Below are 258931 nucleotides of genomic sequence, written 5' to 3'. Positions count from 1 at the left end.
AACAATACAGGAGCTCCCCACGGCGAAACACTTGGCCTGATAAACTGTTTCTCAAGAAACTCTTCCAACTGCTGATAAGTGTCAAAAAAGTGTTAAATTCATGTTATATTTTAAGCACTTTTTGTTGCTTGCTTTGCAAGTAATTGAAGGAAAAGCCGAGAAATAAGCGTTAAATGCCTTATTACGCTTTACTTATCATTACTCTATCCTTTTGTGCAGGAATTAGCCTCAAGACATTGATCAAAGACCAAAATCATGAAAAAGTACTATTTGGGCAGAAGCTGATCCAAGGAGCATGCAGCTCGCAACCAAACTCGCAATTGCGAGTGCCAGTTGCGAGTAGCTCGCAACTGCGAGCTCCCTTACTCGCAACTGCGAGTTAGGGCGGTTTGATCCCCTCAGTTATGACGTGGCAGCGTATCATTGGTCCAGCAAGCAACTCGCATCTGCGAGTGATGTAGCTCGCATCTGCGAGTTAAGGCAGGGCAGAAGTCTTTATATAGCCACTTGCTACTCTTTGGAGAGGATCTTATCATATCTTAGCTTGATATTTTCTTAGCTTCTCTTAGGTTTTAGTTTAGATATTTTCATAGAGAGAAGTAAGGTAGTTCTTCATTGAGTGAGATTGGTTTTGGAAGTTGGATCTTAATACTTTGTTGAGACATCACAAGTGTAATGAATCCTTCCTTTTCAATCCATCCTTGCATGGCTTCCATGATGATGAGTAGCTAAAACCCCTTTGTTGGGATGAGAGGTACTTGATCTTGCTTAACATGTAATCTTTTGATCTTGCAAAATATGTTTCTAGCAATTTATATTCAATATTGTTGTTATTCTTGTGTTAATGCTTTCAAGGAGATTCAAGATGCTTTGGACACAAACTCTTGAATCTAGAGCTAGAGTAGCAATATATCTTAGGTTAACTTACTTGACATCTTTGTTAATCTTGCGATAATCACCATAATCAAGAGCTAAATGCTTTCGTATAACTTAACCAGGCTGGATACGGTCGATTAGGTTATTCGATCGACTTTGTTATCGTTTAAGGAATTTGGACACGAATGTTTAAACGATAACTTAGAAATAATTATATCACTTTGGACACGAAGGATAGTTTAGAATTGATTGTGATAATGTTGCTTATGAAGCTAGAATTCGTATGGATCATTAGGTTACGTGTGACGCTTGGTTAAGGAACGCTACTCCTAACAAGTTTCAACCCTTATTTATCTCAACTTTTACTTTTTGCAATTAGTTTAGTTAGTTACATTTCAATTCAAACAAACAAGTACTCTTAATACTTGGAATGATAGTCGATGTTAAACTGTCCTTGATAACGCACTATTCCCTGTGGAGACGATACAAAAATACTTATCTTGTTTGATGCAGAATATACATACATCAACTGCTTCTTCAATTCACCCAACTCTGATGCAGACATCCGATAAGGCGCAATCGAGATAGGACTCGTTCTAGGTACCAAATCAATTCCAAACTCAACTTCCCTCTCCGGCGGTAATTCGGTAATGTCGTCCGGAAAAACTTCTGGAAACTCTTGCACTACCGGCAAATCACCAACTCCTTTCTCACTACTTTCCTTCAAGGAAGCAAACATCATGAACACACTAGCAAGATAGGGAGGTTATGGACTCCACATCATCTGTACTTAAAGTTCATGGAATTCCTCCCAAAGCAAAGGAACACAAAGCATGATGTGTTGTCCGTCTCATTTTGGCCACCCTAACGAAAAAGGCGTCGAGCTAACGACGTTAAACAAGCGCTTGTTGGGAGGCAACCCAATTTTGTGAGTTTATTTACTGTTTTTAATGCATAATAAGTTTAGAAGTCATGAGCATGCATCAAAACATTCAAAACAGAAAGCAAACAGAGAGCAGAATTCTGAACTGTCTCAACTCGCAATGGCGAGTGAAACAGCTTGCAATTGCGAGCAATTTGGTCTTTGACCAATTTTGACTGCCATTTACTCGCAACTGCGAGTAAAGCTGCTCGCAACTGCGAGTAGCTGCAGTTTGGCCAGTCTTAATCAATTTTTGGATAATGGTGGGTAATGACAATTGTTTTTAATTAGTATTGTGATGTTAGTATTCATATTAGTATTGTATATAGTTGTCTTTTGTAGTTAAAATTATGTGTTAGCACTTTTGGTTAATTTAGTACTTCGTTTTATCATGGAAGCTTCATTTGTATCACTCTTGCTTCATTTTCAAATCTCAGATGATTGGTAATGATACATAATTATGTTTAAAGCGCAAAGCCAAGGTACAAGTTTCCAGTTTTTCTAGGTTTTTACTCGAATATGAAACGAGTACTTTGTGCAAATTTCATTTCATTTAGTTTTCCGCAATAATGTGTTTATTTGTGAACCACTTAGTACTTAGCCTAAATGTGAGGTATCTTCAAATTGTACTATATGCTGGAGACCAATAATCACCGTCTAACTTGTTTTTGTTATGTTAAATCCAATAATTGTTCTGAATTGTATGAAAGCATGGAAAGGATCAAGGCACATTTTTGTTATTGAGCGAAACGTACTTGACCACAAATAAGCCTACCTTGTGAGAAGAGCGAGTATTTGCTAACCCACTTGAGCCAAATGAATCGGAGTCCTCAATTATGAACTGTCAATTCATAAGCACAATGCTTGATGAATTTGCCCTTGAAGTTTTCGAAATCCAGTTCATTTTTGACACACTTTAGGACTTTGGTATGATCTTAATTGTTGAACCCTAAACCTTCATCGTTTAATTGTCCCTTTTGCCTTAGAGTAAAGGAACATTCAAATAGGGTGTATTTTGATTTAAGTTGGGGAGAGAAGGTGGATGTAAATCTTATGTCAAGTATCTTGGTGAAATTGTTTGAATAACCTGACAACATTGAAGTGTATATACTTAGTTTGTACATTTGAGAAAAGAAAAGAAAAGAAAACAAAAGAAGAAAAAGAAAGAAAAATCAAAAATAGAATAAGTTGTCAAGGTTATTGGTTATTTTGTTAATCACCAAGGGTTTGTAATGGTTGGTAGGGAAGATTTTGAATTTTAATCGTTGATACAAGGAATGTTCCTCTTTGATAGGCTTTTTAATCAATTGCCCCACATATGACATTTCTCTTGTAGCCCAGCCAAGTTATAACCCTAGAAAGACCTTTTGATCCATGCTTATGTGCTTTTTGAAACGATATTTGGATGGACACATAGCTTAATCAGGATGTTAGCATGATTGTTGGATGTGTGTTCATAACCCTCATTCATATGATTTCAATTGTTTATTTACTTTCCAAAGAAGTGTGTTAGGTGTGGTTCGTGAATAATTGTATTATTGTTTTGAACTATTTGGCATGAACTTTGTACATAGGACTCATCTCATATTAGTAGTAGAATTCTAAATTAGTTGGAAACTTAACCTTGCCAGCGCATTCACTTTTGAATCATTCATCCGAGAAAGACTTCAAAGCCTTTTTGTACTTATGTCTTGTCATTTACTTGTTTGATTTTCATTCCTTTGTTTGAGGACAAACAAAGAGTTAAGTTGGGGAGAGTGATAAGTGTCAAAAAAGTGTTAAATTCATGTTATATTTTAAGCACTTTTTGTTGCTTGCTTTGCAAGTAATTGAAGGAAAAGCCGAGAAATAAGCGTTAAATGCCTTATTACGCTTTACTTATCATTACTCTATCCTTTTGTGCAGGAATTAGCCTCAAGACATTGATCAAAGACCAAAATCATGAAAAAGTACTATTTGGGCAGAAGCTGATCCAAGGAGCATGCAGCTCGCAACCAAACTCGCAATTGCGAGTGCCAGTTGCGAGTAGCTCGCAACTGCGAGCTCCCTTACTCGCAACTGCGAGTTAGGGCGGTTTGATCCCCTCAGTTATGACGTGGCAGCGTATCATTGGTCCAGCAAGCAACTCGCATCTGCGAGTGATGTAGCTCGCATCTGCGAGTTAAGGCAGGGCAGAAGTCTTTATATAGCCACTTGCTACTCTTTGGAGAGGATCTTATCATATCTTAGCTTGATATTTTCTTAGCTTCTCTTAGGTTTTAGTTTAGATATTTTCATAGAGAGAAGTAAGGTAGTTCTTCATTGAGTGAGATTGGTTTTGGAAGTTGGATCTTAATACTTTGTTGAGACATCACAAGTGTAATGAATCCTTCCTTTTCAATCCATCCTTGCATGGCTTCCATGATGATGAGTAGCTAAAACCCCTTTGTTGGGATGAGAGGTACTTGATCTTGCTTAACATGTAATCTTTTGATCTTGCAAAATATGTTTCTAGCAATTTATATTCAATATTGTTGTTATTCTTGTGTTAATGCTTTCAAGGAGATTCAAGATGCTTTGGACACAAACTCTTGAATCTAGAGCTAGAGTAGCAATATATCTTAGGTTAACTTACTTGACATCTTTGTTAATCTTGCGATAATCACCATAATCAAGAGCTAAATGCTTTCGTATAACTTAACCAGGCTGGATACGGTCGATTAGGTTATTCGATCGACTTTGTTATCGTTTAAGGAATTTGGACACGAATGTTTAAACGATAACTTAGAAATAATTATATCACTTTGGACACGAAGGATAGTTTAGAATTGATTGTGATAATGTTGCTTATGAAGCTAGAATTCGTATGGATCATTAGGTTACGTGTGACGCTTGGTTAAGGAACGCTACTCCTAACAAGTTTCAATCCTTATTTATCTCAACTTTTACTTTTTGCAATTAGTTTAGTTAGTTACATTTCAATTCAAACAAACAAGTACTCTTAATACTTGGAATGATAGTCGATGTTAAACTGTCCTTGATAACGCACTATTCCCTGTGGAGACGATACAAAAATACTTATCTTGTTTGATGCAGAATATACTTACATCAACTGCTTCTTCAATTCACCCAACTCTGATGCAGACATCCGATAAGGCGCAATCGAGATAGGACTCGTTCTAGGTACCAAATCAATTCCAAACTCAACTTCCCTCTCCGGCGGTAATTCGGTAATGTCGTCCGGAAAAACTTCTGGAAACTCTTGCACTACCGGCAAATCACCAACTCCTTTCTCACTACTTTCCTTCAAGGAAGCAAACATCATGAACACACTAGCTTCACCATCCAAGGACTTCTTCACTTGCTCTGCGGTCAAGAACTTCCCACCTTCCTCAGCCACCGGCTTAGAAAACGTTACACTCTTGGTCAAACAATTAATGTTAACACCAAAAGTCAACATCCAATCCATACCGAAAATTACGTCCATATGCTTCAACGGAAGACACACAAGATCCAACTCGAAATCAACAGGAACCTTAACACAAATAACAAACAACTGAGCCTCCGCAGCCAAAGATACCTTCCCTTGCCAAACCCAACGAACCTGAAACAACCTGCTACCCCCCCACTACGCTCAAACCCACCTAAAAGAACGAAACAACACAACAAGTACCGACAGTACTTCCGTACATGTCGCATACAAACAGGAAAATCAACGGGTTTTGGTCTGGACAAGACCGACCACGGCTCTGATGCCAACTTGTAACACCCTATTTCTAATAAGCGGTAAAACGCGCGAATATACTAACGTATTCTAGAAATAGATGCTACGTCTTCGAATAAACCACAATACAATACATGCATAAAGATCATGTTACACAACATAGCAGCGGACATACTTAAAAATCATAAAACATCTCCAGATCTCAACAAAATACAATTGTATTCTCCAAATCCCAAATAACAGAATATATCAACAACTCCAAGATACATAGTCAAATAAACAACATGCAAAGACTATCCTAGATCAGAGCCCTAATCTAGACACTTGCATGAAAAAGAGGAACTCCACTCCTCGGCATCAACAAGCAAACAACTAAGCATCCTGCACGCCGTCTACCCATCCATACAGAGAGGTAGGCGGTCCACCACAGACCACTGAGGGTTAGCATTACATCATCATAATCCATAAAAGATTTAAACAAGAACATTGGAAATGAAGGATATATTCAAGAATACAAAATAACAAATCATACATGTATTCACAGTATTCATGATTCTCATACCATTCAAACCATTCCATATCATCATTCGAAGTTCATATCAACAAGTGTATCATACACGTATCACATATACATAACCCTCCCTCCTAGAACACTAGCATCACATGATTATTATTATCCCCCATCACTTACATTTTAAGCTATCAGATGATTATCATAGCATAGCATGCATATTCAACCTCTAATCAAGTCATCAACAAAAGCTCATCATTTATCAACATCAATCAATGAAAACATTACTCACTTCATTACTCATCTAGCATGTTATCTCAACAAGTACAATTCATCATATCGAAGTTATAAGCAAGCCATCATCATTATCAAAGAACATCACCACATCATATATGTATATATACATATACAAATCTCACCTCATCATTATTATTAAAATAACAATCATCAATTGATTCACCAAGTGTATAAGCACAAACAAATAAGACATGCAATTAGAACATAGTTCAATTATTCACAACCGTCAACAAAATCCACCAATGTACATATACATCAATCCACATAATCTCAACGTTCACCAAATTTCACCCATGCACAATTCACCAAGTCACATATTCAAATATGTCACAACTCATCAACTAATCAAATGCATGCAATGTTCTAGACTCTTCTAGATGCATGTGGTACCAAACTCCTCCAAGGTCGTCACCTTATGATGCAACAAAAACATCATTATCAACGGCTATAATCAACGGCAATATGGATACAAGTATCCGGTCAACGGCAATATGGATATAACATCCGACACGACATATGATGCATGAACATACGACTCATTTCACCATGCATATGTTCACAACAATTCAACGGCTATAATCAACGGCTATAATCAACGGCTATAAATCAAGGGCTATCATCAACATTCAACTATATCATATAGTTTAACAACTTCATACAATTCTTCATAATCAACGGCTATATGTATATACATGCATTCCTCTCCAATCACATCCAAATTAGCATGTATAAACTCATCACCAACAATAAACATTTAACATGTTCAACAACAACATATCATAAACATTTTCATCACCATTCAATTAGTATATATGCATCGACAACAATTCACCACCACTTGACATATATACAATCACCAACAATATTCACTATTCAATCAACATATAGCTGTCACATATATACATCATCAATCATTTCCACATAAATCAACATATAGTTGTCACACTTCCACATAATTCCTTACAATCCAAATAAAGGAACAAATACAACATATGATCACAAACATCATATTCATCACTCAACAACCATTCATACATCATCTCATAATCATATCAATCTAATCATAAAGGGTTCATAAGCAATTGGCTCTCAAAAATCATTTTCAATCAAGTTCGTCTCAAAATCACAATATTGAAAATAATTGAGCACCTAAGCCAAAACCAAGTAAACGAGTTCAATAGCCTATGCCATGTATCCTCTCAAGTCACACATATGTGAAGTAGAGATTACATAAGCATTTCATCGGCCAAAAACGATGAATTCATAAAAATCACAAAGTTCGTCTCCCTTTATCACTTTTCACAAAAATTTCCATTTTCAAATCAAAACAAGTTAGATTCACCGCATCATAGTTTAAATACCATTAAACACCTTTATTGAACTCATAAAACTCAAGTTTCGAAGTTTAGAAGCAATCCATAAGGTTTGGGTCGACTTAGAAATAGTTATGCGGATTTTTCGTAAAATGTCTCTAAGACCTCCTTGGAGTATTTTCATCATAACTCAAAAACCAAATATCATTTTCAAGTCAAACCAAAGCCATTGGAAAGCTAACAAAATTATCTACAACTTTCATGTTAACACCAAAAGCCAATTCAAAACGAAAAAGGGTGAAAAACATGAATATTTCCCAGATTTTCCTGACAAAATCGGTGGCCGATTTTGGGAAATCGGTGGCCGATTTTTCCCGAGTCAAAACTGGAAAATCAACCCAGAAATCGGTGGCCGATTTTGGCAAATCGGTGGCCGATTATGGGCTTCACAGCAGTTCAAAATGTGACGGTTCCAACCCCTTTTTACCCCAAAATCCCAATTTTGATCATCCCAACCCCAAAACTCAATCTCAAAGATGTTCATAGTTCACATACACTTCAAAACACTTAAACTTGCATAAGTTTTGAGATTAACACATCAACACATCAAATTCATCAACATAACAAAATTCACCAAAATATCATCACTTCCTCAACTTTCAACAACAACCCAAAATCTCTTCATCCAATCATCAATCTTAATACCCAAGGCACCAATCCAACAACAACGTGTTTCAAATCAATAACAACAACTAATGAACACAAATTCATGTACAATTCATTATCACAACTTCATTTCTCATCAAACTTGCTCAAGAACACAAAGCACCAACAACTATGCATTTAAACATGTTAATTCACATACTAACATGCAATTATCATATAAATCATGTTCTCAAACATAACAACAACAATTATGCACGAATTTTACAACAATTAGATTCAATTCATCAATTTAACAAAATGGGTAAAGAGAAAAAGATATGAATTATGGTTGAAATCTAACCCTCTTACCTCTAGCACCAAGATTCTCTAACCCAAGCCTCAATTTAGCTCCTAGATGATGAATCCCTCTTCTAGCTCTAGCCTTCCTCTTCAATCTCTTCAAACCCTTTCTTCTCTCTATCTCTATCTCTTCTCTCAAATGAAATGAAATGATAAAATGTTTGTAAAACCTAGTTTCACCAACAACTAGAGTTTATATACTAGCTCTACTCAATTGGGCTTATCTCTTAAACCTTAATGGGCCTAACCCATTTCTATTCTAACACCCAAATGTCACTACTCACTTAATGGTAAATTATAACACTAACGGTCACTTAATGGTAATTAAAATAATTACTACACCCTCTCTAGTAACTTGGTAAAATAATACTCCTACTAAACATAAAAAATAATCCTCGTCCAAAATTACAAAATTACCCCTACTCTCAAAATGACCAAACTACCCCTAAGTCCAAAATGACTAAAATACCCTTCTAACACCGAATTCTACGAATCCCAACCAAAAATACACACAGAGGCAGATAATCACATAAGAGCACATATAACAAACACAAATAAATAATTAAAATAAATCTAGCGAAAAATCGGGCTGTTACAAAAATCATTTTGCCAAATGGTGCGATTAAAAATTATTTTGTCAAATGGGGTGATTAAAAATTATTTTGCCAAATTGATTGATTAAAAATTATTTCCTAATAATATTTATAATTTTTTTAAGGAATAGAATGTAATTGATTTTTTTTAGGGAATAATGTAATTGATTATGATATCTCTCGATTTAATGATTTTGATATTTCACTTTTATGGACGATTGTTAATGTTTTTTTTTCTTTTGTAAGGAATATGTAAAGGAAAGATAATAATTTAAAAATAAATTGGAGATAGGACTTTTATTTATTTTTTTGACTAAAGGAGTATGATTTATGGAAATCAATTTATTGGTTTTAATGTAATTTATGTCTTGTAATTAAAGTTTTTTATGATTTATGGAAATCAATTTATTGGTTTAAATGTAATTTATGTCTTGTAATTAAAGTTTTTTTTTAAATAATTGTTTGTATTTTGTGAAATAGTTACCAGAGGATGTCTAGCTATGCCACGTGTATATTTCTTCAAAAAAATTCTTAGATTGGACATGTGTATTGCTCATTTCGTTAATTCTAAAATGTATGTATAGGGAGATAGGGAGATAGGGAGATAGGGAGATTTACATAAAAAGTAGTCAAAACAAAATCTTGAAAGAATCAATCATTAAATAGTAATACCTAATTTTTGTATACACTTCACACATTTTTTCAATAACTCTTAAAATTATCTTATCGTTTGTCCTCTTACGAGGACAAAGTGTGTCTTACCAACATAACTTTCTATTCTCGTGCGTTTTGTGTTGGAAAAACTCTTCCCACCTTATTATCCCATTTAATCTCTTTCACTATAAATAAGTAGTACACCTTGTAAAAAATAAGTAGTACACATTGCTCTAAATTTTCGCTCTACTTTTCTGAGCCTGCATACCGAGATCAAATGGAAACTGTTTTCAAGGCAATCATGGTGTTTTTAATTGTTTTTATAGGTACGTTAACTAACTTTTTAGTTTTTATTTTATTTATGTTAATAGTTCATGTTTGATTGATCATGAGTGAAGGAGCACCTCTAATTGTTGGAATTGATTTCTTTAGTGACATTTTTTTTATAAATAGATACCATTGATTTTCTTGCATTCATTCAACCCGTTATTTTCTCCGTTTGTCTCTCCTCCTATCAGATCACCAAACTATAACATCTATTACATCACTCTCTTTTTTTATATCTTTTCTCCTTTGTTTTAAGGTGAATACACCATCAAGGTGTACACAATATTTTCTCTTTGTTTTAGTGAGATTTATTGTGTTGATGTTCGTAATAACATTGTGAATTTCAATGATATGGCTATCGATCTTGCAGTTGTGGGAAAGAAAAATGTTGAAATGGGTATGAGTTAAAATTGGTACACCGATTTGATAAATATCTATCGTGGATATTGTTTTTCATAGATAAAACTATAAATTAAAAAAAAATTAACATGTATATCTAATTGTGATTGATTTGTTTCATGTTATTGCAGGTGGCTTAATTGGCAATGGACAGGGTTACACCTGTTGTGAAAGAGGGGAGTTTTGTGATCTACCTCCGTGTTGTCGTGGTCGTGAAAAAGGAGATGGTTGTGCCCATCCCCCGTGTTGTGAGTGGAAAATGAAGCCATAAAACTAGGCTTCTCCTTTACACCAATCAATTTAATAAAATTGTAACAAAAAACAACCAAATATTGTACCAAAAAAAAGTATTTAATAAGATTGGTGTTTGTGGCATATTGGCTTGATTTGATTGATTTTCTACTTACATCGTATTTTTAGTTACACGTAATTTATTTAAAATACCAAAATTGTCCTTTTATATAAATTTTCTTAAAACTTTGATTTCACTCTTTGTCACTCTAAAATTTTATCATCTTTCACCCACAAACAATCATGGATGTTCAATCAATCTCTATAGAATATTAAAAAGTGAATCAAAACATCTTTCATTCAAACTCTATTGCATACAAGTAATTAATATTGTTGAGGTTAACTTAAATTCAGTTGAAGTAGGTGCATGTAAACTTAGTTTATATAACCTACTTAAACTGGGTTTACATGTACGTAAACTAAATTTACATGACCTATTTAAATCGAGTTTGTACACTTAAACTCGGTTTACATGACCTACTTGAACTGAGTTTAAGCCTACTTAAGCGAAGTTTAAGATTAAATTAAATTTTAATTCAGGGTTATTTTATCATTTTAGGGTGTAACGGAATACACGAGGTGTAATTAGAAAAATTCTTACTTTTATACCACAAAAGAAAATAACAAAGTAAAATGTTTGCCACTGTCTTGGCAAATATTGAAAATTTGAACTCCTAACAACCAACCAATTTACCAATTGTTTTTAACAAAGTCGATGTAGAGTGAATATGAATTTATCTTCTTCCATGTCTTCAGGACCCAACCCACAACTTCTTCCATGAATTTACCAATGATTATATTACGGAAAATGATATTTGGTACGGAAGTTTAGGTACGGAAGTTTATGGGAGCGTGAATTATAGCTGTTTTCACGCGCTTCAATTACTTTGTCCAGAAAAAACAAAATTAAATTAAATAAATGATAAAACCCTTAATAGATGAAACCCACTGTTAAACAAAAAAAAACCGAGAAAGTAAAACGATTTAGACAGTACAATTGCTTTTCAACAAATTCATCACACCAAAGGCTGCATCGTTACATTTCCAGGAACCTCAAAAACCCAAATAGTCATCATGGTAAATGGATGAGTAGATATCAAGTGTGAGATTCAACATGACATCAACTTCCAAATTTGATTCAACATAAGAATCACCCTCCATATATATCATGTGATTTTAGGAAGTTCTGAAGTCATTTCAACCAAGCAAGCAAGCAATCTTCGTCAGTTGAGATTGAAATTATTGCAAGGCCTTTGCGTTCAACATTACTGCAATTCCAAAATCAGCCGCATCTATCAGTGCTTGCACTCATTCCTTAGTCCTTACTACACTTTCTGTTTTAGCATATCTACACAATTTTGTTAAGGAAGGAGATTTGGGTTTGCGAGAGAAGGAACATATTTGTTTTGTTTGGGGGAGACGACCAGGGTTGTTGTTCTCTACACAAATTTCCACATAAGCAAGCTGTTTTTTTTTTAATTAAAAAAATTCACAAAGTGCAGCGCGTGGAAAGTGGAAGTATTCACGTGTCCGTAAAATTTTGTTGTGTAATTGTCGTACCAAATAGCATCTCTCTAATGATTATCATAATCGGGTTCAAGGTACAAAATTTTCACTAACAAATCATAATTAAATACCTCTATATTAAAATAGAGCAACTTACTAACAAAAAAAATTAAAATAGAACAACTGCTCTTTCTTCAAATACACTACTCCCTTGTAACAAAAATAAATAAATATTCCTCCGGTCCTATATATAAGAAAATTTTCAAATTTTTTTTTGGTTCTATTTATAAGAAAATGTCGCAACTTTTAAGGTATAGTTATTGTTTAAAAGACTTTCCTACCCTTTAATTAATATTTGTCTTTTTAATATTAGTGGGTGTATTTAATGCTTCACAATTTTTAATGAGGGTATATTTGTAAAAATATTCAAAAAGTTGAACTAACTAATGATTGCATTGATTTTGATGTTTTTTGGTTTTTCTTCTTATAACAAGGACCGGAGGGAGTACGACACTACAAAGAGAGGGGGTTAACTCCCAGCTTAAACTTTAAGAGACTATGAATTTGTATTTGCTGCAATTTTTCAAATGCAAGGACAAATCAGACAAACAAAAATGCGATAATGATGACCAATTCATATTCTTTCTAATCTTTATTCTATTACTAGCGTCCACCGTGTTCGTCTGTCCGTTTTTTCTACTGCGTTAAAGTTATATTCTTAAATATGTTTCTTTGTATAAATTTACACACAAAGTTATATTCCTAATTTGATTATTCATTTTAGAGCTGTGCTATATAGCACGACTCCCTTTCCCACGAATTTGCACGACACGCTGCTACACACAATTTGCTCAATGAATAGCCTTGAATATTAATACTAGTTTATCCATACTAGAAGTAAAACAATAAAGTAGATACTAAAACAAAAAATAAGCATCAATATTCTTTATTGCTATGGTCATTGTGATCATCTATACCACTACACTCCAAAAGAGTGTTTTCTTCGGTGGAATAAAGTATAAACCATCAGAGTTTATTTAAATATTAATTAATAGGATAGGATTGAGCTATAGTAGCATAACACTATCACGACTCACAAGAGATATTTTGTGATTTCTCATCAAATAAAAGAGAGAACAACGTTGTCGTGCAACATGCACGAAAAATGCTGTCGTGCTCTATATCATTTTCCTTCATTTTAATTGTTGGTCGGGTGTAATGAGTTCGAAGAAATTGTGAAAAGGGGCGTGGGTTATATGGCACGCAGTTATTTGGATTATTTGGAAGATGAGAAATGATAAGGTTTTTAATAACAAAGTGTGTGGGGTTGATGAAATGGTGGATCAAGTCAAAGTGATCTCTTGGCACTGGTGTATGAATAGAATGAAAATTGCAACTTGTTTGTTCTATGAGTGGTGCTGGAACCCAAGAGAATGTTTGTCTCGTTAAGGTCGGTTTGGTGGGGTGGTTTGGGATTTTCCGGTGTTAGTTTTGCAACACTTTGAAGTGGCTGTTGAGGTTCGGCCAGGTGCACAAACAACCCAACTGGGCGGTCTGCTGCTAGCCCTCAGCTGGCATTGTTTGTTGCCTTGCTATGCCTCTGTTGCCTTGCATTGCCATAGCGCTGAGGCCTTGGTGTTTTGTAGCACCAACTTCTATTCTTAAGAGGTTGGGAGCTTTAAATAAATTTTGGCTATTAAAAAAAAAAACACTGGAACTGAATGGCAATAAGAAATTGTTCTTCCCGTGACAGATTTTTTCTCCGTGTCGATGTTGTCGGCAACGTCTTAAAACTGAGATATCACTTTGGGTTTAGCAAAGTAGTAAAATGTTGCAGGAGAAAATAATTGTGTGCTAAGAGAATTTTAGTAACAGAAATTGAGAGAGGGTGAATCAAAGAAAACAATTATTGGCATTGATTTTTCTCAAAATAAAATAAAATATGTGCATTGATTAAAAATGTAACGTAAAAACTATTGAATTGAGAGGATGAGCTTCAATTAAGAGATGAAAGTTGATAAGGTGTTTGGCTTAGGAATAGAAGGAAGGGTGAATTTAGAGAGTGACACATCATATTTTTTATGATGTGGAACAAAAGTAATGACGTGTCAAGAAGATAATTTAAGGGTCTAATTTAATAAATATATAATATAATAGATAGATAGATAATAATTATCTATCAAAAGAAACAATATTTTTAGTAAAAGCAAAAAGAAATTTTTTATTAAAAAAGCACACCACAAAGCACGTGAAATTCTTTTGAGATGATAAATAAAAGCAATTTGAAAAGATCTGATACAAAACACAGCTGAAACCAAAAAACTAACCCCTGAAACACAAAACTTCTAATTTTCACCAAGTAATACACGATATAGACCAAATTCACTATTGAATTTAGGCACAAAATTGCAGAGAAATCAACCAATGATCACACAGAGCTAACTACCCTCCTCATCAGGGCCGGACCTTGGGCAGTGCAAGAAGCGCTACTGCACCGAGCCTCTAAAAACTATGGGCCTAAAAAAAAATTATAATACCCACCCCATTGAAAGAATCACAACAATTATTTCTTTTTCGCATAAACCATTCGTAGGAGTGACATTCCAAACGACACCTTTAGGTAAATTTCACCTCTTTTTCACTTAATTTTATATTGTTTTGTTTCGTGTTTAAAAGTTCTTCTGATTCTGATTTTTTAATGAAGTTTAGCTACACAAAAAGAATTGCGTTTTGATTTTACTGGGGCCTATTTTAAAAATAGAACCGAGCCTCCTATTTCATAGGAACGGCCCTGCTCCTCATTTTGTAGCAATACAAGTCCACTGCATCAGTCTTCCATCTTTTTGTAGCAATTTACAATGAACACCAATTTATAAATTGAAAAGTAGTTAATCTTAACAATACAAATGAAAAGAAAAGATGCATGAAAACCCTAGCAAAACCCTAGGATTGACAAGGGTACTTTTACTGCATTGCCCATGCTGGGAGGGAAACTTGGGTTTAAATTTAAGATCTTGGTCACATCAGCCTATACAGCCATGCCATCTGTGCCACAGTTTGAGGAGAAGAGATTCTGCCTTTGTTCTTCAGCAAATACTCCACGTAAAAGACAACAGTTTGGGAGGTGCACAATGTTCAATAATCCTACCGGCCACCACACAATTAACCAATATGAGATGATTGCTTCACTGACCCATTTTCAATTTTTAGAACAACTTCTTCTTCCTCATAACAGAACATCTTCTTCTTCCTCTTCTCCCAACCCATTTTCAATTTTCTCTTCACAAACTCAAACTCTCTTTCCCCTCTCTCTCCCATACGGTTTAAATTTCCAATTTCAGCTCACAATTTCAAATGGGTCACGTGAATCACGTACAGAATTGGTGAATCTTGTGCTTTTCTTGCTGAATCCAATTTCAAGGAATATGTGTGTTTCAAAAAAGGGTGCCAAACATGTTGATTATCAATGGTAAGTTTCTCTAAATCAATTCATTTACAATTTGTTTGGATTTCATTCAACTCAGTTTATTTACATGAATGGTAGCTTATGAAAACAACTTATAGCTTATATGACAATATTAGAGTCATTTAACAGTATTAGAGTTAGACTGAGATTGACTTTTGATTTTATTTGCTTTAGGTGCATTTCTGAATGTATTTTAGATTTTGCCTTTTGTGTCATGAAATTTCTCTGTTTTTTTTTATTTTTTTTTATCTATTTTGAAAATTAATTGACACTTAATTATATTTGAACATTTGTTGTGTGTGCAGGTTAGCTTACCTCTTCTTAATCTTAGTGTGGAAGATATCACCAATCACACATTTGAGAGTTCATCCTTGAAGGTTTAGTTTTTCTACTCCTCCTTTCTTCACTCATGTGTTGAGCTATGTTTTATCAGCTAGATTGCATTTGCTTTTATTACTATCCTCTTTATTTTCAATCTCCTTACTGCCATTCCTTTAAAGAATATTCTTTTTTGTTTGTTCCAAAATTGACTATCGAATTTGTAGAGCTTTTTTTTAGTGTTGAATTAAGATATTTCCATAAATGATCATACATATATGATTGTTCGAAAATTGATACTAAAGAGGAAGAGTTAACATTGGTCAAACTCACTAGAGATGAGATAATAGTAAATTGGTTTTTTCAATTCGCGATCTGTTTCACTTTCAGTCTACTGTGAAAGAAATCTAATGAGCGATAGGATCCTCCCTTCGTTCATAAGTTCAAGAAAAGATTGATGGTGTTTGTGGTAGCGAGAGGGGATCATGATGGAGTTAACGGAGGGAGACAGGGTCTCGCTTGGCCATCCAATAAAGTCTCAGCCTCATTAACACATGGTAATCAATCTTTACAGGTTTTTCTATTTCCATATTTCTTTATGCTTCAATCATTTGATCTTTTTTTTCTTCTTCCTTTTCATTTTTCATTGGATTGATTCAATCTGGAATCTTTGATTTATCATTATTGATTTGTTCTTAAATGAATTTGTTAACAGTTAGCTACGAATGTTTCGGGGTGACAATGAAAGTGAAGAAGGTCGAATTGTTGATCGAATTTATTGAACCGTGAATTGGATGGATAAAAGACTGTAGCAGAAGGTGGCTAAAAGGATACTGATGTAGGGTTTATTGGTTCCTCAAAGGATTTATGTAAGGATTTGATGTTAACCCCTTTTTTTTCATCTTAATTCTGTGATTAAATAATTTATCTGAATTTGCTTTCTTTTCTTTTTGACAAAATCTGAATTTGTTTATGATTTCTCCAGTTTATGATTTTGTCCTGTGATTTTGTTTGTTGTATTTATGAATGTTGCAACTATTATCTGTGTATGATTCTTTTGGTTCTGTTATATGAAACAAACCCTTTGATCCAAAAAACAAAAAAACTCCATCATGACATTGAACAATCAAGAGGCTGCAAGTGTTTTGCCTGGTTTAAAATTGGTTTGTCTTCATCAAAACAGGTTCGTCGCTTTTATTTTTAGAAAACTTTTTCTTTACATATGGTTTCTATTGTTCTCATATGGGTTTCTATTGTTCTCAATGGTCTTTTTTCCACCCTTTGATTAATTCTTCTCATATGGTTTTGACTGCTTGGTTACTTCACTTAAATGTGGTTTATGGGAGGCTTTTCTCTTTATACTATTTTAAAAAATTTGTTGTCATTTGCAGTGATATGCGTGGATGGTAATGGCTCCTTTTCATAGTTGTACTAAGCTTTTTGAATATGGCTCTTGCTAAATTGTGTTTCATGACCAAATCAACAATTGGAAGATGGTTAAGGGAGGATCTTGATAAGAATGTAAGTATTATAAAGCCTTCTAATTGTCTGATATGATGAGATTCATATATTTGTTATTGATTTAGTTTTAATATTATTTGTGTATTCTTTAAATTCTTATATTGAGGAAAAATAAATTGTGAAGGATGTAATAAGTTTGAAGTTTCTCTATTTGGTATAACTTATATTGTATTTTTTGAATGTTGAAAACTTGAAACAGATTAGATGGAATCCTTACTTGAATAACTGCCAGAAGCTTTCGACAAAAAACTATAAAAGACAATCAAGGTAACTTATAATTGGCTTTGACTTAGCATGATCTCTCTATTTTTTTAAAGGTGTTATAATTGAGGCTGACATATTTTCAATTTTTTCCTCTCTTCTGCGTGATGACTCTCTATTCAAATTCATTATTTATAGTTTGTTGATCTGTGAACATGATTTACTATATTAGTTTGGTTGAAAATAAGAAAAAAAGGACTAAAAACATATCTGCGGATAATGAAATTTTCCACACACGGTGAACATAATTTTGAGTTGTCAACTACATATCATACTTGGATTTATGAAAAGTATACTAATTTATCCATTAATTAAAGTTTTATACTGCAAGTTAACTAAACATAACACATTTTAGTTCTACTAACACTAATGTATATATAGTTCATATGAAGAATTTGCGATCTTAAGGTTCTTTATGCCATATTTGATTTGAAAAGTATACTAATCTGTTTGTTTTTTCAATCTGTGATACTATTTGTTAAGGATAACTTGAAGCAATAGTATGTATATGTGTGTTTGAATATTGATAATAGCAAGATTGTACTTTCATTGATAACATGTGTCTTGAGCCTTTCAAATTGTTCAAAATTTCTGCTAACAATGGTATGACAGCAATCTTACTCAAGGTTATCTCTTTGTAGAGAATGCATGGATGTCCGATTTGAATGAATTGAACTGCTCAATCATAGATCTATAACAAGGTTATTCCTATATGCAATCTGTAATCATTTCCTTACTTGAGAACTCAATATAAGCATGCTTATACTAACTGGTAAGCATTTATATGTACATGAGATAGTTTGTGTTCTCAATGTAATCTAATTGATAAGAGAGTAGAGATAATGGAGTACTGGATGAAGGTCCATATCATGGTTAATAATTGTGTGCTGTCCCAAGCAACTTTTAAGATATTGCACGTGCATTTTTCAAGGAAAGTGACATAGAAGCCTAAGAAATGATGTTGCACTTGCATTCCTCCTATCATAAAGTGTCGCAGCAAAAGAAAGCTCTTGATACAATCTTCAACACCTTATCAAAATATGCTTATTTTTGTGTGTATTATAAGCATTATCTTTGCAAAATTAATTGCTGCTAAATATCAGTTTCGTTGCTCGAGAAGCTAATGATCGTACTCTATGTCATTAGCTTTTTGAATTGATCATACTCTATGGACTCACGCAAAGACCAAAGTTCTAATTTGTTTAAACTTCTCCTTCACTCACATATATTTAAACTGATAAAAAGTGTTCCTAACTACCTATGGCTCGCAATGCATATTCATCTGCTCTCATATGTACAAATATTAGTGTTTATAATATAGGCCAGGATAGGTTTATAAATATCTATAACCATGATTATTGCAGATCTTGATTTATAGTTATCTATAACCATGCATGCTCTCATCTTCAATTCACCATGATAATGGCGTGCCTTTTTATATGCTTATAACAACTACTTTACTAACTAATATGTTTATCAAATAAATTATAATAATTACTTTTCATTGATTTAAGAGTGTCAAGTCAGTTTTTGATATCTTAGGTGTCTAGGCAGAAGATTTTATTTGATAATCAGACTAGCATTGGTTATAGCAAGTTGATATAGATATTACCTATGCAGAGTTTGAAAAGTACTCAAGAAATTTTTGTGTGTATTATAGATATTACCTATGCTTCTAAGTATGTAAAGTTTGGCATTATATGTAGCCATGATTATTGTAGATCCAACCTAATCACTAGCTTAAATTGTAAAACGTGCTTTATGTCAAAGTTTTGAAGACACTAATGATTTATTAAAGATATGCTCAATGCTTTCTGGAAAATATCTATTTGTTGAAAAGGATTGAATAGTGCTAGAACTTTTTTAGTGAATAGTGCTAGAACTTTTTTCTGACGGGAATAGTGCACTAGAAAATAACTTATTTTCTAGTGAATAGTGCTAGAACTTTTTTCTAGTGAATAGTGCTAGAACTTTTTTCTGACGGGAATAGTGCTAGAACTTTTTTAGTGAATAGTGCTAGAACTTTTTTCTGACGGGAATAGTGCACTAGAAAAGGATTGAATTCATAGGGACTCAAATGCTCTATTAATTAGTGACGAGTTCAAAGATACCATTTGTTTATAGCACAAACCTACCCTAACCTCTAATGCCATGTTACTTGAACGACTCGGTATAAGCATGCTCATAATAGGTATTACCCAATGTGCTCAAATTCATAGGAATGTGAACTTCTACATGATGAGCATGATCTTCTTCTACATGATTAGGCCTTTAAATGAAGCAAGCCTACGTATTAGATGCTGCACTCACCCATCACTGGATTTTTCAGCAAGCCTAATTCTGCATGTTTACCCTGCTAAGGGTTAAAGATATTGAAGTTTTAATTAATGTTATTATTACATGTGTGATGTTGTGATGATATTTTAATTAAATTATATTTGATATTGTGATGTTTTAATTTACTATCTTTCATATGAAGTAATACTCCTAAATTGTTAATATATTGTGCTTATTATTGACCCGTGCGAATTCAAATATTGTTGGTCCAGGTCATGTGCATACTCCTGAATTTTTGAACACAATCACTTCATTTGGGCTTCCAAATCATATATTAAAATTGAAGATAGGTGTTGCAGTTATGCTATTGAGAAATGTGGACCATACTTTAGGACTTTGTAATAGAACACAGTTGATAATTACAAGGATGAGAACATATGTTTGATGTAAGATTTTTCCTACACGTCATATAACTATGTACACGTGAGTATATATAGGATCGTTTCCACAGGGAGTTACGTTTAATCATAAGCATTTACACAATCGTTCACATTAAGGGTTTGGATATAATTTGTTTGTTTGTAACACTATATCCATATTTGACACTAAAGTAAAAACGAGAGGGGATCGAACTATTTCGCTTGCGGTATAAGATAACGAGCAAGCATAACAGCAGCAATCTCTCGATCGATTAACAGACTCTAGCTTTATAACCAATATTATTACAATCATTTCTACAATATCCTTCGTGTCCAAAGCGACATCGTTATTTCTAGGTTATCGTTTAAACATTCGTGTCCAAATTCCTTAAACGATAACAAAGTCGATCGGATGACTTAATCGACCGTGTCCAGCCTGATTAAGTATCCGAAAGCATTAAAAGCTTGATTAAAAGTAATTATCAAAGGTTTACAAACTTGTCAAGAATGATATAACATAAGATAGATTGTTATTCTAGGTCTAGATTCAAGGGTTTGTGTCCAAATCATCTTGAATCTCTTTGAAAGCATTAAAAGCAAGAATAACAACAATATTGAATCATTAAGCTAGAACCTTATATATTAAAAGATCAAAAGATTACATAATAGCTTGATTGTTACCTCAATACTACAAAGAAGGTTAGTTACATATAGACATGTAAACTAATGCAAGGAATGAAGGAAAGATGAAGATTCCATGCCAAGATCCTTGATGTCTCAATGAATCTAGGGTTGAATCTACTCTTTAATCACTTGCTTTGTGTTTCTCTCTATGAAATAGCTCTAACCTCTCTCTAGAAATGTATATAATGTTTCAATGGAATAGTGAATACCTAAAAGAGAGGTAAAAATGCTATTTAAATGGCCTGTGTTTTTGCACCTGCGCTAATAGCGCAACTCACGCTAATAGCGTGGTAAGGCGGCCTATAATTTGGCCAATGGGAGCCTGCCACGTTGTTCTTGCCCTGCTGCTACGCTCCAGCCACGCTAATAGCGTGGCTCTCTGGAGCATTTACGCTAATAGCGTGAAATACGCTAATAGCGTAGCTCTTCAAACCCAGCTTCTGCTTCCACGCTCCAGGTACGCATATAGCGTAGCTCTCTGGACATTGTACGCTAATAGCGCAGTATACGCTAATAGCGTAGCCTTCAAGAGTGCTCCAGATCCACGCCCCAGGTGCGCTAATGGCGTATCCCTCTGACCTTTGGCATTTTTTCATCACGCCAATAGCGTAGGACACGCTAATGGCGTAGCTTCTTTGAACTTTGACATTTCTTGCTCCTTGCTTGTAATTTCCTGCACAAAAAGGGTAGACTAAGGCTCAAAAGCATAAATGACATATTAACACAATATTTGGAGTTTTCCATAGAGAATCTTGCAAAACAAGTCACTAAAACGCCTAAACTCCTATGCGAAATATATCACTTTTAAACACTTATCAAACTCTCCCCAACTTGGCTTTTTGTTTGTCCTCAAACAAATCAATTGAAAAGGAAACTAACAAGGCTTTGGACAAGGTTTTCAACATGATGTCAAACAATTCAAAGCAAAAATAAACAAATGGTGATTCAAAAATGATCGCGTGGACAAGCATGAAGTCCTCCGCTACTCTAGGTTCAAACTAAGAATGCGAAAAATGTCCTAAGCACAAACTATACATCACAAACTTCAAAACATAAACATATCTATCTATGAACCACACCTAACACACTTCTTTGAAAGTAAATGCAATATAATGTTAACAATGAATGAGGTAATGAACACACATCCAACAATCATGCTAACATCCTATTTAAGTTAGGTGTCCATCCAAATATCGTCTCAAAAAGCATAAAAGCATGGATCAAAAGGTCTAGCAAGGGTTATAACTTGGCCGGGCTACAAAAGAAATGTCATATGTGGGGCAATTGATCAGAAAGCCTATCAAAGAGGAACATTTTTTTGTATCACAACTTGAAATCCATATACTTCCCTACCAAGAATTAAAACCTTTGGTGATTAACAATCAAACTTATAACCTTGACAACTTATTCTATTTTTGATTTTTCTCTTTCTTTTTCTTTTCTTTTCTATTCTTTTTCAAATGTACAATTTTTTTCTTTGATTCAATGTTGTCAGGTTATTTTACAACTTCACCAGAACTTAACATATAATGCCTCCTTTTTCTCCCCAACTTGAATACAACAAAAACTCTAATTGAATGTTCCCCTATCCTAAGGCAAGGGACAAAGTACAAAAAGGTTAAGGGTTCAACAAAGTAAAAATATCAAAGTCCTATAAGATTCAACCATGAACTGGATTTTTGAAAAATTTCAGGCAAATTCAACAAGCATTGTGCTTATGAATATTGACAGTTCATGTTTGAGGACTTGATTCATTAGGCTCGGATTGGGGTATCAGATACTCGCTCTTCTCACAGGTAGGCTTTATGTGGTCAAGTAGGTTACTCTCAATTCAAAAAGTGCCTTGATCCTTTCCATGCTTTCAAACAATTCAAAATAATTATCAGATTTAACATAACTAAAACAAGTTAGACGGTGATTATTGGTCTCCAGCATATATACAACAGATTAAAGCTACCTCACATTTATGTTAAGTACTAAGTGGTTCAAAAATATTTATGTCTATGAAAAGAATTAAATGATATATATTTTGTGCAAAGTACAAGTTTCAAATTCTTATTAAAAACCTAGAATAAAAGAAAACCAATACCTTGGCCTTACGCTTTATCACAAGTAATATCATTATCACTCACCTGCTTTTGCTCAAACATGGCTCCATGGAGCACTTTAAGATTTATTGTTCATGAGCAATTTTCTTTTGAGAGACACAAGCAAGATGTAACAAAAATTTCATCCAAAGCATAAGTTATTAAACTAAAAATCTAAGTTATTAAACCAAATATAAAGTAACAAAGTAACAAAGTAACAAAGTAACAAATCAAGCACTAAAAACCACAGTGCTTGAAGAGTACAAAATACAACCAAAATAAACAGATGTTCCAACATGAAATAAAAACGAAGAGTTATAAAGCAAAAAGAAAAACATCACTAAAAACTCAAGTTCACTGATCATCCTCTCCAGCATCATCCATATCAAGATCCTGGTACACATCATCATCATCACCCACGACTCCAGCATCATCAGGTGTCGCCTCATCATCAACAGCATCAGCCACCCCCACATAAGGATTTGGCCTGCCCTCAGGCCAATGAACATAAGCCTGGTACTGCTCAGGAGTCATAACCGGGTACTCAGCATTTCCCGGATGCATGTGAGCATTGTAGAGGTCCTGGTGTATGCCCATGTTGCTCCTCCAAATTGCCTCATTCTGGTCCATTAAGAAGCTGTTCTGGTCCCTCACGTACTGGTTATGCATCTGCTGCTCCAGCATAAAGGTCTGCAAACCTGAAAAGTCAAAAGAACCAGCAGCCTCTGTTTTCTCCCAGGTGCGAATATGAGTGTCAGTGATGACCCCTTCAATATCTTCACCATTGGGTCCAGAAATAGGCACTCCATAAGCCTTCATCAATCCCATAATCAAACCCGGGTAGAACAAAGCCACCTTCTTAGCACCAGTGGCTACTTTCAAAGCCACAGCCTTCATCTCATTAGCAATGATGCGAGCAATATCAACAGGCACTTCTTTCATAATGCACCAAATGAGTGGTAGAACGGCTTTTGGGGCATCGGAAGTATGGGCTCTTGGAAGGGCATTGTGGACAAGGAATTGGAAAATTAAGCGGGCAGTAGCTGTCATCTCCTTGGTAAGTGCATGCCTAATCTCTCCCTTGTCATTTTTGACAAATAGCCTACCCTTGTTCATTATATCACGCTCAATTTGCTGATATTTCCAATTTCCTTGAGCGTTTCTCTTAGCATAGGTACACAAGGTGGGCATTGTGGGGTCCTCAGATGGCTCAAGGTTTAAAGCATTTTCAAGGAAATCATTGATTGCATCCCTATCAAAAGGGATTTGCTTTCCTCGGACGTAAGAAGTCCAAGAGAAAGTCTCAGCAAAGGTAGCGGGTGAGGCATCAGGGACAGCATTACAATAAAACTCCCTGATTAGGTCGGTGTTAATCTTGGTTGCAGGCACGAGGAGTTTGGTCCATTTGCGACCAGTGAAAATGTGGAGCATATCAGAATGCTCACCACTAGGATGAATGTCAAAAGTTTTCTCGTGCCAGGTTTTGTACTGTGCCATCTTCTTAAACCTGGCAGAGTGGGCAGGGGTGGGGAAACGGTTTGGGATTGCAGGTGCAGCAGAGGAAGAGGCACCTTTGCCTCTAGGACGCTTAGTCCCGGTAGTTTTTTCAACATTTTTCGGTGCCATCTGCAACAAAACCAGGAAACACCAACATATTGCATAGAAAATATTAGCACAAACTACAATTGGTCATTTAAAAATATCAAAAATTTTGAAAATCTGGACAAGTACGAAGAACTACGCTAATAGCGCCAGTCACGCTAATAGCGAAATTTTTCTGGGAAACTTTCGCTATTAGCGTAGGTGTTTTATCTTGGTTTTCGGGTGTCAAACATTGATTATGTTTGAACCTTTTAAACCGGTGATATCTTATTTTTTCTTGGGAAGGGAAAAAGTAAGCAAAACCCTTGAGAATCGAGGTCCGGGAGTTGTTTTCGCTACGGGAAGGTGTTAGGCACCCATAACGACTATAGTAACCTATAGGAACCGTCTTTAATTTCTACGCGCGCGCTTTTATTTTTAAATGCTATTTGAAAATGTTATTTACACCTAAAATTTGCTAAGTGAAGAATTGGAGGGGGAAGAAAGTGTTTGAATTTTTATTTTAGTTGAATTGAAGGAATTTTGTTCCTTGCCTACGTACCCGTTTAAGGGATCAAATCCACCGTAGTTCTCTTTCAAAAATGTTTTTGTTTTTGTTGGTTGATTTTAAGTTTGAAAATGGAGTTTGAAGAATAGAAATAGGCCTCAAGGGCATGAGATTGGAAAATAGTGAGGTTGAATTAGTGAATTGCAAAATATGGTCAAGATAGGATTAGAGTTCATTGAAATTTGATTAAGAAAATGGAAAAGGAAAATACAATGGGATTTTGATCCCAAGGTTTATTATGAAAAATGTTTGAATGATGCTTGTTTATATTTTTTGGAAAATGATTTTTCTAAGTATAAAGCCTAAACATACATCTAAACATACAATCCTAAACATACATCTAAACATGCATATTCTAGCTATATAGTGATGTGTGTGCATGTGTCGGTGCTTGTGTCGGTGTACATTATTAGAGTCCATTGTCCTTTACATCATACCCTAGATACATTCTATGGCCTCTTTGCCAAGAAATTAAAAGCATAAGAAGAATATTACAAAATTTCCTAAGTGTTTACATTCTAACTTTGGTACAAATCATATTGCAAGAAGAATAGAGATGAAAATGGGATGGGATGATGATGCTTATGGTGAATATGAAATATGAAATGAAAAGGTTAGTGGCACAAGATATGAAACCAATCAAAGCTATCATAACAAAAGTAAAAAGATTAACATAAAAACAAGCAAAAATAATGCAAAGTAGGCCTAAAGATTTATTAATGATGCAAGGCTTGAACAAAACCTATAACTCCCATGGTTTAACACATTTTTAAGATGTGAAATCCAAGTTTAAAAATGAGAATTCAAGAGAATTAGCAAGCCTTACATTTTAATGTGAATTTTAGGCCTATTTTACACCACCTATTCACCAACATTACTTGCAAAGCAAGCAAGTGAGTAACCAAATGCACATGACCAGTAGGAAATATACTCAAACTATGGTAAATTCTTCACAAAAACACCCCTCATGAATCACGAATGTGCATCAAAAATAGAAACAAAAATTGAACCAATTTTACCCTAATTTTAACATGAAATTCAAGAAATGTAACAAGAAACTACCTCAACATTTTTTATCAAGTTCTCCAGTGCACAACCAACACAAAAGCATCACAAAAATACTAAGAGAATCCTATAAATTTCGCTAAGGCTTCTTAAAATGTTTCAAGCATGCCAGGGGTGTGATTATCAAACAATAACATGGAAATAGCAAAAACAAGCATTAGAACACAGGAAAAACGGGCTTAAGGCCCAAACCCACACACAAGTGGATCCTGGATCACCAGGCAGCCTGTGGACCGCAGGATTGATCCAGGAACCCTAAACCTAGATCTAACGGTGGGGATTCAGGTTTTAGGAGTGAACCAGACCGGTCTGACTGAACCAATCCGGTTCACTCCAGTATAAAAGCATGGAGACCGGTCCAAAATCATTCTAACCCTGGCTTTCTCTCTCTCTGCTTCAGATTCTCTCACACTCTCTCGTTCTTTCTTCATCGTTTCATTCATCTTCATGACTCTTGACTCATAAACATGATTTAAACCACAAACTAGCATGGATCTGACACAGAACGTTTCGCTTTGGTGATTTTCGAAGGATGAGGCTCTAACCGTTTCGAACTTGTGATTTTTTTGAAAGATGTTGTTTAAACCATTTCGAATTCGTAGTTTTTTGCAGGAAAGTATTCGGAACACTTCGATCTTGAAGTTTCTTGAAAGAAACTGTTCGAACTGCTTCGATTTTGACATTTTTGACATGAAATTGCTCGAAATAGTTTGAACTTGTTGTTTTTGGTGGAAAATTTGTTCGAAGCGATTCAAACTCTCACCGAATCGAAACGTTTTGGATATCTGGAGTTTTTTGGAATTGAAACCCTAATTCGATTCATCCTCTACGTTAATGATGAATTTACGCTCTGAATCAAAAGGTAAACGGTGAATTTTCGCTATTTTCGAAATTAGGGTTTCTTTTCAAAAAAATTTTTGAGCTTTTCGAACTTTCACTCCAATTCACCGTTTAATCCTTTTCGTATAACCTTCGATGATGATTATGGATGAAAACGAGAAGGTTTATGCAAGTTTACCTGGATTTGTTTGGAGGTTCGAACAACGAAAGATCCTGCACTTGTTCTTGATCGTTCTGATAAACTCTATGGAGGCACTGAAAATAAATCAGTTCTTCTGACTTTTTCTTTCGCCGATTCAGAACAAACTTCGATTATCTCTTCTTCTCTTTTCCCTTTGCCTCTGTGATCGTATGATTCACCACTCCAATGGTGAATTCATGCTTGAATTGCAGGGGAACGAGCTCAATGATGAAGATTACGCAAGTAATCTCTGAGAGTTCGTTGAATTCGAAAACGTTTCTTGATGAATTGCAAATTTTTGATTTCAATCCTTGGAATTTTGTGTTGATTTCTTGTACTTGATGATGAACTGATAGATTTGTGGTGGTTTTTGTTCGAATTTGTGAAGAATAGGCGTAATGTGTGTTTGTTACGGTGGCCGGAATTCTGTTATGGTGGTTTTTGCGGTGGCTGTGATGTTGGTTACGGTGGCGAAGGTTTCTCTGAAGAGAGAGAGAAAGTTTGTTAGAATTTTGATGAGGTGTCTTTTTGGAATGGGTGAATCTGACTCTTTGACCTGAGTTGGCACCATTTTATAGGTGCCAAGTGTTCCTCCTGCCCAATGAAATGCTGACACGTGTTTTGGACTCTAAAAAAAAAAAAAAAGACTATGGACCTATTTGCAATTTACTAAAATTGAAGGACTGGACTGTAATTGAGAAAAAGGACTTAAAACGAAAAAAAGGATTTAAGGGACCTAAAGGACTAAAAAGTAAAACCTAAAAAAGGACATAAGATGGCATAAAAGGACCAAAGTGCAATTTCTAAAAGTTTAAGGACTAAAATAAAAAATAATAAAAATTGGAATAAAATTGGTAAATTGGAGAGAACGTAAAGTGAAACCAATAAAATTGACAAAACGGACTAAAATGAACCAATGGCCTAAATGAGGTACTTTAAAGTAACCTCTCTCTGCCGAAATTTCGTGTGAAATGACCAAAATGCCCCTGGGGCTAAAATGACTCGAAACGACCCAAATGCAAATTTTAAAATGATTTTTAACAAGGGATTAAAGCAAGAGTTTATACAAGCGAATTAAAAGACTCAGAGACAATTTTTAGAATTTAAACAGGGTTTTAACACGTGAAAAGACTAAAATGCCCCTAGGGGCAAAATTGACTCGAAATGACTTTAAATGCAATTTTTGAAATGGATTCTGACATAGAATTGAAACAAGGACTTATACAAACCAATTTAAAAGACCCAAACAATTTTCAAAGATTAAAATGAGTTGAATGAAGGAAATGACTAAAATACCCTTTTATATGAATTTTGCAAATAATATTGAAATAAAACGCAGAGAAAGATGCAATTGATCAGAGACAATTCAAATGACTTATAATGCAAAAAAAAGAAGAATTAAACAAGTATTTTTAGGTCCAAAATTAGGGTATAACAGCTGCCCCTATTTAAGTTTCTTTGTCCGGGGAGTCAAGAGACGAAGTCTTAGAATTGACGGGACGAAGATACTTAAATATTAACATTTGCACTGCTTTTGGACATAAAAATACGCTTTCAGATTTTCAAAAACATGAATGCCATGCAACATTTCATTTATGAATGCAAGACAATCGAACCGGAATCTACGGGCTGTGTCACACCACCAAGGGATTTATAGACATCAAGGTAGAAAGAACGGGCAACAAACAGACAGGTACAAGCTGTTCTTTGGATCGAACTTGCCACTTGACCGAGAGATACAAACAAGAAATGGGTACAAGCTGCTCTTGGGATCGAACTTGACACTTGACCGGAAACATAGACATATAGGCAGATACAAGCTGTTCTTTGGATCGAACTTGACACTTGATTGAAAATACAAACAGATAGACAGACACAAACTGTTCTTGGGATCGAACTGGCCGTTCGGCTGGAGACATAGACAAAAGGGTTGATACAAGCTGTTTCTTTGGATCGAACTTGCTTGTTGGATTATCACCACATCATGTGGGAGAGTGCAGACTGTTCTCTTAGATCGAACTTGTCGTTTGACCGATAACAAAGCATAAGCTGGGTACAAACTGTTCTTCAGATTGAACTTGCCGTCTGACTGATAACAAAGCATGAGCTGGGTACAAACTGTTCTATCGAACTTGCCGTTTGACCGATAACAAAGCATAGGCTGGGTACAAACTGTTCTATCGAACTTGCCGTTTGACCGACAACAAAGCATAGGCTGGGTACAAACTGTTCTATCGAACTTGCCGTTTGTCCGGAAGCATAGGTATACAAGCAGGTACAAGTGGTTCTTTTTTGGATCGAACCTGGCACTTGACCAGTGACAAGATACCAATTGAAAGTCTGGCTTAACAAGATACCAATTGAGGGTAAATTGTCATTGACTTGATTTGAAAATAGACATGACCATTTTTTGTTGGCCCAAGAGTAATTTGAATTGAAAATTGACATTGACATTGACATTGAAATTGAAATTGGAATTGAATTTGACATTGGATATTGGAAAGTTGCAATTGACATTGAGATTGGATTGAAATTGGAATTTGACATTGGAATTGGATTGGAATTGGAATTTGACATTGGAATTGGATTGAAATTGGAATTTGACATTGGAATTGGATTGAAATTGGGACTTGATATTGGAATTGGATTGAAATTGGAATTGGAGATTGACATTGACATTGTCATTGGATGTCAACATTGGAATTGGAGATTGACATTGACATTGTCATTGGATGTCAATATTGGAATTGGAAATTGACATTGACATTGTCATTGGATGTCAATATTGGAATTGGAAATTGACATTGACATTGTCATTGGATGTCAATATTGGAATTGTTATTGAAGTTGAGATTGCTTTGAATTTTGACAATTGAAATTGAATTGGATTTGACAGTTGAATTTGAAATTGGAATTGACAGTTGGAATTGAGTTTGACAGTTGAAACTTTGATTGAATTTGGCAGTTGAAAGTTGGATATGCAACATGTATGTATGATATAGCAAGATTATTGGATGCATGAGCACGTAAAATGCATGATTATGCATGTATGAATGCTTGAAATGCATGATTGATTGGCAGTTTGACGGAGAAGTTTCACAAAGGCAGACAAGACATTGGAAGATTGGGCACGTAGTGGCTCGTGCTGCAACATATTCACAGGGGAAAAACCTCTTTGGAGAGACCGTCGTTTGAGAGACGTATCAAAACCATGGCTGAGGGCAATAAGACTTGTAAAGGAGGACCTTTGGAAGGTTCTTGGATACAGGTCGCCGTTGCTAGGCGTGTCAGTGCTGGATAAACATTGGATGTTCGTATCTGTGGTCAATGCTTTCATATTTTTTCATTCTTTTCATTTTTCAACCCCACTTTTGCCTGAACCGCCCTTTCGGGTTTTCGATTCACCGGGGAATAAGTATTCTTTTCACTGCCCCATTTTTGCCTGAATTTCCTTCATAGGTTGTCAATCAGCGGGGTGCTCATTTTTGCCTAAGCCGCCCTTTCGGGTTTTCAACTTAGCGAGCTTTTCATTTTCATTTTTTCATTTTGTCATTTCATTCTGTTTTTTCATTCTTGCCATTGACCACAGATCATCCCGGGGAGTAACCTGCTTGTAACATGTATTGAAATAGACATTGATATTCATTTATTCATGCATGTTTCATTGAAATGTACCCTATTGCTCAGGTTTGCTTTCAAAATAGACAGAAAAAGATTTTTCAATTTTCAAAAATGTTTGTTTCAGACATTGACATTATCAAAATAGAAAGAAAATGTTTTGTATATAGCATTGAAAGTAGGAAGAAGAATAGAGTTTCAAACAATAGAAAGGCTCAAATTGATGTAGAAGAGTGAAAGTCAGCCAAAGGAATGGCTTCACGGATTTGCAAAGCTTGGAAAATGGTAATTTTATTGGTTGGTGATACATTGAACACGATGACCGCTACATTTCATAGAAATTTTGAATTCACAAGTACAGAAGCCTCTGATGAAGAAGATCATTGACAGTTGCAGATGCCCCAAGGGGTGATGGTGATTTGCCAGATATAGTTACTTGTCTTTTATTGTCAACCTCATTTTTGCATGAACCGCCCTTCCGGGTTTTCGGCTCATCGAGGCGCTCATTCTTGCCTGAGTTGCGTACAATCTCAGCGAGCTCTTTCATATTCATTTTTTGTCCCTAACTTTTGCCTGGATCGCCCTTTCGGGTTTTCGATCCACCGGGAAGCGCATTTTTGCCTAGGCCGCCCTTTCGGGTTTTCGACCTACCACGCTGTTCTTTTCTTTCTAGACAAAGTATTTCTTGACTATATCGGCATTGACAGGATTTGGAAGCTCAACACCATCCATGTGTGTAAGAATCAAAGCACCACCAGAGAAAGCCTTCTTGACAACATAAGGACCTTCATAGTTAGGTGTCCACTTGCCCCTTGGGTCGGGTTGCTGACTTATCCTTCTTTTCAGTACAAGTTCGCCTTCCTTGAATTCTCGAGGTCTGACTTTCTTGTCAAAAGCATTCTTCATTCGCACTTGATACAACTGTCCATGAGCCATAGCATCCATACGTTTCTCTTCAATCAGATTCAATTGATCATACCGACTCTGACACCATTCAGCCTCAGTTAACTTTGCTTCCATGATCACACGAAGAGATGGAATCTCCACTTCCAGAGGGAGAACTGCTTCCATACCATATACCAGAGAGAAAGGGGTTGCCCCGGTTGAGCTGCGCACTGTAGTACGGTAACCATGCAAGGCAAAAGGTAGCATTTCATGCCAGTCTTTGTAAGTAGTGACCATCTTCTGAACAATCTTCTTGATGTTCTTGTTAGCGGCCTCAACTGCACCATTCATCTGAGGTCTGTAAGGAGAAGAGTTGTGATGTTCAATTTTGAATTCTTCACATAAAGCTTGCATCATGCTATTGTTCAGATTGGAACCATTGTCAGTGATGATTTTGTTGGGAACACCATATCGACAGATGATATTATTCTTGATAAACTTGACAACCACTTGCTTGGTCACGTTTGCATAGGAGGCAGCCTCAACCCACTTGGTGAAGTAATCAATTGCCACTAGAATGAAACGATGTCCATTGGAAGCCTTTGGTTCAATTCTTCCGATCATGTCAATGCCCCACATAGAGAAAGGCCATGGGGAAGAGATAACATTGAGAGCATGTGGAGGCACATGAATCTTGTCAGCATAAACTTGACATTTGTGGCATCTTTTGGCATGTCTGTTGTAGTCATGTTCCATAGTTATCCAGTAATAGCCGGCTCTTAATAGTTTTCTTGACATGGCGTGACCCGAAGCATGGGTCCCAAAGGTACCATCATGTACATCATGCATCAATTTCTCAGCTTCTTGTTTATCAACACATCTCAACAAGACCATGTCATAGTTCCTCTTGTATAGGATTTCTCCGTCCAGAAGGAATCTGCTAGCCCATCGTCTCAAAGTCTTTTTATCCCTGTTGGAAGCACCAGGTGGATATTCACGATTCTGCAAGAATTGCTTGATGTTGTAGTACCAAGGCTTTTTATCATTCACATCTCCATCAGCTTGATCTGGCATATTTTCAATGGTAAACACATGAGCGGGTCTATCAAGACGCTGCACTTTGATTACGGGCACATCATTCCAGTGATTCACACGAAACATGGAAGACAAAGTAGCGAGAGCATCAGCCATCTGGTTTTCATCCCGAGGGATGTGGTGCAGTTCAACCTTTGTAAAGTATGTCAACAGACGTCTTGCATAGTCACGGTATGGGATCAGCTTCTCATGATGAGTCTCCCATTCACCCTTTATCTGATTGATAACAAGTGCAGAATCTCCATAGATGTCAAGGTGCTTAATTCTCAGATCGAGGGCTTCTTCAATGCCCAAGATGCATGCTTCAAATTCAGCTATGTTGTTTGTGCAGTCAAAGGTTATTCGAGCGGTGAAAGGAATGTGGTGCCCCTGCGGAGTTACAATGATGGCCCCAATTCCTTTACCATAAACATTAACAGCACCATCAAACACCAATCCCCATTTGCTATTGGGATCTGGCCCTTCATTGATCAGTGGCTCTTCACAGTCTTTTGCTTTCAGATACATAACTTCTTCATCAGGGAAATCAAACTTAATCGGCTGGTAATCATCAAGAGGTTGACAAGCAAGGTGCTCAGCAAGGACACTTCCTTTGATTGCTTTCTGAGCTTTGTACACAATATCATATTCGGACAATAACATTTGCCAACGTGCGGTCTTTCCAGTAACAGCAGGCTTCTCAAAGATGTACTTGATTGGATCCATTCGGGATATCAACCAAGTCGTATGATTCACCATATAGTGACGCAGGCGTTTGGCAGCCCAGGCTAAAGCACAACAAGTCTTTTCAAGCATTGTATACCGAGTCTCACAGTCGGTGAACTTCTTGCTCAGATAGTAGATAGCATGCTCTTTCTTACCAGTCTCATCTTGTTGACCGAGAACACAACCCACTGAATCGTCTAACACTGACAGATACATAATCAAAGGCCTCCCTTCCACTGGCGGGACAAGGATAGGTGGTTCCAACAGGTATTCTTTAATGCTATCAAAAGCTTCCTGACATTCATCATTCCATACAACAGGCTGATTCTTTCTGAGCAATTTGAAAATTGGTCCACAGGTAGTAGTCATGTGAGATATGAATCTTGAAATATAGTTTAGACGTCCGAGGAAACCTCTGACTTGCTTCTCAGTTTGAGGGGCCGGCATCTCTCTGATGGCTCGGACTTTTTCAGGGTCAACTTCAATGCCTCTCGGGCTGACAATGAAGCCCAGCAACTTTCCGGATCGTACACCGAATGTGCACTTGTTAGGATTCAACCGCAGCTTGTACTTTCTCAGTCTTTCAAACATCTTTTTCAAATACACAAGATGCTGCTCTTCATCACTTGACTTCACAATCATATCATCAACATATACTTCAATTTCTTTGTAAATCATATCATGGAACAAAGTTGTCATACCTCTTTGATAGGTAGCACCAACATTTATCAAGCCAAACGGCACTACTTTATAACAGAACGTTCCCCATGGAGTGATGAAGGACGTCTTTTCTCTATCTTCAGGAGACATCCGTATCTGATTATAACCAGAGAAACCATCCATGAAGGAGAATACTTTGGATTGAGCAGTACTGTCAACAAGCACATCAATATGAGGCAATGGGAAGTTATCCTTTGGACTGGCTTTATTCAGATCTCTGTAATCAACACACATTCGAACTTTCCCATCTTTCTTTGGTACTGGTACGATGTTGGCAATCCACTCAGGGTATTCAGCTGTCATGAGGAAACCCGCATCAATTTGCTTTTGTACTTCAGCCTTGATCTTAAGAGCCATGTCTGGACGAGACCTTCTCAATTTCTGTTTGACAGGAGGACATTCAGGTCTTGTCGGTATCCGATGTTCCACAATCTGGGGATCTAGACCCGGCATATCTTCATAGGACCATGCAAAGACATCTGGATAATCATGGAGAAGCTGAATGATTTTCTTTTTCACTTCTGGCTCGAGTGCAGCACCAATCTTGATCTCTCGCTTGTTCTCTTCAGTACCCAGGTTGACGAGTTCAATCTCCTCCTGGTGAGGCTGAATGGCTCTTCTTTCTTGCTCAAGCAGTCGAGTGATCTCATACGGTATCTCTTCATAATCATCATCCTCATCTTCAGCTTCATATACAGGGAATTCAAAATTTGGAGGAACCATAGGGTCACTGTGTTCAACGGGTTTATTGTGGTTCAATCTGCATAATATGATTGGGATGATTTTAGAAAAATGTCTTTCTATGCAGATTTTTAAAATTAATAAGAAAAATACAGATGTTTTGGTTTTTTCTGGCATTACCATTATTTCCAAGAAAAAGGCACTAAAAAGTAAAAAAAACAAAGAGTCGTGAGAAAAACGACAACTTTTATTGATAACGGCAATGCCGAGACAAACACGCCCTTACAATGACATCACTTTCGCCTTGGGCAGAGCGAAAGGATTGTTATTTTGAAAACAAGAAAACATGAGCAACAAGACACATTACATGGAAGCATGCATGACTAAAGGAACATCAATGGCTTCCCAATTTCTCACAGTGCCTCCTGGTATAACAAAAGTGGGCACGTAACTACTCCCAGCAGCACCTTCAGTAATAGCATTGATGAACCCAGCACTGTAGAAAGTTCCCTTTGAAACAGCAGATGTCGGGGAGAATCCAAGGCCCTCTTTACGCTTGTTTTCCAGAATCTGAATCACTTTGCCCCAGCCAGCAGCTTGCCCTTGTTGAACAGCCCTCTGGGCATCTTTCAGTGAAGCCATAGCAGTACCAGCCCTTCGGGGTTCTGCACCCTCCACGGTCAAGCCTTGAAACGACGTCCCTTCAGCGGACCCGGCTTCAACACAAGAGAAGGATGATACTTGGCTAACTAGAAATGCCTCTTCACCATGCACAGTGACAATCTTACCATTCCTCATGAACTTGAGCTTCTGATGCAATGTAGAAGTTACCGCTCCAGCGTCATGGATCCACGGCCTTCCGAGGAGACAACTGTAAGAAGCGTTGATGTCCATGACTTGGAAAGTGATTTGGAACGTCTCTGGACCAATGGTAATTGGCAAGTCTACCTCTCCGAGAACGTCCTTGCGGGATCCATCAAAAGCTTTAACCAGATAGCTGCTACCCCTCAGGGAAATTCCGTGATGACTTAATTGCCTTAGTGTGGACTCAGGCATTACATTCAACGATGATCCAGTGTCCACCAACACGTTGGATATCATATCAGATCCACACTGCACCGAGATGTGTAGAGCCAAGTTGTGATGTTTCCCTGCTGCGGGGAGTTCATCATCACCGAATCCCAAACTGTTGCAAGCAGTGATATTACCCACTATTCCATTGAACCGCTCCACAGAGACTTCGTGATCAACGTAAGCTTGCTCAAGTATCTTCATTAACACCTTTCTGTGAGCTTCTGAGCTCATGAGCAGAGATAAGATAGATATTTTTGAAGGAGTTTGTAGCAGCTGGTCAACGATCTTATAGTCACTTTTCTTGATAAGCCTCAGAATTTCATCCAGATTAGACTCTTCGATGGGCTGGCCCGAGGGGCTGGCATTCTCTTCCTCAAGGTTAGCCATGTTTCTTCTCTTGTACAATCTTGTCTGATGAACTCTATCTTGCGAGCACGAGCCACTTTTTAGACTGCGGCAGAAGAACCAGGAGACAATGAGCACGGGAAGCCATTTGTGACCGATGAATGATGCATATGATGCATGATATGCAAATGCGAAAAGACTCTTTTTTTTTTTTGTCAGAGGACTTGTCAAAGTGGTTGTAAACATCACGGAGAAACACGGTTTTATTTGAAAATCTTGAGCAAAACTAGAAGTTTAGTTGAGATGGTATCACTTGGTGTTCACATCCGTGATGTTCAAAAGATGACTTGTCTAAGTCCTCCTATAAATGCATGGAAAAAAGTTTATGCATGTATGCATGAATGCATGAATGCATGATTATGTTCAAGTTCGGAGAAAACATGGTGGGTTTGAAGTTCAAAGTCGAGGAGTCATGGGTGGACACGGTGTCCGGTAAAACTAGGGCTTTAGGATAATAGTAACCGGGTTCTAAAAAGGTTCCCAAGTTGCAACCTCTCCGACGTATCTCATGGTGTCACGAGACAACCCTCGCTCCATGATTATACGTGGAAGGTCTAACTTGAGTGTAGTATCGCGTGACGACTAAAACTCGAGACAACACCCGGTTTAGCCTCCGCACTACATCCTAGAAAATGGCCATGGATGGGTTTGGTTATCTACGGTTCATAGCGTCATAGAACAATTAGAAGCAAAGTGCCTAAACGCGACAACTCGCGCCGACAACATCACCCCCAAAATGCCTCAGCTATGTGGGATTGATCGCATAATCCAAAACACGAGGCAACCCCCGGAATGAATTGTCGATTATATCCCTCCTAAATCCTAAGTTCACTCAGCCCGGGTGCAGGACTTTTGATATTCTCACCCCCACACGTTTGCAAGAATTTAAACATTTATTCACATAGGAAAGCAAGTAAAGGAAGCAAGTAAAAATACAAGCGCAAGCGTGGAAATAAAGACTAGGCGTAACTCTCGTATCTCCCCAGTGAAGTCGCCAGCTGTTTTATCTTGGTTTTCGGGTGTCAAACATTGATTATGTTTGAACCTTTTAAACCGGTGATATCTTGTTTTTTCTTGGGAAGGGAAAAAGTAAGCAAAACCCTTGAGAATCGAGGTCCGGGAGTTGTTTTCGCTACGGGAAGGTGTTAGGCACCCATAACGACTATAGTAACCTATAGGAACCGTCTTTAATTTCTACGCGCGCGCTTTTATTTTTAAATGCTATTTGAAAATGTTATTTACACCTAAAATTTGCTAAGTGAAGAATTGGAGGGGGAAGAAAGTGTTTGAATTTTTATTTTAGTTGAATTGAAGGAATTTTGTTCCTTGCCTACGTACCCGTTTAAGGGATCAAATCCACCGTAGTTCTCTTTCAAAAATGTTTTTGTTTTTGTTGGTTGATTTTAAGTTTGAAAATGGAGTTTGAAGAATAGAAAGAGGCCTCAAGGGCATGAGATTGGAAAATAGTGAGGTTGAATTAGTGAATTGCAAAATATGGTCAAGATAGGATTAGAGTTCATTGAAATTTGATTAAGAAAATGGAAAAGGAAAATACAATGGGATTTTGATCCCAAGGTTTATTATGAAAAATGTTTGAATGATGCTTGTTTATATTTTTTGGAAAATGATTTTTCTAAGTATAAAGCCTAAACATACATCTAAACATACAATCCTAAACATACATCTAAACATGCATATTCTAGCTATATAGTGATGTGTGTGCATGTGTCGGTGCTTGTGTCGGTGTACATTATTAGAGTCCATTGTCCTTTACATCATACCCTAGATACATTCTATGGCCTCTTTGCCAAGAAATTAAAAGCATAAGAAGAATATTACAAAATTTCCTAAGTGTTTACATTCTAACTTTGGTACAAATCATATTGCAAGAAGAATAGAGATGAAAATGGGATGGGATGATGATGCTTATGGTGAATATGAAATATGAAATGAAAAGGTTAGTGGCACAAGATATGAAACCAATCAAAGCTATCATAACAAAAGTAAAAAGATTAACATAAAAACAAGCAAAAATAATGCAAAGTAGGCCTAAAGATTTATTAATGATGCAAGGCTTGAACAAAACCTATAACTCCCATGGTTTAACACATTTTTAAGATGTGAAATCCAAGTTTAAAAATGAGAATTCAAGAGAATTAGCAAGCCTTACATTTTAATGTGAATTTTAGGCCTATTTTACACCACCTATTCACCAACATTACTTGCAAAGCAAGCAAGTGAGTAACCAAATGCACATGACCAGTAGGAAATATACTCAAACTATGGTAAATTCTTCACAAAAACACCCCTCATGAATCACGAATGTGCATCAAAAATAGAAACAAAAATTGAACCAATTTTACCCTAATTTTAACATGAAATTCAAGAAATGTAACAAGAAACTACCTCAACATTTTTTATCAAGTTCTCCAGTGCACAACCAACACAAAAGCATCACAAAAATACTAAGAGAATCCTATAAATTTCGCTAAGGCTTCTTAAAATGTTTCAAGCATGCCAGGGGTGTGATTATCAAACAATAACATGGAAATAGCAAAAACAAGCATTAGAACACAGGAAAAACGGGCTTAAGGCCCAAACCCACACACAAGTGGATCCTGGATCACCAGGCAGCCTGTGGACCGCAGGATTGATCCAGGAACCCTAAACCTAGATCTAACGGTGGGGATTCAGGTTTTAGGAGTGAACCAGACCGGTCTGACTGAACCAATCCGGTTCACTCCAGTATAAAAGCATGGAGACCGGTCCAAAATCATTCTAACCCTGGCTTTCTCTCTCTCTGCTTCAGATTCTCTCACACTCTCTCGTTCTTTCTTCATCGTTTCATTCATCTTCATGACTCTTGACTCATAAACATGATTTAAACCACAAACTAGCATGGATCTGACACAGAACGTTTCGCTTTGGTGATTTTCGAAGGATGAGGCTCTAACCGTTTCGAACTTGTGATTTTTTTGAAAGATGTTGTTTAAACCATTTCGAATTCGTAGTTTTTTGCAGGAAAGTATTCGGAACACTTCGATCTTGAAGTTTCTTGAAAGAAACTGTTCGAACTGCTTCGATTTTGACATTTTTGACATGAAATTGCTCGAAATAGTTTGAACTTGTTGTTTTTGGTGGAAAATTTGTTCGAAGCGATTCAAACTCTCACCGAATCGAAACGTTTTGGATATCTGGAGTTTTTTGGAATTGAAACCCTAATTCGATTCATCCTCTACGTTAATGATGAATTTACGCTCTGAATCAAAAGGTAAACGGTGAATTTTCGCTATTTTCGAAATTAGGGTTTCTTTTCAAAATTTTTTTTGAGCTTTTCGAACTTTCACTCCAATTCACCGTTTAATCCTTTTCGTATAACCTTCGATGATGATTATGGATGAAAACGAGAAGGTTTATGCGAGTTTACCTGGATTTGTTTGGAGGTTCGAACAACGAAAGATCCTGCACTTGTTCTTGATCGTTCTGATAAACTCTATGGAGGCACTGAAAATAAATCAGTTCTTCTTACTTTTTCTTTCGCCGATTCAGAACAAACTTCGATTATCTCTTCTTCTCTTTTCCCTTTGCCTCTGTGATCGTATGATTCACCACTCCAATGGTGAATTCATGCTTAAATTGCAGGGGAACGAGCTCAATGATGAAGATTACGCAAGTAATCTCTGAGAGTTCGTTGAATTCGAAAACGTTTCTTGATGAATTGCAAATTTTTGATTTCAATCCTTGGAATTTTGTGTTGATTTCTTGTACTTGATGATGAACTGATAGATTTGTGGTGGTTTTTGTTCGAATTTGTGAAGAATAGGCGTAATGTGTGTTTGTTACGGTGGCCGGAATTCTGTTATGGTGGTTTTTGCGGTGGCTGTGATGTTGGTTACGGTGGCGAAGGTTTCTCTGAAGAGAGAGAGAAAGTTTGTTAGAATTTTGATGAGGTGTCTTTTTGGAATGGGTGAATCTGACTCTTTGACCTGAGTTGGCACCATTTTATAGGTGCCAAGTGTTCCTCCTGCCCAATGAAATGCTGACACGTGTTCTGGACTCTAAAAAAAAAAAAAAAGACTATGGACCTATTTGCAATTTACTAAAATTGAAGGACTGGACTGTAATTGAGAAAAAGGACTTAAAACGAAAAAAAGGATTTAAGGGACCTAAAGGACTAAAAAGTAAAACCTAAAAAAGGACATAAGATGGCATAAAAGGACCAAAGTGCAATTTCTAAAAGTTTAAGGACTAAAATAAAAAATAATAAAAATTGGAATAAAATTGGTAAATTGGAGAGAACGTAAAGTGAAACCAATAAAATTGACAAAACGGACTAAAATGAACCAATGGCCTAAATGAGGTACTTTAAAGTAACCTCTCTCTGCCGAAATTTCGTGTGAAATGACCAAAATGCCCCTGGGGCTAAAAACGACCAAAAAAATGACTCAGATGCAAATTAAAATGGATTTTTTAACAGGGAGATGAAACAAAGACTTATACAAGCAAAATTAAAAGACTCAGAGACAATTTCTTGGAATTTAAACAGTGACTTGACACTTGAAAAGACTAAAATGCCCCTAGGGGCAAAACTGGCATAAAATGACTTCAAATGCAACTTTTGAAATGGATTTTGACATAGAACTGAAACAAGGGCTTATTCACACTATTTGAAAGGACTTAAACACATTTTTGAAAGACTGAGAGAAATTTGACATAGGAAATGACTAAAATACCCTTGCATGTGAATTCTGCAAATAACATTGAAATAAAATGCCGAAGAAGATGCAATTGATCAGAGACAATTCAAATGACTTATAATGCAAAAAAAAGAAGAATTAAACAAGTATTTTTAGGTCCAAAATTAGGGTATAACAGTAGGATACGCTATTAGCGAAATTTTTCTGGAAAAGTTGCGCTATTAGCGTATATTTCGCTAATAGCGTACTTCTTCGTTCCTGCAATTTTCAAATTTTCAAAATCTTTGTTCCTGCAATTTCTCAGCACAACCCAGCATATTTCAACCCTAGGTTTCATCCTATGTCTCTAAAACACAATAAAATCATGAAAAGGAATCAGAATCACAACATTGACACCAAATCATTCAAAACCCTTGTTTTTCAAATTTACAAAATGGGTCAAAATCAAAAGATGAATGTTTGTTGCATGTGGGTTATGATTATTGTTCCTTTTCCAACTATTATCATTAAAGAACAATCTCTATTCACAAATCAAAACTCTAACCCTAACCTAACCATCTCTAATCATGTCAAAAACATGGTTTTTTTTTCAAATTTAAGAACAAAGATAGGAAGAGAATCAAACCTGTTAGTGCATTGATTGGATGCAAGCAATAGAATGAATGATGCAAAGATGAATGCTTGGAACCAATTGACCCAAAAGAAAAGGGTTTTGATTTTTAGGGTTAGTGTGTGAGTGAGAGAAGTTTTTGTGTGTGAGAGTGAGAAAGGGAAGAATGAAACCGTAAAAGGAATAAGAGGAGTGGGTTGTGGGAAGTTATGGGGAGTTAATCCCCTGGGCCCACAAAAAATTTTTCTCCCACGCCAAACTCACGCTAATAGCGTGGCTCTCTGGAGCTCTCACGCTAATAGCGCAAATTTCGCTATTGGCGTGAGGCTTCAGGATCAGTTTTTCAAAGTCTTTCATTTCTGCTGTAAATGTATATGTACTACTACTATATGCAATAACCATAAAAATACTTACAAAACTGGGTGTGCCTCCCAGCAAGAGCTTGTTTTACGTCCTTAGCTTGACGCATTTGGAAGAAATCATGGCTCGATTAGTGAAATCGTCGTCAAACACCGATCAATTTCACCACCGAAGTAGGGCTTAAGCCTTTGCCCATTAACAATCCAGTTGGCTTTGGTGACTGGGTCCTCAAGTTCCACAGCTCCGTACGGTTTGACCTCTTTAACCATGAAAGGTCCGGACCACTTAGACTTCAATTTGCCCGGAAACAACCTCAGTCTTGAATTGAAAAGTAATACCATTTGTCCCGGCATGAATTGTCTCAGAGTGATCTTCTTGTCATGATACTTCTTGGTCCTTTCTTTGTAGAGCTTTGAAGATTCATAAGCTTGATTTCTCAATTCTTCAAGCTCATGCATTTGAACTTTTCTTCTTTCACCGGCTTTCTCTTGATCGAAGTTTAGGAACTTCAATGCCCAAAAGGCTTTATGTTCGAGCTCGACCGGTAAATGACAAGATTTGCCATAAACCATTTGGAAAGGAGTGAGGCCTATAGGAGACTTGTATGCAGTCCTATATGCCCACAAAGCTTCATCAAGTTTAGCCGACCAATCCTTCCGAGATGTAGAGACCGTCTTCTCAAGTATGCGTTTGACCTCCCGGTTAGAAACTTCGGCTTGTCCATTCGTTTGCGGATGATACGGTGATGCTACTTTGTGCTTGACTCCATAATGATCTAGGGCCTTGGCAAGTTGTGCGTTGCAAAAGTGTGATCCTCCATCACTAATAAGCACTCTTGGTGTACCAAACCGGGTGAAAATATTCTTCTTTAGGAACTTCACCACCGTCTTGCTATCGGCTTTAGGCGATGCTACGGCTTCCACCCACTTTGACACATAATCAACAGCGACCAAGATGTACTCATTTGAATATGATGAAGGGAAAGGGCCAACAAAATCTATACCCCAACAATCGAACACTTCCACTTCAAGGATGAGTTGTAGAGGCATCTCATTTCTTTTTGACATTGATCCGGTTCTTTGGCATTCATCACAATGCTTGCAATGTAAGTTGGCATCTTTGAATAGAGTTGGCCAATAGAACCCGGATTGAAGTACCTTTGCGGCTGTTCTCTCCCCGTTGAAGTGACCTCCATAGGGCGAATTATGACATTGCCATAGGATCTTCTTTGCCTCTTCATCATCCACACACCTACGCAAGAGATTGTCCGCTCCAATTTTGAACAAATAAGGCTCATCCCACACAAAGTGGTTAGCATCATGAAGGAACTTCTTGCGTTGTTGCCATTCAAAATCTTCCGGAATGAACCCGGTTGCTTTGTAGTTCACCATGTCGGCAAACCACGGTCTCACATTGATTGCTAGCAACCGTTCATCTGGAAATTCTTCACGAACCTCCGGTTCATTCTTGGTTACCTCATTGTTTGTCAACCTTGAAAGGTGATCAGCTACAAGATTCTCCGTGCCTTTCTTATCCTTGATCTCTAAGTCAAACTCTTGAAGCAACAACATCCACCGGATGAGTCTAGGCTTTGAGTCGGACTTAGTAAGGAGATACTTGATAGCTGCATGGTCAGTATAAACAACAATTTTGGAACCTACAAAGTAAGAACGAAATTTCTCCATTGCATAAACTATTGCAAGTAACTCTTTTTCAGTTGTGGCATAATTGATTTGTGCCTCATTTAAAACCTTACTTGCATAGTGAATAGCATGAAAAATTTTGTCCTTACGTTGACCCAAGACCGCACCAACAGCATAATCACTTGCATCACACATTAATTCAAAATTTAAATCCCAATTAGGAGCAATGATTATTGGTGCGGTGGTCAACTTTTCTTTTAAAGATTCAAATGCATCAAGACATTCATTATCAAAAACAAAAGACTTATCTTTGTTGAGCAAGTTGCTCATAGGCTTTGCAATCTTTGAGAAGTCTTTGATGAACCTCCGGTAGAAACCGGCATGACCAAGAAAACTCCGCACACCTTTGACATTTACCGGTGGAGGAAGCTTTCCTATGACATCGACCTTTGCTTGGTCTACCTCGATACCCTTAGCAGAAATCTTATGACCAAGGACAATACCCTCGGTAACCATGAAGTGACATTTCTCCCAATGGAGCACCAAGCTAGTTTCAATACACCGCTTCAGCACGGTATCCAAGCTATTCAAACACGTATCAAATGACGAACCGAAAACTGAGAAATCATCCATGAACACCTCCATGCATTTTCCAATAAGTTTGGAGAAGATTGCTTGAACACACCGTTGAAAAGTTGCGGGTGCATTACACAAGCCAAATGGCATTCTTCGATAAGCAAAAATACCAAAGGGGCAAGTGAAAGCCGTCTTCTCGTGATCATCTGGGTTCATGGCGATTTGATTGTAACCGGAGTAACCATCTAGGAAGCAATAAAAGGATTGACCGGAGAGTCTTTCAAGCATTTGGTCCATGAAGGGCAAGGGAAAGTGATCCTTCCTTGTTGCTTGATTGAGTCTTCTATAATCTATACACATCCTCCATCCGGTGACGGTTCTAGTTGGGATCAACTCATCTTTATCATTAGTGATCACCGTCATTCCTCCTTTCTTGGGAACTACTTGAACCGGGCTTACCCAAGCACTATCCGAGATAGGATAGATCATGCCGGCTTCAAGCAACTTCACTACTTCCTTTCGCACCACCTCTTTCATGTTTGGATTCAAGCGGCGTTGCGGTTGTGCTACCGGTTTAAAGTTTTCTTCCATCATGATCTTGTGCATACAATAAGATGGACTTATCCCTTTCAAGTCGGATAGCTTCCACCCTATTGCTTCCTTGTTGGCCTTGAGAACCTCTACCAACTTTGTTTCTTCATCGATGGACAAGGAGCTACTAATGATCACCGGTTTTGTACCATCTTTCTCAAGAAAAACATATTTCAAATTAGATGGTAAAACTTTTAATTCTACCTTGGTGTCATCAACTTTGGCTTCTTCCTTGGATTCTTCTTTCAAATCTTCAAGTATGGCTTGATTAGGAAGAACCTCCTTCAAGGAATCTAGCTCCTTTAAACACTCTTCAATGGCACTTGCTTCGTCTTCATCAATAGCATTGAGTGCGTCCACCAAAGCACTCTCAAGGGGTGTTCTATTGTGCATTTGCTTCCGAGTAGTCAAGATGACTTCTTCGGTTGCATCCATTTTGAAACATGCACCCTTGTCTTTCGAGTACTTCAAAGCTTCTCGGATGTTGAAGGTAACCTCTTCATCATTTACCTTGACCTTCATGATATTATCATCAAGATCAATCATCATCCGAGCCGTTTGCATGAAATTCCTTCCCATTAAGATAGGCACATCCTCATCTTCTTCGACATCCATAACCACAAAATCAGCCGGAAAAATAAATTTGTCCACTTTTACAAGAACATCTTCGGCCATACCTAGTGGTTTTGCAAAGGATTTGTCGGCCAATTGCAACATCATCCTAGTCCGCTTTATACAAAGGTCACCAACTCTTTTGGCAACGGACAAAGGCATGAGATTGATGCTTGATCCAAGATCAAGTAGTGCTTTACCTACATGTGTTGTGCCAATAGCTACCGGTAGAGTGACTCTTCCCGGATCTTGCTCTTTCTTTGGCATTGTTCTTTGAATAATAGCACTACAATTGGCATCGATTTGGATCGTCTCTTCATCGTTGATTCTTCTTTTCTTGGAAAGGATATCTTTCATGAACTTTGCATAGACCGGCATTTGCTCCAAGGCTTCCGAGAATGGTATATCAATTTGCAACTTCTTGAAGAGTTCAAGAAACCTTGCGTATTGCCGCTCTTTGTCTTTCTTCGATGGAGCATGTGGGTATGGTAAGCGTTGAGCCAACACTTGCTTCTCAACTACTTGTTTCTTCCCTTTATCTCTCCCCACATCTTTATTCTTCCTCTCCATCTCCTCTTGTAACTCTAGATCTCTTTTTTGATTTTTTTCTTTTTCAACTAATGCTTCTTTATTCTTTATATACACTTCCTCCTCTATCTCTACACTATCCTCCTCGAACTCCTCTTTGTCCTCCTCATTGACAACTTCATCATCCTTTTCTTCAACAACAATATCATCACCTACCCCTATACCTACTACTCTCCCACTCCTTGTAGCTATAGCTTTTGACTGCTATGCCTTGTTGTGCTCCTTAGGATTTGGTTGAGTGTTAGCGGTGAAAGCTCCACCTTGCGGAGGACCTTGAGCCATTTGTTGAGCTAACTGACCAACTTGCGTTTCAAGGCCTTTGATGGACGCGTCGGTGTTTTTCTGGTTAGCCATGGACACTTGCATGAATTGTTTCAAGACCTCCTCGGTGCTTTGGGAATTATTCGGTTGTTGGGGGTTATTTGGTGGTGGATTTTGGTATTGATTATTGAATGGTTGTTGGTAAGGTTGTTGGTAGTAGTTTGATGGTGGATATTGATAGTTATTGTTGTACGGTGTTCTCCAAGGTCTTTGTTGGTTTTGGTTGGCCGGATACCTTCCTTGGAAGTTGGAAGTACCCGGATTTTGTTGTGAGGTTCCGGCTTGTTGTGGTTGGTTAGGCCTTTGTTGGTTTCCCACATAGTTGACCTCTTCCCCTTCAAAAGAACCGGGCTCGGGACAATAGCCGGTGGGATGATCCCCCGTACAAAGTCCACAAGTATAGACTTGAGCGGTTCCTCCTTCTTGCTTGAGAGATTCAAGAATTTGTTTAGGCATAGCTTTCATCTCCTTTTGCATAGCTTCTAATTGTTGAGTGAGAAGCTTATTTTGAGCTAAGACCGCATCATTTGCTTCAAGCTCAAGAATACCGGCTTTCCTTTGATTAGAATTCCGATTGTGAGAAGATTTTCTTGTGTTGAGCGCCATTTGGTTAATGATTTTGACAGCTTCAGCTGGGTTTTTCAAAGCAATAGAACCTCCAGCACTTGCATCTAGCATCGTCTTGGACATGTCTTGAAGCCCTTGACGAAAAAGATATAGTTGCATTTGGCTATCAAAACCATGCTTTGGACAATTCCTTAGCAATGATTTATAGCGCTCCCAAGCTTCACAAAGAGTCTCACTTTGGCCTTGAGCAAAAGTTGTAATTGAAGTTTTAGCCTCAAGATGCCTATCCTCCGGAAAGAACCGTTCTTGAAATGCTTTCTCTAGCTCACCCCAATTTTCCATCAGAGAAGTTGGTTGATCAAGATACCACTCCTTAGCCTTCCCGATCAAAGAATGAGGAAACAATTGCACAAACACACCCTCTTCCTCATCTTCCTTCATACCAAGTGTACCGGCGGTAACATAGAAGTTGGTTAGATGTCTATATGGATCCTCATGATCCATACCGGTAAACTGGTTATGAGTTATCAAGTTAATCAACCCCGACTTCAGCTCAAAAGATTTGGCATTACGGTTGCCAAGATTAGCTAGCCTCCTCGGACTAACCCACATAGGTAGAGCATTCTCATCTTCATTAGCCATGACTACTTTTGGATCACTCCTCGGAGATAAATGTGCAGAAGAATGTGATGAAGAATCACCTAGTGATATAGTATGCACCGAACCTGACGGAGAAGGAATAAAAAGTAAAGATTCCGGCTGAGCCAGCCTGGCTAATCTCCTAGCTTCCTTTGCTTGCTTTCTAAGTAACCTAGCAGTTTTCTCAATTTCAGGATCAAATTGTAGGTCTTCTTTATCAACGGTACCTCGCATAAACAAAGTTCACCAAGACTATACCAGGTGGTTAGCATAAAAAATAATGAATGACATAAGTGTATAAGTATATGCATGAAAGAATTTTGTGCAAAATTGACTTAACATGACAAAATTGTTTCGATACTTATGATAAAAATTTCCGTTACTCCCCGGCAGCGGCGCCATTTTGATGTAAGATTTTTCCTACACGTCATATAACTATGTACACGTGAGTATATATAGGATCGTTTCCACAGGGAGTTACGTTAAATCATAAGCATTTACACAATCGTTCACATTAAGGGTTTGGATATAATTTGTTTGTTTGTAACACTATATCCATATTTGACACTAAAGTAAAAACGAGAGGGGATCGAACTATTTCGCTTGCGGTATAAGATAACGAGCAAGCATAACAGCAGCAATCTCTCGATCGATTAACAGACTCTAGCTTTATAACCAATATTATTACAATCATTTCTACAATATCCTTCGTGTCCAAAGCGACATCGTTATTTCTAGGTTATCGTTTAAACATTCGTGTCCAAATTCCTTAAACGATAACAAAGTCGATCGGATGACTTAATCGACCGTGTCCAGCCTGATTAAGTATCCGAAAGCATTAAAAGCTTGATTAAAAGTAATTATCAAAGGTTTACAAACTTGTCAAGAATGATATAACATAAGATAGATTGTTATTCTAGGTCTAGATTCAAGGGTTTGTGTCCAAATCATCTTGAATCTCTTTGAAAGCATTAAAAGCAAGAATAACAACAATATTGAATCATTAAGCTAGAACCTTATATATTAAAAGATCAAAAGATTACATAATAGCTTGATTGTTACCTCAATACTACAAAGAAGGTTAGTTACATATAGACATGTAAACTAATGCAAGGAATGAAGGAAAGATGAAGATTCCATGCCAAGATCCTTGATGTCTCAATGAATCTAGGGTTGAATCTACTCTTTAATCACTTCCTTTGTGTTTCTCTCTATGAAATAGCTCTAACCTCTCTCTAGAAATGTATATAATGTTTCAATGGAATAGTGAATACCTAAAAGAGAGGTAAAAATGCTATTTAAATGGCCTGTGTTTTTGCACCTGCGCTAATAGCGCAACTCACGCTAATAGCGTGGTAAGGCGGCCTATAATTTGGCCAATGGGAGCCTGCCACGTTGTTCTTTCCCTGCTGCTACGCTCCAGCCACGCTAATAGCGTGGCTCTCTGGAGCATTTACGCTAATAGCGTGAAATACGCTAATAGCGTAGCTCTTCAAACCCAGCTTCTGCTTCCACGCTCCAGGTACGCATATAGCGTAGCTCTCTGGACATTGTACGCTAATAGCGCAGTATACGCTAATAGCGTAGCCTTCAAGAGTGCTCCAGATCCACGCCCCAGGTGCGCTAATGGCGTATCCCTCTGACCTTTGGCATTTTTTCATCACGCCAATAGCGTAGGACACGCTAATGGCGTAGCTTCTTTGAACTTTGACATTTCTTGCTCCTTGCTTGTAATTTCCTGCACAAAAAGGGTAGACTAAGGCTCAAAAGCATAAATGACATATTAACACAATATTTGGAGTTTTCCATAGAGAATCTTGCAAAACAAGTCACTAAAACGCCTAAACTCCTATGCGAAATATATCACTTTTAAACACTTATCAATGTTATGGAGGCAAAAGTCATATCCGGGAGCAATATTGGGGATAAGGTCTTCATCCCAAGGTTATCATTAACCCCCTCTGATAAAATAATTCCTTTCAGTTTTCAACGACGACAGTTTTCCCTTGCTTTTTCATTGGTTATGACCATTAATAAAAGTCAGGGCCAGTCACTTGGTAATGTTGGCGTATATTTTCCCCGATCGGTCTTTTCGCATGGACAATTATATGTTGTCATGTCCAGGGTTACCTCACGAAAAGGGCTAAAGATACTGTTGATTGATGACGAAGGTTCCAATACAAATCTAACTTCTAATTTAGTGTACAAAGAAGTGTTTCAAAATGTCCGTTGATTATTGTTGTTGTTGCTAAACATCTATCGTGATGACATTTCAATTGGGGATCTCTTCTTGGTTTTCATATTTTCTTTTTTCTTTTTGTTTAAATTGACAATGACTTTTCATGTATATTTATTGTGATCATCGTTGACCCGTGCGAAGCACGGGTTCACGACCTAGTTATAAAGTAAATATATGGCCATATTTTCTCTGCACCAGCGTGCTCTTGTTTAAAAGAAAACCCTACTGTGACAATACTTTTGAGCTTCTGGTTGTTCCTTAATTGGTTTATTCCTCGTTTTCTCTTACCCTATTCTATACAAATTTTCACAATGGATATTCCTCGTTACTGTAAAATGAAAACAAAATGATAGACATATATTGGATATTACTATTGAAAATAGAAGTCTCATATAGGATAACAAATTCTCAAGCTTAGATCACTGAAGTTCAATTTGTGAAACACTCCTCCAATCGAATCTGCGATTAATATTCCCACATGGTATGATCACAGCCCAACTTGGTATCCTAGCCTTACCTTATTATATTTAATTTATGCTTGCTATTGGAACTGGATTAGTACATTTCATAGTTGCATCTTCCTCGATACTAAATGAACCAGTAACAGATTCTGATTCATTTGCATTAGAGTTGACTTCGAGATCTTCGTGTTGAATCACTTCATTTGGACAAAAAGAAGGCTTTGGAGGCATTTCAATATTCTCAATATTTCCTTCGAGCATCTCTATTACTTTGTTCATTGCAGGACGATCACTTGGTTTTAACTGTATACACCATAACGCAATTATGAACATTTTCTTCACATTATTTTTTTCCTCATCAGTAATTTCATCCATTTCAATCTCTCTTTCTTCAATCAATTGATTATAAATCCAATAAGGAAAGAAAAGTTGGCTGGAACGATCCACATGTGGATTTAAATTTCTTCTCTTACTTGCCATTTCCATCAAAAGCATTCCAAAGCTATATACATCAGCCTTGTAGGATACTCCTCCAATATTTTTGTAGAACAATTCTGGAGCCATGTAACCCAAAGTTCCTCTTGCTGCAGTTAAAGTGACAGTACCAATCTCATTTGGATAAAGCTTTGCAAGACCAAAGTCTGAAACTTTGGGGATAAAGTTCTCATCAAGAAGGATGTTATGGGGCTTAATGTCAAAATGCAAAATTTGCATGTCGCATCCTTGATGCAAATAAGCAATACCACGAGCCACTCCAAGAGATATCTCATACATCTGCTTATAAGTTAGAGAGAGAGCATCCTCACTAGAAGAAATATATTTATCAAGAGAACCATTGGACATGAATTCATAAACAAGAGCACGCTTTGATCCTTCAACACAAAACCCAATAAGTCGAACCACATTGGTGTGATGTATTCTTCCTATAGTTGCGACTTCACTAATGAAATCATGTCCATTGCCCTTAGATTTACCCAACATCTTTATGGCCACAAATGGCCCGCTGCATAGCTTTCCTTTAAAAACGGCTCCAAAGCCTCCTTCACCCAACTTGTCTCTAAAACTTCGAGTCATCTTCTTTATTTCTTTGTATGAATACCTGATTGGTATCAGGGTATTCCCTTGGAGAAAAACTTCAATATCTTCATACATTGATATATGTCTTCTCCGACAAGTATATATCAATAGTACAATGAAAACCAGAAGGACCAGGACAAATCTTGCTACAAATATTGGTAAAAGATATCTTCCTGTCACTCTTCCTGTCTCGATGCCAATTTTAGAATCTAAATCTTTCTGGGATAATTCAGAGCTCTTTGTTATGCCAAATATTTGTACTACTCCTGTGATGGTTTTATCAAGGAAAAACAATTAATACGGAAACATTCTACCGTTTCTGTACAAACCAAGAGAAGAACTAATGGAAAAATAAACATAATGAAATTAAGAGATCATGAGCTTTTCACAACTCTTAAGCATAAACACTTTGAACATTTATCTTTTTACATCAGAATTTTTCTTTATTAAAGCTTTAATATATATTTACCTCATACACTCTGTCACATTTCTCTTTATCTTTGTTCTTCTAGAAATTAGGAAAGATATATTGTCCAAAAACTTAATAAATATTTTCTTATTACATAAATGTGGTGAATTTTTCCAATAAATAAAAGTTTAGGTAAGTTGGGTTCAAGAATGTCACCAAGGTCCGGAAAAGTTGCTAAGTTCAGAGATTGTTGACAGAGCTACTAACATATGCCACCAATGAAATTTGAGCTGAACTATTACCGATTAAACCAAGGGGCAATAGTTATTTTGGTCCTTGATTGTGTAACTAGTAGCCACAATAGTCCCTCAATATATCAAAATTCTAAAATAATTCTTGATTGTGCACTTTGTTAGTCAAAACAGTTTATAACGTTAAAATAGAAACTGATTTAACAATAACTGATTCTAAAATAGGGCATTGACTCTTTTCATATAGAAACTGATAAGTAATTATAGGGACTAATATGAGTAGAAATAAGTATATTGAGGGACTAATATGATAATTTTAACGAAGCAATTTAACGTCATGAACTATTTTGACTAACGAAGTGCACAATCAGATACTATTTTACAATTTTAATACAATGAAGGATAACTACGTTACACATAAACTGAAATGACTATTAGCTCTTAAGCCAATCTATAGGTATATGAAATCAAATCTTAAATAATATATATGCAAATATCACGGAAATATTTTGTTTAGAAAATACAAAGAGCATTAAAAGCAAAATTATAGCACAAACACACCACCAGCCCATTCAAATACCATATTACCTTTACAACCCCACGTTTCCAAAATCTCCAGCCAATTTTAGTCAAAATATGGACTTGAATAATGTAAGTCCAGAACAGTTGTCCCAAAAAAATCCAACTGGAGTAGTTGGGTGATGAATTGAATCGGCTTTAACTTGAGTATCGATCGTCCTTTTTTGTTCTCGACTTAGTTTGTTTGATGTGTCTTTATTTCATTTCAGAATCATCCTTTGGCCTTTCCACGACCTAAGATAAGTTTGAATCTTGACAGCTGAAAAATTGTTTGGAAAATGGTGAGGTGGCTTATGGAGACTTTACCCGCGACAACTTCGTATGGGATTTGGATTTCCTTGCTGTTACAGGAGGATGCTGTAACAGATCAAGGCCATCAGATTTAGATCAACGATTCAGATCTGTGTTAAGCTGATGTCTAATCTGAACCGTCTGTTCTGATATCAACGGCTGTGATTTATTACAGCATCAAACAGTGTGCTTTTTTACAGCACTAAATCCTGGTTCCTTGGTATGTGTTAAAAAGTCTCACATCGGATAAGAGATGACTTGTGAATGTGTTCATAAGTGGGTGCAATCCTCACCTCACAACTTTGTAACAACTTTTATTATTATTTGGTTATATTATCCTTGTAACAACATTTATTATTAGGTTGTCCATAACTCTTATTTATTACATGTAAAAAACCAGTTTTCAACCCTATTGCTTCTTTGTTGTCGCCAACCGCTGCTTCAGACCTTCTCTAACGTGAATTGTGAGTAACCCATTATTCCATTGTATACATCGTGTTGTTATTGTTTACGTCGTTATTGTTTCGTTACTTTATTATCCTCAATTAATTAAAGGGTTAAATATGTTTTTGGTTCTTATAAAATTGGGAACTTTTAAGTTTAGTCCTTACTTAATTTTAATAGTTTTTTTAGTCCCTACAAAAAAAAAATTACTTCTAATTTTAGTCCCTGCTAAAACAAAGTTTGTTTAATTCTCTTTAAACTCCTAAATTTTTGAACGATTTTTTTGAGACAAGTTTAGAACACTGTGAAAGATTCATTTACTAAAATTTAGAATTTTTTAACATGAAACGAATTAAATATGATTTTTTTAAAACGACAAAAGTTAAAGATAAACGTAATAAAATCTGGACATAAAAATCAAATTTTGCGATTTTTTTTTCGGAGGAACTTTTAGTGATGTTCTTAACACGTCTACAAAAAATTGTTCAAAAACTTAAATTGTTTTTAAGCATAAATTAAACAAATTTGAATTGAGCAGGGACTAATACATAGTGTATATTTTTTTTGTAGCGACTAAAAGAACTATTAAAATTAAATAAGGATTAAACTTAAAAGGTCTGAATTTTATAGGGACTAAAAACATATTTGACCCTTAATTAAATTTATAGGTAAACCAGTAAATTAATTTTAAAATCTACCAAACACATTTTTAATTCAAATTCCTAACCTCTTTTGAATCAATCATATATTTAATTAAAATATCCCCCTCCCTTCCCATTCCCTTCCACCATTAAAATCCTTCCCCCGGATCCTGAATGTTGCCAACGTCAAATAAGTGCACATATCTACTACCACAATGACAACTTTCGCTCTATTATCTCATTAATTAATTAATTTGGACAACTGTAGTATTTCCCCTTTCTCTTTTTCCATCGTTCGCCCAAAGTACTATCTCATTAATGTGGTCAAGAGATAGACATATAAAAAATAATGATGGTGGGATCCACTTAGTGATAGGACCCACCACTTATTTTTGTGTGTCTATCTCTCTCCAAATTGCAACAAATGAAAAAAGTTATAAATGGAGAGGATCTTTACCCTCTCTATCCGTATATATAAGAGCCTTTTGCTAAAATCACGGAAATTAAGAAAGTGGATATTTGTATTAAAATTGTTTGTAATCACTATTATTTTTACAATTTTATCTTTAAGAGAGAGAGAGTTAGTTTATGTTTTCCATATGCTATTTATTGTTGATTGAATAAAAAGATGCATAATAAATAGGGCATGTATGTAAAGAAATAATTAATGTAGTTGGAAACAGAAAATATGTCTTATAAAAAGGGACAATTTTTTTTTCAAAAGAGTCTTATAATTAAGGACGGTGGTAGTACATTTTTTTAAGATATCTTTGTGGACCGGACAGTTTTCACAAGACGTGACCGGTTCTTGTTTCTCGCCGATTTTGACCTGTTTGATCAGATTTTTCCTGGGTTCAATTTGCAAATGATTTCTTATGTTTGCCTAGATCGGTACCAGCTTTGGCTCTTGATTAAGTCGTCTGATGTTTTTGGTTTTTGATTGAACCGTCTGATGTGGTTTAACAACATGGGATAAAACAAGATTTAAATAACTTAATTGATCTACAATTAACGATAGAGAAAATATTACATATATACAAAAAATATAAATATTACCTTTAAGAAAGCCAAGTATTATATCTGCAATAAATTGTAGTCCTTATGTCAGCAATAAGAGGACATAACATACAAGGTTATAAGCAAATCAAAGAAAACATACCAGGCTATAATGTAGGAAGACATTTTTTTTATATGTCAAAGTGAAAATCAGAATTAAACTCATTTGATAAAAGTCCATACATTAATTTTTGGGTTAAATATGTTTTTGGTTCATATAAATTTCTAACAACTTCTATCAACTTTTAGTCCTTCAAAAAATCATTGTTTTAGTCCTTCATATAAAACTCATTTTTTTTCTACCAAATTTTTGTTTTAGTCCTTCAAAAAATTTCTATCAACTTTTAGTCCCTACTAAATTTTCAAACACTACTTTTGGTCCTTGTTTTTAAGTTTATTTTTGTATTTTTAAATTTTTGTATTTTTAATGAAATTGTGCAGAAATGTGTAGAATATTGTAAAAAAATTAGAATTTTTAACAAAACATAAATTAAATAAATTTTTAACCGTAAAAAATATAAAAATTCAAATTAAATTCATGTTTTGTTAAAAAAAGAAATTTTTTGTAGAGATTTTTATAATATTATGAATTTTTCTGCAAAATTTTATTCAAAAATATGAATTGTACATATGAGTTTACTTTGAAAGACAGACCAAAAGTGACGATGATAAATTTTTGAGGGACTAAATTTTGTAGAGATTCTAATAATATTATGAATCTTTCTGCAAAATTTTATTCAAAAATATGAATTTTACATATGAGTTTACTTTAAGAGGGACCGAAAGTGAAGATAAATTTTTTTTGAGGGACTAAAATGAAAAGTTGGTATATTTATATGAACCAAAAACATATTTAATCCTTAATTTTAATAAATTTTATTGACATATAAAACAATTTCAAATTAATGTTCAAATTTGTAGACATGATCCATATGATAATAATTTTTAATCCAATAATAAATTTTGTCATACAATGAGGTAAATAATTTTCAAATGTGTCGTATATTAATTTAGACACTCTTGTGTCATAATATTTGTGTGGGTAATAAGATGTTGGATGATGTAGGGGATGCAGTTTTAGATGGAGTTGGAAGCATATTATTTGATCCGGAGTGTTCTTTGTTGGGTGGTAACATTGTTTTCCGTGCCATCTCTTTTGATAGCTGTTCTTGGAGAACTATTTATGATGGTCATTGCTCTTTTGTCTGACTTTGTGTGGATTGTATCGTTGAAGGTTTCTCTCTTTGCGTTGGGGTTATTTTGAAAAAGACTTCTTACAAAGTATAACTATATGTTGATCGTGGAAAAATCTCTTTGGAGTTACAATGCGTTAGTGAATGTGTATTACTAAAATCTATTCAACAGTTAATTATTTAGTGAGGGTCAATTTTTTGGTGATGTTTAGAATTTAGAATTTTTTGGTTGAATGTAGTAGTGAAATGCCCAATAGTATATTCAAACATGATCAATCTTTTACCAGGTTATGAGTTACTCAAAAGGTGCACACAAACAAGTGTTGCACGTGATTTGGATGATTTGAGATTGGGTTATTTGGAAAAGCTCGAAACGCCCAACTCTCTAATAAAGGTATTTTAGAAACTAGTAATTTAGAACAATACTCTCTTGAACTTATTTACTTATTTTGTTTATTTGTCATGGACTTTTTAGTATATTTTTTTGTAAATTTTCTATTATAAATTATTATCTATGAAATTTAATACTTATTTTGTTTATTTGTCATGGACTTTTTAGTATATTTTTTGTAAATTTCTATTATAAATTATTATCTATGAAATTTAACATTGTACAATTTTTTATAAACTTTAGCTTAGATTTGATATCAAAGTAATTTCATTTGTTATTTGATTTAACCGTGGCTAGAACGGTTCAACTAATTGAACTCGGAGGTCATGCCAATTCGATCAGGGATTAACATTGCTCCTATGGATAAAAGAGGGTGTTTCTCATTGAGCGCTCAATATCTATAAGACCCCTTAAATACAAATTTGATTGTTATCTATTAGATGTACGTTTTTTTGTCAAACATACATCCAGTAAATAACCACCGAACCTGTACTTGTAAAAAAAAAAAAAAAACTATCGAACATGTATTTAGGAGTTTAGATATATTATGGGGTCTAAAGAGAAACGTTTGATAAAAGATAGTCAAACAAAGGTTGGTTCTCCTGCTGTTGATTATCTCCGGCGACCGTTCGCAAAATCGTTCTAACTTATGTTGTCTAACCTATGTTTCCAACTTTTTAACTCATTACCCCAAAATGTAGATGTATTGCACCTCAAAGTGCGCTTGCAACCAAACTAAACATTTTGTCCATTTGTCTTTTTTTGTTGAATGAGTAATAAATTTTATGAACAAAAGCACAAGGAAAAAAAAAACACAATGATTTACAAAAAAAAAAAAACATAAATAATTTAGAGATAAATATTTACCTTCAACTAATATGAGCTGCTTTGACACTTGGTCTGCAAAACAAACAAAATTAACAATTTTTTGCACTATTATCATTGACTTATTTTGTATCTTCATAAATTTGTTGAATAATGTATTTTATCAATTAGACTAGGGAGATTAGTCACTATAGTCCCTGAATAGAAAATGAGTCGCCACTTTAGTCCCTGAATGCAGGTAAATTGCAAAATAGTCCCTGAATGTAGACTTGGTTAATCAATTTAGTCCCTGAATGCAGACTTTGTTGGTCAATTTAGTCCCTGAATGTAGACTCAGTTAGTCACTTTAGTCCCTGACATTGACCAACAGAGTATACATTGAGGGACTGTTTTACAATTTCTCAGCATTCAAGGACTAAAGTGACTACTCCTTTCCGATTCAGGGACTAAAGTGACTAATTCCACTATTTATTTACAACATTTTGGAAGTATACATTTTTACATTTCTAATTCTAAAAATAAAAAGAAACAATATTTCTTACCGCATCTTTTGTTGGCTTCCATTCCCAATGGATAAATGCAAGAATCACTATCACTTGGATCATAACATTCAAAATTTCCGATAGTTTGATTGAAGGAGCACTGTTGTGTATCGCCGCAAGATTCTCTACAAGCTCCGCTCATCCACGATAGCTGAAATCCATAGAGTAGCATTCCATGAATTTCCTGGTATGAAATGGATCGATCTGGTACATCTTCTCTGACACTGACATTAGGAAAATCTGAAGATGACATAGCAACAAGCTTCACTTGGCAATTATCTTTTAATCTCCCAACTGAGAAGTAGTTTTTCTGAAAGTAAGACTCCTCGTACCCAAGATCGTATTCATCTCTGTAGTCCCTCACCCAGAAGTCTGCCGCAAAAGCATAAAGATAGCTTTTGGAGTCGGAGCTGATGCAGGGAGCTGTATCCACATAGTCAGGATCATCATTCACTTGTTTGCTACACTTCAAGTATATTATGTACCCGTAATCATTATCCATTTGATATAGATCCCTGCCGTTGATATCATTGTAAGGAACTGTGAAATTGGATGAAGTTAAGAAATAGCGAGGAATGGATGAGCAATTACCCTCTTCAATTGCTGGATCAACTAGCCGAATTGTGTAGTTTACGTAGTTGATTTCCTGCACATAGTATTTACCCGAAAACAGAGTTAACACTGTGATGTTGTTTTCGCAGGATAATTCATACTTCTGATCACCACAGCTTGTTGGGTCATCCATAAGTCGAAACGGATGTTTGATGTTGCTGATTTTGCCGCATGAAGATGGTGGACAATATGTTTTGTTATTAGTAATTGCATCACAAGTTTGATGATAATGATGCAATGGTAGCACAGTAACCACCATCACAATTTGGAGGAAGCTTAAAAGTGATATTGATTCCGCATAACAGAAGAAGGATTTCCATCTGCTCATGATTTTTACTGAGGTTAAGAGGATTTTAGTGGTGGTTCTTAAGAGGTAGAAGTTATGTATGATGCTCATTTTATAGTTTTTTTATATACCAAGATATCTTATGCTCACAATAAGAGATTCATTTAAGGGTTGACTTCTTCAACAAATATTTTTCCATACACACTACCCTCGATTAATAGGTAAAATACTCAAATATTGTTGACTCATTCTACCATTTTGGTCTTGCAAGTTGAATTCAGCCGCCTAGCTAGACTAGTAGGAAACTGTCTTTCTCAGGGTCAAAGTCATCATAGCATTGACCTGGACTTGGAAATTTTGGTTGTCTAGCACTTCGATTTACCCTTGGAGGAATATGCAAACTAATGATATATAGCTAAGAGAATCAAGCTCGACACAACCTCAGTCACACATAGAAAGATACGAAATGATTTGCAGTCACAATACTTTTTCCTTCATGATCATGATAACAATAACATTAGTGCTAATACCGCTGCTTGGGAATGCCCAGAAAATCCCTACCATTGGATGTCCCTTCAAACTATCTTGTAACCATCATAACCAAAAGATTATTGAACTACCAGCTTACCCAGTCCCTATAAAACTCATCATAAGTCACATTAACTACACATCGCAAGTATTAGAAGCACGTGATCCTGAAAATTGTCTTCCACGTCTCTTACTTCACTCCAATTTCTCTTCAGCAATATTTCCTTTTCGGATTATTGACGGTTCTGGGTTGCATTCACAATTTGATGAATTTACCAATATTAGTTTCTTTGATTGTTCTTCTCTACAAAAGGACTACCAAATGTATGGAGATGAGCAGCAGGACATGATTTCTTGTCCAATTTATATGGCAGCATTTGAGGACGATATGGTTGGATTGAACCTTGTATTCTGCACCAAATTGTCTCAACGAGTTTTACCCCTTATTCGTTATTTTCCGGTAGAATCTTATAATGGGCTTACTATACGACAAACCTCAATCTCATTATCATGGTTGGAAACAAATTTTGACAAAGGATGCTTTAAATGCAAGAACAAATCAAAGAAGATTATTTTATCCTCTGCAGGTGAGATACATTCACTTCAATACTTTCATTTGGTTTGATTTTGGGGTTGGTTCAGATTTAAGAGAATTTTCTTTTATTATGTAGCTGTGATTTTTTAAGGATGTTGAATTATTAATTTGTAGGTGCAATCATTGGCTCAACTGTGCTTGTTCTTGTATTTGGTTTTATTTTTCAAGTATATCGTTATTTTAAGATGAAAAGTGAAGATCATACAAGAATTGAAAACTTTTTGAAGGATTATAGGGCTTTAAAGCCAACTAGGTTCTCTTATGCAGACTTAAAGAGAATTACAAATAAATTTAAAGATAAGATAGGCGAAGGAGCTCATGGAGCTGTTTATAAAGGTAAGCTATCGAACCAAATTCTAGTAGCCGTGAAGATTCTTAATAATGCAGAGGGAGATGGGAAAGAATTCATAAATGAAGTGGGAACCATGGGCAAAATTCACCATCTCAATGTCGTTCGTTTGCTTGGCTACTGCGCAGATGGATTTCGTCGTGCTTTAGTCTATGACTTTTTTCCAAATGGTTCATTGCAGAAATTCATTTCTCCCCCGAACAACAAAGATGATTTCCTTGGATGGGATAAATTGCAACAAATTGCTCTAGGCATAGCAAATGGTATTGAGTATCTCCACCAAGGTTGTGATCAAAGAATTCTACACTTTGACATCAACCCTCATAATGTCTTGCTAGATGACAATTTGACTCCTAAAATCACAGATTTTGGTTTGGCTAAGATGTGTTCGAAAAATCAAAGTATCGTATCCATGACTGCAGCTAAGGGAACATTAGGCTACATGGCGCCTGAAGTTTTTTCAAGAAACTTTGGAAATGTCTCTTATAAGTCTGATATATATAGTTACGGTATGTTATTGTTGGAGATGGTTGGAGGAAGAAAGAATACAAAAACAATCAGTGGTGAAGAAAATATACAAGTTGAGTATCCAGACTGGATCCACAATTTGCTTGAAGGAGGAGATATACATATCCCTATTGATGAAGAGGGAGATTTTAGAATTCCAAAAAAAATGGCAACAGTGGGACTATGGTGTATCCAATGGCACCCTTTGCATCGTCCGGCGATGAAATCTGTGATACAAATGCTTCAAGGAGACGGGGACAAGTTAAAAGTGCCTACTAATCCGTTTGGACCAACAACTGCAACCAATACAAGTGCTAATGTTGTTGCAGAACGTATGAATTTGGAGCTGGAGGTGATTGAAGAACTGGAATAGATATATATTGATTATACATATTTATTAAATAATTGTTCATTGTCAATGACTTTGTTTGTTTTTAACAAAGTGTTATATTTGTGCGCAAAAAGCACCCAATTTATTACTTTAAAAGTCTAAAATTTTAACCGAGCAATTTGTTAAAGTGTAAAGTAAAGAATATCATAATATTGATTAACAAACCAAAATGCAGATATTACATGTATATCATAGTCAATCACAAGTTTGTTAAAATAAAAATCCTTGTTTTTTTTCACTTTACTTTTTAAAATCGACAAGTCCCACTCAAACATCTATAATATCTGATTTTCTTACCGTTGTTACTTTCCTTACCAATATACCATACTTACGGTTCGAATATTGTTTTGAGGTTTGTGTCCATATACTTACCAAGAGTTTGTGTTTTATTAGCTGCATGCAATGTTTCATTTTCATATTTCTGCTATAATTAAAACAAATGGACTCATGTGACAGAACCAGCCAAATTGATTGTCTGCGGAGTGCGGGTACCACATGGTCGTGAGGAGGCCAGGGGCCTGGTACTTATCCATAAGGGACAGGCTAGGCCACTATCGCAAATTTCATTATTTAATCCACTATTACTTTGTCTTCTCCAATCATGTTTTGGTCCCATGAATCCTTCCAATTATGATCATATACATATATATATATATATATATATATATATATATATATATATATATATATATATAAGTGATAAAGGTACTGTTGTTTTCTTTTGCTTTCTCCATCGTATTTTGCATCTCGTGATCCATCCAATTGAAATCATGTCATATATATTTAAAGATTACCGGGAAAAATGAGTATCATATATAGGATGGATCTGTCGAGGCTTAGGAAACCTGAGTGTAGTTTCTAAGTTAAAATACTTAGTCTATTTTTATAAGTCAGATCGATGCTCTATTTCTCAATTAGACTATAATCCACTCTAACAAAACAGACGAATTTAGTTACTTGCTAGGTTTTAATAATTGTTGAGTTGTTAGTAGTAATATAATGGTCGAAGTGGTGGTCTATCACTATTTTGGTGTCATTCTTTTAATTGCATGGTGTTAAATTATTCTGCTAATCTTATAAATGTTGAGGTAAATGATCCTAGCCGTGAAAAATGACAATTTACGGGTTTTAATCGAATGCACATCATATAAATGTTGAGGTAAGCGATGGTACGTAGAAGGCTTGCCTCTTGGGATTTTTTTGAGAAGTTTATTGAATGCTACTTCGTTACTGATTTGTTCCATAAAGAGATTATCTTGAGGAAGATAACGATACCCACATTGATAAAAGATCGACAAAAAAGATGCTTCGTTGTCGAAGATCTCGTTAGAATCCATGGTGAAAGCCCCATTGCCGATGAGACGAGAGGGGACGGTACCTGCACATGCGTTCCAACGCCCAAGTCAGGTGGGAAACAAGGAGAATGTGTAATGCATATTAAGTCATAACATATATAATGCATTATGATGACCAGGAGAATTACTACAAAAACCAATGTAATAGTTTCATAAAAAATTCACAGTCTAGGTATTCATAGTAAATACTATGACGGTTAAATGTTTAAGCAACCAACTATATTTAAAACCAGTTTTTTTTCTTTTTTTTTTTAAGAAATTTAAAACCAACATGTTGTCAAAGCTAATTATTTACCAATTATGCAGAGACTTATAAATCCCTTACTATAACAATATCATTTAGATAATGAGAAGAAACTGTATACACTAAATAAAGCAGCAAACACCATGAACTGACAAACATAACAATCTTAGTTATTATATGGAGCAATCAAATTTACCAAACATCGATCCATCATATTAGATGTACTGGTCACAACTTGAATTTTCTTGCCACTTAGATAGGTACAATGTAATATTCTATTTTTCCTTATCCTAAGACATGTAGATCAAGAAAAAGAATATACGAAAGGATGGATATATAGATATATATATTGTACAGACGAAACTAACATTAAGTGTACTAATGATTACTAAAGGGAGGCTAGAAATCTCATCAAAGCTCAAATTGGAGGATTTCTAAGCCACTAATGGCTCCAATGAAGGATTTAATGAAAAACCTTCCTCAGAAGACCAAGTTTGATATTCATTCAACCCATGTGTTGGTAGAAAACAAAATAGACATATACACTCTGGTTCAAAATAAGTCTCTCAAACCTTGAAAACACCACTAGGAATAAGGAAAGGAGTAATCGGAGGAAATGATTTGTTCGACTTGTTTGATGTTGAACGCTCTGTTACCTAGAGTTCACAACTGTCTCTTCAAAGAAGCTAGTGTAACCACCTACTCAATACTCAAACATGTAAGGCATGTGTGAAGTTCTTCGTCACATTATTATTGTTTCATGCGAAAAATTGGTTCAACAGACAATATAAACAAAAGTTGTTGAGTGTAATAGATTTCACCATACTTTATTTGAAGTTCATTGGTTTTATTGTTTACGGTTAATAGTAATTATTGAGCTATCTTGATCAAAATATTCTTCAACAAAACTCTTTATATTCTGCTTCTCAAATTAGTGGTTTAGAAGTAAGGTGCTTACCTTATTCTGCATGCTGTTGGGAGTAGCTCCTTTTTCTGCTTGCTCTCATATGATAATATGTTTTCTAAGGACGCACATTTTTTTTTTTTTTTTTTTTTTTTTTAAAGCAAAATAGAAAATAACATAAAATTAAAGAGGAAGTACAGGACTGGGGGGCATGGACCTGACCCAGTAAATCTCAAAGAAACAACCCTAAAGGTTAAAAGGCAAAACACAAAACATCAGCTACCACGGACAATCCAGCACACCCACGTATGGACGCGAAACCGAATTGCAAAAAACGTAGAGCTAGTGTTTAGAGCATATGAATAGGCGTATGAATCGTCTGCCAACACAGAAACGATTCAAGTTCCAACAACCCCCTAAACAGCAGGTCACAAACGCCCTTTCGGGCCGAACCAATCCGAGCGTTGTTCAGATCGAGGGATGAACAAACGACGGAACACAGTCCACCGACGGCGCACGAAGCCACCGCGGCAGATACAATACAATTCCTAAGGTACGATAAACGACAACTACCGTCAACACGGAGCTTCTACACACCTAGCCCTTTCGGGCATCAGGAACTTTAGAAACAGATCCTAAATCCAGTAAGCTAGATATAAGATTTTCAAACAAAGTTACAGAATCTGGAACAAAACCACACCCATCCTCAACTTCCTACTACAAAACAGAAAATGAAAGAAAACAAAATAAAAAGGTGACCAAGGCAACCTCCGCCGCTACAAGACCACACCGACAGCAGCAAAGCGATCCGACGACCACAACCACTGTGAACAGTGAACGTGATCTGAAACAACCAAACCACGGCCAGCGAACAGAAAGGAAGAGGCACAAGGAAAGCTTCACGTCTGTGCTCAGAGAAACGGCGGCGACTAACCAAAACACCACAAAAAGAGAAACCCGTCGAAGCACCAAAAGCTGACCCATAAACCGAACTCAACTCCACCCCATCACCGGAACAAGGCGAAGGATCTAGCAAGGTAAAAACAGAGCCACCCTTCGACGACGGCGAGGGATGAAAACAGAAGATTTGGATTCGACGGGAAGGAGGGGTGGTGCTGTCGTGAAACGACGCAAGCACCACCTGATGCCGGATCTACATCTGGCTGAAAAGCGTTTGGATTTTGAAGGGGATTTGGAGAAGAACGGTGAGGCGGTGGTTGGTTAGTTTAGAGAGAGAAGAGAGCGTTTTGGAGAAGAGAGCGTTTCTCCTGATCTGTATAGATTGAATAGCTCTAAGGACGCACATTATAAGTGAACCAAATATATAAAATTTGTGTCGGATATTATACATTCACCTTTTTAAAGTTCAAAATTTATCATTTCAAATGCAAAAATTATTATTTTACCTTCCTTAATTTGTGCCCTTAGGACAAAGTTAGCATAAGCCATACTTGTTTCATATATTAATTTTCAGGTGGTAAACTGCAATAGCACAATTAACAGGAATGGCTTTCTTATGTGCTCATATTACATTATTGACATATATTCTTCCGTATATAACATAAATTTACTTCTGAAAGCAAATGAAGAACTAGAAACTATTAAGCAGAATTCATCAATAGAGACTTCGTTGTATCTTCTTCAATGAAACTAATAGAGCCATCGTTTTCAGATTCAGTTTCATTAGAGTTAACGTCAAGGTCTTCCTCAATCATTTCATTTGGATACAAAGAGGGCTTTGGAGGCATTTCAACATTCTCAATATCTCCTTCAAGCATCTCTATCACTTTGTTCATTGAAGGACGATCACATGGTTTCAATTGTATACACCATAATGCAATTATGAACATCTTCTTCACATTATTATTTTCCTCATATGTAATTTCATCCATTTCTAACTCCTTTTCTTTAATCAATTGATCATAAATCCAAATGGGAAAGAAAATTTGACTTGAACGATCGGCATGTGGATTTAAATTTCTTTTCTTACTTGCCATTTCCATCAAAAGCATTCCAAAGCTATATACATCGGCCTTGTAGGATACTCCTCCAATATTTTTGTAGAACAATTCAGGAGCCATGTATCCAATTGTTCCCCTTGCTGCAGTTAAAGTGACAATACTAATATTGTCATTTGGATAAAGCTTTGCAAGACCAAAGTCTGAAACTTTGGGGATAAAGTTCTCATCAAGAAGGATGTTATGGGGCTTGATGTCAAAATGCAAAATTTGCATGTCACATCCTTGATGCAAATAAGAAATACCACGAGCCACTCCAAGAGATATCTCGTACATTTGCTTATAAGTTAGAGAGATAGCATCCTCACTAGAAGAAATATATTTATCAAGAGAACCATTTGACATGAATTCATAAACAAGAGCACGCTTTGATCCCTCAACACAAAACCCAATAAGTCGAACCACATTGGTGTGATGTATTCTTCCTATGGTTGCGACTTCACTAATGAAATCTTGTCCATTGCCCTTAGATTTACCCAACAACTTTATGGCCACAAATGGTCCGCTGCATAGCTTTCCTTTAAAAACAGCTCCAAAGCCTCCTTCACCCAACTTGTCTCTAAAACTTTGAGTCATCTTCTTTATTTCTCTGTACGAATACCTAATTGGCATTAGAGCACTCCCTTGTAGAAAAACTTCAATATCTTCATACATTGATATGTGTCTTCTTCGACAAATATATATCAATAGCACAAAGAAAACCAGAAGGACCAGGACAAATCTTGCTACCAATATTGGCAAAAGATATCTTCCTGTCACTCTTCCTAACTCGATGCCACTTTTAGAATCTAAATCTTTCTGTGATAAATGAGAGCTTTTTGTTATGCCAAATATTGGTACAACTCCTGTGATGGTTTTAGCAAGGAAAAACAATTAATATGGAAAACATTGTTCCTTTTCTTTACAAACCAAGAGAAGAACTAATGGAAAGGTAAAAAATGAAATTAAGACAATGAGCTGTTCAATACTCTTAACCATAAACACTTTGAACATTTATCTTTTCACATCATTATTTTTAGGGTTAATAAGCTTTTACCCCCCTATAATATAGGGCACTTTTGGTTTTCCCTCCAGTAAATTTTTTTTTTTGGATTTGGTCATTGTAAATTTTTTTTGTTTTAGAATACCCCCTAGGCCAGCTGACTGTGCTTCGCTGATGTGGTACGCTGAGTCACCTTTTTCTGATGAAGTGGCGCGCTGACTGTATAAATTTTTTTATTTTTTATGGGGTACACGTGGCATTTGTGATTTTTTTTTAAAAAAATCTAAAAAACAAAAAAAATTCTTAACAAATAAAAAAATTCTGGAAAAATTAAAAAAAATGAAAAATATTCTGAAAAAATAAAAAAAAATACCGGAAAAATTTAAAAAAATTGGAAAAATGAAAAGAAATATGGAAAAATTAATAAAAATGAAAACTAAAATCTGGAAAAATTAAAAAATAAAAAATAAAATATGGAAAAATTTAAAAAAATGAAAAAATTCGGGAAAAAATTAATATATTTCGAAAAATTCATATTTCTAGATTTTTTTCAATACCGGAAAAATGAAAAAAACTCAGATTTTTTTTCTTCGGGAGTAGGAAGTTTTATTTTATAAAAATATGAAAAATTCAGGAGCTTAAAATATTTCAAAATTTTTGAAAATATATTTCAAATTTTTTTAGAAAAGTTCCGATTTTTCTTTCAAAATTAAAAATTTTGTTTTTTATTTTTAATACAAAAGATAAAAATATTGGAAAATATTTTCATAATTAAAAAAACATAACATTAGATCATGAAGAATAGAATTAAGCGTTTGTCATTCCACCGTATAACATGATTTAAATACCGGTGTCAATCAATATCCATTGTATCCTGTTATTCATTTAGATTATATTTTCGAATAAAATAAAATTCTGGAAATTAATTTTCAAAATCAAAATAATTACATAATATTATATTTTTTCAGATTTGTTTTTATAATTTTTTCGAAAATTTATAATTTTAATTTAATTCAGATTTGTTTTTAGAATTTTTTCGAAAATTTTGATATATATATTAATTTTTTTCAGAATTTTTTTCATTTTTATTAATTTTTCTAGTATTTTTTCATTATTTTCAATTTTTATTAATTTTTCCAGAATTTTTTTAAAAAAAGTTGTATGATTTTTTATTTTTAATTAAGAAAATCACAAATGCTACGTGTACCCTATAAAAAAATAAAAAATAAAACTAATTATACAGTCAGCGCCACGTCATCAGAAAAAGGTGACTCAGCGTGCCACATCAGCGAAAATGCACAGTCAGCTTGTCTAGGGGGTATTTTAAAACAAAAAAAATTTACGAGGACCAAATCCAAAAAAAAAAAATTACAGGGGGGAAAACCAAAAGTGCCCTATATTACAGGGGGTAAAGGCCTTTTAACCCTTATTTTTATATCAGAATTTTTCTTTATTAGAGCTTTAATATATATTTACCTCATACACTCTGTCTCATTTCTCTTCATCTTTGTTCTCCTAGAAAGTAGGAAAGATATATTGTCCAAAAACTTGATAAATATTTTCTTATTACATAAATGTGATGAATTTTTCTAATAAATAAAAGTTTAGGTAAGTTGGGTTTTAGAATATCACAAAGGTCCGAAAAAGTTACAAAGTTCTGAGAGTGTTGATAGGTGCTGATAGAGCTACTTATATATGCCACCAATGATATCCTCGCATTGACAATAGGATTCGATCTCAACCCTCATGAAATTTGAGCTGAACACCAATTAAACCATGGGGCAATTGTTATCTGTGGTCCCTGAAAGTGTAAGTAGTAGCTACAATAGTCCTTTCAATTTATCAAAATTCTAAAATAGTCTTTGATTGCGCACTTTCTTAGTCAAAATTCTAAAATTCAAGAGTATGTGTGACCCTTACTAAAGTACTTGTAAGCTATGAAAGTTTAGAGGGCATAGGTCACGATGTTCAAGATGACTTGGCGACTGTATTGGATATATTGTTGATTCACTTCGCAATTCAATGCATTTTCCCTCTATAAATAGGAGGATAAACTTCTCCTTTTTCATTTTTCTACTTTGATCACTCACATGAAGAATACCTACAATTCACTCTTAAATCTTCAAAATTTCTTTATATAGTAAATATTTCTCAATCAAGGTTATACTTCTTCATAAATCTTAAAAACTAAACGAAGGTGTTTGATTTCTTTATGTTTGCTTGTTTTTTGTTATATATGATCTTGATTTAAGGTCTGCTACAATAACATTACTAAGAAGATGTTGAAGATGAACATGATGAAGTGTATATAACTTGATTGTTGAGAAGATGCTGCTGCATTTAAAACCTGAAAAGTTTAATGGTTATGTATGTAAAACTCACAGCGCATGGGGTTGTCACACTAACCTTTAGGTTCGATTCGCCCCAACCAATAACTGTATATTGGATGCAATAGGAATGACCAGCGAATCCCCTTCATGATACTACGAGTTCTTTGATATGTATTGCACAACCACACCAAGCGTATCTCCTAACAATATTTTACAGATTTATGGTTCCAGAAATTCACTCATGCATTAGGTAATGATCTCTCACAAAATTTGGTGGTGCCTTACCATCAAATTTTGACAATCACATTTACAAAATTGGATCGCCTTTCTCCCATTTTGCCCTCTTAGACGCCTAGTTTATGTCTCTATCTCTCCCATCATCACCTCTTCATTCTTTATTTTTTATTTCCTTTTCCTTATACTCACAAAACCACAGCTAAACGGAATTGGATTTCATGCAGCCACTACTACAATTTTGATTTTTAATAGCAGAAATTTAATAGCGCTTTTGGGAAAATGCTATTAAAAAACTCTCACAAAGGGGTTAAATAGCGCTTTAAGCAAAACGCTATGGAACCCACTCCCTTCATTAGCGCTTTTCATGAAACGCTAAGTTATCTACACCCATTATTAGCGCTTTAGATAAAACGCTGTGTAACTGTGTTGGCACTTTTGGAAAATTAAAAGAAAAAAATAAAAACAAAACATGCACATGTTATTTATTTTATTTTATTTATCACAATTAGGCATTTGTGAATCGCTCTTCTTCTCACTCATGGTCATCATACTCCAAATAAATCTAGAAACGCAAAAACCTTCCTCATCTTCACGCAGAAACCCTTCTCACCATTCTTCGTTCTTCTTCTCTCTTCTTCCTCGTCAAACTCATCCTTCTTCTTCTTCCCTGACAGAAATCACTTAACCCTAACAACCTTATGCTCTCCATCGGTCCCCTTGTTGAACCCATATTTCATAGATCCCTGAGATTCAACTACGACGGTGACTCATTAGCTCGCAAATAAAGACGATGAAGGTAGGTCCACTTCTTTTCTTTTCCAATTTGCTTTCTCTCGTCTTCTCACTCATGTTCTCCATCATTTTTTCAGTTTTAATTTTGTTTTTGTTCTTTTTCCTAAGATATATGGTTTTCGCTGAAAAATTGGAAAGCACGGTGACGACGTCGACACCGACAAGTGGTGGCGATTCATTGCTCCAAAAGTAGGGCTTAAACACCTTTCTTATTTGAAGATTGTTACTACTATTGTTGGTTTTATTTTTCAGATCTGAATAATAATTATTGTGACATGTTGAGAAAAGTCAAGCAAATGATGTAGGTTTAGTTAAATTGGGTTTGTGAGTAAGAACCAAGTTCGGCTTATTAACTTGTTTTGGGTAACAATTGCAGGTCCTTATTAAGTTCTCTTGTACAACTTGACATGTGAAACAAGAACAATATTAAAAAGGAAAGCTGCAGTTGATTTCTCCGTTGTATGTGAGTCTCTGATCTGTGTCACTGTGTGATTAATTGCATATTATTCTTTCGTATTTTATTTTCTCATGAAGTTTGATGGCCATCCTTTTAATAACATTGCTTTTATTTTAGAGTTTTTAGGATTTAGTGTTTAAAGATTGTTGGTTTATTGTTTTCCTATACAAGAATTAGAGATTTTAGAATGTTCTGTTGCTACAATATTTTCATATATTATCATCATGTCTCATAAATCTGAGTTCCATGGTAATTTAGATCATGTCTCAAATGACACCTGTACCTCTGCCCTGCCTGATGTTATAGTAGCTTTGGTTCCTTCTTTTTAAACTAATATTAAACTATGAAGCATGAACACCTCTAGGACTATAGTGTCCAAGTGTCAATGTCGTGTTAGGTGTTCGTGTCGAAGTCCATGCTTTATAACTAATATATTGCCTATAGTGTCTGATATTATGTTATTGAAATATTTTCCTACTATAATCGATATCTCATGCATAAAAACAAAATTGCTAACCTGTTTTGAATCAACATGAACTAGAACCCAAACTAATATATTGCCTATAGTGTCTGATATTATGTCACTGAAATATTTGCCTATAGTGTCATTCATATCCATCTCTTTTGTGAAGTGTATAAATTAGAAGTTGAGAAAAGCCATTCCTAATTGTAAGCTAGTTTTTATTAAGTACCAATTGAATGGACAATTAAACATGTACGTAAAACTAATTGAATGGATTTCTTTGATATTTTCTTTGTTAATAATATAAATTGTTGTTATTATAAACTAAACAAATAAATAAAAAGAGTCCTTAATATGAGCACATGTACGTATGGCTAACAAAAAAGGCATTTGAGAATTTGTTTGAAATTTTGAAAAAGGTTATCAAATATAGATTTTTCTAGTCAATTTGGATCTCTACTTTTTTGAGATTAAATGTCAAAACAATCTATGTATGCCTTATTAGTTGGAATACATTGGCCACATAGAAGGAATAGAGTTGGCTTGTCCATGCTACTTACGTATTTTTTAGATTTCATGATAGAGAGAATGTATGCGATCTGTATAGAAAACATTGACACTGATTGTTTGATTACTTGCCTATATATAGGTTCACCTTTTTCTTCTTCTTTTTCTCTAATGTCATAGTTTTGGTGTATATAGGTTCTGCTTGTGTTGTAGTTTTAGTGACCGCCTTTGCATATATACCTTTAAGACATGTAATATGAAGTGTTACTAGAGATAGAATATAATTTTAACTACCTTGCGAATGTTTAAATTTGATTTAACCATTTGTCAATGTTTGAGATCATGTTAATATCACTATAAACAGAGTGTGTTTTTTTACTTGCAATAATTTATGGCTGTCTTAATTTCTTTTTTCATTTTCATTTCCAATTGCTAACCTATATTTCGATAACCAAAACTTGAAATTGATTTATACTTTTATTTTTGATTTTAGGAACAAGATTTCCAGCTTTTGGATTCAAACTCTTCTCAAGCTAAGCTTCTGATTTTTTCTACCGATTATCTACAAAGCATTTGGATAGACTATCCTCATCTCTCGTGAATCAGGTTAGTTCACTTCGTCGTGTTTATTATGGTAGAGATATAAAATTTGAGCATGTAGGTTATGTGCTGGAAATTGAACAATAAAGAATTAAATTGTTGTGTGGTTATAAGTTGTTAAATTGTTGATTGTGGTTAAGATTGATACACATATTGGGGACCCCCACTAAATCTAGAATGAAGATGAGTATTAATAGGTAATATGCAATGTATTAGTGAAACTGTTAGTGAAAAATTATAGGAATAGCTTATGACATGTCCATAAGATTTCCTTGATAGCTTACGAGAACAACTTATAGTTTATATAAAAACAGTTTGACTTTATTTTACCATTTATTAAAGAAATAACTTGTAGATAAGCACTTATATGATAAGCAATTATGCCTTTATCCGGTAAGAACAACTTGATGTTTTCTTGAGAAGCTTTTTCATGTTTGACAAGCTTTATAAATGATGGATTCTACAATTTAACAAGCTTTTTCATGCTAAGGCTGCTCCTTAGACACCTTTGTCTCTGTCATACAAGTTCCTATTCTCGAGGTCAACCAGTTGGGGAAGAAAGCCAAGGTTTTGTCAGTTACATTGGAGTGGTCGATCGTCGGGAGGTTCCAATTTGTATGGAAAATTGGAGAAAAAAGCCAAGGTTTTGTTAGTTACTTTAGGTTTGTTATCGTTCTTATATACGTTTGTGCACGAACTTTGCATTTTTATGTAAGTGTACATTAGATTTTTTTTGAAAGGAATAAGTGTACATTAGATGTCATGTGTAATTAAGTTTTTTATCAACACATTATTGTTTATTTATATTAATGGATTACTAGTGTTTCTGATATGTATAATATTTTTTGTCTGGTCAGTAGATGCTTTTAGTTGTGGATGTAATTAAAAAAAAAGAGACTTTTATTAGCGCTTTTCTTAAAGTACTATTAAAAGGGGTAACTAAGATAGCGCTTTTCGGAAAACGCTAAGAAACATCTGTCTAAAAATAGCATAAAAATAAGGCTTTATTAGCGCTTTTCTGAAAGCGCTATTGAAGTATTGCTATTTAATAGCGTTTGGAAAGCGCTATTATAGGCTCCTGACCTATTATAGCGGGGGCTTTCTTAGCGCTTGATAAGCGCTATTAAGAGCCAAAATGAGTGCTATTAAAGGGGGTATTTTGTGGTAGCCATGTTGATTTGTGAGTGAGGAGAAAGAAATATAAATATAAAAAAGAAAAGTTGTGGCTGAGAGAGAGGAAAGCTGAGAGAGATGGAAACATAATGGGAAGAATGATGGGATTGTGGCACTAGAGGATCCAAATCCCATATTTTCATTGATTGATTAATATTTTGGGACAAACTTATAAACAAATAAAACCCTCAAACATACTACTTAATCTTTGGTGATGTAGCCACCACCTTATTTTTGCTTATTGCTTTTCTCCTCCTTCATCCTTCACTTTTGTGAATTTCTATAGGATGGAAACCTTCTATTTTAACAACAAACCACACTCGACTGAACGTTGTCAATGTCAAATAAGTGCACAGATCTAGTGCCCCAACAACAATTTTCACTCTAGTGCCCCAGACAAATGTGGTGTCTCCCCTTTGTCTTTTTCCTCTCGTCTGCCTAAAGTACGATTTTTCAAGATATTTTTGTGGAATGGACAGTTTTCAGAATATGTGCCCAGTTCTTGTTTCTTGCCGGTTTTGACTTGTTTAGTCAGATTTTCCCCCGGTTCAATTTGACCAACGATTTCTTATGTTTGTCTAGACCGGTACCAGCTTTGGTTCTTGATGGAACCATCTAATGTGGTTTAACAACACTGGATTGACATTACATTTAATAAAAACAAGATTTAAACAACTTAATTGATCTACAATTAACGACATAGAAAATATTACATATATATATATACAAAAAATATAAAATATTACCTTTAACAATGCCAAGTATTATATCTGCAATAAATTGCAGTCCTTATGTCAACAATCAGAGGAGATAATGTACATGGTTATAAGCTCATAAAAGAAAACATACAAGACTATAATGTATATATGAAGAAATTACAAATTAATATTAAAAATTGTACACATGATCCATGTCATAATAATTTTTAATCCAAGAGTAAATTTTGTCTTCCAATATGAGGCAACTAATTTTCAAATGTGTCATAGATTAAGTTAGACACTCTTTTGTCATAATATTTGTGTGGGTAATATGATGTTGGGTGATGTAGGGGATGCGGTTTTAGATGGAGTTGGAAGCATATTATTTGATCATGGAAAACACCACCAAAAGAGAAAGATGTTTGTCGTTTCTCTCATAAACAAACATGTGAAACTAACTTGGTCATTTGGTGTAAAATCAAATTTAAAAAAGAAATTAAATGAAAGCTTATAAGTTATAACCATTCGTGTGCTTTGTACGAACATTGTTGTCGTACATTTAATTGTCGCACCTCAAAGTGCGCTTGCACCCAAACTATTTAATTGTCGTATTCAATTTTTTTTTTTTTTTTAGGGATTTGTCTTTTTCTGAATATATAAGGGTCTTGCTAACGAGTACACTCAGGGCAATGGTTAAAGAATCTACAAATATAAATTTTATCTTAGAAATATAAGATGTTACTTTTGATAAAGTAATGATTACACAACTTTTTTTTATGAAAACTTACTTGTTTTAAATGTTTAATCATTGCCCTTGCGGCATTGGTTAACATTCTCCAATATATCATAATAGCAGAAGCAAAATATTTTTATTATCAAAAGAAGAAGAAATAAAGAAAATATAATGAATTTATAAATATTTATATTTATACTATATAAAGAAAACAATCATATTTAGCATTTTTAGGTTGGTTTTTTCTTTCTTTTCAAAAATACCTTTAATTTTCAATACAAATAACACATGTAACAAATAGATAAGAATAAATTTTAATTTTTTAAAAAATGTAACAAATGTTGAGGCAAAATCCCTAATTAATTTTAAAGATAATAAACCAATATGATTAAAGAATTAATGGACTTTGATTATTTCTTTGGTATTTAACTTGTGCTCTTGAGTGTTTTACTAAGACAGGAACAAGGTTTAAATCATACCAAGAATCAAGAAATCAAAGGACATTTGAATTCAATATCTAACACTGAGATCAGAAAGTTAGATCAGAATGTTGCTCAGAGATCAGAATGTTCGCACAAGAGATCAGAAGGTTGCTTTTATACAAGCCTAGAATCTCAAGAACATGGATCAAGGTCATGCAAGGCACATGTGACATAAATAAATGTCAAGATAAGTACTTCTGCATGGATCAATCAAGCAATAAAGGCATATACAAGGATTATGTCAAAAAGGATACTTTATGTTCATTTAAGACTATGAACATTAAAGTCCTAGGTATATTCCACAATGGAATATCATCCTAGATGTTATATTCACTGCTCTTCAATGTGTTTCACTATTAGGATTTGATTACATCAAATAGTAGTCTTACAAATCATCCTAAGTGAAACAAATGGAACATTCTGATGGTCAGAATGTTCAGCTCAGCACAGGCTTACTTTATGAACAGTACAGTAGGTGAAAAGCAAAAGCCAAAGCAAAGCAAATCTGTCTTGCTCAATCAGAGATAGACACGTATGAGAGTTGGTACAGAACAAGGACCACACAATCTCTCAAAGCCTGTGTATGAAGATGCAGAATCCCACTATATCCTCCTGCACCAAGTTCCAAGACAGATCTGGCAACTGAACTTTCTGAAGTATGAAGAAAAGTCCATACTTTGGTTATTGCCCAGAAATTCATATGAAAAGCATATGACACGCCCAGAACTTCATATGCTCATTCATATATGATGAACCCAGATGAAGAACATGATGAACCCAGATGAAGATCATCATGAACGCAACAACATTCTGAAGTTCATCAGAGATCAGAATGTTTGCCCAGAATTTCAAGTAAAGGCTTGTGGGACCCAGGACACATGGCATAACACCATTGGACACCCCACAACGGCCATATGAGCCCAATGACTCTATAAATACAGTTCAAAGGCTCATCATTACTTGCATCATTGCAAAGCATACAAGAAAACAACATTGATTTTGTTTGAAGCTCATGCAAACTGAAATTGATCAATCTCTAAGGCTTTCATTACTTAGTGCAAATCAATACTCCTTGTTATCTCTAAGATAACTCCTTTCTCTTCTTCCTCCTCTGTTTGATTCACAAACATTCAACTTCCATACAAATTGTAACTAAGTCGCATCTAGCTTTAGGGGTACTAAAGTGTTAGTTTGAGCAAAGGTTGTAAAAGTCTAAGTGGGTAACTTAGCAAGAAGGTGCAAGCCTGCTGAGGCTTAGAGAATACAGGATTGTAATTGTTCAGGTGAACAAAGATTGTAAGGTGCAGGACTTGAGAGGTTATCTCAAGCATCATAGTGGAAACTCTCACAAGATTGTGAGGAGAGGACTAGCCCACATTGGGTGAACCTCTATAAATTTCTGTGTGTTCTTTCCTTCTTCCTTATACTCTTTAATTTCAGTATACACAACACACACCAACACATTTACTTTATTAATCAGTTTCTGTGTATGAACTTCAGAACGTTCTGAGTTCAAAAAGTTAACTTAATCATTCCAAGTAAACTACTTGAGAATAACTTTTAAGTTTCAGGATAATTTTTAAAGGGTCACAATTCAAACCCCCCTTTCTTGTGACTATTTTATCTACTTCAATTGGTATCAAGAGCCCGGTTCTAAGGGTTTGAACACTTTAACAAGTGTTAGAGAAAAGATTCAGGAAGCATGTCTAAAGTCAAGTACATAGCTGAAGGAGGATCATCAAACAGACCACCACTTTTTGATGGCTCAAACTATTACTTCTGGAAAGGCAAAATGGAACTCTTCCTCAGATCTCAAGACAATGATATGTGGCAAGTCATCACAGATGGAGATTTTGTCCCAACAACCAAAGAAGGAGCTGTCAAAGAAAAGAGTTCATGGTCAACAGATGAAAAGGCTCAGGTATTGTTAAACTCTAAAGCTAGACTCTTTTTATCATGTGCACTAACCATGGAAGAAAGTGAAAGAGTTGATGAATGTAAGAATGCTAAAGAGGTATGGGATACTCTGAAAATACATCATGAGGGTACATCTCATGTCAAAGAAACTAGAATTGACATAGGTGTCAGAAAGTTTGAAGTCTTTGAAATGAGTGAAAATGAAACCATTGATGAGATGTATGCTAGATTTACTACAATAGTGAATGAAATGAGATCTCTTGGAAAGGCATATTCTACTCATGATAGAATCAGAAAAATATTAAGATGTCTTCCAAGTGTGTGGAGACCTATGGTCACTGCAATCACTCAGGCCAAAGATTTGAAATCTATGAACCTGGAAGATCTCATTGGATCACTGAGAGCTCATGAAGTGGTACTTCAAGGAGACAAACCAGTGAAGAAGGTTAAAACACTTGATTTAAAAGCATCTCAGCAAACCCCATCAGTTGCTGATGATGAGGTACAAGAACCACAAGAATTAGATGAAGTTCATGAAGAAGAAGCTGAAGATGAACTTGCACTAATCTCCAGAAGAATTCAAAGAATGATGTTGAGAAGAAATCAGATCAGAAAGAAGTTTCCAAACACCAACAATAGCACCAGAACTGAAGCTGACAAAAGCCAAGTCACTTGTTATGGCTGCAACAAAACTGGACACTACAAGAGTGAATGTCCTGACATCAAGAAGGTGCAAAGGAAACCTCCCTTCAAGAAGAAGGCAATGATCACTTGGGATGACTTAGAAGAGTCAGAACCTCAAGAAGATGAAGAAGCCAACATGGGATTGATGGCTCAGTCAGATGATGAAGAAGAGGTAATTGTCTATAAAACTGATTCTTTTTATAAAGATCTTGAAAGTAAAATAGATAGTCTCTTATATGACTCAAACTTCTTAACTAATAGATGTCATTCTTTAATCAAGGAACTTTCTGAAATAAAAGCAGAAAAAGAAACACTTCAAAACAAATATGATGAATCTAGAAAAACCATACAAATTTTGCAAGATTCCCATTTTGAAATGTCAGAAAAACAAAAAGAATTAAACAAGAAACAAAAAGGCATTATTTCTATACCTTCTGAGATGAAAAAGGAAAACATACTTTTGAAAAAGGAAGTTGAAACTTTGAAAAATGATCTTACAGGTTTTATAAAATCTACAGAAACATTTCAAAATATCTTAGGATCTCAAAATGAAAGTGCTAAAAAATCTGGCTTAGGTTTTAAGGATCCACACAAAATCATTGAAAGTTTTGTACCTAAAAGTAAACCAAGAACTAAATGTTATTTTTGTGATAGGTATGGACATGATGAAAAAATATGCCATGTTAAGAAAAAACTTATCAAAGAAAATAAAATTAATCTTAGTTCAGAACGTTCTCATCTCAATAGATCAGAAAGTTCACAAAAGGCTGAGAAAGCTAAGAAGTCATGTTCCTACTGTAACAAATCTGATCACACAAGACAGAATGTTACAATAAGGAAGGATCTCTTAGAAGAACTAACCCTCAAGGACCCAACATTACATGGGTACCTAAAATTTTTATCTTGTCAAATGTAGGTCCTGCCTCAGGGTGCTAGAACAAAGCCATGGTACTTGGATAGTGGTTGTTCTAGGCACATGACAGGGGACAGGAACTGTTTCCTGACCTTTGAAAAGAAGGATGGAGGACTGGTGACATTTGGAAACAATGACAAGGGTAAGATCAGAGGTAAAGGTACTATAGGTAAACCTAACTCTGCTAAGATAGAAAATGTTCAGTATGTAGAAGGTTTAAAACACAATCTACTTAGCATAAGTCAATTGTGTGATAGTGGATTTGAAGTGATCTTTAAACCTAACATATGTGAAATAAGACAAACCTCCTCTAACAAACTGTTTTTCTCTGGATCAAGAAGAAAGAACTTGTATGTCTTAGAACTAAATGATATGCCTGCAGAATCCTGTTTTATGTCTCTTGAAAAGGACAAATGGATTTGGCACAAAAGGGCTGGTCATATAAGCATGAAAACCATTGCTAAACTTTCTCAACTTGATCTAGTTAGAGGTTTGCCTAAGATTAGCTTTGACAAGGATAAGATCTGTGAAGCATGTGTGATGTAAGATTTTTCCTACACGTCATATAACTATGTACACGTGAGTATATATAGGATCGTTTCCACAGGGAGTTACGTTTAATCATAAGCATTTACACAATCGTTCACATTAAGGGTTTGGATATAATTTGTTTGTTTGTAACACTATATCCATATTTGACACTAAAGTAAAAACGAGAGGGGATCGAACTATTTCGCTTGCGGTATAAGATAACGAGCAAGCATAACAGCAGCAATCTCTCGATCGATTAACAGACTCTAGCTTTATAATCAATATTATTACAATCATTTCTACAATATCCTTCGTGTCCAAAGCGACATCGTTATTTCCAAGTTAGCGTTTAAACATTCGTGTCCAAATTCCTTAAACGATAACAAAGTCGATCGGATAACTTAATCGACCGTGTCCAGCCTGATTAAGTATCCGAAAGCATTAAAATCTTGATTAAAAGTAATTATCAAAGGTTTACAAACTTGTCAAGAGTGATATAACATAAGATAGATTGTTATTCTAGTTCTAGATTCAAGAGTTTGTGTCCAAATCATCTTGAATCTCTTTGAAAGCATTAAAAGCAAGAATAACAACAATATTGAATCATTAAGCTAGAACCTTATATATTAAAAGATCAAAAGATTACATAATAGCTTGATAGTTACCTCAATACTACAAAGAAGGTGATAGTTACATATAGACATGTAAACTAATGCAAGGAATGAAGGAAAGATGAAGATTCCATGCCAAGATCCTTGATGTCTCAATGAATCTAAGGTTGAATCTACTCCTTAATCACTTGCTTTGTGTTTCTCTCTATGAAATAGCTCTAACCTCTCTCTAGAAATGTATAAAATGTTTCAATGGAATAGTGAATAGTGCTAGAGAGAGGGAAAACTTGTATTTAAATGGGCTGAAAACGTGTAATCTCGCTTAAGCGAGATTCATCTCGCTTAAGCGAGAAGCCTAAATATCTAACAATGGCCAATGAAGTCTTGCCACGTAGCCCTGCTCCTTGATGAAGTTGTATCTCGCGTAAGCGAGTGAGACCTCGCGCAAGCGAAGTTTCTTGAAACTTAAACCGCCTTAGAATCCTGCTTGAGCGACATGGAAGCGAGATAGAAAGCGAGATGCTCATCTGTTCCCTGGAGAAATCTCGCGTAAGCGAGATGATCTCGCGTAAGCGAGATTCTAAAATTCACAAGCGACCCTGGAAGCGAGATGCAAGCGAAGGTTGAGCTTCTCCCTGGAGGAATCTCGCTTAAGCGAGATGACCTCGCGTAAGCGAGATTTGCTTGGTTCACACAACTTGAGTTTTGGTCCTTGCTTGTCATTTCCTGCATAAATTGGGTAGAATTAGGCATATAAAGCATAAATGGTATAATTATAACAATTGGTTGCTTTTCCGTAGATAACTTGCATAACAAGTCACTAAAAATGCCTCTTTTAACACATGAAATATATTACTTTTGAGCACTTATCAAACTCTCCCCAACTTAGCTTTTTGTTTGTCCTCAAACAAAAGAATCAAAAGGAAACTCACAAGGCTTTGGACAAGCTTTCTAGCACAATACCAAACAATTCAAATTAAATAAAAATTTTCAAGTGGTGATTCAAATGTGACAGCACTGGCAAGCATGAAGTTCTCCATTATTCCTAGCACAGCTATAAATGTGAAACAAGTCCTAAGCACAATATACACATCATAAACTTCAAAGTATAAACATATCTATCTATGAACCACACCTAACACACTTCTTTGAAAGTAAATGCAATATAATGATAACAATGAATGAGGTAATGAACACACATCCAACAATCATGCTAACATCCTATTTAAGTTAGGTGTCCATCCAAATATCGTCTCAAAAAGCATAAAAGCATGGATCAAAAGGTCTTGCAAGGGTTATAACTTGGCCGGGCCACAAAAGAAATGTCATATGTGGGGCAATTGATCAGAAAGCCTATCAAAGAGGAACATTTTTTTGTATCACAACTTGAAATCCAAATACTTCCTTACCAAGAATTAAAACCTCTGGTGATTAACAATCAAACTTATAACCTTGACAACTTATTCTATTTTTGATTTTTCTCTTTATTTTTCTTTTCTTTTCTTTTCTTTTTCAAATGTACAATTTTTTTCTTTGATTCAATGTTGTCAGGTTATTTTACAACTTCACCATAACTTAACATATAATGCCTCCTTTTCCTCCCCAACTTGAATACAACAAAACTCTAATTGAATGTTCCCCTATCCTAAGGCAAGGGACAAAGTACAAAAAGGTTAAGGGTTCAACAAAGTAAGATTATCAAAGTCCTATAAGATTCAACCATGAACTGGATTTTTGAAAAATTTCAGGCAAATTCAACCAGCATTGTGCTTATGAATATTGACAGTTCATGTTTGAGGACTTGATTCATTTGGCTCAGATTGGGGTATCAGATACTCGCTCTTCTCACAGGTAGGCTTTATGTGGTCAAGTAGGTTACTCTCAATTCAAAAAGTGCCTTGATCCTTTCCATGCTTTCAAACAATTCAAAATAATTATCAGATTTAACATAACTAAAACAAGTTAGACGATGATTATCGGTCTCCAGCATATATACAAAAGATTGAAGCTACCTCACATTTAGGTTAAGTACTAAGTGGTTCAAAGATATTCATGTTTATGAAAAGACTTAAATGATATATATTTTGTGCACAATACAAATTTCAAATTCATAGTAACACCTAGAATAACAGGAAACCAATACCTTGGCAATGCGCTTTCTCACAATTCATATCATTATCACTCACCTGCTTTTGCTCAATAATTGGCTCCAAAGAGCACTTTAAACTTTGATGTTCATGAGCAATTTTTTTTTTCTTCTTTTGACTAAACACAAGCAAGATTAATCAAAAATTTCATCCAAAGCAATAAGTTAAAAACCAAACAACAAGCTAAGCTATTTAACCCAAAACGAAATTAAAATTAAACCAAAGTAATGAACACCCAAAAACGTGCTCAAAAAGTATAAGTTCAAAAGCGATAAAATTGTTTCAGCATAAAAATAAAACATAAACTAAAAAGTCAAAGTAAACTAAGCATCAAAAGAATGCGGTCAGTGTGCCGCATCATCATCCATATCATCCTGCTGAGATAAATGGACACTGGCTGTCCTCTCTGGATCATCATCGACACCATGCACACTAGCTGTCCCATGCACACTAGCTGTCCTCACCGCATCACCACCAATGTGGACACTGGCTGTCCTAGTAAAGTCATCAGCTGCTCCACCAAATGCTGCACCACTGCCCCCTCCTGGGTAGATTGGCCTGTCCCCAGGCCACATGCAAGAATCATAGTACTGTGCAGGAGTGAACATAAAACACCGGGGATCCATGTGAGCATCGTAAAGATGCGAGTAGATGCCCTGGTTGCTGCGGAAGATAGCAGCCTGCTGATCCATTATGTGATTCTCTCTCAGCTCCTGTGCTTGAGCTAACTGAAAGGCTTGCTGCTGCTGTGCCTGAGCTCTCTCAACTGCTCGCTGCTCATACTGAGCCATATATGCCTGAAAAGATGAAAAATCAAAAGTGCCGGGCTGCTGAGGTGGTGGCATACTCTGGTGAGGATCTTCATGCTCTGGATAGTCCTCAGGTTGGGGTACATCCTCAGGTTGGGGTACATCCTCAGGTTGGGGTACTTGAGAAGAAGAAGCAGCACCCTTAGATAGTGCTCTAGAAATGTAACCCCGAATGTACTTGTCATCAATGGGAGATACCAGCTCTTCTGAAAAAGGCTCGGTGACGGGTACCTGATGGTGCCTAAGTAAGCCCATAATAAAGCCCGGAAAAGCGAGTCTGGTCTCTGGTCCTGCTACACCACCGAGAGCTACATGCTTCAGCTCTCTTGAAATAATTGCAGCCACATCCACTGCCCTTCCTTTGCAAATATGCCAAATCAGAGGAGGCATCACTTTCTTTGGAGTTGTGGTGACATGGCTTTTTGGCCAGACATTATGAACCAAGAACTTAAAAATAATACCAGCTTTTGGCCTCATATCAGAGAAAGCTGCCAAATTTCGGTTACCCGCTTTGGACTCAGTGTAAGTCCTTCCTGGTAGCAAAATTTCCCTCTCTATTTTACCAAGGTTCCAATCAGCAGCCTCTTCTCTTTCCCCATAAGGACACAAGGCAGGTGTGTCAGGGTCATCGGACTCGGGTAAAGTGTAAGGTTTGCCTAGGTAATCATTAATAGCATCCCTATCGAAGCGGATGGTTTTTCCTCTCACCATGGTGGTATAGGAAAATGCAGCTTGCATTTCCTTAGCATCACAATCTGGTAAGGCATTTGCATAAAACTCACACAGAAGGTCCAGGTTGATTTTGGGGTATGGGTTAAGGAGTTTCTCCTATTTTCTCTCAGTGAAAACAGCTGCAATGTCAGCATAGTCACCCTCAGGGTTAATCCGGAAAATTTTATCATGCCAAGTTTTCTCTTTTTTCAGCTCGAGAAACCTGGCATAGGTTTTGTTGGACGTGTAAATGGTACGGTCCGGGTTTCTAGGTAAGGGTGCAGGACGATTTACCACACCTGATGAGGAAGCAGTGGTTTTTCGTTTTTTGGTTGGTTGATTTTTAGGTGCCATCTGCAAAACAACCAGCAAAACCATATACAGTATAGAACAATAATCAGCACATGTATGGAATCAAAAAGGTTAAGGCAGATAGACTTTAAAAACAGAGGTACAGAACAATCTCGCTTGTGTCTCGCTTAAGCGAGTTGCAAGCGAGATATTTCCAGAATTTCCTTTGAATATTCGCTTGCGCGAGTTTTTTTTTGCTCAAGAACCTCGCTTGCGCGAGATTTGTCTGTACCTGCGAAATTTCAGAACTTTTCCAGCATATTCAACACATTCAGCATTTCTAATCACAACATTCATCTCCCTAGGTTTCTATAACGTACCAAAGTCCAAAAAGGAACCAAAATCACAACATTTTTCCAAGAACCACTCAAAACCCTAATTTTTCAAAAATTCCAAAATGGGTCAAAATTTACACGATTGAATGTTGAAGAAAAACAGTGATGATTTTGATTCATTTTCATTGTTATGAACCTAAGGAAACAGTCTCTAGTCATAAACACTTAAATCTAACCCTAGCCATTCTAAATTTGCATAAAGCATGAATTTTGAAATTGAAAAGCATGGCACAGAAATAGAAATCAAACCTGTTGAAATGATGATTAATGAAGCAAGCAAATGATGATGAATGAAGAAGTATGCAAGTGCTTGACTATGGTTGAATTGGTTTTGATTTTAGGGTTAAAGTTTGTGAGGAAAAGAAAAGTTTAGAGAAAATGGAGAAAAGGAAAGTTAGAAAACGTAAATGAGTGGAAATGAGTGGATGGGGGAGTGGTTAAGGGGAGTTAATCCCCTTGGAAACCGTTACCCTTTTTTGAATTAAAAACTCATCTCGCTTGCGCGAGATTAACTCGCTTAAGCGAGATTTCTCCAGAACCAACAATTCGAAAATGCAACAATCTCGCTTAAGCGAGATTAACTTCGCTTGAGCGAGATTTCTCCAGATATGCTTCTTACTTTGCTTTGCTCATGAAATTATTCCTAAATGCATTAAAACATGAAAATACTTACAAAACTGGGTGTGACTCCCAGCAAGAGCTTGTTTTACGTCCTTAGCTTGACGCATTTTGAAGAAATCATGGCTCGATTAGTGAAATCGTCGTCAAACACCGATCAATTTCACCACCGAAGTAGGGCTTAAGCCTTTGCCCATTAACAGTCCAGTTGGCTTTGGTGACTGGGTCCTCAAGTTCAACAGCTCCGTACGGTTTGACCTCTTTAACCATGAAAGGTCCGGACCACTTAGACTTCAATTTGCCTGGAAACAACCTCAGTCTTGAATTGAAAAGTAATACCATTTGTCCCGGCATGAATTGTCTCAGAATGATCTTCTTGTCATGATACTTCTTGGTCCTTTCTTTGTAGAGCTTTGAAGATTCATAAGCTTGATTTCTCAATTCTTCAAGCTCATGCATTTGAACTTTTCTTCTTTCACCGGCCTTCTCTTGATCAAAGTTTAGGAACTTCAATGCCCAAAAGGCTTTATGTTCGAGCTCGACCGGTAAATGACAAGATTTGCCATAGACCATTTGGAAAGGAGTGAGGCCTATAGGAGACTTGTATGCAGTCCTATATGCCCACAAAGCTTCATCAAGTTTAGCCGACCAATCCTTCCGAGATGTAGAGACCGTCTTCTCAAGTATGCGTTTGACCTCCCGGTTAGAAACTTCGGCTTGTCCATTCGTTTGCGGATGATACGGTGATGCTACTTTGTGCTTGACTCCATAATGATCTAGGGCCTTGGCAAGTTGTGTGTTGCAAAAGTGTGACCCTCCATCACTAATGAGAACTCTTGGTGTACCAAACCGGGTGAAAATATTCTTTTTTAAGAACTTCACTACCGTCTTGCTATCGGCTTTAGGCGATGCTACGGCTTCCACCCACTTTGAAACATAATCAACAGCTACCAAGATGTACTCATTTGAATATGATGAAGGAAAAGGGCCAACAAAATCTATACCCCAACAATCAAACACTTCCACTTCAAGGATGAGTTGTAGAGGCATCTCATTTCTTTTTGACATTGATCCGGTTCTTTGGCATTCATCACAATAATAGCACTACAATTGGCATCGATTTGGATCGTCTCTTCATCGTTGATTCTTCTTTTCTTGGAAAGGATATCTTTCATGAACTTCGCATAGACCGGCATTTGCTCCAAGGCTTCTGAGAATGGTATATCAATTTGCAACTTCTTGAAGAGTTCAAGAAACCTTGCGTATTGCCGCTCTTTGTCTTTCTTCGATGGAGCATGTGGGTATGGTAAACGTTGAGCCACCACTTGCTTCTCAACTACTTGTTTCTTCCCTTTATCTCTCCCCACATCTTTATTCTTCCTCTCCATCTCCTCTTGTAACTCTAGATCTCTTTTTTGATTTTTTTCTTTTTCAACTAATGCTTCTTTATTCTTTATATACACTTCCTCCTCTATCTCTACACTATCCTCCTCGAACTTCTCTTTGTCCTCCTCGTTAACAACTTCATCTTCCTTCTTTTCAACAACAATATCATCACCTACCCCTCTACCTACTACTCTCCCACTCCTTGTAGCTATAGCTTTTGACTGCTATGCCTTGTGGTGCTCCTTAGGATTTGGTTGAGTGTTAGCGGTGAAAGCTCCCAATTGCGGAGGACCTTGAGCCATTTGTTGTGCTAACTGACCAACTTGTGTCTCAAGGCCTTTGATCGACGCGTCGGTGTTTTTCTGGTTAGCCATGGACACTTGCATGAATTGTTTCAAGACCTCCTCGGTGCTTTGGGAATTGTTAGGTTGTTGGGGGTTATTTGGTGGTGGGAATTGGTATTGATTATTGAAGGGTTGTTGGAATTGGGGGAAAGGTTGTTGGTAGAAATTTGATTGGGGATATTGGTAGTTATTGTTGTACGGTGTTCTCCAAGGTCTTTGTTGGTTTTGGTTGGCCGGATACCTTCCTTGGAAGTTGGAAGTACCTGGATTTTGTTGTGAGGTTCCGGCTTGTTGTGGTTGGTTAGGCCTTTGTTGGTTTCCCACATAGTTGACCTCTTCCTCTTCAAAAGAACCGGGTTCGGGACAATAGCCGGTTGGATGATCCCCCGTACAAAGTCCACAAGTATTGAATTGAGCGGTTCCTCCTTCTTGCTTGAGAGATTCAAGAATTTGTTTAGGCATAGCTCTCATCTCCTTTTGCATAACTTCTATTTGTTGAGTGAGGAGCTTATTTTGAGCTAAGACCGCATCATTTGCTTCTAGTTCCAGAATACCGACTTTCCTTTGATTAGGATTCCGGTAGTGAGAGGATTTTCTTGTGTTGAGAGCCATTTGGTTAATGATTTTGACAGCTTCAGCTGGGTTTTTCAAAGCAATAGAACCTCCAGCACTTGCATCTAGCATCGTCTTGGACATGTCTTGAAGCCCTTGACGAAAAAGATATAGTTGCATTTGGCTATCAAAACCATGCTTTGGACAATTCCTTAGCAATGATTTATAACGCTCCCAAGCTTCACAAAGAGTCTCACTTTGGCCTTGAGCAAAAGTTGTAATTGAAGTTTTGGCCTCAAGATGCCTATCCTCCGGAAAGAACCTTTCTTGAAATGCTTTCTCTAGCTCACCCCAATTTTCCATCAAAGAAGTTGGTTGATCAAGATACCACTCCTTAGCCTTCCCGATCAAAGAATGAGGAAACAATTGCACAAACACACCCTCTTCCTCATCTTCCTTCATGCCAAGTGTACCGGCGGTAACATAGAAGTTGGTAAGATGTTTATATGGATCCTTATGATCCATACCGGTAAACTGGTTATGAGTTATCAAGTTTATCAACCCCGACTTCAGCTCAATTGATTTGGCATTACGATTGCCAAGATTAGCTAGCCTCCTCGGACTAATCCACATAGGTAGAGCATCATTATCATTTTCTTGAGCCATGACTACTTCTGGTTCACTCTTCGGAGATGAATGTGGTGAAGAATGTGGAGAATCACTAAGTGAAATAGTATGCACCGAACCTGACGGAGAAGGAATAAAAAGTAAAGATTCTGGCTGAGCCAGCCTGGCTAATCTCCTAGCTTCCTTTGCTTGCTTTCTAAGTAACCTAGCAGTTTTCTCAATCTCTGGATCAAATTGTAGGTCTTCGTGAGCAACGGTACCTCGCATAAACAAAGTTCACCAAGACTATACCAAGTGGTTAGCATAAAAATAATGAATGATATGTGTGTATAAGTATATGCATGAAAGAATTTTGTGCAAAATTGACTTAACATGACAAAATTGTTTCCATACTTATAATAAAATTTCCGTTACTCCCCGGCAACGGCGCCATTTTGATGTAAGATTTTTCCTACACGTCATATAACTATGTACACGTGAGTATATATAGGATCGTTTCCACAGGGAGTTACGTTTAATCATAAGCATTTACACAATCGTTCACATTAAGGGTTTGGATATAATTTGTTTGTTTGTAACACTATATCCATATTTGACACTAAAGTAAAAACGAGAGGGGATCGAACTATTTCGCTTGCGGTATAAGATAACGAGCAAGCATAACAGCAGCAATCTCTCGATCGATTAACAGACTCTAGCTTTATAACCAATATTATTACAATCATTTCTACAATATCCTTCGTGTCCAAAGCGACATCGTTATTTCCAAGTTAGCGTTTAAACATTCGTGTCCAAATTCCTTAAACGATAACAAAGTCGATCGGATAACTTAATCGACCGTGTCCAGCCTGATTAAGTATCCGAAAGCATTAAAATCTTGATTAAAAGTAATTATCAAAGGTTTACAAACTTGTCAAGAGTGATATAACATAAGATAGATTGTTATTCTAGTTCTAGATTCAAGAGTTTGTGTCCAAATCATCTTGAATCTCTTTGAAAGCATTAAAAGCAAGAATAACAACAATATTGAATCATTAAGCTAGAACCTTATATATTAAAAGATCAAAAGATTACATAATAGCTTGATAGTTACCTCAATACTACAAAGAAGGTGATAGTTACATATAGACATGTAAACTAATGCAAGGAATGAAGGAAAGATGAAGATTCCATGCCAAGATCCTTGATGTCTCAATGAATCTAGGGTTGAATCTACTCCTTAATCACTTGCTTTGTGTTTCTCTCTATGAAATAGCTCTAACCTCTCTCTAGAAATGTATAAAATGTTTCAATGTAGTGAATAGTGCTAGAGAGAGGGAAAACTTGTATTTAAATGGGCTGAAAACGTGTAATCTCGCTTAAGCGAGATTCATCTCGCTTAAGCGAGAAGCCTAAATATCTAACAATGGCCAATGAAGTCTTGCCACGTAGCCCTGCTCCTTGATGAAGTTGTATCTCGCGCAAGCGAAGTTTCTTGAAACTTAAACCGCCTTAGAATCCTGCTTGAGCGACATGGAAGCGAGATAGAAAGCGAGATGCTCATCTGTTCCCTGGAGAAATCTCGCGTAAGCGAGATGATCTCGCGTAAGCGAGATTCTAAAATTCACAAGCGACCCTGGAAGCGAGATGCAAGCGAAGGTTGAGCTTCTCCCTGGAGGAATCTCGCTTAAGCGAGATGACCTCGCGTAAGCGAGATTTGCTTGGTTCACACAACTTGAGTTTTGGTCCTTGCTTGTCATTTCCTGCATAAATTGGGTAGAATTAGGCATATAAAGCATAAATGGTATAATTATAACAATTGGTTGCTTTTCCGTAGATAACTTGCATAACAAGTCACTAAAAATGCCTCTTTTAACACATGAAATATATTACTTTTGAGCACTTATCAATGTGTCAAAGGTAAACAAGTGAAAAGTAGTTTTAAAACCATTGAGTTTGTTTCAACTCAGAAACCTTTAGAGCTTCTTCACATTGATCTTTTTGGTCCAGTTCAAACTGCAAGTCTAACATGCAAAAGGTATGGTTTTGTTATTGTTGATGAATTTTCCAGATTTACATGGGTTCTATTTTTAAAACACAAAGATGAATCTTTTGAAGCTTTTCAAAACTTTTGTAAAAGAGTTCAAAATGAAAAATTCCAATATCATTACAGTAAGGAGTGATCATGGAGGAGAATTTGAAAATGCATCCTTCAAAACATTCTTTGATGAAAATGGTATTAAACATAATTTTTCTTGTGCAAGAACTCCTCAACAAAATGGAGTTGTTGAAAGGAAAAATAGGACTTTGCAAGAAATGGCTAGAACAATGTTAAATGAATCAAATGTTGAAGATTATTTTTGGGCAGAAGCCATTAACACATCTTGCTACATTTTGAATAGAGTTTCAATAAGAAAAGTTCTTAATAAAACCCCATATGAACTCTGGAAAAACATTAAACCTAGCATATCTTATTTTCACATATTTGGCTGCTATTGCTACATTCTGAACAATAAAGAAAAATTGGGTAAGTTTGATCCTAAATCAGATAAAGCTATCTTTTTAGGATACTCTACAACTTCTAAAGGTTATAGAGTGTACAATCTAAAAACCCAAACAGTTGAAATTAGTATGCATGTCATATTTGATGAGTATGATGAACATTCTCAACCAAAAGAAAGTGAAGACACAGAAGTGTCAACACTTCAGAATGTTCCCAGTCAGAACACTGACACTCCAGTTGAGAAAGAAGATGATCAGAATGTTCAGGATCAAACCTTCCAAAGTCCACCAAGAAGTTGGAGAATGGTAGGAGACCATCCTGTAGATCAAATCATTGGAAGCACAACTGATGGTATAAGAACCAGATTGTCCTTTCAAGATACCAACATGGCAATGATCTCTCAAATGGAAACCAAGTCAATCAATGAAGCTATTATTGATGATTCCTAGATTGAGGCCATGAAGGAGGAACTTTCTCAGTTTGAAAGGAACAAAGTTTGGAACCTGGTTCCAAATAATCAAGAGAAAACCATCATTGGAACAAGATGGGTTTTCAGAAACAAGCTTGATGAAAATGGTAAGGTTGTCAGAAACAAAGCAAGGTTAGTTGCTCAAGGTTACAACCAACAAGAAGGTATTGACTATGATGAGACCTTTGCACCAGTGGCAAGGTTAGAAGCCATCAGAATTCTCCTTGCATATGCTGCACATAAAAGCATTAAACTTTTTCAAATGGATGTTAAAAGTGCATTTTTAAATGGTTTTCTAAATGAGGAAGTTTATGTAAGTCAACCTCCTGGTTTCATAAGTAAAGAAAAACCAGATCATGTTTTCAAACTCACTAAAGCACTCTATGGTCTTAAACAAGCTCCTAGAGCTTGGTATGACAGACTTAGCACATTTTTAATTGAAAATGGTTTTTCAAGAGGAAAAATTGATACCACACTTTTTAGAAAAACACATGATTCTGATTTACTTATTGTTCAAGTTTATGTGGATGATATTATTTTTGGTGCCACCAAAATGAAAATGTGTGAAGAATTTTCCAACCTTATGCAAAGTGAATTTGAGATGAGCATGATGGGTGAACTTGGTTTCTTCCTTGGTTTACAAATCAAACAACATCCAAATGGAATTTTCATAAGTCAAGAAAAATATGTCAAAGACATTCTTAAGAAATATAAAATGAATGAGGCAAAAATCATGGTTACCCCTATGGATCCATCTTCAAGTTTAGATAAAGATGAGAGTGGAAAATCTATTTCTGAAAAAGAATATAGAGGCATGATAGGCTCATTATTATATTTGACTGCTAGCAGACCTGACATTATGTTTGCAGTAGGTTTATGTGCTAGATTTCAAACTTGTGCAAAAGAATCCCATTTAACTGCAGTTAAAAGGATTTTTAGATATCTAGTAGGTACTACTGATCTTGGCCTTTGGTATAGAAAAGGTTCTAGTTTTGATCTTGTAGCATATTGTGATGCTGACTATGCTGGAGACAAAGTTGAGAGGAAAAGTACAAGTGGCTCATGTCAATTCTTGGGACAAGCATTGATTGGATGGTCTTGCAGAAAGCAAAACACCATTGCTCTTTCCACAACTGAAGCTGAGTATGTATCTGCAGCTAGTTGTTGCTCTCAAATTTTATGGGTAAGAAATCAGTTGGAAGACTACTCATTAAGGTACACAAGTGTTCCTATTTTTTGTGATAATACAAGTGCAATTAATCTTTCTAAGAATCCTATTCAACATTCTAGGTCTAAACATATTGAAATAAAGCATCATTTCATTAGAGACCATGTTCAGAAAAAGAATATTGCATTAAGCTTTGTTGATACTGAAAATCAACTAGCTGACATTTTCACAAAACCCCTTGTTGAGGATAGATTCAATTTTCTTAAAGAAAAATTGTCAATCATGAAAAATCCCAATAAAGATTTATTAAAGATCACTAAGGGCCTTAGACTAAACCCCTTGATGTCATCTGATGCAAATCAGATAGATCTATCTCAACCAGAACATTCATCAGAATGTTCCTGAGCTCAGAATGTTCCTGAGTTCAGAATGTTCATATGATCAGAATGTTCATCCTAACATTCATACAATCAAAACATTCACAAGTTTGTTCATCTAAGTTTCATCCTTTCAGGATGTCCACAAATCTCAGTTATGTTCAAAACTTGATTTCTGGGTTAACTATCTCATGCGTGAGATTTTGTGTTGACTTTCTTCAAAAATCCTTCTATAATCTCAAGCATTTAATGTTTGGTTATAAGAAGATGATTTTAAGGTTTAACCACCATGTAAAACCTGAACTATCAAATCAACCAATCCCTCCATTTCCCACAAACGGCTACTTTTCTCTCTCTCTCCTCTGACCGTTACTTTTCTGCAGTTTCCTCCTTCCCAATGCAAACTGCTATCATTTTCTCTCCCTCTCTCTTTCCCTTCTGCACGTTTGGTCTATATAATCAGTAACCACTTCTGATTATTCTACAACCATCTCAATCCAAACTTCTTTCTTCTCAACTCACAAAAATTTACAAACCCTCTGTTTCTCTCTCTCTATCTTACGAAGAACATGGCAAGAACCAAAACCACTCCAAAATTCTCTGATGAAGAAATTCCTCAAGTGGAACGTTCTCAATCACCACCACTAAACGCTGCTGCTGGTCAATCCTCTGATCAACAACCACTGAGTGAAACCCCTGTTCATACTATTCTTCCAGATGTAATCTATCCTGCTTTTGATCTACCCAAATCTTCAAAATCAAAAGCCTCTAAGAAATCCATCACCAAACCTAGACCCATTCCTACCAGAAGGTCAACTAGGATGAAGAAATCCTCTAATGAACCAAAGGCTTCTCATGTGAATCTTGTCTCTGATGAAGAGAAAAAGACAGATTCAAGTGATGATGAAAGGGAAGAAGACTCTGAAGAGGATCCAGAAGAAGAGATGGAAGTCCATGAAGAGAAAGACGAAGAAAAAGTGGAAGAAGACTCTGAACAAACTCTCTCTGAGATAGTGAAATCTATGAGAGTGTACTCAAAGAGGGGTAAGAAAGTTGCCACTCCCTCTCCATCAAAAGGAAGTTCATCTTCTCAGAAAGATGATGATGAGAGTGATGAGGAAGAGTCTGAAGAAAAGACTCAAGAAGAAGAAGAGAAAATCTCTTCTAAGAAGCATGGCAAAGGAAAAGACATTGCCAGAGTTGCTGCTGTTATGAAGGCTCAGAGAGCAGAGAAGATTGCCTTTAGACCAATGAGCAAGGCAAAGTACTTTGACCTTGAAAGCTTGAAGACTAAAGCATGGAACTTGAAAGAGTTTACAGAACCTCAAGGATGGACAAAATTTGTAACTCTTCAAGAACATACTTATGAAGGACTGGTCAGAGAATTCTACACCAACCTATCATTCAAGGAGAAGAAGAATGTCAATGAGAAGTTTCTCATATCCTCTGTCAAAGGTGTAAAGATTGAGGTAACCCAAGATTTTCTCTCTCAAGTCTTGAACATTCCAAATGAAGGTAAAAGAATGTTTTCTAGCCTTTGGTTTAATGAGGCTAGAGTTAACCGTAACCAACTCATTGTTGAGTACACCAAAGAAAACAAAACCTTCAATTCCACTAATCTAGAGGATACCCCCAAAATTCTTCATAACATGATTAGACACACCTTGATGCCTAGATGTGGCTCTTTTGATGTAGTCTCTGACATAGATCTGTGCATCATTTACCACCTCATGAACAAAACCAAGCTAAACCTCTGTTATATCATCATCCAACACATGATTGATTCCTGTTTAGCCATAAAACAAACTGTTGCTGGTTTGCCCTATGGAATGCATTTGACTCCCTTGTTTCAAAAGGCAAAAGTGCCTCTTGAAGGAGAAGAGCGTAAGTTGGACTTCATGAAGTTCTCATCCAAGACTTTGGGACAACTACACATCACTTCATCCAACATGCCTGCTCCTCAAAAGACTGGATCAGTCAAGAGACTTGCTGATCAGAAAGTTCAGGAAATAAGAAAGAAGCAGAAAGCTGACAAATCTGCCAAGAAGGAGATTGGTTCAGGCTCTCAAAAGGCTGAAAAAGGAAAACCTACTCCAGCGCAAGAGGTTTTTGCTCATATTGCTGAACATGCAAGAGAGTTGGTTGAGGCAAGCAGTCAAGAATTTGAAGCTATGCTTGCCAGGAAAGCTGTTGAGAAAGTTGGAGAAACTGCTGAAGGTCATCAGAAAGCTGATGAAAACTCTGTTGATCCAAATCAAAGAGTTGAAGAAAATACTGAGAAGATAGCTCAGAATGTTGATGAAGATACTCAGGAAGTGGCTGAGATCCTAGCTTCAAACATGTCCATGGAGGAAGATGTTCAAGTTGAACAAATGGAGTTCACAACTGGGTTTGATCTCAACATTGAAGATGTCAACACTGACTTCAATAATGAAGTGTTCCAAGATGGTCAGGACACCACTCAACATGCCCAGGAACCAGCTGCAGGTCAGAATGTTGAAATCTCTGAAGCTCAGAATGTTGAAATTCCTGCTGAAGATGTTCCAGTCAGTCAGAATGTTCAAGTCTCTGCTGGTTTGAATGCATCAAATGAGCCTCTTCCTGCTCAAGTTAGCCAGCTGTCAGCAGATCCAGTGCCTATGGCCTCAGGATCTTTGCCCTCTGCTGAGGTACAGCTCATGGCTCAAACTGGTCAGAATGTTAACCTCTCATCCTCCACAATGGGATCTGTTGCTGGTGCAAGCAACTTTTTGGTTTCTAATCTCCCTACTCCAGACACCATTCCTTCATACACTCCACCTCCACCACCAATGAAAACCACCACCACTAGCAAGCTACCAAACATGGCTGCTCTGTTTGACTCCCTCAACACCTTTGTGACTGCCAACAGAGAGAAAGCTGAAGCTTCTGATGCTGCTCCACCTACTGCACCTGCCAAGCCTTCAAGGGCTGAGAAGCTGGCCTCTAGGGCACTCAGGGTCTCCACCAAGACACACAAAATTGTCTGTGCTTTGGCTGATTGGACTACCAATGTCCATGCTCCTGGATTGGCTATCCCTGGTCCAATCTTTGCTGACCAATCCATCTTTGATGAAGAACCATCCTCTGATTCTGGGGATTCTACTCCCTGAATCCATCTTTCTGTGTTGTCCTCCCTATCCTTTTTGCAGATGACTAAAGGGGGAGAAGCTTTAGGATTTAAGTCTTAAGTTTTTCTTAGTTTTAGGCCCTAAGTAGGTCTAGTGATCACTAGTTATTGGAGTTAGAAACTTCACTTTTTGCTTGATCACATGCTTTGAATTTCTTTTTGTTTTTGAACCATATATTCATGTAATTGTATTTCATGCTTTACATTAATGAATGATATTGAGTTTGGTTCAAATCTGCATATTTTTTATTTTATGCAATGAATTATGAAATTGAGGGGGAGCTTTTTAAAGTTCTTAAAAACTCTGCATAATGGATTATAAAAATGAGGGGGAGCATTAAAATAAATTTTCAAGCTCTGTTATTCTTCATATATATAATCAAAATCCTTAATCCTAAATCATAGGTTTATCATCTTCAAAAAGGGGGAGATTGTTGAGGCAAAATCCCTAATTAATTTTAAAGATAATAAACCAATATGATTAAAGAATTAATGGACTTTGATTATTTCTTTGGTATTTAACTTGTGCTCTTGAGTGTTTTACTAAGACAGGAACAAGGTTTAAATCATACCAAGAATCAAAAAATCAAAGGACATTTGAATTCAATATCTAACACTGAGATCAGAAAGTTAGATCAGAATGTTGCTCAGAGATCAGAATGTTCGCACAAGAGATCAGAAGGTTGCTTTTATACAAGCCTAGAATCTCAAGAACATGGATCAAGGTCATGCAAGGCACATGTGACATAAATAAATGTCAAGATAAGTACTTCTGCATGGATCAATCAAGCAATAAAGGCATATACAACGATTATGTCAAAAAGGATACTTTATGTTCATTTAAGACTATGAACATTAAAGTCCTAGGTATATTTCACAATGGAATATCATCCTAGATGTTATATTCACTGCTCTTCAATGTGTTTCACTATTAGGATTTGATTACATCAAATAGTAGTCTTACAAATCATCCTAAGTGAAACAAATGGAACATTCTGATGGTCAGAATGTTCAGCTCAGCACAGGCTTACTTTATGAACAATACAGTAGGTGAAAAGCAAAAGCCAAAGCAAAGCAAATCTGTCTTGTGTTGGAACAAAATGTGTTTAACAATGAACCTTAAAGGGTTTTGATGATAACAAGGTATTAAAAATTGTAAATTGGACTAGCTAATATTTGTTCAAGTGTACAGGACCATAATTATAAAGTTACATCATCATTGGTTCTGAATGAGCAAATAAAGAGCTATGGAAACAACAAAAATTTGAAGCTTGGACGCTCCTGAAGGCAACTTGCTACTGAAGAGAAAAAGCGCTCCTGAAGTCAAGCTGCTCCTGAAGAAATAGCGCTCCTGAAGTAAGCTGCTCCTGAAGAATAGTGCTTCTGAAGACAAGAGGTCCAGAAGCCACATCATCAGAAGCTGCGTCATCAGAAGCTGCAGAAGTCATATCATCAGAAGCTGCATCATCAGAAGCTGCCTCATCAGAAGCCATTTCACCAGAAGCTGAATATCAACTGGATTTGCAAAGAATCAAGAATTGAAGAATTATCAATGCAAAAGCTGTCTATTGGATTCGAAAACACAAACAAAGGATTAGTGGAGTTTGCAACGGTCATTTCAAAGGTGTTTGAAGGCGTGTGTTTGCAATTTGGACGAAAGCGTTGACATTGTACTTTGTATGAATTGTACAACCACGTTCTCCACTACTCTGTTTTGTGTCCGCGCTACAGGACAAGAAAACAGCTCCAGAATACGGTTTCGCCTGCATAGATGTTCCTTTGGATAAGGAATGGATTTCAAATTTGTTCTTCATAGGACAACAGCCAAATCAGGCAAAAGATTATTGGTGAAAGATCAAGCTTCAACAACGACTCTTTGGTGTGCTGGCAATTTCACAACGTCTCTTTCACACCACTATATAAAGGAGTGAAGACCTAGAGAATTGGTAATGCATGAACTCTGAACGAAAGACTCACAAAGATTTTCACAAGTACCAAACCTATGCTGAAATTGTTCTGCATTCACTTAGAATTTCTGTGTCTCAAAGTCATATCTTAGAAATTCTTAAGTCCATTGAGTCTGTATCTGATTTGTATTGTGAGCACCTCTGATTGTATATCAAGTGTTCAACCTTAAACAATTTTCTGTGTAATTTTGTTTAGTTAGGAAGTCTCTTGCAGTTGTGCTTGAGCAGGAAGTCTCTTGATTGTGTTCTTGAGCAAAGGAAGTCTCTTGCTTGTGTGCTTGAGCATTGGAAGTCTCTTGCTTGTGTGCTTGAGCATTTGTAATCAGATATTACTCATAGTGAAATCTCCTTGGAAGTGCAAGGGGGACTGGACTACTTCCGGATTGTGGAAGGAACCAGTATAATTGCTTTGTGTCGTTCTTCTTCTCTCTCTCTCTGTTTTATTCCGCTGCATTTAGATTCTGATTATCACTTCAGAAGCTTTCTCGCTTAGCTTCTGATCAGTGTGTTCAGTTTTTAGGAGAAACGAAGAATTTTTCTAAAACACAATTCAACCCCCCTTCTTGTGTTTTTCTCACCTTCATCTTGCTCAATCAGAGATAGACACGTATGAGAGTTAGTACAGAACAAGGACCACACAATCTCTCAAAGCCTGTGTATGAAGATGCAGAATCCCACTATATCCTCCTGCACCAAGTTCCAAGACAGATCTGGCAACTGAACTTTCTGAAGTATGAAGAAAAGTCCATACTTTGGTTATTGCCCAGAAATTCATATGAAAAGCATATGACACGCCCAGAACTTCATATTCTCATTCATATATGATGAACCCAGATGAAGAACATGATGAACCCAGATGAAGATCATCATGAACGCAACAACATTCTGAAGTTCATCAGAGATCAGAATGTTTGCCCAGAATTTCAAGTAAAGGCTTGTGGGACCCAGGACACAAGGCATAACACCATTGGACACCCCACAACGGCCATATGAGCCCAAGGACTCTATAAATACAGTTCAAAGGCTCAGCATTACTTGCATCATTGCAAAGCATACAAGAAAACAACATTGATTTTGTTTGAAGCTCTTGCAAACTGAAATTGATCAATCTCTAAGGCTTTCATTACTTAGTGCAAATCAATACTCCTTGTTATCTCTAAGATAACTCCTTTCTCTTCTTCCTCCTCTGTTTGATTCACAAACATTCAACTTCCATACAAATTGTAACTAAGTCTCATCTAGCTTTAGGGGTACTAAAGTGTTAGTTTGAGCAAAGGTTGTAAAAGTCTAAGTGGGTAACTTAGCAAGAAGGTGCAAGCCATCTGAGGCTTAGAGAATACAGGATTGTAATTGTTCAGGTGAACAAAGATTGTAAGGTGCAGGACTTGAGAGGTTATCTCAAGCATCATAGTGGAAACTCTCACAAGATTGTGAGGAGAGGACTAGCCCACATTGGGTGAACCTCTATAAATTTCTGTGTGTTCTTTCCTTCTTCCTTATACTCTTTAATTTCAGTATACACAACACACACCAACACATTTACTTTATTAATCAGTTTCTGTGTATGAACTTCAGAACGTTCTGAGTTCAGAAAGTTAACTTAATCATTCCAAGTAAACTACTTGAGAATAACTTTTAAGTTTCAGGATAATTTTTAAAGGGTCACAATTCAAACCCCCCTTTCTTGTGACTATTTTATCTACTTCAACAAACACGGTATCAATATATATATGTCTGATTTTTTTTATCATTTAAAAATTGTAACAAACTAAATGAGTATATTTATACTTACTTTTTTATTATCCCAATTATACCCTTAAATAACTTTTTCTATAATAAAGATTGTTATTGGTGTTATTGAAATAGATAATCATGTTTAATTTGATTTGTTATAACTAAAAAACAACAAACATTTATATTTTTAGTTTTAATCAAAATTAAAATTACATAAAAAAAACATAGTTCATAATTTCAAATTTTAGCGCAAAAAATAGGGGTGGCAAAAATACCCATGCCCACGGATACCCGTGGGTAAAATCCGTCACGGGCACGGGGCGGGTAGCTAAACGGGTATCCACGGGTATAATAAACGGGTATTTGACTACCCATCATTATATGGATACGGACACGGATTTGATTGTACCCATACCTGATAATAAATTAAGTAAATTATTAAAATATACATATATATCTTACCTTATTACTTAAAGTTGTTACCTTATTGAAGGAAATTTACCGTCCACCTAAGATTCTTTATTAATAACCTATTTTTATTTTTGATTCTTTTAATTCATCTTATTAAGTTCACTGTTTCTACTTCATTCATATCATAAAACATAGAGCAATGATATATGAACAACCATCGATGACAACTTCCATGACAACTTCCATTTTCTCTATTTCTATTGATCAAAAACAATAGAGAGAAAAAGAAAGAGAGTGAGTAAAAACATAATGTAAGTATGAGAGAGAATATTGTCAAAAAGTTGTTACAAAATGGTTGTACAAATATCATTTCTCTAAAACATATCATATGGATTATGTAAGAATCATGAATTTTTTTATGGATTAAGTATGATTTATGAAATTTTGAATAGATTATGTATGAATGTTTAAAAGTTGAAGTTTTTTGTAATTAACAAAAGTTATTATTTGAACCAAAAAATAAATAAATTCAAAAATTGATGGGTACCCATGAATACCCATGGATACCTCAATACCCGCGGGTACCCACATAGTGGGTAACCAGGAGGGTACGGGGCGGGCACGGGTATCATATTTATCCAACGGGGCGAGGACGAATATAATACTATCTGTATCTATGGGTACCCATTGACATCCCTAGTAAAAAATGCAGAAAGACAGGCACGTGCATGTCTTTTTGATAGTAAGAATAATAATAATTATTTAAGAGATTTTTTTTTTTGACAAGAATAATTATTTAAGAGATAACTCCTATTACCTTGCACTAATATGAGCCGCTTTGACAGTCGGTCTACAAAACAAACAAAAATAATATTAGCTCTAAATATTTTAGAATATAACAAAATAACTATTTTGTGCATTATTTTTTTTTTTTTTGAGAGAATTTTTGCACTATTTATATTTGACTTATTTTGTATCTTCATAAATTTGTTGAATAACGTATTTTATCAATTAGACTATTTACTACAATTTGGAAGGATACATCTTTACATTTTCACCTTCAACATCTATTTTTCTATTGGCCTTTTTCTTGGCAGGTGTAGAATGCTATTCTTAGTTTGCTAGGAGTGTATTTTACAATAATAAGGGCATGTTTGGATTAGCTTATTTTAGAGTTTATATAAAACAACTTATGCAAAAAAAAATAAGTTTTATGTATTATTTATAAGCTTGTTAAGATATTTTATGAAAAAACAGTTATAAAGATATGATTTTTGTTAATAAAAACTTATTTATTTACATAAACTGTTATTTATAAGCTCAAAATAAGCTCAACAATATAGAGATATGTTTGGGTGTGATTGTGTAATGCACGAGAGGTTTTATGGTATTTGGTTGGTAACCATTTTCTCTATATAAAAATCAAGGAATATAATGTGAATTTTAGCAATCCTGAAGCTTACATCAAAAAAAAAAAAAAAAAGCAATCACGAAGCAAATGTGAATCAAATAAATTAAATATATCAATCTCTTGAGCTTGGCTCAAATGTAAATTAAAGGGTTTTACTTTTGAATTTCATCAGTTGCGTGTCCCAGAGCAAGGGTGTGCACAAGTATATTGTTAATTTTACGAAGCCTAGATATTTGATAAGATATGACATTGATATGACAATACAAGAAATTTTAAAATTTAAGATATGATTTTTTTTTTTTGACAAAAAAATTTAAGATATGATATGTTGTGATACTTTAATAGAAAATTAAATATCTAATTGTACGATATATAAATGAGTAATATCGATAATAAATATAGTGACAATTAATCAATTACATACATTTGAAAAAGAAAACATCGTTACTACTATATTATATCCCAAAAAGGGTCCTCGTGCTTTGCTCAGGTGGTAGAGACAATGCACAATATATGCAAAGTTCATGTACATATTATAATGTCTTTTCATTTTAAAAAAATCATGTTTCATCTTCTTCTTCCTTTTTTAAAGAAAAAACAAAACAAAACAAAACAATAGAAATCTCGTATCTCATGAGTATCGGTTCCCACTTCCGTATCTCTCACGTATTTGAAATGTATCGAACAATTGTTTTAAAAATATAATAAAATTAAGCACCAGATACTGGTACTTCACTAATTTTGAAGTATTTGAGCTTCACGGTTAGGTTTAATTACACAATTAAGGACATTTGTTAGCATGACCGATTTTGAGGAGTCTAGATCCTCTCCATTTATGTCCTTCATTTCCTCCATTTAGAGAGATAAAGATACATAATGTTTTGAAAAAATTAAAAAAAAATGAATTATGGTGGGATTTACTTAGTAGTAGCACCCACATTCTATTTTTTGTGTGGATCTCTCTCTAATGACATCTTTCATTTATTTTCATAAATGGAAATGATCCTTTCTCGATTTTGAGAAAAGATCCTTTTCAATTGGTAAAATAAATGGAGGATGCAATTTTGAGAGAGATAGCGACAAAAAATCTCACGATCCTACCACTAAATGGGTCTTACCATAATTAATTATTTTATATTTTTTCAAACTTTTGTGTTTTTATCTTTCCAAATGAAATAAATGGAGATGAATATAAATGGAGAGGATCTTAACTCCTCGATGAGATGAGATCCACTCAATTTACAATTATCTCCATTTCTTTCATTTGGAAAAATAAAAACACAAAAGATCTCAAAAAGAGTATGTTGGAACAAAATGTGTTTAACAATGAACCTTAAAGAGTTTTGATGATAACAAAGTATTAAAAATTGTAAATTGGACTAGCCAATTTTTGTTCAAGTGTACAGGACCATAGTTAAAAATTTACATCATATAAAGGTTCTGAAGAACAAAAAGAGAGCTAAGGAATCAAGAAAAGGAAGCTTGAAAGCATCTGAAAAGAAGTGCATCTCAATATGAAAGAGCATCAGAAGACAAAAGTGCGCCTGAAGAATGATGACGTCATCAGAAGCGGATAGTTCAGAAGCGACTTCATCATAAGCTGAAGCTCATCAGAAGCTGATTATCACCACAAGCTAAAGATTCAAGGATCAACACTTCAAAAGGTCTATTGGATTCGAAAACACTGCAGAAGACTAGTGGATGGTTGCAACGGTCATTTTGGTGAAGATTTGAAGGCATTGGAGTCTTATCTTCAAAAAGCGTTGACACTGTACTTTGTACAAACTGTACAACCACCTTCTCCACTACTCTGTTTTGTGTCCACACTACAAGACAAGAAAACAGCTCCAGAATAACAGCTATGCCTGCAAAGATGTTCCTTCACAATGGGAATGGATTTCAAATTGGTTCTTCATAGGACAACAACCAAATCAGGCAAAAGATTATTGGTGAAAGATCAAGCTTCAACAACGACTATTTGATGTGCTGGAAATTTCAAAACTTCTCTTTCACACCTCTATATAAAGGAGTGAAGACTTAGAGATTTGGTAATGCTGAACAAAAGACTCTCAATATTAGTACAAGTGCCAAACCTCTGCTGAAATTGTTCTGCATTCACTTAGAATTTATGTGTCTCAAAGTCATATCTTAGAAATTCTTAAGTCTTAGAGTCTGTATCTGATTTGTATTGTGAGCACCTCTGATTGTATATCAAGTGTTCAACCTTAAACAATTTTATGTGTAATTTTGTTTAGCTAGAAGTCTCTTGAAGTTGTGCTTGAGTAAAGGAAGTCTCTTGATTGTGTTCTTGAGCATAGGAAGACTCTTGCAAAGTGTGCTTGAGCAAAAGAAGTCTCTTGCTGTGTGCTTGAGCAATTGTAATCAGATATTACATTCTAGTGAAATCTCCTTGGAAGTGCAAGGGGGACTGGACTACTTCCGGATTGTGGAAGGAACCAGTATAATTGCTTTGTGTCTTTCTTCTTCTCTCTCTCTGTTTTATTCCGTTGCGTTCAGATTCTGATTATCACTTCAGAAGCTGTTTCACTTAGCTTCTGATCAGTGTGTTTAGTTTTTAGGAGAAACGAAGAATTTTTCAAAACACAATTCAACACCCCTTCTCGTGTTTTTCTCACCTTCAGAGTATACAATAATTAATGATGGTGGGACTCATTTATTAAAAGCATTCACTATCTTTGTTTTGTGTTTATTTCTCTCCAAATTATATTTTCAATCGGGTCATGCTAACCGGTGCCCCCGGGGCACTGGTTAAGCACACCAAAAAAGAAAATTATTACCATAAAGGGAAACTGTTTTTGACTTTTTATAAATTAATTACACAATTTCAATGCATTAACTACTATATAATTTCTTTTTTTAGTATGCTTAACCAGTGCCTCGGGGCATCGGTTAGCATTTCCCTTTTCAATTTACTTTGACAAATGAAAAAGATCTTTACTCATACTCGTTTACATGGGTAATTAGTGTATACTTGAATAAGTTATAATTTTGAGGGTAATATATCCAATTCTGTTATTCTTACCGAATTTCTAAAAATAAAAAGAAACAGTATTTCTTACCACATCTTTTCTGGGCTTCAATTCCAAATGGATAATAGCAAAAATCATCATTTAGATCTGGTTCATAACATTCAATATGTCCGGTGCTGTAATTCAAGCCGCAGTCTATATTATGGCCGCAAGATTCTTCGCAAGCACTGCTGATCCATGATAGGCTAAATCCGTAGAGTAGCATTCCATGAATTTCCTCGTATGAAAGGGATCGATCTGGTACATGTTCTCTGAAACTGACACTAGGAAAAACCGAAGATGTCATAGCAACAAGCTTCACTTGGCAGTAATCTTTTAATCTCCCAGCTGACAAGTAGTTTTTCCGAGAGTAAGACTCCTCGTACCCAAGATCGTTTTCATCTTCATAGTCCCTCACGTAGAAGTCTGCAGCAAAAGCATAATGATAGCTTTTGGAGTTCGAGTTGATGCAGGGAGCTGTATCCACATACTCAGGATCATCATTCACTTGTTTGCTACACTTCAAGTATATTATGTACGCGTATCCCACGCCATAATACCCATAATCGATTTGATATTGATGGCCATCCTCGTTGATACTATTGTAAGAAGAGAAATTGGTTGATGTTAAGAGGTAATGAGGAATGGATGAGCAATCACCCTCTTCAATTCCGGGATCAACTACCTGAATTGTGTAGTTTTTGTAGTTTATTTCCTTCACGTAGTATTTACCCAAAAACAGAGTTAAGGTTGTGATGTTGTTTTCACAGGATAACTCATACCTCGGATCACCACATGATGTTGGGTCATTCTTAAGTCGAAATGGATGTTTGATGTTGCTGATTTTTCCGCAGGAAGATGGTGGACAATATGTTTGGTTATTAGTATTTGTAATTGCATAACATGTTTGATGATGATGATGCAACAGTAGCACAGCAACCACCATCACAATTTGGAGGAAGCATGATAGTGATATTGATTCCGTAGAGCAGGGGAAGGATATCCCTCTCCTCATGATTTTTGCAGATAATTATTTTTCACTTCTTGGTCTGAGGTTATCAGAAAGGGGACTTGTAGAAGAGGACTCTTAATAGTGGTTCTATTTAATTGAACATTTCATTCGGAGAAACAGAGATACAAATTTATTTCTCTAAATTCCCTAAAAAAAAAATTATTTCTCTAAATACCAAATCAGTTTCTCCGCAGATCAAAAAAATTTATTAAATGGATAAACTCGTTCTTGGTCTTGCAAAGTTTAATTCTGTTAAAATACTTTTTAAAATCGTAACTTTTTAAATACTTTTTAAAATCGTAACTTATTAAATGGATAAACTCGTTCTTGGTCTTGCAATGCTTAAGGCCAAAATTGCTATTTTTTTTTGTTAGGGGGTCAAAATCGTAACTTTTTAAAAGTTAAGGTGTCAAAAATGCACTTAAGCCAATAAAAAAATGTCTTTCTCAAGGTCAAAGTCATCATAGTATTGACCTGCACTTGGAAGTTTTGATTCATACTTTACCATTTTAAATTAATAATTTTGTCAAAAAAAAAAATTAATAATTCTGTCGAGATTATTCATACCCATTTTGTTATTATTATTAGCTCACTCTTTTAACCAAAAACCATTTATTTATCACAACCCCACCCCTTCTTTCTTCACCCGTGCTTCCCAACACATTTTTCCTTTTAATAAAATAAAATACTACTTAATCTTATCTAAATCCAAAATTGTTTTAGGAAAAAAATTGATGGATTAAGGAAATTTTTCTAATTTGAATCTTGCTAACAAATGTCCAATAACAATGTTTTTGCATGTATTTTGTAGTTTGTTGTAGACAACGACAACCACCAAAGTTTAATGACGTAATTTCACATTAATAGATCTCGCCTGTTGAATTGAGGTCTAACATTTTCAATTTTTATCCAATTTAAAAATAAAAAACAATCGCAACCATTTATTTCAATGAGATGATTGATATCTGCAATTGCGTCACACAATTACAATAAGAAATTTCATTACAAAATTCACAAATTTCTAATTTGAATCTGACTAAGATGTTTAACTTTAACAATGTGATTTTTATTTGAGTTAAACAATAAACCCTACATATGTTTATACCTGAAAAAGGGGTGTTAATTTGGGTGGCCGTGAAGATGAGTTAAACAATACTCCCTCCGTTTTAAAATGAGTGTCACTTTAGCAAAAAAATTGTTTCAAAATGAATGTTACTTTACATTTCCAATACAACTTTAATTTTTTTCTTCCAACTTTACCCTCAACTTTTCTCTCACACAATTTTCAATTCAACTTTAATTTTGTCTTTTTCTTATAAAGTAAGGGCATTTTAGTAAAAATGTTATATCCAATGATTATTTCATTCCATTTCTTAATCTGTGTGTCAAAGTCTAAAATGACACTCATTTTGAAACGGAGGGAGTAGATCTTTAAAAAAAAAAACACATAAAATAGATACTCCCTCCGTCCCGAATTAATTGAGCCCTTGACTCATTTCACACTTATTAAGAAAAATGTATAAATAAAGGGGAAAGTGAAATATATTGAATTGAAAATGATGAAAGTAGTATTAATTAGAGTTATAAAGGGGAAAAAAGTGAAATATATTGAATTGGGAATGATGAAAGTAGTATTGAAAATTGAAATGACTCAGTTATTTTGGGACACTTTTTTTTTTACTAAATGACTCAGTTAATCCGGGACGGAGGGAGTACATTAATTAACAATTTTTCGTAAAAAATGTAAATAAAAGCAAAGGAGGCCTGTATATGGATGGATGGAGTAATATTCATACCATAACATTGTCTTGGACTTGGTAATTTGAGTTTTATTAACCATCTCGATTGCCCCCTAGTAATTTGAGATAGTATAACTATAAGATCAGTAAACATGATACCACTCAAACATTAAAAAAGTGTGAAATGATTTGCAGTCATAGTTCTTCCTTCATAATAGCAATATCATTGCTACTACCTTTGCTTGGCAATGGCCAGAATATCCCTCCATCCATTGGATGCCCTTTCAATCTATCTTGTACACATGACAACAAGAAGATTCTCGAAATACCTGCTTACCCAGTCCCTATAAAACTCCTTATAACTGACATTAACTACACATCGCAAGTATTAGAAGCACGTGATCCTGAAAATTGTCTTCCACGACTCTTACTTCAGTCCAATTTCTCTTCATCAATATTTCCTTTTCAGATTATTGGTGGTTCTGGGATGTATCCGCAATTAAATGAATTTACCAATATTAGTTTCTTTAATTGTTCTTCGCTAGGACAACGCTATCTAACAAAGGACTACCAACTGTATGGAGATGAGCAGCAGGACATGATTTCTTGTCCAATTTATATGGCAGCATTTGACAACGATATCGTTGAATTGAACCTTGTATCCTGCACCAAATTGTCTCAACGAGTTTCACCCCTTATTCTTCCGGTAGAATCTTTATATGGGTATACGATACGACAAACCTCAATCTCATTATCATGGTCGGAAACAAATCTTCACAAAGGATGCTTTAAATGCAAGAACAAATCAAAGAAGATTATTTTATCCTCTGCAGGTGAGATACATTAATCACTTCTATACTTTCATTTGATTTGAAATTTAAGAGAAATTTTTACACTTATGTAGTGGAGAATTTTTTAAGGATGTTGAATGTTTATTTTGTAGGTGCAATCATTGGCTCAATTGTGCTTGTTCTTATATTTGGTTGTAGTTTTAAAACATATCACTATTTTAAGATGAAAAGTGAAGATCATACAAGAATTGAAAACTTTTTGAAGGATTATAGGGCTTTAAAGCCAACTAGGTTCTCTTATGCAGACTTAAAGAGAATTACAAATAAATTCAAAGATAAGATAGGCGAAGGGGCTCATGGAGCTGTTTATAAAGGTAAATTATCGAACCAAATCCTAGTAGCCGTGAAGATTCTTAATAATGCTGAGGGAGATGGGAAGGAATTCATAAATGAAGTGGGAACCATGGGCAAAATTCACCATCTCAATGTCGTTCGTTTGCTTGGCTTCTGCGCAGATGGTTTTCGTCGTGCTTTAGTCTATGACTTTTTTCCAAATTGCTCGTTGCAGAAATTCATTTCTCCCCCTAACAACAAAGACGATTTCCTTGGATGGGATAAGTTGCAACAAATTGCTCTAGGCATAGCAAAGGGCATTGAGTATCTCCACCAAGGTTGTGATCAAAGAATTCTACACTTTGACATTAATCCTCATAATGTCTTGCTAGATGACAATTTCATTCCAAAAATCACTGATTTTGGTTTGGCTAAGATGTGTTCCAAAAATCAAAGTATTGTATCCATGACTGCGGCTAAGGGAACATTAGGCTACATGGCACCCGAAGTTTTTTCAAGAAACTTTGGAAATGTCTCATATAAGTCAGATGTATACAGTTACGGTATGTTATTGCTGGAGATGGTTGGAGGAAGAAAGAATACAAAAACGAACGGTAGTCAAGAAGACATACAAGTTGAGTATCCTGACTGGATACACAACTTGCTTGAAGGAGGAGATATACAAATCCCTATTGATGAAGAGGGAGATTTTAGAATTCCAAAAAAATTGGCAACTGTGGGACTATGGTGTATCCAATGGCACCCTTTGCATCGCCCGACAATGAAATATGTGATACAAATGCTTCAAGGAGAGGGGGACAAGTTAAAAGTACCAACTAATCCGTTCGGACCAACAATTACAACTAATATAAATTCTAATATTGTTGCAGAACGTATGAATTTGGAGCTGGAGGTGATTGAAGAACTAGAATAGATACATATTGGTTATACATATTTATTGAATAATTGTTCATTGTCAATGACTTTGTTAGTTTTTAACTAAGTGTTATATTTGTGAATAATATCATCTGTGAGCAAGAAGCACCCAAATTATTAAAGTGTAAAGTAAAGAATATCATATATTGATTAACAAACCCAAATATAGATATTTTATGTATATCATAGTCAATCACAAGTTTGTTAAAATAACAAACCTTGTTTTTTTTTTCCCTTACCAATATATTTGCCATACTTAATTTTCGAATATTGTTTTTGAGTTTGTGACGATATACTTACCAAGAGTAGTGCTAGTTGGATCTGTAATATGGCCTCACGCTCCATAGCAACCTATGTTCTACTTTTTTTTTTTTTTAGGGACCTATGTTTCGTTTTCATATGGTCCTGAGGAGGCCAGAAGCCTGGCACTTATCCATAAGAGACAGGCCAGGCCACTATCGCATATTTCGTTATTTAATCCACTATTACTTTTCTTTTATTTTTTTTATTTTTTTTATCACTATTTGATTAACTTCATTAGATTTGTAATTATCCAAATCAATTAATAGTAAGAAATATATTTTAATACAAGTGATAAAGGTACTGCTGTTTTCTTTTGCTTTCTCCATCGTGTTTTGCATCTCGTGATCCATCCAATTGCTATCATATATATTTAAATCTAAGAGACAAAGGTGTGTATTGGATTGAATTATTGTTGTTCCAATTGTTGTGTTATTTGTTTTGTTGTGGTGAGACTTTTAAGGTCGGTTAGTGTTTGTTGGGATTATCAGGATTGTTGGAAAAAAAAAATTGAGTATCGTAGGATTGAACCTAAGTTAAAATACCTAGTATGTTATTCTAAGTCGGATGTTCTATTTCTCAATGAGATTGTAATCCACTCTAATAAAACAGATGAATTTCGATACTTGCTTGATTTTGATAATTGTTTAGTTGTTAGTAATAATGGTCAAAGTGGTGGTCTATTACTATTTTGGTGTCATTCTTTTAATTGCATGGTGTTAAATTATTCTGCTAATCATATAAATGTTGAGGGTAAATGATCGTAATCGTGAAAAATGACAATTTACACGTTTTTATCGAATGCACATCATATAAAGGTCGAGGTAAGTGATGGTAGAAGGCTTGCATGTTGGGAGATTGATCAAGTAAATGGTTGCGAGGTTAGTCCTCATCGTGCTCAAGACGCCGAAAGTCATGCAAGAAAGAGAACTGTTTGTTGGACGCAACAATATGGATTCATGTAAAGGCAAAGAGAGAAAACTAAGGTATACCTCATTTTCTACATGCCACGCCCTATTTGTATACCCTCGGGCGTGGATGTGTAAGACTCGATTGTTGTATTTTGGCGTTTACTCGCCTTGCCTTAACTCAACCAGTCAATGTATATTTGCGTTTTTGTCTTGCAAAATGGTTAAGTAAAACCAGTAAACCATAGAAACATATTTGTAAGTTACTCAAAATAGGTTTTTTTTCCCCAGTGGAGGGTCTTTTCCGGCCTCGTGCCCGGTCTCGATGTGTCTGTTGAGGCGCATTGGACTCTTTTGTAAAGCCGGATGATATATTTGCAATTGGTGCGCTCACATAACCGATGTGGGAATGAGTGATAGCCGGGTTGGGCTCTCTGCTTGTCTTGTTCACAAGTGGGATGAACCCGACTTGGATGCCATATAGAATGGCTTTATGTGTACCTGAAATTGTGAACACACATACAAATGTATTTGGCTTTACCGTACCTCTTGCGGAGATGTGGGGTGTTGGCCTCGTAAGGCTCTAACTCTTCTCACAACGCCTGTAAGAGAGGAATTCATACATTATACTAAAATAAAGTGCTATAAGTTATATGTAGTAAAATCCCACGAACTTATCACTTGGATAAATTCCGTTTAAAAGCTGAATATGACTTGACTGTTACGTAATTCAAACAAATAAATAGTGAGGATTCGAAGAATCCTAACCGCCGCTTAACATGTTGCAATCAAAACAGGTAAACTTTGCTCTGTTGCAAACATATTAAATTGCAAAATCTTAACCCTTATCTTTATCTATTTTAATTGTTTTATAAATAAGTAATGTGAATTGTTTGGTTGGAACGAAAATCCCCGTTCATATTGGAGACCGAAACAATAATATGTTTCCATATTTCTACCGTTATAATTTGTAATTATATTTCTTTCAAAAAAATTGTAATAATATAGACAATATATCATGTCTTATGGGCGATAATCGACGGGGTGCAACCATCTTTTTATGACTACCCCTTTTTTTGAAAATTATGTTAGCATGAGGTTTTTTTAAGGCTTCATACCTTAAGGGTCCGTTTGATGGTCAGGATATGATAGAGATAGGATATGATATGAAACTGGATAAAGACAGGATAGGATATAGACAGGATAAATGCTTATCATATCATGTGTTTGATACACACATGATAATAAACATGATAGCATATATATTAGAATTAAATGACAAAAATACCATTATAATTAATTCCCCCTTGAATACAATTAAATTCATATTAATGATATAAAATTATAATTTCCTTTATTAATCATCTTCTTCCTTTGTCAGTTACAGCACTTCTTCGTCCATTAGAAACCATTTTCGTAAATTACGAGTAAATGGGAAAGCAACATTAATTGCATACCTTATAGCTACAACCAACAATTAAATAAAATCTCCACCTGCATATGTTATAATTGATAAACAATAAGCTCAGATTTTTCTTCTTAATCGAACACCAATTGACATCTTAACAATTTGTTTCAAAATTTTTTTTTTGGCGTTAACAAAAGAACAATTATTTTCAATTTGACTTCACTACAACGTAGATAACCAAAAAAGAGGGAAAATTGAGAATTAAGCATGTTGAGGAAAAGGGGATTATATTGATGAATTGGGATTAGATTTGTAACACATAGAAGAAATGGTGTTGAAGAGTTATGGAGGAAGAGGTAGAGCAACAGAGAGAAGAGTCGATCGATAGAGAAGGGAGTGGGGGGTGAGGGCAAAATAAAGATTTTAGTTGTTACCTTTGATAGGATAATTCTAACCCAGCCTAAACTTAGATATAAATTACAAAGAAGTGATAGGATAGAATAAATAAATGGAATAAATTATCATATCTTATCGGTGCATCAAACAAAAGATTGCAACAGGATATGAAATGCTTATCATATCCTGACTCTCTATCCTGACCATCAAACGCACCCTAATGGTTTACACCCAATGTTGGTTCTGGTTCATTTAAACTGGGAAGCAATAGCGCTTAATTAATTGGAGAAAAAGCATGGAACTCAACGACTTGTTGCAAAGAGAATTATACTTATTTTACCCCAAAATATCTTTATTACGTGTTAGATAGAAATTTTCATGCTCCACTCAAACAATATGTAAAGACTTTACTTGAAAGGAAAAGATCGTGAAAAGATTGATAGCCTCCACCTTGCATTTTCATGCTCCACTCAAACACTATGTAAGGCTTTACTTGGAATTAGGGATGAGAATAGGCCAGGCCGGCCTACGACAGGCTAGGCCAGGTCAGGCTTTTTTATTAAATAGAGAAGGCCTAGGCTTTTTTTAAGCCTATTTATCTAAAGAGGTCAGGCCACAGGCCTCACAGAAAGCCTCTTAAGTCTATTAGGCCGGCCTATTTAAGTAATATGAATAATATTATTTATTATTACAATAAGTTTTTGCATATATAAATGTATTATTATATACTAGAATAGAAATATGATACAATATATAGTCGAAATCCCTAAAACCTTGTGTTGATTATCAAAAGATAGTTTAATCTAATTAAATTATTAGTTCCCTAGTCCATTTAAACTTATATCACATTGCTTATTTAAAGATGTTCATAAGATATAGGCTTTTAAACATGCTAGCAGGCCGTATCAGGCTTTCAGAAGGCCAGGCTCATGCCTAAAAAGTAGGCCTATGACAGGCTGCAGGCCAGACTTAGGCTTAAAAAAATATGGCAGGCCAGGCTTAGGCCTTGCAAAGCCTAGCTCGGCCTAGCCTATTCCCATCCCTACTTGGAATGAAAAGATCGTGAAGAGAATGATAGCCTCCACCTTGCATTTTCATGCTCCACTCAAACACTATGTAAGGCTTTACTTGGAATGAAAAGATCGTGAAGAGAATGATAGCCTTTGCATTTTCATGCTCCACTCAAACAACTTGTATGTCTTTACTTAGAAGGAAAAGAGCATGAAGAGAATGATAGCCTCCACCTTGCATGGATGTTTATTTTTCTCCTTAAAAAAATCCCTATATGAGAGAACTATAAAAATATCTGAGAAGGATCTTGTAGGATTATGTCAAATTCTTTAAATCATTTTCCTCATATTATAATAATTTTGCATCCCGGCCCTACTTCAAAGTCATCTATCATTATTACTCTTGACTTCCAACATAGACTTGGGAAGTAAAAAAGCATTATTCATACAAAAAGTAATATAATTGATGTAGAAATAATAAGAGTAAATTACACTCCCCTCCCCTCCTCTCAAAGATGCTTGAATTACACTCACCTCTCTTCTAATGTTAAAATATACACTCCCCTTCCTTAAAACGAAAAATTTGTACTCGCCTCCCTTATGAGATGTTTGTATTACAACCCCCTCCCTTAATAATTAAATATACACTACACTTTAATCTATTTTAACATAAATAAATATTTTTATGATATATATTAATTTTGAACCACCATTTAAGGAAAATTATTCATTTCATTATAATTTAAATGTCAAAGGAGCTTGGGATCAATCTCTTTTAGCCAAGTGGGATGCTACTCCTATTTTGACTCGTATAGTCTTGATTATTTCATGCACTTCTGTGTCTACCACTAAGGCTTTGGATTCGGTCAAGGTGTTGGCTCCAATTTGTATCTGCACCTATTACTCTTGACAAAAACAACTCTCATCAATCTATGTCTGCAACTGTTTCTATGCCGCATAACTACCTGCTATGATAGTTTGACAAGTGACAAGCTCCCTTTATGCCAAATCTTGGTTCATGCTTCCAATCCCTCTCTCCATTCTGCCCAGCCTTTAAGAGTGTGCAGATTCTTTTCAAATTTTGGCGAGATGAAGTAAAAGAGGTGTTGGAGGACACTCTTAGCCATGACGAAAGACTAGTGGAAGCACTATCCAAGACTATTTGAGAGCAATAAGGCAGAGAAAAAGAAGAAGAAACAGGTGAATAAAGTGAAGTCTTCTAATTAAGAGTCTGAATTGTGTTGTATTTTGTGAACACCTCTGATTGTATATCAAGTGTTCAAACACTTTTCTTTGCAACTTGTTTACATTAGAAGTCTCTTACTTTTGTGCTTGAGCATACGAAGTCTCTTGCTTTTTTGCTTGAGCAATAGGAAGTCTCTTGCTTGTGTGCTTGAACATTTGTTTGTAATCAGTATTGGGTTATAGTGAAAATCTTCTTGGAAGTGCAAGGGGGATTGGACTACTTCCGGTTTGTGGAAGGAATCTGTATAATTGTTTTGTCTCTCTCTCTCTCTACTTGTTTTCTCCGTTGCATTAGACTCTGTTTATTACTCAGTTTCTGAACTCCACCAGACTCTAACTTTGAACCCTGTTTTAAAGCCAAAAAAAGAGAACACAATTCAACCCCCTTCCTTTGTTTTTCTTACCTTCAATATATTCATGGATTATCTGCCATTCCACATAAGCGTGTTTAGCCAAGTCAACATCCACCACGTCATACGCCGTTATCTAACAAGGCGTTTTTGTAACAGAGTTTGACGGAAAGGACAAAAAGGAAAAAGTTATTAACTTACGGAGGTTGTTTTAGAAAGAAAAAAAAAAGAAGAAGATACATAGACGAAAACTAAAAAAACATCAAATTATAGAGATGATTTACATATTTAAACCATATATGTGTATGTTTTTAGACATGTTAATTTGTTTTAGCTGTGAAAAAAATTGTAAAAAAAAATCATCATTTTTTAGCTGGTTTGTTTATATGTACTATTTTTCATCATATTCTACTTTTTCTCCAATTTTGTACATACATGATTAATTTTTTTAATTTATTAAAAGAAGACAGTTTTTTGTTTTTCAATAAACTGTTATTATTATTATTATTATTATTATTATTATTATTATTATTATTATTATTATTATTATTATTATTATTTTTCAATAACAATAATAATAATTAATGCCCTCTTTTGCACCACGAAAAAAATTATTAATCTCTTTTTTTTTTTTTACAAAATTAATATTATTTGTTTACCAATGAAATAAAAATAACCCTGATTTGGTGATGTGTCAATTTTTTAAAGAAGGGTAGTGTTTTATTTTTACAACATCTTCCTTTCTTATATTATTATTATTATAGATTTATTCAATTCATTTAATTTTTTTCATCATTCCTTGCTTCTACTTCTCATTTGGGATTTATCCGTTGTCTACTACAAAAGGCTAAAATATAAATAAAAAATATAATAAAGTTTAGTAAAGAAATAAAATGAACTTTAAAGATCATCAACATTTTTATGTGATAGATGATCACCTGAGTGAGCTAAAGGGATACACACAACATATTGAATAGAGACGTTTAACATTATTAATTTCCATTTTATAAATGGCTTCTTGCAACTCATAAGTGCTAAAAACTATTTAATTGAAGCTAACAAATCATGAAATATTTACTTATAAAATGACCAAAAAAGTCTATTTGTTACATGCAAAGGAGGAAAAATATGGCTCAAAATCTTCTGTTTTTTTATGCTTTAATCATCTTTCTATCTCAATTTCTTACTGCAGGTATGTCATTTTTCACACCATTTTCTATTTTGCAAGTCTATCTTATAACATTATTTTTTGTTCACATTTGAGTAAAATATCCATTTTTCTTAATTATCTATGTAGCTTCCTCTCTATGCATTACTGACGAAGAATGTCCAGAGGCATTACCTCTTATGTTTGTAAAGTGTGTTGGAGGTGCTTGTGAATACTATACAAAAATTCAAGATGAAAAATAATTATATTTCTTTCAACATAAGGAGGAACAACTTCATTCTTCAGGTCTCTTCAAGAAAAAGAAAAAAACTTCATTCTTTAGGCAAAAAATTTAAGCATCACCATTTTAGTGGTTTTAATCGAAATATGATAGGTTCGATTTTGACTGCAACTTTTGGAGGCTTAATCTCATTCCTCGCTTAAGTGTTGTAAATTGGCTTATTTTTTCTTTTTCTTGTTGGTTGGTTGTTATGTTTTCATGTTGTAACAGTGTAACATTTTTTAATCTTCTTAGGCATGTCTTGTGCGGGAAGACTTTTTTTTTCTCTCGTTTGATTGATATCGTAAATCCACATAAAAAATGAGAATTTTTTTTGTCATAACATATATTGTGGGACAAAAGAAGCATAAGTTTTTGTCCAGTGGCCTATATAAATAATCTACCTTATAAAATTTGAATTTTTTTCCACCCTACTAATTTCTCGCACGCTCTCCAAAATTCCTAAACTGCCCTCGTTCAAATTATATAATTTGAATCCTATTTGTGCTACTTCAGATTATATATATAACATGAATCCTGTAAAAAAAAATCATAAATAGATAATCAAAAGTCTCTACTAAACATCATATCATCTACACAAAAACCGCACAAGAATTTTGTGGATGGTATGAATGGTCAACAATGACCAAGATAACATAACTACCCAAAAGGAAAAGTAGGAAAGAGAAGTCCACTTTTAATGAACAGGTGACAGTTGAAGGTGAGAAAAACACAAGAGCGGGGGGGGGGGGGGGGGGGGGGGGGGGGGGGGGGGTTGAGTTGTGTTCTCTTTTTCTGGTTTTGAAACTAAGTTCTAAATCAGAGCCTGGTAGAGTTGAGAGTCTGAGCAATGATCAGATTCTAATGCAGCGGATAAACAAGTAGAGAGAGAGAGAGAGAGAGAGATATTGAGAGAGAGAGAGACAAAGCAAATTATAGTGGTTCCTTCCACAATTCGGAAGTAGTCCACTTCCTCTTGCATTTCCAAGGAGATTTTCACTATAATCCATTACTGATTACAAATACCTGCTTCTTCTGGAATGAGGACTTGTGCCCTTATTGTTGGAGTAAATGAGTAATTTCAAGATGCATTAGAGCAATTTTAATGTCTTAAAGAGCAATTTTCATACACAATAATGAAAGAGTGCCTAGATGAAATCAAAGAAAGAAGTAAAGAAGAGGCATAACTTGTTGCAAAGCAAAAAAATAAAATTAAAGGGAAATAGATCATCGGAAGATAGAGGTTTGCGGTTTATAGGAACAGTGCTATGAAATGAAAAAGGTAATTTTATGTCTAAATTTACGGTATCGATGGCAGATATGTTCATCTTCATCAATTTACTACGTTGATCAAGATTCAAGCATTGCTTAAACAATTTTGATGAAAATTATTTTTTTTTAAATAAAATAAATCAATTTGAAAAAAATAATATTATGTTAACGGTATAAATAGAATGAACACTAACAAAATTGGTATCCAATTTGTGTGTTCCAACTTCCAATAACTGACATGTTATAATATACATTTCTATAATTCATAGAAAAATAAACATATGCTAAAATAGAAATCCTATGTTATTAAAAATAGCAAATTTGTCAAAGTGAGAAGAGAAATTCTAACTTACCACAGTTAACAAAAAGTCCCAATGGAGTCCTGCGATAAAACAGTTCACACTCAAGTCCTCCAATTTGTCACCAATTTGTCTATTGAACTGACAGGTCTGTAGGTTAGTGTCACAAAAATCTTCACAGGGACGTTTCACCCAAGTAAGGTCAACTCCATAGCCTAGGATTCCATGAATTTCCACGTAGGAAAAATGTTGTGTAGTATTGCTGACATAATTCCTGAACAAAGAAGAAGCCGAAGACGTAGCAACAAGCATCACTCGACAATCAACATTTAAGCTCCCAGTTTTGATGTCGCCGGCGATAGCATAAACGTGGCCATTGAATTGCCATTTGAGACATATGGAGATGTATTCACATACATATGATCGTTCTTCACTGGATTCCTAGATGAATTTATTGTTGTTTTTGGATTTCTAAACTGTTGTATTTGGATTTTCCAAATTCTATTATCTACCGAAGTTGTTACTAGGTTGAGTCACGACCAGGTCGCTCTCTTTAAGACGTTTCGTGGCACTACCCAAAATTGTGCAAGGTAGACTATCAACCACGCCGCCTCCAGGATAAAACAAGCCCAGCTACAACTGTTCGATTAACTACTGCACTGTAGTTAATCGTTCGAGAATTACACCTTCAAATATGGTACTAAGACCACTCTTTAATATTGAAACCACTCAAATCAATATGGTATTATTACCATTCTATTATGGTGCTGAGACCACTCAAATATGGTGTTACCACCATTCTAACTTTAACTTCTCCAAAACATCAATATGGCACTACGACCACTCAAATATGATGATACCACCATTTCTCATTAAATAGAAAATTATTGAAATAATTTATATACTGTTAAGATCATTCTTAATTCCGACGGGACATTAGTTATACGAAAAGGGACTATGATCTTAATAGTACTCTATATTCCGAAGGGACTATGAACTTAAGACCACTCTTAATTCCGAAGGGGCATTAAACCGAAAAAGGGACTATGATCTTAAGAACACTCTTAAAATATGGTTCAATCGATTGATCGAAGCCACTCGATACGGTACGTAACCGCTCTATTTGATACCGAAAGGGACAAAAAGGAGTAGAAGTAGAAGAAACTTGTTAACACACGTAGGAGGGAGAAGAGAAGAAAAGAATTCCCGACAACTCAATGAAATTTTTTTAGGTGTGTGGAATGCACTATGTGAGTTCTCTATTTATAGGGAAAATTCACAACTAATAAGTGAGAAACTTTGGGAACAAGTAACATATTACTTTGTAATTAAGTAATTCACATATTAGATCTAGTACAAAAATATCTTAATTTAGTACCAAAATATATTATATTGAGTACAAAAATATATTATATTATGTACCAAAATATTTTAGCAAAACTTGGGGACTAAGAAAGCACTTTCTAATAATGATTAAATTAATTATTTAATTTATCATTTCCAAATAATAAAATATATATCAATATATATTTTTTCTCTAGTGCTTATGTACCCCCATTAATTAGAGGTACACCCCCACTATATAAACACTACTAATGTGTGTGTTCCATCCGATATAGGACTTCCACTTTTTTCAATTCACACAACACTAGTTCTACCCAACATGGGAATTTGTGTTTAGTCTTTTTTACTCAATTTCCACACATGTTCCAACAATCCCCCACTTGAATTTAAAAAATGGTTTCAGAAATAACGTCAAAAACGTCTCCATAAGATTTGCTAGTAAACAAAGGTGTCGCCTACGACTTGAACCTTTGCATAGCGAGTAAAATTCTGATTAACAAGAGTTGCTTACATCATTGAACTCTATCTCAGACATAGAACCCACACACAAACCTTTTCATAAGGTGTATTCTAAAAGCCCGTGCGTTTATGGCCTTGCACGTGTATCCCGATTTTAACGAACGCTCTAGGTATTCTGCCCCGAATCCCATAGGAACCGGCCCTTAGTTCCACATTCATATAGGTGAGTCTATCAAGAGTACTCATGTAGCTATGTACTCCACTCCAAATAGAGTATAGATCTCATTAAGAGTTTCTATTATCTCATCCTTCTATCGCTGCAGGAATCATGCTTTCTTACTTTTATCATAGCATGTTCTATCACTTATGACTTGTTATTACCCATTGAACCTATTTCTTGGGATCTCCAGTCATGTAGGTCGGGTTACCATCACTTGTGACCTTTGGGCATTAGTCCCATCCTATTGGATGTGTTTAGGACTTTCTTTCTAGTAATTCCTTTCGTCAAAGGATTGACTATTCTTTATCAGTATGTGCACGATCTACTTCAACTGTTCCTTTTAAGAGTAGCTAGCTCTCTAATCCTTTATGTGTTTGTGCCTTAATAATCGTCTCTTGCTATTGTAGTAACGATTCTCAATTTTGTAATAGCTGCAGACTATCACAATAAATTAACACTTCTGGAAACAGTTTTACCTACTAAGGGTTCTCAGCTAGCAAGTATCTTATCAACTTGCTTCTTCACTAGTTTTCTCTAGTGTTCTCATCCCAGATTAATTCCATAGTGGACTGAGTCAATATCATTTGTTTTAACAAACAACTCCTCTAGTGATGCTCAATGTACAGTCACTAGTCGCTTTAAGACTCATCTGAAGGATGTTCTATTTTGTATCTTGTACCATTCATGTACAATATGATACTTCTCATTTGTATCTTGTACCATTCAAGTACAATAGGATACTTCTCATAATGTAATCTTAGAGTCATAGTCTTTTAAGGCACCTCATGACTACAAAATACCCCCTTTAATAGCACTCATTTTGGCTCTTAATAGCGCTTCTCAAGCGCTAAGAAAGCCCCCGCTATAAAAGGTCTGGAGCCTATAATAGCGCTTTCCAAACGCTATTAAATAGCAACACATCAATAGCGCTTTCAGAAAAGCGCTAATATAGCCTTATTCTAGTACTATTCAAGTAGCTTTTCTAACAGTTGTTTCTTAGCACTTTCTGAGAAGCGCTATCGTAGCCTTTCTACTCAAATAGGGTTTTCTTAGCGTTTTACTAAAAGCGCTAATAAAAGTTGCGTATTTTTTTTTTTTTTTTATAAATTTGTAACCAAAAATGCTATAATTAAACGCTATAATAAAATACTGAAATATGAATATAGCAAATTACATTCATGATAATCTCATTACAAATTAATCATAAACTTAATTATGAATGTCATTAATACTAGTCAATCAACAATTGCCAATAAAAAAAAAAAGCTCCTAAAAGCAGCCACAATTTTTTTTTTAAGCAATGAAGATGTAATCAGAGAGATTACAATCTTCAGAATTCATTCCATAAAAAGATAAAAGTACAAAATAAAGATGAAGATGAGGGGGGACATAAAACCAAAACCCTCCAAAAAGTACTAAGAGAATCTAAAGTTTGGGAAACCAGTCTTGTTCCTAGCAAATTCTGCCAAAATCTGAGGAGGCAAATCATTGTACCAGAAATGTGAGGATAAAGCAAGACCAATGTTAGCTAATATGTCTGCACATTTGTTACCCTCTCTATATATATGAGTAACCTGAAATCTGAAGCTATTCAATAAAAACAAACAGTTATCCCACCTATTTCTTAAGCTCCAAGGAACTATCTTAGAAGACTTGAAAGCTAATTGAACTAGCAGTCTCCAGCCAAAGAAAACAACATTTTATTTGAGATTTTTTTAAACAGCGAAAATATATTAACAACGCAACCAGAACAACTTAAGAAGAGCCTCACGAAAAGACGGGCAACACCAGCCACAAACAAACACACGCAGCAGGAAGCAACACGTGTGATATGCCACAAACACCACAAACAGACCCGCATCCCCACCAAAACAGAAAAATAGAAACATAAAAAACCAAACAGCACACTCCCAAAATAGGAATAGCAGAACAACAGAGTTTGTGACAGAAAACCAATATAAGAAAGCCCTAGAACAGTCCTAAATAACAACTATTAATATAGGATAATAGAGGTACCTGGCATATACAGAAAACCATTATAATAAACCAATGCTCTTGTTCTATGTGGGGATACGTATGAGCCGGAGGTTTTTCAATATCATCACGATTTTTATCTTTCACATAGAGTCTTGTCAATGTGGTTTTGTATGCTCTAAACAACTTCCCAGCTTCCATTTTTACATGATCCTTGTGCTCATTGCCAAATATGTAAACTTTCTGCAAGATGACAGAGATCATTAATTACCAAATATAAATAGATAAACATAATGAAAGGTTTTCAACTAGCTTTAGTTTGTGTTTTACCCGAATTTCATCCAAAACTTTTTGTTTATAAGGTCTCATTTCAGGAGCTCTCCAATTTTCCATACTAATTGGAACCATCCGACGAACAATGACTCCAATGTAACTGACAAAATTTTAGCTTTCTTTCCCAACTGGTTGACCTCTAGCATTCCAATGAACCTGAAGTACGAAAATGGTTATCAATTCAGTAATACAAAATGAAATCAACAAATCTTATCAAGACCAACTAGTTACCTCAATAGTATCTCCACGACTTTTATCTTTGTGAATCACTCGCAGGTGGGTCACACCACGTTTATAATTACCTGTAAAAAAAATGTTATTAACAACGACAGTAACACTAAGAATAATTAAGATTAAAAATGAGAATCAAAGACAATAAAAGAATAAAAACAAGTTATTATGCCATACAAGATCAAGGTAGTCTTTTTATCACTTCAATCTTCTCAACAAAACTTCAAGTTGTTCTTATAGGATAAAGGCATAAATGCTTATCATATAACTGCTTATGTACAAAACACAAAAACAGAGACAACGGCGGCGGCAACGACAGATGCTCCTTGTCTTTAGTTCCAATTGATTAATCCTATTATACACTAACAAATATTAGTTAACATCTGAACAAAACAAGTGCTGATTTTCATTTTGGATAATTAAGTTTCAGCACTAGACGAGTTTACAATAATGTTGCAGAAGGTACTGCCAAGGATTCACCAATAACCATTCATCAAATCATACAAAGTTGAATTGATATAATAAAACTTGATCACTTAAAGTGGAATTGATTTTATTTTTTTGAACCAGCAAATATTATTGATACTGAAACTCTTGCAAGACGCAAAGAGGCGGAGAATGGGAAAAACAACGATTCCGCATATAGGCGTAACATCAACAAACCAACACAAACCTCCCGCAAACAAAAGCGGTGAGAAAAACCCCTAAGAAGAAAACACACCAAGCAAAATAGCGAAGTTATGATGCTGAATTCTCATAACAAGGAATCATAATTCAGTCCCATAGCTAGGCCCCTCCGCTCTCACAACCAAAACCAAGAAAGGAGCCCCCCTAAAAACTCCAAAATGCAGCCGAACCTGTGGTTAAAAACACCACAACAGCAGTCGCAAAAACTAATCACAGTAGTACTGATAAGCCAAAACTGAACTGCAAAATTCTGCAACATAACACCAGCTCAAACAACAACACAAATACTTGCTTTCAAAACATGATAAATACTAACATGAACAAGTGTTGTGAAAATTGAAGACACGTGCTCGCAGGCATGCACACACCACACACACACACACACACACACACACACAATAGAGAGACAGAGAGATAACATTTGGCCATCAAATAGTACCCACAAGAATAACAAACAGAAAAGATACATGTTTTGAATGAAAGTAGTGATATTCCATTATGGTGAGTAAATTCATAAGTCTCTACAAGGATAGAATTAAAAACACAAGGGAGAAAGATAACTCACATGCATACGGCATCTGCATGTAATCTCTACTTATTCATTAAACATGTTATCTTTACTTATTCATTGTAGAGATACCTCCACTCATGTTAACTTGAATTGAGTGAAGTATGCTTAATAATTCAAGAATTGAACCCATAAATTAACAAGTTCCACAAATGCACAAACTAAATTGAATATTATAACTAAAATATGGGAATGTGTCGTTATATTCTTGTTCTTTATAATTGTTTTGAAGCAAATTTGATTTTCTTAAAGCATAACCTGAGGTCTGAGTCTGACTTACCTAGTTGAACTTGTAAGATACAGGCAAGTCCTTTCAAGATTGTTTCGTCAACATACTCAATCAATATATCTAGGTCTTCAACCTAACAATAAAAAATTATTGCATGAAAATATTGTTCAGTTCAATTTCTTATTAGTTTGGAAAAAAGCAAAAGAAGAATTTAAGATTTTACCTCCATCAAAAGATCATCAGCCTTGGGTTTAGCATTATGCTTCAACAAATTAAAATTAGTCAAAAAATAATCAACAATTTTCTGATTAGTATGATAATGATGTTTCACTGAAGCCGATTTGCCAAACCCAAAAAGACTAACTTTATCAAAAACCCCTAAATGCCACAAAATAAAGTCACTTTGAATATTCAATCCTATAAAGTGTAAATATTCCATCGATTGATGAAAGCTAAAGCACACAAAGACAACATTTTCAAGGAAAAGTGGGTGATCCACAAAAACATGATCAACTCCTCTCTTGTAACAGTGAAAGAAATGCACAGTTTCAATCTTATATCCAACTTTGATATACCAACAACAAAAAACAACTCCTAGAATTATCATACATATAAAAAAAAAACCAATGTGATAAAAATAGTTAGATTGAAGTCCTTAATGTTTTACAAAAAATAATAATTAACTTGTATCGGATTTAAGCCAAATTTCCATATTTGAGTGAAAGTACCTTTCAAAACCAAGCCTTGCACTTCAAGGAAAATGTGTCCACTCTAAAATAAAGTCAACCATACTCTTTGAAATGAGCAATTTAGAAATGAGCTATAAACACTTTAGTCACCATACTCTTCACTAGATTGACTTGTCTAGTACTCTTGTTGCGTTTCAGCAGAGAAATTTTTTTACTTTCATGAAGTATTAAACCAATTCAAACAATTATAAAGGATACATGACATTAAATATAATAAGATTAAACCTCATACTTTAGATAAAAATGAGCTCAATAGTGAAAATATTAGAAAAGCTAATATGACCATATAATATAACCATACACAAATCATCATTTTACTCAAACCCAATCCTGATTATATATGTATGGTTGTATTGGTAAAGATTACGCCATCTCACACTCTTATCTAATGAACTCTAAAATAAATAAACACACAAGTATGGGTGAAGATTAGGTCATCTCACATCTTACCTAACGAACTCCAAAATAAATAAACACACACCAACAAAGAACTGTGTTCTCGGTTTTAGCTCATTGTTAAGAAAGTATAATATAACTATGTATCAAACACTCACACAAATACCACACACAACCATGACACATAGACATCACTAATAAATTAAGAAAATAAAAGTTATGGAATGCAACTCTACATGTGACGGTGTTGGACACACCTTCATCTGAAGTGTCAACGCTACATAAATAACTACCTCTCTAATGCCAACATAAGCAAGTATATATAAATAACCATTGAACTAAGATCTCTCTAGCACCGACACATCTGATAGAAGGTGTATCCAGTGTCTGACATCGACACATGTGATTACATTCAATTAATTAATTTTTTCAAATTTTCACCCGTGTTGATATGTCCAACACCCATATTTGTGTCTGTGATGCATAAGTTAAGACTTTTCTACACTAAGGGCAATTAAAAAAAGAGAATGCAACTACACATATACAAAAATATTCAATAGTGTGATTTTCCACTTGCCCATTTTCAGTTTAACCAAGTACAGACTAACACTTACCCACATAGACATTTTATCAAACAATTTGCATACAAATAAGAAAATGTCAAAAACACCAACCATTAACCCTTCAAAGATCCAATCCAATAACACAACAAAACCCATAAAGCCATTATTGAGAAGAAGAATTACCTGAGGGTGTATGTGGGAAGGTTGCGGTGATACAACAAACAGTTCACGAAGCAGTAACAATTTCTTCTTAGACGGCGGTGAGTTCGGCGGAGAGATCAATTGAGACGGTGAGTGAGGACGTGAGAACAGTTAAGAACGAGTGAAAAGTGAGGTGACAAAGCAAGTTCTATTGACAATGATTCGTGACGAGTATACAATTTGTGAGAAGAACGAATGAGGTGGTTTTGCGGTGAGTGAGAAAACGTGAGAGAAACAGCTAGAGATCAAGTGAAGGAGAGAGAGAGAGAGAGAGAGAGAGAGAGAGAGACGAATAGTTTGGTGAGACGGTGGTGGAGATCGAGTGGTGGTTAATATGGAGAGAAGAGCTAGCTGTGGTGGAGAAGAGATAGAGGACAGTAGAGTGAGATGTGAAGAGTGACAATATAGCATTTAGTTGTTTTAATAAAGCCTCACATCGATTTTTTTTTTTTAATAAAGCCCAACAATAGCGTTTATGTGGAAACGCTAACTTAGGGGTACAAAAATAATATCGCTTCTCCAAAAGCGCTATCTAATTGAAGTAACATAATAGCGTTTTTTCGAAAGCGCTATCTAAACCAAATTATCAGAAGCCAATAATAGCGCTCGACCAGAAGCACTATAAGAGATCTATATGTTTCCTTTTTCATAGCGTTTTGAAGAAAGCGCTATTAAAATTGCGCTATAAAAACCCAAAATTGTGGTAGTTCTTTCAATAGCATGACAATGCTTTTCTTTTGTCTACTAGTAAACTTGCACAAGATTTTTACGACATCGACAATGTCGGGTCTAATACATTCATTGGCTTACCTAAGGACTGCCAATGATGCTCGCATATTCTATTTGTTTAACTTCATCTCAAGTGTTCTTACACTTGGATCATAATATATGCTTGCAAGTTTACATTCAAATAATAACATTTTCTTAAGATCTTCTCAACTTTGTGAGATTTATCAAAAAAGTTCTCTTTTCTGATCTAGTAATCTTGAAACCAAGAATTACTTAAACTTTGTCTAGGTCTTTCATATCAATGTTGTTGATAAACAATGATTTCACATAATTCATAACATGAATCTTTAAACCAAGTATGAGCAAGTTGTCTTCATAGAGACATATGATCGTGCAAATATTATTTGTCACTTTCATTCACTTTATACTCATTCAATAACATTAGAATGTCAAATTTTTCATGTCATTCCTTAAGAGTTTATTTTTAAACTTCACAAAGAATTATCTAACTTACATAGATTGTTTTCTTGTCCATGAATCACAAAACTTTCAAGTTGTTCCATATAGATTTCTTCTTTCAGTTCACCATAAAAAATGTAACTTTCACATCCATTTGGAGTACTATCGAGTTATGAACGGAGGCTAAAGGGACTAGTACTCTTATGGATATGATTTTCGTGACTGGTGAATGAATGTTGAAGAAGTCTATATTTTTCTCTTTGTCTAAAACCTTTGACTACAAGGAGAGCCTTGTATTCATCAACCGTACCATCAGGTTTTAGTTCCTTTTTTCCAAAATCCAAATACAAGCGATTGGTTTTGCAAGTATGAGACAAGTCAACCAAGTGTCATGTTTTGTTAGACTCTAGAAAATCCATTTCATCGTTTATTGCTTCTTGCCATAATTCAGCATCCAATGAGGATATATCTTATTTAAGGCTTAATGGATCTTCTTCCAATGTATAAACCAAGTTCATACTCTTTAGCAATTCTAGCTTTCTTATTACCTCCTTGAGGTTCTATAACATCTCGTATGATGTTTTCATAACTATTTCTAATTACATGAATGTGATTAGATATAGTGCCCCCGCTAGTTCTTAATATACAAGGGGAATTTTGTTTACCCCCACTAGTGCCCCCACTATTCTTTAATTTACAGGGGTACTTACTTCATAGAAATCAACATCTTTTAAATTCTATGATCACTTTAACATTTAGGTCATAAAACCTATATGTTTCGTTATTTATCGCATACCCGATGAATACACATTCATAGGTTCTACTAGTGAGTTTAACTCTCTTGGGTTCAAAGTCCGAACTTATGTCAGACAATCCCAAGTTCAAAAAATAAGACAAGTTGAGTTGTTTTTTCTTCAAAAATTTCTTAATTAGAATTTTTGTTCTTAGACTTGGGTTCTCTCTACAACATAAATTTCAATTTTTGTTATAAAAATTGAACATATCAAGCGTATCAATTTTATTTTCCAAAATTTACAGTCATCAATAAATATGATAAAATATCATTTTATCATTTCTAGTTTATGTGTCATCGAGTTCACACATATCATAATTTATTTAAGTTTTAGAGATTCATATTCTCTAAATTCATTTATATGAACTTTTGGTTCATATATCTTGAGTGCAACAAATAAAATTGTCTAATCATATAACTTTGGAATTAAATCCAAGTTATTCAAATTTAAAATTAAAAGGTTGTTCACGTGATAAATTTTGATATGTCAAATATTAAAATCACACAACTAGTAAAATAGAAGGAGAATTTAATTTTTAACATACCATCAAAGTGCAGTCTTATCCCACAAGAATGCATGGTTGTTTACGTTGGATTACATTTATTACAGCTAGTAAAATATATTGGCTAACAATGGTACACAAGTCTCTCTTTTTAAGTCTGAGTCAACTCGGTCTTATTCAATAGAAATCTGAAATTCAGATTCTTTCTTATTTTTATACAAAATATTTGGAAAAATATCTCATATAATTTCTAGTTAGAAACAAAATGACCGATCAGCTTTAGATAATTTGTTTCTTATCATGATGATTATAGGCTTAATTACATAAATTGTCCCTTAACTTATTTGTTGTTTTCGATTTGGTCCCTTAATTTTAAAATTTTCCTGTTTGGTCCTTCAAATATATTTCTGTTAGCCCTTTTAGTCCGAGTCTATTAACTTCAACCATAAATGTGTAAAGTAGATCAACATTGTATCTTGTCCATCGTAGACCTTATTAAATTTTTTAATTTTAACCGTTTGATCTTTTATTTTAAAGGGAGCTGTTGGATAATGCAGATATATTATATCTTATTGTGCATCACCAACATCTAATTTTTTTTTCTTCTTACATTCCTTCATCTTCTTCCCTCTCTTCTTCACCCTCATCATAATCATCATACACATTCATTCATCTTCATCTTCAAACCCAGAAAATATAAAATCCAAAATTAATATCTTTCCTTTTCCACTCTCTTCATCATCTTCATCAAATTAAAACACGTAGACTTTCTATAGAATTAAAGCCCAGAATTTTTTTTCTGCGAAAACCCAGAAATCATCATCAATAGCAGCAACAACACATCAAGAAACCAAATCCAACCCTTTTTATTCCTTTCATCATCATCATAAAATAATATCTCTCTCTTCTTTCTCATTCCTTTTCTCTTCCAATCCATTCAGAGACACAAACATTTCTCTCTCCGTCCTTTCTCTCTTCCAATCCATTCACAGACACAAACAAATTATTACCACCACCATCATCATCGCTGCCAACAAAATCCCTCATCTCAGCATAAAACGAAAAAGAATCAAATGCAAATAAAATTAACTATAGAACAATGAAAGAAGAGTGATGGAAGAAATGGATGCCGAGAGTGATGGCGACGACGAAGGAAGTGGATGGCGACGGCGACGGAAAGGGATGCTGCAGCAGAGGAAGAAATGGAATCGGAAATTGGAATCTGTGAGAGAGAGATATTAGAGAAGGAAGAAGAGTGATTAAAGGTGAAAATGGAAGGATTAAATCGGTTTGTGTCTGAAAATGGAAGGTCAAAATTTATTTACCCATAAAAGGCATTTAATTTTTTTTTATGGGGTTTTATATTGGAAAATGAGATCAAAAACTTATAGGGTTTTTTATGGCATTGAATTTGATTGAATATATTTGTTATGGATTTTTTTTGGGTTTTTTGTTGCTGGTTTTGGTTTGATGAGATCAAAAACTCAATTCGGAAATGAATTGTATTGGAATTGCTGCTGGTTTTGGATTGGAATTGGTTTGAAGCTGGGTTTTGGATTAGAAAAAAGAAGAAAGATAGAAGTTCTTGGATTGGGAAATGGGTTTGATAATCGGAAATGGGTTTGTTTGTGTGTCTCATATTCTTTTATGATTGATTATCTGGATATGTTGAAGGATATGTTGAAGATGATGAAGGAGGTGGATGAAAAAAATGAAGAAAATGAATAAAAAAATAGTTGTTGATGAAGAAGACGATGAAGGATTTGGTGTTGGTGGTTCACCGTTACATACATGGTCATACAATCTAATGGCTAAAATCATATCTGAAATATTCCTTAACGGAGGAATAACGGTAGGGACTAACTTCACTAACGGAGGTGTACATGAGGGACCAAATTGAAATTTTTTAAAGACAAGGGACCAAGTCGAAAACAACAAATAAGTTAGGGGACCAATTATGCAATTAAGCCATGATTATATATAAACTTTACATAACCATTTCATGTTACTGTTTCAAAAGAAACAACACCTAATCATGTGTTGCATCCGAAAGACTTTTGAGTTCATCAAAATAAAATAGCAAACCTCACATTATTTTATTTTTCGGTCCATATGCCTTTTCTAATGTTGTGTAACAAACTCGTCTTGTTTGGTTCTGTAACAAATAATTTGTTTTGTAACAAATTATTGTTTCACTATATGTCTCTGATTTCAAAACCATATTTCAAACAAATTCAACGTATTTGAATTTTTTTGTGTTTGTTATTTAAAACAACAATCACTTCATCGTTTCAGTCAAAAGATGTATTTCTATAGCTTGATTTATCCTTAATGTATTTAGGGACAACTTAACCTCAATAAGTAACTTCTTCGGTAGACATAGCAGTACCAAACGTCTTAAAATTGTTGTTTTTGGATTTCCAAACTGTTGTATTTGGATTTTCCAAATTCTATTATCTACCGAAGTTGTTACTAGGTTGAGTCACGACCAGGTCGCTCTCTTTAAGACGTTTCGTGGCACTACCCAAAATTGTGCAAGGTAGACTATCAACCACGCCGCCTCCAGGATAAAACAAGCCCAGCTACAACTATTCGATTAACTACTGCACTGTAGTTAATCGTTCGAGAATTACACCTTCAAATACGGTACTAAGACCACTCTTTAATATTGAAACCACTCAAATTAATATGGTATTATTACCATTCTATTATGGTGCTGAGACCACTCAAATATGGTGTTACCACCATTCTAACTTTAACTTCTCCAAAACATCAATATGGCACTACGACCACTCAAATATGGTGATACCACCATTTCTCATTAAATAGAAAATTATTGAAATAATATATATACTGTTAAGATCATTCTTAATTCCGACGGGACATTAGTTATACGAAAAGGGACTATGATCTTAATAGTACTCTATATTCCGAAGGGACTATGAACTTAAGACCACTCTTAATTTCGAAGGGGCATTAAACCGAAAAAGGGACTATGGTCTTAAGAAAACTCTTAAAATATGGTTCAATCGATTGATCGAAGCCACTCGATACGGTACGTAACCGCTCTATTTGATACCGAAAGGGACAAAAAGGAGTAGAAGTAGAAGAAACTTGTTAACACAAGTAGGAGGGAGAAGAGAAGAAAAGAATTCCCGACAACTCAATGAAATTCTTTTCGGTGTGTGGAATGCACTATGTGAGTTCTCTATTTATAGGGAAAATTCACAACTAATAAGTGAGAAACTTTGGGAACAAGTAACATATTACTTTGTGATTAAGTAATTCACATATTAGATCTAGTACAAAAATATCTTAATTTAGTACCAAAATATATTATATTGAGTACAAAAATATATTATATTATGTACCAAAATATTTTAGCAAAACTTGGGGACTAAGAAAGCACTTTCTAATAATGATTAAATTAATTATTTAATTTATCATTTCCAAATAATAAAATATATATCAATATATATTTTTTCTCTAGTGCTTATGTACCCCCATTAATTAGAGGTACACCCCCACTATATAAACACTACTAATGTGTGTGTTCCATCCGATATGGGACTTCCACTTTTTTCAATTCACACAACACTAGTTCTACCCAACATGGGAATTTGTGTTTAGTCTTTTTTACTCAATTTCCATACATGTTCCAACAATTATAGATGTTGACTTTCAATGCACATGATGGTTTTGGACATTGACTGATTCTTCAATATATTTTAGTTTTTGCAGCATTATTTTTAATGCATAGAGATAGATGAAATTATATTTCTATATATGAAATTACACTTAGTTTGAAGTGTTATTCCATTCAACATGTCACGAATCACAACACTTCTAGTATTGCTGCTGTTAAATAAAAACCTTGCAAATGGTCTGAGTGATGCTTCCATTGGATGTCCCTTCAAGCTCAACTGTACACATAACATGAAGATTCTTGAACTTCCTACTCACCCAGTTCCTGTGAAACTCATGGTCACAGACATTGATTATCCTTTTGTCAAGTAGCCTATTGGCTGGAGTTCACACATTTTAAGTGTAAAGAAGTGGGGTGTCAGGGTTCGAACCACTGCGCCTGCATATATTATGCAATGTTCCTACCAACTGAGCCAAGTTCACGGGACAAATTAGGAATATATTTATATATGAAATGTATGATGTGAGAAAGCAGTTTATATGAAAGCCAGAGGAGTTATATATGCCATCATTAAAATGAAATGATCAAAGTAGAATATCAAAATAAAAAGCCTTCTCTTCAAGAAAAAATGGAATTAACTGAACTAGCACTGGCCAATGTAGGAGAGTTGCAATTTATTCTAACGAAGGAACAATGATAAAAAATAGAAGAGTTGGGTATCTGAAATAGAGAAATAATATTTTTACACAAATTTTCCATCAAATTTCGACAACAAGTTAGATAGTTAATATAAATTAAATTTTTTGCTAATGAACTAAGGGAATAATGACTATAAAAATGTGTTGCACTCAACATAATTAAACATCATTTTGAACTTCATTCATCACAAATTCAAAGTATATATTTGAATGCAAATGGTGGTTGATGAATACTCCTATCATGTAGATTTGACGTTGTATATTTGAAAGCATTACACTTTCAATTTTGAATTTCCTTAATTAAGAAACTTTGAATAAATCTATAAAACACAAAATTAAATGTAGCACATGAAAATAATGTTTTGTTGTTAAAAAACCTCTATGCAACTCCCGTTGAAGATGATCTAACTCTAATATTATGCTTGCTTTTGGGATTAGCTGCTTGCTCTCTTTAAATTATATTTCGTATGGTAAACAGAAATAGTACAGCTGATAGACATGACTTTTTACGAAATAATATTACATTATTGACATATGTACCGTGGAAGCAAACGAAACCGTCAAGAAGAATTCATTAATAGAGGTTCTGTTGTATCTTCATCAATAAAACTAAGAGAGCCAACATCAGTTTCTGAGTCATTTTCATTAGAGTTGACTTCAAGATCTTCATGAATCATTTCATTTGGATACAAAGAGGGCTTTGGAGGCATTTCAATATTTTCAATATCTCCTTCAAGCATCTCTATGACTTTGTTCATTGAAGGACGATCACATGGTTTCAATTGTATACACCATAATGCAATTATCAACATCTTCTTCACATTATTATTTTCCTCATAAGTAATTTCATCCATTTCTCTCTCCTTTTCTTCAAGCAATTGATCATAAATCCAAATGGGAAAGAAAGTTTGACTTGAACGATCGGCATGTCGATTTAAATTTCTTTTCTTACTTGCCATTTCCATCAAAAGCATTCCAAAGCTATATACATCAGCCTTGTAGGATACTCCTCCAATATTTTTGTAGAACAATTCAGGAGCCATGTAACCAATTGTTCCTCTTGCTGCAGTTAAAGTAACAATACTATTGTCATTTGGATATAGTTTTGCAAGACCAAAGTCTGAAACCTTGGGGATAAAATTCTCGTCAAGAAGGATGTTATGGGGTTTGATATCAAAATGCAAGATTTGCATGTCACAACCTTGGTGCAAATAAGCAATTCCGCGAGCCACTCCAAGGGATATCTCATACATTTTTTTTGAAGTTAGAGAGATAGCATCCGCCTTAGTAGAAATATATTTATCAAGAGAGCCATTGGGCATGAATTCATAAACTAGAGCATGTTTCGATCTCTCGAAACAAAAACCAATAAGTCTCACCACATTTTCATGGTGTATTCGTCCTATGGTTGCAACTTCATTTATAAAATCTTGTCCATTACCCTTAGATTTACCCAACATCTTTATGGCCACAGATGACCCACTGCTTAACTTTCCTTTATAAACAGAACCAAAACCTCCTTCACCAAGTTTGTCCTTGAAACTTCGAGTCATCTTTTTCAAATCTTTGTACGAATACCTTCTTGGCATCAAGGTACTCCCTCTAAGAGAAACTTCAATATTTTCGTATATTGATATATGTCTTCTTCGACAAGTATATGTTAATAACACAAAAAAAACCATGAGGCCCAGTGTAAATCTCACTATAAATATTGGCAAGAAATACCTGCCAATGATTCTTCCAAACTCGATGCTAAATTTAGAATCAGAAACTTTCTTAGATAATCCAAAGGTTCCGCGGGTTAATTCGGAACTTTTTGTTGCACCCATTATTTGTAGTAGTCCTGTGCAAGTCATATCATGAAAAACAGTATATACATTTAACAACATTTGATGTGTGTTTTTGAAAACTAAGATAAAGGACAATAAAAAGCAGTAAATAATGAACATTGGACACTAATGTTTTTTCTATAAATAACATATACACTCTGTCTCATTTGTTTTTGTTCTTTTGTTACAAGTTTTGTCCCCTCAAAAATAGAAGAATAAAGATAGGTTGACATCCTTAATGTACACCTCTTTGTATCACTCTGACAATTTTAAGTTAATCAAATATATGGTCTGTGTGACCACATTTTTTCAGTTGCGTGACCACATTGAGAAACTGAAAAATGTGGGCACACAACTAAAATACACGTGACCGCTGTTTTTCCACTTAGTTAACCAAATAAATTCTGGAAAAATAGAGGCCACAAACTAAAAATATGTGATCACACAGACCATATATTTGGTTAACTTAATTTTTTCAGAGTGATACAAAGGGGTATACACATTAAGGGTGTTAACCTATCATTGCTGAAATAGAAAAACAGATAATGCCCAAAGACTTCTCTTTACATTTTTCTTACATATTTGTAGTGAAATTATTATAACCACACAAATAAAACGAAAGTATTGGTTTTCACATTCAAAGACTGTCTCTACAAATTAAATTGTAAAAGTTTTTTTTTAAGAAGTCAAACTGACCCATCAAAATTGACACCGAGGATAATCAATTTTGAGACCTTAGAGGAGCACACTCTAAATTGTAAAAGTTAATGAGGACTAAAATGACGAAACAATGTACATATGGTTTGCGATCAAATGTTAAATATTCAAAAAGCGATTCTTTTTTCTTCAAACACTTACATTGAAGAACGAACAATGTTCCTCAAAAATGGGTTTCTTAACTCCCCCATATAGTATTCAATATTGATTTACTTGGAAGGAAAAGAGCATGAAAAGAGTGATAGCCTCGACCTTGCATGGATGTTTATATTTCTCCTTAAAAAAAAACATCCCTATATGAGAGAACTATAAAAAAGTATCGGAGAAGGATCTTATAGAATTGTGTCAAATTCTCTAAATCCTTTTCCTCATATTATAAAAATTTTGCATCCCCTACTTCAAAGTCATCTATCATTATCACTCTTGACTTCCAACAAAGACTTAGGAATTAAAAAAACACTATTTGTACCAAAAAATATATATTTAATATAGAAATAATAAAGTAGAAATGAAAAGTAAAATATAAACTAACATAGAAATGAAGTAAACAATAAAGATAAAATAAAATATTACCTTTAACAATGCCGAGTACAGTATCTGCAACAAATTTTAATCAACACAAACAATTAGACAAGATAACACCACTCACTCGTAGGAAAATGAGAAAAATAACTTAGAGAACAAGCAAACTATTACCACTCACTCGTAGGAAATCGTCGTTGTAAAAGCTTTCATACAAACACCCAAATATTAAAGCAAACACCAAACTAAAAGCCTTTAAGAAGCTTTCAACCGATCTCTATATTAGATCCAGGAATCCATTAAGAAACCATCGGTTGAAGTATGAAATGACATAAAAAATGGTATATTTAATTAATATTTATTCACTTTTTAGTCACAAAAAATTAATATTTATTTTTTGAATTAAGAATAGAGGGGTAAAATTGAGAAAAAATATAATAAACCATAAGATTTAAGTTATAAATTACTTGAATTAAATTATCAAAAAGATCTATAAGGTCATAAAAATACAAGTTCATGAGAAAGTGACATTACCAAACAAGTCTTTTTTAGTCGTACGAGCTTATAAAACACAAGCTATAAGCTCAAACAAATGATTTACCAAATAGACACATAATTATAATTTCATACAATATAATTAGTTTTTGACATTATGGGTTTTCACCGGAAAAATCCTGCATTTTATGAATGATTTTCCAACCTACATAGATATACCTCTGTTACCTTTGAATTTCATGGTGTTTCCTGGAGTCTATGTGTTTTTGAATTTGATAATCCAAAAATTGAAAATGCGGAGAACCCACGAGAAGCATGGACATTGTGACAAGAATTTTTGTATATTAAAGTGGAGTGAGACAATATAATTGTTGTGAAAGTGACTCAAAATTGGAGAAATTGAAGTTTGCTAAACCTGTCAAAATCGAAGCACGATTTGAAAAATCGGAGTACGATTTTTGGAGCAGAATTGGCATTTTCCATTCGTAAAAAATCGGAGCACGATCTGGCAAAATCGGAGCACGATTTCGCACAGAAGAATAAAAATAAAACGTATTTTTATGGGCCTGATTTGGTTCCAATTTATGAGGGATGCTTTTGCTATAAATATAGACATTGTATCAGTGTAAACTTTGAGATATAGGGGACTGAAACAAGGGTTTAGAAAGGCAACAACAAAACTAGGGTTTGTATAGAGTTTGTTTCTTGGCAACAAACACTAGGGTTTGAGGGTTGATTCACCTTGGGAAACACATTAGGATTGAGTCTCTTGGTTATGGAAAGAGATTGGGGCTTTGGGTAGAATTAGGCAGGAGACTTATTCTTGTAACCCATTGATATCTCTTTTGTAAAGTTACTCATCATTATAGTGAAACGGAGGGCTGCTCTCTCCCCCAGACTAGGTTAATTTGGACCGAACTGGGTCAACAAATTCTTTTATGTTCTCTCTTTCTTTCTCTCGTTGTTTTCTACTTTTGGCTTGTGTTTATAATTGTTCCATACACTTTGTTTTGGTTTCTTGATTATCACTTGCTCCACACATCAAGTTTGTTTTTGGTGTGCTTTCTCATCGAATTCACAACAATTGGCGCCCACCGTGGGGCAAGGGTCAAAGAATAATCAAGTACCATGGGTTCAAAGTGGGATATTGAGAAGTTTACCGGAGATAACGATTTTGGGTTATGGAAGGTAAAGATGGAAGCGTTATTAATACAACAAAAGTGTGAGAAAGCTTTGAAGGGTGAAGGTGTGTTACCGGTCACCATGTCACGAACGGAGAAGACCAAGATGGTGGACAAGGCCAGAAGTGCCATTGTCTTGTGCCTCGAGGATAAAGTTTTGAGAGAAGTAGCATAGGAACCAACCACGACATCAATGTGGTCAAAGTTAGAGTCTTTGTACATGACAAAGTCTTTGGCTCATCGACAACTTCTAAGGCAACAACTCTACTCATTCAAGATGGTGGAGTCAAAGGCCATCATGGAGCAACTTACGAAGTTCAACAAAATCCTTGATGACTTGGAGAATATTGAGGTGCAGGGTCGTCCCTAAGAATTCGGAGGCTCGGCTCTGGGAATGAAAAGAGACAAGTGATAAAATCAAAACGTATTTTTTTTAAAGCAATGTTTTATTTATATTTTTTAAAAGATAAATATAAGGTGTCGTATATATGCGGTACACCCAAAGGCGAAAATGACTACCGTATACATGAGGACAGAAAATGGCTGGGGGTATTAAAAAAATTGAAGGGCAGTAGTACTAGTGGATATTAAAAAAAAAATTGAGGCCCATGGCTGAGGGAGGCCCAGCTCTGTTGAGCTGTTTGCACCCCCTCAGGGCCGGGCCTGTTGAGGTGCAACTTGAGGATGAAGATAAAGCTATACTCTTGTTGTGTGCTCTACCGAAATCTTATTAATCGTTCAAAGATACCATGCTCTATGGCAAAGAAGGCACTGTTACATTGGAACAAGTTCAAGCGGCTTTGAGAACCAAGGAGTTGACCAAGTCCAAGGACTTGAGAATTCATGAAAATGATGAAGGCCTAAGTGTCTCAAGAGGGAATGGTGGAGGTAGAGGTAACCGGAGAAAGAGTGGTAACAAGTCAAAGTCTAAATGCTTTAACTGTCACAAGATGAGTCACTTCATGAAGGATTGTCCGGAGATTAATGGTAACTCCGCACAAATTGTCTCTGAGGGTTATGAGGATGCGGGTGCTCTGGTGGTGTGGTGTTGTTTGGAGGACGAAGAAGGTGATGTGTCTCACCTTGGGAGTAATGCCTAGTGGAGCGGTGGTCGTCTTGAGAGACGTTAAACACTCGACATCAACCTGGAGAGGCAGTGGTAAGAATACTCAAGATCAGTCTGGAGAGGCGGAGGCAACAATACTCATGATCTACCTATTGAGGTGGAGTTTCAAGGTGAAAGACATAGTGGGATGTATGCATTTGCTAGTTGAGGTAGAGTACGCTCAGATTGAGGTGGAGTTGAACACATCGGTAATGGTACGACTATGGAGGACCTTGGGTTCTATGCTCTAGTGGTGAGCAAGGGATTTCTTCATGAAGACGGAAGGCATTCCGGAGGTTGAAGAATGTATAGCACAGGTTGCGGGATTACCCTGAAAAAAGGTCATGGGTGATTGGATGCAAGGAGACCTTCAAGGAAGCGGGAGATGTCCTGTGTTGAAGATGTTCTGGTGAATGCTTGTGGAACTACCTAAAATTCCTAGCGTAGTTGGACTGCAAGGACCTTCGAGAAGGCGGAAGAGATTCCGATGGATGAAGGGGTTAAGATGTGTACTTGTGGAACTACCTAAAATTCCTTGAGTATGGACACAAGCATCTTCAAAAGGGAGGAACACATTTCGATGGTTGAAGAGGTTAGGGTGTAAACTTGTGGAGCTACATGGTGTAGTGGGAAGCAAGGGAAAGAGCAGCATGGTGGTTGATGTTAAATTGGCATCATCACTAATTTAGAGTCAAGGTGGAGATTGTTTTGAAAGTGACTCAAAATTGGAGAAATTGAAGTTTGCTGAAGCTGTCAAAATCGGAGCACGATTTGAAAAATCGGAGTACGATTTCGCGCAGAAGAATAAAAATAAAAAGTGTTTTTATGGGCCTGATTTGGTTCCAATTTATGGGGGATGCTTTTACTATAAATATAGACATTGTATCAGTGTAAACATTGAGAAAGAGGGGGCTGAAACAAGGGTTTAGAAAGGCAACAACAAAACTAGGGTTTGTATAGAGTTTGTTTCTTGGCAACAAACACTAGGGTTTGGGGGTTGATTCACCTTGGGAAACACTATTAGGATTGAGTCTCTTGGTTACGGGAAGAGATTGGCGCTTTGGGTAGAATTAGGCAGGAGACTTATTCTTGTAACCTATTGATATCTCTTTTGTAAAGTTACTCATCATTATAGTGAAACGGAGGGCTGCTCTCTCACCCAGACTAGGTCAATTTGGACCGAACTGGGTCAACAAATTCTTTTGTGTTCTCTCTTTCTTTCTCTCGTTGTTTTCTACTTTGGCTTGTGTTGAGAATCGTTCCATACACTTTGTTTTGGTTGCCTGATTATCACTTGCTCCACACATCAAGTTTGTTATTGGTGTGTTTTCTCATTGAATTCACAACAATAATAATACTGGCTCGACCCATATCTATATTGCTATGTATACTCCTAACTTGGAGAGCAAGTTGGGGTTGACCCTATGTGACACTTGAGGAGCAATCAAGGAGGCCAAAGGGGATATCTAGCTAACCCTAAGGCATTCACTTTCTACCTTTAAAATATTATGCACTGGTTGCTTAGCACTTGACACTCTGTCTATCAAGTATTTCCTCTGATCACATTTATAATCAAAACATTAGTTTTTAGATTCATTGAATACATAATGTATTTGATATGTATTATAGAACAAATACATAAGGTATTCAATGAATCTAAAAAGTAAATTTTTGTTTATAATGTGACCGAAGGGAGTATGCTATTAAGTTCATCGGGTAAAACATTAAGAACGTTTTTTAATTTGTGTGAATTGTAACGATTTATAATTTAAGACCGACATGGTATTTATTTGAGTTGTATATCTAAGATTAATATTTGTATATTAAATTAATTTTTCTATAAAAAAGTATTTATAGAGAGTACATTACCTTTCCATCAATATGCGCAACTTTGACAAACGTTCTGAAAAAGGGAAAACACAAAAACAAAACAAAAAAGTTATTAGCTATAGTAAAACAAATTTTTTTGGAAATCTATTTAAAAAGCATATGAAACATTCTTTTGGAGAGCCTATTAATATAATAACAGAATTAATATTTAAATAATTTTTTTTTTGGAAGAAAGGGTCTCGAACTCATTGAATAAATCATCCGGGGCATACTTAACCTAGTAGTAGATTGCCAGGCCTATTAATCCATAGCCTATTTAAATTAGATCATTGATTTTCCCACTTCAATTGTTGTTTGAAAACACATGGAAATTACACATTTAAAGCAAAAATCGAAGTGAGAACAAAAATTTTCTTAGTCTTAATTAAGTCTATTGGTCTATTTAATTAGGTTTATATATTATTCACTCTAGTCACGTTTATAAACAACTATTTTTTTAGATTCACTAAATAATTTATGCATCTGAACTATATTATATCCAAATAAATCAATTATTAAATGAATCTGAAAAAGCATTATATGAATAAGGATTTTAAATATGTATATATGTCAATATAGGGTACAATAGTTAAAAAAAAACCCCAAATTGAAGAGCCTCCATTACAAAGGTAAATCAGAAATGACCTATATTATAGGGTGTAAAGTATTGTTAACCCATGTGTGTATTCCAATGGCAAACATATTATGATATTTATACTTAAAAAAACTCTTATGATATAATTATTTCTGTAATTCATATACCAAATAAACATATTTGAGTGCACCGGTACACCAAATCTTTCAATTAATGGTTAAATTAGTTGTGTTTTTTAAGAAAAATATAATTTTTTATCATTTATAATTATAATAACTATTCTTATTTATGAAATCCTTCAATTGAATTTTTTTTGAATTTTTATCACTCATAATAAAAAACATTGATTCTATTTTAGGGTAAATTACATCATGGGCCTTTAAGTTTGAGGTTTGTAAGAGATTGATCATTTAAGTTATTTTGTTCCTACATAAGTCCTTTAAGTTTGTGGTTCGTAACAGATTAGTCTTTTAAGTTATTTTGGTCACACATAAGTCTTTTAAGTTTGTAAACGTTTTCAATTTAGTCTTAATGTTAACCAAACATACGATGTGGCAGAAGGACTAATCTGTTACAAACCTCAAACTTAAAGGACCAATATGTTCTCAAAATAACTTAAAGGACCAATCTGTTACAAACCTCAAACTTAAAGGACTTATGTGCAACCAAAATAACTTAAAGGACCAATCTATTACAAACCTCAAACTTAAAGAACCCCGACTGTAATTTAGCCTATATTTTACGATAATACGTAAAGAATTTACTATGATTCTTATAAACAATGAAAAGATGTTTTTTCTTATGAAATGATATTTTACAAAATATAAATGCCGACAAAGAACTCTTTATTTCATAAAAATAATCGTTAATTTATAGATTTAGGAAGCAAGAGTACCGGTACACCTCAATTTACAAGTGTAGCGTAGAAGTCCCCTATACTAAAATCTAAATCCTATCTTAAAAAGAAAATTGTCAAAATGAAAACAGAAATTTTTACTTACCACAATTGACAAAAAGTCCCAATGGAGTCCTGCAATAAATCAAGTTCACACTCCAGTCCTCCGATCTGTCCATTAAACTGGCAGTTCTGTAGGTTAGTGTCACAAAAATCTTCACAGGCACGTCTCACCCATGTAAGGTCAAATCCATTGCTTAGGATTCCATGAATTTCCGCGTAGGAAAAATACTGTGGAGTGTTCCTGACATAATTGTTGTAAAAAGAAGAATCTGAAGACGTCGCAACAAGCATCACTCGACAACCAACGTTTAAGCTCCCAGTTTTGATGTCGCCGGTGATAGCATAAACATGGCCTTTAGAATGCAATTTGATGCATGGATATGTATTCACATACATAGGATCGTTCTTCACTGGATTGCTACAGTTCAAGTATACTACATGCCCCACCCATGGCGGAGAACCGACTTCATATGCATCCCCGTGGTAGTTATAATTGTAAGAACTTGTGAAATTGGATGTTGTTATGAAATAGCGAGGAATGGTGGAGCAGTTACCCTCTTGAATTCCGGAATCAACTAATCGAATTGTGTAGATTTTGTAGTTGATTGATTTCACATAGTACTTACCCGAAAAAAGAGATAACATTGTCATGTTGTTTTCGCAGGATAACTCGTACCTCGGATCACCACAGGTTGCTGGATCATTCTTAAGTCGAAACGGATGTTTTATGTTTCTGATTTTTCCACATGAAGAAGGTGGACAATAATTTTGGTTACTATTATTTGTAATTGCATCACATGTTTGATGATGATGATGCAGTAGTATCACAACAGGAGCTATAACAATTTGGAGGAAGCACACAAATGATTCCATTTCTCTCCTCATTACTGATGCTGAAATGGAATATACACATCACTTATTAGAGACTAGCTGTAAGGACAAAACTGTCTCACTCTTTCTCTCTCTCTGCCTCAAAGTCAATGTGAATTATTATTTTTGCATATGATTGATGCTAAAAAATGAATTCCACTATAGAATTAACTGATTATTATCCGAAAGGGAATGTGTATCTGAGGACAAAATTGTCTTTCTCAATGTCAAAGTCTTTAAGCCATCGTTCTTGACTTTCACTAAATAATTATTAAAGACAAGAAAGAAATTATAGTAGTTGACTTGCTGGAAAATTCGATTTTTCCTTAGATGATGATGCAATGCACATGATGGTTTTGGACTTTGACTGATTCTTCAATATATTTTAGTTTTTGCAGCATTATTTTTAATGCATAGAGCTAAATGAAATTATGTTTCTATATTGCTATATATGAAATTACACCTAGATTGAAGTGTTATTCCATTCAACATGTCAGTGATCACAACACTTGTAGTATTGCTGCTGTTAAATAAAAACCTTGGAAATGGTCTGAGTGATGCTTCCATTGGATGTCCCTTCAAGCTCAACTGTACACATAACATGAAGATTCTTGAACTTCCTACTCAACCAGTCCCTGTGAAATTCATCGTCACTGACATTTATTATAGTTACAAAACTATTACTCTATCCGATCCCGGAAATTGTTTACAGCAACTTCTACTTGATCACAACTTCTCATCAATATTTCCGTTTAAGTATTTACAATTTGAACATACCAATATTAGTTTTTTCAATTGTTCTGCAGCAGTCCAAATTAGAAACAACGATCCAGTGTACCACATCACGCAAGATATCAAATCTTGTCCAATTTATGTTGCTGATTCGGATGAAGAAAGTATTGTTGAATCTGACTTAGTATACTGCATCAAACTGTTTGATCGCGTTTATCCATTCCAGGCATTTGGTATTCGAAACAACAGACTGTCATTTACATGGTCTGCTACCAATTTTGACATAGGATGCTTGAAATGTGAACACAAATCAAAGAAGAAGATTACATTCATTATTTTATCCACTGCAGGTAACACAACTTTTCTCATATCCTTTCATTTCCTTATTATTATATCTTTCTGAGAATTTTTAAGGATATAGAATATTTAAGTGCAGGTGTAATCTTTGGTTCAACTTTGCTAGTGCTTCTGATCTGTGCTATCGTTCGAGTTCATCGCCATTTCAAGATGAAAGGCGAAGATCATACAAGAATTGAAAACTTTTTGAAGGATTATAAGGCTTTAAAGCCAACCAGATTCTCCTATGCTGACATAAAGAGAATCACAAATAAATTTAAGCATATGATAGGAGAAGGAGCTCATGGAGCTGTTTACAAAGGTAAATTATCGAGTCAAATTATGGTTGCTGTTAAAATGCTCAATAATGCAGAAGGAGATGGGAATGAGTTCATAAATGAAGTGGGAACGATGGGCAAAATCCACCATCTCAATGTTGTCCGTTTGCTTGGCTTTTGCGCCGATGGATTTCATCGTGCTCTAGTCTATGACTTTTTCCCAAATGGTTCGCTGCAGAAATTCATTTCTCCCCCTAGCAACAAAGATAGTTTCCTTGGATGGGACAAGTTGCAGCAAATTGCTCTAGGCATAGCCAATGGAATCGAGTATCTTCACCAAGGTTGTGATCAAAGGATTCTTCACTTTGACATAAATCCTCATAATGTCTTGATCGATGAAAAATTAACTCCAAAAATTACAGACTTCGGTTTGGCTAAGATGTGCGCGAAAAATCAGAGTACTATATCTATGACTGCAGCCAGAGGAACATTAGGATACATGGCACCCGAAGTTTTTTCTAGAAATTTTGGTAATGTATCTTATAAATCTGATATATATAGCTATGGTATGTTGCTATTGGAAATTGTTGGAGGAAGAAAGAATACAAGCACAACCACAAATGAAGAAAACTTTCAAGTTCTATATCCAGATTGGATTCACAGTTTGCTTGAAGGGGAAGAAATACAAATCCCTATAGATGAAGAGGGAGATTTAAGAATTGCGAAAAAATTGGCAATCGTGGGACTTTGGTGCATCCAATGGCAACCTATGCATCGTCCGTCTATGAAAACTGTGATGCAAATGCTGCAAGGAGATGGAGACAAGTTAAAAGTTCCCTGCAACCCTTTTGGACCTACTACTTCAACAAATACATCTACTAGTATTGTTGCAGAACGTATGAATTTGGAGCTTGAAGTGATTCAAGAAATAGATTAAATATTTTGATTGTATAAATAAATTTTTATTCTAATGGCTTATCACTTTTTAGCAAAGTACTACTTAATCATAAAGGTTTGTAAATTTAGGAATATATTTATATATTGAATGTATCAATTGAGAAAGCTTGTTTTATGAGTGGGAGGAGTCGCTCTAAGACATCGTTAAAATGAAATGCTCAAACTAGAATACCAAAGTAAAGCAGAGTTACAATTTTCTCTGATGCAGGAACTATAATAAAATGTATTAATTTTCCCTACTCTGTTCTTGTTTAACGAGCAGTATTTTAATTTGATAAAAAAAAAGTAAAAATAACAAAGTCACCAACATAGAAGAGTATGGCTGTTTTAAATAAAGAAATCATATCTTTACACTAAAATTTTACATCAAATTTCAACAAAAAATATGTTTAGTGATATGAAAGTTTACTTATAGTACTGGAGTAGTCCAGAGTAGAGATGAGTCGGTGAGAATTCTGAAGAACTAAGTGCGACAGAGAGAAGATTCCAACGCGGAGGATATTGTTCTTCAGTGCGGTGGATGAGGCAGAAGCCTGCAAAAAAGGTTAGCACTTCGACGTTCAAGCCGAGAGGAGAAAAGCGTGTGAAAATATGGCGAATTGTGATCATAACTTTGAGTGTGACGCCAAGTCAACCTTTTATAGTTGGAGACGTTGTAAAGGTCCCCTAGAAACCCAGAGCATGATGTGCGTAGTCGTAAGAGATTGATCCAACGGCTATGATGTGACGAGGAGTACTCCTGTGCAGTGAGGTGAGGCATACAGAAGGAGGTCTGATGCGGTGCCTTGTTCGGGGAGATTATTATATTTAGAGAAATATTTGTTGATGTATTCTTTCTAAAAAAAACTGCTTATAATTATAGCAACTACTACTTTCTAAAAAAAACTTTCACTTTTCCTATCCTTATTAAACTCGTTGATCAATTTCTTTCAAATACGTGCACAAACATGTCAAAGTATAACAATTTTGACTATGGTGTCATGGTGTGCTTCTGGAATATAATAATACATTATTATATATAAAGAATATAATTCACTTTAGAAGTATCAACTCCCCCACCACATGATTGCTGATTCCAGTTGTACATATCAATTGTAAAGTATTCAATTTTCACCAAACTCATTGGCCATGTCCACTAGGCCACATGCACATTTTATTATACAAAAAATAATAGTTATTATTTCAAACTATAACAACATCAATATAAACCTGCAAAATTAATCATGCAAAACAATGGCAAATTTTCACAATTTTCCCTTTATAGTAACTCTATTATTTCTTCTATTAGGAAAACCAGTAACATCCAAAAACCAATGCACTGAAAAATGTGGAAACCTTCAAATTCAGTTTCCATTTCATCTCAAAAACAGCAACAACAACAACATTAATCACACCAATCCTCAAGGTTTTGAATTATCATGTACAGATAAAGATGAAACCATGTTAGAATTTCCCAAAATTCCGCTACAACTTTTCATTAAACGAATAGACTACAAAACTCAAAAGTTCCAAATCTACGACCCGAAAAATTGTCTTGCAAGACAATTATTAAAACTAGGAAACCCATCAGTTTCGCAGTTTCAGTTTCACTTTCATGAGTTTAATATACAGCGCAACGTGAGTTTCTTTCGTTGCGATTCGAACAAAGATTGTTCAGTTCAGCAACGTGAATCTAGTGGTGATTTTATTGATCCTGAATTGGTTTCATGTAGAAAAGTGAGTGAAGTTTTGAATGTTGGTTGGATGATTGAGGAATGGGAAGATGATGTTACAGAGAGTTTGATTATGGAATGGTCTAAACCGAATTGTAGTTTTTGTGAAGTTCAAGGGCAGAAATGTAAATGGAAGAATGGTACTAGAAATGGTGAAGTTGAATGTTTTGTTTGTAAATCAGATGGGATTGCAAAATCTACTGTTCTTTTAATTACAGCTGGTATGTTACATTCTTTCATTTATCTTTTGTTGGTTATTTTTTAGAAAGGTTATTTCTAAGTAAGGTTGCACTTTTGAGTTATAATTAGAAACATTATTTAAATATACTCAACTAAGACCATGTTTGGAGATACAACTTAATTTGCAGCTTATAGGATAAGCGCTTATCATGAACATTCATGATAACCACTTATGTATAAGCTATTTCTGTCTACAATAAAAGTTAATAAATAGTTTGTGTAAATTATAGTATGTTTTTGTAAGCAATCTTATAGTGCTTGTGAAAATAAGCTGAAAATTGCATATGAACTTGTAACGAGCTATTTCCATTAGTTCTGTCAAACAATCTTATAGTTGTTTATAATTTGTTATGGTTCTGACATAATTTTCATGAACAGGGGTTATAGTTGGTTCCATGATTTTGCTGCTATTGGCAAATGTATTTCTTCGCATTTATCGTTATTTTAAGATGAAAGGAGATGATATAGCAAGGATAGAGAAATTCTTAGAGGATTATAGAGCAATGAAACCTACAAGATTTACTTATGCTGATATTAAGAGAATAACAAATGGCTTCAAAGAGAGTCTAGGAGAAGGAGCTCATGGAGCCGTGTTCAAAGGCATGCTCTCTCAAGAAATTTTGGTTGCTGTGAAGGTACTCAATGAAACACAAGGAGATGGAAACGATTTCATCAATGAAGTCGGAACTATGGGAAAAATTCATCATGTCAATGTCGTTCGCTTGCTCGGATTCTGTGCTGATGGATTCCACCGTGCTCTTGTCTATAATTTCTTTCCTAATGGCTCGTTGCAGAATTTCTTGGCACCACCGGAAAACAAGGATGTTTTTCTCGGTTGGGAAGAGTTGCAACGAATTGCTCTTGGTGTTGCAAGAGGGATTGAGTATCTTCATATTGGTTGTGATCATAGAATACTTCACTTTGATATCAATCCACACAATGTGTTAATAGATGATAATTTGAGTCCCAAAATAACCGACTTTGGACTTGCTAAATTGTGTCCAAAAAACCAAAGCACCGTGTCTATGACCGCAGCGAGAGGAACCTTAGGATACATTGCACCTGAAGTTTTCTCGAGAAACTTCGGAAATGTTTCTTCTAAGTCTGATATTTATAGCTATGGAATGTTGTTGCTTGAGATGGTTGGTGGAAGAAAGAATACCAACGTGTCTGCGGAGGAAACATTCCAAGTTCTTTACCCAGAATGGATTCATAATTTGATTGAAGGTAAAGAAGTACGAGTTAATATTGAGGATGAGGGTGATGTTAGAATTGCAAAGAAACTTGCGCTGGTCGGACTTTGGTGTATTCAATGGAATCCAGTGGATCGGCCATCCATGAAAAGCGTGGTACAAATGCTTGAAGGTGATGGAGAAAATTTAATGACGCCCCCTACTCCTTTCGACTCTATTGGTGCTAATAGAACAAATGAAGTTATTCCAACTAGACATCTAAATTTTGAGTTGGAAGTTATTCCTGAAATAGACTAAATGAGTTTACTTTCAGGTTCATCAAATGTAATACATACTCAATTATATTTTTTTTTTTTTGTATTCATTCACATTATTCGTTCAAGTGGATCAAAATTCAAAATCATTATTCGTTGAAGTGTATCAACATTCAAAATCTTTTTCAAGTAGTTATGCTGAAGCAGTTAATTGTTGGGCAACAATAATATGCTGCAACATTGTGTTATTTTTGTTACAGCAGTTACTGCTTATAATTGAGTTAACTGAATTGTTATGACGGCTATTAGTTCAAGACATATTCATGTAAATTTTATGAGAAATAGAAGTAAGATAATTTTCTCAAGCCGATAGAGCTATGAACTATACATGCAAGTGTTGACAAAACAGGGGCTGAAACAAACCAGCAATAATTAACATTAAAAGTATTTAAGGTGAAGTATTTTCTGTAAGTCAAATATGATAGCTATGCCTTAGTCAAATAATTTGGCTACATCTGGGTCAAAGATGGCTATGGTTTAGTTTCTTCAATTGAGATTGTTTTGTAAAGCATTTGTTTATATTTTCCTTTTCAATGAAAGGCCTTAAGCAGCCCGGAGACGCAGGCAGAATTGATCGAACTCGGTTAACAACTTTTGTGTATTTTTTTTTCTTCCATTTTTTTTACTTTCTGCTTTTCACTAATCTAAAAGTGGAGATTTTTCATAGTTTCCCAAAATTTTCCTTACTATAGTATCACAATAAGGGAAGGGTTTTTGAGTTCTCAATATTCTTTGTCTACAGCACTAACACCAACAAAGCGATTAGGTTCTCACAAGAAGTTAACAGTTTTTGAAAGTGTACTTTGGTGCAAACAAATGGTATCAAAGTTGATGGTTCAATTACTGGGTATCGAGACATGGATCCAATTATTCAGAGCAAAATTATGTATTGATTATCCAACAGTTTTGGATAAAGAATTTATTACCACTTTGTTAAGATGGTAGTTTGAATGTACAACAGCATGAAGTAAATTACATTTTGCACCACAAAAAAAACAAGAGAAACAAATAATGAAGGAAACAATGATGAGCTGAAGAATTAAACAAATCCTTGTTTCTTTTGCCACTAAAAGTTTCATACCAGAAACTTTCACAGTTAAATAACAGAACCAAAGTTCTGCTGACATAATCTGTGTTTGTCAAGATCAATCGTCAAATGAATGATTAGTTGAGGTTTGGCCAATGCTGGTGGAATCACCCCATGATGTATGATCAGAGCTGATTTCATCATGATGTTTATAATTTTCATTCGCATAAAAAGAAGGCCTTGGAGGCAATTCAAGGCTTTCAGTTTTCCCTTCAAGCATCTCAACTACTTTGTTCATTGAAGGACGATCACTCGGTTTCAACTGAATACACCAAAGTGCAACCATAAACATCCTTTTAGCTAAGGCCATTCCCTCTTCGGAGACATCTTCCATTATTTCAATCTCTCTCTCTTCTTTAAATTGATCATAAATCCAAAATGGGAAGTAATGTTGACTCGAGTGGGCTGCGTTAGGATCCGAGTTCTTCCTCTTACCTGCCATTTCCATCAAAAGCATTCCAAAGCTGTATACATCAGCTTTGTAAGACACTCCTCCAATATTTTTGTAGAACAATTCAGGAGCCATGTAACCCAAAGTTCCTCTTGCCGCAGTTAACGGAACAATGCTATCGTTCACAGGATATAGCTTTGCAAGTCCAAAATCCGAAACCTTTGGAACGAAGTCTTCGTCTAGAAGAATATTATGAGGCTTGATATCAAAATGTAGAATTTGCATATCACAACCTCGATGCAGATATTCTATCCCACGAGCTATTCCAAGAGATATTTCATATATTTTCTCGTAACTCAAAGGATCAACTCCTTCTTTAGGGAAAATGTACTTATCTAATGACCCATTCGGCATGAATTCGTAAACAAGTGCACTCTTTTTTCCTTCAACACAGTATCCAACAAGACGTACCACATTAACATGATGTATTCTTCCAATGGTCGCAACTTCGTTGATAAAATCTTGTCCATTATTAACATTGGATTTTGTCAACATCTTTATTGCGACATCCGGTCCACTTCTTAGCTTTCCTTTGTACACAGCACCAAAACCTCCTTGACCTAATTTCACTCTAAAACCTCCAGTCATCTTCTTGATTTCTTTGTATTCATACCTTATAGGATTTAGATTGCTTTCTAGCAAAAAGTTTTCGATGTTATCATACATTGATAAATGTCTCCTTCTCCATTTATAGATAAATAGCACAAGTAGAACTATAACACCAAATACAAATCTAACTCCTATGAATAAGGGAATAACATTTCTTCCTATAATTATTCCTCCATCGAAGTATTCTAGTCCAACTGGATTGTCCAATTGTCTTGTACTAAATGTGATTCTACTTCCAAGTCCTGCATGTTTCAATCTGATTTAGTTTTATTCAAGTGTAAATTATGATACCAATTTGTATATGACTCAAATTAATGTATCACAGAATAAGTACAAGCTTCTCAAAACCAAAAAAAAAAAAAAAAAGTACAAGCTTCTTTGTTCAAAAAAGTAGAAGGTTCTTACCAATAAAGATGCCTCTAAGATAAGCTGCAAAAAACAGAAAATAAAAGTAAATAAGTCCATCAAATTATACATATATATTTTAATGGTAGATATTTAATAGAGAAACAAGGGAAATGTTGGAGGAGAAAAACAATAAAGGAAATTAATCCATACCACGAGTATAACCAAATATCTGGTCTTGAAGTTCTGAAACACCACAAAACAATAATATAGTTAGCTTATGATTCAAAAGACTTACATGGACCAACAATTAAACATTTACTGGTATAAGTAAATTATGTCTGTTTGAGAGAATTTCAGTTATAATCTTCTTGAAATCATAATCAAACTACTTAGAAAGTCAGAAAGTGGCATGTGCCAAACATACGTACCACACTTATCAGTTGTTTGGTAAGCATAATGACATAATTGCTTATTACATTGAACTTCTCCACTATCTTCATCAACAACCTTACAACTTGTTCCCTTTCCACATCTATCTTCACAAATCACAGGCAACCAAGAAACCTCAAATCCATCAATTATCATCCGATGAATCTCATCGTATGAAACATTATCTTTCACAATCTCCGGTTGTGCCTTAGCCAACGTAGCCACCATAAAATCACACCCAACCTTAATATCCTCAACACGATACTCAAACAATGATGGTTCCAAAACAGCATACACATGATTAGTACTGCTATTCCCATGTGTGCTACAACGACTCATGTCCACCTTAACGTACCGTGGATCTTTTATTGGATTTGAACAATTGAAATATGCTATTCTCAATGGATTTATAGGATCCAGAATGAACGGCTCGGATCCAAAATTGTCTTCGCCAAAAAGAACATTGTTAAAACTTCGATCATATAAAAAGTACCGTGGAATGAAAGAGCAATTACTGTCTTCCACTGCACCCGCGTCACTTAATGAAATTGTAAATCTCTTGTAATCAATGTGTTGTACATAGTATTTCCCGGAGAACATGGTTAATGATGGACCGTTTTCATTGCAATCTAATTCGTACCTTGTGTCTCCACATTGGCTTGGATCGGTTTTGAGACGGAATGGATATGTTATGTTGTGAATTTTGCCGCATGATGAAGTTGGACATGGTTTGTGATGCTTAGCTAGACAATTTTGATGGAATAGGAAAAGAATTGAAGCAAATATTAATACTAGTGTTTGTAAATATGATGAAGAAAATGGAGCTTGTTTCTTCATCATTCAAGTCTTGAAGAAGATATGAAAATTACTAAATGCACCCTTCATGTACAAACGTTGTGATTGGTTTGTGTTTATGAATTTTATAAATGGCCAATCATTTATCAATAGGCTGCCACCATATCTAGCTGTCTTTGTCTCTGCTTTCTCATTGTTGACTTTTTTTATTCTTTCTTTTCTACCATATCCATATTAAATTTTGCAAGTTGCAATATGATATCTTTTTAGGCACACGATACAACAATAACGAGTCAACAATTGCATAAAAACATGTCTAAATTAAATGTTCATGATCATGACTCTAAAATCTCAGTTTCAAGAATTGACTATGCCCAAACTTTATGTGATTATAATAATTTTGTTATTTTTGTTGCGTTATGCAAGTTTGTTGAAGTACAGTAATCACGACTGATGGTGTATAGAAATGTGGGCGCCTCCATATGAATCCAGATGTGCACATTGTATTCAATATATCCACGAAAATTAAAGCGCGGTCCACTAGACCACATGCGAATTTAATAATAGAAAAAATGATTAATTATTTTGACTGTATAATACTTCCTCCGTCTATTGTAACATTTGGATTGTATGCAGTTTTAAAAGACCCTTATTACTTTTTTTTTTTTAAGGGAAAGACATTTATTACTTTGTACAAATATTACTACTCATATAATGTAGAGACTAAAACGAAAAAGTTGATATATATATATATTTATAGGGAACAAAATCATATTTAACCCTCCTTCAAAAAAAAAATCATATTTAACCCTATAATATATAGTCAAATTTTCTGAACAATTTATGTTAAATATCAAAAAGGAGTTTAATCTCATTGATTTATTAGTTCACTAGCCTATTTAAACTTAAATCACATTACTTCTTTAAAGATATTCATATAAAATATGTTTTTAAACAAATTAGCAAATCATATCATACATTCAAAATACCACACTTAGACCTTACAAAGTATAGTTCGGCTTAAATTATTTGAACCCTTATTTGTAAGCAGTTAAATAGAGTGAAATTCAATATATAAGGGTATATTAGTGAAAATATCATAAACATTACATCAATATTTTCAAGTTATAATTATTTTGAAACATAAAAAAATGCAAATGTGACAATTATTATGAGATATAGAGAGTATATTTTAGGCAAAGAATCACATAGTTTAAGACAATGATGTGGGGAGCTAATTTCATTGGCCCAAAAATCAAATAGTACAAGAAACAATATTCGGATGAGTAGTGCTAGACACACTCTCTTTCAAACACTCTTTTTAATATTCACTCTCTAATTGAGTTAAATCAATGTGGGTACTAAATTTTGAAAATGGAACCCACGTAAAGTGGTTGAGAAATACATTGGTTTCACCCAATAAGAGAGTGAATGTTTCAGAAATTGTTGAAAAGAGAGTGTTGCTAAAATTCATCTATTCAGATATAGATCTAATCTATTAACTTATGTGTAAAGCTAATCATAATCAAAGAAAGAGCAACAAGATAAAGAGAGTAGAAGAACAAACACGTCAATGTTTGGTTACCTAATTCGACTCAAAAATCAACCTACGTCTAAGGAGAGAGCAACTCTTCGATCTACTATCTTCGAATTTCTTACAAAGAGATGCAATAGACTTGCAAGATATTGCACACAAACACACATATTGTACGGTTTTTCACTCCAAAATAATTTTTTTTTCATAATCCAAGATACATTTTATAGAGCTTTATCTCAAAGTAACTCCAAGGACACTATAATGACTCATAATATTATTGTTAGATTTGAAATAATATACGTTAATTCAAATCTAAATAATAGTAATTTATAATAAACTATTATTTAAAATAAAACAAAGAAGTGGTATTTATGCCTTACAAATATGATATCTCTTTTTTTTTTTTGTGCAGCAAATAATAGTAATCATGAGCTGCACCAATAATAGTCTAACGTGAATCTTTATATAATATAAAAGAATACTTCTATGAGCCAAAGTACACATGGCATTACATTTTTCTTCTAGCATTTATTACTTCTCCAATACAATTCTACAATGTTTTTATACACATATTCAAATTTCAATCTCAATTCAAAATAAATGAAAATGATATACACCTTTACTTATCTTTTATGGAACTTTAATTTCACATTGCATATATGGAACTTTTATTTTGACCAATATATATATATATATATATATATATATATATATATATATATATATATATATATATATATATATATATATATATATATATATGGAACTTTTGTTAAAAATGAAAATGGCATTTATAATCAATTATTCTTGATTTTTTTTTCCGGTATTGTTGATTAAGTAGATGGAGCAAAACATCTTCATCATTGATTATTTTCTCAACCAAAATCAAATCAAATCAAATATATTTTGTTTTATTTTTTTAACTAATTTTTTATTTGTTCATGATTGTTCATGATGTCGTTTGCTTTTATTATTTTCCTATATATAGCATATGTTTCTTTTATCCTTTTCACTTGCACATTTCTTCCAAATTGTGCTGTGAAACTCCAAAAAATCGTCATGACACTAAGATCTGATAACATCTGTGAGATCAACTCAATCAAAGAATCAAAGTAAGTTGTTCGAATCATTCATGTATTGTTTGTTTATAATGTCAACAGTCACATACACCTGTTCTATCTAGATATGATTCTCATGAAGACTTTTATTTGTATATAATGAATTTATTTATTTTTTCGACATTATAAATGAATCTACTTTTTGTATTTTTTATTTCTTTGTACTTTCAAGGTAATATAATTCATTCCACTATGCGAAGAAGTTGTTATACAAATTTGGGCAACACCTACAAAAGAGAAAGGTGTATTCTATGAGTAACTTTGGTGGCGATGTAAATCTTGGACTGTATCGAACAGAAACAAAACGAATACAAACTCAATTGTATAAGTTTCTCAAGAATTTTTATATTTTCATTTCAATTTCAATCCGGATCAGTTATAATTATATTGTGATAGACAAATTGTGTATTTTGCAATCTCTTCTTTGTCGTTTGCTCATTTTAATAATTTAGTGATATGTAAAACATATGTCGAACTAATTTAAATGATAAGCATCTTATTTTAACTTATAATGTAATTTATAATCTTTTTTTAGAGGAAATGTAATTTATAATCTATTAATATGAATTTAAACATATTTAGCATATTTTATTCAAGAGAATTATACGGTTCAATGTTTGGCCAATAATCCATCCCTCCCTAACTAATTATAAGCCCTATTTGAATAATTTTCGTGTCCTTAGATATAAGCTCATTTGCAATTTACTAGGTGCATTTTTTTCTACTATCAAATATACTCCTTATTAATGTTATTTTTTGCAGAGAATACTATTTGAATAACTTTAAATCCGTCATTGATCACAATTAATTTATATTGATTTTTAATATCACTATTACACATATATACAATGGTTTCTAAACGCCCTTCTACCATTGTACTCTTTGTGATGTATTTTTCAAGACCATCCTATATGATTGGTGCAAAAAAAAATGGTGAATTTATGATTGGGGCAAATTGGTTCTACTCTATACGGTTCAATGTAATAGATTTATGAGTTTCCATATTCTAATCATTCCCAAATAATATAGTTACTTCATGTGTGGAGTAGAATTTCTCTTTAATTTTTGTTATGGTTAGTGAGTAAATTTTTTACTTTCCACAAATTGAATTATTTAGATTGCATAAGATATTAATCGATACACATATGCATTACATAATATTTGTATTTGATTACGTACGTTTTCTTAATAATATTTTATTTACAAAAATTATTACCTTATTTACTACCAAATTTTTGAAATAATCTGCACACAATATATTTTTTCCCTTACATACATACATCATAACAATAAAAATAAAATCATAAGAGAGGTTTTTTTTTAACAAAAAAGGTTAAAAAATATGCTATTTTTTCCGTACAAAACAATGCTAATTTCTTCGGTTTAAAATTAAAATAAACCATAAATACGAAGTGCAAATTAATTGAAATAATTCAAAAGAGAAAGTGCAAGTTAATAGCATTTATGTACCTTAAAACCATTTCATTTTTTTTTTAGTCAACTATTACGTTTTAAATTAAGTTGTTTGGTGTGCAAATGAGAAGAATATGCTTGATGAAAAACAATATGCCTAGAAGATGATTTACTTCATAAGGATGCATTCATAAATTAAAATACTCTGTAAAAAGTAATATTTTAATATAAAAACATTAATTGATTTTGTAAAAAAAAAAAACATTAATTGACTAATTGCAAAATTTTAAGTGTCCATATGTACTATTTCATGTTTACTTCAAACCAAATCCAAAATACAACCATGTTATATAATTTATAAACATCATTATTGCAATTAATTTTAATCAAGAGCAATGCGAAACAACATGACACTGATTATCCTCTAAAAAAAATGACACTGATTAATCACAAAATTCGAAGACGGTGTAATAACACTTTCCATACATGGGTAACGTGGTAAAAAAGAAACGTTTTAAGGGTAAAAGGTTAATAACAAATCAATAATAAGTTCATTCGTTGGTTTTTGTGAGTAGTAATAGTTTCTAATTAACCGTAGATAAAACATCAATAACAAATCAACTTAGCTTGATTTGTTTTAAATAAAAAAAATTATGTTCTAAACACATAGACAAAAAATCAATAAAAATTAAAAGTTTAAGAATAGTTAAAAATAATGGTTTTAGCACAAATTAATTTTTTTTTATTTGGACAAAAAAGGAAAGTTGTTAATTTTATAGGGATGAAAAACATATTCAACTCTACTTTTAAATCCAATGTTTACAGTATAATATAGATTCATCAACAAAAAAAAATATAATATAGATTAATTGAAAAATAAACATTCATAAGTACACTATAAAAAACGAATAAACACAATATAACCAACAAATAGTCAATAATTGGCTTAATTGCATGTTTGATCTCTTATGTTTATTTTAGTTTTTAAGCTGGTCTCTTATGTTTTAAAAGTTTCAATTTGGTCCCTTACGTTTTAAAAGTTTCAAGTTGGTCCAAAATGTTACTCACGTTGAGATAAGTTAGTCCCTTCCGCGACATGATATTGAATTTAAAAAAACAAAATATATTAAAAAAATGTTTTAAAATTGATTTTCTATATAAGTTAAGTTCCACCACTGCTATTGTCAACCTGAATCTTTAAATGTTAAGTGAAGGAAGGGACTAACTTACTCCAAAGTGAGACCAACCTGAAACTTTTAAAACGTAAGAGACCAAATAGAAACTTTTAAAACATAAGGGAGCAACATGATAACTAAGATAAACATAAGGAATCAAACATGCAATTAAACCTTAATAATTAATGTATAACTAAGTAGAAAAATAAATTAATAGTAGAAGCTTGTGCAACTATTATTTAGTTAAAGGGAAATGCTAACCAATGCCCCAGGGGCACTGGTTAAGAATATGAAAAAGGAAATTATATAGCAGCATCCTTTTGTGGTAATAATTCTCTTTTATGATAAGCTTAACCGCTGCACCCAGGGCACTGGTTAGCAAGACCCTTAGTTAAATTACATGGTGGTCATCCAAATAGTTGACACTACCAGGATAATATTAAAGTTTACGTAATATGTTTTCGTTCACCTTGATATAGTGGTGGATCGTTTTCTTCAAAAAAAGAAAAAAAGATAGAGATGGACCGTCACCACTCATTCTTATTGGTGAAAACTATAATTGCAATGGTAGTCTGATGTTAGGTTCTAATTATGCACCAACAATTGAGTTTAAGAGTCAAATGAACATTTTAAATACAATATTTCTTTATACAGTGCGAATGTTGACGGTCAAGATCTTAATGTGTCTTTGGTTGAGAGCTTAAAAAATACATTGATGAGCATAATGTACTCGAAAAAATGATTTTCTATGTTATAGATCACGTCGAACAAGAAGCCCCGACCAATTTGTATTTTAGATTATTATCAATCTTTCAAAGGGTGCTAGAATGCATAATTTACTTATGTTATGTGTGATGATGTTGCAAAACTAATAATCAACGATGGTAATGCAGTTGAAAAAGGTCGAGCCATTAATATTGAAAGTGTGTGTGTAGAGTTCAAACAAATATATGAGACATATATTTTATTTGTGCCACTTCAATATCCATTGTTGTTTCCTTTATGGTTAAGATGAATATTATGTAGATATAAAAATTAGATTGGAGGACCACAAGAATGATGAACATAAAGGAAAAGGGTTTCAATGAGGGGGTTTATTTCGTATTGGATTGAAGAGAGACATGTTGAGTATGGTAACATCACATTCAACCAAGAGCAACCACATAAATGAGGATAACACTAGACATGGCAACACAACTCATACTCGCGGTTACCCGTCCAAATCAACCCTGATTTGACGAGTTTTCCCCTTTTTGACTGGGTTTGGCTATGAGTTTGTGTTTTCTCCGACTTCAAAACATGGGTATAACATAGATATAGGTACTCACCCCGAACCCATACCCAAACCCATCCCATTGTAGAAAATTACTTTATCATCCATTGATATTTGACATTTTATAAAATTTGCAATTGATATTTAAAGAAGCAACCAACTAATTCACTCAATGAAATGTTAAAATAAGCATATTATTGGATAATGCATTACAATATTTTCCTCGAGGTTAAAAAAACTTATTTTTTATTGAAAAATAATAATTCATTTTGGGGACAGAGATGAGGCGGGGATACCAAACCCGTTGGGGACGGGGATGTGATTCAATTCCTCATCCCTGTTGGGTATGGGTAAGGTAATGAGTAAGTATATGAAAGTCAGGGATAGGGATGGGGAAGGTAAAACCTGTCCCCACCCCGCCCCAATGCCATGCCTAGATAACTCTATATCTTCACCCAAAGGCTTAAGACATTAAGTATATGAGCCACCTCACTTATATGTTTCTCAACATTTACTCTTGCATTTAATGTCGAATTTTAACTCACACTGGACACATTAACATATATACATTAAGTATGAGACTCTTTGTGTCAATGGTCCACCGCCAAGAACCACTTCTGCTCCCCTCCAATGTTGAACCGAGATATGATACCACTTTAAGTCCTTCTTAGGTAGTCAACATTAATGCGAATCGATACATTGCAAAAAGAGCAACCACATGTGAGAATGATACCGCGTCTTCTTTCAAAATATTTAGGCTTAATTATATGCGTTCATTTACTTATTTGTTGTACAACCTCGACTCATTTATCCAATGTTGAACTTTAACTAACAATTGATACATCACAATATTTTCTCCCCCAAGTATGTGAAATTTTAGCCCGTGCTTGGCACGGGTGTCCATACTAGTTAAATTCAAATGAGAGCGGTTTTGTTGCCGAATTGATAGTTTTTTTTGGAATAATTACCAGTCAAAAATATCTTTTCATGATGAAAATACTAATTACTTTTGTAACCGCAATTGGAATGATATACTTTTCCTCAAAAAATATAAATTCAAATGAGTTACTTAGCTTCTAAATGCCAAATGAATTCCAAAACTGATGGAATTAACTATCAAAGTAATCGTCCTTGTGCTTCTCTGATACTTTCCAGGAATAAGAACGTGATTGGTTCCAACTAGCCTTCACCCAAAATTAAAATGAATAATCGTCCTTGTGCTTCTCTCATACTTTCCAGGATTCAGAACGTGATTCGTTCCAACTAGTCTTGACCCAAAATTAAAATGAAAGAGCCATGATGCTTCCATTGAAGTAAATATGAAATCACAGATTGAAAAAATAATAAACTATGCATTTTTTTCTATAAGTTTCTTTCCATATGATTAGTAAACTCTTCATCTCATTGGAACCATTCCAAACTAAATAATTCCATGATGAGATTTTAAGTCATATACAACATCACACATTAATTTTCTCCATCTATATATATACATATAGGGGTTTGCTAGGATACACCCACTAGTTTTTATTAAGGTGTGTTTTAGCAAAGATATAACTAAAAAGTTGTTAAATACACCTTAAGGTGAATGTTGCTAAAACACTCCCACATAAAAACTAGTGGGTGTATGTTAGCAACTCCTATAGGCATTTGCTAGGATACACCCACTTATTTTTTAGAAGGTGTGTTTTAGCAAGTTATAACTAAAAAGTAGTTAAATACACCTTAAGGTGTAACTTGCTAAAACACTCCCACATAAAAACTAGTGGGTGTGTTCTAGCAAATCCCATATATATATATATATATATATATATATATATATATATATATATGGGGTTTGCTACAATAGACCCACTCATTTTTATGAAGGTCTATTTTAGCAACCAACACCTTTTCACTTGGACACAAAAACCCTTGTTTTTGTTTTTTGGAAAAACTAAAACTAAAGGGTGCAAATGTCATTTTAATTTAAATGTTAGATTTTATTTTTATTTCTATTTATTTTTACGAGAAGCTTCAAAGTCCATTCTCTTTCTTCCTTCATTGTTTTTACAGACTTTCTTCATTCTGTTTTTTTTACAGATCCTTCTTCAAATTAAACAAATTGGTTATTGGAAAATTTCTTAATTCCGTGGGATCATTTCCGAAATTGAAGTGGCAGGGGAATGGTTATAAAAAACTGAAAACAGTGGATCATCAAAAAGAAACTAATAGTGCTACTAATTACAATGGCTGAATTGAATAGGTTGAGCCCTCATTCTGCTTTTGTTGTTTTGCTCATTGTTGAAACTTCCTTGTGTGATTTTTATTGCAGTTGTTGAATTACTAACATTGTGTTTCTTTATTTAGTTTTTTTTTTTTATTGAAAAAGGGAAAGAAACAATGCATGTTACGAAAGAAGTAAAAGTAGCCTCAATAGTTCTGATGAATGCTATGACAAGCATCTATGTGGATGGTGTGGTGCTATTCAGAGACAGCTTCAAAGATCTCAATACAAAATGCAATATAGTCGGCATGTTCGAATAATTATCCCACAATGGTTTGTTTAATTTGAAGAAGGATCTGTAAAAAGACATAAAATGAAGAAAGTCTGTAAAAACAATGAAGGAAGAAAGAGAATGGACTTTGAAGCTTCTCGTAAAAATAAATAGAAATAAAAATAAAATCTAACATTTAAATTAAAATGACATTTGCACCCTTTAGTTTTAGTTTTTCCAAAAAACAAAAACAAGGGTTTTTGTGTCCAAGTGAAAAGGTGTTGGTTGCTAAAATAGACCTTCATGAAAATGAGTGGGTCTATTGTAGCAAACCCCTATATATATATATATATATATATATATATATATATATATATATATATATATATATATATATATATACATATAGGGATTTGCTAGAACACACCCACTAGTTTTTATGTGGGAGTGTTTTAGCAAAGCTACACCTTAGGGTGTATTTAACACTTTTTAGTTATTTACTTGCTAAAATACTCCTTCTAATAAATAAGTGGGTGTATCCTAGCAAATGCCTGTAGGATTTGCTAGAACACACCCACTTGTTTTTGTTAGAAGGTGTGTTATAGCAGCATACACCTTAAGGTGTATTTATTAACTTTTTAGTTATAACTTGCTAAAACACTCCCACATAAAAACTAGTGGGTGTGTTCTAGCAAACCCCATATATATATATATATATATATATATATATATATATATATATATATATATATATATATATAAGGATAGGATCAAATGACACCATGGTGTCAAATTAAATTTGACACCAAATCATAACCATTAATCCAACTTTAATCCGACGTCTCTCATCAATTCATTAAATGCTCACATGCTTGATCAAATTATCTAAATCTTAATTTTAGAAACAATTTATTCTTTCTTTTTTTTTATTATTATTTACCATTTGATTTCTCCCTACAATTTTTTTTAGAGATTCTATTTACTAATCTTTGTTCAATCATCTTTGTATTCTCTTTGTATTGGCTACTCTTTCATTTGTTGGATGGTAGTATTCTTGAGTTCATGCTGCTAATATTCTTTTATCAGATGTTCTAGCATTTGTGTTTTGCTTTCGTTTAGTAGCATAAATTCTTTTTAATTTTTTTGTGCAATCGTTCTGGTGCTCTTTATAAATCAATTTTCTTTGGGTTCTTCTAAGAAAAATCAAAATAAAAAAGGTTAATAGGAATAAAGAAATAAGGATGATAAGCCCTTAAAAAAATAATGGCAGTGACTAGCGTAAAGAAACCATAATAATACCATTAGAGAATTTTTGGTAAATAATTAATCAAAAAAAGAAAGAATAAATTGTTTCTAAAATTAAAATTCAAAACATTTCATCAAGCATCCGAGTATTTAATGAATTGATGAGAGACGTCGGATTAAAGTTGAATTAATGGTTATGATTTGGTGTCAAATTTAATTTGACACCATGGTGTCATTTGATCCTATCCCATATATATATATATATGGGACAGGATCAAATGACACCATGGTGTCAAAATTAGTTTGACACCAAATCTTATCCATTCATTTCATTTAATCCGAAGGCTTAAAACTATCACCAAATTAATTAACATACACCAAATACTCTCTATCACCTAATTAAGAAACATATCTAACATCATTAATTCATAATCAAACAATCCCTTCTTTTTTTTGGTAGATTCAAACCCTTTTTATTTTCCCCTAATTTTTTTCTTTTGGCCATAAGCACAAACTCAAACTTTATAATTTTTATAAAATCATGATAAATCTTAATTCACTTAAACATGAGACACGATGAGTCCTCTAAAAAAAATTAGACCTATACGTGACAAAATAATCTAATTAGCATGAACAATTCAAGAATCATTAGTCGAGCTTGTTGTTTTTTTTTTAATACAATTTAATTAATTATTAAAAAAATATGAGTATATGAGATAAAGACAAAGAAATATCATTGATGGGGATGATGACTCAAACAACCATAGGTATATGAGTTCCACCATTCATTTTATTAAAAAAAAGTTTAGAAAAGAAGTTTGAGTATGATTATAGAAATCAGAGAAAATTTATAAATTTGGGGAAGGAAAAAAGAGGAACAAAAAAATTTGGGGAAATAAAAATGGAATGTTTGATTATAAATTAATGATGATAGATATGTTTCTTAATTAAGTGATAGAGAGTATTTGGTGTATATTAATTAATTAATTTGGTGATAGTTTTAAGCCTTTGGATTATATAAAATGAATGGATGAGATATGGTGTCAAATTAATTTTGACACCATGGTGTCATTTGATCCTGACCCTATATATATATATATATATATATATATATATATATATATATATATATATATATATATATATATATATATATGAGACAGGATCCGTTGACACCAAATCCCAACCGTTTATTTTATTTGATCAAAGGGCTATTATTTATTTACTTGAAATCTTGCATGATCATTACTTTCCGCATTTTCCCCGATCTTTGTTATATATCTCTGGCCTTTCATATCTTTATCATGATGATTGCTCAGATTTCCCCATCTCAACCATCGGTCTCTTATTCTAAATGAAAACTACAGCTTCTTCTTCATTTCAATTTATTTTACAGGTTCAAATACTAAGGGAGAATTGTGATTTATTAGGCTGAAATCTATTTCAAAATTATAATCGATCAACAAACTGAATTATTTCATAAACTCAATTGCTAAACCTAAAATTTCACAAATAAAATGAAACTCATCAAAAATACTTTTATGGAATCTTATATTTACTACTTTCCTCTCCAATTGGCATTGTTTTCATAGATGTGGCATTAATTGTCTTCATGGCCTGGAATTGATGGGAGGAATTCATCATGAGGGGATAGAGACGCATGAGTTCATACCATGAGTTTTCCTATAATACTTTCAAGATATTATCTTGTAAATATATTGTCACTAGAACGATGATGATTTTTCAAGCATCGAAATCACTTTCTCTTTCAGGATAATGATTTACCGGTATTTCACTTATTCAGTTAAGGAGTATTTTAATTTTCCAGACAAGAGAACAAGGAGGATAATGATACGATCATGTTTTTAATTTGGGTTTTGTAATCATTAATTACAATAATGGTGTGTGATTAAAAGAAAAGGATACACAATAAATTAAAATGAGATCCTATAATTAGCCTTTGATCAAATAAAACAAACGGTTGGGATTTGGTGTCAACGGATCCTGTCTATATATATATATATATATATCAGTTGTTTCTTTTATTACTAATCGGTCTTCATTGTTTCGTGAGACTTAAGTTATTTAATTTATATGTTTCATTGTATTAATTAACTACTTATTTTCAACATCGTACAAAGAATATTGAAATCTATCGAGAATTTATACAACTATGATATCTATAAAGAATTTTTTTTTCCCTCAACTTCCGATTGTTACTGTAATCTTATGATAATCGGGAATACCTGGTCAGTTTGATTGCAAGTCAATAAAACCTCTTTTTAAAGAGCAAGTCAACGAAACTTTTTTTAAAACGAGCAAGTCAACGAAACCTAATTAGCAGCAAAAATCACAAAGTAAAACAAAAAATTGAAATACTGTTTTATATAAACGAAACCCTATATGTACAAAGGCATTGCATGGGACTATTTTAATGTTTAGAAAATACTGTACTGAAAATATGAAACTTACGGCAAAACTTGCGCAATTGTGTCCTATTTTAATGTTTGCAATGATAATAGTATTATTGGTAGTTGAAGATGTCGAATCCCTCTCTTCAGCTCTTCCTGGATGTAAAAATTCATGTGGCGATGTTGAAGTTCCATATCCATTTGGAATAGGAAATTCATCAATACCAAATATAGGACCTTGTTTTCTGGAGGAACCTATGTTACATGTATAGACGACTCCATATTACAGTGGGGTACTAATAGTGAAAACTTAAAGAGGTCTCCAGAAGTATTAAACATAGACATCTTTAAAGGTCAAATTCAGTTATTGTTTTACGTCGGATGGTATTGCAGCTGACAAAATAACAGTCGAGCCTGGCTTAGATGGCCATCACACGGTTTTAGCATTTCAAGCAAGGAAAATAAGTTCATAACCGTTGGTTACAATAGTTATGGCTATCTTGATAGCAATTACGAAGGGGAAAAGTACTCAACGGGATGCATAACAAGATGTTACGGAAACAGGAAGAAGATTCAAAATGGAACGTGTTCCGGTATTGGTTGTTGTCAGATGGATATTCCAACTAACATGAGGAATATCAGTATAGAAGCATCTTATTTCCTTAATTCAACCGAAAGTCTAGGATGCAGTGTTTCTTTTGTTGTCAAAAATGGATTCTACAATTTTTCTACCATTGATCTACTTGATTTCCGTTACACCAAGGTCCCTTTAATTCTTGATTGGAGCATAGAGAGCGGAAAATGCTGGAACAATAGCTTTTCTTACGACAGGGACATTGATTATGGCTACCGATGCTTATGCAAGAAAGGTTACGAAGGAAACCCATACCATCCGGATGGATGCAAAGGTGATTTTTTCTATTGAATTTTTGTTTTGCCTTGTATAAATGTATCTTATTTTAGGCTTTGTTTGCAAGTTTAGAGGGGAAAAGGGAAAGGAGGGTTTGAAGAAGAAAAAAAGGTAAGAATAAGTGAAAATAATAGAGAACTTTGAGGGGTTTATTTTTCTTCAAAATATAAAACTCTCTCCATTTAGGGAACTAAAAAATTGTATTGGATGAGAGTTTTGGGGGGTTGGAAGTGTTTATATGAATTCTTCAAATATAGTCTATGTTGTTATAATAATATTCTTGAAATTAAAAATATATTAGTCATAAGCATTAGTTTATTCCTCTCTAAAAAAATATTCTTTCAAAAAATGTGAAAGATTTCTCAATTTTCCTGTATATTTCTCACCCCCAAAGTGCTTTCTTCACTTTCCTTCCAATGGATATGGAATTTCAAAGATAAATCAAGGAATTAAAATCGAGTGGTGAAATTGAACAAGAAACATAACCGTAAGGAGAGGAACAGAAATATCATAACCCTAAGATTTGGGAAAACAAAGGAGAGAGGAAAAAGTACAATCTAAAACACAATCTTAAAGGGAAAGCGAAGCAAAAATTTGAAATAAAAAATCAAATTGGAAAGAAAACGGACGAGAAATGAAACAGGAAAAGGAAAATTGATGTGAGAAAATTGGAATTTCTCAAGAAAATGCAGTGGAAAATATCCTTTAAGGTGGATACAAGATTAGCTCTGATACCATGTTATGAAACATGGCATCCATGGAAGGAACGAGAGGAATATAGTAAAGCTCTTTGTATTGATGGAAATTGAATATTACAGATGAGTAAAAGTTCCCACTAATGAGTGGTTACAAGCTATTTATACTGCAATCTCCTAAGATTAATATGAAACTAAATTACATCTCCAAATAGCATTTGCTTCTTTTATTTTAAACTAAGGTGTAATAAATAGCCTCACCGTTAAGCGTGCATATGAAATGGTTCATATAATTGAATAGGAAGCTAAAGTTATTGACTACTAACTAAACTAAAAACCAATAGTTACTTGAGCAAAACTCAGCTGTTTGACTATACATTATTTCTGATATGCATTTGCAGACATCGATGAGTGCAAAACAGAAAATCATACATGCATTCCAAATCATTGTCGCAATACTGATGGATCTCATGAATGCTTTTGTCCCGAGGGGCAATCCGGAACTGGAACAATGGAAGGAGGGTGCCACAAACAAGATGTACTTCCCAAGGTTGCAATTGGTAAGGAACTAATTAAGTATATTCCAAATTTATTTTATTCCACGAATTATTATTACTGATATGAAATTGAAGGATCTCAGTAAATAAACTTCGTGGAGTATATTAAGAAAATGATGGTATAAACAAAGTTCATACACAGTTGATGATAATCACCATGCATATAAACAAACTAACTACTAGCTATAGTGAACTATCATAACTGCCTTAAACAAATAAACTATGTAGGATCTGTGTCTTGTGGCACGTGTTACTATGAACACCCACACAACACTGATGTATGTTCTTAGATTTAATAAGGGTTAATCGTGTTTTACCCCTGTAATATAGGCCATTTCCGGTTTTGTCTTCTGTAATAAAAAAAATTTGAATTCGGTCCTTATAAAAAAAATTATGAGTTAATAGTGTTTTACCCTCCTGTAACATAGGTCATTTCCGGTTTTTCCCCCTGTAAAATATTTTTTTTTGAATTTCATCCTTGTAATTTGAAGATTTTTTTGGTTTTAGACCTTCATGGAAAATTTCACTCCCTATAATTTGAGCAAATTTCGGTTTACCCCCTGTGAATTTGAGCAAATTTCGGTTTACCCCCTACCATATCTTCGATTTTGTACAGTCAAAATTCATGAAGGTCCAAAACCAAAAATCTTCGAATTACATGAACGAAATCCAAAAAAATATTTACAGGGGGTAAAACCGAAAATTACCTATATTATAGGGGGGTAAAACACTATTAACCCAAAAATTATTTCAAAATACCCCATAAGCCATCTGATTGTTCAAAATCGATGATATGGCAGCGGGTGAACCGAAATTTGCTCAAATTACCAGGGGGTAAACCAAAATTTGCTCAAATTACAGGAGGGTAAAATGAAATTTTCTAAATTTACAGGGGGCAAAATTTGACATTAAGGACTAAAACCCAAAAAAAAAAAAAATTACAGGACGAAAAGCAAAAAAAAAAAAAAAAATTACATGGTTGAAAACCAGAAAGGGCCTTATTACAGAGGTAAAACACTATTAACCTTAAATTTTATTTTCCTAAACTATTATCGGTAATGTGTTAGTGTGAGTGTTTTGCTAAGGGTCAGTGTAGTGTTTATGTGGGTGTTTCATTCAACAAATTTTGATTGTAGGAGCAAGTGCGGGTTTTATTATTCTATTTGTGGGTAGTTCATCGTTGTACATGTTATATCAAAGAATCTTGAAACTAAAAGAGAAATTCTTTAAACAAAATGGCGGTTCCATTTTGCTACGCCAACTTTCTAAAAGAGAAGACGCATCAGGAACTGCTCAAATTTTCAAAGAAGATGAACTTAAGAAGCTACCAACAATTATGAGGAGAATTTAATAATTGGCAGAGGAGGTTTTGGTACGGTTTTCAAAGGAATTCTAGCAGACAACAGGATTGTTGCAATCAAGAAGTCCAAAATAATGGATGCCACCCAAGTAGAGTAATTCATAAATGAGGTGGTCGTTTTGTCCCAAATTAATCACAGAAATGTTGTCAAACTCTTGGGATGTTGTTTGGAGACAGAAGTTCCTTTACTAGTCTATGAATTTATTAGCAATGGTACCCTTTTCGATTTCATACACAATAGTATAGAGAAGGCAGACAATGCAATATGGAAAATGCGTTTAAGGATAGCCGCAGAGATAGCAGGAGCTTTATCGTATCTACATTCATCTGCATCCTTACCAATTATCCATAGCGATGTCAAAAGTGCCAACATTCTCTTGGATGACAATTACACTGCAAAAGTGTCTGATTTTGGAGCTTCAAGATTGGTTCCACTTGATCATACTACGATAGCCACGGTGTTACAAGGAACTCTTGGCTATTTAGATCCAGAATATATGCAAACACACCAACTAACAGAGAAAAGTGATGTCTATAGCTTCGGAGTAGTGCTGGCAGAGCTCCTAACCGGGGAGAAACCTATTTCTTTTAATAGACCAGAAGAGAACAGAAGCCTAGCAATTCACTTCCTATCTTATTTTAGAGAGAATCGCATGTCTGAAGTTCTTCAAGTTGGTATTTTGAATGATGAGAACAAGGAGGAGATTAAGGAAGTTGCTATTCTTGCAGCTAGGTGCTTGAGACTTAAAGGGGAGGAAAGACCTAGCATGAAAGAAGTGGCTATGGAGTTGGAAGGCTTAAGGTTAATGGAGAAGCACCCTTGGACAAAATCAGAGATAAATCTTGATGAAACTCAATCATTACTTCAAGGGGCATCATCCAACTTTAGTTATGAAACTGGTGATAGCAGCGTTCATGAATATAGTGGCTACGACAGCCTGAAAGTTCATGCACCAATGTCCTTGGATGATGGAAGATGATTATGAGTGACACACGTCGAATCTATCGCTTTCATTTTGATTTATGTTAGATTGTGTACTGTGTATTATACATGTATGAATGATCCAATAATTTCTATAAATAGACTTTGTATTATATATGTAATCATGATCCAATAAGTTTTGTAACTAGACTTTGTATTATATACGTATAAATGATCTAATAAGTTCTGTAAATAGACTTTGTATCCAATAAAATTAGTAAAAAGACTTTGTATTGTGTATGAATAATCCAATAAGTTTTTAATAACTGTGGTCTTTTAATAAAGGCTCATGTAATATGATATATAGGGGATGGCCATGACCCCGTGCAAACAGTGTAAGCCTGAAAGACCAACGCTAAATTCTCAATTTTTCACTTCTTTTAAGAATCCAAATAATAAAGGAAATGAATTTTTTTGTTTTGTGATTCCTTCCATGAATAGAAAAAGAATCCAAAAAAAAAAAATTCTCAATCTTTCACTTCTTTTTGAAAAACAATCTCTTCGATTCTCAATTTTTCACTTATATGAATAGAAAAGAACAACCCAAATAAAAAATTGCAATTACATTTATTGGATTATGATTTTCAAAAACCAAAAAAAAAATAATATTGGATAATGTATATGCCGTGAATGTGTTTTACCGTTTAAGAAATTTAATTTAATAGCAGCAACTTATGATTCAATGGCGAGGAAATTTATATGCATTAGCAGCAAGAGTGAAGAGGAAAAAAAGAATGGAAATATGATACTCCCTCCGTTTCAAAATGAGTGTCGCTTTAGCTAATTGCACACAGATTAAGGAATGGAATAAAGTAGTCAAATGTCATAGCAATTTTACCAAATTATCCTAATCAACTATTGGTTTGTTTTTCATTAAAGAAAAAATAATATTTTGGAAGTAGTGTAACATAATATTAATTGAAGGGTACAATTGAAAGGAAAAAGTTATTATTGTATTGGAAACTGAAAGCGACATTCATTTTGAAACAATTTTTTTTGGCTAAAACGACACTCATTTTGAAACGAAGGGAGTATTTGCATAGTAGCTTTTCCTTCTTTGATCGGTTCTTCTTCATCGCATTCTACATGTCCTTTGCGTTTAACAATTTCTCTGGAATTTTATTTTTGGGTTTGTATTTATCGATGAAGAAGTTGAATGGGAGAGAGGAATACAAGATTTTTTTTTTTTGTTGTGTTCGGAGTTTGAACAACGACTTTGCATATTTTATTCATTGTCCCTATACAAGATGATGATGGTATTAAGTTTGTTTTAGTGTTTTGTTTTAAAAAAAATGACCTGGTTGTTTCTTTACCTAAGTGGACACAAAAAAAAGAATTTGTCAAGTCAATGTGCCACATAAGCAATTTTACATAGTCAATCCAAGTAAGCGTGCCATGCAACAAATTTAACAAATTTTGTATAGTCAACTGTCTTGAGGATTTAAAATCCAAGAATCTTCAAATGATAAGGGCAATCTATTTTTTTATAGGGGGTAAATCAAAACTCCCTAAAATGACGGGGAAAAACATTATTAAACCTTTTTTGTTTAATTTTTTATAAGTTGTTTTCACGAGTTCTCCCAAACAGTTTAACAGAACTTTTGAAAATTGTCATCAATTGTTTTCATTGATTTTCTTTTTTCAATGGATTGATCTGGTGATAAAAAAAAAGTCTTCGAACCACAAGTTGCATGTTTTAATTTCTTTAATTTTTGTTTTTTTTTTTGAGCAATTTCATTAATTTAAATTTTGAGTAATGTTAATATTTGATATACATTTTTTGTTTCGAATTGAATGTTATCTATGATCATCAAATTTGACTTGCATGTTACAACATCATAAATCTCTTAGAGAATGATAAGAGAAAAAAACAATAATAGAACTAAAACGCATGACAGTAAACACAAAGAATAATACAACTAAACACAAAGAATAATACAACTAATAGTGAAGTTGGTGTTAATTACAATATAGTTTGGGAAATACACATGCTAAATTTTTATATGCTTGAGTTAAACGTCACCATCCCCTAAAATATTTTTTTTTGAAGGATCCACTAAAGAAAAGTTAAACGTCAACATAATTTAATTGAACTATTATATATTGAAGTGTTATTTCATCCCGAACTTCAATCCAATGCAAGAAAAAATAATGTGATCATCCTTTTCAACTATCCGTTAATTATTGACAATTTCTTCTAAATATGGAAAAAAATAATCATTTAACCTGAATATTTGCAGTTCTATGAAACACCAATATATGAAATTCATTTCTCACGGTGATGTTGGATGTGCAATATGCAAGAGCAAATTCATGACTAATTTTTTGATGTGATTAAAATAAACAGTGTCAAAAGAATTGTTCAAATCAAATTAAAGATTGTGTACTATGTCACAAAAAATAACAGATTTAGTAGTTTTATTTGAGTTAGTTTTATTAGTCCAGGTCCATTTCTAACTTAGAGTAAAATGAGCCGTCAACTTCTACGAACATTGTATTGCAATGATGATAATTATATATGCAATGCCGTCTGTGTTTGAACGTAATCGAAATTGACTTTCTATGACCTTGTAAGAATAATATTACAAATTTGCTATTATAAAAACTAATTAACTAACAATTGCATTGGACGTTATCAAAATCCTATGCCGGCTAAAGTATATGCGACTATTTACCAAAGGCTGCTTTCGGTTGGTAAAGGAATGGGTATTGTTCCAAAAAATTATATACGATTTTAATGATCTCTTCTCTAGAAGAAACTCTACTAAACTTCAACTGGCCTGGGGGATGGGTATAGTGAAATGACTAATTTCTCCACAAGATAAAACAAAAGTTAATCAATATTTATATTTTAGTTGAGCCATGTGTTTATATTTAATATCGAGCCTACTGTAACCTGAAGGAAACTTCCTTTTAGTAATGGGAATATGTGGTTAGAAATTGTCCGTTTAAAAATGTTCCACCTAGGTGAGAAAGTCTAATAATTTTCAAAAGATATATGTTATTTGAACAATTATAATTTTGAAAGAATTATAGGATAATTAAAGATATATTTGACAATTATACGTGGTTGTTTTATAAGTTATCAACGGTTGTTCAAATAACACACTTCATATATCATATAATTTTTCCCTAAAAAAATCATATTGAAGAGATAAATGATATTTTTACATTTATTTTGTGAGAGCTTTTGAACAACTCTCTATTGATTTATAAAACAACCATATATTTACAAAGAAATTAGGTATTTACACGAAAATCAAAGGAATAGAAAGATAAAGTAAAAATATAATAAGTATAAGAGAGAAAGCTGTTACAAAATGGTTGTACGAATGTTTCTCATGATATATTGTTTAGACCCGTATACCTTTGGTGCAGAGTCTTATTTGCATATTATACTACGCTAGTGTAATTCATATGCACCAACACCGTAGTTATTCAACAACCGTAATATTAATAAAAATATTTGACTTTTTCCCTTTAACCACTTTTAAAATCATACACATAATTAGTTGTGATGGATTCTATTTTAAACGCGAGTCTGGTTAACGAGTGTTTTCAGAACACTCCTTAACCATTTTAAAATAAACAATTATTCTTTATAATAGTTAAATATTTTGATTTCCAATGCAATTAATACATAAACATTTCCCTTTAAATTTTAAGCCATACCTTTCTGCGACCATACCAATTTCCATGTCAATCTTTGTTCCAAGTCAACAAAACTTAATTAGCAGCCAAAAATATATATATATATATATATATATATATATATATATATATAATAATTTTAAAAATCATATATAAATAAATGAAACCCTATTTCCCTCTTGCTACAAAAAATGGCAAGGAACTACTCCATTGAAATAAACGCCATGAAACTGAACAGAAACCTCACGCAATTATGCACAATTTTAGTAGTTACAATATCCATGGTCTCAATAGTATTTGCATCCAATGAATCTCTTTCTTCATCCTTACCCGGTTGCAAAAACACATGTGGAGATGTCAAAATTCCATTTCCATTTGGAATATCAGATTCATCAATACCAAATCAAGGTCCCTGTTACCTAGAGCCCAAATTTGAACTCATATGTGAAAATGACACAAAATTACTTTGGGGAAATGTACAAGTTTACAACATAAACATCCTCCAAGGTCAACTTGAAGTGACGACTTATGTCTCAGGTTATTGTAATAGTGAAAATTACTCTCAACCCACTTTAGACACTGCAAGTTTCAGGATATCAAGCACGGAAAACAAATTCATAACGGTTGGTTGTGATAGTTACGGTTATCTCAACAGCATTTACAACGATGAAACATATTCAACTGGTTGCTTAACAAGATGCTACGGTAATCGAAATCGCATTGAAAACGGAACATGTTCAGGTATTGGTTGTTGTCAAGTTGATATTCCACATATGATGAGGAATATAAGTATACAAGTTTTTGATTTTCCTAATTCCACGAAATTTTGGGGATGTAGCTATTCTTTTGCTGTTAAAGATGGATCCTATAATTTTTCTGTTGCTCATTTGGACAATTTTCCTTATACAAAGCTTCCATTAATTCTTGATTGGAGTGTGGGAAAAACTTGTAAGGAGGATGACTATGCTTGCAAGAAGAATAGTGATTGTGTTGATGTGGGGAACAGATTGTCTCCTGTTAATTTTTTCTCCAGTTTCTCCTGTGAATGAATCTCAGCCCTCCGTTTTTTTTATTGACAGATCAATGGATATGAACAAAAACACATAAATCTGATGTCGTTTCTATTCTTTCTTCCTCACAAACCCATCTCAGTTCTACTACCGTTCACGAGAAGCCAACAAGTTGCTACTCCATAACTCAGTTTTTTGTCTTCCCATTCTCTATGTTTAATTTTTTGTCTTAAGTTTTTTGATAGGATTGTTTGATTGCTTCCATTTTCTTATTAACATCAATTGATTCCTTTCTTGCTGGTTATGATTTATTGAGTATCAGTTTAATTTCAGATTTAGCATGGACACCAATTCATATAAATTATTCATATAAATTACTTTGAAACAAATTGGTTGGTAACAATGACAGTTACTGGTTAGAATTAGCTTAATAAGAACCAACAAGACTGCAAAAGAATTAGGTTAATTAGAATTAGAATAATAACAAATGGGGAAGCAATTTAAAGCAATAGAAAAACCAGAGGATGGGAGTAGGAAGGAAGAAGGAAATAAAGAATGAAGGACACCACTGCCAATCTGGTGCACTGCTTCACCATGCCACCCACCACCGTCACGAAGTTCCGTTAGCGACCACAACCTGGGTAGCGGTTACCTCGCAGTTTCAATCACAACTTCATCAAACCGTCGCGAACCACGTTCTCCAATCCGGCGCCCCACCAAAACGAATTGGGTCTGTGAATAAGGTAGGGATTGTGAGGGGATCTCGTAAGGAAAGTAGGAAAGCCATTTTATTTAATTGTTTTACTAGTAACCATTGATTAGTCATTAAAAGAAAATGGAGGGCTGAGATTAATTGACAGGAGAAGACTGGAGAAAAATCTCACGGGAGAGGATCTCCTCCCGTTGATGTGGACATTGATTTTGGTTACCAATGTAAATGTAAGGAAGGTTATGAAGGAAACCCGTATCATCCAGATGGCTGCATAGGTAATTTAATTCGTCTTTTTCTCAATATTATTTAATTAATTTATTTAGTTTAAAATATATATTTTTTGTCCCAAGTATATGTTTTTGTTGACAACAACCAATTGGTTTAAAAAATAAGAGATTTATGCCTTTTAAAGTAAGTGACCGGGGTTTGATCCCTAACTCTTACGTGTCGAGAAAATTCGGTTAGTAGGAGATAATGCACTTTGTGTATCGACTAGGTTTCCGGAGGAGATCTCACCATGTGTGCCTACCATAATTTACTACTATGTATATAATTTTGCACTTCTCATTAACAAAAGACATGAAATGTAGGAAACTAAAGAATGTTAAAAATAAAGTTATTTCACATATTCGTTACACTTTTTTTTTTTATATAAATATATTTTAGATTTCAAAACAATTTCACTTTTTCCCTTTTACATAGCCACTTCATTTTTTACAATACAATTAATTATTTATATACACCTGCAGACATCGACGAATGTATGACATTGAATAACACATGCATAAGTGAAAAACATTGTCGAAACACGGATGGGTTTTATGAATGTTTTTGTCCTAATGGACAATCTGGAAATGGAACAAAGGCAGGAGGTTGTCAAAGACGAGAAGTTATTACCAAGATTGCAATTGGTAAGCCACTAACCATATCCCAAATTTATTTTCAATTCAAGTTATTATTAGTATGTGTAATCTATGTATTTTCACTAGTTTTAGTTAAGATTGAATCAGTTGAGAATACTCGAGTTCGATCACCTGACTCTAGAAAAAATTTTAGTTACATTTATTTAACTTTACGTCAAACTGCAGATTACTAAAAGCATGGAAGGATTAAAACCACAAAATTGTATGATTAAGGCATTCATCATGTTAGCTATAGATATTAATTTATTAAACAATTTAAGAATTTGCTACAACACGTTTTAAATGCAGGATCAAGTGCTGGACTAATAGTCCTATTTGTGGCGGTTTCATCTCTATACTTGACATACCAAAAAAGGAAACTCATCAAACTAAAGCAAAAATTCTTTCAACAAAATGGAGGCTCAATTTTGCTACAACAGCTATCAACAAGAGAAGACACATCACAATCAGCACAAATATTCACAGAAGAGGAACTTAAGAAAGCCACCAAAAACTACGATGAAAGCTTAATCATCGGCAAAGGAGGTTTTGGTACGGTTTTCAAAGGAGTTTTGCCCGATAACAAAATCGTTGCTGTCAAAAAGTCCAAAATAATAGACGCAAATCAGATCGAGCAATTCATTAATGAGGTAGTTGTTCTGTCCCAAATAAATCATAGGAACGTTGTCAAACTTTTAGGGTGTTGTTTGGAAACAGAAGTTCCTTCATTGGTGTATGAATTTGTTAGCAACGGAACACTTTTCGATTTCATACAAAATTGTAAAGATAAAGAAAATAATCCAACATGGAAAACACGTTTAAGGATAGCAGCAGAGACAGCTGGAGCGTTATCATATCTACATTCAGCTGCATCAATTCCAATTATCCATAGAGATGTCAAAAGTACCAACATTCTATTGGATGACAATTACACTGCAAAAGTTTCCGACTTCGGAGCTTCAAGATTGGTTCCACTTGATCAAACCGAGATAGCAACTATGGTACAAGGAACTCTTGGATACTTAGATCCAGAGTATATGCAAACACATCAATTAACCGATAAAAGTGATGTTTATAGCTTTGGAGTGGTTCTTGCAGAGCTTCTAACAGGTGACAAACCTCTTTCTTTTAACAGGCCAGAAAAGACCATTAGTCTTGCTATGCACTTTTTGTCTTGTTTAAAACAAGATAAACTTTTTGAAGCTATTCAAGTTGGAATTTGGGATGATGATAACAAGAAAGAGATTAAGGAGGTTGCTATTCTTGCTGCAAGGTGTTTAAGACTTAGAGGTGATGAAAGACCTAGTATGAGGGAAGTAGTTATGGAGTTGGATGGCATAAGGTTAATGGAGAAGCATCCTTGGAATGATACAGAACAAAATTTTGAGGAGAGACAACACTTACTTCATGAGGCATCTTGTAGTATCTATAATGAAACTGGTGATAGCTATAACCCTGGATATAGTGGGTATGATAGCTTGAAAGATCAACCATTGATTGTCTTGGAGGATGGAAGATGATCGTGATATGTCAATATATATATATATATATATATATATATATATATATATATATATATATATATATATATATATACCTTTTATTTTTTTCAATTGATTTTAAAAGGGTTTGTTAAAAAACTTTGTATTGTGTATGATTGACCCAATAAATATTTTTACTTTTGATTCTATTTATTGATAAAGTCATTACAAGTATGTAATTTTCACTATAGGATCAATAAACTCTCAATGTTAATATTTTTTTTAATCATGTTAGTTAATAAACTCTGAGCTTGCTTCTTGAAAAGGAAGGCTTCTGAATAAGCTTGAAAGAGCCACCCTTGCTTAGACTGTGCTTAGTTCACTTCCAGCATATACTATGCAAATTTGTTGGTATCCCCAACATGCTCACGAAACTCTAGATAAGAGAGTGCGAAATTTCATTTGGCATGGTGAAATGGACGGAGCCATGCACATGGTGTGTTGGAACAAGATCACGAAACCTAGGAAGATTGGAGGTCTAGGAGTTCAGACAGCTCGATTACAAAACAAAACTTTGTCCGAATAACTTGTTTGGAGTCTTGTGTAATCAGACACGAAGGTACCTGTGTCTATCCTTGCCGATAAATACTTAAAACATGGTAATATGTTTTTAGAAAAGAATAGACGGTTCACCTATTTGGAATGCAATCCTCAAGTCTCTTGATGTGTTAGAAGATGGTTTTGCCAACACGATTGAAGACAAATATGTGGTTCTATCCTTAGAGTGTCAAACATCCTCTTATTAATGTAGTACAAAATATCTCTCCAGATCATTTATGCCTTAAGATTAAGAACTTATGGGGTGATGGGAAAAGCATCATTGCTGAGCTAAATCTTCCCTTATCCCCTGAAATTGTTGCCTTAGTACAGGAGCTGAAACCAACCATAATTACCTTAATTGCTGACACTTAGGTGTGGAAAGACAATTTAAACGGAGAATACACAGGAAAAAGCGCGTATCATAGGCTCTTATCTCTTAGGGATGCTATTGTCTCATTAGAGAAATGTAATTCGATTTGGAAGTTACCACTTTCAGCTAATGTGCAATTTTTTATCTGGCAGGTTTCACTACACTAAAAAGAGACTTTAATAGCATTTTTTCCCTTTAATAGCACTTTTAAGTGACTTTATTTCCCTTTAATAGCACTTTTAAGTGCCATTAAAGTCGCCTCTGTTGTAAGTATACCCTCTTTAATAGCATTTTTTAAGTGCTATCAAAAGCTTTGTATTTAACAGCATTTTCCCCAAAACGCTATTTTTGTATGTACTTTTGCGCTTTGAAAATGATAATTTGAACACTGTTGAATAGTGTTTTCCTTTAAAAATGCTATCGTAGGCTGTGTTTGGTAACACAAAAAAGCTAGCTTATAGCTTCTTGGATTAGCTTATAAGCTTGTTAGATGAAAACGTGATGTGTTTGGTAACAAGCTTTTCTCATGAGCTTATAGCGTTTTTTGAGAAGCTATTTCAAGTAGCTTTTTAGCTTATAGCTGGTAGTTTTTTATATTTTCTTCCAATTTTAACCTTTTATTAATATAGTTTAATTTAATTTTAATTAAAAAAACTACCCACATTCTTATTCAATTGCCCACGTTTAAAAAAAAAACTACCCACAATCTTTTTCAAATTTTCTTGTTCACTTTCTTTTTTACATACTCTTAATTCAATAATAAATAATTTTATATAAAATTTACAATAAAAGTTTAGAGTAAAATTCATTAAAAGAAAGTTTTGTTAAATAAAAAATTTCAATTGAATTCATAAATACATTTATCATTTGGGAGATGAAAATATTTTGAAATAAATTTAAACATTTAAAAAGAAATACATTAATTAACAAAAATTGTATATATGATTTATCAAAAAAAGATTGTCCTTTTACGTCATTTTATATTTATCAGCCACTTGAACAGCTAATTTTACCAAACACTTTTTATTTTAATAAGCTAACTTTTCAGTTATAAGCTATCAGCTATCAGCCATCAGCTACCAGCTAGCTTTTCAGCTATCAGCTAGCTTATCAGCTATCAGCTAGCTTATAGCTTCTTTTTACCAAACACACCCATAGAATACAAAGTACACTACTATTTTTTTTTTTTTTTGAAGAACATACAAAGTACTACTACTTTTTTTAAAAAAAAAATGTGTGCATAATCATTATGATCTGTTTTGCAACTCAGATGCAACCATATTACTGTCAAATTGCAAATATCAATCAAATTCAAAAATAAAAACAAACTACCTTCAATTCCCAATTCCACTTACTGTATCATAATAAAGAGGTCATTACATAGCGAAATTCGTAGATACTCAATTCCAGACAAACAAGCTAACAATACTCAATTCCAGACAAACAATCTAGTAACAACTTCAGTTTTTAATTTTTAACATCAAATTTTACCTCTCCTATTTCCATTGCATTTGTCTTTGTGAATTTTTCGCACCTTGTCACTCCAATTTAGCAACTGTTTTCTTACTAGACCAACCAGATTCATCATCAATAGAAGCAATTCACCTGTAAAAAAATGTAAAAAAGTTACCATACCATACAAGAATAACATTAAGAATCAATCAATAGCAATAAAAGAATAGAACAAATTAAATGATATGTATTTTAATATGTGTGGCCAAATCATATGTTCAAAATTATGTGTTCATTCATTTATTTTCCAATTAATTAACCTCTCTATTAGAAATTGACAAAGGGGAACATAATTTGTTGTTCCCCTTATACTGTTATACATATGTTGGGAATCAGACTTCGTTTTATGTCAAAAAGATTTGAAATTTTTTCCCATAAACACATTACGTCTTTCAAAGTGATTGATAAGAGTTTACGCTTCAAAGGTTTTGCAGCTCTGATGATAGCCACCTATGTGTTGAGTCATTCCATGCAATGGGGGAGGATGGTTAGGACATGGGTGATCTTAGGGTTTGCACTGACTCTTCTATATAGTGAGATTGAGAGTACTAGATAGTATCCTTGCTGTGGCCCTTAGCGTGAGCCTCTTAATCAGATAAACGTTGTCACCTTCCTTTTTGAGTCAGGATTGTGTTTTAGTATCTCTGAAGAAGTAAATGGATGTGTGCATTCCTTCATACAACTTCGTCTTTATTCGGATTATGGGTCATAGTAAACAACGATAAATATGGGGTCTATTATTCTAAGAGCATCCACAATGGAGACACCCATTTTTGGGTTCTTAAATGGGTTTCACGTGTACACATAACTTATTTATAATTTTTTAATAGTAGTATCTAATAATCACTCAATCACTCCAACTCAGATCTCACATAAAGTTCTTAAATGGGATCCATTAATCAACTATCAATAATTTTATATCATTATATTTCAATTTTTTAATATTAAAAGAGTGCGGGTCCCGCTTAAAATTGGGGGGGTCTTAATTAAGAACCCGGGTCTTATAAGACCCTAAAAAAGATTCTCCTCATTGGGGTATCTAATAGGTACCGGGTCTTAAATAGTTAAAACCCTCCCAATGACGGTCTAAGGGTCGAGTATGTATTTCAAGTTTATGTCGGTCTACAAAATAGTGACATGTCATCCACATTTGATATCCACTAACTTCAACATCTTATTAAAATTTGCCATATTGGCTAGGCATGACAACAAAACCCATACCCGCGGTTACCCGCCCGAACCAAACACAATTTGACGGGTTCTCCCATTTTGACTGGGTTTGGGTATGGGTTTTTCCCGATTTCAAAACACGGGTATGGGACGGGTAACAGGTATATATGTACCCACCCCGAACCCATACCCAAACCCGTCCCAAATGTAAAAAATCACATTATGTTGATATGTCATGTTATTTTGTTTGATAATTGTCATGTTAATAAAAAAGATGATTAAGGTTTCATAGAATAACAATAGCATAACATTACAAAAAGTTATAAAATCCAATGGAATCTAACTTACTAATATATAGGCTCAATAGCTTAAACTCAACACTTTATTATCTAACACATATCCTCAAACTCATGATGTATCAACAAGAAACATTGTGAGTTTGTCAAACAAAATACGATAAACATACTAAATAATATAAAGTTCTAACACTATCCCTAAACCTGATGCTTACTAAGCTTTAAGCTTGTTACAAATTAACCTAAAAAAAATAAACTAAATCAGCTGTTAGCATAACCAATGGAGAGCAGCAACCAAAATGAGTAATCATCGTAAAGAGGGTACGCAGTAAGAACCATCACCATCAACCAGTTACAGAGAGAACCATCCAAACAGAAGAACCAAGTCAAACCAAACCAAACAAAAAAGTTGGTAGGGAGAAACAACCATACATAAGAACCAATAGAGAGAGGAGCAACCAAAGCGAAGAATCAATAGGGACAAGTGCAATGCAATCAATCAAGACAATCCATATAGGGAGAAGTGTAATCAATCAAAAGAGGGAGAAGCGCAATGCAATCAATCAAAAGAATCAATAGGGGAAGAAATGCAATCAATGAGAAGAATCAAAAGGGGAAGAAGTGCAATGAAATCAATATGAATACTTAATAGGAGAAGAAGTGCAACCAATCGAAATAATCAAAGAGGGAGAAGAAACCAAATTGTGAGTACTTTACTTACCATACAATCAAATTGTGAACACTCGACTAACCAAACAAACAAATTGTGAGCCCTTGACCCACAAAACAAATAAACAAACCAATTGGAGCACTATATTGACTCACCCAACAACCAAACAAACTGAACCAAACATAATTAACCAAATCAAATTGAACCAAACTACACTGAACAAAACTAAATCAAGACAAACTGATGAACCAAAACGAACAAAAAACAAACCAAACTCGAACATGGAACCGGGTAAGAAACACAAATTAATATACAAATGACAATAGTAAAAGACACAATTACATTTAAGCTTGAAATGTATTTACAATTTTAAAAAGGAAAAGTTACTCTCATTATTCCTTAACTTAATTTCAGGTAAAATTTCGTTCCTTATACATTTTTCGCGTCATTTTCACTATTTTAATCAATATACAAATGATTTTTCAAGATTTAAATCTATGTTTTATTTCGATATGTATTCTTAATTTTCAAATCTATAATACTTCACTCATGTTTTCATTTGAATTTTAGATTCGATACTTGAAAATTCTTATGAAAATGAACCAAAATAATATAAATGCCGTGAAAAAAAAAAGATAAATAATCAAATAGTTATAAAAAAGAATTTGAAGAATGACAAGTGCAATTTTGGATTTTAAAAACATTAAACCCATTACATATTTCACACGTGCCACACTAATTACTTTTATGAGAGGATACCAGTTCAATCTTCCTTTCAAAGTCAACAAAACTGTCAAAACATAATAAGCAACCAAAGACAAAGTCACAAAGAAACCATAGAATAAGTCTTACTAAAAATCATATATAAATATATGAAACCCTTCCCAATTGCAATAAAGAAATGCAAGGAACAATGGAACTGAAGACAAAGATATCACAACTATGCCAAATTTTAATTGTTACAATATCCATGGTAAGTGTATTTGCATCCGATGAGTCTCTTCCTTCATTCCTACCCGGTTGCAAAAACACATGTGGTGATGTCAAAATTCCATACCCATTTGGAATATCCAATTCATCAATACCAAACCAAGGACCATGTTTTCTAGAGCCCCAATTCAATCTTGTATGTGAAAACGACACAAAATTATTTTTGAGCAATTTACAAGTTTCCAACATAAACATCCTTGAAGGACAACTTGAATTGTCGTTTTTTGTCGGAGGTTATTGTAGTAGCACAGATTACAATCGACCCACTTTAGGCACTGCCGGTTACACCATATCAAGCAAGGAAAACAAGTTTGTAACTGTTGGTTGTGATAGTTATGGTTATCTCAACAGCATTTACAATCAAGAAACATATTCAACCGGTTGCTTAACAAGATGTAACGGTAATCGAAATCGAATCGAAAATGGAACATGTTCTGGTATTGGTTGTTGTCAAGTTGATATTCCACACATGATGAGGAATATAAGTGTACAAGCTTTTGATTTTCCTAATTCAACGGATTCTTTAGGGTGTAGTTATTCATTTGTTGTTAAAGATGGATTTTATAATTTCTCTATTGATCATTTGGATAAATTTCCTTATAAGATGCTTCCATTGGTTCTTGATTGGAGTGTTGGAAGTGAAAATTGTAAGGCTTCAAAGGGTAAAGATGGTTATGCTTGCAAGAAGAATAGTGATTGTGATGATGAAAACATTGGTGTTGGTTACCGATGTAAATGTAAGGAAGGTTATGAAGGAAACCCATATCATCCAGATGGCTGCATAGGTAATTTATTTATTCCTTTGAATTTTTTATTTTTTATTTTTCTTTTCCATCATCAAAGTATTAATCTATAGCTCTATCCATAATAAAGTATACTTTTCATCCCACTAACATACACGTTTCTGTTTGATTGGTTTTAGACTTACGTCAAACATAGAAAAGTTTATGCTTATATAATGAATTAATTTAGGGTTATGTTACAAGCCACCCTTTGGTGGTGTCTTTTATCAAGTCACACCTTAAGGTGTGATTTTCACTTTTTAGTTATAACTTTGATAAAAGACACCTTCCTAAAAGTAAGTTGGTGTCTTTTCGCAAATGCTCATAGAGTAACTTGATAAAAGACACCTTCATAAAAGGTGTCTTCTATCATAACCCATTAATTTATATATAGTCAGCATACTAGACTAATTATATATTTTATAACCTAATTGAAAAAACTAATTGAAAAGTGATATATCTTCATAGGAATGCAAGATATATTTAATATTTTTTTTTTAATGGCATTTGTTCAACAAAAAAAAAAAAACATCTAACTTCTTTTATCTACGATTTGATTGCTGAGACCGTCTTCATATTTAAGTTATATTTTTTTTTTGTCAAGTTGTTTAGTGGCTAGAATTCCCATTTTTAAGATGAATAAGTGGGATGTCCAAGGTTCGAACTCCGAGATTATGCATTATCTCTATCAACTGAACGAAGTTCATGGCGAAATATTCAAGTTATATTGTTTACTTGAAAATGACCCCATAAATGAAGCTTAAGTTTTTTTTATTGAAAGGAAATGAATCTAAGTTATTAAGTGGAATGTTAAACCCCGATCCTGGATATATTTGCATTGTTCTTACCAATTGAACTAAACTCATGGAGACATATTCAAGTTATATTGTTTACCTGAGAATGGCCCGATAAATGAATCTAAGTTTTTTTTTTTAAAGGAGATGAATCTAAGTTATTAGGTGGAATTATTCTTCAAAAGTGATATTTATTTATGTTCTTCTCATATAGTCATGACATGTTTTTCTGTACTTCTCATATAGTAAGTTATTTTAATAGTGCAATTCTAAAAATTCGACGCATTTTGAAACGGAAGGAGTATTAGCTAAATCGATTTCACTTTTTCTGTAATATAGTGCTTTTGTTTTTGACGATACGATTGTTTCCGTTATATACACCTGCAGACATCGACGAATGTAAGACTTTAAATAAGACATCATGTATAGATGAAAGGCATTGTCGCAACACGGATGGATTATATGAATGTTTCTGTCCTGATGGACAATCTGGAAATGGAACACTTGAAGGAGGTTGTCATAGACGAGATATTGTTACCAAGATTGCCATTGGTAAGTCACTAAACATAGCCCTGTTTATTTCCAGTTAAAGTAATATGTTAAATTTATTTAATTTTAAGTCGAAATCCAGATTATCAAGGTTTTTCACATGAAGAGCCAAATTGTTTTAGGACCACAAATATTTGTGATTCAACATGTTAGCTATTGATATTATTTTATAGAATAATTTATAAATTGAGTTCAATACATTTCAAATGCAGGAGCAAGTGCTGGAATCATTATTCTATTTGTGGCGATTTCAGTTCTATACTTGACGTACCAAAAAAGGAAATTAATCAAACTAAAGCAAAAATTCTTTCAAAAAAACGGAGGTTCTATTTTGCTACAACAGCTATCAACAAGAGAAGACACATCACAATCAGCTCAAATATTCACAGAAGAGGAACTTAAGAAAGCCACCAAAAACTACGATGATAGCTTAATCATCGGCAGAGGAGGTTTCGGTACAGTTTTCAAAGGAGTTTTACCCGACAACAAAATCGTCGCTGTAAAAAAATCCAAGATAATAGACGCAAATCAAATTGAGCAATTCATTAATGAGGTAGTTGTTCTGTCCCAGATAAATCATAGGAATGTTGTCAAACTTTTAGGGTGTTGTTTGGAGACAGAAGTTCCTTCCTTGGTGTATGAATTCGTTAGCAATGGTACACTTTTCGATTTCATACATAGTACTAAAAATAAAGCAAGTAATCCAACATGGAAAACGCGTTTAAGGATAGCAGCAGAGACAGCCGGAGCTTTATCGTATCTACATTCATCTGCATCAATACCTATTATCCATAGAGATGTTAAGAGTACCAACATTCTCTTAGATGACAATTACAATGCAAAAATTTCCGATTTTGGAGCTTCGAGGTTGGTTCCACTTGATCAAACCGAGATAGCAACAATGGTACAAGGAACTCTTGGATACTTAGATCCGGAGTATATGCAAACACATCAATTAACTGAGAAAAGTGATGTTTATAGTTTTGGTGTAGTTCTTGCAGAGCTTCTAACTGGGGACAAACCTCTTTCTTTTAATAGGACAGAAGAGAATATAAGTCTTGCTATGCACTTTTTGTCTTGTTTAAAACAAGATAGAATCTTTGAAGCTATTCAAGTTGGTATTTTAAATGATGAAAACAAGGAGGAGATTAAGGAGGTTGCTATTCTTGCAGCAAGGTGTTTGAGACTTAGAGGGGATGAAAGGCCTAGCATGAAAGAAGTGGCAATGGAGTTGGATGGAATAAGGTTAATGGAGAAGCATCCTTGGAATGATACTGAGGTTAATTTTGAGGAGAGACAATACTTACTTAAAGAGGCTTCTTCTAGTATTTATAATGAAATTGGTGAAAGCATTAACCTTGGATATAGTGGGTATGATAGCTTGAAAGATCAACCATTGATTGCCATAGATGATGGAAGATGATTGTGATATGTCAAAATATGTATACTTCTTTTGTTGTTTTATTGATTTTATAGGATTAGTGATTAGATTTTGTTTTATGTATGATTGTCCCATATATTTTTGTCATTTTGATTATGATAACATTCATTACATGTATGTAATTCAAAATAAGTCTTTGTGATGTTATCGCTATACGATCAATAAAAAGTTCGGTTTCAATTCTCTCTGGTGTGTTTATTTCGGTAGGTTAGTTTTATTTCTTCAAAAATAAAAAGTTGTTGAGAACTAATATTCGTCAGGAATCTACTTGATCACATTTACTGGAATTTTGGATCTCAATCATGTTTTTCCATCTACAAATATCGAATCTGAGACATTATCTAAGGGTTCTTGTTATAATTCTTCGTAGATCAACGTAATGTCGAAATCTCAATATAATAAGAATAATATCCTCAAAACATACAGGGTGTGCCTACCTGCTTCATTGATGGTTGCTATACCATTATCCATGAAATAGTTCAAAGGAAATTAATAGCAAAATACAAAGCATACCGAACATAGCTAATATTGCCATGGTCAAGAAATATGAGATTATCATCATATTAATAACAGCATCAATTTTCCATGGGTGATATGTAACTTCAGTTACATAGATTTTAGCACCCTTTGTTTGCAAGAAATAGCAGAACATTATTCTAAACAATACAAGACAAAAAATTAAATTCATAGAAAGGAACCTGAGATCTTTATCTAAACTGATTTAAACATCATCAAATGTCAACTGAGAATTTATATCTCCACATGTTACATGGAATTCTTATATTAGTTAAATGAGATTATGAAATGCGGAAAAACATCTTAAATCACTATACTTATGTTAACTTTTATGTATATGCAGTCATATGATTGCACAAAAATTGTCGTGATTGATGATTGCAAATTAAAGTGTAGAGACAATCATATCAATGAGAAACCAATACCAATGTATCAGTTGCATATGCGGATTGTAAACCTGTATTTTCGACAGGCTCAATTAAATGCAGTCAAATAAAATTTGACTTATCATTTCAAGGTCAAGGGTGTTATCCTCGACATGCAAGGAGTTTGTCGAAGATCTCGACAGAATCTGGGACTGGGTTAGATTGAAGAAATTGAAGGATAACAAGTTCGACAGAGAGAAGATTGAGTTGATAATGGATAAGACCAAGTAACTGCTGTGGAAAGGAAGAGGAATTAGATTCAAAATCAGAAGTTTCTCCTATTTAGAGACGTTAGTGGTAGTTATAGTTTAGATAGGATTGTACAATTATTTTTCTTAGTATAAATAGAAGTTTCCATGAGGGGGAAATGATCACAAATTACATTCATGAAACTTAAATGTCAAATCGGGAAATGAGTAACAAGTCAATGTAAGTTTGTTCTGTGTTTTCTTTACTTTTATTGTTTTCTACACATTTCGCAACTTCAATTCTTTTGGATTCGAAGATTGTTTTCTCCTTTACATTTATTCTTTTGAAGGACACCATGAACATTCAAGCATTTTCTGGGAAAGTTTAACACACATATGTCCTGAGATTTCTAGTTGATCTCGCTAGTAAATTTTTGTTAACCAACAGTTGTTTATAAAAAATCACTGTTATTTAAAATCCATGTTATAACTAATAACATGAAATAACTTTCAAAGTTTTAGGTACAAGGTTGAGGAACAAGCCGTCCATATAAGTCTGATAAGCCCAAAGATAAGTAAATAAGTCAACAAAGTGTGTCGTGAATAAAGTGAATTAGTAAAAGTATCTTATCTAGCATAGGAAGTATAAAAACTTGGTATCTTAATGAGTGTCGTGAATAAACATGTAACTTAACAAGAATTTGGAACTTATCAAGCCTCCAGAAATTCGCCAAGTGTGAAATTTATGCTTGTTTAGTGGCTTTCTCTCTCCCTTGACATAGTCAGGCCTGTTTATGAGATTTTGGTGGCCTGAGCCAACAATCGATATCATCGTCATAGTTAAGAGAATTTGATAAGCAATTGAAACATTTGACAAACTCATTAATTTTAAATGTTGACATCAACACATTTAACAAAGATATTCATAATACTTTCAATGCGTAAAAAAAATTATTTGCGTCAACATTCGACAAATCCTTATGAGAAAACGCAAATCCAATGATTTTAAGGTTCTTGTACAAATAAAAATTCAACAATACTTTCAAATACTCAAACTGCTTTGGGATGATGTCATGGATGTGAGTGCCACAGTTGTTGAGCGCGCAAAGTCTTTGGTCGAAGTTCGCAAATGCATCTAGCAAAGGTGCTCACACAATTCAATAGCAAGCGCATCACTCTAATAGTTGGCAGCATTCGGCCACAGCCAAGGCTACAACTAGTAGTGTGGAAAATGTGGTTTCTACTTGTTGGCATCGTCCTTCGTCGGGAAGGTACAAGTGTAACATCGATGTTGATTTCTCCTCTAGTCTTAACCGCACTGGCATTGGAATTTGTGTTCGGGATTCTGAAGGTGCGTTTGTTTTAGCAAAAGCTATGAGTTTTCCGTGTATTTTCTCGCTTGATGTTGGTGAAGCGTTGGGGTTATATAGTGGCATGCAGTGGTTGAGTGACATATAGTTTGACAACATTGATTTTCAAACCTATTCCAAGATCACTCGTGAAGCTTTTCATTCTACTCGCGACGACATTTCGGAATTTGGGTGCATTATTACTTCTTGTTGTTCACTATTAAGGTTTTCTTTTACAAACTCTAGGGTGGAGTTTCATAGGAGTCAAGCAAATGAGGTTGCTCATGCGCTTGCATGAGAGGCCGCATTTCTAGCTAGTCCCATTGTTTATTTCAACATACCCAGCTATATTTAATCTATTATTATTAATGAAATGTTGTAAGCATATTTCTCTCAAAAAAATTACTCAAACTACTCAAATCTAATTTTCAATGAAGTTATTGTCATATCAACATCCACAAAACAATAATTGACTCTAAAAGATTCTCCGGGTGATTGTATTTTCTCATCATTATCATTCTTATCATATCATCTTTTTCTATAGCTACGACACTTTATCGAAAGTGTCGGCTCTATACTCATATTTTTTTTTGGTTACAACTCTATACTCATATAAATGCAAAGGCTTTTGGCAACAATCATACTAGGTTTTATTTCTATATTTTCCAAAGTATAATATTATACTTCACACTTTTCTTTAAAATTTTGGGACACAAATTTTAGACTTATTTTTGGAGCCTAGGACAGTCGTCATGCTTCCGATGCAACCTTCTACATATCCCCCTTCCTCCTTGGAGTTCCAATCTATAATCTCTACCAACTGCTTGTACATCAGTCACCGTCTAAGAGATCCTGCTAGAAGGATAAATGTTTTTCTTTTAGTTTTTATCTTAAAAATCCTGGTTTAATTGAAATTTTTGTTAACTTTTGAATTTTGGTCTCCACATTTTTTAATATGCAATTTTGATCACCATTTTTTCAATTTCAGAAATTGAGTCCAAAACTTTTTTTATTTTGACAATATGGCAAATTTTAATGTGATATGGAAATATTGTTATCTGTATAGGGTTGCCACATCAATGTAATACTCCCTTTTGTCCTTATTATACTAAAATGTATCTTGTTGGTTCAGTGAATAACTGAGCTATAATAAAAGCTAGATATATGAGTTATTTAATAAGGGTTTTTCTAACCTGTGCAAGATTACACAACTTAAGACCTAATAAATGCACTATTTTTTTTGGGTTTTTCTCACTCTTAAGGCCTAAATAATGCACTATTTTTTCTCACGTAAACATGGGACACTTTTAATTATCCTTGTTATTGTCTCTCTCGTCCCCAACGTCATCTTGCCGGAAAATCTTACCGCCGACGAAAAAACAAAAACTATGATAAACAAAAACGTGATCAGAGAATTAAAATAAAAAAAAACAAGATCTTTGAAAGTTTGAATCGGAGAAAAACAACAATTTTGAAGGTGAGAGTCGGAGAAAAACAACGATTGATTGTAAAATTACGGCGTTTGAAGGAATTGAATTTGCAAGAACTTGATAATGGTAGGATTTTGATCCGATTGGATCCAAGAGCGTGAGACAGATATTTTGCTGGAGTTAGCTATCGAGAAATGTTGATTAGAAAAATTTGTAGGCAGATTTGATGTTAATTGAGGAAAGCCTAATGAATGGAGTGGAGGAAGAAAGAAGAATGGAGTGAACAAAAAGTCCTGAATACATCAAGGTGATGAAATAGGACATGGTTTTATGGATTATTTACAGCAGAACCATTAGTATTGAAGAGAGAGAGAAAAAAAATTTCTTGTAAACTATATACAATGGTTAAAACCATTCAACAACATTCAACACCTACTTTTTCAATTCCCAACACTCCACATAATTTTCTCTTTTTATTCAACACTCATTCAACTTTTACCCTCTCCAATAGTTTTTTCTTTCAACATTTTACCCCACCACTTTTTATTTCATATTCTTATTTAAGTTTTATATTTTTGTTTTTTTATTACATAAAATTACAATTATCGATCATAATTAAATTAAAATAATAAACACTTAACAATGATTTTTTGGAAAAATAAAATTTTGTAAAATAATTTATTTTTATTTTCTTAACTTAACGTGACACACAAATAACTTAAAATGCAATACAATAGAAGGATTCAGTGTGTTGAAATGATTATTATTAGGATCCATTTCACTAAAAAGAAATTTAAAACTTCAAAAGAAAAACTAATAGAAGGATAATAATAAGATTAAGATAGTGGAAAAACTTGTTTTTTTTCTGTGTCCAAATCAAATGAACCAAGTCTCAATATCATGAATTTTGGTAAAAAAAAAATTTAAAAAAATTGCAATGAAATAATTCAGTTTAAATTATTAAGATGATAAAAATCCAGACAACCAATCAGGAGATTACACGTGTCCCCATTTATCCACAAAGCCTTTTCTTTCTCCGCGTCCTGCAGGCTGACGCGCTCCTGTCTGCGTGTGTCCGTCACGCGCCGATTTTGGCCAATAAATTCGTGCCGCGTGGCCCTTTGCGTCAGGCTTCAACACAGTTGAGTTCATTCAACTTCTCTCACCTCCACCTCATTTTTCTATCATTTTCAACACTCCCTTCCAATGGTTCAACATGTTGAAAGACACTTTCAACAGACCCATTGCACTTGGTCTAATCTGAAGTGTGTAATGGTTAATCAAAGAGAGAAGGAAAAAAAATAATTTACAATTAAAATAGTCATTAATAAGAATTAGAGAAACCCAAAAAATAATGCATTTATTAGGCCTCAAGCTGTGCAATCTTGCATAGGTTAGGAAAACTCTTCTTCCTTGTGAACATTAATAAAAGTTATCCAATAAAACTTAATAATCAAGTCATTCACTTTGCGTTCAAGGATTAATATTATTGATAACTTTTCTTAGTGTTCACAAGGAAGAAAAAGAAGCTTTTCTTAAATCATTGATTTACAAATTATAATACTAAATTTTTTTTTTTTTGAGGAATAGTACTAACAATAATTAAAATTAAAAAATTTAAATAAGCGTTGATTTGTTATTAAATTACAAAAATAATGATATGGCATCCACATTTGATCACCACCAACTGCCACAATGCCACTTTAGATTAAAATTTGCCACATTAGCCTCATTTTAAGTGTTGGGTTGAATTTCATGAATTAAAAAAATTAAGCACCAAAACTGAGTATCTAAACACGTAGGGGCCAAAGTTTAAAAAATTGACAAAAAAAAGACGCAAATTTCAATTAAGCTTAAAATGTTTTTATATTTTTAAAAAATTAAATACATACTTCCCCTGACAAAAAGAAATAAAAATGAAATAGATATTTCAAGTGGGTCATAGTTTTGCGGATTTAGATTGCATACAGTCAAAATTGCATGCGAATATACAATCAAGAGAGATTTAATCGTATAATGAAGATTCTGAGCCATATTTAAAGCAGATTTATTCTTAATATTTAAACTGGTTGTGTGTTTTGAACGTCTTGTGTTTAATTCTTCCTGATGTTAATTTCTATGAGTTAGTTTGGTTTATTGAATAACAGATATTTAAACTACTAGAAATCTCGGACGGCCAAATCTGCATTGCATGACTGCATGCATTTTTTATTGTATGCAATCCAAATCCCACTATAGTTATTTAATCATAGGAGACTAGTTCAATGTCCCTTCCAAAGTTAACAAAATTTAATAAGCAGCGAAAGACGGCAAAGTCACATAGTAACCATAGAATAATTTAAAAGAAAAAAAAATCATATATAAATTTATAAAACCCTTATCTATTGATACAAAGAAATGCAAGGAACGAGTCAATTGAAATAAACACAATGAAACTAAACACAAACCTAACGCAATTATGCACAATTTTAATTGTTACAATATCAATGGTAAGAGTATTTGCATCTGATGAATCCTTCTCTTCATCCCTACCTGGTTGCAAAGGCACATGTGGAAATGTAAAAATTCCATATCCATTTGGAATATCAAATTCATCAATACCAAATCAAGGGCCATGTTCCCTAGAGCGCAAATTTAATCTCAAATGTGTAAACGACACCAAATTAATTTTTGGCAATTTACAAGTTTCTAACATAAACATCCATGAAGGACAACTTGAATCGTTGTTATTAGTCTCCGGTTATTGTAATAGCACAAACTACATTCGATCCGGTTTAAACAGTCCTGCTTTCACCATATCAAGCAAGAAAAACAAGTTCGTAACGGTTGGTTGTGACAGTTACGGTTATCTCAACAGCGTATATAACAAAGAAACATATTCAACCGGTTGTCTAACAAGATGTAATGGTAATCGAAACAGAATTGAAAACGGAACATGTTCGGGTATTGGTTGTTGTCAAGTTGATATTCCACCTATGATGAGGAATATAAGTGTACAAGCTTCTGATTTTCCTAATTCCACGGATTCTTTGGGGTGTAGTTATTCATTTGTTGTTAAAGATGGGTTTTATAATTTTTCTATTTCTCATTTGGATAATTTTCCTTATGAGAGGCTTCCTATGATTCTTGATTGGAGTGTTGGAAGTAAAAATTGCAAGGCTTCAAAGGGCGAAGATGATTATGCTTGCAACAAGAATAGTGATTGTGATGATAAGGACATTGATTTTGGTTACCAATGTAAATGTAAGGAAGGTTATGAAGGAAACCCGTATCATCCAGATGGCTGCATAGGTAATTTAATTAGTCTTCTTTTAATAAAGGGACTAAAGATAAAAAAATTGATATATTTATATGGATCAAAAACTTATTTAACCCTCACTTGTTTATTTATTTTTATCCCATTTACTATTTTCAGTGTTCAGATAACAATTTGATTATTAAAACTGTCCTAACCAATTTTTATGTAATTTTGTAATCTCATTTAGTAATTATGTTTCAAATATATTTGAAAAAATTGACCCCTTATATGAATATAAATTATTTCTGTTATACACACCTGCAGACATCGATGAATGCAAGACATCAAATAACACATGCATAAATGAAGATCATTGTCGCAACAAAGATGGGTTTTATGAATGTTTCTGTCCTGATGGACAATATGGAAATGGAACAAAGGAAGGAGGGTGTCATAGACGAGATGTTACTACCAAGGTTGCCATAGGTCAGCACCTAAGCACAGCCCTAATTTATTCCGTTCAAATTATTATGTGTAGTATCGATCCATCTATATATTCGTCAATAACTATTTTAAGATCAAATCAATCGACAAAATACTCGAGTTCAATCACAATGCTAAATCAATCTTTAGTCTCATTTACTTAACTTTAAATTTTTAGTTTTCGTCTCCATGAAGAATCGAAGGGTTACGACTAGAAACTATTTTGGATTCAGCATGTTAGCTTTTGATGTTAATTTATAGAAAATTTACTGAATTGGCTTCAAACGCATTTAAAATGCAGGGGCAAGTGCTGGACTCATTGTCCTGTTTGGTACAATTTCATCTCTATACTTGACATGCCAAAAAAGAAAATTCATCAAACTCAAGCAAAAATTCTTTCAACAAAATGGTGGTTCCATTTTGCTACAACAACTATCTACAAGAGAAGACACTTCGCAATCAGCTCAAATATTCACTGAAGAGGAACTTAAGAAAGCCACCAAAAACTACGATGAAAACTTAATCATTGGTAGAGGAGGTTTTGGTACAGTTTTCAAAGGAGTTTTACCCGACAACAAAATCGTTGCTGTCAAAAAATCAAAAATAATAGATGCAAATCAAATCGAGCAATTTATTAATGAGGTAGTTGTCCTATCCCAAATAAATCACAGAAATGTTGTCAAACTTTTGGGATGTTGTTTAGAGACAGAAGTTCCTTCCTTGGTTTACGAATTTGTTAGCAATGGTACACTTTTTGATTTCATATATAGTACTAAAGATAAAGCAAACAATCCAACATGGAAAACGCGTTTAAAGATAGCAGCAGAGACAGCCGGAGCTTTATCGTATCTACATTCATCTGCTTCAATACCGATTATCCATAGAGATGTCAAAAGTACCAACATTCTCTTGGATGACAATTACACAGCAAAAGTTTCCGATTTTGGAGCTTCGAGGTTAGTTCCACTTGATCAAACTGAGATAGCAACAATGGTGCAAGGAACTCTTGGATACCTAGATCCAGAGTATATGCAAACTCATCAATTAACCGAGAAAAGTGATGTCTATAGCTTTGGAGTAGTGCTTGCAGAGCTTCTAACAGGAGATAAACCTCTTTCTTTTAATAGGCCAGAAGAGAATATTAGTCTTGCTATGCACTTTTTGTCTTGTTTAAAACAAGATAGAATTTTTGAAGCTATTCAGGTTGGTATCTTGAATGATGAAAACAAGGAGGAGATTAAAGAGGTTGCTATACTTGCAGCACGGTGTTTACGACTTCGAGGTGAGGAAAGACCTACTATGAAGGAAATATCTATGGAGTTGGATGGTATAAGGTTAATGGAGAAGAATCATTGGAATGATTCAGAGCTCAAATTTGAGGAGAGACAGCACTTACTTAAGGAGGCATCTTCTAGAATTTATAGTGAAATTGGTGATAGCATTGACCTTGAATATAGTGGGTATGACAGCTTGAAAGATCAACCATTGATTGCCTTGGATGATGGAAGATGATTGTGATATCTCAAAATATGTATACTTGTTTTATTTATTTTAGAAGGGTTAGTAATTAGATTTTGTACTTTGTATAATTGAGCTATACATTTTGTCATTTTGAACATGTCTTTGTAATGTTTTTAATATAGGATCAATAAAATCTTAAAGCTATTTTTTCTACATTTTTGGTACAAAGCATCTATCAACGTAGTGGATAACTAATCTTTGTAAGAGAATCTTACTGGTGATATCTAGTTGTATCTCCACGCTCGATCATGTTTTTCAATCACAAAGATTGAATCTGAGACGTTATTTAAGGGGTCCGAGTCTAGCTCTACTTTTTTTTAGGTAAATCAAGAGTATTGACTTGCATCGAAGTGGTAGTTCGTCATGGCAATTAGGTTGGAACCCCTGAATACCTCAAATAAACAAGCATACTCATAATAACAAGAGTATCAAGTCTAGCTCGACTTAGATCAACGTAATGTTGAATTCGCAATATTATAGGAATAACATTCTCAAGATTATCTTATTAAATCCTAAAACAAAACTCCTATATAAGAAAATATTCAAAACATCTATTCAATACCCCAAAATATATGGGTTATGCCTACATGCTTGATTGATGGTTGTTATACCATTATGTATGAAATGGTTAAAAGAAAATTAATGGAAAAATACAAAGCATACAGAACATAACATGATCATCGTCAAGAAATAAAGCCCCATTCACTTCATTAGATCCCACTAGACCATATTAGATTTTCATAATAATAACAGCACCAATTTTTCATGGGTGATATTGATAGAACACTGTTAAAGAAGATGGATTGGTGAGGGAAAGGCTTGAAACAGAATTGAATTGCATACATGAAATACTTCACTAGGTTCTATTTATACACACATTTTGCTAGCTTTCTTAACTAACTAGGCAGTTACCTTGTTTACACCCATAGTTCCTGTAGCATGAAGGTTCAGTTAGTCAATTTACGCTAACATGATTAGATTCACACAAGCCTGTATGAATTGTTTATTTTGGAATTAAGATAGTTATCCAATCTAATAAGCATGAAGAACAAATAGCTCACCATTTATATCCTAAATGGTAAAACATGCTAAATTACCATAAAGGTTCACAGTAGAATCGGATTTTAATGTAACATTATTACATATGTAGGGACTTCAAATGTACGAGAAGCTTTTTTAACACACGGTAAAAGATATATCGACGAATGAAGCGTTACATAAGAACAATGCAAAAGACAAAGTGGGTACAGAAGATTGTTATTGTGAACATTCAAGCAATATTCTCTATCAGAGAATTAGGTTCTCTTTCAACAGAATCATAAGAACTAGTGTAATCATCACTCAGCATTGTTTGGTCAAGGTTGGCTCTTTGATCCTCTACAACCGTTTCATGTGGATAAAGGGTTGGCTTTGGAGGCATTTCAAGGCTTTCAACATCTCCTTCGAGCATCTCCACTACTTTGTTCATTGAGGGGCGATCAGCTGGTTTCAATTGTATACACCAAAGCGCGACTATGATCATCTTCTTTACTATTTTATTTTCCTCCTCTGTGACATCTTCTATTTCTATTTCTCCCTCTTGTCCAAATTGATCATAAATCCATAAAGGAAAGTAAAGCTGGCTTGAATGTTCCGCATGGGCATTTAGATTTTTCCTTTTACTTGCCATCTCCATCAAAAGCATCCCAAAACTATAAACATCGGCCTTATATGACACTCCCCCAATATTTTTGTAGAACAACTCCGGAGCCATATATCCAATAGTACCTCTCACTGCAGTCATTGTGACAATGCTATTCTGTAGCGGATATAGTTTTGCGAGTCCAAAGTCAGATATTTTTGGGATAAAGTGCTCATCAAGTAGAATATTGTGGGGTATCAAAATGTAAAATCTTCATTTCACATCCATGGTGGAGATAAGCAATTCCTCGAGCTACTCCGATTGAAATATCATGTATTTGGCTGCAGCTTAATTTTTTACTCCCTTGTTTAGAGAAAATGAACTTATCAAGAGATCCATTGGGCATGAATTCATAAACAAGTGCTCTTTTTGATCCCTCAATACAAAATCCAAGTAATTGTACCACATTCAAATGATGTATTCTTCCAATAGTTGCAACTTCATTTATAAAGTCTTGGCAATTACCTTTTGACTTACCCAACATCTTGATTGCCACACAAGGCCCACTACGTTGGTTTCCCTTAAACACAGTGCCAAAGCCACCTTCGCCCAACTTTTCTTTGAAACCTCTTGTCATTTTCTTAATTTGTTTATATGAATATCCAATGGGCATGAGGTTGTTTTGTTGTAGATATAACTCAATACATTCATACATTGACCAATGTCTTTTTCGCCATTTGTATATCAGTAGTGTAGTAAAAAATGTTATCCCAAACAGAATTCTAGCTGACAAAAATGATGGTAGAATATAGTGTCCTAAGGTCACTCCCAGTTTCCAGCGGGGATTATTATCGTACACAAAGTTTGGTCCTTTTATGTATACCAACAAGATAAATATTGATAACAGTTAACAACAAAATTCAGGCATATATATTTTATTCAGACTTAAAATTAAGGTGTTATTGAATATCGTACACCCAAAAAATGTTGTGTTTCTTAAGCAAAATAGTACTATTCATTTCAAATATACAATCTCAGCAATCCACCAAAAAAAGTCAAATCTTAATAACAAAAACTGACAAAATTAAATCATGCTTGTAAATATTTTTCATAGCAGAAAGATTAAAGAACTCGCCTTTCCGAATACCCCCGATAGTATCTGCAACAAAAGTTTGACTTAAGTGAATAAATTGATGATAGCAAAAATATTTAATTCATCTATACTATATATAAAAAAAATAGACTTTTTCTATTTTTTTTTCTTTTGGGTTGATTTTTTCTACGTGCAAAATTACCCTCTACTTTCAATACAAATAACACATATAACAAATATACAAGAGTAAATTCAAATAATAAAACAAAATCTAACAAATTGTATATGTCCGATTTCTTTCCTTATCATTTAAAAAAGATAATGAATGATAGTGAATCCAAATATTAAAAAAGTGTATAAACACAATTTTTTTCTCTTACCACACAAAATATTTCGAGTAACAAAAACAATAATTATCATTGATATACACTAAGATGAAATTTTTTCAAATGAGCAATTAGGGAGTAGAATATGTTAGTTTTGTTACTAATTCAAGTTTAGTTTAGTGATAATCATGTTTAGGTGATTAATCACATTTTGTTTTAGTTTGTTTTGAAGTTTGTTACAAGTTTGTTAGAGTGTAGCTAGTAAGAGGTTAGGGTTTGTTACATTGCGTGTGCTTCAAGCGACCTAACTAGTTGTGTATATAAGCTACAATTCATTGTACATTCAGTTTACAATCAATAAAACACTTTTCATCAATTCACAATCTTTCTCTTCTCTCAATTCCTCTCTCTCAAATTCACAAACCCTAACAAACCAGAAATTGCTTATGGTTTACAAAACAGCTTCTGGTTTTCTGTTGCTTGTTGAACAACCTTGCTGCGCTAACAAATTGGCATCAAGAGCTTGTGGTTTCCTTCTTAAGGTTAAAAAAACAAGATCTTCAATCACGCAATTGCAGGAAGAAACGCTGAAGGAAACACCATGAATGCTAGCAGCAGTTTCAACACTCATCTTCCAATTCTTGAAGTGCGCAATTGGGAACGATGGAGTGCAGTGATGAAGAACTTGTTTGGTGCACAAGATTTGCTTGAAATTGTGCAGAATGGTGTAGTGGAATTAGCTACGAATCCCACTGATGTGCAAAGGAATTCACACAAGGAATTGAAGAAGAAATATTGCAAGGCTTTGTTCCTGATCCAACAAAGTCTTGATGAAGCCAACTTTGAAAGAATCTCAAAAACGGTTAGTTCCAAGGAAGCCTGGGATATTCTTTCAAAGTACCATGAAGGTGATGATAAGGTGAAGGTGATTAAGCTTCAAGCACTAAGGAGGAAGTTTGAGTTGATGCAGATGGAAGATGATCAGAAAATTGCTGAATACATCTCCAAACTCATCAATCTTGTGAATCAGATGAATGCTTGTTGGGAAGCTGTGACAGATCAACAGATTGTTGAAAAGATCTTGAGGACTTTATCTCCAAGATTTGATTTCATTGTGGTGGCAATCCAGGCCAGGAATCAAAAGATGTTAAGACATTGAAGATTGAGGAGTTGCAGAGTTCTTTAGAAGCTCATGAATTGATGGTTTCAGAAAGTAGTAGTGAAAGATCAATTCAACAAGCCTTGCAAGTTCAAACTGTCAAGAAGGATGATAATGATAGGAAGAATTATAAGAAAGGGAAGAAAAACCCTAAGGGAGGAAATTCGTCTAAAGGCAAAAACAATGGATCTGAAAAAGGTGAATCTTCAAAGGAGGGAAAATCTAATCAGAAGAAGAAAACTGATAAGAAGAAGATTCAATGCTTCAAATGTGAGAAATTTGGGCATTATGCTTCAGAATGTTGGTCTGGAAAAGGAAAGCATGCAAAGAATGATGAAGAGGAAGCAAAAATTGCACAAGATGATTCAGATTCAGAGTCATTATTCATGATGGTTACAACAACCAGTAATGAGAGCTGCAATTCAGAAAGTTGGTTCTTAGATACTGGTTGTTCTAATCACATGACTGGGAACAAGACATGGTTGAGTCAAGCGGATCCTGGAAGAAATACAAAAGTGAAGCTTGCAGATCATAGAGTCTTGGTTGCAGAAGGAATGGGGAATATTGCTATTGAAGGGAAGAATTGATATACACTGAGATAAAAAAATTTCAAATGAGCAATTAGAGAGTAGAAAATGTTAGTTTTGTTACTAATTCAAGTTTAGTTTAGTGATAATCATGTTTAGGTGATTAATCACATTTTGTTTTAGTTTGTTTTGAAGTTTGTTACAAGTTTGATAGAGTGTACGTAGCTAATAAGAGGTTAGGGTTTGTTACATTGTGTGTGTGCTTCAAGCTACCTAACTAGTTGTGTATATAAGCTACAATTCATTGTACATTCAGTTTACAATCAATAAAACACTTTTCATCAATTCACAATCTTTCTCTTCTCTCAATTCCTCTCTCTCAAATTCACAAACCCTAACAACCCAGAAACTGCTTCTGGTTTACAAAACAACTTATGGTTTTCTGTTGCTTGTTGAACAAGTTTGCTGCCCTAACAAAACCTTTATTATTTTATCCGATGCGGGACATGTAACTCACACTTGCAAACCCCCCTCAAATAACCTTTATTATTTTATCCGATGCGGGACATGTAACTCACACTTGCAAACCCCCCTCAAATGTGAGTCCATCACTTTAACGTGCTCCCCTAGAGCGGAAGCTTTTTACTTTTGCCTGTATCGTCGTTGCTGTACAAGGAGCCACTTGCTGCTTTCTGCGCAACTGACCGGCAGCCTCGGTCGCACCCTTGGTCGAACCGGGGCTCTGATACCACTTTTGGGTCACTGGAGGAGCTAGGGGGACCGTCCACATCAATTATCCGATGCGGGTGTTAGCCAATATATTTTACTAGCTGTAATAAATGTGGTCAAAGTATAGTTGACCTAGATTTAAAGAAGATTCGAACAGAGTGTTGTGTTGAAAGCAAATATGGGTTCGAAGATGCTAGAAGACTTCGATAAAGCAGTTTTCGAAGGTGGTTATCAACAGTTATTCTTTAAGTCAGTTTTTATTTTAAGTTTGTTTTCAAATAAGTAAAACTGTCGACTTGCGGCAGTTGTAGTTTGAATTTCAAAGAAGTGTAGTTATTTCTAGACTTAGTATAAATAGTAGTTTTTCATAGGAAAAACGGGTCACAATTCCGTCATACAAACTTACACTCAAAGTATCCGTATGGAAGCGAGAAACGAGTCACAAGTTGCAATGTATGAATCTGTGTACCAACCTTTGTTTAATCAATGCAATTTACCCTTTGTTCTTTAAGTGTTCTTGCACTTTACTTTATTAAGTTCGATTGAGTTCAAGTGGATTGAATTCGATTGTTTTTATCATATTTCTTATATTTTTGACATCAAAAACGCAGAATTTCTAACAACAAGAACAAACACAATATGTCCTAAGATTTACTGGTTGATCTTGCAAGTTACCATTTGTAAACCAGCGGTTGTTTACGAAAATCCAACGTAAACAAATTGGCACGCCCAGTGGGACCGTTTGTGTTTTTGTTTATAGTTTTTGTTAGAGTTTCTTTTAATTCTGGTTTGTTTTGTTGTGTATGCAATTAAGAAACAAGAAATTGCTTCTTAATATGACACGCGCTAACAACCAAAAGAAAACAAATCCAATATCTTCAAATGAAGATGTGGATCAAGTGACGGTTGAAGATGATGTTTCATCCCCAGGGAATGTTAGAACATCCCAGGCTATTCCAACTAGTAATACAGTCATTCAAACATCGTCTCAGGCCATGCCTTCGATGGCCACAGTAATTTCTCAAGCCATGCCTTCGATGGTTACCCAAACTTCACATGATTATCCAAATAATACTTCTATTCAAGGAGTTTGGGATCATAGATCAATGCCATATGGTATGCCATCATCATTAATGCAAGGCTTACAAACTAGTGGTAATATGTTTTCAGAGAATTTAAATGTTTCATTACCACAACTTTTTGGTCCTGGGGTATCTACAACATATAGAAGTCCCCAACAAAATTTAACCAACGCTTCTATGGCTGCCATTAGGCAAACTATGGAAGAAACTAATCATGATATGATTAATATGATGACCCAACAAATTGGTACTGTCATAAATCCTTTAATTCGAGACACCAACACTAGTTATCAACGGTTGTCTAATCAAATGGAAAGAATTGCCAATTTCTTTGGCGCTCCACCAATCCAAAATACCCAATTACCTCAAAATCGAAATGTGAGGGCAATTGAAATAATTGCTGATGAACCAATGGTTCGAAATCATGAAAATATTGTCCAACCACAAGTAGTACAACCACAAGTTCAGGCAGAACCTGAAAGGCAACCCATTTTGGTTAATAGAAACCAGGATGCCGATCAAGTGGTTTTACAAGCCCGTCGGAACAATTTCGATGGTCAGAATAATATAGCGGGTATTGTCGAGGCCTTGTTAGCCCAAAGTGGTTTTAATATGGGTTTACGTCGACCAAATTTTGCGTCTCCTTTGTCTGAGTATGTTTTAGATGCTAAATTGCCTAGAAATTGGAAAATTCCAAAGTTTACCAAATTTGCTGGAGAAACTGATGAATCTACTGTCGAACACATTGCTAGGTTTCTCATGGAAGCAGGAAATATTGCAGAAAATGAAAATTTGAGAATGAAATATTTCCCAAGTTCTTTGACAAAAAATGCTTTTACTTGGTTTACAACTTTACCTCCTCATTCAATTTATAGTTGGAAACAATTTTACATGGGTCAATCTAAGATTAGTTTGAAAGAATTGGCCAGTGTTCGACGTAAAAGTCATGAGTCAATCGATGATTATCTCAATAGGTTTCGTCTCCTTAAGGCTAGATGTTTTACTTCTGTTCCAGAATATGAATTAGTCGAAATGGCTGCTGGTGGCCTCGATTATTCTGTTCGAAAGAAATTAGATACCCAGTACTTAAGAGACATGGCCCAATTGGCAGACAGAGTTCGACAAGTTGAAAGACTTAAAGCTGAAAAAACTAGAACTCATAACAAATTTTCTAAAAAAGAAAAAATTGCCTATATAGAAACAGGAGATAGTGAACCCGAATTCGATTGGGGTTTAGATATCGTTGAAGACAATGATATAAACCTGGCAGAATTAAAAGACGGACCTCCATATGCTTGTAAAATGTTGAGGCCATCCAATGGAAAAAATCCTGAAGATCCCAAGAGTGACAAATATCCTTCTAAAACTTATACTTTTGATATTACTAAAAGTGAAGAAATTTTTGATCTATTAGTTAATGATGGCATAATATTGGTGCCACCTAATATGAAGTTACCTCCTTTGGAACAAAGGAAGAAAAGAGGATTTTGTAAATTCCATGGTTTTTTAGGTCATAACCTATCTCGATGTACTCGTTTCAGGGATTCTGTACAAAAAGCTCTTGATGAAGGGAGGCTAAAATTCGGAGAAAAACCAAAACAACAAGTGGATGGAGATCCTATGAAAAAGGCAGAGTCCATGTTTGCTGATGTGTCTACCAATGTGGTAGAATCTATGTTTGCTGGTATTTCTATCAATATGGTGGAAATTTCAGATAATATTGATGTAGAAATGGTTACTGAGGACCATCGAATTGAAGAGCCAGTGGTTACTGAAGATCAATTGGCCAAGGAAATGGAGAAAGCATATCCAAAGGCTGAAGAAGATTTGGTTGATTTTTTAAACCGATGTAAAATATCTAACACCCATGCTATGCTTTGTCCTCGATGTAGTGCAGTGTTCGATAAAGAAGCTGCGAAATCAGTTGAAGGATATCAACCTCAAACAAAACGTAAAGGAGGGTGGTTCGAGAACCGTTCTAAGTTTGGCTTTAACAAAAGAGGTGTTCCTTACAAGATGAAAACTTCAGAGAAGTATCAAGTGAAGAACCATAAGAAGACGTTCGTTCCTTCATCGAAGTCTCCTATTGATACTTGGGTTTTCTCTGGAGGCAAGAAAACTGGTCATTCTGCGCCTCCAGCACCACCAACAAAATGGGTAAAAAGGGCTGTCAAAGTTCCAGACCAACCAGAGAGTTCTAATCCTAACAAGTATGCTTACAAAAATAACTATAAAGGTAAGAATCCTATGACTAGAACTCAATGGCGCCGTTTTCAACGCCAGAAAAAGGAAGGAGTTTTAAAAGATGTCACTAATGGTGACAAAAGTAAGGGAAAACAACCAATAGTTTTCGAAATGGTTAAAAAACCAGCTACTGAAAGAATTTTCCCTCCATTATCTTCTGCTTTAAACATCCCTAAAGGGGATGATGATATTCTAACTTCTACTTTTTCAGATTCTGAACCAAGTCTTGACATTATATGTGTGGTTTCTGTACTACCAATTGAATATGCACATGATGTATCTTCGAAGGCCAATCATGATGATGAATGTGATTTCACTGAGGAAATGGCTCGTCATAGACCTCTATGTTATTATGTTATGAATAATGGCTGCATCGAAGATCAACATGCAGTGTTCGAGAAACCTGATGATAGCATGAAGCTTCATTTAAAGCCTTTGTTTATTCAAGCTAAATTAAATGGTGTTGGAATTAACAAAGTGTTGGTAGATGGTGGTGCTACTGTTAATCTCTTACCACAATCTTTTCTAAGGAAACTTGGTATTTCTGAATGTGATTTGAAACCACATAATGTAGTGCTCACTAATTATGAGGGATCTACTGGACAATCTCTTGGTGCTATCGAACTAGAATTGGTAGTAGGAAGCATAACCAGAGCAACTGTGTTTTTGGTAGTTCCTTCTAAAGCCAATTTCAATGCATTATTAGGAAGGGAATGGATCCATGCTGTAGGTGCAGTTCCTTCTACAATGCATCAAAGGATTGTGATTTGGAGGAAAGATGGTTTGGTAGAGAATATTGAGGCTGATCAGAGTTATTATTTTAAAGCTGAAGTTGATAATCAAGATATCAACAAAAAGAACTTTGACAAACAGCTTCAATTTATTGCACCATTCATGGAAAATGACGCATCAAGTTCTATGACTAAAGAAGAAAAATTCTTTGTAAAACTTGCACCATAATGGGGTTTTCGTTGGAAAACTGCATTCGACGATGACTTCGTAGTGGTGAACAACGAAGATTGCCATGAGAAGATACCTGTAAAGGAAAAAGATTTGCTGAAGACAAGAAGTACTTCGTACAAGAGGGTCACTGATGACCAAGGATGTTCAGCAAATGGAATCTCACCAACTAGGTGGGATATCAATAAGTGATCAATGGTTGAGCCCAGCATATGGGAAAAGATTACGGCTTATGTAGCCGAGAAAAACTTCGATTTGGCTGAAACAGCCAAAGAAGAAGAGGTCTTCGATGCTTCAGTGGAAAATAATTCTGATGACCTCATTGATGATAAAAAATTAGATTGTATTTATGATGATGAACCTTTGGGTTTTGAAGAAGATCCAATGGGATCTACAATAAAAATGAAGGCCCAAGATCCTCTTGAAGAAGTGGATATAGGAGATGGTTCTGTAAAAAGACCAACATACATAAGTTCAAAGATTCCTAAGAGCTTCAAAGATCGAATTGTGGCGCTTTTGAAAAATTACAAGGATTGCTTTGCTTGGGATTATCATGAGATGCCTGGTTTGAGTAGAAAGGTAGTAGAGTTGCAATTGCCAATCAGGACAGACAAGAAACCAGTGAAGCAAATTCCAAGAAGGTTTGCACCAGAGATTCTACCAAAAATAAAAGAAGAAATCGAAAGACTCCTCAAATGTGGCTTCATCAGACCTGCAAGGTATGTTGATTGGTTAGCTAATGTAGTTCCTGTTAAAAAGAAAAATGGTAGTATAAGAGTTTGTATTGATTTTAGAGATTTAAATCTCGCTACTCCCAAAGATGAATATCCTATGCCAGTAGCAGAAATGTTGGTAGATTCTGCAGCAGGTTTCGAATATTTGAGTATGCTTGATGGTTATTCAGGTTATAATCAAATATTTATTGCTGAAGAAGATGTTTCTAAAACAGCATTTCGATGCCCAGGGGCATTAGGATGTTATGAGTGGATAGTAATGCCATTTGGTCTTAAAAATGCTGGTGCTATATATCAAAGAGCAATGAATTCAATGTTTCATGATTTTATTGAAGATTTTATGCAAATTTACATTGATGATATTGTTGTGAAATCATCTTCTGAAAACAAACACTTAGAACATTTACGGTTATCATTCGAAAGGATGAGACAATATGGATTAAAAATGAATCCATTAAAATGTGCGTTTGGTGTTTGTGCAGGTGATTTTTTAGGATTTGTTGTCCATAAAAAGGGCATCGAAATCAATCAAAATAAGACTAAAGCTATAATGGAGGCTAAAGCACCCTCTACCAAAAAAGAGTTGCAGTCTTTATTAGGCAAAATAAATTTCCTCAGAAGATTTATCTCTAATCTCAGTGGCAGAGCGCAAGCATTCTCGTCATTACTTCGATTAAAGAAAGAAGAAACTTTTAGATGGGAGCCTGAACATCAAAAGGCATTTGAAGACATAAAGTCATATTTATCTAATCCTCCTATTCTTTCACCTTTGTTGAAAAACAAAAAGATGAAGTTATATATAGCATCATCTGAAAGAACTATAGGGAGTATGTTAGCACAAGAGGATGAAAATGGTATAGAAAGAGCCATTTATTATCTTAGTAGAGTTTTAAGTGATGTTGAAACAAGATATCATCCTAGTGAGAAACTATGTCTTTGTTTATATTTCTCATGTATGAAACTTAAACATTATATAAAGCCTTTTGATGTTTATGTTTATTCCCATTTCGATATTATTAAGCACATGTTATCTAAACCTATTCTGCATAGTAGAGTTGGTAAATGGGCTTTGGCACTCACAGAATATTCTTTAACTTATCAATCTTTGAAAACTGTGAAAGGCCAAATAGTGGCTGATTTTATTGCTGATCATTCCATTGAAGAACCTGTGACTGGGGGCATCGAAACATTTCCATGGACATTGTATTTCGATGGGTCTAGTCATAAAAATGGTTCTGGAATAGGTATAGTTATTGTTTCACCAACAAATGAGGTAACCAAATATAAATTTCGAATTAGCCAATATTGTTCGAATAATGAGGCAGAATATGAAGCCTTAATAAATGGTTTAGAGATTTTGCTCGGACTGGGGGCAAAATGTTTAATTATTAGAGGTGATTCTGAATTAGTAATAAAGCAAATAACAAAAGAGTATAAATGCCTCAAAGAAACTTTGATAATGTATTACACTATAGTTAATGCATTACTTAAACATTTTGTTCAAATTGAAGTTCAACATGTTCCTAGAGCAGAAAATCAAGAAGCTAATGATTTAGCTCAATTGGCTTCTGGGTACAAACTTTCGAAGGAACAAGAGCAAGAGGTTATTGAAATTAAAACAAAGCGTAATTCGATGGACATTGTGCCTAACAAATTGTTAAGACCAAAACTTGGGGGCGTGGAAACATCTCAAGGATACCTTCAGAGTGCAAAATTTTCTGAAATTTTGGTCGTTAACAATTTGGATGATGATGATTGGCGAAAACCCATAGTCAATTTTTTGGAAAATCCAGATGGCACAACTTGTAGAAAAGTCAAATATAGAGCCTTGAGTTATGTGATAATAGGCAATGAATTATTTAAAAAGACTCCAGAAGGAGTTTTACTTAAATGCCTTAGTGAAGCAGAAGCATATTTGGCTGTATCGAATACTCATAGTGGTGCTTGTGGTACACATCAAGCAGGCCATAAAATAAAATGGCTTTTGTTTCGACAAGGTGTTTATTGGCCAACCATGTTAAAAGATTGCATAAACTTTGCTAAAGGTTGTAAAGAATGTCAAGAACATGCTGGAATTCAAAAAGTACCAGCTAGTGAATTACATTCAATAGTAAAACCTTGGCCATTCAGAGGATGGGCTTTAGATGTAATTGGGGAAATCAAACCTAAGTCATCCAAAGGCTACAAATATATTTTGGTTGGAATAGATTATTTCACTAAATGGATAGAAGCTGTTCCACTAAAAGATGTTACTCAAGATGAAGTTATAAACTTCATTCAAAAATTTATTGTTTATAGATTTGGCATACCAGAAACTATTACTACAGATCAAGGATCTGTATTCACTGGTCGAAAGATGGTAAAATTTGCTGAAGAAATGGGATATAAATTGTTGACTTCAACACCATATTATGCTCAGGCAAATGGTCAGGTAGAAGCAGCAAATAAGAATTTGATTACTATAATCAAAAGAAAAGCTAGCCAAAAGAAAAAACCCAAAGAATGGCATGAGTTTCTTTATGAAGCTTTATGGGCAGTTCGAACTTCTCCTAAAGAATCTATAAATACTACTCCTTTTCGATTAACATATGGCCATGATGCTGTATTGCCAACAGAAATCTTACTTCAATCTACTCGAATTCAAAGACAAATCGAAATTCCAACAAATCAATATTTGGATATGATGTTGGATGAATTAGTAGATATTGATGAAGAAAGATTGATGGCTTTAGAAGTGCTTACAAAGCAAAAAGAAAGAATAGCAAAAGCCTATAACAAAAGAGTTAAATCGAAATTATTCCTGCAAGGAGACTTAGTTTGGAAAGTTATTTTGCCTATGGATAAAAAGGATCGATGTTTAGGAAAATGGTCTCCTAGTTGGGAAGGACCATGGAAAATTCTAAGAGTTTTTTCGAATAATGCGTATGAGATCGAGGAACTACAAGAAGATCAGAGAATTCTACGCATAAACGGTAAATATTTGAAAAAATATAAACCGATGTTACAAGAAATTAAAATTACACAAGAGTAATTTGATTCGAAATAAAAACTTGGCGTTAATTTAAAAATGCCAACTGATGGGCAGGTTACATTGAAATGCTTAAAATGGAAAAACCATTACAAAAGAAAACACAAAGTACTTAAAGTCTAGAAAGCATTTAGAAATGGTTTTCACCATTCAGTTACAATCCCAAAACGATCGAGAAACCAGCGAATTTCTGTATCGAGACGACACCTGAAGCAAGCATTGACCAAGTAGTAGTCATGATCTGGCCCAGGTAGAAGTGAATACCAGCCTCCAATTCTCCCATCTCCTGCACAGTTGTGGTAGTTGTTGCAAAAACGACGCCTAGTAAGCCAAATAGGCATGGGCCTATTCCACCAAGGACAGCGAAATCGATAAGTTGAAGTTCCTCCCAAAATGTCGCTTCGAAATTCTGCCAATCGATGTGTCCATGCAAGATCTTTGAAGTCTTCGAGGATGTTTTCTGGCATAGGCATGGAGAGCGCATTGATGAGAAGAAGGTAGTACCTTGCACTCAGAGAGCCAGTGGCATTGATAGCAGTAGTAAGGAGGCGTTTCATTTCTTCAATGTTTGGATTAGCATCCAACATGTGTTGAGTGCTTCGAAGAATACAGAACATGGCGTTGCCATGATTCCAGAGTCTAAGTTTAAAAGCAAACTTAGAATGAGCCACCATAGCATTGTTGTACCATTCATTGGGGTCGTAGAGGAAGTAGAGGACATCATTTCCAAAAGCCCTAGAAATTTCAGAATCTTCACTGACGCGCCAATGCCTGCTATTGGTATGGCGAAAGGCGAAAAGATCTTTCCTGCTTTGAGCAGCAATCTTTGCAGCAATCTTGACTAAAAGATCATCACTCAGATTATCAATGGTGGTCATGATGATTTAAGAAAGAAAAGCTTTGAGTAAGAAAGACTTTTCAGACGAAAACGAAACAAAGAAAAGAGTGATTTTTATAAAAGGGAAAATCATATTTATAATGGAGGGAACTTGAAAGAAGTGGCTCAATCAAACGGTTCTTCTTGCTTTGAAGATGATGACACGTGGGAACAGTTATTCCGATGGCCAATGGTTACTTAACTTCGTAATCTGAGGGAAGTTTTAAAGGTTTTATTTTAAAAAGGATTAATTTGTGTTAAAAGGTCATTTATTTGTTTTATTTCTTTTCAACTTCCTAGGCAAGTTTAACTTGTTGGGTTAAACAAAAAGTTACTTTTTTGTTTCCTCATCATTAAAATGTCTTGGAAATTGTTCCAATCTTATTTGGATTTAAATAAAATTTAAATTCGATACAAGAAAATAAGAAAGGAATTTCGATGATTGAAAAGAAATTGTCGTTCGAAATAGAAAATGGTCCACAAATTGTTATAAAAACATTACAGACCAAGATATTCGATAAGGCTGAAATAAAATAAAAGTCTTAGAGAATAAAATGGAAACAGAACTAAATCTCAAATGATGAGATGAGTTTCTCAATTTGGCTTTTGTATTCAGCCAATTGGGTATCGAGAGCATGGTTGTCATTTGCAAGTTGAGCAATGGTAGACTCTAGTTCCTTGGAGAGCTTGAATTTGTTAACAGCTTCATTGGCTTCTCGATTTCTGGCTTCATCCTTAGCCAAAATTTCAGCTTTCTGAGCTTCCAGTTCTTTAATCTTGGCATCGATGTCAACCACTTGCTGCTTCGCATTGTTTCTTTCTTGTTGAAGAATTTTAAATTTCTCTTGGAAGGATGACAGTTCGATCACAATTTGATCATGATGCGCTTTCTTCTCTGCCATTTGAGCTTGACCAGTTTTCCTCTTCTGGAAATTTTGATTAACACTCTCCAACATTGGTTCAAGATAATTAAACAGGTTTCGAAACTTCCAACCAGTTGGGAGAGCACCAAGTTTTTCAAATAAACTCTTGATTTCAGCAAGAGCTCCAGCATCCTTTTCAATCAACTCTAGCAAGTTGGCTTCGATGATCTTCTTTTGAAATTCTGCTAGCAGGTTGTTCTTTGAAGTCTCAGAGGGATTTCCCTTGGATGAATCAGAAGTTTGGCCAGTGCTAGTTGAGAAAAGAGTATTACTCTTAGCTATCAAGGCAAAGGCATTGAAAGGATCATCTTTGGCCAATCGATCGATTTCTTCCAGATCGATCATAGGGGCATCTTGTTGAGCAATCATCTCTGCATCACCAGGAGCATCTTGTTGAGTAGTTATGTTTGTATCTTCAGTAGCAAAGTTCGATACATTATCTCCAAGGGTGGGTGCAGAATGAGATTGGTCATTGTTAAGTGATTCATCATTTACCAAGTCATCAGTGGGTGTTTCTGCCTGTTGTTGTTGAGGAGGATCCACTTTAAGACCTTCTGGACTGCTAGCATCATCATGCTCATCCTCTTTGTCTTCAGCAATTGGTGAAGTGGTCTTCGAAGAAGGAAGAACTTGCCCATGTTGTGATGGATTAGTTTGTTCTTGTTCGATACCCTAAAAAGAATAAGATAGATGCTTAAAAAACAAGACATTTAGAGATATTTCGTATAAAATATGGTTTCGATAAAATACCTTCGAACCATTATCACCAACATGTGAATGAGCACTAGAATGAGAAGTCTTTCGACGACGTTTGAATGGTTTAGATGGTGAGATGGGGGGAGAACTTTCAGAAGCTTCCACTTCGACTTCCTTTTCTTGGACAAGTGATATTTGTTCTTGTTTTCTTTTCCTTCTTCCTTCAGTATGGACTTTGGGAAGTGTTACTTTGGAAGCTTCGATCTGTTCTTTAGTTATCTCCACCTCACTATCATCATCAGAGAGATCGACAGTTGCTTGTTCTTTCTTGCTCTTCGATCTAGAATGTCCTTTTGATGAAGTTGTTTTCACTTTGGGTTCCTTTGATTTAGGAGGTTCCTTCGATGCAGCCTCAGATTTCTTCGATTCAACTTCTTTAGTTTGGGAAGCTTTCTTTTTCTTCTTGTCAGACTTGCTTTTCGAAGTGTTCTGGGTGCTGGCATCATCGAGCTTTGCTTCTCCTGGAGTTAAAGGCAAAGCTGAAATATGTGATTATACAGATAAGTACTATTTCTTTTAACAATAGTATTAATGTGTTTTAGCGAAAGAAAAAATCATACCCATAATACTGGGAGTTTCGATTCGAACTTGGGATAATTCATAGCCAAGTTCACCATTATATTGGTATAAATTGCATTTAGCATAGGTTACTAAATTATTTTGTGGGAATTTGAAATTATAAAGTAACCATTTTGGGTATGGTGGCCTGAAGGCCAAAGCAAGATTACAAGATGGAAGTCTTGCTAGTCTCATTTTCTTTTCTAAAACATAAAGATATTTATTGGGTGTTCCAGGGGGAAAAATTGTTTCTGAAATTTTCTCTCGAACTTTATCTCTCAGAGTTTGAGCAGCATAATATACTGTCCTCTTTGGATGTAAAGGGTCATATGTTGTTTGATAATATCTTTGAAATTGCTGAATTTCTTTAATGTGCGTACCTCTAGTCTTCTTGTCTTTGTTCTGCAAAGTGTGAAAAGTACTGGTCAGTTGAGGCAGCAATTCATCGGGATTCCCTCGATTGGATTGGCGTATGTAATAATTTCGCCACCATCGAAAGAATGCTTCAGAGCATGCAAATGATGTTGAGAAATATGTAGGCTCGAACACAGTTGTTCTCTTGGCTTGAATTATGGATTTCCACACAGGTTCGATCAGAGGAATTTTCCATTCACTTATACTTTTGAACAAGGAGCTGGGTTTCGATTGAACCATACCAAACTGTCTAGCTACATGGTTAGGTTGATAACCATATACTCCATAAGGGCTACCAGGTGTAAGTCTGCTAGATAGATAGGTAGGGGTCAAATAAGCTTCCCATATAGCATTGATTTCTGTTTTATTGGCTTTTTTCGAAGTAGTAGGAAAGTCCTCTTTGAACCAGTTAGGTCCATATTTCCTAGTGGTAAATGGTGCCATCATAGGGGTGAAAATGGGACAATCAAGCAGGGTTGTATAAGCATTTTCAAAAAGTTGTTGTGAAGACTTGTTCCCATCGGGGTGAAACATAGCTAAGCCTATACCTTCAGTGGTCTTGTCTGAGTATGCTGATGTGTAAGAGGAAGGTAGGATCGAAGCAAGTTTTGATCCAAAAATGGCTAAAAGCCATAGTTGAAACAACCATATGGGTCCTGATACAACTAAATTTCCACCAGTTTGGGGATAATCTCTAAGATTATTAGTTGTTTGGTTAAGGGTTTCATATAAAGAACCTAGAATCAGTTTGCTTAAACAGATATCTGTTCCTTCATGCAACTGACTAGCTAGACACATGAATTTCTTAGGGACTTGTACTGACCTTGAGCAAAAAACATGCATAGATAACCAGTAGGTCAAAAAAGCTACATGTTCATCTGCAGATACTTCAGCACATTCGGTATCATGGTTGTTAGCTATAAATAAACCATAGGCAGGGCTATCGAAATTTACTGAGTATTGAGAAGTGGTAACATCTGGATTAAAGGTGTATCCAGTTGGTTTTAAGCTAGTAAGGCCAGCCACATCTAAAAGGGTAGGAGTGAGCATTCCACATTTCAAGTGAAGGCTGTTGTTCGATGGGTTCCAAAAATGTAAAGCAGCAAATATCAATTCATTATGGTATTTTGGACCATATCGAGATATTTGGATGAGATCAAAAATCCCTTTCTCTTTCCAAAATTGGCCCTTTTGTTTTTGAACTTTGTCTAACCAAGCAATGTATTCTGGATAAGTTTTCGGTTCAGTCCTAATTTTGGATTTTACAAAACTTAGGTCAAAAGGACCTTTTGTGAAAATTAAAGGAGGTTGAGTTTCAATGCATGGGAAAAGAGAGTTAATCTCTGGAGTTTCAGGTTCTAGAGAAATGGGGCCTAAAAATGCATGTGGAGTATCAGTACAAGGGATGATTACCTGGGTTTTCCAGATAGCTTTTTCAGCTTCATTGATCTCTGGTTCGTTCATAAAAGCAGGAGCAGTACTAGCGATTTCTTTAGTAAAATCAATGGGTTCTTCGCGATTCACATGAGAGGTTCCTGCTGCGTTCGTCATTGTTTAAGTGTTTTTGTGAGAATTTGATGAATAGTTCGTGTTTAAAGATAGGAGTTGCAGAAAGTTCAAAGTTTTTTCTTCGAGAGAACTTTTTGGCGGAGAAGAGGAACAGTGAAAGTGAAAATGAAATGGTGAAAAGTGAAAAGAGTAAAGGTGAGTTTGCTTCTATATGGACCTTTGATCATGACACATGTCAAGATCTTATTTTGACAGTTTTACCATTAAAGTGTTGTCTTTTCCAATGATAGAGAACGTGGCCCACTAACTAAGATTGTGGGGTCAGTATTTAAAGGAAATTTGAATTAGTTTTGAATTAAATACTGACATCATTCATTTCGATGGAGAATGTTAGTTTTTTCAAAAACGTCTTTTTCTCCTTCGGTGAAATCGAAAATGGCGTTTCTGGGGGGCAATTTGTTAGCCAATATATTTTACTAGCTGTAATAAATGTGGTCAAAGTATAGTTGACCTAGATTTAAAGAAGATTCGAACAGAGTGTTGTGTTGAAAGCAAATATGGGTTCGAAGATGCTAGAAGACTTCGATAAAGCAGTTTTCGAAGGTGGTTATCAACAGTTATTCTTTAAGTCAGTTTTTATTTTAAGTTTGTTTTCAAATAAGTAAAACTGTCGACTTGTGGCAGTTGTAGTTTGAATTTCAAAGAAGTGTAGTTATTTCTAGACTTAGTATAAATAGTAGTTTTTCATAGGAAAAACGGGTCACAATTCCGTCATACAAACTTACACTCAAAGTATCCGTATGGAAGCGAGAAACGAGTCACAAGTTGCAATGTATGAATCTGTGTACCAACCTTTGTTTAATCAATGCAATTTACCCTTTGTTCTTTAAGTGTTCTTGCACTTTACTTTATTAAGTTCGATTGAGTTCAAGTGGATTGAATTCGATTGTTTTTATCATATTTCTTATATTTTTGACATCAAAAACGCAGAATTTCTAACAACAAGAACAAACACAATATGTCCTAAGATTTACTGGTTGATCTTGCAAGTTACCATTTGTAAACCAGCGGTTGTTTACGAAAATCCAACGTAAACAGCGGGACATGAAACTCACACTTGCAAACCCCCCTCAAATGTGAGTCCATCACTTTAACGTGCTCCCCTAGAGCGGAAGCTTTTTACTTTTGCCTGTATCGTCGTTGCTGTACAAGGAGCCACTTGCTGCTTTCTGCGCAACTGACCGGCAGCCTCGGTCGCACCCTTGGTCGAACCGGGGCTCTGATACCACTTTTGGGTCACTGGAGGAGCTAGGGGGACCGTCCACATCAAGGCTAGAACAACCACACAAGCAAGAGAGACACCACACTCTTACCCAAAACCTTAAGAGAATGGGTTTATGGGTCCTCTTACTTATAAAGTGTTCAACCTTTACTATTTTATCCGATGTGGGACATATAACTCACACTTGCAAACCAACATAATAGTAACTCTTCATAATAAAATATACACAATAGTTTAGTAAAAAGAGCGGACTGTGCCAATCTTTCGGCTAGTATATATAAATAAAATTGAAAATAATATATGATCCAGCTAAGACTATATATTTTATACAACTAATAAATGAATTTAAACCGTAATAACAAGACGGTTAATTTGGGCCCAACTTAAGTTGATAAACTCTTACCTTTAGCATATAATCTAATTCGAGTCCATGTATCTGCATCACCAAAATAAGATTAATGAGTAATAGGAAATTTATAATCTGAATGTAAATTTATTACTTTACCACAACGACTATTGCGTGCATCCCCCGCCCCAAAGCAGTAGGAGTAAACGCATTGAACTGTCTCCGTGGTGTCGTACTCGAAGTAGCAGAATGAAAAATCTCCGCAAGTATTTTTGCAAATAAGAGGCAACCATGAAAGCTCAAATCCATATATTAATGCCTGATGAATGACATCCTAAGCAAGTATTCTTTTTTTTGACGAAAAATCATAAATAAGTGATCAATCTCTTTGCAAACCCGACCAAGAAGTTGGTGTGACCAATTTTACACGGCAACCAACTTGAATGTCTTCAGCAGTTAAATCATCAGCCGTAGCATAAATATAATATCCTCTGGAGTTCCAATTAAGGCACGGAGTGGTATTCAAATATTTACTATTGTTGGTTACTTGATGGGTACAGTTCAAGTATATTATATGATTCCAAAGATTTTCATGCTCACCCCAGGTAATTTGTCGATAAAGAAATAGGGGGAAACTGGCGATGTATGGGTCATTGCAATTGTGATTGTCGTAACCATGGGAGTTACAGAAATTAGATCGAGACATTGAATAGAGAGGAAGTGAAGAGCAATTAGATTGTTGAACACCAGGATCAACCAATCGGATTGTGAAATTGTTGTAGTTGATGGACTGGACATGATATTTTGCAGAGTATAAATATAAAGTTGTTACATCATTTTCACAAGCTAGTTCATACCTTCTGTCCCCGCAATGAATTGGGTCATCTTCTAATCGAAATGGGTAACTTATGTTGGAAATTTTGCCACAAGATGAAGGGTCGCAAGAATGTTGTTGCTTATGACGGCTGCTGCTACCTTGTTGGAGTAGAAGAGTAAATGAGAACAAGACCACCAATATCCACCACATGATGGCGAAACTGTTATTGAGATTTGGACTTCAATGTTTTTTTGTTTCTTGTTTTGAGGTTTTTTTTTTGACAAATTGCTTTGAGGTGTTGGAGTTCAATGTTATAAGCAACAGATTGTTTTATAGCGTTGGATTTATTTTGGGTACTTATAAAGGGTAATGATACATGTAGTGAGAAACTTCATCCCAAGATTATCTCGATATGTATGGATAGTGGGGGCCCTTTAATTTTGATTTACTCATATATTTACTCAGTTGATAAATCCAACGGCTGCAATGCATTTGGGATGATTTAACTATATTATTCCTCGGGATAAATAGTATCTCTTTGATTGAAATAGTCAAAACGACTGTCCTCGTGAGCTTAGCTCAGTTGATTGGGACAATGCATAAAATATGCAAGGTCCGGAGTTCAAAACCCGACCACTACCAAAAAAGAAATAGTCAAAACGACTTCTAATTTGAGAGGGAATCAATAACAACCAATTTTCCGTAATTTCCCTCAATAAACTTAATGAAATCGTTAATTTTATGGGCTTAAAATGTCTAATTACATCACACTATTCAATTAGGTATTCAAATTCAAATAATTAAAATATAGTCTAAATAGATAACAAACCAACTCCGAAGTCTACATTTTAGGCAGACTGTTGTGAATTCGGACAAAATCACATAAATGAAACAAAGATGTATGGAGCAAAGGAAGTGGTAATCAATGGATAAAGTAGCCTCAAGCAGCAACAACAACGAATAGACTTAAATCTAAGTGTAGAGTAGCACCACAAGCATAAACAAAAGAAACAAAGATAAGCAAGCAAGAATGAAAACAAACTCACCAAGATAGGTAACGTTCCTAGTTCGGTCCAATATGACCTACTCTGGGGGAGAGAGCAGCTCTCCAACCCACTAAGATGAAAGTGATAAAAGGATGTTACAAGAAATTAGCTTAAAAGCTCACAAGGAAACAAAACCTAATTTCTACCCATTTTTCAAGTCACCCACACTATCAATGAATCCCAAGAGAAAATATTAAAGGAAGCTTTTTGACCCTTCCAATGGTGAAATCTCACCTCTCAAGGTGTTTACAATGTTTCCCAACGCAAGAGAACTTCACTACAAAAACACTCAACCTTAAAGTTACCTCCTTTGTAATTCCAAGTTTCTCTCTCTTCAAGCTCTACACAAAAAACTAATATCTGAAGCTTATATAATAGCCAGGCGCAGACAAAATCGTGTCACGATATTACGTACGACCCAAGGTATGAACACCTTATCCACAATTCGTGTCATGGCTGCTACAAATCGTGTCACTATGTTGCACCAGAAAACATCATGGTCCCTACCTATGAAATCGTGTCACGATGCCAAAATCGTGTCACGATTTTGCTCCTTCACAAACATCAAATTTTGAGTCAATTATAATTATTTCTCCACTTTGACTCAAAATTGGTGATAATGTCAATTTAACAAACAAACACCTTGTTGCTCTCTCCAATGGGGAATTACTCTTCAACGAACTTGATCAAGTCCAAGCAATGCTTGAACCTTGTTCTAGATAAGGACTTAGTGAACACATCTTCCAGATTCTCTTCTGATTCAAATTCCTCCACCACAATCTCTTTTGATTTAATCATCTCTCTTACAAAGTGCAAACAAATGTCAATATACTTTGTCCTCTCATGATACACTTGATGATTCACCAAGTGAATGGCACTTTGGCTATCACAATGTATCTTCACACATTCTTGAGTAATTCCTAACTCACCAATCATACATTTCAACCATATGGCTTCCTTCACCCCTTCAACATGGGCAATGTACTCCTCTTGGATTAGATATTAAATATATGAATTAGATATGAATTGTATATCAATTTCAAGGACGCTCTTTGTCGGACCAAGATCTTTCATCTTAAATTAATTCGCCATTTAACTTTTCTTTGAGCTTCACAAACCAAGTCCGAGGTATACTTTTTAGGCATACAAAATGAACCATTCGTTTCCCAATACTCCTTTTTGTAGTACTACCTCAATTCTTTTTTAATTGTTACTCCTTCCATTTCAAAATACATGTCGCAATTATACTATGTGCACTATTCATATAGTTTACTTTGACCATATTTTTTAACTAATACATAAATACAAATGTTAGCATGTAAGATGTTGTTTGATTTGTCTCGATGAATATTTTCAAAATATCAAATTTTCATAACTTTTTATTATATATAATTAAAGTTATTAATAGTTAAAGTTGTGTATTGACATATGTGCAGTGGTTGACTACGACATATATTTTGAAATGGATTGAGTATTTTTTAACATTTTACACAAATCAAAACAATCAATAAATGTTACTACTTTTGATAAAATAATTTAGTCTTTGACCTATAATATTCTTATTCATATTTTAAAGGCATGTACTATTCTTGAATTATATATTCTTATTTATATAAGGATAATTCATATTTATCATCCGTAAGTGAAATGCAAGTATTTAACATGTATGATTTTGATTTTCATACCCAATTCAATTTCGGCATTAATAGAGTTTTAGTTTCTTATATATTGTTATAATAACATGTTGTTTTTGGATTTCAAAACTGTTAAATTTGAATTTCCAAATTCTATCATCTACCGAAGTTGTTACTAGGTTGAGTCACGACCAGGTCGCTCTCTTTAAGACGTTTCGTGGCACTACCCAAAGTTGTGCAAGGTAGACTATCAACCACGCCGCCTCCAGGATAAAACAAGCCCAGCTACAACTTTTCGATTAACTACTGCACTGTAGAAAAATCGTTCGAGAATTACACCCTCAAAATATGGCTCAATCGTTTGATCGAAGCCACTCGATACGGTACGTAACCGCTCTATTCGAAACCGTTCAAATTAATATGGTATTATTACCATTCTATTATGGTGCTAAGACCACTCAAATATGGTGTTACCACCATTCTAACTTCTCCAAAACATGAATATGGCACTACGACCACTCAAATATGGTGATACCACTATTTCTCCTTAAAATAATATATATATACTGTTAAGATCATTCTTTAATATGATCTTAATAGTACTCTATATTCCGAAGAATCATATATTATCGAAGGGACTATGAACTTAACACCAAGGGACTATGGTCTTAAGAACACTCTTAATACCGAAGGGACAGAAAGGAGTAGAAGCAGAAGAAACTCGCTATCGCAAGTCGAAGGGAGAAGAGAAGAAAAGAATTCCCGACCAATTTAATATTACATTATATGTAAATATGTCATAACTTTACATCTATGATTTAGGAAACTTTGTTCAATATTCCAACAATAATATGATGTATTATTTATTTCAAAAAAATATGATGTATTATTATTAATTTAAGTGGTGGTAATTTATATATTCCATTTAATACAATCTTTAACATACAAATTGCAAATTGTTGGCAATTTCTCCTTGTTGAGCTAATTGTGTAATGTATATACGTATATTCTTATGATCAAAATCATCAATGTTATGCTAATATGTTTTTGAAAAATGTTTGATGTATAATTAGATTAATCCTTGAGAGTCCCGTGAGCATTGCTCAGTTGGTAGGACAATGCATTATTATATGCAGGGGTCGGGGTTCGAACCCCGGACACCCCACTTATTCACCTTATAAGGTGAATTCTAGCCACTAGCAGTGGCGGAGGGACCATGGGGGCCAAGGGTGGCCGTGGTCCCCCCACGTTTTGCAAATTTTTTTTTTATACTAGTAATATTCATGTAAAATAGGGTCAATATTGTATAATGTAGAACAGTGGTCCCCCATGGTTGATGCTGCTAAAGAAAATTATACTAGCAAGTAGCAAGATATGATAATTTTATATGTTGTTTAATGTGCCCCTATCACTATGAGTCTATTATATGTTCATTGGACCTTTGTCTTTTATGAAGAAAAAAAAAAACCTTTTAACTTCTAAGAAGAAGCTCTTTATTTTGTCTCTTCTCCCAATTAGTTAAACCTAGTTTTTCTCTTTTCCCCCAATTTTCCAATCGCACCTTTGGCTTGGCTGAAACACTGTTTCGTCTTCTTCCTCTTCACATTTCGTCTTCTTCTGGTAAGTTTTTAACTTCTCTTTTTCACAATAATAACAGTTTAATGCTTTTATTTTGTTGGATTGTTGGTAGAGTATTCTATAATAGTTAGTTTTTTTTTTTTTGAAGGAAGTAGTTAGTTAGTACATGTTGTTTTGAATGTAGTTTTTTTCTTCTTTAAATATGTAGTGCATTTGAGAATTTATTTTTACCTTAAAACTTGGTCCCCCCGATGTTTAAATCCTGGCTCCGCCCCTGGCCACTAGGCTACCTAACCAAAAGATTAATCCTTGAGAGAGAAAGAGATAAAAAAAAGTAATACAATATAAATGTTAGTAATATGATAGGAAGTAAGAAATAGAGATATATTGAGATAATTTTTTAAGAAGAGATATAATGAGATATCGAATGAATATATAGGATGTTCAAAAGATATGGTTATAATTTTGGCTGGGTACACCATGATTCTAAAGAGGGTTAAATATGTTTTTGGTTTTTATAAATATATCAATTTTTCGTTTTAGTCCCTCTAAAATTTTCCTTCAACTTTTAGTCCCTATAAATTTTTTTAATCATTACTTTTGGTCCCTACTTTTAAGTATATTTTTGTGTTTTTTTCTGAAATTGTGCATAAATGTATAGAATATTGTAAAAATCATTCCTAAAATAAAATATAATTTTTTAACAAAACATAAATTAAATATGATTTTTTTACTGCCAAAAATATAAAAATTCATATTTAATTCATGTTTAGGTAAAATATGAAATATATGAATTTTAAATGAGTTAACTTAAAATGAAGGACCAAAAGTGAAGATAAAATTTTTTTGGAGGATTAAAAATTGAAGAATTTTTTTAGAAGGAGTAAAACAAAAAGTCGGCATATTTAGGGAACAAAAAGATATTTAACCATTCTAAAAAAATATGCACGTGGTGTAAGCTTTATCAAAGCTATGCTTTATTATTCACCAAAAAAGAAAAAAAGCTGCGTTTTATTGAAAATTGAAAAGAAGGCAAAGTTCTACTAGTAGCCACGCAGGTCCTTCATCATCGAGTGTGGGTGTAAACTTATACTCAAAAAGTCACGCATATAGTTTTTTCTTTTTATTACCGGGCTTGATTAATTTCCTAACAGGGATAAATAAAATCGAGAGGGTGTAGAGGATTTAGATTCTTTATTGATTGATTGTTTTTATTTTTTATTTTTGAGCCATGTTGCTCTATGATTATGTGTGTTCTTGTGGCCATTGGATGAATGGGATTGAGAGTGAAGATTTCATGTGGATATAAGATTTGAGATCATGGAATGTGGTCCATTGCAAATTTCTGTGGAGTTCTTGTGTTGATCATATATTTTTGAGTGGTTAATGTGTTATCACATTATGCAGCTTAAATTAGATAGTAGTACATCTTTAAGTCATCATTTCATATTATGATGACGGACATAAACTTCATATTATGACAGTAGTACATCTTTAATTGACGTACTACACTAATTACAAATCACAAAACACAGGCACAAGAAAAATTCCCTGCATTTTGGAAATTGCACGATGATCACAGTTCCAGGATCATAATCACGTACATGAGTAAAATAATGGTGGCATTTTGCATGGGAAACGATAAAACTTTCCCATCATAGGTCAATTGATTTTAACCATTTGATTAAATAAAGAACACAGTCTTATCATACTCTCAACACTAAAAAATTTTACACCATATGCCCTTCCTCTTCTCTTTCCTCTTTACTATTTCGGTCTCAGCTCCTCATTTTCTCCTCTTCTTCTTTGTTTACTTCCACCTTTGAGAGCCTTTCCAGCCACCAATAGTGACGCTGCCACCTAGAGCCGTTCCTGTAAAATTGGAGGTCCGGCTCTCTTAGTAAAAATTGGCCCTTAAAAAAATACAATTTTTTTGAAAGAGAGAAAAAAATAATAATTTTTTTTGGAGAATAATTATAATGTTTGTTGTTAGAATTTTACGATTTTATACGACAAAGGTCATTAGACCTCAAATAGAAGGGGAAAAACATTATAGTTAAACCGAATTAGAAGGAGAAGAGAGAATATTGAGGATATAGACCTTAAATCCATTAGAACCAGAACCAAAAGAGACCCTAATATGCTGTAAAAAAAAAAAATACAATTAAAAAAATATGAAGTTGAACCAGAGCCATTAAGTTCACCATTCCCATATTTTACCGCTGTGCCACACCATCACTACTGTTATTATTACAATCCTATTCGTATATATTAATATTTTAGTGCATTAAACATAAAAAGTATATTTTGGGCCCCAAAATTGGGGAGGCCCAGCTCTGTAGAGCTGTTTGCACCTCCCCAGGGACGACCCTGCTGCCACCACAGCTGGACACATCTCTTCGTCCTCTACAAAATCCCCTAGTTTATTTTTAGATCGGAGTACTTTGAGTTTTTAGAGCACTGCTTTCAAACGCCGTTTCCGCCCACTTTGAACATGCGCAAGAAAAATATACATCAGATTTGTGTTCTTCGTCATGAATCATGAGATCTTTCTATTGTTCTACTTTTTCTTGCATTCTAGACACATTCTTCGGAGAGCCACCACACACCTCCGCCGGCAATTTTCCGGCCACCACTTTCGATCAGAATCAAAGTTTGATTTGGTGGTGGAGGTGGTATTCTTAATTGGTTAATATTACATAAACATTTAAAAACATTTGATATGTGGTATGTGGTTATTTTAATTAAAAGTAGGGATATGTGGTTATTTTATTGAGTGGCTTTATTTTATGTGATATGTGATTATTTTATTGAGTGGCTTTATTTTATTATTTATAAGGATATATTTAGTGGAAGAATATATTTAGTGGAAGAATATATTTAGTGGAGAAATATAATTATTAGAATAAGTAGATTTCGGGGCTGAAATAGAAAGAAGAGAGTTATTGGGTCTAATCAGATTTAAGAAGAGTAATTAGTAATATAAATAGAGGAGAGATTAGGTTGAAAGATTAATATATGCAAAAACAAGGATTTCGAGAAAACAAGGTTTAGAGAGAAGAGAAGAGAAGAGAAGAGAAGAGAAGAGAATAGAAGAAAAGAGAAGAGAATAGTCAGAGAAGGAGAAGTCTGTAGACATTGCTGCTAATCAATCTAAGGTAAAGGTCGGACTAACCTTCTTTAATCATAAGTATATGGTTTAGAAATAGGGTTTAACATGTTTGTTGTTGTTTTATTTTGATGATTAGAGATGTTAGGGTTTGAAAAGAAGATAGGGTTTTGAATTGCAATTTAATTGATGAATTATGCTCAGTTGATGATTTATGTTATGTTGTTGTTGATTTGTGGTTGGATTCATGATTATGAGTTGTAGTTGTTGATGATAGTTGTTGTTAATGTCATATCATAAATTGGGTATGAATTATGTTGAGTTGTTGTTGTTGATTGTGATGATTTTGAATGAATGTGAAGTTTGAATAATATAAGTTGCTTTTTCTGATTTTTGTTCATCTCTGTCCCGAATTTTGAAATGAAAACTGGTATTGATCTGTGCGGAATTGGTCTTAGGTGTAAACACGAAAGTTGTAGGTATGGATGTTACCTATCTAATGTCATTGGTCTGACGTCAAAACGATTTATAGAACCTGAGTTGTGGTCAAATTACTGCACGTATGTCATAGTGAATTTTTATGGACTTTCTGCACAACTTTTTCGAATTTGAAATAAAAATTGGTATTGATCGGTACATAATTGGCCTTAGGGGTAAACATGAAAGTTTTAGATAATTTTGTTAAATTTCCAGTGGCATTGGTTTGACATAAATATGATTTTTAGTTTTTGAGTTATGATGAAAATAATCCAAGGAGGTCTTAGCGAAATTGGACGGTGACAGCATTCTCTGTTTCATGTTTTTGCATCTGTTTCACATGTTTTCTGTTTTGAATTGGTCTTTGGTATAAACATGAAAGTTGTTGATAATTGTGATATCTTTCTAGTAACCTTGGTTTGACATGAAAATTTGTTGTGTATAATTTATTATGTTTTACAAAGATGTTATAAGATGAATTGTTGATGTTTGAATACGATGTTATATGATGAATTGTTGATGTGTAAATACGATGTTATATGATGAATCGTTTATGTTTAAATACGATGTTATATGATGAATTGTTGATGTTAGATAGATTGTAATTGATTATATGTGAATATTATCATATGATTGAGATTGATGAAGAATTATGCCATCCATGTTGTTGTATCAAGTTGTATGATGATTTGTTGCTTATTAAAGATTGTTAATGTTGTTGTAGTTAATATCAAATTTTGAATTCTTGTCGATGTCGTCAAGATGTTAAGTTGTCGAGATGCTACGAAGTTGTTAAGTCGTCAAGTTGTAAGATGTTAAGATGTCGAGTTGTTAAGATGTTAAGATGTCGAGTTGTTAAGATGTTAAGATGTCAAGTTGTTGAGTCTATTCATACAAACGATGAGGGCTTAATCCCTGGAGCATTTTGCTCAATAGCGACGGGGGCTCAGGCCCTGGAGCCTTGTGCTCAATAGTGACGAGGGCTCAAGCCCTGGAGCATTTTGCTCAATAGCGACAAGGGCTCAAGCCCTGGGAGCCTTTTTGCTCAATAAAGACGAGGGCTTATGTCGTGATTGGTACTATATGCATGATGTCGTAGATGTTGTTGTATTGTCGAAGTTGAAGAGTTGTTGTTGCATCGTCTTTGATGTCGTTGTTGATCTAAAGTCGTTGTTGTCAAGTTGTCAATGAATTAAAGAATTGAATAATGAAGCATTATGAAGGAGTAACATAGTTAAATATGTGTTATTTATGTTGTTAAATTCTGCTGATGAATTATATGTTTACTGTTACTGAAAGTGAAATCTCACCCCTTCTGCTTGGAAATGTTGTTCTTCGAATGAGTAACTTGCAGGTGATCGAGAATAAGTAGTTGTTGATTGCTGTCGTGAGTGGCTATCTCTCACTGTGTCTTTAGGTGCTCTGATACGTAACGGGATGGGAACTTTTGTGGCTATTTTCTATTCCTTACGTACTGCTTATGATTTTACATGACTATGATTTAGTTTTTGGCTTATTACGAGATGTTTTGATGAGGACTTCGTGCCAAGACTAATTATGTTGTTGAATTAAAATCTACTGCGAAGTTTTTGAATATTTATGTTGACCAATTTATGAAGGATGAATTGTTATTTATTCCATTTATGATTTTATGAAAAGAAGTATGACATTTCGTTTATGTTGAATGACTCTGATTTATATGTGAAATTTTTATGTTGGGAAAACGGGTTGTTACAATATACACTTGAATCAATGTCATGATTCATTAAACTCCCCTTTGCGAAAGGTTCTAATGTATATGAAAGATTCTCATGAAGAGTTACAACTCTTGCTGAAGAGTTACAACTTTAGGTTCTAAAATGATTCAATTATTTTGGAAATCACCAACAATCCCCCAACATTTTCAAAATATTAAATCTCATAAATCTGGAAATTTCATGCCTTCAGATAATGGTTGATAGATCTCTGGCAAGTGCACCAAATACTATCGAAGTAGTAAAAATATCGATCCCACGAGGACTGTTTTTAACTTCAATAATTCAATTTCGTTATATAATTAGGATGTATAAATTTTATTTTATTTTGCCACTAGGCAGTAGATTTGGTTTGATTTTAATTAAATCAAGAAAAAGAAATAAAGTTGATTAAGAAAATATGGAGAGAGAGATGAGATCAGGTCTGTCGAATCCTCTATGTTTCCCCTAATTGGTTACTGCACCTATTATTACTAATGATTCTCTAGTTTCACGATAGTTAACAAATTAGCCCTAATCAATCCCTTGAGTTAGGACCCTCTTTTTAAACTACAGCCCCTAATTCCTTAGGTGGTCTAATAATCATCAAAGGTTTAAGCACGTTAACCTAATATCACTAACAAACGATTATCCATTCCTAGACTAACCATGTTTATTAGAACAATTCAATTAGGTCTAAGTCGAAAGCTATGGTCAGTAGTCATTCGTTCTCACAAAATCATGTTTATATTTGATCAGGATATAAAAAGCATTAAGAACAATTGAATTGAATGAAAACTAGAATATCATTAATAAGTAATAGAGTTTCACAGCAACATGTATCAATTAGGGTTACATAGATTCATCTCTGACCTAATCTCTGAGAGATTTAGCTACTCATAACCGAGTTTACAAATAGCATAATCAATGAAATAATTAAAACATACATGAATTGGTAAAAGGTTGAAGAAATCGCCCTTCTAGCCGTCTCTGATGTCTCAAAATCGCACTTTGCTCTCCAAAATCGTAACCCTTGTTCTTCAGATTGAGTGCAGTATTTATAGAAGTCATGGGCCTGACCCATCAAAATCGCGCCGTGCCTTGTATAATGGCGTGCCGCGATTTCCCTCAAACAGGGAGGATGTAATTTTGCTTCAAAAATCGCAGCACAGCTTGAAATTGGCGTGGCGCGATTTCCTTCGAACAGACTTCAATATTTAAGCTTTTTGCACTCCAGAACAGTATAAATTGCATGAGAACTCTATCAAAATGTCACAATAAGTCCCTAATATTACGTAATGACAGGATGTCATCACAACCCCAAACTTAAACCATTCCTTGTCCTCAAGGAATTTGCTTGCAACAATGACAAACGACAGTAAAATAACAGTTACCTGACAAAACGATAGTACCCAAAAGTTCATTCTCCTTCTAGCTAAAGATGAGCTAGCTTGACTTGTTCGCATCCACCAATTCACAACTCCTTGCATCAAATTGAAACAGGGTTCTACCAGTCGACATGCAGGTCTACATATTACCATACGCTTGAAAAGTTTCTAAACATTAATCAAAGTCAATATCATTACACACTTTTGAGGTCTTTAGGGTTATAACGGGGCTTAGGTGAAAGGTGGGATATATTTGGATAAGTAGGCTACACAAAATTTGAGTTAGGCATTCCTACGGAAGTTAAAGCACAAAATTCAATCCTTCAATCATTCACCTTGTGGAAATACAATTAATGCAAAGGTACTAGAGAACATTTTTAACATTTAGGGACAATCGAGTTAGAAGTTACTCGGATTTTCAATGTTTTGTCCCTTTCTTTTCATCATTCATTTTCATATATTTTTTTTTGATACACCATTTTTGTGTGTATTTTTCATGATAAAGTTCATTCTTTTGTTCTATTATTCTCTAGTACCCCCACCCCAAACTTAATTGGTTGCAAATTCCAATAGGAACCCCAAACTTAATCTTTAGCAACATTCTACAATGCCTTAACTCAGAAAATACATTAAGGGACAAGTCCTAAAAGTCTCTAGGCTTGTAATGTAGTTTGTCACCGAACAAAAAGTTCTAATCCTACTGGCTCACAATTGGTTAAGAAAGGATAAATTCAACAAATTAAAACAGGGTAGGCTTCAAAAAGGCTCACAGGACCAAGCACTTTTGCCTCAGTGTGTAATTGACAAAGACCAATCAATAATAGAGAAACAATGCAAGTTCTAGAGATGTAGTTGCATGGAAAACTAATCTAAATATAAGTAAATTGAAAAACAAATTTGGCAATGAACCTTATGGCTGAGATTTCTGGGAGTATGTGACTACCTAGCAGCGCCGTACACTTCGCCTTTGAATCAAGTCACCCCTCCTTTAGAACTTTTGGAATACCGTTTCATCAAACAACTCTTACTAAACTAGAATAGGTCACATGAAACAAAACAAATTCATTAATAAAACAAGTGCAGGAGCAATTACAATAGGGAAATAAGTTCAATGGACTTCGACATAAAAAGAAAATAAAGAAAATGAATTGAAAACAAAGTAAATGTAGTGGGTTGCCTCCCACTCAGCGCTTCTTTATCGTCACTAGCTTGACTGCTAAGGATCCTCAGAGGTCCTTCAGAATGAGTGCCACCCTTCCTTTTGGTAGGTCGCCACCTAAGTATGGTTTAACTCTTTGTCCATTTACTTTGAAACTTCGATCTCCTTCAGGTGTCACTAGTTCAACAGCTCCATATGGTGACACACTTTTGACCAAGAATGGTCCAGACCATTTTGACTTGAGCTTCCCAGGAAACAACTTCAACCTGGAATTATATAACAAAACTAGTTGTCCACAGTTAATATCCCTAGGCACTAAGTTTTTGTCATGATACCTTTTTGTCCTGGCTTTATAGATGAGCGCATTTTCATACGCTCTAAGCCTCATCTCCTCAAGTTCATTAAGTTTCAAAATTCTTTTCTTACCAGCGGCTACTTGATCAAAATTTAAGGCCTTAATGGCCCAATAAGCTTTATGTTCTAGCTCGACTGGAAGATGACATGCCTTCCCATAGACTAACTGATAGGGTGAGAACCCAAGATGGGTCTTAAAGGCTGTCCTATATGCCCACAGTGCGTCATCTAGTTTCCTAGACCAATCTTTCCTATTTGACGCAACTGTCTTTTCCAGAATCTGTTTCAGCTGTCGGTTTGAAACCTCTGCTTGACCACTAGTTTGTGGGTGATAGGGAGTTGCAACTTTGTGCTTAATGTTATACTTTTTGAGCACATTTTCAAGAAAATTATTGCAAAAATGCTTCCCCCCATCACTGATCAATACTCTAGGGGTTCCAAACCTAGTGAAAATATTCTTTTGAAGGAAGTTGACAACCGTTTTGGCATCATTAGCAACACATGGTATCGCTTCAACCCACTTTGTGACATAATCAACACAGACTAGAATATGGAGATAAGAGTAAGAGGAAGGGAATGGTCCCATAAAATCAATACCCCAACAATCAAATGGTTCAACTTCAATGATTCCTTTTAGGGGCATTTCATTCCTCTTTGATATGTTACCTGTCCTTTGGCATCTGTCACATCTTGTGACAAAGTCGTGGCAATCTTTGAAAAGGGTGGGCCACCAGAATCCACTTTGCAAAATTTTTGCAGCTGTTCTTTCTCCACTGTGGTGGCCTCCATAAGCTGAGCTATGGCAGTGTCACATGATACTATGTGCTTCCTCACCTGCAACACAACGTCTAATCAAACCGTCAGTACCTACCTTAAACAGATACGGGTCATCCCACAAGTAGTGGTTTGCATCTTTGAAGAACTTTTTCCTCTGAGGGTAGGTCAGATCATCAGGAACTATGTTGCCGGCCTTAAAGTTTGCCATGTCAGCAAACCAAGGTCTTTCTCCAATAGCAAACAGCTGTTCATCGGGGAACTCGGCCTTGATGGCCTTCTCCTTCTTTGTCACCTCATCATTCTCCAGCCTTGAGAGGTGGTCAGCTACCACGTTCTCGACTCCCTTCTTGTCACGAATTTCAAGATCAAATTCTTGCAATAATAGGATCCACCTCAACAGTCGAGGCTTTGAATCCCCTTTAGTTAAGAGATATTTGAGAGCTGCATGATCTGTAAAAACAATGACTTTGGAGCCTATTAGATAAGAACGAAATTTTTCCAATGCAAAGATTACCGCAAGCAATTCCTTTTCAGTTGTGGAATAGTTAACTTGATTTTCATTTAAAACCTTGCTTGCATAGTAAATTGCATGAAAAAATTTGTTCTTGCGTTGGCCTAGGACTGCACCAACAGCATAATCACTTGCATCACACATAAGTTCAAAAGGTAAGTCCCAATCGGGTGCAATGATTATTGGTGCAGTTACCAACTTGTTTTTAATCAAAGAAAAAGAATTTAGACATTCAGAATCAAAATTAAACTCGTTTTCTTTGACCAAGAGGTTACAGAGGGGTTTGGAAATTTTAGAAAAGTCTTTTATGAACCGCCGATAGAAACCGGCATGCCCCAAGAAACTCCTCACTCCTTTAACATTGACGGGTGGAGGAAGTTTCTCTATAACCTCTATCTTGGCTTGGTCCACCTCAATGCCTTTAGCACTTATTTTATGCCCCAAAACTATACCTTCAGTTACCATAAAATGACATTTTTCCCAATTCAAAACATGGTTAGTTTCGGTGCATCTTTTAAGTACAGCATTTAAATGGAACAAGCATTGATCAAAAGACTTACCAAAAACAGAAAAGTCATCCATAAATACCTCTATGTTCTTCTCTATCATATCAGAGAAGATGGAAAGCATGCACCTTTGAAAGGTTGCCGGCGCATTACACAGCCCAAAGGGCATCCTTCGATAAGCAAACACTCCAAATGGGCAAGTGAAGGCAGTCTTTTCTTGATCCTCCGGAGCCACTGCAATTTGATTATACCCCGAATACCCATCCAAGAAGCAATAAAAGGTTTGGCCAGCCAATCTCTCAATCATTTGATCCATGAATGGTAAGGGAAAGTGGTCCTTTCTTGTTGCGGTATTCAACCTCCGGTAGTCTATACACATTCTCCAACCAGTGACGGTGCGGGTAGGTATCAATTCATTTTTTTTCATTTGCTACCACCGTCATTCCTCCTTTCTTGGGTACCACATGAACTGGACTTACCCATGAGCTATCTGAGATAGGGTAGATCATACCTGCATCTAGTAACTTCAGCACCTCTTTCTTCACCACTTCCTTCATTGTTGGGTTAAGTCTCCTTTGAGGTTGAACCACCGGTTTGTATTCAGCCTCCATGTGTATTTTATGCATGCAATAAGCTGGACTAATACCCTTCAAATCAGAAATGTTCCACCCCAAAGCTCCTTGATTGTCTCTTAACACCCTCATTAATTTTTCTTCTTCCAAAGGTGCCAAGGTATTGCTGATGATTACCGGTTTAGAGGCATCCTTAGTGAGAAAAACATATTTCAAGTGAGAAGGTAGTTCTTTTAATTCTGGATTTTTCTCTCCTTCTCCACTCAAAATAGGAGCATCCGTAGAGTACTTACCCATTAATTCTTCTATTTTTACCGGACCTAACTCTTGCTTGCTTCCTTCTAGGTGCTTCACACAATCACTTACTTCAAGATCTTCATCATCTCCACATCTTGCTATAGAATTCACAATTGCACGTTCAAGAGGGTGTGTTGGTTGATGTTCAGAAGAGTCATCTTTAACTATTTCTTCAACAATGTCAATCCGGTAACACTTGGGATTTTCATCTTTGTGCTTCATGGCCTCAAATATATTAAACACTACTTGCTCCTTATGGAATCTCAACATTAGCTCTCCTTTCTCAATGTCAATCAAAGCACGGCCAGTTGCAAGGAAAGGTCTTCCTAGAATGAGTGGCATATCCTCATCTTCAGCCATATCTAAGATCACAAAATCTGCTGGGAACACCAAGTCATTAACCTTGACTAGCACATCTTCAAGCACACCGAAAGGATAAGAGATTGACCAATCAGCTAAAGTAATGGTCATTCTTGTTGGTTTTGGTTCCCCACACTTAAGCTTCTTCATCATTGAGAGAGGCATCAGGTTGATACTTGCTCCCAAGTCACATAAAGCTCTTCCAATGTCTACCGGTCCAATTGAACAAGGGATAGTAAAAGCACCAGGATCCTTCAGCTTAGGTGGCAGCTTCTTTTGAAGAATAGCACTACAATTTTCAGAAAGTGCAATGTTCTCATCATCCTTAGGCTTCCTTCGTTTAGTCAACAAGTCTTTCATGAACTTAGCATATAACGGCATTTGATCAAGAGCTTCGCCGAAAGGAATATTCACCTGAAGTTGTGAGAAAAGTTGCATGAACTTCTTGAATTGACCTTCATCCTTTTCTTTCTTCTTTGAAAGGTGAGGGTATGGAAGCTTCACATATGATGGAATAACTTGTGGTTTGTCTCCATCCTTCAATATTTGACTCTTCGTCTTCCTCAAGATTGAATCTTCATCAATTAACTTCTCACTTTTTTCTCCCTCTATTTTTTTCTTCCTTTCGTTTTCAACTACTCCATGATCATTGTCTTTTTCAACTACATCCTCATCATTTTTTTCAACTACATCATTCTCCTCCACCTCAACTACTTCATCAACCTTCTTTGGAGCTTTTGGAACTAAAGGTGTCAAAACCTTTTTGCTCCTCAATTCAATAGCATTACAAGACTCATTCTTAGGGTTGTCTTTAGTGTTACCTGAGAATCCGCCTTTACTTTGTTCAGCCAATTGCTTAGCTAATTGCCCCAGTTGAGTTTCAAGCATCTTCCTAGAAGCTTCATTGTTCTTTCTTTCAGCTTCTTGACTCTTCTTCATCTCTTCAAAGTTGCCTTGAGTCATCTTCATGAAGTTCATCATAGTTTCCTCAAGAGCTGATGGCTTCCTTTGTTGTTGTTGAGGAGGAGTGAGCATATGAGAGTTCAAAGCATTGTTATTAGAGTAGCTTAGATTTGGGTGCTTATTGATGCCTGAATTGTAGTATTGATTCTGCCTTTGATAACCTCCCATGAAGTTAGCTTCTTCACTTGATCCTTCTGGAACACATTCACCATTGGGATGTTCTTCACCACATAGGTCACATTTGATTGCAGCCACTTGCTGTTGCTTATGAGCCAAAGTGAAGCCTTGAAACTCCTTAGTTAGAGCTTCGATTTGTTTGTTCATAGCTGCTTGGTTAGCAAGGATAGCAGTTTGTTCACTCACCCCAAACACTCCTCTTTCTTTCTTTTTCGCTTCAGCACGATACTCATTTCCAGCCATGTTCTCAATTAAAGCTTGGATTTCATGATCAGTTTTGCTCTTGAGACTACCTCCCGCGGAAGCATCTAAGAACATTCTAGTGTTTGGTGTTACCCCCTCAGTGAAGATTTGGAGGTATTGTTTCTCGGTGAACTCATGATTAGGGCACCTCTTAAGAAGCAAATTGAATCGCTCCCAAGCATCATACAATGATTCACCTTCTCCTTGCTTGAAGTTAGAGATCTCCATCTTCTTGTCCCAATACATAGACATAGGGAAATATTTCTCCAAGAACTTCAGCTCTAACTCTTCCCATGTTTGGACAGTCCCGTTTGGTATTGTTAGCAACCAATCTTTTGCTCTTCCCGTCAAAGTGAAAGGAAATAGCCTTAGTTTCTTTTGTGCTTCAGTCACGGTGGCTGGTTGCACACAAAACTCGCAAGTTTCAGCAAAGCGGCTCAAGTGTTCATGAGGACTTATAGCTTCAGTCCCATCGAATTGCTTGTCCCTCAAACCGTTGAGGACAGTTGTCTTGATGTCGAAAGCTACGGGGTTAGCTGGTTGAAAAGTGTGGGTCAGTTGACCGCGATGAGTGGCTAACCCGTAGTCTCCTAGCTTAGGCCTCGGTGGTACAACACCTTCTCCTTCCATAGTTGCAGATTTAGGAGAAGAGATGGTTTCAGATTCAGTTGAGAGTGGCTCCGGTATTTGTTCTCGAACACCCGGTGGAACGGACTGAGCTAACCTTTGCGACCGGACAGCTTTCTGAAGTGCTCTAGCAGTCCTTTCAATTTCCGGATCGTACTCTAAGTCGTCTGAGCTCTGTTTACCTCGCATAAACAGCAAAATACCTTAGTAGCACTGCACAACGCAAAGTAATCAAGTGAACATGAAAATAGAAAAATAAAAATTAAATACAGAAAATTAAATTGCAAAAACCCTAAATTATAACGTAATTGCCTTGTTGAAATAATTCAACAGTCCCCGGCAACGGCGCCAAAAACTTGATAGATCTCTGGCAAGTGCACCAAATACTATCGAAGTAGTAAAAATATCGATCCCACGAGGTCTGTTTTTAACTTCAATAATTCAATTTCGTTATATAATTAGGATGTATAAATTTTATTTTATTTTGCCACTAGGCAGTAGATTTGGTTTGATTTTAATTAAATCAAGAAAAAGAAATAAAGTTGATTAAGAAAATATGGAGAGAGAGATGAGATCAGGTCTGTCGAATCCTCTATGTTTCCCCTAATTGGTTACTGCGCCTATTATTACTAATGATTCTCTAGTTTCACGATAGTTAACAAATTAGCCCTAATCAATCCCTTGAGTTAGGACCCTCTTTTTAAACTACAACCCCTAATTCCTTAGGTGGTCTAATAATCATCAAAGGTTTAAGCACGTTAACCTAATATCACTAACAAACGATTATCCATTCCTAGACTAACCATGTTTATTAGAACAATTCAATTAGGTCTAAGTCGAAAGCTATGGTCAGTAGTCATTCGTTCTCACAAAATCATGTTTATATTTGATCAGGATATAAAAAGCATTAAGAACAATTGAATTGAATGAAAACTAGAATATCATTAATAAGTAATAGAGTTTCACAGCAACATGTATCAATTAGGGTTACATAGATTCATCTCTGACCTAATCTCTGAGAGATTTAGCTACTCATAATCGAGTTTACAAATAGCATAATCAATGAAATAATTAAAACATACATGAATTGGTAAAAGGTTGAAGAAATCGCCCTTCTAGCCGTCTCTGATGTCTCAAAATCGCACTTTGCTCTCCAAAATCGTAACCCTTGTTCTTCAGATTGAGTGCAGTATTTATAGAAGTCATGGGCCTGACCCATCAAAATCGCGCCGCGCCTTGTATAATGGCGTGCCGCGATTTCCCTCAAACAGGGAGGATGTAATTTTGCTTCAAAAATCGCAGCACGGCTTGAAATTGGCGTGGCGCGATTTCCTTCGAACAGACTTCAATATTTAAGCTTTTTGCACTCCAGAACAGTATAAATTGCATGAGAACTCTATCAAAATGTCACAATAAGTCCCTAATATTACGTAATGACAGGATGTCATCAATGGTATCGCATGATTTGAACCATTACCTAATAAGTTAAGTTTTCGCTCATTCACAAGTAGTATGGTAGGACAAGCGTACATAACTTACACATAGAATCTCGGCACCGTTGAAAAAGAGAATTGTAAAATGACACATTAAGAAAGCCTTCTGTCATATATCCCTTTTCATGAGAACTTAAGAGTCAAACCCTTGAACTCCGTGAAGCGGCCAAACCTCGTTCTCACATAGGTAGATTATATCGAGAATGCCCCATAATTATACATTCCAGCAAATATATGCTATATGTCCATTTAGAGGAAAACCTCATCCTACCCCTTTTCTTCTATGGCCCAAGTACTTTTACCCCTTGGGATGTATCTATTGTCAAGTGCTTCAATCACTCTAATAGTGTACTTTCACCATTGAACCCAAGACTTGATGCTACTCAAGTGTGGGTTGAGTTTCCACCATTGATGATCAATTAGATTTGTGTTTGTACCACATCCCTAATAATATTTTTAATGTATTAAACATCATTTCCAAAGACATCATATCCTTGTCAATCATTTCGTCAAATAATTGCAAAATTTTCTTTTAACTTTTATAAACTTTGAATATTCAATTCTTCCCATAGATTTTATATTCTCATACTTATCTCTATGGATCAACTTATATACTCTTGATAGTGTTCACCTACTATCATTAAACCATGACAATATTGTCAATTTGAGTATATTGTACTAATAAACAAACTTTTATATCATTACACCTTTGCTATTAATTTATTTAACATGCATTTCAATTTGAACTTCAACTTTTCTTTTATATCTAGCCAAGATATATCATACATTGAATGCATGAAACATACATATCAAAATAAAATATGATCATAAAAGAATGTCATAACTAATTTTTACTTCATAAGATGGGTTTAAACATGTAAGTCATATACTTCACATAAAATTAAATATAACACAAACATTTTGATCTTAATTATCATATAACTAATACATATATTATAAATTCATTGTGTTAAATTCAAGTTTCATGTTTAAATATGTTCAATGCTAAATTTCAATAAAATGTCACATAGAAAAATAAACAATGAGCCAAAATCGTTAATATTCTCTATGAGTTTCCTCCATGAACATATATCAACTTACAATAATTCAAAACATACTCAAATTATTTTAATATCATGATAAACAAGAAATTAACAATTAGTTTTCAAATTATCATGTACATATAATATGAGAACACCAATTAATTTATTATACCTAACTACAATATCTTTAAAACAGTTTCTTGATATTCTGATAATTATATGCTCTACTTTCATATTCAAATAAAATCATAAGCATGCATATAATATATTCATTTAAACAAATTAGATATTTATTGAAATAGTTTTTCCCCGACACACGTATGGTTCACCTACTGTCATATTTATCAGCCATAATTTTCAAAAAATTTAAAACAGAGTCACGTATTTATCCAAAATACTTATAAAATTTCCTACTTGAATTATTTCTAAACCATGCATGTATTGTTCTAATACCATATGATAAATCTAACATAAATAAATTACTTTTAGATAATACACATGCATTTAGAACACCAAATATTTCATAATACGTCATCACTTATATGCATATTATTTTCAAATTAACATCAAATGGATTTCAAACGATAAATTTCGTACATATCAAAATTTACCATGCATATATTATCTACCACCACATGTAAATTTAACACAAACACATCACATATGAAATATTTATCCATAAATTTTCATAACAGATATTCATAAAAGGAATTTGTTTACCGTTCACCATGGTCATGAATGAGAATGTGAGCGTTCTTCTCTTCCAAAAAATTGCAGCCATTAATTAGCCTAAATAAGTCATAAATCTTCTTCTACCAGCGGATGAAGTTCCCCCATCAAACTTTTCCAACTTAACAAAGTCAGAAGTCATTTCTTTCAATGAAACAGCCATAAAAATCTAACCTAAAGATTGTTAAATATCTTGATTGTTGGAAAGAAGTTGTTGTACTTGAAACCTGAAAAGTTTAATGGTTATGCATGTAAAAGTCAAAGCGCATGGGGTGGTCACACTAACCTTCAGGGTACTATGAGTTCCTTGTCGTGTATTGCACAATCACACCAAGTGTATCCCCTGATAGTATTTTACGGATTTATGGTTCCAGCAATTCGCTTATGCATTAGAGAAGTGATGGATGATTTAGAGTAAGAGGATGAGGGAGAATTATTTTGTTAATGTAACAAAATTCCTCTATATTGTTTTCTATTCTCCAAATTATTGCCCAAATGTCAAACATTTATAGTGCATTATATGACCCTTCACATGAGAAAAAACACTCATTTGACTTGAATCAATGCTATCATTAAGCACCCCTTTGCCAAAGGTTATGATCATATACACTTGAATCAATGATATGGTTCATTAAGCACCCATTCGCGAAAGGTTATGATCATATACACTTGAATCAATGTTATGATTCATTAAACTCAGGTTATGATCATATACACTCTAATCAATGTTATGATTCATTAAACTCACCTTTGTCGAAGTTTATATGATTTTGGTCGAAATCCCTTTGCATTGTGCAGCATGTCGAAATATTTTATTTTTGTTATTAACGGGTGTATGCTTTATTAGTCACCAAAAAAGAAAAAAAGTGGTGTTAGAAAGTTCTACTAGTAGTCATGCTGGTCCTTCATCATCGAGTGTGGGTGTAAAATTATACCGAAAAAGTCACGCATATAGTTTTTTCTTTTTATTACCAAGCTTGATTAATTTCCTAATACGGCTAATTGAAATCGAGAGGATGTAGAGGATTTAGATTCTTTATTGATTGATTGTTTTTTTTTATTTTTGAGCCATATGTTGCTCTATGATTATGTGTGTTCTTGTGGCCATTGGATGAATGGGATTGAGAGTGGAGATTTCATGTGGATAGGATTTGAGATCATGGAATGTGGTCCATTGCAAATGTCTGTACTTGGAGTTCTTGTGTTCAAATATTTTTGAGTGGTTAATGTGTTATCACATTATGCTGCCTAAATTAGATAGTACATCTTTAAGTCATCATTTCGTATTATGACAGTAGTACATCTTTAGTTGACGTACTACACCAATTACAAATCACAAAACGCAGGATCATAATCACGTACATGAATAAAATAATATGTTCGAAAATATGCAGTTTAAGCTTATCAAATGGTTTTATCTTGTGTTTTTACCCCGGTTTTGACTTTTTTAAGTACATGTTTAATTTTTGGAAAATTCTATGGTGAAGTCATGAAAATGACTTTTCTGGTGAAGTTAACACTATAACATCAAAAGTGTAGTGAGTAACACCCCACCGTTTGCACAATGACATCAAAATTTCAGTCCCTATAGTATCATCAATTAATCATATTAACAAAACTACACTTAATCTAATTTTATCCTACCTTGTGTTAAGTGTAACACCCCACAAAGTGTAACACTTAAGACCATCACATAATATCATCAACTCTGTATGCATGTTAAAGATGCCAACGATAAAATAGTACTTGTATGTCCAAAATGTTGCAAGCATTACTAGATGAATTACTATTGATCATTAATCAGGAATCAACAATTTAAAAATGAATCAAACATTAAGTTCAAAATTAACTTTTCCAAAAAAGTCAGTTTTCTAACTGCACCGTAGAAGCTCCCTTAATTTTTTTCCTTATTCTTCTTATTCTTATTTTAATTTTCTTTTGTTTACTTTTTTTTATTGCTACAATTTATAGTATGAATGAAAATGTATTTGAACGATATGCAAAAGTTGAAGGATGTATTTCAATTATACTGATGATTTTTTTTTTGAGAGGCAATTATACTGATGATGATGATGATGATTTATATCGTACATTTCATGTTTGAATGTAATTTAAAAATGATGGCATCCTTAATGTTGTAGGATCACAAATACTTTTTAATTTTCAAATAATAGAATATTGTCGTTTTTGTTCTGGAGCATGGTAAAATCACCCTAAAAAAAGGCAAGGCTATCCTTACCCGTTTTTGCACATCTTTCCAAATTTCATTTTTGGGTGGAACAGTTCTTGGTCGGGCTATGATTACCTCACGACCTAACTCCAAATTACTAGGGTCTCTTTACCTTGGAAACCAAAGGGTTAACGCAATTTTTTTTCAATTTAAAAAATTGAATACATTTCTATTGTATAAATTAAAACTTCTAAAAACTATAAAAAGGAAACAAAAAACAGTATGGAATTAATCATTAATAAATTCTTTTATAAATAACGGCTATCAATTAAATTTTAATTGATAGAGACATTTCATAATATATGCAGGGGTCAATGTTCGAACTCAGAACAACCCACTTTTTTACATTTCTAATGTGTGAGCTTCAACAAATAGAGTACTTGACCAACAAAATAATAATTTAATTTTAAACATTTAAACATGGTTAACTAAAATAATGATGGCTTTCTTTAAAATTATAGGATCAAGAATACTTTTTAATTTTTGTATAGTAAAATATTGTAGTTTTTGTTCTAGAGCATGGTCAAATCTAGTTCACTATATAATATAAACAATTTTCAAGCATAAGTTTTTTTTACTAGACTTGATAGAACATGTTAGAGTATATACATGATAATTTATCATTTCGTTAAGAGTAAATTACACTCCCCTCCCCTCAAAGATACTTGAATTACACTCCCCTCCCCTCTTATGTTAAAATATACATTTCCTTCCATTGAAAAGTAAAATCTACACTCCCCTCTCCTATAAGATGCTTGAATTACAACTATCTCCCTTAATAATTAAATATGCACTGCATTTTAATCGATTTTAACATAAATAAATATTTTTATGATATATTCTAATTTTGAACCATAATTTTTAGAAAAATAAATTAATTTCTTTATAATTTAAATGTCAATGATAATTAAATTTAAATATTTTGCTATTAAGTTTATATTTTATACTATAAAATTAACTTTTAAATAACCATACTTTATTGTCTTTAGTAATTTTTCATATATTTTAATTTTATTTTTGGTTGTTTCATATTTTATATTAGGGTTTAAAACTATATGTTAATGAAATTGTGAATAAAAAAATAGCGAAAAATATGTATTCAAATTTTGATAATATTAAAATAGACTCGCAGTACTATTTTTTTCGAAGTGTGTTAGATTATTATTTTTCTGCTAGATTATTATAAATAAATAAAAATTGAAGGAGTTTCTTTTAGGGGATGGGAGTGAAATGTTTTCTAATTTGTTTTGAATAAGAGGGGAGGGGAGTGTATATTTTAACATAAGAGGGGAGGAGAGTGTAATTCAAGCATCTTTGAGGGGAGGGAAGTGTAATTTACTCTTTCATTAATCATAGACTTATCATAAAGGCAAATTCAAAGCATATCTATATACGTTACTGACACTTTGTTATTGTTTTTATATTTTGTTGTTAAATATTATTTTTTTTTTCTTTTTCTGAAGTGTGGAATGACTGTTTTTGTGATTTATCTTTCCTTTATTTTTAATAATAAACAAAATTTTATTAAAAATCAGATCTCTGCACAAGACGAATAAAGACCGGTATTACAGAAAGTACACAGCGCCGTATATAGGAGGAACACCCGAAAACAAACACCAACAAAGACACCCCTGCGATCAACATCCATAAAGACAACATCCACCAAAATAAACATCCTCCATAAAACTAACTCCTATGCTTGCCAACCACTGGAAATATGTTATGAACAAACTTTCACGATTTTTCTTTTGAAGTTTAGAGTAAAATGGAGTAAAGAAAAAATAATGTTCGATAGATAAATGGAATGTTTATTTTTATTTAATTTATTTAGGAAAGCTAGATGAAATGTTTTAAGGTTTAATTGCATTTTTGATCCCTTATGTTTATTTTAGGTTTCAAGTTGGTCCCTTTCTCCTTTATGTTTTAAAGTTGGTTCTTTAAGTTTTAAAAGTTTCAAGTTGGTCACAAACGTTACTCACGTTGGAATAAGTTAATCCCTTCCGCGACATTTCATTGTGCTCAATAAAACAAACAAAAAAATTAAAAATGTTTTATAACTGATTTTCTATATAAATTAAGTTCCATCACCCATACTGTCAACCTGAATCTTTGAACGGTCAAGTGACGGAATGAACTAACTTATTCTAATGTCAATGACGTTTTGAAGTGTAATATCCCACTCGACGATTGTTGGAATATTACCAGCCAAATGTGTCAGAGGACTAAAGTTCATGGGAAGCAAGTACGACGTAAGATGTTTATCAAACGATATCAGACAAGCACGAGTTTAAGTATCAGTGTCAGGCTAAACACGTTTAAGGCAAAGGGCAAGTTAGTACTTTCATGCAAGGGGGTATATAAGGATGTTTGGGACAAAATCTTCATAATCCCATGTTGTTTCTCTCTCTAGGTGTTGAGAGTTAGAAATTATCTACTCCTTCTCTCTACAAGGCCGCCCCTCTCCCTCTCTAATTCATCTATCATTCCAAATTTTGGGCAATAAGTGATCAAGCATGGATCATAGAAGCTTCATGGACAAGAAACATCAAGAAGAAGAGGTTTTAGTATGATTTGAGGAACTTGGAGCTAGGGTTTTGGATTGAAGAAAAGATTAAAGTTGAAGCTTGAAGATGCTATAACTTAACAAGTGAGTTCTTAGATAGTTAACCCTCCTTTGGTTTGAGCTATCCTAGTGTGAAAGTAATAAATTTATGCTAAGTTTAAAGGTTATGTATTTAGCACCCCTTATGTCAATTCTTGTTGATTGTATGTTAAAATTGCCATGTAATATGTTTATTACTGTCTCTATATGTTGCTGGATGTATATGATGCATTGCAAGATTGAATTGGATGTGGTTTAGGCCAAAAATGCAAAATCTGCACTACTGACCCGAAGAAACTCTCCATAAGTGAAATATTTGGCTTATAGCGAGTTTCCATAGATGAAACTCGCCAAAAGTTAGCTTATAGCGAGTTGGTTCTGCCCTTGCCAGCTTCTCATTGATTTGTTTGCTTGTTATGGGGCCGTAGTGCAGTCCAAAGCCTTTCCTTCAATGATTTACAACTTTATAACCCCTAAGCAACAACTAAGCAATGTACATAACATCAAACAATTCATGAAACTAAAATCATGGCAATCTTAGCTTATATGGCAAGAACGGCTTATGAGAGTTTTATACGAACATGATGGGGTAGCAATGAACTAAGAAAGGGAATGAATGTAGAGCCTCGACATAGCTTGTGGAGAACTAGAATGTTAAGCATGAAACTTATGTATGTTAAGACGCGAAGTGAATAGTGTATTCTCTTCGCACATGAATAAGTTAATCTCTTCACATATGATAAGTATGAACAAGTATGTAGTTTACCGTTAATCGGATCGATCAAGGATCCGAGGTAAATGAGCAAGTATGTATAGCTTTAGCCTTTCATGAATGTATAAGACCAAGACTATATTGAATGATGTTATACCCTAATTTTGGACCTAAAAATACTTGCTCAAAATATTCTTTCATCTTTGATACATGTCTATTACTCTTGAAGAATTGCCAATTTGCTATTGTCTTGCACTGGTATTTCACTTTGTTTTATCTTCCAATTTAGCTTTAAAAATCTTTTCAACTGTGTATTTGTCTATGTTTTCTTGCATTTCAAGTCATTTGAATTTGTCTCTGATCAATTGCATATTTCTCTGCATTTTATTTCAATGTTATTTGCAAAATTCATGAAAAAGGGTATTTTAGTCATTTCCTGCCTTCAAACTCATTTTAGTCCTTGAAAATTGTTTGAATCTTTTCAATATGGTTATACAAATCCTTATTTCAATTTCATGTCAAAATCCATTTCAAAATTTGCATTTGAGTCATTTTGAGTCAGTTTAGCCCCTAGGGGCATTTTAGTCATTTCCAGTGTTGAAACTCTGTTTAATCTCTAAAAATTGTCTCTGAGTCTTTTCAATTGGTTTAAATAAACTCTTGCTTTAATTCCCTGATAAAATCCATTTTAAAATTGCATTTGAGACGCTTTGAGTCAATTTAGTCCCCAGGGGCATTTTGGTCATTTCACGCGAAATTTTGACAGAGAGAGGTTACTTTGAAGTACCTCATTTAAATAGTTGGTTCATTTTAGTCCTTTTTGTGTTTTTTATTTTTGTTTCACTTTATGTTTTTTCCAATTTCCAATTTTAATTCATTTTTTAATTTTAATTTGACTTTTTAGTCCTTTTTGCATTTTGGTCCTTCAAAAGTCTTTAATTCTGTTTTAGTCCTTTTTTCCCATTTTTATTTTCCTTTTAAAATCTTTTTCAATTTTGCACTTCGGTCCTTTAAGTCTTAAAATTTGCAGTCCAGTCCTTTTTCTTAAAATTGCAGGTCAATCCCAAAGTTTCAAAAATTGCCAAAAGGTCCTCAAGCCTAAGAACTCAGCAAGGCCGAGCCAACCAGATTCAAATCCACATGTCAGCAAGTCATTGGTCCACAAATCCACATGTCAGCTATAAATACGACACAGTGTCAACAATTCCAATAACAGAGTGCCACATCACAAACACATTCACCATTTCTCTTTCTTCTCCCAAAAGATCAAAACCGTAACCGTTTTTCAAGAACACTAAGAACATTCATCCCTAATTCATCAAACCCTAAATTTCCAGAACAAGGAATTGGATCGAATTGAAGCAAATTAGTTGCAGTTCTCAGAGATTCGAGTTCGAATCTTCATCATTGAACTAAAGGAACTGCAATCTGAGCACAAATTCAAGAGAATTGTGCGATCACAGTTCAGAGAGGTGAGAAGAAGAGAGATCAAAATAGAACCACATCAGTGAAGAAGAAGAAGAGAATAACTGATTTATTTTCAGTTCAAGAACTTACCAGAAGCATTCGCAAGGATCTTTTGTTCGAATCTCCGAATTAAAATCAGGTATTCCTCAAAACTCCTTCGTTTTTCATCGCAAAAGCTCAACGAAGATTCACAAGAGTAAATAAACGGTGAATCGAAGAAGAACTTTGAAAAGATTCGAAAAAGTTTGAAACGAAACCCTAAAAATGTAAATCTTCAAAGATTCACCGTTTATTTTGTAAATCCAAGCTCATAATCATAATCAGTGAAGAAAATAGTGTAGATTAGGGTTTCATTTCAAGAAGTTATGAAAAAGATTCGAAAACCTAAAAACCGTAAAGATTAAGTTCCGATCTACATAGATCTAGGCTTCTTTTGTGATTTCTGTAACAGCCTGATTTTCGCTAGTTTTAATTTATTATTTATTTAATTGTGTTATATGTGTTCATATGTGATTATTTGCCTTGGTGTGTATTTTTGGTTGGGATTCGTAGAATTCGGTGTTAGAAGGGTATTTTAGTCATTTTGGACATAGGAGCATTTTGGTCATTTTGAGAGTAGGGGTAATTTTGTACTTTTGAATGATGATTATTTTAGTGCTTAGTAAGAGTATTATTTTACCAAGTTACTAGAGTGGGTGTAGTAATTATTTTAATTACCATTAAGTGACCGTTAGTGTTATAATTTACCATTAAGTGAGTAGTGACGTTTTGGGTGTTAGAATAGAAATGGGTTAGGCCCATTAAGGTTTAAGAGATGAGCCCAATTGAGTAGAGCTAGTATATAAACTCTAGTTGTTGGTGAGAATTAGGTTTACAAACATTTATCATTTCATTTCATTTGAGAGAAGAGATAGAGGCTAGTGAGAAGAAAGGGTTTGAAGAGATTGAAGAGAAGGCTAGAGCTAGAAGAGGGAGATTCATCATCTAGGAGCTAAATTGAGGCTTGGGTTAGAGATTCTTGGTGTTAGAGGTAAGAGGGTTAGATTTCAACCATAATTCACATCTTTTTCTCTTTACCCATTTTTGTGAAATTGATGAATTGAACCTAATTGTTGTCAAATTTGTGCATGATTGTTGTTGTTATGTTTGAGAACATGATTTGTATGATAATTGTGTTGTTGTTGTTGTTGTTGTTGAATTTGTATGTCAAAATGGGTATATATGAATATGATATGTTTTTGTGTGAAATTGATGAAGAAAGAAGTTGTGGTTGTTAAATTGTGGATGATTTCATGATTAGATGTTGTTGTTGTTGTTAGATGTGTTGTTGATGAATTGATGCATTGGGTATCATGAATTGGTGAGTTATGATGAGATTTGTTGTTGTTTTTCAATTTGTGAAGTGGTGTTAAGTTGTTCATGTGAAGGACCAAAATGAAGTTTTGAAATATGATGTTGTTGACTGAATTGTTGATGTTGTTGGATGAATTGAACTTGGTAGAATTTCTGTTTTCATGTTGTGATTTTGTTAGTCGAATCGTTTGGGAGAAAACGGGATTTTCGTGTAAAAATTCGAGTGTTAACCGTTTTGAAAATGAGTGTGATGTGAGGTTTTGGAAAATGATTTTGGGATGGTTGAAACTTGAATTTTTCTGTACATTATGATAGAGCTATGTGTTAGGAGAATGTAGGCGAAAACGGCATCGAAAACGGGTTAACGGTTTGGATTTTACGCGCGAAAACGTGAAAGTTGGAAAATCTGATGTTGTCTGTCAGGTGGCCATCGTACTACGATTTTTGACCAGTTTTTGGAGTGTTTTCGCACTGGAAAAATCGTACTACGATGGAGGAAAATCGTACTATGATTTTGCCTGACCAGAAATTTTAAAAATGCATTTTTCTTCAATCCAATTGCTTCCAAACTTGTTCCTAAGTGTAGGAACTTTATCCTAATCATCTAGGGGGTGTTTTTATGAAAGAAATAACTTTGTTTAAAGGGTCTAATGAGTTTAACTTGTTTTGCCTTGAAAATTGAATTCTTTTGTAAAAACGATAAAGGGAGACGAACTTTGTGATTTTTATGAATTCGTCGTATTTGGCCGATGAAATGTTTATGTAACCTCTACTGCACGTATAAGTGACTTGTGAGAATACATGGCATAGGCAATTGAGCGTGTGTTACTTGGTTTTGGTTCATAACCTCTAATATTTTTAAGTTGTGACTTTTGGGAGACGAACTTGGTTGAAAATGATTTTTGTGAACCAATTGTTTATGAACCCTTTATGAATAGATTAATATGATTATGAGATGATGTATGATTGGTTGTTGAGTGATGAATATGATGTTGTGATCATATGTTGTATTTGTTCCTCTATTTGGATTGTAAGGATTTATGTGGAGATAATTAATGATGTATGTATATGTCAAATGGTGGTGAATTGTTGTCGGTGCATATATACTAATTGAATGGTGATGAACATGTTTATGTTATGTTATTTGTTGAACATGTTAAATGTTGATTGTTGGTGGTGTATATATGTGACAACTTTATGTTGTGTGATTTTGATGTTGTTGGTGATTGTATATATATTATATTGGTGGTGAATTATTGATGATTGCATATATACATGTATTGGTGATGGTGAGGTGATTATTGTTTGTGTGAACATATGCATTTGTAGTTGAGTCATATGTTCATGCATTCATGACTGATGGTGGTGGATTTTATATCCAAGACTGATGGTGGCGGATTTTATATCCAATTGAGGTGAGTATGATGTTTTTGTTGCATCGAAGGTGACGACCTTGAGGTGTTTTGGTACCACATGCATCTAGAGAAGAGTCTAGAACATTGCATGCATTTGAATAATTGATGAGTTGTGTCATAATTGAATATATGACTTGGTGAATTGTGTGTTGGTGAAGTTTGGTGAATGTTGTGATTGTGTGGATTGATGTATAAGTACATTGGTGGATTTTGTGGATGGTTGTGAATAATTGATTTATGCTCTAATTGCATGCCTTATTTGTTTGTACTTATACACTTGGTGAATCTATTTGATGATAATTAATTGGATATTTATGATGAGGTGAGAATTGTATATGTATATACATAAGATGTGGTGATTTCTTGATGATGATGATTGATTGTTTGTAACTTGATATGATGAATTGTACTTGTTGAATTAAGCATGCTAAATGAGTAATGAGGTAAGTGATGTTATCATTGATTGATGTTGATAAATGATGAGCTTTTGTTGATGACTTGATTAGAAGTTGAATATGCATGCTATGCTATGATAATAATGTGATAGCTTGAAATGTAAGTGATGGGGGATAATAATGATCATGTGATGCTAGTGTTCTAGGAGGGAGGGTTATGTATATGTGATACGTGCCTGATACACTTGTTGACGTGAACTTCGAATGATGATAAAGAATAATATACATGTGTTGTGATTACTTATGAATATATGTAGGGATTGTTATTCTTGAATATATTCTTTCATTTCCAATGTTCATGATAAATGTTTTTCGTGGATTATGATGATGTAATGCTAACCCTCAGTGGTCTGTGGTGGACCGCCTACCTCTCTATATGGATGGGTAGACGGCATGCAGGATGCTTAGTTGTTTGCTTGTTGATGCCGAGGAGTGGAGTTCCTCTTTTTATGCAAGTGTCTAGATTAGGGCTCTGATCTAGGATAGTTCTTGCATGTTGTTTTATTTGACTTTGTATTTTGCAGTTGTTGAGATATTTTGTTATTTGGAGTTTGGAGAATACAGTTGTATTTTGTTTGGAGATCCAGATATATTATGAATTATATGTTGTTCCGCTGCTATGTTGTGTAACATGATCTTTATGCATGTATGATTTGTGGTTTATTCGGAGACGTAACATCTATTTCTAGAATGTTTCTGATATATTCGCGCGTTTTACCGCTTAATAGAAATAGGGTGTTACAATTTCTGGTACTTGATTCGTGATTAGGATGAAAAATAAACGGTGAAAAGTTTTAGATCGTAGAGTTTTGGTGAATTTGAGTGACGGTTAGGTTTCCGGCATCGGAATTTTCACCGGCGGCGGTGAAACCCGTCGGAGAAGACGACCAGAAGTCTAGAGAGAAGGGAGAGAAGTCTGCAACGTAGAGAGAGAAAGGGAAGTGAAGAATGAGGTGGACCGGTCCTCAAATTTTTATAAAGGCTGTTGAACCGGACCGGTTCAACCTTGGTTCACTTCTGGTTCACTCTCCACCGTTTGATTTAGGTTTAGTCCGATCTGGATCAATCCAACGCCCCTGATGCGTTTGGATGATCCAAGATCCATTTCCCCTTGGGCCTGGGCTTCCTTTCTGCGCAGATTTTGCATCCTCATGATTTTCTTGCTATTCATACACTGCTGTTTGATAATTACACCCCTGCTTTGCCTAAAAAAGTTCATATTAAAATTCCTAAAATTTTCTACATGTTTTTGGCAATTTTCTTGATATTCTTGTGGTATTGTTATGTGTTAAAACCTGGGGGAAAATATATGTGGAATTTCTTGCTAATTGTTCATTATTTTTGTTAAAATTTGTGAAGTTGTGCATCTAAAAATCCTTTAAAATTCTAAAAATCTTCATGTATATTTCTTGTTAGTTTTGTGGTGTTTTTTGTGATAATTTTTGCATGTTAGAAATTGATAGAAAATAGTGTGATACTTCTCTTGCTATTTTGTGATGTTTTATATTAGAAACCTGTGAAAAGTACATGTTCTTGATCCCTAATCATAATACATGATATTGATTTGTGGAGTGTGAATTTGCAATGAACCTCTTGCTGTTTTGAGGTGTTTTTTTTACCGCATGTGAATGTATTGTATGTGTTTACTTGTTTTACAAGTCATGTAAGTGTTTGTTTGAATAAAGTGCCAAGTATGTCTAAAATGTATCATGATGCTTGATTTGAATGTGTTCTATAATTCTCCTATCTTTGATTGCAATAAAACCTTTAGAAAAGTTGACATGATGTGAGGTTTATAGGTCATACACTTGTTTTGATATTATGATAAGTTTTAGGTATATCTTGCCACTTTTAGGTTAAGGATTTCATTACTTTTTGTCAAGTCTTTTTAGTGTGTCTCTTGCTTATAATTTTCATGCTATTATGCCTTATGATTACTAACCATTTTACTACATGTTTCATGCACTCCATAAGCATTTCATCCTCCATCTTATATTCTTAGTCCTTATTATCATACACTTTAATTTTCATGCAAAGGTTTAGAATGTAAAAACCTAGGAATTCTTGTACTTTACTTTTATGCAATTTTAATTCTTGCAAGACCATAGCATGTATCTAGGCCAATGATGTAAAGGAAAATGGACTCTAATGATGTACACTGACACAAGCACCGACACATGCACACACATCACATAGGTACTTTAGATGTATGTTTAGGGTATGCATGCCTTAGATGTATGTTTAGGGAATGTATGTTTAGATGTATGTTTAGGGACTTTAAAACTTAGCCAAAAAAATCCTTTTTCCAAAGAAATATGAACAACATCACTCAAATCTTTTTTCCTAATAAACCTTGGGATCAAAATCCCATTGAATTTTCCTTTTCTTTTCTTAAACAAAAACCTTAACGAACTTTAATCATACTTAGACCTTTTTTTGCAAAATAACTAATTCCACCTCACATTTTCACAATCTCATGCCCTTGAGGCCTCTCTCTCATTCTTCAAAATTCCAATTTTCAAACTTAAAATCAACCAACTAAAACAAAAACATTTTTGGAAGAGAACTACGGTGGATTTGATCCCTTAAAAGGGTACGTAGGCAAGGAACTAATATTCCTTCAATTCAAATAAAACAAAAAAATCAAACATTCCTCTCCCTCCAATTCTTCACTTAGTAAACTCTTAGGTCTAAATAAACATTTTCAAAATAGCATTTAAAAATAAAGCGCGCGCGTAGAAAGTAAAGACGGTTCCTATAGGATACTATAGTCGTTATGGGTGCCTAACACCTTCCCGTAGCGAAAACAACTCCCGGACCTCGATTCTCAAGGGTTTTTCTTGTTTTTCCCTTCCCAAGAAAAAATGAGATATCAAAGGTTAAAAAGGTTCAAACGTAATCAATGTTTGACACCCGAAAACCAAGATAAAACAGTTGGCGACTTCACTGGGGAGATTCGAGAGTTACGCCTAGTCTTTATTTCCACGCTTGCGCTCTTTTTACTTGTTTCTTTTACTTGTTTTCTTATGTGAATAAATGCTTAAATCTTTGCAAACGTGTGGGGGTGAGAATATCAAAAGTCCTACACCCGGGCTGAGTGAACTTAGGATTTAGGAGGGATATAATCGACAATTCATTCCGGGGGTTGCCTCGTGTTTTGGATTATGCGATCAATCCCACATAGCTAAGGCATTTTGGAGGTGATGTTGTTGGCGCGTGTTGTCGCGTTTAGGCGCTTTACTTCTAATTGTTCTATGACGCTATGAACCGTAGATAACCAAACCCATCCATGGCTATTTTCTAGGACGTAGTGCGGAGGCTAAACCGAGTGTTGTCTCGAGTTTTAGTCGTCACGCGATACTACACTCAAGTTAGACCTTCTTACGGATAATCATGGAGCGAGTGGTCGTCTCGTGGCACCATGATATACGCAAGAGAGGTTGCAACTTGGGAACCTTTTTAGAACCCGGTTACTATTTCCTAAAGCCCTAGTCTCACCGGACACCATGTCCACCCTTGACTCCTTGACTTTGAATCTCAACCCACCATGTTTTCTCCGTACTTGAATGTGACCATGCATACATGCATACATGCATAAACTTTTTCCATGCATTTATCGAAGGGCTTAGACAAATTGAATTTGTAAACATTGTAGGAATGGGAAAGACTAAGTCATACAAGTTCATGGAGGTTGATTTGGCTAGTTTGAGGGATTTGGCACTCAAGATCGAGGATCCGATTGGTTTCCGACATCGTCATGGGGACTTACTTACTCTTCTCCGGACTAATGTGGATGAGAAGCTTGTGCACACTCTAGTGCAATTCTATGATCGGGATAATCGGTGCTTCACTTTTCCTGACTTTCAGTTGGTACCTACTCTTGAGGCTTATTCTTCTTTGACCGGCTTACCCATAGCCAAAGAGACACCATTTGGGGGACTTGAGAATGCTCCTACCCCATTGGTTATTGTTAAGGATCTTTATCTCAAGACCACTGATGTTTCCAAGAATCTTGTCACTAAGGCTCACATCCGAGGGTTCACTTCAAAGTATCTACTTGAGAAAGCCAATCTCAAAACCACTTGTCAAGACACTCTTGAGGCTATTCTTGCACTACTCATCTATGGGCTTATCCTCTTTCCGAATCTTGACAACTTTGTGGATATGAATGCTATTCCGCTCCAAGAATCCGGTTCCTACTTTGTTAGCTGACACATACCATGCTATTCATGATCGATCCGGCAAGGGTCGTGGATACATCTTTTGCTGTATACCTCTCCTCTATAGGTGGTTTATTTCGCACCTTCCAAAGTCCTTCCATGATAATCCGGAGAATTGGTCTATTTCACAGCGGATTATGGCTCTCACTCCTAATGAAGTAGTTTGGCTCACTCCCGCAGCTAAAGTCAAGGAAATTATCTTTGGTGGTGGGAAATTTCTTAATGTACCTCTTCTTGGTACCCGGGGTGGAATCAACTATTACCCGGAGCTCGCTTTGCGACAATTTGGTTTTCCGATGAAAGATAAGCCCATCAGTCTTGCTACATCTCCTTACTTCTTTCATTACTCCAATGCTCCTACGGGAATAAAGGAGGATTTCATAGAGGCTTGGTCTAAGATTCGGAAGAAAGATGTGAAACATATGGGTGTGAGATCCGGTATTGCTCATGAGGCCTATACTCAATGGGTAATAAACCAAGTTGAGAAGATTGGCATGCCTTACCCCGCCATGAGATATGTGTCTGCATCTACTCCATCCATGCCTTTACCTCTACCCTTGCCTACTCAGGAGATGTATCAGGAGCATCTAGCTATGGAGAGCCGAGAGAAGCATCAGTGGAGGGCTAGATACTATGAGGCTGAGAATTTGATCATGACTTTGGATGGAAAAGATGAGCAGAAAACTCATGAAGTCTTGACATTGAAGAAGGAACTTGCTAAGGCTAGGAAGGAAATTGAAGAGAAAGACAGATTGCTTATGAGAGATTCCAAGAGGGCTAGGGGTGCCCGTAACTTCTATGCCCGACATTGCAGTTATGGGTCTGAGTTTGAGCCTGAGGATGACCTTTCTACTTCCTATGCTTGAGGGTTCCTGTTTTCTTGTCGGTGTTTCCAGTGGTTGTCTATGTTGTTTACATTCCAAAGTTTATCCCTTGGCTTGGCATTTCAAAGGGAATTATCTTGAAAGACCTTGTAATGTTTGAATGTTTCATCTGGTGTTGATGTTTCAGTTGTTTAGTAATGTTTACGAATTTCTAATTTGTCTAAAATCCTTCGATAACATAAAAAGAGTCTGTTTACATATGCATTTACACATTTCATGCATCATATGCATTCATTGGTCACAATAAACTTCCCTCGTGCTCATTGCCTCCTGGTTTTTCTGCCGCAGTCTGAAAGGTGGCTCGTGCTCGCAAGGTTTACCAACCAGCTAGAATTCATCAGACAAGGTTGTACAAGAGACGAAACATGGCTAACTTTGAAGAAGAAAATGCTCAGCTCTGTGCCGAATTGGTTGCTATGAAAGAAGACTTGGCTAAGGCTCATGACACTATGTCTACCTTGATGGCTGCCCAAGAACAACCAGCCACCTCTGTTCCACCTTCTATTGAAGGGATTCCCTCTATCCCACTGTCTACTGTAGCTTCTGATGCTCGGTTTGTTATGCCCAATGGGCGTCCTTATGGACTCTCAGCTTTCTATGCTCCTAACACTGCAGCCGGTATCTCTGGTGTTGCCAATCAAGGGCCTATTCCCACAGCAACTTTTGTTCCTACAAACACTTCTATGCCTCAAGTGACTACTGTTGTTACCGAACTTGTGGTACACACTGTGCCTCAGGTGATTGATGTTGACACTCCGCGTGGACAAGACCCTATATTGGAGGCTATGAGAGAACAGTTGAGAGAGCTAGCTAGAGAGCTCCGTGAGGTCAAGGCCAGCCGTGGAAGTGGTGTTTCTGCTAAGGCTCGGGATCTATGTCTGGTATCCCGATTTGAGATTCCTAAGAAGTTCAAAGTACCAGATTTTGACAAATACAATGGATCCACTTGTCCACACAGCCACGTCATTCGGTACGTCCGAAAGATGGCCAACTACGCAGATAATGATGCACTGATGATACATTGCTTCCAGGACAGCCTAGCAGAAGATGCGGCAGACTGGTACACTGGCTTGAGCAAAGACAACATCCATACTTTTGAAGAATTTGCTACTGCTTTTGAAATTCATTATGAGTTCAATACCCGCTTGAAGCAAAATAGGGATTCTCTTAAGTCCTTGTCTCAGAAATCAGATGAAACTTTCCGTGAATATGCTCAAAGATGGAGAAGGGCAGCTGCCCGTGTTTCTCCTAGGCTTGATGAGGAAGAACTGACACAGACATTCCTGAAAACTTTGAAGAAGGAATACATGGAAAAAATGATAGTCTCTGTACCAAATAACTTCTCCGACATGGTTACTATGGGAACTCGTCTAGAGGAGGCTGTCAGAGAAGGCATCATTGTCCTTGAAAAGGGTGAGTCTTCAACTAGTGCGCCGAAGAAGTATGGTAATGGCCACCATAAGAAGAAGGAATCCGAAGTAGGAATGGTATCCGATAACCAGTCTACCGCTACTGTCGCTCTTGTTAATGCTACTCAGTTACCTCTGCCCTATCAATACATGCACTACTCTCAACATCCCTTCTTCCCACCGTTCTACCAGCAATATCCTCTGCCACCGGGTCAACCACCAGCACCCATTAATGCCGTTGCTCAACAGGTACAACAGCAGCCTCCTGCTCCACAGCAGCAACAACAAGGTCCTCGGCCCAGGACTTATTTTCCACCAATACCAATGCGGTATGCTGATCTGCTCCCAACTCTACTTGCTAAGGGACATTGTGTCACTAGGCCGGGCAAACCTCTGCCTACGCCATTGCCTCCTAGGTTCCGTCAGGATCTCACATGTGAATTCCATCAGGGTGCTCAGGGTCATGATGTTGAAGGTTGTTATGCTTTGAAATATGTTGTGAAGGATCTGATAGACAGAGGAAGGCTGACCTTTGAAAATAGTGTTCCTCATGTTCTTGACAATCCACTTCCAAACCATGCTGCTGTTAATATGATTGAGGCTTTCGAAGAAGCTCGGGTTCCCCGAGAGGATCCCTTTTTAGATGTCCATAATGTTGCTACTCCTTTGGTGCCGTTACATGTCAAACTCTGCCAAGCTTCTTTGTTTAACCATGACCATGCTTCCTGTTCAGAGTGTCTTCAGGATCCTATGGGCTGTTGTGTGGTGCAAAATGATATACAAAGCCTAATTTATGATAAACACTTGATTGTCAGTAATGTCTGTGTGATTGTGCCAGTGTTTCATGATTCTCCTGCTGAAAGTGTATCTCAGACAAAGAAAGTCGAGCCCTTGGTGATCAGGCTACCTGGCCCGGTATCTTATGCCTCTACTAAGGCAATTCCCTACAAGTATGATGCTCCAATCTTGACGAGATCTTGAGGCTCATCAAAAAGAGCGATTATAAGATTGTAGACCAGCTGATGCAGACTCCATCGAAAATATCCATCTTGTCTCTGCTCCTGAGTTCAAAAGCTCACAGGAAAGTGTTGATGAGAGTACTGGAACAGGCCTATGTTGACCACGAAGTCTCTGTGGATCAGTTTGATAGAATAGTGGGTAACATTACTGCTTGTAATAACTTGGGGTTTGGTAATGATGAACTCCCCGAAGCAGGGAAACACCACAACTTGGCCTTGCATATCTCAGTGCACTGTAAGTCTGACATGATATCCAATGTGCTGGTGGACACTGGATCGTCTTTAAATGTAATGCCTGAGTCTACACTGAGACAGTTGAGCCATCATGGAATTTCTCTAAGGGAAAGCAGCTATTTGGTTAAGGCTTTTGACGGATCTCGTAAAGATGTTCTTGGGGAGGTGGAACTGCCAATTACCATTGGTCCTGAGACGTTCCAGATCACTTTCCAAGTCATGGATATTAATGCTTCTTACAGTTGCCTCCTCGGAAGGCCATGGATTCATGATGTTGGGGCAGTAACTTCTACTCTACATCAAAAGCTCAAGTTTGTAAGGAATGGTAAGCTTGTCATTGTACATGGTGAAGAAGCGTATCTGGTTAGCCAAGTGTCATCTTTCTCTTGTGTTGAAGCAGGGTCCGCTGAAGGGACATCATTTCAAGGATTGACTGTTGAAGGTGCGGAGCCTCGAAGAGCTGGTACTGCTATGGCTTCATTGAAAGATGCCCAGAAAGCTGTTCAAGAAGGACAAGCTGCCGGCTGGGGAAAAGTAATACAGATTCTGGAGAACAAACGCAAGGAGGGCCTTGGCTTCTCCCCAACCTCGGGTGGTTCAACAGGAACTTTCTACAGTGCTGGGTTTATCAATGCTATTGCTGAAGATGCTGCTGAAAGTAGTCATGTGCCTACATTTGTTGTACCAGGAGGCACTGTGAGAAATTGGGAAGTCATTGATGTTCCCTTAGTCATGCATGCTTCCATGTAATGTGTCTTGTTGCTCATGTTTTCTTTGTTTTCAAAATAACAACCCTTTCGCTCTGCCCAAGGCGAAAGTGATGTCTTTGTAAGGGCATGTTTGTTTCGGCATTGCCGTTATTAATAAAAATCGTCGATTTTTCCACGACTTTTGTTTTTTTACTTTTTAGTGCCTTTTTCTTGGAAATAAGGGTAATGCCAGAAAAAACCAAAACATCTGTATTTTCTTATTAATTTCAAAAATCTGCATGAAAAACTTTTTCTAAAATCATCTCAATCATATTATGCAGATTGAACCATAATAAACCCGTTGAACACAGTGACCCTATGGTTCCTCCAAATTTTGGATTCCCTGTATATGAGGCCGAAGATGAGGAGGATAACGAAGAGATACCATATGAGATCACTCGACTGCTTGAGCAAGAAAGAAGAGCCATTCAGCCTCACCATGAAGAGATTGAGCTTATCAACTTGGGTACTGAAGAGAACAAACGAGAAATCAAAATTGGTGCTGCACTCGAGCCAGAAGTGAAAAGGAAGATTACTCAGCTTCTCCATGATTATCCAGATGTCTTTGCATGGTCCTATGAAGATATGCCGGGTCTAGATCCCAAGATTGTGGAACATCGGATACCGACAAGACCTGAATGCCCTCCTGTCAAACAGAAATTGAGAAGGTCTCGTCCAGACATGTCTCTTAAGATTAATGTTTTATCTTGGTTTTCGGGTGTCAAACATTGATTACGTTTGAACCTTTTTAACCGGTGATATCTTATTTTTTCTTGGGAAGGGAAAAAGTAAGCAAAACCCTTGAGAATCGAGGTCCGGTAGTTGTTTTCGCTACGGGAAGGTGTTAGGCACCCATAACGACTATAGTATCCTATAGGAACCGTCTTTACTTTCTACGCGCGCGCTTTATTTTTAAATGCTATTTGAAAGTGTTTATTTACACCTAAGGGTTTACTAAGTGAAGAATTGGAGGGAGAAGAATGTGTTTGAATCTTTATTTTATTTGAATTGAAGGAATTTTGTTCCTTGCCTACGTACCCGTTTAAGGGATCAAATCCACCGTAGTTCTCTTCCAAAATTGTTTTTGTTTTTGTTGGTTGATTTTAAGTTTGAAAATGGGAATTTTGAAGAATGGAGATTGAGAGGCCTTAAAGGCATGAGACTTTAAGAAAAAAGTGGGGTTTGATTAGTCATTTTGGAAAAAAAAGTCAAGTATGATTAATTTTCATTAAAATTTTGATTAAGAAAATAAAAGAAAAAGATCAATGGGATTTTGGATCCCAAGGTTTATTATGAAAATGATTTGAGTGATGTTGTTCATGTTTTGTTTGGAAAATTGATTTTTCTAAATGTAAATCCTAGGCATTCATCGAAACATTCAATCCTAAACATACATCTAAACATGCATATCCTAACATACATCTAAAATATCTATGTGATGTGCGTGCATGTGTCGGTGCTTGTGTCGGTGTACATCATTAGAGTCCATTGTCCATATTACATCATTGGCCTAGATACATTCTATGGTCTTTATGAGAACTTAATCCCACACAAATGAATTAAAAAGCAAAAGAAATGTAAAGAGATGGGATGAGAAAGTGTGATGGAGAATATGCTTATGATGTATGAAACATGGAACAAGAAAATGTTAGTAGCATAGGGTGATACTAAAGAAAATAAAGCAAGTAAAATATCAGGACAAAAGCATAGAAAACTTCACAAAATAAAGCCAAACAATGCAAAAATATGGCTAAAATTTACTCACAAAAATGCAAGAATCCTATTGCCTAAAATTCTCACATTCTCATACATTTTCTAAAGGCTTAGAATCAAGTCTTAAAGTGAGGATTAGGGCAATATGATGGACTTGACATTTTTAAGGTGCATTTAGACATTTATGCATTATTCATTCCCAAATGTAACTTGTAAAACAAGCAACTAATCAAGACTCACACACAAGCATCACAATTATGTACAAACAGTAGCTAAAAATTCATAGAATCATATAACATGTACATCAAATAGTCATCAAGAACATAGAATGGAGTTGAGCAATTTTTTAGAGGTTTTTTCATATAAAATCAAGAAATGATGCAAGAAAATGTGTTAATATTTTTTGACAAAATAGTAACAAGAAAAAGAACATATAATAAGAAACATACATGAATTTCTTTAGAATTTTTAAAGGTTTTTTAAAGCTCAAGAACATATAAAACTCCACAAATTTCAACTAAAATAGTAACAATTAATAAGAAAATACCACACATATTTTTTAATCAAGATTTAACACCTAACAACATCACAAAAATATCAAGAAAAAGATCAAGAACACATAGGAATTTTTTTAGGAATTTCTATGAAAAGTTCTGGACAGACAGGGGTGTAATTAGCAAGAAATAATGTGGAAATAGCAAAAACAAGTGAAAAAACGAAAGTTTGCATAGGAACAGGTCCAAGCCCAATGCATGGATGGGTCTGGATCATCCAAGAGCCTCAGAGGCGTTGGATTGATCCAGATCATCTGAAACCCTAGATCTAAAGGTCACAAATACGCAACACACCATAAGGTGGTTCAGGCACATGGAAACGAAACATCTGGATCATACACGCGGCGAACCAAAGATCCTACGATGTGGATCAAGAAAGGAATGAACCAAACTGAACCAGACCGGTTCATGTGTTTATATAAACACAAGACAACCGGTCCAGCTCATTTCTTTCTTCCCTTTCTCTCACTACAACGTTTTTAGAGAGAGATGCTATGCAACCTCTCTTCATCTTCTCCGATGAACACAACGACGGAGGTGTGGTGGTTCGCCGGCGGCGCCGCCACACCTGAACGTTTTCTGAAATTTTTTACATCATTGTGTTCATCTGAGTCTCCTCTTTATGATTCTGGAACTAGTTTTTTGAAACGAGGCTTAAATTCGAA

The 258931-nt window shown here is 34.7% G+C and overlaps 14 protein-coding genes, 5 long non-coding RNA genes, 1 other non-coding gene and 2 pseudogenes across 28 annotated transcripts; 15 read left to right on the top strand and 7 right to left on the bottom strand.

The window, feature by feature from the left end:
- Positions 1 to 5611: 5611 nt before the first annotated feature.
- On the bottom strand, positions 5612 to 9217 carry LOC146953020 (uncharacterized). The gene is made up of 2 exons (XR_015026415.1): positions 8637 to 9217; positions 5612 to 5893 (listed from the first exon to the last, which is right to left on the bottom strand). It is a non-coding gene; the product is annotated as an uncharacterized LOC146953020 (long non-coding RNA).
- Positions 9218 to 9932: 715 nt separating this feature from the next.
- LOC146953019 (uncharacterized) lies at positions 9933 to 10975 on the top strand. The gene is made up of 2 exons (XR_015007995.1): positions 9933 to 10200; positions 10732 to 10975. It is a non-coding gene; the product is annotated as an uncharacterized LOC146953019 (long non-coding RNA).
- Positions 10976 to 15288: 4313 nt separating this feature from the next.
- On the top strand, positions 15289 to 18840 carry LOC146953018 (uncharacterized). Its single transcript, XR_015007994.1, has 5 exons — positions 15289 to 15866; positions 16169 to 16240; positions 17573 to 17702; positions 17902 to 17969; positions 18605 to 18840. It is a non-coding gene; the product is annotated as an uncharacterized LOC146953018 (long non-coding RNA).
- Positions 18841 to 50627: 31787 nt separating this feature from the next.
- Positions 50628 to 59431, bottom strand: LOC146953017 (rust resistance kinase Lr10-like). 4 transcript variants are annotated; one of them, XM_085707535.1, is made up of 5 exons: positions 59043 to 59431; positions 58452 to 58966; positions 57952 to 57984; positions 55501 to 55524; positions 50628 to 52095 (listed from the first exon to the last, which is right to left on the bottom strand). In XM_085707535.1, the coding sequence occupies exons 2-5, from the start codon at positions 58951 to 58953 to the stop codon at positions 50819 to 50821; spliced, it is 1836 nt and encodes a 611-aa protein (XP_085563661.1). In that variant the 5' UTR covers positions 58954 to 58966; positions 59043 to 59431; the 3' UTR covers positions 50628 to 50818. The 4 variants fall into 4 exon arrangements, with proteins under 4 accessions (XP_085563661.1, XP_085563655.1, XP_085563667.1 ...); XM_085707529.1 differs by having other exon boundaries at positions 58452 to 59431; XM_085707541.1 differs by lacking the exon at positions 55501 to 55524.
- Positions 59432 to 59786: 355 nt separating this feature from the next.
- LOC146953016 (rust resistance kinase Lr10-like) lies at positions 59787 to 61906 on the top strand. The gene is made up of 2 exons (XM_085707548.1): positions 59787 to 60464; positions 60587 to 61906. Exons 1-2 carry the CDS (start codon positions 59816 to 59818, stop codon positions 61699 to 61701), a joined length of 1764 nt encoding a protein of 587 aa, XP_085563674.1. The 5' UTR covers positions 59787 to 59815; the 3' UTR covers positions 61702 to 61906.
- Positions 61907 to 65657: 3751 nt separating this feature from the next.
- LOC146953015 (LEAF RUST 10 DISEASE-RESISTANCE LOCUS RECEPTOR-LIKE PROTEIN KINASE-like 2.1) lies at positions 65658 to 105755 on the bottom strand. Its single transcript, XM_085707458.1, has 4 exons — positions 104478 to 105755; positions 100804 to 100836; positions 74528 to 74551; positions 65658 to 67085 (listed from the first exon to the last, which is right to left on the bottom strand). The coding sequence occupies exons 1-4, from the start codon at positions 105439 to 105441 to the stop codon at positions 65824 to 65826; spliced, it is 2283 nt and encodes a 760-aa protein (XP_085563584.1). The 5' UTR covers positions 105442 to 105755; the 3' UTR covers positions 65658 to 65823.
- Positions 105756 to 107235: 1480 nt separating this feature from the next.
- LOC146953014 (rust resistance kinase Lr10-like) lies at positions 107236 to 109359 on the top strand. Its single transcript, XM_085707492.1, has 2 exons — positions 107236 to 108010; positions 108121 to 109359. Exons 1-2 carry the CDS (start codon positions 107362 to 107364, stop codon positions 109233 to 109235), a joined length of 1764 nt encoding a protein of 587 aa, XP_085563618.1. The 5' UTR covers positions 107236 to 107361; the 3' UTR covers positions 109236 to 109359.
- A 6549-nt stretch (positions 109360 to 115908) lies between these two features.
- On the top strand, positions 115909 to 116554 carry LOC146953013 (uncharacterized). The gene is made up of 3 exons (XR_015007990.1): positions 115909 to 116046; positions 116152 to 116307; positions 116345 to 116554. It is a non-coding gene; the product is annotated as an uncharacterized LOC146953013 (long non-coding RNA).
- Positions 116555 to 133068: 16514 nt separating this feature from the next.
- On the bottom strand, positions 133069 to 142088 carry LOC146953012 (rust resistance kinase Lr10-like). 2 transcript variants are annotated; one of them, XM_085707516.1, is made up of 4 exons: positions 141949 to 142088; positions 140356 to 140386; positions 135754 to 135779; positions 133069 to 134477 (listed from the first exon to the last, which is right to left on the bottom strand). In XM_085707516.1, exons 1-4 carry the CDS (start codon positions 142019 to 142021, stop codon positions 133195 to 133197), a joined length of 1413 nt encoding a protein of 470 aa, XP_085563642.1. In that variant the 5' UTR covers positions 142022 to 142088; the 3' UTR covers positions 133069 to 133194. The 2 variants fall into 2 exon arrangements, with proteins under 2 accessions (XP_085563642.1, XP_085563643.1); XM_085707517.1 differs by having other exon boundaries at positions 135754 to 135777; positions 140353 to 140386; positions 141949 to 142030.
- Positions 142089 to 142569: 481 nt separating this feature from the next.
- LOC146953011 (rust resistance kinase Lr10-like) lies at positions 142570 to 145317 on the top strand. 3 transcript variants are annotated; one of them, XM_085707511.1, is made up of 3 exons: positions 142570 to 142837; positions 143582 to 143857; positions 143944 to 145317. In XM_085707511.1, the coding sequence occupies exons 1-3, from the start codon at positions 142804 to 142806 to the stop codon at positions 145056 to 145058; spliced, it is 1425 nt and encodes a 474-aa protein (XP_085563637.1). In that variant the 5' UTR covers positions 142570 to 142803; the 3' UTR covers positions 145059 to 145317. The 3 variants fall into 3 exon arrangements, with proteins under 3 accessions (XP_085563637.1, XP_085563626.1, XP_085563633.1); XM_085707500.1 differs by having other exon boundaries at positions 143273 to 143857; XM_085707507.1 differs by lacking the exon at positions 142570 to 142837 and having other exon boundaries at positions 143147 to 143857.
- An 881-nt stretch (positions 145318 to 146198) lies between these two features.
- On the top strand, positions 146199 to 148623 carry LOC146953010 (rust resistance kinase Lr10-like). Its single transcript, XM_085707485.1, has 2 exons — positions 146199 to 147011; positions 147409 to 148623. The coding sequence occupies exons 1-2, from the start codon at positions 146312 to 146314 to the stop codon at positions 148518 to 148520; spliced, it is 1812 nt and encodes a 603-aa protein (XP_085563611.1). The 5' UTR covers positions 146199 to 146311; the 3' UTR covers positions 148521 to 148623.
- Positions 148624 to 149407: 784 nt separating this feature from the next.
- On the bottom strand, positions 149408 to 152374 carry LOC146953009 (LEAF RUST 10 DISEASE-RESISTANCE LOCUS RECEPTOR-LIKE PROTEIN KINASE-like 2.3). Of its 2 annotated transcripts, XM_085707471.1 has the most exons (4): positions 151461 to 152374; positions 151243 to 151275; positions 151090 to 151113; positions 149408 to 150926 (listed from the first exon to the last, which is right to left on the bottom strand). In XM_085707471.1, exons 1-4 carry the CDS (start codon positions 152299 to 152301, stop codon positions 149683 to 149685), a joined length of 2142 nt encoding a protein of 713 aa, XP_085563597.1. In that variant the 5' UTR covers positions 152302 to 152374; the 3' UTR covers positions 149408 to 149682. The 2 variants fall into 2 exon arrangements, with proteins under 2 accessions (XP_085563597.1, XP_085563600.1); XM_085707474.1 differs by lacking the exon at positions 151243 to 151275.
- Positions 152375 to 154790: 2416 nt separating this feature from the next.
- On the top strand, positions 154791 to 155296 carry LOC146953008 (uncharacterized). The gene is made up of 2 exons (XR_015007991.1): positions 154791 to 154905; positions 155084 to 155296. It is a non-coding gene; the product is annotated as an uncharacterized LOC146953008 (long non-coding RNA).
- A 9652-nt stretch (positions 155297 to 164948) lies between these two features.
- LOC146953007 (wall-associated receptor kinase 5-like) lies at positions 164949 to 169517 on the top strand (annotated as a pseudogene). The gene is made up of 3 exons (XR_015007986.1): positions 164949 to 165813; positions 166912 to 167070; positions 168204 to 169517. The product of XR_015007986.1 is annotated as a wall-associated receptor kinase 5-like (transcript).
- A 3749-nt stretch (positions 169518 to 173266) lies between these two features.
- On the top strand, positions 173267 to 177378 carry LOC146953006 (wall-associated receptor kinase 2-like). The gene is made up of 4 exons (XM_085707522.1): positions 173267 to 174055; positions 174934 to 175057; positions 175532 to 175693; positions 175994 to 177378. Exons 1-4 carry the CDS (start codon positions 173285 to 173287, stop codon positions 177202 to 177204), a joined length of 2268 nt encoding a protein of 755 aa, XP_085563648.1. The 5' UTR covers positions 173267 to 173284; the 3' UTR covers positions 177205 to 177378.
- A 5076-nt stretch (positions 177379 to 182454) lies between these two features.
- On the top strand, positions 182455 to 186523 carry LOC146953005 (wall-associated receptor kinase 2-like). The gene is made up of 3 exons (XM_085707439.1): positions 182455 to 183558; positions 184737 to 184901; positions 185111 to 186523. The coding sequence occupies exons 1-3, from the start codon at positions 182685 to 182687 to the stop codon at positions 186319 to 186321; spliced, it is 2250 nt and encodes a 749-aa protein (XP_085563565.1). The 5' UTR covers positions 182455 to 182684; the 3' UTR covers positions 186322 to 186523.
- A 6130-nt stretch (positions 186524 to 192653) lies between these two features.
- Positions 192654 to 195480, top strand: LOC146953004 (putative wall-associated receptor kinase-like 16). The gene is made up of 3 exons (XM_085707445.1): positions 192654 to 193538; positions 193810 to 193971; positions 194270 to 195480. The coding sequence occupies exons 1-3, from the start codon at positions 192677 to 192679 to the stop codon at positions 195478 to 195480; spliced, it is 2235 nt and encodes a 744-aa protein (XP_085563571.1). The 5' UTR covers positions 192654 to 192676.
- Positions 195481 to 196619: 1139 nt separating this feature from the next.
- LOC146953003 (rust resistance kinase Lr10 pseudogene) lies at positions 196620 to 197825 on the bottom strand (annotated as a pseudogene).
- Positions 197826 to 199130: 1305 nt separating this feature from the next.
- On the top strand, positions 199131 to 200275 carry LOC146953002 (uncharacterized). The gene is made up of 2 exons (XM_085740738.1): positions 199131 to 199569; positions 199659 to 200275. Exons 1-2 carry the CDS (start codon positions 199131 to 199133, stop codon positions 200273 to 200275), a joined length of 1056 nt encoding a protein of 351 aa, XP_085596864.1.
- Positions 200276 to 210332: 10057 nt separating this feature from the next.
- Positions 210333 to 214071, bottom strand: LOC146953001 (uncharacterized). The gene is made up of 4 exons (XM_085740725.1): positions 213807 to 214071; positions 212487 to 212774; positions 211543 to 212009; positions 210333 to 211464 (listed from the first exon to the last, which is right to left on the bottom strand). The coding sequence occupies exons 1-4, from the start codon at positions 214069 to 214071 to the stop codon at positions 210436 to 210438; spliced, it is 2049 nt and encodes a 682-aa protein (XP_085596851.1). The 3' UTR covers positions 210333 to 210435.
- A 19417-nt stretch (positions 214072 to 233488) lies between these two features.
- On the top strand, positions 233489 to 233595 carry LOC146953000 (small nucleolar RNA R71). Its single transcript, XR_015025246.1, has one exon. It is a non-coding gene; the product is annotated as a small nucleolar RNA R71 (small nucleolar RNA).
- Positions 233596 to 252953: 19358 nt separating this feature from the next.
- LOC146952999 (uncharacterized) lies at positions 252954 to 254978 on the top strand. The gene is made up of 2 exons (XM_085740716.1): positions 252954 to 254075; positions 254871 to 254978. The coding sequence occupies exons 1-2, from the start codon at positions 252954 to 252956 to the stop codon at positions 254976 to 254978; spliced, it is 1230 nt and encodes a 409-aa protein (XP_085596842.1).
- The last annotated feature ends 3953 nt before the right edge of the window (positions 254979 to 258931 follow it).

The sequence above is a fragment of the Medicago sativa genome, chromosome 1, assembly GCF_051527215.1.
Source record: "Medicago sativa cultivar Bolivia chromosome 1, Bolivia_mono, whole genome shotgun sequence".
Lineage (NCBI taxonomy): Eukaryota > Viridiplantae > Streptophyta > Magnoliopsida > Fabales > Fabaceae > Medicago > Medicago sativa.
The sequence above is the reverse complement of the archived record's forward strand: the minus strand, read 5'-3'. Positions and strand labels throughout refer to the sequence as shown.

What these genes read in the sequence shown, in the direction of transcription:
- LOC146952999 (XM_085740716.1), top strand. Translation starts at nt 252,954, where the DNA reads ATGGCTAACTTTGAAGAAGAAAATGCTCAGCTCTGTGCCGAATTGGTT. An exon ending in AGGAATCCGAAGTAGGAATG is followed by an intron (nt 254,076 to 254,870) that starts GTATCCGATAAC and finishes AGTGTATCTCAG; the next exon opens with ACAAAGAAAGTCGAGCCCTT.
- LOC146953017 (XM_085707529.1), bottom strand. Translation starts at nt 59,391, where the DNA reads ATGAGCAGATGGAAATCCTTCTTCTGTTATGCGGAATCAATATCACTT. An exon ending in GGAAGCCAACAAAAGATGCG is followed by an intron (nt 57,985 to 58,451) that starts GTAAGAAATATT and finishes TTTGTTTTGCAG; the next exon opens with ACCAAGTGTCAAAGCAGCTC. An exon ending in GCAGCTCATATTAGTTGAAG is followed by an intron (nt 55,525 to 57,951) that starts GTAAATATTTAT and finishes AATTTATTGCAG; the next exon opens with ATATAATACTTGGCTTTCTT.
- LOC146953005 (XM_085707439.1), top strand. Translation starts at nt 182,685, where the DNA reads ATGCAAGGAACAATGGAACTGAAGACAAAGATATCACAACTATGCCAA. An exon ending in TCATCCAGATGGCTGCATAG is followed by an intron (nt 183,559 to 184,736) that starts GTAATTTATTTA and finishes ATACACCTGCAG; the next exon opens with ACATCGACGAATGTAAGACT. An exon ending in TGTTACCAAGATTGCCATTG is followed by an intron (nt 184,902 to 185,110) that starts GTAAGTCACTAA and finishes TTTCAAATGCAG; the next exon opens with GAGCAAGTGCTGGAATCATT.
- LOC146953012 (XM_085707516.1), bottom strand. Translation starts at nt 142,021, where the DNA reads ATGGACAGATCGGAGGACTGGAGTGTGAACTTGATTTATTGCAGGACT. An exon ending in AAGTTGCGCATATTGATGGA is followed by an intron (nt 135,780 to 140,355) that starts AAGGTAATGTAC and finishes AAAATTTGTTGC; the next exon opens with AGATACTGTACTCGGCATTG. An exon ending in TGTACTCGGCATTGTTAAAG is followed by an intron (nt 134,478 to 135,753) that starts GTAATATTTTAT and finishes TGACTTGCACAG; the next exon opens with GACTACTACAAATAATGGGT.
- LOC146953011 (XM_085707500.1), top strand. Translation starts at nt 142,804, where the DNA reads ATGGAATATACACATCACTTATTAGAGACTAGCT. An exon ending in TCACTTATTAGAGACTAGCT is followed by an intron (nt 142,838 to 143,272) that starts GTAAGGACAAAA and finishes TCAACATGTCAG; the next exon opens with TGATCACAACACTTGTAGTA. An exon ending in CATTATTTTATCCACTGCAG is followed by an intron (nt 143,858 to 143,943) that starts GTAACACAACTT and finishes ATTTAAGTGCAG; the next exon opens with GTGTAATCTTTGGTTCAACT.
- LOC146953002 (XM_085740738.1), top strand. Translation starts at nt 199,131, where the DNA reads ATGAATGCTAGCAGCAGTTTCAACACTCATCTTCCAATTCTTGAAGTG. An exon ending in TGTGAATCAGATGAATGCTT is followed by an intron (nt 199,570 to 199,658) that starts GTTGGGAAGCTG and finishes GTGGCAATCCAG; the next exon opens with GCCAGGAATCAAAAGATGTT.
- LOC146953001 (XM_085740725.1), bottom strand. Translation starts at nt 214,071, where the DNA reads ATGACGAACGCAGCAGGAACCTCTCATGTGAATCGCGAAGAACCCATT. An exon ending in TCCTTTAATTTTCACAAAAG is followed by an intron (nt 212,775 to 213,806) that starts GTCCTTTTGACC and finishes CTAACCATGTAG; the next exon opens with CTAGACAGTTTGGTATGGTT. An exon ending in CAAAGACAAGAAGACTAGAG is followed by an intron (nt 212,010 to 212,486) that starts GTACGCACATTA and finishes CTTTAACTCCAG; the next exon opens with GAGAAGCAAAGCTCGATGAT.
- LOC146953009 (XM_085707471.1), bottom strand. Translation starts at nt 152,301, where the DNA reads ATGATGAAGAAACAAGCTCCATTTTCTTCATCATATTTACAAACACTA. An exon ending in CCAAACAACTGATAAGTGTG is followed by an intron (nt 151,276 to 151,460) that starts GTACGTATGTTT and finishes GTGGTGTTTCAG; the next exon opens with AACTTCAAGACCAGATATTT. An exon ending in GATATTTGGTTATACTCGTG is followed by an intron (nt 151,114 to 151,242) that starts GTATGGATTAAT and finishes TGTTTTTTGCAG; the next exon opens with CTTATCTTAGAGGCATCTTT.
- LOC146953016 (XM_085707548.1), top strand. Translation starts at nt 59,816, where the DNA reads ATGATTTGCAGTCACAATACTTTTTCCTTCATGATCATGATAACAATA. An exon ending in GATTATTTTATCCTCTGCAG is followed by an intron (nt 60,465 to 60,586) that starts GTGAGATACATT and finishes ATTAATTTGTAG; the next exon opens with GTGCAATCATTGGCTCAACT.
- LOC146953014 (XM_085707492.1), top strand. Translation starts at nt 107,362, where the DNA reads ATGATTTGCAGTCATAGTTCTTCCTTCATAATAGCAATATCATTGCTA. An exon ending in GATTATTTTATCCTCTGCAG is followed by an intron (nt 108,011 to 108,120) that starts GTGAGATACATT and finishes TTTATTTTGTAG; the next exon opens with GTGCAATCATTGGCTCAATT.
- LOC146953010 (XM_085707485.1), top strand. Translation starts at nt 146,312, where the DNA reads ATGGCAAATTTTCACAATTTTCCCTTTATAGTAACTCTATTATTTCTT. An exon ending in TGTTCTTTTAATTACAGCTG is followed by an intron (nt 147,012 to 147,408) that starts GTATGTTACATT and finishes TTTCATGAACAG; the next exon opens with GGGTTATAGTTGGTTCCATG.
- LOC146953004 (XM_085707445.1), top strand. Translation starts at nt 192,677, where the DNA reads ATGAAACTAAACACAAACCTAACGCAATTATGCACAATTTTAATTGTT. An exon ending in TCATCCAGATGGCTGCATAG is followed by an intron (nt 193,539 to 193,809) that starts GTAATTTAATTA and finishes ACACACCTGCAG; the next exon opens with ACATCGATGAATGCAAGACA. An exon ending in TACTACCAAGGTTGCCATAG is followed by an intron (nt 193,972 to 194,269) that starts GTCAGCACCTAA and finishes TTTAAAATGCAG; the next exon opens with GGGCAAGTGCTGGACTCATT.
- LOC146953006 (XM_085707522.1), top strand. Translation starts at nt 173,285, where the DNA reads ATGAAACTGAACAGAAACCTCACGCAATTATGCACAATTTTAGTAGTT. An exon ending in AGAATAGTGATTGTGTTGAT is followed by an intron (nt 174,056 to 174,933) that starts GTGGGGAACAGA and finishes AATTGACAGGAG; the next exon opens with AAGACTGGAGAAAAATCTCA. An exon ending in TATTACCAAGATTGCAATTG is followed by an intron (nt 175,694 to 175,993) that starts GTAAGCCACTAA and finishes TTTTAAATGCAG; the next exon opens with GATCAAGTGCTGGACTAATA.
- LOC146953015 (XM_085707458.1), bottom strand. Translation starts at nt 105,441, where the DNA reads ATGAGGAGAGGGATATCCTTCCCCTGCTCTACGGAATCAATATCACTA. An exon ending in GCGGCTCATATTAGTGCAAG is followed by an intron (nt 74,552 to 100,803) that starts GTAATAGGAGTT and finishes AATTTATTGCAG; the next exon opens with ATATAATACTTGGCATTGTT. An exon ending in AATACTTGGCATTGTTAAAG is followed by an intron (nt 67,086 to 74,527) that starts GTAATATTTTAT and finishes AAACCATCACAG; the next exon opens with GAGTTGTACCAATATTTGGC.